The sequence below is a fragment of the Balaenoptera musculus genome, chromosome 2 (genome assembly GCF_009873245.2).
Source record: "Balaenoptera musculus isolate JJ_BM4_2016_0621 chromosome 2, mBalMus1.pri.v3, whole genome shotgun sequence".
NCBI classification, from domain to species: Eukaryota; Metazoa; Chordata; class Mammalia; order Artiodactyla; family Balaenopteridae; genus Balaenoptera; species Balaenoptera musculus.
In genome coordinates this window covers 55,958,621-56,246,978 of record NC_045786.1, presented here as the reverse complement: position 1 = coordinate 56,246,978, position 288,358 = coordinate 55,958,621, and the positions used below count along the sequence as shown (strand labels likewise).

The window sequence follows — 288,358 nt, the reverse complement described above, 5'->3', positions numbered from 1 at the left end:
AAAGGCCCCAGGATTCACATTCCAGCCTCCTGAATCCTACAGCACCACATGCCTCTGCAAGTCCTGGGGATGCAGATCCTGCTAGGGCCACCAACTACTCTGCGTTCTGCACGGTGGTGTTTCCTCTGCCACTCTGCTCCCTCCTGGATGAATTCTGCATGGGCCGCTGAGCAGGGTGATTGGGGTGCCACCGATGTGTGCAATCCTCCCAGCCTGCCAACGCGAGCTGAACTGATTCCAATTTTGTTAAGGAAGCTGAAGATAACTCGAGGTTCTATTGAATTGAGTCCTTTTCCAAAGTAAAGAACATTTAAATAGATTACAATTATATATTCTTGGCCATTTTCTGTTGGCTGGTGGAGGGACTGGAAGGAGTAAATAATAGAGTCGCTTCCTAGGGCGGAAAATGGCTTGTTTCCGGCTCATAGGAAGTTCCGTGGCTTTTGAAATATGATTAAGCGTGGTGTAAACGAAGCCTTGCCAGGTGTTCAATGCAGCAACACTACTCTGCAAATCTGTTCTGCCCCAGGTCTGAGTTGTGTTCTTGGGATATCTTTCAGCCTCACGGCAAGCAAAGGAGGCCCCTGGTGTCTTGAAAACGCAGAAGACAGAGCCACTGACACTTCCAGGAGGTAGATGGATCGGAGGAAAGCTGTAGGGAGGAGGCAGCCTTTGACTGAATCTTGAGGCAAACCAGGTGGGGTCCAGGACAGAGGAGGCAGAGGGCCATGAATCCTGAGGCTGGTTTGGGCAGCCAGAGGCTGGAAGGCAGACTGCCTGGTCGAAGTGGCTGGACTTGAAGGTGGACGGGCAGGGTGGGTCTCCAGGGGCGCAGTACTTTGAAGAGAGGTGTATGGTAGGAAGAGGAAGGATGTGGTCTGTGTTTCAGAACAAGGACTCTGACAGCAGTAGGAGGATGGGGCAGGGCTGCTGTCATTGCAGGGGTGTTGGGGACTTTGTGTGGACGACACAGGACTGAACCTGGCCCTGCAGAGGAGCGGAGGGACAGGAGCGGTGGACGTGTCAGGGGCAGAGTGGACGGGACTGTGGGGAGGAGAGGGAAGGAGGACTTGGGGACACAGCTGAGGTCCCCAGCTTGGAGGCTGAGAGAAGGACGACACTTCTGGGTGACACAGGGCACTTGGCAGAGGTGGCAGGTTCAGGGAGAAAAAGGATGCACTCATTTATTTTTCTTTTTTTCTTTTAGAATAATTAGATCTACAGAAAAGTTTTAAAACCAGTACAAAGAATTATTATAAACACTTCATCCAGCTTCCCCTAATTGTTGATAATGGTATAATTATCAAAACCAGGAAGTGAACACGGAAACAATACCATTAATTGAGCTACAGATTTCACTGAAATTTTGTCAGCCAATGTGCCGGGTTTTTGGTTCTCTGAGTTGAGGTGCTAACAGACAAACTTTGGTCTGCGGGGAGTAACATGTATAACGAGACCTTTGTTTTCTTTTTCCATCAATGCTCTGTACTTTGCTTTGTTGGCCTTTTTGGTGGATATGTTCTTTATACTATTTCTTTTTCAATCCCTTTGATGACATTTTATTTTACATATGTATACACATATATCCAGTATATATGCATATATCATATTAAATGGCATCTCTCCCTCCCCTCCACTGTCTCAGAATTGTTTTTACTTGCAAGACTTAAATCCCCTTACCTGTATTGTAAGAACTGTCTTAGAAGTGTCAGCTACCTAACATCACTACGCGCCCCCATGGCACTGTCTGCTCCATCAGCCCTGCAGGTAGAGGTACCAGCACAGAGTAAGGCCCTCAGAGCTAAGTCCTCCCAGCCGTGAGCCAAGTGTAAACGCCAAGCCCTGCTCCTGACTGTCTGCCCGTACACAAGCATCTTGTTACACTTTCTGTTTTTGCCCTCCTGACTCTTTCAGTTTCTCTATTTTTTTCTAAGCAATGGTATCTTGTGCTCTTTTTCTTTCTCTAGTGATTTTGAAGGAGACATTCTCTTCAAGCTCCTAGTGGTTGCCTTTAGATTGATGGAACTCTCCTGCAGGTTCTTACTGAAGGTGTCCATGCTGTCCCACCCAGGGGACTCCTGTGGCCTTCAGCTCACCTTCCTTCCCAATGATCTCTCCGTGGCACTTCCCAGGATGCTGCATGTGTGCTGCTCCCCTTGCTGTGCCCCTCTCCGGCTTCACTCTGCAGGTTAGATTGCCTCGGGCCTTGGGCCTGGGATGGTTCCTCGTCTCTCTCTGCATCTGTCCCAGGTGACCTCCTTCATTTTATTGCTCTAAGTTCCATTCCCCATCCACATCTCCAGCTAAGATATCTCTTCTGAGCTTCAGACTTGTGTAGTTGACTGCCCTCTGGAGAGCTCAGCTTGGATGTCCCACAGGGAACCCAAACCTAACAGGTTCCTGACTGCACACAGAATCCCCACTGCTCTCCTGGCCCTCACTCCGTGTGGCCATTCCTTTTTTCTCCTTCCCTTCACTCGCCACAGCCAAATCATCAGCAAATCCTGCAGATTCTCTCTATGTCTACGTATCACTCATTCACATCTCCCTGATTCCCCACCACCCACGAATAGCTCTCTTTGCTGAACAATTGCAAAAGCCTTCTGAATGATCTCATTCACCTTCCAAAGCAGCCTCTACTCAGACGGTGGACTGGGCTTCTGTAATTGAAAGCCAAATTATGTCACTTCCTTGCTTAAGGAAACATGGGCTTATCTGTTGAAGATGGGAGTGCAAAACGTTACAGAACATAACGTGGGGCAATTGGGAATTTGTATCAAAATGACAAATGCACTTACCTTTTGATTCAGCAGTACCTTCTGGGAATTTGTCTCCTGCATGTGTTTGCACACATGGGAAGTGATATACGTACAAACTTATCCTCAGCAGCACTGAAACAGCAAAGTATGGCAAACAACTCAAAAGCCCACCAGTAGGAAACTGGATACATAAGCTATGGTCTAGCCCCACAATAGAATTCCTTGAAGCAGCAAAAGAAACAAAGATTGAGGAAGCTCCCATATGCTGCTATGAAAATATCTCCAGAAAATCCTGTTGCATGAAAAAAGCAAGTTGAAAATAGTATTTCATAGTATGTCATCTTTTATATAAGAAAGAAGGAGAAAGAAGAATTAATGTTTGCTTGAGGTTGAGGTTGATGGGGTAGACAAGAACAGGGGTAGAAGTGGGATTCCTCATTGCATTCTGTGTTAAAGTGTTTGTTTTGATTTGATTTTTGAAACTTGTTGAATATACTATTGACACACAGGCCTCCCCTACACTAAGTGCTCAGTTCCCTGCCAACCTCAGTTCTCTCCCAACTTCAGGGCCCGCCTGAAATGCTCATCGCCCTACTTGTGCAGCTGGGTCTTCTCAGGTTTCAGGGTGCAGCTTACACGCCACCCAGAAAGGACCTTGCTGACCAAGCAGCACACAGGAGTTTGTCTTGTTTCATTATCTGCCCTTAATGCCCTGTGTGCTACATTCATGCAACATTCGGTACAGTTTGCAATTTCCTACTTTGTTGTTAGTTTGTTTATCTCTGCTACTCATCAGTTAGTCCAAGAGAGCAAATATCACTTCATCTCATTCAAAATCCCAGGCCTTCAATATGTTTCTTGAAGAAATGAAAGAACATGCTTAAGCCTGTATTTATCTGATCAAAGTTTTCTAGCAAAGTCATGAACAAAATTACTTTTCTCCCCCATATTGATTGAAGAATTTTGCTCACTTTACCTTCTTTTGGTCTTTCAATCCCCCTTTGAAAGTTATATAACTGATAGTTAACATTTAAATATTCATTTAAAAGAAAAGAATTTTGAATTGTGCATGAAGCTTTGTTACCATATTTATAACATTTATTTATACCCAATCCATATGTTCAAACTGTTTCAATGTTTAACTGCCAACTCTTCTATGACTTTTTAGTTCTTGTTTTCATGGGTTTTTTTTTCTATTTTCATGTTTCTATCACTCTGCTTGAATAATCCTTCTAAGATTTTTTTCACCCCTCAGGAAGTGTAGGGAAGTGGTGGATTTTCTGAGACCTGGTAATGCTGCCTTTCCTTGTGACCCACAGGTTGTCTGAATTTTACATTCCCTCTTCCCCACCTATTCCTTCCAAGGCTCAGCAGACACTCCAGGGCATCTCCTGACATTGGCTAGCACAGAGTTTTTAGTTTCTTTCCTGTTAAAATTAAAAAATGTCACTAAGGTTTCTGTATTGTTCTTTTTGCATTAATATTATTTGAAAATAGGAAGCCTATCATAAATGTGGATTAAAATCTTGGCATTTGTAGCAACACGGATGGACCTAGAGATTATCATACTAAGTGAAGTAAGCCAGACAAAGACAAATATCATGTAATATAATTTATATGTGGTACCTAAAAAAATGATACAAATGAACTTATATACAAAACAGAAATAGACCCACAGACATAGAAAACAAACTTATGGTTAGCAAAGGGGAAAGGTCGGGAGGGATAAATTAAGAGTTTGGAATTAACATATATACACTACTATATATAAAATAGATAACCAGTAAGGACATACTGTATAGCACAGGGAAGTATACTCAATATTTTGTAATAACCTAAGGGAAAAAACCTGAAAAAGAATATATATATATATAAAACTGAATCACTTTACTGTACACCTGAAACTAACACAACATTGTAAATCAACTATACTTCAATAAAAAACATAGAATTAAAACAAAACAAAACAAAACAAAAAAATCTTGGGTTTTTGTTTGCTTGTTTTTGCTTTTGTTTTGTTCAGGAAACATTTTTCTTCTGCAATACCAGGAACTATTATTTTAACTGGCATGGGAGGGGATAGACATTATTAAGTTTTAATTCTAAGGAATTATTTTATAATTTAATTTTATAGGGTCTGAGTAAAGCATTAGCAATTAAATTTCCCAGTTTCAATTCGACCTAAGAGTCAATGTTGTGCAGCTAGGTTGCTTTCTTGAAAATGAAGTGGGTCCAAGCTACATGCTTCCCAGGAATCTATATCACTTTAATTTTCATGGCACACTTGTGAGGTCTGCAATGTGAACACATAGCAGATCTAACTGTAAATCTGCTAGGATAATCTAGGAGTCAGGAGATCACCAAATCTTTTGATGATTTGCAAGACCCATTGCTCCCAGCTGATGCTGCAGAAGAAAAGTAAAGCTACCTTCTAAAGTGAGAGCTAAAAGTAGTGTTGCTACCCCACTTTTACAACAAAAAAGAGGTAGCCTGACCTCAAATTGATGACATATTTTGAACCCATTGGAGAGCTGAGGTCACAGAGCAACTCACCAGCCCAAATCTAAGGAGAGTCAATGCCTGTGGGAAAGAGGAGATGCAAGTATTCACTCCTCTGGGGTCTATTCAACTGGACCCTGATAAGTTCAGCTAGAGTTGTTGACAAATTAGTTACCACCAAGTGCAGGCTGGTGAGACAGTGTGCAATCCCTGGGAGGCCATAGAAATTGGGAGGTTCAGGATCCATTTGTGGGCTCTTTCTCTGTTAACACTACCAGGCACTCACAGAAAAGGTCAGAAGGAGACATGAAATGCCTGTTGTTGTGCGGTGAGTGAGAGGATGAACAACCCTGTGAGAAGGCAAGAAATCCCACCTGAATCCTGCTCCATCAGCACCATGGAAAAGAGCCTTCATTTGTGGGCAGAAGGGCAACAAATGCTTCTTCTTTTTGAGAACTAGTGACAACTCATTGCATGTGTAGGAAGGGAATAGGGAATTGGGTGCCACCTAATTCAAGGGGTGAGGGGGGTGGGGCAAGAAAACCAAGAGGGCCACACATCTGAGACCCAGGGTCCCAGTGCAAGCCAATGACAGAGGCTTAATCAGAGTGACAGAGACTTCAAACCCCACCTTCCACTGCTATGATGACAACGTTTAGATAAAAAGTGACTGCAGAATGCTCCAGGAGAATGTGTGGAGAGACACTCTGTGAGTCAAAGTTCAAAAGGAAGATCTTAAACTCAGAATCAGACATTGCTATGGAAAAAAATTCTTCCCCTTATACAAAAGGAATCTTTACTGGAATTTGAAGCCTGGGTTGCACTGAGAGTAACCATAACAACGCCACATCTCAAACCAAGCCAAATCCTAACTAGATGAACTCAAATCCCCACACATGAAAGGTGTATCAAAATAAAAAATTGATTGGTATCTAGGCATGAAAACTGTTGTCCGACATAAGATGGTTAACTTTTGGTAAAATTTTTTGAGATAATGAAAAGGCAAGAAAACAACACTCAGAAGACATACAAAAATCATCAGAACCAGACTCAGATATGACACAGATGTTGGAACTATCTGATAGGTAATTTAGTATAATTATGATTAATATAGTAAAGGTGGAAACTATGCAAAATCAGATGAGTTATTTGAACAGAAAGATTGAAAGTACAAAAGAAAACTCATGGAAATACTAGAAATTAAAAAAAGAAAGCAGGATAAAGAAGCCTTCCATGGACTACTGATGCTGAGGAAATAATGAACTTGTAGACAGGTCAATAGAAATTTCCAAAAGTGAAGAGAGAAAGAGAGAGAGAAAGGAAAATAGGAAAGTACATCCAAAAGTTGGGACAATCAAACTTTCTAAAATATGTGCTATTGGAATCCCAGAAGAAGGGAGAGAAAATGGAGAAAGAAAAAAATATTTAAAAAATGGTAACCAAGAATTTTCCAAAATTAATCACAGACACCAAAACATAGATACAAGAAGCTCACAGAACCTCAAGAAGGATAAATATCAATGCACACACACATGCAAACACAGACATGTCCCTATTCATATCACACTCAAACTGCTGAAAACACAAGAAAAAGAGAAAATTTAAAAGGTAGCTGCAAAAAAAGAAACACTAAGTGTAAGGAACAAAGTAGAGAATTAGAACAAAGTCAAGAATGACAGCAGACTTCTCATCAGAAACAATGCAAGCTAGAAGACTATAGAGACATCTTTAAAGTGCTGGGAAAAATAACATTAACCCAGAATTCTATACACAGAGAAAATACCTTTCAAAAGTGAAGAAAAAAAATAAAGACTTTCTCAAAACTGAGAGAATTTATTACTAACATATTTGCACTGCAGAAGAAAAAAAGTGGTTAAGCAAAAGAATATGACAACGTATTTAAACATGGAATCTACACAGAAATGAGGAGTTCTGGAAATGGAATAACTTAAGGTAAATTAAAAATATACATATTTTTAAAATGTTTAATTGCTGTAAGAAATAGCTGTCTAAAGCAGGGTTGGGAAACTTTCTTTAAAGGGCCACATTGTACATGGCTTGTGGGTCCTATAATGTGTGTTGAAATGACAGGTGACCCTTGAACAACACAGGTTTGAAGTGTGAGGGTCTCCTTATATGCAGATTTTTTTCAGTAGTAAATACTGCAGTATTACACTATCCATATGTTGAATCTATGGTTGAATCCATGGCTACAGAGGAACTGCTTATACAGAGGACTGACTTCAAGTGGATAGATTTTCAACTGCACGGAGGGTCAGCACTCCGACCCCCACGTTGTTCAGGAATCAGCTGTACTTAGCTCTGCTGCTGAACTGAATCCATAAAAATTACATAAATAAGTGGTGTGATTACATTACAATACAACTTCACTCACAATGACAGCCTTTAGCCTGTAGTTTGTCAAGCCCTGGTCTAAATCAAAGAATGGCAATGCAGTGTGTATTTGTAGCATATGCAAAAGCAAAAGGTATGACAGTAATATCGTGATGAATAGTGTGGGGGAATTGGTAATATACTGTTGTAAGGTCCTTTTACTATCCATGAAGCAGTATAATATTGTTTTAAGGTAGACTGATTAACTAAAGATAAAGCCTCAGACAATGCTGAAATTTTAAAGAGGTGTGAATAATAAATTATTAGAGATGATAAATTGAAATCATATAATGCTCTGAGTCAACAAGAGAGAAAAAGAGGAAGAGAAAAACAAAGAACAGATGGATCAAGTGGAAAATAGCAGACAGGGTAGATTTTAATCTCAAAACGCCAAGAATAATATTAAATGTGAAAAGTCTAAAACCACCAATTAAAATATAGTGATTGTCAGATTGGATATAAGATCAAGACCTAAGTGTATGCTGTTTTCTAGAAGCCCACCTTAAAAATAACTATTGATACATAGATAGTTAAAACTAAAAGAATGGAGAAAGATATACAAGTAGTACTGTTTAGGGAAAATACTAAACAACAAAAGCCAGAGTAGCTATATTACTATCAAGAAAAGTAGATTTCAGGAAATGGACAATTATCAGAAATATACAACACAAGTAGTTTTTTTTTCTGTTTATTTTTCTTTTTTTTCATTTTTTTTTTCATTTTTTCTCTCTCTTTTTACAACCCAAGCAGTTCTATATCTAATTTAAACATCAAATTCATAGTTTAAAATCTTCCAAAAAAGAAACACTAGGCCCATATGATTTCTCAGGGGTGAATTCTACCAAATATTTAAAGAAAAAAATACAAATTGTACAGAATTCTCTCCAGAATAAAAATATTATTGATTATTGTTGACTTCCAAACACTTAATGAGGCCAGCATTACCCTAATAACAAAATCAAAGATATTGCAAGAAACAAATGCTACTGATCAATATCCCATATGACTATAGATGCAAACTCCTCAACGAAATGCTAGAAAATCAAAACTAGCAATATATAAAAATAATATCTCACAGTCAAGTGGATTTCATCCCAATATACAAGATCAATATTAAAAAATCAATGAAAACACATTATTAATAGACTAAATAAAACAGTATTTGATCTTCTCAGTAGATATAGAAACAGCATTTGACAAATTAAACATCTGTAATATAGTCTGACTCCATTTTCAATGTTTAATGTTCACACTTTTCAAGCCTCACCATTTCCCCTTTCCCTTCTGACCCACATCCTGGAAAGCTGATAAGAAAGCCTGTGTGTTACCCCCATTGGTGTCAGTGGAAAGTCCAAACAATGCAAGTCCTGGCCTATAAGTGTGAATTCCCACCTCAGCCCTACACCCTAACCACCATAAAATCCCAAGCTACTTAAGGACTTGCTTGGGAATCTGCCCTGCTCTCCCCAGAAAGCCTCCATTATGTGATTAATAAACGTTTTCATACTCTCTCAGTACATGTCTGGCATCATCAGTCTTGACATCTGAACCAAATTTTGGTTGGGATCCATCTCCTTTCTACAGTGTATCCACAATAACATCCATTCATGATAAAAACTAGGAATAAAAAGGATACTTCTTTAACCAGATAAAAACCATCATCAACAAATAAACAAAAAACAAACAACAACAGCAAAAAACCAGGAAGCATCACACTTAATGGTGAAAGAAAAAATGACTTTTCCCTTAGATTGGGTACAATGTTTGGATGGCCTCTCTCACCATTCCTAGTAAACACTAGAAGTCTTAGCAAATGTAATAAAGCATCAAGAAGGGATAAGGTTGGAAAGAGGAATAAAACTCTCCCTTTTCATAGGTGACATGAACACATGCACAGAAAAATCCCAAGGAATCTAGAAGAAAGCACCTAAGATTAATAAATGAACTTACCAAGTTCACAGTACAAAAAGCCAACCTACAAAAAATCAGTTGTGTTTCTATATAATAGCAATGAATCATTGAAATTTGAAATTTGAAAGTTAATACCATGCACAATGGTACCAAAAAAATGAAAATATGAATCTAACAAAATATGTGCAGGCTCTGCACTTTGAAAACTACAAAATGTTGATGAAAGCAATCAATCAAGACCTAAACAGATGGAAAGGTATACCATGTTCACGGGTTGGGAAGCTTAATATTATTTAGATATCAATTTTCCCAATTTGATCTATATATTCAATGCAATTACAAATGAAATTACAGTAAGTTTCTTGGGTAGATATTAACAAACTTATTTTAAAGTTTATATAAAAAGCAAAAGAACTGAAGTAGTTAATTCAATTTTGGAAGAAAAACATAGTTGGACTACTCATACTACCATATTTCAGATTACTATAAAAGTACAGTATTAAAAATAGTGGGTATTGGTAAAAAGGATAGACATATAGATAAATGAATGAGGATAAAGGTACCATCAATAAACCCAGACAAATATAGTCATCTGATTCTTAAAAATGCAAAGGCAATTCAGTGTAGAAAAGATAGTCATCCACATATGGATTTTAGAAAAATTTTACGTCCATATGCAGAAAAATGCATCTTGACCCATATCTAACATCTTAAAAATAACTCCAAATGTACCAGAACTCTAAATATAAATCATAAAAAAGTATAAAAATTCTAGAAGAAAACAAAGGGAAAAAAATCTGTAGGTTCAACAAAGTGATTTTAGACACAACACCAAAAGCATGAGTCACAAAAGAAAAAAATAATTGGACTTTATTTTTATTTAAGAAAAAAATATTTATTTATTTATTTGGCTGCGCTGGGTCTTAGTTGCGGCACACAGGATCTTCGTTGTGGCATGTGGGCTCTTAGTTGTGGCATACGGGATCTAGTTCCCTGATCAGGGATCAAACCTGGGCCCCCTGCACTGGGAGTACGGAGTCTTAACCACTGGACCACCAGGGAAGTCCCCATAGTTGGACTTTATTTTTTTAAAATCTTGCTCTATTAAATAAAGCTGTTCAGATATTGAAAATAAAAACACAGGGTTGGAGAAAATATTTGCCAATCCCATTTCTGACAACAGACTTGTATTCAGAAATACGAAGAACTCTAAAAACTCAACAATAAGAAAACAAACAATGTAAGTTGACAGAAGTTCTGAAGAGATATCTCACCAAAGAAGATGTGAGGGTGGCAAGTAAACATATAGACAAATGTGATGCTTAATATCTTTATCCATTAATGAAATTCAAATTACAATGAGCCCTCTGTATCCACAGGTTCAAGGAACAGTGGATGGAGAACACTACACAATCTGTGGTTGGTTGAATCCGCCAATGCGGAACTGAGAGCCAACTCTAAGGGATTTGAGCACACAGGGATTTTGGTATCCTTGAGGGTCCTGGGACCACTCCCCAGAGGATACCGAGGGATGACTGTAAAACCACACACACAAAAACATGGCTATACTTTGTGCTGACAAGGATGTGGAACAACTGAAACCCATATACATTGTGGGTGGAAATGCAAAAATGGTGCAGCCACTTTGGGAAAGATGTGACAGATTTGTTAAATAACTTATTGAAATTTTCATTGAGAAAAATGTAGATTCACATGCAGTAGTAAGAAATAATGAGATGTCCCTTATATACTTGTAGGAGTTTCCAACAATGGTAACATTTTGCAAAACTGTAGTATCGTATCACAACTAGGATATTCACCTTGATACAAACCACTGATATTATTTAGATTTCCCATGTTGTACTCATTTGTATGTGAGTGTATTAAATTTGATGGAATTTTATCACCCCTGTATGTTCTTTATCCACCACCATAGTCAATACAGTGAGGAATTACAACACAACAAGGATGCCTCCTGTCGACCTTTTAAAATCTACCTACTTTTGCACACCTTACTTCCATCCCTAAATTCTGGCAACAACTAATACATCTTCCACTTCTAAAATGTGTCATATCAAAGTTATATAAATGTAACCGTATGACATGTAACCTTTTGGGATTGCTTTTTACACTCAGCATAATTTCCTAGAGTTTCTAAATTGTTGCAGGTGCCAATAGTCAATTCCTCTTTATTGGTGAGTAGTATTCCATGGTATGTTTGGACCACAGTTTATTTAATCATTCACCTGTTGAAGGTTATCTGGGATGATTCCAGTTTGTGGCTACTATAAATAAAACTGCTCTGACCATTAGTGGACAGGTTTTAATGTGAACACAAGTTTCCAGTTCTCTGGGATAAATGCCCAGGAGTGCAATTGCTGGGTCATATGGAAATTGCAAGTCTAGCATTCTGGGAAAACTGCCAAATGGTTTTCCAGAGTGGCTGTACCATTTACATTCTCACCAGCAAAGTCTGAGTGAAGCAGTTTCTTTGCATTCTCAAAGGCATTTGGCGGTATCACATTTGTTTTTTTTTTAATTTTAGACATTCTTATAGTTCTGTAGTGATACCTCACTGTGGTTTTAACTGGAATTTCCCTGATGGCTGGTGAGGCTGAGCATCTTTTCATGTGCTTCTTTGCTATGTGTACTGTATATCCTCTTGGGGGGAGTGTCTGTTCATATAGTTTGCTAATTCTAATTGGTTTTTTTTTTTTTTACTGTTGAGTTTATATCTTCTAGCTACTAACCCTTTGATAGATACATGATTTGGAAATATTTTCTCGGTCTGTTGCTTGTATATTCATTCTGTTCTCAGGGGTATTTGCACAGCAAAGGTTTTTAATTTTGATAAGCTGTGAATTATCAGTTTTTTGGTGTCAATCTAAGAAAACTTTGCCTAGCCTCAGATTCTGAAGATTTTCTCCAATGTTTTTCCAAAACCTTTATAGTTAACATTTTACATTTAAGGCAATGAAGAATTTTGAGTTAATTTTTGTACAAGGTATTAGGTCTGGGTTTAGGTTAAGATTCATTCCCCACCCCCTGCCATGGATTTCCAATTGCTCCAACACCATTTGTTGAAAAGGTTATCCTTCCTCCATTGAGTTGCTTTTGCACTGTTGTGGAAAGTCAGGCATATTATTTGGGGTCTGTTTCTGGGTTCTCTATCCTGTTCCATTGATTGATGTTCATCTCTCCCCAATAACATAATGTCTTGATTACTGTAGCTGTATAGTGAACCTTAACATCAAGTACAATGTTTCCTCCAACTTTATTCTTATTTTTTGAGATTTTTTAAGCTAGTCTAAAACCTGTACCTTTTCGCATAAATTTTAGAATCGGTTGTTTATGTCTACAAAAATTCTTGCTAGGGTTTTTGTAGGAATTGCATTAAAGCTATAGATCAATTCTGGGAAAATTGACATTTTTTACTATGTTGAGTTTTCCAACCCATAAACATGATACATCTCTCCATGTATGGAGGTTTTCTCTATTTTTTTCATCAGCATTTTGTAATTTTAGGCACATAGATATTACACAGGTTTTGTTAAGTGCATGCCTAACATTTCATTTTATTTGAAGTGATTGTCAATTTATTGTGGTTTCTACAATTGTTAGTATATAGAAATGTGATTGATATTTGTGTGTCCACCTTATAAACTGGGACAGTGATGAACTTACTTATTAGTTCTAGGAGTTTTCTTGTAGAATTCCTGGGATTTTTACATAGATAATCAGATCATTTACAAATAAGAATAATTGTATATCTTCCTTTCTGATCAGTATACTTCTTGTTTCTTTTTCTTGCCTTATTAAATGGCTAGAACCTTCCATACTGTGGGAAATAAGAGTGGTCAGAGCTGATATCTTTGTCCTGTTCCTAATCCTAGGGGAGTTGGGAAGCATTAAGTATGATGTTAGCTACGGTTGCTGTTGTTTTCTGTAAATGCTCTTTATCAAGTTCAGACAATTCCTCCCAGCTATCAACTTGCTGAAAAAAAATTTTTTATCATGAATGAGAGACAGATTTTGTAAAATGTATTTTCTGCCTATCAATTGATAAGATCATATGATTTTTTTCCCTTTAGCTTGTTGACATGATGGATTGCATTGATTGATTTCAAATGTTGTATTAACATTGCATCCTAGAATAAATCCAATTTGGTCATGGTAAATAATTCTTTTTACACTCTGATAGATCCAGTTGCTAATTCTAAATTCATGGGAGACATTGGTCTCTAATTTTCTTTTCTTTTTATACTATTTTTGTCTGGTTTTGAAATCAGAGTAATACTGTCCTCATAAAATGAGTTGAGAAGTGCTCCTTCCTCTGTTATATTCTCAAATAGATTGCATAAAATTGGTTTATTTTTCTTCAAATAATTTTTAGAACTCTTCATAATTTTTATGAACCTGGAGATCTATTTTTCCAGACATTCTAAATTGCAAATTCAATCCCTTTAATGATTTAGAGATATTCAGATTATCTATTTCATCTTGCATGAGTTTTTGCAGTTTGGGAATTTTATTTTGGAATTGTTCTATTTCTTCTATGTTTTTTAATTTATGAGTAATTGCTCAAACCATCCCATTGTTATCTTTTCAACAGCTGCAGACTATGTAGTGATATTCCCAGTTTCATTCCTAATATTGATGATTTGAGTTTTCTCTCTGTATTTCTGCCAGACTTTCTAGAGGTTCATCAATTTTATTGATTTTTTCCCCAAAGAACCAGCTATTTGTTTCATTTATTTTTCCTATTTTTTCCTGTCTGCAATTTCATTAATTTCTGTTCTTATCTTTATTATTTCCTTCCTTCTTCTTGCTTTGGATTTATTTTGATCTTATTTTCATAGTTCTTGAGGTAGGAAATTAGGTTATTTATTTAGACCTTTCTGCATTTCTAATGAAAACATTTAGCAGTATACATTTCTCTCTTAACATTGTTTTGGCTGCATCCCACATATTCTGGTATTATATATTTTTGATTTCATTCAGTTCTACGTGTTTTCAAATTTTCTTGGAGATTTCCCCTTTGACCCAGGACTTATTTAGAGTGTTGTTTACTTTCCACATGTATAGCTTTTCCTGTTGTCTTTCTACTATTAACTTCTACTTTGAGACTATTGTGGTTGTAGAACACACACTCGGTATGATATTTGGTGAGTTTGATTTTTGGCCCATCAGGTTTATCTTGGTGAAACTTCCAAGGGTGCTTGGGAAAAAATGTGTATTCTTCTGTTGATTGGTGGACTGTTCCGTGTGTCAGTTACATCCTATTTTTTGTGTTGTTCAGATCATATATATCCTTGTTGATTTCATAGTAGGTGGGTGTGGGTGTTGAAATCTCCAACTGTAATTGTAGATTTGTCTGTTTCTCCTGGCATCTCTATCAGTTTTTGCTTCATGTACTGCGAAGCTCTGTGGTTTGGCTATTACACATTTAGGATCATTATGTCTTTCTGGTGGATTATTAATCCACCTTTTATCATTGTGGGATGTCCTTCTCTGCCTCTGGCAGTTTTCTTTGCTCTGGAGTTCTCTTTATTAGATATGAACCTACACAATCCTGCTTTTAAAAAATTATGTTTACGTGGCATATCTTTCTCTCTCCTTTCAATCTACATATGTCATTGAATTTAAAGTGAGTTTCTCATATAAAGTTTATAGTTGGGTCCTGTTTTTTTCTTAATCCACTCTGCTGCTCTCTGTCTGTTCATTGTATTTCTATATAAGGTATTTATTGACATGTTAGATATTAAGTCTGCCTCATTTAAAATTAATTAATTAATTAATTTTTGGCTGCATTGGGTCTTTGTTGCTGCCGGTGGGCTTTCCCTAGTTGCGGCAAGTGGGGGCTGCTCTTCGTTGTGGTGCACGGGCTTCTCATTGTGGTGGCTTCTTTTATTGCGGAGCACAGGCCCTAGGTGCATGGGCTTCAGTAGTTGTGGCGCACAGGCTCAGTAGTTGTGCACTGGGCTTAGTTGCTCTGCAGCATGTGAGATCTTCCCAGACCAGGGCTTGAACCTGTGTCCCCTACATTGGCAGGTGGATTTTTAACCACTGTGCCACCAGAGAGGTCCTTAAGTCTGCCTTTAAAATTTTTTTTTCTGTTTGTTTCTTCTGGTTCTCATTCCTCTGCCTCTTTTCCTGCCTTCCTGTGAATTATTTGAACACTTTTTAGGATTCTACTTTGATTTACTTGTAGTGCTTTTGGGTGTATCATTTTATATATTTTTCATTCTAGTTGCTCTGGGTTGGTACTACTATACAGGTACATGACTTATCATAGCTACTGGTATCACTATTTTACCACTTAGTGTTACATGTGGAAACCTCGGTTCCATTTAGGCACCTTACTGCCCCATTTTTAAACACCATTGTCTGGAGTGTCAGATAGTGTTACAGTTTTGTTTTAATCATTAAATATGATTTATAAAACTCATTAGGAAAAGGAAAACCTACCTATATTTTTCTTTTTACCATTGTTCCTTCATTTATCATTTCCTTCCTTTTGAAGAACTTGCTTTAGCCACTCTTTAAGGATAGGTCTGCTAGCACCAAATTCTTATTGTTTTCCCTCATCTGACAATGTTTTCATTTTCTCTTTATTCTTAAAGAATAGCTTCACTAGATACAGAATTCTTGGTTGACAGATCTTTTCTTTCACCACTTGAAAAATATTGTACTACTTCCTTCTGCCTCCATGATTTGGGTTCTGAGAAGAATTCTGTTGATATTTAAGTTAGTGTTTCCTTAGTGGTAAGGTATTGTTTCCCTTTGCTTGCTTTCCGGATCTTTCTCTTTATCTTTGGTTTACAAAACTTCATTATGATGTATCTTGAAATGATTCTTTGGGTTTATCTTATTTGGGTGTTCTTAGCCTTTTTGAGCTGTAGGTTTGTGTCTTTTGCCAAATCAGAGAAATCTTCAGCCATTATTTTTTCAGATATTCTTTCTGCCCCATTATCTTTCTCTTCTCCTTTTGGGACTTTGATGATATGATTGTTGGATCCTATGTTATTTTCTCACAGATCTCTGAGGCTCTGTTCATTTCTTTCCATATATTTTCTCTTTGTTGCTCAGATTGGCTGAATTTTATTGATACATTTTCAAGTTAACTGATTCTATCCTCTGTAATTTCCATTCTATTATTGAGCTTATCCAGTGAGTTATTTTTTTCTCTTACTTGTATTTTTCAGTTCTATAATTTCCACTTGGTTATTTTTGTAGCTTTTGTTTCTGTGCTGAAAATTTCTATTTTTTTCATTTGTTTCAAGGGAATTTGTAACTGATTATTGAAGCATTTTTATGACAACTGCTTTAAAAATCCTTGTCAACTAATTTCAAGGTCTGATTCATCTTGCTGGTGTTGGTTGATTGTCTTTTCTCATTCAAGGTGGTCCTTAGTATGACAGGTGACCTTCAACTCTATGCTGGCTATTTTGTCTATTAGATTAGGGGGCTGAGTTCTATTTAAATCTTTTAATTTAGCTTGCTGTCACCCTTTGCATGTTTAGTGTGTGGTTCTTATCCAAATTTTGTGGGTTGTGGTTCGAATGGCAGTTTCACATTCAGAAACTTAGCAGTGTTATTTTCCTCTTTTTGGTTTATCTGGTGCCATGCGGATCTCAGTGTTGTCTTTCAGTGCTGCCTGCAGGGCAGAAAAGGTCTCCCCAGGTGGGACATGTAAGCATTTCTTGGCAAGGGAGGGCAGTTCCACATTTGCATGCCTTATACACTTCCTTGGTGTCTCTGGGTGAGGGAAACAGTCTTGCACCCACAGGGACAAAGAGGCTTCAAGGACCAGATCACTTGCTGTGACTGGGCCCTGTTTATTTTTTCCGTGTGTCTGTCCCAGGTCTAGATTGGGGAGGAGAATTGGGTAATTTTGTATAAAATTAATCATACACCTGCTCTATGACCCAGAGTCCTACTCTTATGTATTTATCCAAGAGAAATGAATATGTATGTTCACACAAAAGCCTGTATGTGAATGTCCTTGACATGATGAATGGATATTTAATCTATGATATGTCCATCTAATAGAATACTTTTCAGCAACAAAAATAAGCAAATTATTCATGTGTGCCAAATTACAGATGACTCTTAAAAGCATTTGCTAAGTGAAATAAGAAAGATCCAAAAGAAGACCTATTGTGTAATTCAATTTATATAACACTGGAAAAGACAAAATTATAGAAAGGAAAGCAGATCAGAGGTTGTTTTGCATTGGAAGAGGGTTTATATAAAAGGGTAGTACGGGGAGCTTTTGGGATGACGGAACTGTTTGATATGAGATGGTTGAAGTGAAATTGTGCTGGTTGATATATGACCCTATTCATTTGTCAAAATCCATAGAACATTTTACCACAAAGTGAATTTTATTGATATAATATTTTAAAATCAACCAGGATGTGGGAGAAAGTTTGAATCTTGACTGTGATGAATGAATCAAGCTATACTACCAATGAATCACATAAGCACACAGAAAGGATAAGGAATAAAAGACTATACCTAAGTTCAAAAATCTAGTTTTGACTGCATATGGTAAGGCTAAATACAAAAATAGCAATGAGCAATCATTGTACTTTTGTTGATATATTTGTTTCCCAGAAGGGGTTGAATTAAGAATTTTGAAACTACTTGTTTTGTGTGTACTAGTGTTGGACAAATAAGTAAATATGTTGTAGAGAATGAAAGCAAAGTTTCTCACTGTGGGAGAAAGAAGTTACAAATAAGGTAAGGAGAGGAGGAAGTCTAGAATGATGCTGTGTTGAAGTTGGAGGATCAATATGGACACATGAAGATATATATACATTCATATATATGTAAATAGATAAATAAATAAGTATAGGTATATAAATGTGTATACACAAGATAGTATACATACACGTATTCCCTAGCCCCATCCACTGAGAGGAAATGGATGCTATGTGACCCAGTAACAAAGAGCATACCTTGTGTCTAGGAGGTCTTGGTTTCTAAACCACTTTTGTTCTCCAACAAAAGGAGAATGTTGGTCTTTGGAGATGTGGTTGACTCCAAACCTGTGGCAGGGAAAATACATGATGAGCCTGGGTCATCTTGTAGTGCCAATAAGTAAATGATAAAATAAAACAACATAAGCAAACAGAACAAAAACATAAAAGGATGGGGGGTATATTAAAAGAGTACAGGTGCAAACCTGAAAGAGCTCTAAATGTCCAAAGAACAATGACTAATTATAAATAACTATAGTATTAGAATATAACCCAAATGATAAAATAAATACCCATAAATCTGTGCTGATATAAACATATATCTAAATAAATAAATAAATAGGAAAGAAATACCTCTTATTTACATAAGAATTCCAATTATAAAATGCAGAAGAAATTGGGGAATATAAAAAAATCACCATTGTAAGTCAAAAAGAGAAAAACAAATATCGTATATTAATGCATGTATGTGGAAACTAGAAAAATGGTACAGATGAGCCGGTTTGCAGGGCAGAAGTTGAGACACAAATGTAGAGAACAGACATATGGACACCAAGGGGGGAAAACTGCGGTGGGGTGGGAATGGTGGTGTGCTGAATTGGGCGACTGGGATTGACATGTATACACTAATGTGTATAAAATTGATGACTAATAAGAACCTGCAGTATAAACAAACAAACAAAACAACTAATACTAAACTTTCATTGGGTTATTTGTATGGAAATATGTTAATATAAATGTTTCAAACATTACGTGAAATTTCTAAAAGTCTTATATGTTCTGGTATAATGTTATAAGTCATAATTCTAGTTATTACTTTAAAACATATATCTCAGAAATAACTAAATTTCCTTGTCAATTTCACTATTATGAACTTTCATCAAATCTTTAACTGTGGTCATTTTTAAGTCTTTTGTCATTTACAGACAGTTCTGGGTGTACTCTGATGCTTTTGCAAATATGTTCCTGTAAAAGGGGTTCATCTTCAAGGAATTCATAGGAAAGACTCTGACAAGTACAGGTTTCTGGTAACTGTACTGCTGAACTGAATGAATAAGCATTTTCAGAACTCTAATGAAAAACTGATGAACTCATAAAAGTGCTAACAAAAGATCAAGATAAAAAAAAATTAATTACATGGGACTGAGTGAACTGATGAGGATGATTATAATTTTTGTGACTTTCTGTTTGAATTAAAAAAAAAATCCCACAAGGACTCAGAGGCAAAGAATATACAAATCAATTTTCACTGCAAAGTAAAGGAGCTGTTACAGTGGAGGATTACTGGACTGAATGTCAATATTATGACATAGTATGAGTGTGTTTCGTGTTTGGTAATTGCAACATTTTTGCTTTTGTTGTGGTCATCCATTTACAATGCTTGGTGTCAGTCTATTTATCTCTTGTAAAAATAAAATACAGTGTGTGTGTGTGTGAAAAAAATGTAAACAATGCTTGATAGGATAATGAGATTAGAGATGGTCTTTTAAATTTTTCATTGTTATGCTAATACAATACCTTTACAAAACCTAAAAATCTTGAAACAACACATTTTTAAAAAATTGTGGTAAAATACACAAAACAGAAAATTTATCATTTCAACCATTTTAAAGTGGACAGTTCAGTGATATTATGTCAACAAATTTTTAAAACTTTCAGATGGCACCTGAATAAAATATGTGTTGTCCATTGGTGATTTTAATATATCTGGTATATAACTAAAGTCACCACAAAACTTTTTCTGGGAAATTGGCAGATCATAAACATAAAAAATTTATTTTGCTTTATATTAAACCTTATTGTTTTACTGTTTCAAAATTCAAATTTACTCACACACACACACAAAATCACCATTACCACAGTGAAGGAAACCATCAACAAAATAAAAGGGCAACCTACTGAATGGGAGAAGATATTTGCAAATGGTATATCCAACAAGGGGTTAATATCCAAATTATATTTTAAAAATCATACAACTCAATATCCAAAAACAAACAATCCAACTGAAAAATGGGCAGAGGACTTGAACAGACATTTCTCCAAAGAAGACATACAAATGGCCAACAGGCACATGAAAAGATGCTCAACATCACTAATCATGAGGGAAATGCAAATCAAAACCACAGTGAGGTATTGCCTCACACCTGTCAGAATGTCTGTCATCAAAAAGACAAGAAATTACAAGTGTTGCTGAGGATGTGGACTGTTGGTGGGAATGTAAATTGGTGCAGCCACTATGGAAAACAGTATGGAGTTTCCTCAAAAATTAGAAACAGAACTATTGTAAGATCCAGCAATTCCACTTCTGGGTGTTTACCCAAAGGAAAAAAAACACTGATTTGAAAATATATATGCACCCCTATGTTCATTGCAACAAAATTTACAATAGCCAAGGCACAGAAGCAACCAAAGTGTCCATCAACAGATGAATGGATAAAGAAGATGTGGTGTATATATAAAATGCAATATTACTCAACCATACAAGAATGAAATCCTGCCATTTGCCAAGAACATGCTAAGTGAAATAAGTCAGACAGAGAAGGACAAATACTGTATGATTTCACTTACATGTAGAATCTATAAAACAAACAAACAAAACAAAACAAAAATAGACTTATAGATACAGAGAACAAACTGGTGGTTGCCAGAGTGGGATGGGTGGGTGAAATAGGTGAAGGGGATTAAGAGGTACAAACTTCCAGTTATAAAATACATGGGGATGTAATATACAGCATAAGGATAAGTCAATAATGCTGTAATAATTTGATATGGTGACAGATGATTACTAGACTTGTGGTGACCATTTTGTAGTGTGTATTTAAATGTCAAATCACTATGTTGTACACCTGAAACTAACATAATATTATACATCAAGTCTACTTCAATTAAAAAATCACTAGTAGAACGCTACAGATATAATCGCCACAGGCAAGGTCCACTGATGAATGGTAAATAGTGGGAAAATTTTAAGCAAAATGTATATAATTTTCTAAGTATATTCCCCCAAATATCTATTAATTACAAAGAGGAAAATAGTAAGTTTACACTGGAGAACTCTGGCAGACACCATCTGAGTCGTGTGATAAAAGTTAACATACGCAGTAATAAATAATTGACATCATGTATCCCCGCCTATGATGTACTAGAAGGACTCACCGCTTGGTGGTATCCTTCCCAATTATTAATAAACTCAATCTAATCATGAGATGACATTAGAAGAATAGAAATGGAGGTACTTTCTACAAAAATACCTGCCTAGTATTTTCCCAAAATGTCAAAGTTCTAGGTTCTAAAGAACAAGGCAGGATTGACAAATGATCATGAATTGGAGAAGACATGACAACTCAATGCAATATGATATTCTGGATGCATCTGGAACAGGAAGACATTAGAGGAAAAACTGATCAAATTCAATTAAATTCTGTACTTTAGTTACCACTTTTTACCAACGCTAATTTCTTAATTTTGGTAAATGTTGTATGGTTATGTAAGTTGTTTACATAAAAGGAAGCTGGATGATGGGTAAACTATAACTTTCTACTGTTTTTACAACTCTGAGTCTAAAATTATCTTTAAAATGATATTAGGTCACTTCCTGTGGATGATAGGGAAAAAACTAATTATCTGGAAACCTAGGTAAATACAAAGAAAAAAAATTATTCATTCTGCCTTCCTTATATCAACTATACCCCTGGGTAATCAAGCAGGAAATGAGGGAAATGTTTCCTTATAGAAGTATTCTAACACATAAAAACAAGACTTCCACTTTCTGGTTGGTCTTGCATGTAAGGAGCTTGGAAGTCATGATTCCCACCTTCACAGCAAGAAAAAAACTGAAAACCAACAACTATTCTTTGTTCCATCAGAGAAGTGATGTCCCAGGGCAAATGGTTACACCCCAAATACAGACAGACAGGCAGATATAGAGACTTACAGTTTAGCAGAGCAGAAACTCAAGAGCATAAACTGTCCTTGGAGCCAGCACTAGGGTAGAAAATTCTCATCGCTGAAATGTTGGAAGCTTAGTGTGGACAAGCTTGAGAGTTAAAAACTCCTGGAGGGCTCAGTCTTAGACTGGAGGAGGCACACTTTCATGAGTTTTACCTCCGGGAAAACTACTAGGTTCTCACAGTGAGAATAAAAAAAAAAAAATCCCCTTGCACTCCCAGCAGGGGGAGGGGAAAGGAACCATTCTGAAACATGCTCAGAACATTCTGTTCTTCTTAACAAGGGCTTCCTTCAAGGAAAACTATTTTACCAGAGCCTAACTGATTTGAGGAATGGAAATAACCAACAGCAGCCCTCTCTATCCTTTCTGTCTCACCTAACAGGGCAACAACAGAGAGACACTTGTGAAGGTCACAGTCTAAGGGCACAAGCTCACTAAAAGACTGAGATGTAATTATAGTACTATATAACACTTGCTTCACACCTTGCCACCACATCAACGGGGTTCCTGTATGATAACAGGGATTACAACAAAAAAACTGCATATCATAGACCTTATTTAAGAAGAAGTCTCTATGGAAACCCAAAGACAGCAGGGAAGACAAAAACAAGGAAACTTAAGGAAATTGTAGCCTCTGAAACCTATAGCAAACAGTAAACACAACTTCTAGGCTGATAAACATAAAACTTCACACAAAGGCCTACTTACCTCTGTTCATTTTACCCAGTATACCACGTCTGGCTTTCAACAAAAATTACAAGGCATGCTAAAAGACAAAGCACATTATTTGAAGAGTCAGAGCAAGCATCAGAACCAGATTCAGATATGGTAGAGATATTGGAATTATTAGACCAAGAATTTGAAACAACTATGATTAATATGCTAAGATCTCTAAAGGAAAAAGTGGATAGCATGCAAGAACAGATGGGTAATGTAAGCAGAGAGATGGAAATTCTAAGAAAGAATCAAAAGGAAATGCTAGAAATTAAAAGGTAAGTGTAACAGAAATGAAGAATGTCGTTGAGGGGCCCATCATGGCTGAAGAAAGAATCAGTGAGTTTGAAAAAAAGTCACTGGGAACTTTAAAAGCTGAAATGCAAGAGAAAAGGGGATAAAAAAGGTGAAACAGAATGCCTAAAAACTGTGGGACAATTATAACATGTGTGACATATGCAGAATAGGAATACCAGAAGGAGAAGAAAGAGAGAAAGGAATAAAGGGAAAAAAATATTAATAACAGATGCTGAAACACAGATCCAGTAAGCTCAGAGAATTTAAAGAAAGGTAAATACCAGAATATCTACATCAAGTCATATCATAACCAAACTGCAGAAATTTGAAGACAAAGAGAAATCTTTAAAGAGGTCAGATATTTAAACAAACAAACAAACAGAAAAACCTTATCCATGGAAGAACTAAGAATTACATCTGACTTCTGACTTCTACTTAGAAATCATGTGAACGAGAAGAGAGTGGAGTGAAATATTTAAGGTGTTGAAAGAAAAAAAGAAAAAAACCACCAACCTAAAATTCTGTAACCAGAGTCATTATCTTTCAGAAGTTAAGAGAGAAATAAAGGCTTCTTCAGACAAACAAAAATTGAGGTAATTTGCTTTGAAAGAAATGTTTAAAGGAGTTTTTTTTAGAAGAAAGGAAAATGATAGAGGTCAGAAACTTGGATCTACATAAACAAAGAATATTAGAGAAGGAAAAAAATAAAGATAAAATAAAATATTTTATTTTTCTTGTTCTCAGTTGATATAACAGATGACAGTTTAATGTAATAATAATAACAATGGATTGTGCAATTACAGCAAATTATAAGTAAATGAAGGACAATTCATTTTTATATGCAATTTTATAAGAGATAAGAGGGAGGAATTGTGAATAGTTTCAGACCCTTGAGGTGATATAGTGTATTTGAGGGTGAAATTGGATTAATCGTGTGTGTTGTGACATCTAGGGCAACCACCAGAAAACATTAAATTGATATGCTAAGAGAGAACAAAATTGTATAAAATGCTCAATTAAAACTGGAGGAGGCAGAAAAAGAGTGTAAGATTAAAATAAGGGCAATAAATAGAAAACGGTAACAAATATGGTAGACATTAATCCAAATATATCAATAATCACTTTAAACCTCAATAGTCTGAACACACCAATTAGTAGAGTATCAGAGTGGATAAAAGAAGTAAGACCTAACTATATGTTGTCAACAAGAAACCCATTTTATTTTGTTCTCTTTTTTTTGATGTGGACAATTTTTAAAGTCTTTACTGAATTTGTTACAATGTTACTTGTTTTTTTTAAGTTTTGGTTTTTTGGCCACAAGGCATGTGGGATCTTAGGTCCCCAACCAGGGATTGAAACTGCACCCCCTGCACTGGAAGACAAAGTCTTAACCACTGGACTGCCAGGGAAGTCCCAAGAAGCCCATTTTAAATATAAAGACACCGATAGATTAAACATAAAGGGATACGGAAAGATATACTATGCTAGCACTAATCAAAAGAAAGCTGGAGTAGCTATATTAATTTCAGACAAAGCAAAGACAATTACCAGGAATCAAAAGAGGCATTACATCATGATAAATGTATTAATTCACCAAGATGACATCATGATCCTTAGTGTTCATGTTCTAACAACAGTGTCAAAATACATGAGGCAAAACCTGATACCAGGAGAAATAGATGAATCCACTATTCTCATTGGAGACTTCAACACCCCTCTCTCAGCAATTGACAGATCCAGCAGGCAGAAAATCAGTAAGGAGGTGGTTGAATTGAAAAGCATCATCAATCAGGTAGATATAATTGACATTTCTAGAGTACTTCATGTAACAAGAGCAGATTACACAATCTCCACAAGATAGAACATTTCCCAAGACCACATTCTGGGATATAAAACACACCTTAACAAATTTAAAAGAAACAATAAAAACACCATGACAAAATAAGTATATTAGATTTTTCCAACATTCAATCAATTAAGAGGTCTTGGCACTCAGTATCATTCATTGGTGATCAAAAGAGTGCAAACCAGGCACCATGTGCTTCCTGGCAAAAGGTCACAGCACAGCCTGTAGTCCTGTCAATGGGGTTGAACCTCAGTCTGATGGAGCCTCTGGATTCAGCTGCTAGTTTGCAGAAAATAAGGCAAATAAGGCAGGGCAAACACGCTGAGCTGCACAGTGAGTCTGAAATTCAGGCAATAGGGAACTCTACAGGTGAAAGAGCTCAGATTCTTCAATTCTTCAACAGATAAATTGAAGAAAGAAAGAAAAGAAAAAAAAAAGAAAGAGAAAATAAAGAAAGGAAGGAAGGAAGGGACGGATACATGATTTCTAGCTTGAAAGAGAATACACAGTTGGATGGTAAAACCTTTCTAGCTTGAAAGGATACACAGTTGGATGGTAAAACCATGAAGTAATGCAAGGAAGTGCCTATTACAAAAGTCAGCATCATTGCATTTAGAGGAAGGAGGGGCATGGCTTGGATGAGGTATGGGGAAGGGCTTTTGAGGTTACTGCAAAGTTCTGGTCTTGACCTGGGTGGTTGTTACTAGGGCACTTGCCTTATAATCGTAATTCACTAAGCTCAGCATGGGTTTTGGTCTAGTTTCCTGTTTAACCTTAAAATAAAAAGATAAATAATAAACAAACTAATATATACATAAATCCAAGGAAAAACAAGTTAACGAATGTTTGGTGGAACTTAAGGGCAGAAAGTGCACATTGAGGAGGAGATGGGGTCTACTCCTTCCTGCCTCTGTTCCTTTCTGCACAGACTACATCCTCCCTGGCCGTCAGCAGCCATGGCCCCAAGCAGTAGATTTCCCTGACCGTCCAGCTCTAACATTAACTATGTCTGTCACCCTTGGACAGGTGGCAAGAGAGAGAATCTGGTTGGGTTAGCCAGTCCCCACTGTGTTTCTCCCTGGATTAGGAGTCCCACAGCTGAGCAAAGAACGGAGGCCAGGTACAGCCATGCTTCCCCCTTCTAAGCTGTCTGTAGGGCAGAGTCCAGGAGAGAGGAGGGAGGCCAGGGAGAGTTCTGGTCATTTCCAGTGTGGTCGTGTCTCTCACTGAGTGTGTTTTATGGTTTTCTCCTCTTGTGAGATTCTGGCCTTTTTATATATATTACTGAATTAATTTTTTTCTCTATTTTCCCCCCACTATTCTAACAATTTATTTGTTTACCATTTGGGTGTGCAGGCTCATTTTGTGGTTGTGGTTGTATTCACAGATAGGATTTGTAGTATGCTTTCTTCTACTTAGTATGTTTTGTAAGTATTTTCCATATTGCTGTTTTAATCTTCATAATTTGGAAAAGGGCTTATGCCTTTATTTATTTATTTTAAAATAAATTTTTTATTGGAGTATAGTTACTTTACAATGTTGTGTTAGTTTCTTGCTGTACAGCAAAGTGAATCAGACATACATATAAATTTATCCACTCTTTTTAGATTTCCTCCCCATTTAGGCCACCAAAGAAGACTGAGTAGAGTTCCCTGTGCTATACAGTAAGTTCTCATTAGTTATCTATTTTATATGTAGTAGTGTATATATGTCAGTCCCAATGTCCCAGTTCATCCCACCCCACCCCCTTTCCTTGGTAACCATAAGTTTGTTCTCTACATCTATGATTCTACTTTTGCTTTGCAAGTAAGTTCATCTCTACCATTTTTCTAGATTTCACATATAAGTGATATTACACAATATTTGTTTTTCTTTTTCTGACTGACTTCACTCTGTATGACAATCTCTAGGTCCATCCACGTCTCTGCAAATGGCACTGTTTCATTCCTTTTTATGGCTTAGTAATATTCCATTGTATATATGTACCACATCTTCTTTATCCATTCCTCTGTTGATGGACATTTAGGTTGCTTCCATGTCCTGGCTATTGTAAATCGTGCTGCAGTGAATATCAGGGTGCATGCCTCCTTTTGAATTATGGTTTTCTCTGGATATATGCCTAGAAGTGGATTGCTGGATCATATGGTAGTTCTATTTTTCATTTTTTAAGGAACCACCATACTGTTCTCCATAGTGGCTGTACCAGTTTACATCCCCACCAACAGTGCAGGAGGCTTCCCTTTTCTCCACACCCTCTCCAGCATTTATTGTTTGTAGATTTTTTGATGATGGCCATTCTGACTGGTGTGAGGTGATACCTCATTGGAGTTTTGATTTGAATTTCTCTAATAATTAGTGATGTTGAGCATTTTTTCATGTGTTTGTTGGCCATCGGTACATCTTCTTTGGAGAAATGTCTATTATGGTCTTCTGCTCATTTTTTGATTGGGTTGTTTGTTTTTTGGATATTTTGAGCTGCACATGTTGTTTGTATATTTTGTAGATTAATCCCTTGTCAGTTGCTTCATTTGCAAATATTTTCTCCTATTCTGAGGGCTGTCTTTTCATTTTGTTTATGGTTTCCTTTGCTGTGCAAAAGCTTTTAAGTTTAATTAGGTTCCATTTGTTTATTTTTATTTTTATTTCCATTACTCTAGGTGGTGGATCTAAAAAGATCTTGCTGTGATTTATGTCATAGAGTGTTCTGCTTATATTTTCCTCTAAGAGTTTTATAGTATCCGGCCTTACATTTAGGTCTTTATCCCGTTTTGAGTTTATTTTGTGTATGGTGTTAGGGAGTGTTCTAATTTCATTCTTTTACATGTAGCTGTCCAGTTTTCCCAGCACCACTTATTGAAGAGACTGTCTTTTTTCCATTGTACATTCTTGACTCCTTTATCATAGATTAGGTGCCACAGGTGCATGGGTTTATCTCTTTCTATCCTGTTCCATTTATCTATATTCCTGTTTTTGTGCCAGTACTATGCTGTTTTGATTACTGTAGCTTTTTAGTATAGTCTGAAGTCAGGGAGCCTATTTTATTTTTTTAAATTGAAGTATAGTTTATTTACAATGTTGTGTTAATTTCTGCTGTACAGAAAAGTGATTCAGTTATACATATATACATTCTTTTTAATATTGTTTTCCATTATGGTTTATCACAGGATATTGAATATAATTCCCTGTGATATACAGTAGGACCTTGTTGTTTACCAATCCTATATATAATAGTTTCCATCTGCTAATCCCAAACTCCCAGTCCTTCCCTCCCCCCAACCCTTGGCAACCACAAATCTGTTCTCTATGTCTGTGAGTCTATTTCTTTTTCATAGTTTCATTTGTGTCATATTTTAGATACATATAGTATTTGTCTTTCTCTTTTTTTCTCTATTTTTAAGTGTCTTATTATTTGTGCATAAGAATCGCCAATCTAAAAACCAGCAAGTAATAAAATCTGAGGCTCCCTGGGTCAATCTGAGAAACACCCTTATCTTATCCTTATTCTGTGTTCACTGTCCAAACACTTGTCTATGCTAATTATTACCTAGGGTATACCGTTATCTTTAAATAGGACAAATAAAAAATTACTCTCAATTTCAACTGTCTGGTAGCTGCCATTTCTTCAATGAGCTGTCACTTCAGGGCCAAATCCTCTGCAGAAGCCCCATCTACTAGAGTCTCCCAGTCCCAGAAACAGCACTGTTCTTCTGTGGTACAATTGCTATAGATTTAGATTTATGTTTTCTGTATATGGATAACCAAAATAGAAAATCAGTGTCATAATATCAGAGAATCACTGAGTAATGGGTTTTGAATATCTATGAATCTTGTACTCTGAAATCTGCTGAGTCATGATATTTGAAAATTATGTTCACTTGAAGGCTTGGATTTGCACTTGTGTACTAGAGAAGAACAAATCTGATTCCATATTGACTCTATTCCTTTAGCTCTAACATTTGTGCTCTGTTGCCTGTGCTTAGTCATGCTGGCTCTGCACCTTTTGTAAAAGAATTTTGCCTGTAGCCTAAAATATACGTGATAGCCCATTCTCAGGGCTCTGACTTTAAAGAGCCCATTCATATAGAGATAAAAATTTGCAAAACAGGGAGTAACATTTTTTTTTTGGAGGTGTACAGTAACAGCGTGACCTGACCTATGTGGACAGCTGCAAGAACAAAGGATTTTGACACCAAGAAGTTTCTAACAACTAACCACGTCCCTCCCTCACCTGGCCTTTAAAAATGCTTTGCTGAAACTCTTCAGAGAGTTCGGGGTTTTTCTTTGGCACAAGTCACCCGTCTCCTTGCTTGGCCCTGCAATAAACCTCTCTCTGCTCCAAACTCCAATGTTTCGGTGTTGTTTGGCCTTACTGTGCATCGGGCACAAGGACTTGCATCTGGTAACACTTGCAGAATATCAAAATCACAACTGCAGTCATCCCCAGAGTCATTCTCATTGAAATCTTAAGCTTTAATTCAAACATTCTGTGACTGCAAACTCACAAATTCCAAGAAATGAGGAGTCGTGGTGTCATAATGTCTTAAAGATGCAGGTGGGAATGCTAGAGCAAGCTGTGAATGCACAGATTGAGAGCATTTGTCTGCCACAGCAGAAATGCCCCATTATTAAAGGAAGTCCCTGTGGAGACTCAGATATTCAAAGCGGTGAGGAAGAGGGAAATACTAATGTTTTATTCTGCATTAACCACACATCAGCTGCTTTGTATAGATCATCCAAGCATATGGTGTTATCCTCACTTGAGGGGTAAGGAAATCAAAGCCAAGAATGATTTAACGTCAAAGGTCAGCTGATACAGGCCAGATCCAGGACATTAACTGCTCATCTGTCAGAAGCCTTGATAGATGGCCATGACAGCATGGGGAGAGCGTGAGGATTGCAGAGGACCCAGCCCCTATCTGGTCAGGGTTCCATCCCAGAAGCAGGCAAAATCTCCTAGGTCTTAATCTCCTGCACCCTGTCACCCTCACTCTATCCTTGCAGATGATCAGCTAACCCACAGGGTTTGCAAATGGTCCCTTGTTGACTTCTCTGAAGACTCATGTACCCATAAATCCTTACTCTTCCCCTGCTCAAATCCCAGCGCTATTCTGGGAGAGGATCCAGGAGTGGATCCCAAATTTGTCTGCTCATTAGAAACACCTGCTGATGTTTAAAATCACCCAAAGCCCTGGCCAACACCCAGATAAGTTAAACCGTCATCTGCGAGAGAAGACATTGGTATTTTAAAAACTTACCAGCCGATTACAATGGAAAGACAAGTTTGGGAACCTTGGGGTTATTCTGTTATTCACAGAAAGCAGGGGTTTAAAATAAGAATCAAATAAGGGAGTCTTTTAAAAAATTACTGAAGCCAAAATCCAAACTCAGACCAGTGAGAACAGACTCTCTGGGGGAAGTCTGGGCATAGATTTTTCAAATCTTCTCAGGCTGATAGAGGTGAAACCCTGAAAGCTTAAGGCAGGAGATCCCTGAACTGCATAATCCTTTCCTGGGACTTTTCAAACCTGGTTTTAGATCTTTCCACACCATGGTTTGATTTTGTGAGTCAACAAATTATATATTTTTGCTTAACTAGTGAGTTTCTATCCTTTGCAAGTTCTGGAGTTGACCAAGCATCCCAGTTTGCCCAGGACTCTCCTGGTTTTAGCACTGAAAATTCCACTTCCCAGGAAACTCTGCAGTCATAGGCAAACCGGCATGGCTGGTTACTCCACTTGCAATCAAAGCATTCTGGCTAATTTAATTTCCTGCTGGATTTCTTGGAATGACCTCTCTTCACCCTCTGAACTGGGGCTCATAAATGAACCACCATCATAATTTATCTCAACAGCATGGATCTCCGAGTACATGCCCCGCACAGATCCGGAGATGTCATCCCAGCCTTCACTGGCTCCCAATCTTGTCTCACAACTGCCCTCTCACTTCTGTTCCTTACCCAACACAACTCCTGGACCCTGATTCACTAATACTTCTAAGGCAGAACCACACTTTGCCTAACTTTGCCTCCATAAATCAAATTAGGGTCACATGGCTCCTTCCATGTGTGGCTTAAGCTATTGGAAACTGAAGCATGAAGCAATTGGAAACTGAAGCATGAAGCAGACTTCCTAGATACTTTTTCTCACACTTGAGTGTTTGGGTCTCCTTGGTCAAAGTTGAAGGCCACCTTCTAGAAACTTAAGAAAGCAAAATCATGATTCAGTTGGGCTCTTTTTCTTCATGGAAAAGATTTGCTCACACCACCTCATGTAAATGGGAGAAGAGCTTAAGAATCCATTTAAGAAATTGAAAAACATGCAGTGGTTCTTCACAAGAACCTAGGGAAAACTGAACAACAATGCCTCACATCAAGGTCAGGAAGTCCAAGTTAGCCACCAGGAAGACTTGAACAGAAGGGTTTCCTGAATCCAGGGCAGCTCCAAACTCAGCTGCAGGAATCCAGGGACCACTCCAGGACCACTCAGCTAGATGCTGGTGTGCCCTCCTCTCTGGATTAGCTTACCTTGGCCTACCAAGGAGCTCATGGTTGCCAAGCCTCCTACTTTGAATTCCAGAGAAGACTCTACCTTGCCTGATCTATATCCATAATATTGGGTTGACCAAAATGTTCATTTGGTTTTTTCCATAACATCTTATGGAAAAACCTGAATGAACATTTTGGCCAACCCAATACCTGACAGGGAAAATCTTTTCTTAACCTTTTTTCACCTTGGGCCACTGCCTTTTTCAGTGGTTACCTTCAGGTCATTGCAAGTCCCTGGTCCATCAGCTGTGGGCTGGGAGTGGGGGTCATGATATGACTGCCTAGGGCTGTCCTCTCAGAAGGGTCTATGGTCATAGCAGTTTATTGCAGAAGCTATGAGAAACTCTATGATTGGCATATCTAGTAAAATGATAAAATCTTAGTGTTGGATGACTCCATGTGAATAATGAAATGCAACTCTAGCATCTTATAGATGAAGGTAAAGTGCTATATATTGAAAAGAGTCAGAAATGTCTGGGTTTGACTCTCAGCTGGTTTTTACCAATCGACCTTGTGCAATTTATATCACCTCTCTTGATCGCACCTGTAAAATAAAAAAGAATACTTGCCTATTATGTTTGTCATGAAGACTGACTAACACAGCCTACCTAAACCCCTGGTACAACATAATACTAGTTTCTAGTATAGACTTAGGCACTTCATCCTCCTGCCTCTTTGTCCTCAGCCATCACAGCCAATGTGACACAGCACAATAAGGGCTCTTCAGTGAGCAATCAGTTCTGCTTTAGATGGAGCACAAGCTCGTTGGATTGGGCACCCAGTAGCACTCCATCAATCTCAAGTCTTTTATGTAACCAACGCACATGATCAAAGATCTTATACTTTAAACCTGAATCATCAATCTCAGTGCTAATGGAATATAGAAAAATCTTTTTCCCTGGAAGATCACTGAAAGGTCACAGTCTTGTTTTCCCCTGATAGATTTTCTGTCATATTATATAGTAATGATCAGTTGGGTGGCGAGATTACTGTCCTCTCGATAATAACAGTCATCTCTGTAGCTATTTTACCCAATTCTCCAATTCTGCTGTTTCTCTTGAGAAGACTTTTCAATTATTGGCATCTAATTTTTAATTAGTTTTACTTTTTAGACCACAGATAAACAAAAACAAATTTATCCCGACCATATTCTTCAGTCTAGGGCAATCTCACCATCAGTCTTCTCTGCAAAGTCCCCTTTGTGTGACTTCATTCATTCATTCATTCATTCTCTATTTAAGTTAGTTATTAATTTATTAATTTTCCCCTTCATTCATCATCCCCATTCCCATTCCACTCCCTACCCTGACCTTCACAATGTACACACACTGTACCTAAAGTCCATTCAAACCATTTTCATGTATTCACTTAAAACTACATGTGATGGGGGCTTCCCTGGTGGCGCAGTGGTTGAGAGTCTGCCTGCTAATGCAGGGGACACGGGTTCGAGCCCTGGTCTGGGAGGGTCCCACATGCCGCGGAGCGACTGGGCCCGTGAGCCACAACTGCTGAGCCTGCGCGTCTGGAGCCTGTGCTCTGCAACAGGAGGGGCCGCGACGGTGAGAGGCCCGCGCACCGCGGTGAGGAGTGGCCCCCGCTTGCCGCAACTGGAGAAGGCCCTCGCACAGAAACGAAGACCCAACACAGCCAAAAATAAATAAATTAATTAATTAAAAAAAAAAAAACTACATGTGATGTATTTTGTGTGTATGTGATTAATGCAAATAATTTTTTTCATTAACCACACAGATGTTGATATATGTAAATCTAATCTCGACTGCTGCTGAGATCTCTACTGTGTACATACACACCCTCATCCATTTCTATAAGAAAGGCTGCCCAGGTCATCTCCAGCTGCTTGCTCTCATGACTAAGGCTGAATGCCCTGGTATCAGTACCTTTGTGCCCACCACTGACACTTTCTTCAGGGTACATGCCCTGGAGAAGGATTGCTGGGTGGGAAGGTATACACATACTAATTTTACCTGATTGCCCTCCAGAATGACTCCACCAGTTTTCAGTACCCAAAGTAAACAAAGTTTCCCATTTCCCCCAAATATCCAATAGCATTGAACACTATCACATTTTCTACTTTTTGCCAATCTGACATCAAGGCTGTAATATGATGTTTAAATTTGAATATTTCAGAATTTTAGTGAGGTTAAGCACATACTCATTCAGTTAGCAGCTATTCTGTCTGATTTTCCATCTGAAAACCTTCCTCATGTGTCTTGCCCATTTTTTTTCTCTTGGATTTTTGGTCTTTTCCTTGATGATTAGCAGGAGTTCTTTGTGTATTCTAGATACTGGAAAGAGTAGCGCTCAGCCTGTCCCTCATATGTTAACTTTATCTTTGCTAAACAGAAATCACAAATTCTGAATGGGCCCATTTGTGACTTTTGGATCTTAGTTAAGAAAGACTTCTCCATCTGAGTTTACAAAGACATTCTGTATCCTCTCCTGTTAGTGTAGTGTAATAGACTTACTTTTTAAATAGAAGTTTAACCCATTAAATGTTATTGTGTGTGTGTGTGTGTGTGGTGTAAGGTAAGAATCCAGCTTCTTTCTCTCTACAGGTAGTCAGCTGGTTCACCCAACACTCTTTACTAAGTAAAAAGATATCCTAACTGATGGTTAGTATCATATACCACATCCCCAAATACATATGTGGCACTGTTTGGACTGTCTAGGCTATTCCATTGCTCCTGTGTTAGTAACACATTGTTTTTATTAAAGAATTTTAAAATGTGTGTTATTTTAAGGTAGGATAATTACCCCATCTTGTGTGTTTCATTTTTAGAATTTGATTAGAATGTTATGCACTTCTAAAATCAGTTTATTGATTTTCCCTAAAGAAAATGATTACAAAATAAAACCTGACTATTAGAAAGAAGCTGATTATATAGTCTAATTCCTGGTTTATTCCAAAAAACTTGCAAATAAATAGAATATCAAATGAAACGAAATTAACATAAATATACTAGAGGGTTTTTTTAATTAAAGGAATTTTCTTTTAAACATGGCAATTGAACTTACATTAAAAATTCCACTTAGGGCTTCCCTGGTGGCGCAGCGGTTGAGAATCTGCCTGCCAATGCAGGGGACACGGGTTCGAGCCCTGGTCTGGGAAGATCTCACATGCCATGGAGCAACTAGGCCCGTGAGCCACAATTACTGAGCTTGCGCGTCTGGAGCCTGTGCTCCGCAACAAGAGGGGCCGCGATAGTGAGAGGCCTGCGCACCGTGATGAAGAGTGGCCCCCACTTGCCACAACTAGAAAAAGCCCTCGCAAAGAAACGAAGACCCAAAACAGCCAAAAATAAATAAATAAATAAATAAAATTAAAAAAGAAATTCCACTGAAATCAGAATAAAGAGGGAAAACATAGCATCGGTGCAGAAGGACAAAGCAAATAAGATGACATCCATTAATAGATATTAAAAATCTTTAAAAGTGGCAAAGTGGAAGGACTAATGGTGTCAGAGTTACCAGCTCAGTGGAAGCTAAGTGCCTATGAATAGTGAAGCCAGTGACTATAACAGAAGATATTGCATCCATGGAATAAAAACAGGATGCTTTTTTTTTTTTTTAGAGGTATCTTTTTTAAAATTTATTTATTTATTTATTTTTAATTTATTTTATTTTTTTTTAATTTTTTACTTTCTTGGCTGTGTTGGGTCTTCATTTCTGTGCGAGGGCTTTCTCTAGTTGTGGCAAGCGGGGCCACTCTTCATCGTGGTGTGCAGGCCTCTCACTGTCGCGGCCTCTCTTGTTGCGGAGCACAAGCTCCAGACGCGCAGGCTCAGTAGTTGTGGCTCACGGGCCTAGTTGCTCCACGGCATGTGGGATCTTCCCAGACCAGGGCTCGAACCCGTGTCCCCTGCATTGGCAGGCAGATTCTCAACCGCTGCACCACCAGGGAAGCCCAAACAGGATGCTTTTAAGGAGCATTCAGAGAACAAAAATTCTCAGAAATATGATGGGAAAAACAATATATACAATAAAAGGGCTGGAAGATGAAGTGGAGTTACTCTATAAGAACGTAGAGCCAAAAACAAACAGATGAACTATAAGGAAAAAAAAAAAAGATCAATCTGTAAGGGCCAACATGCAAATAATTGGAGTTCCAAAAAATGAGAACAGATAAAAAGGAAAGAACAATAACAATGAAATAATACTAGAACTCTCAGAATTTTAGGGCATGAGTCTCCAGATTGAGAGGTCCCAGTGAACACTTGACACAATGTAGGAAAAGAAATCACAAGAAACTAGCCATTGATATTTCAGAGCATCGTGGGAAGATGACAACAATATGGGTACAAAATGATGAATAAATAGATGAGTCATTAAAATTACCTCAGACAATAAACAACGCCTCCACCTTCTTAAAGAAAAATGATTTCCAATCAAGAATTCTATTCAAGCTAGTCAATTAATCTCATATAAGGATATAGTGAGGATACTTCCAGAAAGTAAGGTCTCAAAATGTGATTGCCATGTACCCTATCTTAGAAGGATTTGTTCTAAAATATGACAGTAGTGAAAGAAGAAGGAAAGTATGAGATCTAAAAACAATTTAGCTAATTCAGAAAATAAGCAGAAAGAATTGTTGGTATGATGATAAGACCCTGAGATGACAACTGGACAAGAGCATGTCTAAACAAGATTGAAGATTCCATGGAAAGTGTCTCTGGGAAAAATGGGAAATTATTAGTGATTAGGAAGTAATGGGAGATTTACTCTTCTTTACTAGAGAATGAAGAATTTACTTGATATAAATTTAAAAAGCAATTAATTTAAAATTCATTGACATGAATATTATGAACAACTATAGAGTACTAAATATAAAGATCTAGAGGAAGTGGGAAGTTTTCTGAAAAAAATTAAAATACTAAATTTGGTGCCAGAAGCAAGAAAAGAATGTGAATACCAATAAAAAATAAAAATATTGAAATGGTGATCAAATTCTCTCCTTGTAGACTGAAACTGTAGAATTTACATACGTAAATTCTAACAAACTCTCAAAGAATATGTAACCCCTATTTTACACACTCTGTTGCAGAAAATAGAACTTGAAGATAAGCTTCCAAACTCATTATATGAAGTCAGTTAATAACCTTGGTACCAAAACAGAGCAAGCAAATTATAAGGAAGGAAAATGACAGACTGATTTCACGGGTTAATATAGACTCAGAAATGAGAAATGGAATGTTAGCTGATTAAACTCAAAAGCGTATTTTTAAATTAACAAAACAAAACAAAATGATTATGTCAAGTTTATCCCAGGAAACATGGGTGCCATCAGAAAAGATTCAACATTAGATTATTTCATCATCAGAAAATCTACCAGTGCAATTTACTATATGAACACAGTAAAGAAGGAAATCACATGGTCTTCTAAATACATTAGCAAAAAGCATTTAAAAAGTTCAGTGCTGAGGCTTGCTTCAAGATGGCAGAGACTAAGACATGGATATCACCTTCCTCCCCACAGATACATCAAAAATACATCTACATGTGGAACAACTCCTACAGAACATCTACTGAATGCTGGCAGAAGACCTCAGACTTCCCAAAAGGCAAGAAACTCCCCACGTACCTGGGTAGGGCAAAAGAAAAAGGAAAAACAGAGACAAAAGAATAGGGACGGGACCTGCCCCTCTGGGAGGGAGTTGTGAAGGAGGAAATGATTCCACACACTAGGAAGCCCCTTCACTGGTGGAGACAGGGGGGTGGTGGTGGGGGAAGCTTCGGGGTCACGGAGGAGAGCGCAGCCACAGGGGAGCAGAGGGAAAAGTGGAGAAATTCCCGCACAGAGGATCGGTGCAGACCAGCACTCACCAGCCTGAGAGGCTTGTCTGCTCACCCACTGGGGCGAGTGGGGACTGGGACCTGAGGCTCAGGCATTGGAGGTCAGATCCCAGGGAGAGGACTGGGGTTGGCTGCGTGAACACAGCCTGAAGGGGGCTAGTGCGCCACAGCTAACTGGGAGGGAATCCGGGAAAAAGTCTGTAACTGCCTAAGAGTCAAGAGACCATTGTTTCAGGGTGAGCAAGGAGAGGGGATTCAGGGCACTGCCTAAACGAGCTTCAGAGACAGGCGCAAGCCACAGCTATCAGAGTGGACACCAGAGACAGGAATGAAATGCTAAGGATGCTGCTGCAGCCACCAAGAATCCTGTGAGCAAGCACAGGTCACTCTCCACACTTCCCCTCCTGGGAGCCTGTGCAGCAGGCCACTGTCAGGGTCCCGTGATCCAGGGACAACTTCTCCAGGTGAACACATAGCATGCCTCAGGCTGTTGCAACGTCACACCGGCCACTGCCGCCTCAGGCTCAGCCCGCATTCGGTACTCCTCCTTTACCCCAGCCTGAGTGAGCCAGAGCCCCCTAATCAGCCACTCCTTTAACTCCCTCCTGTCTGGGAAAAGAACAGACGCCAGAGGGTGACCGACATGCAGGGCCAAATCCAAAGCTGAACCCCAGGAGCTGTGTGAACAAGGAAGAGAAAGGGAAATTTCTCCATGCAGCCTCAGAAGCAGCAGATTAAATCTTCACAAAAAACTTGATGTACCTTGCATCTGTGGAATACCTGAATAGACAAAGAACCATCCCAAAATTGAGGCGGTGGACTTTGGGAGCAACTGTAGACTTGGGGTTTGCTGTATGTGACTAATTTCTGATTTATATATTTATCTTAGTTTAGGTTTTAGTGCTTGTTATCGTTGGTGGATTTGTTTATTGGTGTGGTTGCTCTCTTTTTGTTTTTAGTTACTTAAAAAATTTTTTTTATTTTAGTAAAATTTTTCTAGTTTTTAATTTTAATAACTTTAATTAATTAATTTTTTTCTTTCTTTCTTTTTTTTTCCTCTCTTTTCTTCTGAGCCATGTGGCTGACATGGTATTGGTGTTCCAGCTGTTTGTCAGGCCTGAGCCTCTGAGGTGGGAGAGCTGAGTTCAGAACATTGGACCACCAGAGACTTCCTGGCCCCATGTAATATCAATCGGTGAGAGGTCTCCCAGAGATCTCCATCTCAATGCTAAGACCCAGCTCTACTCAATGGCCAGCAAGCTCCAGTGCTGAACATCCCATGCCAAACAACTAGCAAGACAGGAACACAACCCCACTCATTAGAAGAGAAGCTGCCTAAAATCATACTAAGTTCACAGAAACCACAAAACACACCACCGGATGCAGTCCTGCCCACCAGAAAGACAAGATCCAGCCTCATCCACCAGAACACAGGCACCAGTCCCCTTCACCAGGAAGCCTACACAACCCACTGAACCAAACTTACTCACTGGGGGCAGACACCAAAAACAATGGGAACTATGAACCTGTAGCCTGCAAAAAGGAGACCCCAAACACAGTAAGTTAAGCAAAATGAGAAGACAGAGACATATGCAGCAGATGAAGGAGCAAGGTAAAAACCCACCAGACCAAACAAATGAAGAGGAAATAGGCAGTCTACCTGAAAAAGAATTCAGAGTAATGACAGTAAAGATGATCCAAAATCTTGGAAATAGAATGGAGGCAATACAAGAAACGCTTAACAAGGACATAGAAGAACTAAAGAGCAAACAACAACATACAATACAATAAATGAGATTAAATATTCTCTAGAAGGAATCAATAGCAGAATACCTGAGGCAGAAGAACAGATAAGTGACCTGGAAGATAAAATAGTGGAAATAACTACTGCAGAGCAGAATAAAGAAACAAGAATGAAAAGAACTGAGGACAGTCTCAGAGACCTCTGGGACCACATTAAACGCACCAACATTTGAATTATAGGGGTCCCAGAAGAAGAAGAGAAAAAGAAAGGGACTGAGAAAATATTTGAAGAGATAATAGTTGAAAACTTCCCTAATACAGGAAAGGAAATAGTCAATCAAGTCTAGGAAGTGCAGAGAGTCCAATACACGAGAAAACCAAGGAGAAACATGCCAAGACACATATTAATCAAACTATCAAAAATTAAATACAAAGAAAAAATATTAAAAGCAGCAAGGGAAAAGTAACAAATAACATACAAGGGAATCCCCATAAGGTTAACAGCTGATCTTTCAGCAGAAACTCTGCAAGCCAGAAGGGAGTGGGCAGGACATATTTAAAGTGATGAAAGGGAAAAACCTACAACCAAGATGACTCTACCCAGCAAGGATCTCATTCAGATTTGACAGAGAAATTAAAACCTTTACAGACAAGAAAAGCTAAGAGAATTCAGCACCACCAAACCAGCTTTACAACAAATGCTAAAGAACTTCTCTAGGCAGGAAACACAAGAAAAGGAAAAGACCTACAATAACAAACCCAAAAGCTATTAAGAAAATGGTAATAGGAACATACATATTGATAATTACCTTAAATGTACATGGATTAAATGCTCCAACCAAAAGACATAGACTGGCTGAATGAACACAAAAACAAGACCTGTATATATGCTGCCTACAAGAGACCCACTTCAGACCTAGGAACACATACAGACTGAAAGTGAGGGGATGGAAAAAGATATTCCATGCAGGTGGAAATCAAAAGAAAACTGGAGTAGCAATTCTCATATCAGAAAAATAGACTTTAAAATAAAGACTATTTCAAGAGACAAAGAAGGACACTACAAAATGATCAAAGGATCAATCCAAGAAGAAGATATAACAATTGTAAATATTTATGCACCCAACATAGGAGCACCACAATACATAAGGTGAATGCTAACAGCCATAAAAGGGGAAATCGACAGTAACACAAGCATAGTAGGGGACTTTAACACCCCACTTTCACCAATGGACAGATCAACCAAAATGAAAATAAATATGGAAACACAAGCTTTAAATGATACATTAAACAAGATGGACCTAATTGATATTTATAGGACATTCCATCCAAAAACAACAGAATACACTTTCTTTTCAAGTGTTCATGGAACATTCTCCAGGATAGATCATATCTTGGGTCACAAGTCAAGCCTTGGTAAATTTAAGAAAATTGAAATCATATCAAGTAACTTTTCCAACAACAATGCTATGAGACTAGATGTCAATTACATGAAAAAAACTGTAAAAAATACAAACACATGGAGGCTAAACAATACACTACTAAATAACCAAGAGATCACTGAAGAAATCAAAGAGGAAATAAAAAAATACCTAGAAATAAATGACAATGAAAACACGACAACACAAAAGCTATGGGATGCAGCAAAAGCAGTTTTAAGAGGGAAGTTTACAGCAATACAATCTTACCTCAAGAAACAAGAAACATCTCAAATAAATAACCTAACCTTACACCTAAAGCAATTAGAGAAAGAAGAACAAAAAACCACCAAAGTTTGCAGAAGGAAAGAAATCATAAATATCAGATCAGAAATAAATGGAAAAGAAATGAAGGAAATGATAGCAAAGATCAATAAAACTAAAAGCTGGTTCTTTGAGAAGATAAACAAAATTGATAAACCATTAGCCAGACTCATCCAGAAAAAAAGGAAGAAGACTCAAATCAGTAGAGTTAGAAATGAAAAAGCAGAAGTAACAACTGACACTGTAGAAATACAAAGGATCATGAGAGATTACTACAAGCAACTATATGCCAATAAAATGGACAACCTGGAAGAAATGGGCAAATTCTTAGAAAAGCACAACCTTTTGAGACTGAACCAGGAAGAAATAGAAAATATGAATAGACCAATCACAAGCACTGAAATTGAAACTGTGATTAAAAATCTTCCAACAAACAAAAGCCCAGGACCAGATGACTTCGCAGGTGAATTCTATCACACATTTAGGGAAGAGCTAACACCCATCCTTCTCAAACTCTTCCAAAATATAGTAGAGGGAGGAACACTCCCAAACTCATTCTATGAAGCCACCATCACCCTGATACCAAAACCAGACAAAGATGTCACAAAGAAAGAAAACTACAGGCCAATATCACTGATCAACACAGATGCAAAAATCCTCAACAAAATACTAACAAACAGAATCCAACAGCACATTAAAAGGATCATACACCATGATCAAGTGGGGTTTATCCCAGAAATGCAAGGATTCCTCAATATATTCAAATCAAACAATGTGATACATCACAGTAACAAATTGAAGGAGAAAAACCATATGATAATCTCAACAGATGAAGAAAAAGTTATTGACAAAATTCAACACCCATTTATGATAAAAACCCTCCAGAAAGTAGGCATAGAGGGGACTTAACTCAACATAATAAAGGTCATATATGACCAACCCACAGCCATCATTCTCAATGGTGAAAAACTGAAACCATTTTCACTAAGATCAGGAACAAGACAAGGTTGCCCACTCTCATCACTATTATTCAACATAGTTTTGGAAGTTTTAGCCACAGCAATCAGAGAAGAAAAAGAAATACAAGGAATCCAAATTGGAAAAAAAGAAGTAAATCTGTCACTGTTTGCAGATGACATGATACTATACATAGAGAATCCTAAAGATGCTACCAGAAAACTACTAGAGCTAATCAATGAATTTGGTAAAGTAGCAGGATACAAAATTAATGCACAGAAATCTCTTGCATTCCTATACACTAATGATGAAAAATCTGAAAGAGAAATTAAGGAAACCCTCCCATTTACCACTGCAACAAAAAGAATGAAATACCTAGGAATAAACCTACCTAAGGAGACAAAAGACCTGTATGCAGATATCTATAAGACACTGATGAAAGAAATTAAAGATGATACCAACAGATGGAGAGATATACCATGTTCTTGGATTGGAAGAATCAACATTGTGAAAATGACTATACTACGCAAAGCAATCTACAGATTCATTGCAATCCCTATCAAACTACCACTTGCATTTTTCACAGAACTAGAACAAAATATTTCACAATTTGTACTGAAACACAAAAGACACTGAATAGCCAAAGCAATCTAGAGAAAGAAAAATGGAGCTGGAGGAATCAGTCTCCCAGTCTTCAGACTATACTACAAAGCTACAGTAATCAAGACAGTATGGTACTGGCACAAAAACAGAAATATAGATCAATGAAACAGGATAGAAAACCCAGGGATAAACCCAGACACCTATGGTCACCTTATCTTTGATAATGGAGGCTAGAATATACAATGGAGAAAAGGCAGCCTGTTCAATAAGCGATGCTGGGAAAACTGGACAGCTACATGTAAAAGAATGAAATTAGAACACTCCGTAACACCATACACAAAAATAAACTCAAAATGGATTAAAGACCTAAATGTAAGGCCAGACACTACCAAACTCTTAGAGGAAAACACTGTGATATAAATCACAGCAAGATCCTTTTTGATCCACCTCCTAGATAAATGGAAATAAAAACAAAAATAAGCTAATGGGACCTAAAGAAACTTAAAAGGTTTTGCTCAGCAAAGGAAACCATAAACAAGATGAAAAGACAGCTCTCAGAATGGGAGAAAATATTTGCAAATGAAGCAACTGTCAAAGGATTAATCTCCAAAATATACAAGTAGCTAATGCAACTCAATATCAAAAAAACAAAAAACCCAATCAAAAATGGGCAGAAAACCCAAATAGACATTTCTCCAAAGAAGATATACAGATAGCCAAGAAACACATGAAAGGATGCTAAACATAACTAATTATTAGAGAAATGCAAGTCAAAACTACAATGCAGTATCACCTCACACTTGTCAGAATGGCCATCATCAAAAAATCTACAAATAATAAATGCTGGAGAGGGTGTGGAGAAAAGGAAACCCTCTTGCACTGTTGGTGGGAATGTAAATTGATACAGCCACTATGGGGAACAGTACACAGATTCCTTAAAAAACTAAAAATAGAACTACCATATGACCCAGGAATCCCACTCCTGGGCATACACCCTGAGAAAACCATAATTCAAAAAGAGTCATGTACCACAATGTTCATTGCAGCTCTTTTTATAATAGCCAGGACATGGAAGCAACCGAAGTGTCCTTCGACAGATGAATGGATAAAGAAGATGTGGCACATGTATACAATGGAATATTACTCAGCCATAAAAAGGAACGAAACTGAGTTATTTGTCGTGAGGTAGATGGACCTAGAGTCTGTCATACAGAGTGAAGTAAGTCAGAAAGAGAAAAACAAATACCGTATGCTAACACATATATATGGAATCTAAAAAATCCAAATGGTTTTGAAGAACCTAGGGGCTGGACAGGGATAAAGCTGCAGACGTAGAGAATGGATTTGAGACCAGGGGGAAGAGGAAGGGTAAGCTGAGATGAAGTGAGAGATTGGCATAGACATACATATGCTACCAAATGTAAAATAGATAGCTAGTGGGAAGCAGCCGCAAAGCACAGGGAGATCATCTCAGTGCTTTGTGACCACCTAGAGGGGTGGGATAGGGAGGGTGGGAGGGAGACGCAAGAGGGAGGGGATATGGGTATGTATGTATACATATAGCTGATTCACTTTGTTATACAGCAGCAACTAACACAACAATGTAAAGCAATTATAGTCCAATAAAGATATTTTTTTTAAAAAGACCAATGCTGTTTACATTGAAAACTCATAGAAAAAAAAAAAAGACTAAATAGATAGTCTATCCGAGTAAATGAGAGAATACAGCAAAATTGCCAAATAGGAGATCAACATATATAAATGAATTGCATGCCTCTAAATCAGTAATAACTATTAAGAAAATGTAATAGTAAGATTCAGTTTACAATAGGAAGAAAATCTGTAATATATTTTGGATATCCTAACAAAAAAATTCATGAGATCTTTATAGAGAAAAAGAATCATTCTGAGGATGGTTTTTTTTGTTTGTTTGTTTTCTAGTTAGACTTTTTAATTTGAGATAATTGAATATTCACATGCAATTGTAGGAAATAATACAGGGAGATTCTGGAGATTGTGTGTGTTCTTTGCCAAATTCTCCCCAATAGTAACATCTACAAATGCTGTATTACATCATAACAATCAGACTTTGATGTAGTCCACCTACCTTATTCAGACTTGCCCAGTTTTAATTATTTATGTGTATGTGTATGTTTAGCTCTATGCAATTTTATCGCATGTGTAGGTTCATGCATCCACCACCATAGTCAAGATACAGAATAGATCCCTCACCACAATGGCCATTCAACTTGCCCTTTTGTACCCCCACCCACCTGCCTTCTACCCTATATCCCCATCCCTGACCCCTGGCACCCACTAGTAAGTTCTCCATTTCTACAATTTTGTCTTTTAAAGATGAGATATAAATAGAACAATATAGTATGTAGCCTTTTGGGACTGGCTTTTTAAGACTCAGCCTAATTCCCTTAAGATCCCTCCAGGTTGCTGCGTGTTTACCAATTGGTTGTTTCTTTCTATTGCTGAGTAGTTGTCCACGGAATGGATTTATCATAGTTTATTTAACCATTTACCCACTGAAAGATGTCTGCGTTGTTTCCAGTTTGGGGCTTTGAAAATAAAGTTACTACGAACATGCATGTGAGGTTTTTGTGTTAACATGAGTTTTTATTTCCCTGGGACAAATGCCCAAGAGGGCAATTGCTGGATCATATGGTAATCACATGTTTAGTTTTATAAGGAACTGCCAAGCTATTTTCCAGAGTCGCGGTACCATTCTACATTCCCACCAGAAATAAGGGCTAGTCTTAAAAATAAAAGCACAATTAAAGGTATGTCAATAAAACTGCAAACAGTATGAAAGGATACAAATGTGAAAGTCCTTCTCACCTCATTTCTAATGACTACAATTAATGCCTGCTGACAGTCATGTGACTGGCTTCCAGAACAGTCTCACCCAAATGAGGTCAGAGCATATCTACTAGTAAATTTTCTACTCTGTAGCCTCTTGTGTATATTTCCTAATCTGTAAGCACATCTCTATCCCATTCTTTTGAATGCTGCCAAGTATTCTAGTTTGTGGATATGCCATCCTTTATTCACCTTGTCTCTTAATGATTGGCTTTTAGGGAATTTGCAGTTCTTTGTGCTAATATAAACAATACTCTAATAAATATTTTAAAAGTAAATTTTAAGTGTATATATGGTTTGCATCTGTTAACCCCAAACTCCCAACCATTATATATAGAATGGATAAACAACAGGGCCCTACTGTATAGCACAGGGAACTACATTCAATATCCTGTGATAAACCATAATGGAAAAGAATTTTAAAAGGAATGTATATATATGTATAACTGAATCACTTTGCTGTACAGCAGAAATTAACACAACATTGTAAATCAACTGTACGTCACTTAAAAATTTTTAAAAATTTATACATGGCAACTGTATCCTGTAGGATAAATTAGGAAATTAGTGTATTCAATAGGATGCTAATTAAAACTTTGATATATATTCCCAAATTGCTCTCCTAAACAGTTGCGCCCATTTATACTCCCAAAGGCAGTATATTGGAGCGCATCTTTTTCCAAAACCCCGCCCCCCAGACTTTAGACTTCATTAGAATTCTTAGTCTTCACTGATTTAGTAGGCTAAATATGGAATCTCAGCTTCAAGTCAGCATTGCAAGATAATGTTTTGAAGTTTTCCTCTTCTCCAATCATACAGATAAAGTATACATGGAAATAAAACCCTAAAAATGTGCAGCTCTGCTGCAAGACAGGAAAACAACACCTGTGACTGAGAAACCTAGAAAAGCAGAAGCTGGAGAACCGATAGAAGCCTCTGGCTCCCAGAGAAAGTGGGAAGTGAGTCATCTCAGTGTTTAAAATGAGAGTCTGCCGACAGCCTCCCTTCTTATGAAGCATGTGGAAAGAAGATGTTGCCTGGGACAGCTGGGAAGCACAGATCGAGCCAGAGGACTCTGAGCTAGGACTAGCTTTTTGCCGACCTTGGGATGACACGTGAAAGTCCTCAGTTTCGCCTAGAAATGTGAAATGGGACTCAATAAGTAAAATGCAGTTTTGGACTGACGGTTCCAAGGAGGTAGGGATTGGCAATTGCAAAATCACTAGGCATAGTAGGATGAGAGAGAGAGACAGAGGCAGAGACAGAGAGAGAGAGGCAGAGAGAGAGAGGTGGAAGTTTTCAAAAGAAAATGTCAAAACATATAAGGAATTCTAAAGCTAGGGAAGTCAACCCTCCTCTCACAAAATATCAATAAATGGAACATATTTTCACTGAAGAAAACAATTAAAATAATGGCATCATAAAGATAAGCAAGAGGGACAACTTGTTCTGGACCAAAATGGAATAGAGGCACTCTCCCCTACTCCTGCAGCTGAGCACAGCTAAAGCCCTGAACATTATGTATAAAGCAAACAAGGTTCTGAAAGGAAGAGAGAACAGACCAGCTGGGGACCTTGGGACAGAGGAGCACAGCAGTGATGTCCCTGGGTTCTCTTTCTTCCTCACAGATCCCAGACTGGTTACTGGAGAAGTCGGCGTTTGAGGACTGCCAACAGGTGCAGACAGAAAAGTCTACAAAAAACCCCGCTCTCTCGAGCCAATGACCAGGAAAGAAGCAACCTAGCAGGACAGAAAACTTTTAGAGAACTGCCCTGTGCCCACTTCATCAGCAAAGGCTGAGTTCTGCTCTCCAACTGTGAGTGGACACTGCTGGGGTCCATTGCCCCCTCCCCATCACATCAGAGGAGAAGTAGGGAGTTGGGACTTTCACCTGTACTTATGGTACTGATACTCCCCATTTCACAGTGTCAGTGAGGGCCACGTGGGGTTCTGGACTTCTACCGCCTCCCCAGTGGTAGCGGGCATCCCCCACCTCACAGTGCCAGAGGGCTCCTCCTGCTCCAGACCAGGGCGGAGACTAGTGGAAACTCTGTATCCCACCTCTGTCCAGCAGAACCCTCTGGAATAATGTCATCAAAAGGGTTGAATGTAAACAACTGTTAAAAACAAATTTTACAAGCAGTTAAAATATCTTTTCAAGGACTCTGGGAAGACAGGGCAGGGAGCAGTATTTTTTCTGAATCTCTCCAAATCCTTGGTGAACACAAAGAGATGGGGATAGCAAAATCCAAATCCCATAGGTAACATCTACAATAAAGCTAGATAACCCAGTTTCTTAAGAACTCCAGAATACAAGGGGGTTGGGAAACCACTGGCTTCCAAAAGACACCCATAGCTTCAGCAGAGGGCAACAGTGGGTGTCTGCAAGGCTGAGACCTCCAGTATAGCCACCAGGCAGGGCTGACCTCATGCGTATGTTACCAGCATAGTCACACAGGGCCCCACACTCAGAAGGGGCTCACACTTGGAGAGGTTAAGGATCTGCAGTGGCTATCTAGAAATGCTGAATAAGTTTTGAATTTTTATCTTGGGACAATGGAGCATGCACTGGGCGCTTGGAGACTCAGCTTGATACCGACCAGGGTTCTTGGCCTTCTCCAATCAACAGAAATTGATAAGAAGCCAGACAAGAAATTCAGGCAAAGCTTTATTGGGTCCCCTGCTGCAGCAGAGGGGAGTGAAAACAAATAACAACTTCCCTTGCTCGTTCCCTGAGGCGGGGGCGGTCTGGTTCCTTATATGGGGTGAGGGTAGGGGCAGGTCCAGGTGTTGGGCTGGAGGGGTGGCTTAGGTGGTTTGCCCACCCCTTAGGTAGTGGTGTGTGCAGGGGGCATGTGCAATGCCCTGCTTTTGCTCCCTACACCCTGTTTTTGCTCCCGGCACTTCAGAAGTGGCAGCTGGGTGGCTTTGGTCTTTTTGTATCTTGTTGTTTGCCCCAACTGCTTTTGCATGCAGTTATTTTTAGTCCCTTATAGTTTCTTTGTATTTTGTTGCTGGAGGAGATGTTTGTCCAGATGCAAGCACTGCAGCAAAGGGTCCCAGTTCCTGGGTCCCAGCCTGTCTCAAGCTCCTGTGTGGTCCTACTTCCCACCACCTCCCCACCTCCCCAGCAAGGGTTCTCAGGAGTCTGCTTCTTCATGTCCACCCCAAGATTGCAGCCAACGTCCACCCTGGTAGGGACTTGGCACAGGAGGGACTGGGGTTGGGCCTGTGCACCCTGTGAAGTGAATCATGGACGGGGCCCCAGGTCCCTGTGAGGGTCTCACTCCTCTACAAGTATTCTTGTGCTCAAGCAAGTGCAATGTTAAACATCAAAGAAAAAAACACCATGACAGATTGGGAAAGAGATTACAGAAAAAAGGAAAACAAACCTTAAAACAAAGTTTTTTTGCAACAAAGGGTCTTCCATCTTCGTTTTTCATGGGGCCTCCTCAAAGCATGTGGCAAGCCTTGCTAACAGTTACTTTCTGGAAATTCCAGCAGGCCAACTTTGAAAGCAGCTGAATTGGAAGGATCTTCTCACTCTTAAAGCAAGTAAGCAAAAGAGGTTGTCAGTAAGGTCTAAAGAAGCCAGTGCAGACTAGGTCCTCCAAACTCTCAGGAATAACGAGCAAGGCTCCCTTCCAGGACAGAGCCCCACTGAGAGGAAACTGCTAAGAAAAGAGTCCAAATTGAGCTGGATAGGGACAATGGCTGCAAAGAAGAATGCGTGCTGATACAGATGTGGAAGGGAAACAGAATCTTTCAGAAAGCACAAAGCTATATTTTCTAACATGTCTCAAAAACAACCAAATGAGATTACTTGTACCAGCAGCCAAGATTCAACCAGAGAAGCAGAACCTCTAGGGTGTGTGTGTGTGTGTGTCTGTGTGTGTGTGTGTGATCAAATGCTGGGAGCTGGTTAAGCAGCCTTTGTAAGTCTGGCAACCTTGCACGCGAGTCTGAGGTTTGTAAGGCAGGCAGTCAGGAAGAGAGGATGCATGTGTTGTTGGGAGAGAAAGAACCAGCTGGAACCTTGTCAGATGGGCTGAAACCCGTGCAGACCTTGTTGCCTTTGAAACTGGAGAGAGACTGGCATAAATACTGGTGGTGTGAATTATTATTATTATATGTAGACCTAAGATTAAATATGAGATTCAAGGGAGATAGTATAGCATGTAATAGCTGTAGGCTTTGACAACGTACACACAGTAGAACTTTTTAAAACGAAAGAGAAAATGGAAAAAACATACACAAAAAACAATTTTTAAAATGTTTTTAGTAATCATGTTGGTGACAGTTGGATAAAGTGTTGGTATCTTCTGAATATTATTTTTGTGTACATATGTTATTCTAATTTGATTATCCCTAGTGCTCTTGAGAACCAGGTTTCCTAGGAGCTGCAAATGAAAGATAGAAAATCTTAAGTAAACACCCCGTAATCTTGAATTTGAACTCGAGGCATTTTACCATAGATATAGATAGATAGGTAGATAGATAGATAGTGATAGAGAGATGATAGGTAGATAGAGTATAGATAGCTAGATGATAGAGAGACAGATAGCTAGATGATAGATAGATAAATGATAGATAGATAGATAGATGATAGAAAGATAGATGATAGACAGATAGGTAGATAGATGATAGATATATGATAGATGATAGGAAGAGAGAGTATAGATAGATAGATGATAGAGAGATAGATAGCTAGGTGATAGCTAGATGATAGATACATAGATAGATAAATAGATAACCTAAATATGTTCATTGAAGAAGCCTAAAAATAATCTTTACAACTAAAAGACACCAGGGTTTCTTAGAGAAATGGTTGAAATTGCATTGCTGATTCCAGGTGTGGGACAGGAAAAGGAAAAGGTGAGCAGATGAGCTTAGAATCTTTTTGTAACAGAGAGCAAGGACATTATCAAAGACTAGTAAGGTTGTGTTAAAAAGACTTGGGTGTCAAACTGGAGAATCTCCCACTCAGCAAAGATAGGACAAATGGAGCATCAGTAAGGGTAATAATGCCTTAGATGGATGGAAACACACCAAAGAGGTGTACATCTGTGAGTTTATAATGATACACTGCATCGTCTAGGTCCTCCAAGAAGCAGATGCTGAGGTTGAATGAAATGTGCAAGGCTTTTATTGGAGGAAATGGCTAAGTGATAGACAATGCGGAGTGAAAGAGGAATCTGGGAGAGTTATCAAACTGCAGTGTAAGTCTGATCCCAGGTGCAGGGAGAAGGGAGGAAAGTTGGGTGGCAGAGTCCTAGATGGACATTCAGGAAAGTTCAGCAAGGCCACTAGGAGAACTCAAGCCAAAGGTGGTTGTCAGAGGAGTTCAGTCTCTCAGGATAGGGTCTCCCAGGAATGAGGAACAGCCTATCAGGAACACATCCTCAGGGCAGACACGGAGATGGAGTTCATAGCTCTTGTAGCTGGAACCCTTGGTGAATTATGCTACCCGATGCTGGAGGTCTGCATGCTCTCTCTCCCTCTCTGTCTCAATCTCTCTCTCTCTCCATTTCTTTCTCTCTCACCTAATTAATTAAACTCTATAAAATACTAAGAAAACCAGTTCTTTGTTTTGCAAACTCATAAAAATAGGAAAGACTCAAACATCTATCCTGCCTTTCCTATGCAAACTACCTCTAGAAACTAAATGGCAGATGTGGGAATATATTTAAACAAAGAAGGAACAATAGGATTAGAGCATCACCATTTTGCAACACATTCAAGATCTAAGCATGTCCAACTAAGAATCTATGTTCTCCATCCATAAAAAATTAGATAACTAGACTACAATATGCCCCTTGACAATGAACTCAACAGCACCTATGAAGTAATCTTCCTGCCACAGTAAAATCTGAGTCAGATTAAGTTTATACTCAATTACTACTTTGCAGAAAACCTAGAGGGCAAATAAAAATATCAAACTGAACCATAGGAATGCAATCAGCAAAATCTTACCTCCCCAGAATTGGCTTCTTCAGCAAAAAATGTTCAAGGTTAAAAATATACAGAGGGGTAACAGACATATTTTTGAAAATCAGGCTAAGCTATACTATCTATAGTGTTTAGAGTTCCTCAGCTAGGTAATAAAACTACAATTAAAAGTAATAAGAGGACTTCCATAAAATCTAGAGTGATAGTTACTTTTGTTATGGGAAGTCAGTGCTTGCTTTGGGGAAGAGGCATGAGGCTTCTGGGGTTGCTGCCAAGTTCTGTCTGATTTATGGGTGGGATTAAAAAGACATTCATCTTATAAAAACTCTTTAGGTGGTACATTTTCTCTAAGCTGTTTTCTGTATTCGTGTTATTTTGATCAAAAAATTCAAAAGTTGGTGGGAAAGCAGAGACATTTATACATAACAACAGGAGCTTATCATATAAAGACACTCACTAAAATAAATACTAAAGACGTATATCCATAAGAATAGTAAACATAGAGGAAAAGCAATTGAACTAAGAAACAATATGTTGATAACATTAACTAAATATTGCTTACATAAATTATACTGTTAACCTTAACTAAATAGTAGGTGTGAAAATAAATTTTCCAGATCCAGCTCCAGGCAAGATGGAGTAAACACAGTCTCATCTTCCCATCTCTCTGAATACCAATTATAAAACCTGAAACAGAATGAAGAGGCAGCAGTCTGAGAACTCTGAAAAGTAAATAACAGCAGGCGGATCAAAGGAAGCCTCCAGAATTCAAAGTACTAATAAACTGGCAGTGAGTTTACCATTTTTCTTGGATATTCCCCAGCCTGAATTGGATACAGTTGGAAAACCAGGCTTGAGCCCTGTGGTGCAGACAGAGAGAGTCCAGCAGAAACTCTCTAGTTGGCCTCAAAGACCAAAAAACAGAAATGCAAGAAAAGTGAGGGAAACCCCCCATTTTTTCTATTTTTGGTTCTTGCACCCTAACCCCCAGGCAACTGTGAAATGGGGGTAGTAGCAGCAGCCAGCAATGGAAAACTGCTGGAGCTAAATCTCTGTGGGAGGGAAGCTTCCCCTAGCATTTGTTGTCACTACCCCTCCAAGAGGGCAGGGTGGGTCCCCAGTTGTTTGTTTTTCTCTCCGTTCTCCATTACATGGGCCTTGTATATGGTGCAATCATGGAACTGGGCAGTTCTGACCTAGGGACTACAAAGGGGAATTGGCAGGGACCAGAAAGTACTGGAGAGACAGCAGAGAGGTGAGTTTGAGAAAGTAAACCCATCAAGGATTTTATGACATCTTGGACTCACCCCTAAAATGCACATTCATGGATCTGATCTCACCCAACACACCAAAGACTGAGAACTAAGATAACCAGTTGACTTATGCCCAGGTCCTTGACTGACCAGTGGGCAGCACAGATCCAGGACATACATATTTGAGTAGCACTAAAAGGCTTGGAAAACTAACCTGGTATTGGAATCACAGCCTATAGAAGGCTAAAACGTACATATCATCATTCTTCATAGGATTTAAACAAGATCCAGGGTCTCATGAAACATTCAAAGTGTGCAGGATAAAATCCATAATTATTCAGCATGTGAAGAACCACACACAAAAAAACTCAACTTGCATTAGAAAAGACAATCAACAGACAACAATAATGAGGTGTTGGCATTATCTGATGAGTCTTCAAAGCAAGTATTAAAAAAATGCTCAGATGAGACAGATGAATGGATAAAGAAGATGTGGTACATATATACAATGGAATACCACTCAGCCATAAAAAGGAATGAAATAATGCCATTTGCAGCAACATGGATGGACCTAGAGATTATCATACTAAGCAAAGTAAGTCAGAAGGAGAAAGACAAATGCCATATGCTATCACTTACATGTGGAATTTAAAATATGACACAAATGAACTTATCTATGAAAGAGAAACAGACTCACAGACATAGAGAACAGAATTGTGGTTGCCAAGCGGGAGGTGGGGTGGGAGAGGGGTGGATTGGGAGTTTGGGATTAGCAGATGCAAACTATTATATCTAAGATGGATAAACAACAAGGTCCTACTGTATAGCACAGGGAACACTAGTCAATATCCTGTGATTAAACCATAATGGAAAAGAATATGAAAAAGAATGTATATACGTGTATAACTGAATCGCTTTTGCGGTACACCTGAAACTAACACAACATTGTAAATCAACTATACTTCAATAAAATAAATCTTAAAAAAATGCTCAGATGATCAATCATAAGCTCTCTTGAAACAAGTTAAAATAGAAAATTTCTGCAAGTAAACAGAAGATAGGAAGAAGAGTCAAATGGAAATTTTAAATGGAAAAATTCAACAACTGAAATAAATTTACTGTTATGACTCAATAGTAAAATGGAGATGACAAAGGAAAGAATTAGTAAACTTGAAGATTAATCAATAGAAATTATCCAACTTGAACAACACACAGAAACACACACACACACAGACAACACAGCCTAAGGGACCAGTGGGGGAATAACAACAGGCCCAAATTTATGTCATCAGAATCCAAGAAAGAGAGGAGAAAGAGTGTGATGCTAAAAAAATAGTGAAGAAATAATGGCTGAAGACTTCCTCAGTTTGACAAACACAAAGCAAAACAAAACCCCCATACACCTACAGATTCAAGAAGTTCAGCAAACCTAAAAAGTATAAACTCAAAGCAATCCATGCCCAGACATGTCATAATCAAACTTCTGAAAGCTAAACATGAAGAAAATAATCTTGACAGCAGCCACAGAAAAATGGCACACACCTGTAAAGAAACAATGATTTGAGTGACAGCACATTTCTCATAGGAAACCATGAAGGCGGGTGGTGGGGCAAGGAAGTGGCATAGTGTTTTTAAAGTAACTTAAAGAAAGAGCTATCAACCTAGAATTCTATATCCAATGAAATACTTTTCAAATATAAAGGCATGACAAAGAGTGGTTTCCTTTTATCCTGAAAGAGAGTTATTTCTTCACTGGATACAGGGTTATTGACTTACATTTACTTTATATCAGTAGACTGGAGATTATTCCTCTCTTAGAATTTCCATTTAATATGTATACAGTTTATCATATGTAACTTATATCTCAAATTAAAAAAACAAGACACAAAACAAAAAGACCACAGAGACAGACCCTCACATGCACTGTCATATGATGTAGGACAAAGTGAAATTGTAATTCTACAAAGAATAATGATCTTTTCCATAAATGGGGCTGAGATAATTGTACATTAATACAGAAAAAATAATCTTGAACCCTGCCTTCTCTCAAAGCCTACACAAAAAATAATTACAGATGAATTACAGTTCTAGATACTAAAGATAGCATGGCAAACCTTTTAGAAGAAAACTTAGGAGAATATCTTTCTGAATTTAGAGTTGGAAAAGATTTCTTTCATAGGACATCAAAAACACCATAAACGAAAAATACATAAATTGGACTCTATGAAGGTCAGTAAATTTTATTTGTCAAAATATGTCTTCAGAGAGTGAAAAGGAAGACACAGAGGGGGAGGAGATAATTGTAGTACATTTTTGGACAAAGGAATCATATCCAGAATAAATAGGAAACTCCTTCAAATAAATAGGAAAAAGTGTCTATTCAGTAAAAATGGGCAAAAAGCTCTGAACAGGTGCTTCACAAAAGAAGATATTTAAATGGTCAATAAATAGATGAAAAGGTCCTAAACCTCATTAGTTACCAGAGAAGCTGATAACTAATGCCACTAATACCATCCAAAATGTTTCAAATAAAAAGGGATAAAGTGCTCACAAGGAGATGGAGTAACCATATTCAATAGACATAAACCCATTCACTGAAAGATCAGTTATAAGAATGTGCACAGAAGCATTAATTTTTATTGCTCCAAACTGGAAAATACTCAGATTGCCCAATTAACAGTAGAAGTGTATTTGGTATTCTCTTGATGAAATACTACACAGTCAAGAGAATCAATTAACTACAAGTGCATGCCAAAAAATGTGGATGAATATTACAAACATAAAATTGAGCAAAAATTGCCAAACAGAGAGTGCACTGTGTAATCACATTTATACAAAGTTCAATAATAGGCAAAGCTATCTATGAAGTTAGTAGTCAAGATAATATTATCCTCTGAGGGATAGAAACTGGAATACAGCGGAAAAAAATGTGCTTTTGGAGTGCTGGCAATATTCTTTTTCTTGATCTCAATGCAAGTTTCACAAATGTGACTTTTTCTGTTTGTATTTTGTGCTTCCATAAAAATTACAAAATGAAATTCTCCCAGGAAAGGAAACACAAAATTAGATGGCTTCACCAGCTAATTTTTCTAATGATTTGTGGAGAAAATAACACAAAGCTTAGAAAACTCTTTCACAATATAGAAAATGGGGAATAATTCCTGACTTATTTCATGAGGCCAACATAATCTACATGCCAAAAACATGCAGCTTTACAAGAAAATCTCAGGTACGTTCCTTTAATAAACATAGACACAAAATTCTAAAGAGAATATTCACTAAACAAATTCAATAATATTTTTAAAAATAATAATAACTAAGATCAAGTAGGTAATTTTTCAGGACTAGAAGGTACGAAGGAACAGACTTTATAGACACATACCCTCCTACTTGTGAGGCAGCTTTAATTCTGTCCAAAACTCTTAGCAAAGAACAACTGATGAAATGCACCAACCATGAGATGAATAACAATTCAACAGAGTGCTACAGTGGGTCCTGATTACTGATCTAGGGGCACTTCTAGCATGATATGCCTGGTTTGTCTATCATGCTTACTATAAATAAATCTGCAATTGATGGGCTGCCTCTGCGTTGAATAATAGAAATTAGTCACATAACCAGAACAGGGCCACCTGAGTTGCAGGATATAAAAGCTGAGTGATACACAGCTGTTTTCCTGTGCTGACTTGTCCCTATTCATCACTCTGAAGCCAGAATTCATGCTACATGGGAAAAAAAGGAGCTCAGAGGGCTGAGTGTGAAGGAGTCAGGGCCTCCAGATACTGCTGCAGCATATATCATAGTTCTTGCTTTGCACCTTCATTAGTAAACTTGATGCTTGACAAGACTCCAATTTCATATAAGTTTGATCAGTAATGTGGGTCTTTGTATTAGGCACAAGGGTTAATTTAACAATAAAAAGTCAGTGTACTTCAAAATATTAGAAATAAAGGAGAAAACGATATCATCTTAATAAATGCTAAACAAAGAAATAATTCCATACCCACTTGTAATTTTTTAAAAAATCTTATCTGAGTAGGAATACAAGGGAATTTTCTTCTTGTGTAAAAGATGATATATACATGAAAAAAAAAGAAAGAAAAACAATAAAACAAAAAAAGTACAGCTAACATTTTCCTTAGTGATTGTTGTAAGTTGAATTCTGTCCCTCAAAAAGATATGTTGAAATTCTACGCCCACTGCCCCTGTACCTGTGAATGTGGCCTTATTTGGAAATAGGGTCTTTGCAGATGTAACAAAGTTAAGATGAGAACATTACGGTAGGGCCTAATCCAATATGACTGGTATCCTTATAAGAAAAGGGAAATTTGGACACACACACACACACAGGATGATCATCATGTGATGACATGGGCAGAGATTGAAGTGATGCAGCTGCGGGCCAAGGGACATCAAGGTGGCCAACCACCACCAACACCAAGAAGATGCAGGGAGGATTCTGTGCAGAACTTCAGAGGGAACGTGCCAACACCTCAATTTCAGGATTCCGGCCTCCAGAACTGTCAGACAATAAACTGTGTTTAAAGTCACCCACTTTTGGGTATTGTGTTATGAAAATCCCGGAAAATGAATGCGGTGGTAAATTATTGAAGGCCTTCTGCCTGAGATCAGGAATGAGACAAAACAGTGTGCTCCCCCTTCCACTAAATATTGAATTGGATGTCCCTACCTAGTGAAATAGGTCAAGAAAAAGACATGGAAGAATACGGATTGGAAAGAAAAGTTTAAAACTGACTTGGCAGTTGTTATGTCTCTGTCTGTTTGAAAAAATAATCTACAGAAAATCTATTAGAGTCAATAAGGGAGTTTAGAATATTTCACTGAATATGAGACCAATATGCAGATATCAAATGTATTTCTAAACATGCAACAGTTGTAAAATGAAATTTTAAAAAATATTGTTTTAATAGCATAAAAACATCAGTGTTTATTATGAATGATTCTTTTTTAAAAATTTATTTATTTAATTAATTTATTTTTGGCTGTGTTGGGTCTTCATTGCTGTGTGTGGGCATTCTCTAGTTGCGGCGAGCGGGGGCTACTCTTCATTGTGGTGCGTGGGCTTCTCATTGAGGTGGCTTCTCTTGTTGCAGAGCACGGGCTCTAGGTGTGCGGGTACAGTAGTTGTGGCTCGCGGGCTCTAGAACGCAGGCTCAGTAGTTGTGGCACATGGGTTTAGTTGCTCCGCAGCATGTGGGATCTTCCCAGACCAGGGCTTGAACCCATGTTCCTTGCATTGGCAGGTGGATTCTTAACCACTGCACCACCAGGGAAGCCCTATGAATGATTCTTGGAAAGTTTCCCAACATTTCTACACTGAGAATTATAAAATACAGTTGACATTTAAACAACATTGGTTTGAACTGTGCAGTCCATTGAGACACAATTTTTTTTCTTCAGTACGTACTACAGTCCTACACAATCCATGGTTGGTTGAACCCTCAGATGGAGAACTGTGGATATGGAGGAATGATTGTAAAGTTATGTATAAGGTTTTGACTGTGAGGAGGGCTGGCACCCCTAGCCCTCATGTTGTTCAAGGGTCAACTGTATTATTGAGAAAAATTAGAGAAGATCTAAATAAATGGAAGAAAACACCACGTTCACAGATTAAAGAACACAGTATCGTAAGACACCAGCTTGGTCTAAAAATTCCATAGAATTCCCCCCAAATTATAAAATGAATCATAATTATATAAAGGTAAAAAGGGTCAAGAATACCCAAGACTTATGGTTTTCTCAGGGTATATGCCCAATAGTGGAATTCCTGGGTCATATGGTAGTTCTATTTTCAGTTTTTTAAGGAACCTCCATACTGTTCTCCATGGTGACTGTATCAATTTACATTCCCACCAACAGTGCAAGAGGGTTCCATTTCCCCACACCCTCTCCAGCATTTATTGTTTGTAGGTTTTTTGATGATGGCCATTCTGACTGGTGTGAGGTGATACCTCATTGTAGTTTTGATTTGCATTTCTCTAATGATTAGTGATGTTGAGCATCCTTTCATGTGTTTGTTGGCAATCTGTATATCTTCTTTGGAGAAATGTCTATTTAGGCCTTCTGCCCATTTTTGGATTGGGTTGTTTGCTTTTATGATATTGAGCTGCATTCAAAAAGAGTCATGTACCACAATGTTCATTGCAGCTCTATTTACAATAGCCAGGACATGGAAGCAACCTAAGTGTCCATCGACAGATGAATGGATAAAGAAAATGTGGCACATATATACAATGGAATATTACTCAACCATAAAAAGAAACGAAATTGAGTTATTTGTAGTGAGTTGGATGGACCTAGAGTCTGTCATACAGAGTGAAGTAAGTCAGAAAGAGAAGAACAAATACCGTATGCTAACACATATATATGGAGTCTATAAAAAAAAAAAAGGTTCTGAAAAACCTAGGGGCAGGACAGGAATAAAGATGCAGACGTAGAGAATGCACTTGAGGATATGGGGAGGGGGAAGGGTAAGCTGGGACGAAGTGAGAGAGTGGCATGGACATATATATACTACCAAGTGTAAAATAGATAGCTAGTGGGAAGCAGCCACATAGCACAGGGAGATCAGCTAGGTGCTTTGTGACCACCTAGAGGGGTGGGATAGGGAGGGTGGGAGGGAGATGCAAGAGGGAGGAGATATGGGGATATATGTATATGTATAGCTGATTCACTTTGTTATAAAGCAGAAACTAACACACCATTGTAAAGCAATTATACTCCAATAAAGATGTTAAAAAAAAAAAGAATACCCAAGACAATTTGAAGAAATTTTTAAAAGGGTAGAAAATTTATGCTACCAAGTACATAAACCTAGTTCAATGTTAGAGTAGTTGAGAAAGTGTGATATTGGTACAATATCAGACCCCCACATATATACTGTCATCTGATGTACAAAGGTGACGTGGCAATACAGGGAGAAAAAAATTACCTTTTCATTAAATGGTGTGGGGTCAATTGAGTATCCATATAAAATAATGAATCTTTATTCCTACCTTACCTCATAGCATACACAAAGTTAATTCCAAATGGGTAAAAAGTCTCAATGTTAAATCATAAAGCTCTTAAAAGAAAACATAGGATGGTATCTTTATGACCTTGGAATAGGCAAAGAAATCAAAAGCAGGGCACCAAAAATGCAAACTGTAGTTGGGAATATTGATAAATTGGACCACAGTAACATTAAGAACATCTGTTCCTCAAAAGATAACCTTAAGAAAGTAAAAACAAAGCCACAGACTTGTAAAAACTGTTTGCAATATAGATGTCTGACAAAGGACTAATATCCTGAACAAAGAATGAATTCCTACAAGTAACTAAGAAAAAGGCAGACAATCCAATAGAAAAATGGGCAAAAGTCTGAGAAGTCACTTCATGAAAAAGGATATTCAAAATACCAATAAACACACGAAAAGCTGTCCAACTTCCTTAGTCGTGAAGGAAATGCAAATCAAAAGCCGCAATGAGATCAATTTATCCATAAGCCAGAGCGTATGAAATGAAATCAAAGAAAGTGGATGAGTATGTAAAGCACATAGATCACTCATACATTGTGGTGGGAGTGTAATTAGAATAAGAACTTTGGGAAATTGACAGTATCTACTAAAGCTGAACATTTGCAAATTCTGGGACCCAGCAGAACTCACATGAGAAACAGAATGAATAGGAGCTATCTATCCTATATCTATATCTACATCTATATCAATATCTGTATCCATATCTAATCATGTGAGCCTATATATGTATCATGTATCTCTATATCTATCTATTATCTATCTATCTATCTATCGAGTTTACATGTATATATAAAGAGATCTATTATAAGGAATTGGCTCACGTGATTATGGAGGCTGACAGGTTCCAAGATCTGCAGGATGATCCAGCAAACTGGAGCCCCTGGACAGCCAATGAGATAGCTGTAGTCCAAGGGCCTAAGAACCAGCAAAGCCAGAGGTAAGTTCCAATCCGAAGGCAGGAAAAAGCCAACGTCCCAGTTTGAAGGCAGTCAGGCAGGAGGAATTCTCTCTTACTGGGGGGGTGGGGGGTCAGCCTTTTTATTCTACTCAGGCCTTCAACTAATTGCATGAGTGTCACTCACATTATGGAGGACAATCTGTGTCACTCAGTTTACCAATTTAAATCTTAATCTCATCCAAAAAACACCCTCATAGAAATACCCAGAATAATATTTGAAATATATCAAGACTCTGGGCATCTGTGGGCCAGTAAAGTTGACACATAAAATTAACTATCAAAATATCCAATGGAAATGTGTACACATTTCCCCCAAAAGATATGTTCAGGAATATTCATGGCAGCATTACTCATAATAGCTTCACAATGGAAGCAACCCAATTTTAATCAATAGTGGATACTGTGGTATACTACTATAATCAGATACTCTACGACAATTAAAATGAACAAACTAAAACAACATCTAACAACATGGATGGGTCTCAAACATAATGTTGAGTGAAAGAAGCCAGACTCAATAGAATACATCCTGTAAGATTCCAGTCATAAGAGAACAAAAACATTCAAACCTAATGTCTAGTATTAGAAGTCAGGTTAATCATTACTTTGGTGGGGAGGGTCTAGAAACTGGAGAGGATCTTTCTGCTTGCCGTTAATATTTTGTATCTTGATCTAATTTCAAAGTGTTTTAATTTTGTATATTAACTGAGCTGTAATTTTTGATTTGTACCTTTTCTTTCTTATGTTTTCCTCCAAAAAAAGTTTATTTTAAAAATGGACCCCCAATAAAGTATATTTAGAAAACAAGAGATGGAATGATTTTTAAATGATCAGATCTTAAGTGTGGTAACATCACAGAAAGGTTTCTAAAAAAGTGAAATAATCCTAGAGGACAGCCTGAGATGCAAAAAGAAATGGCATGTTTAAAATAAAAAGTAAACGTGGCAGAAACATAAACAAACATTTATGGATTATAACTATAACAATAAAATAATATCTAAACAATAATAACGATGCCTAAATTCAGGGGTAAAATGGCAAGAAAGAAACAAAATTTCCAATGATAATAACATATAATACTCACTGGGTGCAAAAACATTTAAAGTGTCAAAAGCTCCTTGTATATGTTGAAGGAAGGCACATACAATGCTTAAAGTATGGACTATATCGAGAGAAAACAATAATTCAAAAAGATACATGCACCCCAATGTTTATTGCAGCACTCTTTACAATAGCCAGGACATGGAAGTGTCCATCGACAGATGAATGGATAAAGAATATGTATACATATGTACAATGGAATATTGCTCAGCCATAAAAAGAATGAAATAATGCCATTTGCAGCAACATAGGTGGACCTAGAGATTATCATACTAAGTGAAGTAAGCCAGACGGAGAAAGATAAATATCATATGATATCGCTTATATGTGGAATCTACAAGAAAATGATGCAAGTGAATTTATATACAAAACAGAAATAGACCCGCAGACATAGAAAACAAACTTATGGTTACCAAATGGGAAAGGAGAGGGATAAACTAGGAGTTTGGGATTAGCAGATATATAAAATAGATAAACAATGAGGACCTACTGTATATCACAGGGAACTATACTTAATATTTTATAATAACCTATAAGGGAAAAGAATCTGAAAAAAATAGATATATATGTATGTATAACTGAATCACTTTGCTGTACCCCTGAAACTAACACAACATTGTAAATCAACTATACTTAAATAAAAAAGAAAAGAAAAGGAAAGAAAAAAAAAGTACAGAATATTAAATACTTTTAAATGTTATAGGTAGGGAAGTTATCTGCTTCACGCCATGAAGGAGTACCTTCCACCGTAAACAACTATAAAACTGGGTGAAATATATCAGGCAACTGTTTTTAGATGTTTGACAACAGGCAGTATATGACTGTGATCCCACAGTGAGTAGGAAAAAAGGGAGCCCTGCCCTCCCCTTTGCTTTCTGCCTGAGGGAAATTTTGGGACCTTGGGTGGAGAGATGGCACCCAAGCAGAGCAAACTGGTGTTGCTGAGCTGAGGAGGCAAAGGTGGGATTTCTAGGCTGAAAAAAGTGGCTGGAATTTGTGTTAGGATACCCAAGAGGAAGGTATAATGCAGAGGTGGTGGTTTAGAAATTTATGAATTAACCATGAGCTTTTGGCCAAGAACTGGGCTGCACATGCATAAAATAAGCAAAAGCAAAAGCCACCCCCCCGCAGCAAGGCCTAAGAGAGAGTGCCTGTTATGGGGATAAAACCTGACTAGAGATGCCAAATATTGTGCTAAGTGATGTTGGTGTTTTAGACCAACCAGAGTGGAGAGATCTTGCTGAGCACCTTGGTTATTCATTCAAGATCCCAGAAAAGCCAAGGCCTAGGATTAAAGATCACACCCTAGAGTGAGGGCTAGGCCCTGGACTAAGTTTATAACCAAAATAATACACCCAAAAAAGTATAAAGCCAAGTTGGGCAGGACTAGAACAGTACCTATTAATAACTGCCTACCAGAACACGATTCAGTACTCTTTAAAGCATTCCCTACTATGTACCATCTATGATGTTCAGCATACATTAAAAAATGACTAGACATGTGAAGAAGCAGAAAAAAATGAGGCCCATAGTTAAGGAAAAAAAAAAAGAGACAGTCAATAGAAACAGAATCCACAATGACCCAGATGTAGGAATTAACAGACATAGACATTAAAGCAACTATTTTGAGTTTTCTAAAAAGATAAATAAAAATATGCTCACAAGGAATGATCAAACTGGGAACATCAGGAGTGAAATTAAAACCACAAAAATTAACAAATATAAAATCTAGAAGTAAAAGTATATGAAAAATTTCACCAGATAGGCTTGAACACCAGATTGGAGTCTTCAGAGGAAAGGATTATGGAATTTAAGGACAGATGAATAGAAATAATCCCACCCCAAGAACAGAGAAAACAGATTGTAAACAAAATAAGCAGAGCCTCAGTGGTATGTAGAATGGTGGCAAGGAAACTAACATATATAAGCACATTTGTTGCCAGCAGATCTGTTCTATAAGAAGAAGTTCTAAAAGGAAGTTCTACAGGGTGCAGGATATGAGATGGAAACTTGGATATGAAAATATAATGAGCTCCACAAATAGTAAACATTAATTCTAAAAAATTACCCTTTTCCTAATCTTATTTTTTTAATTGAAGTATAGTTGATTTACAATATTATATTAGTTTCAGGTGTACAGCATAGTGATTCAGTACTTTTATAGATACTAATCTTATTTTTAAAAAAAATTCAACTCTCTGTTTAAATACAAAATTAATAACATTATGAGGTGGGGTTTATTACCCATGTAGTTGTAAAATATATGATAATAATTATACAAAGAATAGGAGAGGTTAAATAGAATTTTACTGTTAAAAGATTTTACATTTTACAGAAGGTAGTACAACAGTAACCACAGTAGAGAGTCATAAGTTAATGAAGCATATTGCAATTCCTGAACAAACACTTAATAAATGCAAAATAGTATAATTAAAAAGGCAATAGAGAAATTAACAGAAAAAATCAATCAATGCAGAAAAAGGGTTTCATGAAATTAGATACCCATTCATACTCAAATCAAGTGAATGTATAAAAAACCTACAACTAATATCATATTTAATGGTGAGAACTCTTTTCCTGTAAGACCAGGAAGAAGACAAGGATGTCCGCTCTCACCACTTCTATTTATTATCATCCTGGAATACAAGAAGAAGAAATAAATGGTATACAGATTGGAAAGGATAAAATAAAACTATCTTTATTCTCAGATAATATGATTGTTTATATAGAACACACCAAAGAAGCCATAAACACAAAAAACACCCCCACAAAACTTGTTAACTAATTAAATGAGTATAGCAAGAGTGCAGGATGTAAAGTCTATACACCAAAGTAAACTGCTTTCCTATATATCAGCAATCGGAATTTAAATTTCAAAAAGCAAAACCATTTACAACAGCACCAAAAGAAATGATGTGCTTTGGTATACATCTAGCAAAATATGTTATGCAGAAAACTATAGAACATCAATGAGAGAAATCAAAGAAGGTCTAAATAAATGGAGAAATATTCCATGTTCATGAATTGGAAGAATCAATATTTTTAAGGTACCCATTCTTCCCAATTTGATCCATAGATTCAATGTAATCCCAAATAAAACCTCAGCAAGCTATAGGAGAAAACTATAAAATTATAGGGAAAAAAAATCTATGTGACCTTAGGTTTGGTCTCTTTTAGATACACACCACAAGCTCAATCCATGAAAAAAAACATTAATAATTTGGATCTTATTAAAATTAAACCTTTTGCTCTGCAATGAACATTGTTAAGTGAATGAAAAGACAATCTACCAACAGGGAGAAAACATTTACAAATCACATGTCTGATAAAGGACATCTAGGCAAAATATACAAAGACCATTGATATTCAAAGCTTAACATTAAGAAAACAAAAAACTGAATTTAAAAATGGGCAAAAGATTTAAACGGACACCTCACCGAACAAGATATATAGATGGCAAATAGGCATATAAAAAGCAACTTAACATCATTTGTCATTAGAGAAAGACAAATTAAAACAACAATGAAGTACCACTCTTAGAATGGCAAATTTACAAAAAATGGTTAATACCGATTGCTGGCAAGGATATAATGCAACAGGGACTCTTCTAATTTCTGGATGAGAATGCAAAATGGTACAGCCACTTGGGAAGATAATTTGGCAAATTCTTAAAAAACTAAATGCTATGGGTTGAATTCCCCCAGCCCCCATCTCATGCTGAAGTCCTAAACTCCAGTACCTCAGAATATGACGTTATTTAGAAATAGGGTCATTGCAGATATATTGTTACACTGGAGTTGTATACTGGAGCTATAATACTCCAGTATTAGTTATACTGGAGTATGATGGGCCCCTAATCCAATATGATTAGTGTTCTTGAGAAAAGGAAATTCAGAGACATGTACACAGAGACAGGCCACCATGCAGGGAGGAAGGCAGAGATCAGGGTCATGCTCCTACATGCCAGGGAATGCCAAAGATTGCCAGCAAACCACCAGAAGATAGGAGAGAAATAGAATAGATTCTCCCTCACAGCTCTCAGAAGGAACCAACTCTTGCCAACACTTTGATAATCAGGCTGTTAGTCTCCAGAATTGTGAGACAGTAAATGTTTATTGTTTAAGCAATTCTGTTTGTGGTTCTTTGTTATGTCAGCCCTAGGAAACTAACACACTAAACATAGTCTGATCCTATGATAGTCAATCACATTTCTAGGTATTTATCCAGTGATTTGAAACTTTATGTACACTCACACACACACACAAATCTGCACTTGAATGTTAATTACAGCTTTATTAATAATTACCCCAAGGGACTTCCCTGGCAGTCCAGTGCTAAAGAATCTGCCTTCCAATGCAGGGGATGCGGGTTCAATCCCTGGTCGGGGAGCTAAGATCCCACATGCCGGGGTAACTAAGCCTGCGCACCACAGCTACCGAGCTTGGACGCCTCAACGAGAAAGCCCATGTGCCACAAACTACAGAGCCCATGTGCCCTGGACCCCGTGCACCACAACTACAGAGCCCACGCACCCTGGAGCCCGTGCACCACAACTAGAGAGAGAAAACCCGCATACCACAATTAGAGAGACGCCTGTGCGCCCCAACGAAGAGCCCATGCCCCGCAACTAAGAACCAGCACAGCCAAAACAAAAACCCCCCAAAAACCCCCCAAAAAGTTAAAAAAAAATTACCCCAAACTGGAAGTAATCAAAATGCCCTTCAATAGATGAATGGGTAAATAAACTATGTTACATATATGGAATGGAATAGTATTCAGCAATGAAAAGACATAAGTTATCAAGCCATGCAAAAACATGGATGAATCTTAAAAGTATATTGCTACATGAAAGAAACCAGTCTTAAAAGGCTACATATTACATGATTCCATTTATATGACATTGTGGAAAAGACAAAACTATAATGATGATAAATGTATCCGTGGTTTCCAGGGATTTGGGAAGAGAGAGATAAATAGGTGAAGCACAGGGGAGTTTATAGGACAGAGGAAACTATCCTGTATAATATTTTAATGGTAGAGATATTGAGGCAGGAGATAGATGGGCTCCAGGCTAGACAGTTACAACTGGCCTCTTGATCACACCTCCTGGGGTGAGAAGAAGATGGGCTCCAGGCTGGACATTCATTATCAGCCCCCTGTTTACATTTCCTGAGGCAAGAGACAAACAGGGTCCGGACTACATATTTATGACAGGACTCCTGTCTATATTTCGAGATCTGCACTTCGATTAAGAAACAACAACAGGAATAGGGTAGATAACTGGACATTTGACACTTTTATGGCCGGGACAGAGAGGAGCTAAACCCTGTTAAAAGATCAAGAGGTCATACATTTCCCATCCTTGGAGCAAGAGAGACACTACACATGCACAAAAGGCTTCATGTGGTCAAAAAGGCAGGGGATGCCAGACCATAATAAGTCTTGCCATTGTCCCTCCCAGAGGCCTTTGCGATGAAATCCATCTTGACTGAGGGTTGCGTGAGCACCCAGGGGAGAGTCCAGAGACAAATTAGCCATAGGGTCAAAATAATACGGTTGGCCAAGAAGAAGACAAAGACCCGGAAGACTGCCCCCTTATAAAGGATTTAAACTTCCCAAAGGCACGGCTCTCTGAGTTTGCCCGTGCGTCTTTCCACATGTACTTCGCTTTTCCAATAAATGTTTACTTTTCTCTTTACCTTCTGCCTCCTCACCTGAATGCATTCTTGACAAGGCAGGCAAGAACTGGGGGTTTAGGCCCTAGCAGCTGGCCTCTGTGGTCTAGCAGTTAGGACTCCCGGTCCAGGAAATAAGATCTTGCTTCCAGCTACCGCTTGCTACTGCTTGCCGCAAGCTGCCGCTTACTGCTGCGTGCTTCCAAAATCAATATGACATTATGCTTTTTAAAAATCCACAGAACTTTATAGCAAAAAGAATGAGCTTCACTTGATGCAAATTTTTAAAAAATCACTTTGGGATTCAGGGGAATCCCATGATGGAATGTTGACTGTGACAAAAATATCTAACAGTATCTAACAGTATCAGAAATATCTAAAATAACCTCAGTGAAGGGGTTGAGGGAAAATGTACTGACCTAAGTAACTTTGGAAATGCATGGAGACTTAAAGGCAAAAAAGACTAAATAAGCACTGTACTCCATTCGGCAAAGCACACGTACATCCCCCAAGGGTACAGGTTAAGAACAGGGAGATCAGCTCGGTGCTTTGTGACCACCTAGAGGGGTGGGATAGGGAGGGTGGGAGGGAGGGAGACACAAGAGGGAAGAGATATGGGAACATATGTATATATATAACTGATTCACTTTGTTATAAAGCAGAAACTAACACACCACTGTAAAGCAATTATACTCCATTAAAGATGTTAAAAAAAAAAAAGAATTCTGAAACCTTTATAGATGCATACTGAAGTTCAACCAGTAAGTAAATAGATGTAATGGTACGAGACAGGTTTCTCACTGTAGGAGATGGGGGTTACCCACAAGCAAGGGGGAGGGGGCTAGGATGATCCACGTTGCATTATAGTTGGAGAATTCAGTGTGGACTTACGTGGAGTTTAATATGGATATAGATGGGTTTGTGCATATATACATGGGTTGGATAAACATATATCTCGTTCCTCTGAAAACTCCAGAGGTCCTAGAAGCAACCTCCCCCAGTAGCAACAAGCACACCCAGGATTCAGATGTTCACTTCTAACACCATTTTCAAACAAAAGGAACTAGGGATCCTTGGAGAAATGGCTGATTCTAGGACTGGGGCCAGAAATATTACAAGTCTGGAGAATCTCGTGCTAGAAAGTGCTAGAAAGAATGCAGGTGCTCAAAGACAACCCACAAGGGAGGGTATCAAAGCAACACAGGAGCCAACTGAAAGAGCTCCCAATGACCAAAGCTGGAAGAATATGGGCAATAAAATAAAGTCAGGGGATTAGAACCCAAAGTAGAAAGTAAATGTCCATGAATCTACACTGACATAAATGATTGAATACATAAATAAATGTGGGAAGAGAGATGAATCTCCCAAGAAGAATAATTTGAGATAATTTATGTAAATACTTTAAGGAGTATTTAAAATGTATGTAAATATTTTAGTAGATAGAGCATAACTCCCCACTCCTTAAATGTGAGCTGCACATTTTGCCATCCTTCCAAAGACCACAGGACAGAGAGGGAGGTACAAAAGAGGAACTTCAGGGTACTTCCCTGGTGGCCCAATGGTTAAGACTCCACACTTCCACTGCAGGGGGCATAGGTTTGATCCCTGGTCAGGGAACTAAGATGCTGCATGCTGCATGGCATGGCCCAAAATTAATATAAAATAAAATTAAAGGATACCTATACTATCCCTGACATATATCAGTTCACAATAAAAAAAAAGAGGAACTTCACAAAGGAGAAATCTGACAAACACTACATCAACACAATTGATCAAGGTCAACATCAGCAGTGATAAGTCATGTTGACAGTATGTACCCTTGATATGATGTGATGAGAATGGCACTTTACCTTTGTGGTCTTCTTCCCCAAAACCCACAACCTCAGTCTAATCCTGAGTAAACATCTGATAAACCCAAATTGAAGGACTTGCTACAAAACACCTGACAGGTACTCCTCAAAACTATCAAGATTATCAATAAACAGGCATGGCTGAGAATCTATCACAGCCAAGAGGAGCCCAAGGAGACATGATATCTAATGTGATGTGGTGTCCTGGGTGGGATCCTGGAACAGAAAGATAGTGGGCAAAAACTAAGAAAATCTGCATAAAGTGTGGTCTTTAGTTAATAATAATGTATTCATATTCTTTCTTTAGTTGGAAAAATATAACATACTGATGTTAGATGTTAACAATAGTGGATCCTGGGTATTGAGTATATAAGAATTCTCTGTACATCTCCACAGCTTTTTTTGTAAAGCTAAAATTATTCTAAAAACAAAAGTTTATTCAGAACAAAAACATGACACTTGCTGTAGGCTTTTATAAGGCACACTTGATAAGGTTAAGATAGTTTTCTTCAAACCTAGGTTTGTTGTTTATCTTTTAGTCCTGAATGAGCATTGGCTTTTACACAACACATTGAATTTTATTATGTCAGTATATGCTGTTGACATGATATTTTTTATTAGCCTGTTAACGTGGTGATGAGTATTTTGCCTTCGTGGGATAAATTCTCTGTAGCATGCCATGCTGTTTAATAGCATTTTACCCACATTAGAACTTCTTTCAAAATTGGAGTCAATCCTCTCAAACCCTGCCTCTGCTTTATCAACTAAGTTTATGCAACATTCTAAATCCTTTTTTGTCATTTCAACAATCTTCACAGCATCTTCACCAGGAGTAGATTCCATCTCAAGAAACCACTTTCTTTGCTCATTCAAAAGAAGCAACTCCTCATCCATTAAAGTTTTATCATGATATTGCAGCAATTCAGTCACATCTTCAGGCTCAACTTCTAAGTCTAGTTCTCTTTCTAAGTAATCTGCAGTTACTTCCTCCACTGAAGACTTGAACCCCTCAAAGTCATTCATCAGAGATGGAATCAACTTCTGCCAAACTTTTGTTAAAGTTGATATTTTGACCTCTTCCCATGAATCACAAGTGTTCTTAATAGCATCTAGAATGGTGAATCCTTTCTAGAAGGTTTCAATTTACTTTGTCCAGATCCATCAGAGGAATCACTATCTATGGTAGCTGCAGCCTTGCAAAATGTATTTCTTCAATAATGACACTAAAGTTGAAAGTACTCTTTGATTCATGGGCCACAGAATGAATGTTGTGTTAGCAGGCATGAAAACAACATTAATCTCACTGTCCAGCTCCATCAGAGCTCTTGGGTGACTAAGTGCATTGTCAATGAGCAGTAACATTTCGAAAGGGATTTTTTTTTTTTTTTTCTGAGCAGTAGGTCTCAATGGTGGGCTTAAAATATTCAGTAAACCATGTTGTAAACAGATGTGCTGTCATCCAGGCTTTGTTGTTCCATTGGGAGCACAGGAAGAGCAGATTTAGCATAATTCTTAGGGCCCTAGGATTTTCAGAATGGCAAATGGCATTGGCTTCAACTTCAAGTCACCAGCAGCATTAGCCCCTAACAAGACAGTCAGCCTGTCCTTTGAAGCTTGGAAGCCAGGCATTGAGTTCTCCTCTCTAGCTATGAAAGTCCTGGATGGCATCTTCTTCCAACAGAATGCTGTTTCATCTACATTGAAAATCTTTTGTATAGTGTAGCCACCTTCATTGATTATCTTAGCTAGATCTTCTGGATAACTTGCTGCAGCTTCTACATCAGCACTTGCTGCTTCACCTTGCACCTCTGTTATGGAGATAGCTTCTTTCCTTAAACCTCATGAACCAACTTCTGCTAGCTTCAGACATTTCTTCTGCAGCCTCCTCATCTCTCTCAGCCTTCACAAAATTGAAGAGAGTTAGGGTCTTCCTCTGGATTAGACTTTGGCTTAAGGGAATGTTGTGGCTGGTTTTATATTCTATCCAGACCACTAAAACTTTCTCCATATCAATAAGAAGGCTGTTTCACGTTCTTATCCATGTGTTGACTGGAGTAGCACTTTCAATTTCCTTCAAGAACTTCTGAATTCAAAACTTGGTTAACTGTTTGGTGCAAGAGTTCTAGCTATTGGCCTATCTTGGTTTTCAACATGTCTTCCTCACTATGCTTAATCATTTTTAGCGTTTGATTAAAATGAGATACGTACAATTCTTCCTTTCACTTGAGCACTTAGAGGCCACTGGAAGGTATTAATTGGCCCAATTTCAATACTGTTGTGTCTCGGTGAGTAGGGAGGCCCTCGGAGAGGGAGAGAGACAGGGGGACGGCCAGTCAGTGGAGCAGTCACAACACACAACCTTTACTGATTAAGTCTGCCATCTTATATGGGTGCGGTCTGTGGTGTCCCAGAACAACTACAATAGTAACATCAAAGATCAGCCATAGACCATCATAAAGAACATAATTTTAATGAAAAATTTTGAAATATTATGAGAATTACCAAACTGTGACACAGAGGCATGAAGTGAGCAAATGCTATTGGAAAAATGATGTCAATAAACTTGCTCACTACAGAGTTGCTGCAAACCTTCAATTTGTAAAAAACATCATATCTGTGAAGTGCAATAAAACGAGGTCTGCTTGTATAGCCAAACTCACAGACCTACTTATTGGCACAGCACAGACTGGAATTTATTTTCCACACTCACATTGGCTCTAAATTGTCAACTGAACGAGTGGATTGTTCTTGTTGCTGCTCCAGGCACCTAGCAGAGAACAGGGCATACACCAATACAGACGGTCCCCAATTTAGGATGGTTCAACTTATGATTTTTTGACATCATGATGCTGTGAAAACAACAGGCATTCAGAAGAAACTGTACTTCAAAGTTGGCATTTTTATCTTTTCCCAAGCTAGCAATATGTGGTACCATACTCTCTTGATGCTGGGCAGCAACTGTGAGCACAGCCCCCCGTCAGCCACATGATCACGACAAGGATAAACAACTGATACCACCATTCTGTTTTTTACTTTCAGTACAGTGTCACAATAAGTTACAGGAGATATTCAACACTTCATTATAAAGTGTTTTGTCTTAGATGATTTTGCCCAACTGTAGGCTGATGCACGGCTTCTGAGCACATTCAAGGTAGGCAAGGTTAAGCTTTGATGTTTGGTAGGTTAGGTTGTATTCAGTGCATTTTCGACTTAAAATATTTTCAACTTATGATGGGTTTATCGAGATGTAACCCCGTTGTAAGTCAAGGTAGATCTGTACTTACTGACCTGTTGTCCCACTGGAAAATGCTTTAATTTGAGGTTTCTGACATTATGGGGTACAAGGGAGGCAAGGAACTAGTTATGCTTTCAGAAACGTGATCCCCGTGACCGTATGCATATATATGAAGTCCCTTGGCCCCTCTGGGCTCATATACCTCTAGGATGGAAGGCACGGCTTGAAGGTACCTTCAGGAAATGTGTAGGAGAGTGGGTGCTGCATTCACAGGACCAGTGGAGGTGGTGTGCCAGTGGGAATCTTCCAATTGATGCTTCTTATGTCTCCTCTATTCTGTTGTTGGGTTTTATTTTCCTTGTCTGACTCCCTTTTTGCCAGTGGCCAATACCGTGCAGTTCATTCCTTCACCACATGCCAGCTCTGTGTGTATCCAGACGGCCCCAGATGGTGCGGAACTCAGGAGCCGGATAAAGTGATGAGCACGCCTGTCTGCTCACCAGGAATCCCTACCCTGGTGTTCCCGTCTCCCGGCAAACCCCTCCTTTGAGGCAAGCCCAGGTCAGCAGTCCCTTCTTCTATGAACCCTTCTCCAGAAAGAATGAATCCTTCCTTCTTCTAGGATCCTGTTGCAGTTATCAAAACCTATACTGATTATTTATATGTGCATCAGTTAACGGGTGTGAATTTGCTACAGAACACTTCATTGCAAGGCTGACATAATTCTTTGTTTTTCCATATCAAATAACTGGCTTGGTCGCCCTTTCCTGCTGCTGGGGTAAATTCAAGGGCAGTCACATTTTGGTAAGCCTTTCCCTAGTTTTTGGTGCCATCCTGGAATCCTGGGCCTTATGCAGTTCAGAGATGTGGGCATTGCCTCTGCTGGTCCACAGCGATCCCAGATCCTGGTGGAGCTCAGATTCTCTGGGGCCTGAGGAAAGTGGGCTGCAGAACCCCCTAAGTGGGCACAGGGACCCCTCTGCACTCAGCCTTCTGCAACATGCTTGCTGAGAGCAAAGGGGACAGTGTCTACACACCACTTTTGAAGGCCCTCATCAGCATTCTCTCTCCCCTCCTCTTCCAGAACCATGACCCCTTCTCAATATCTAGGATGTAACTACGCCCCTGACCCCTTTGACTGGTGTCTGCTCTGAGCTTCCTCTTGGCAATTAATTCTCTCAGCCTCAGAAAAAAAAAACAATGCCTAGATCACCACCAAGTTTTGACTGTCCTTCTGGCAAGCCGTGGGGAGTTAACTTTTCAACATTTTCAATCGCCTTTAAAAGAGAACGAGATATAAAGAGGATATACACTGGGAATTCCATCACACACTTTTGCAGCGTCTCCTCCCTGTAGAACGCCTCCCTGGCGGACTTCGCCTCTCCTCTTGGCACCTCCAGAACCGGCTGAGAATCAGGCTGGTGATGCCCAGCAAATGGATGCTGAAAGAACATCCACGACCGGCAGGAGGTAGGAGGGGCCTGTCTCAGGTCTGTCTCGTCTCCTTGGAAGGAGTCGCGAACCTGTGGGAGCCTGGTTCCCGGGCGCTGCACCCAGCCCCGGCGGCGGGGAGGAAGGGCCCTGGAGAACCGGACCCAGGAGGGTCCCGGCGTTCTCCCGCCGACCCGGCGCAGCTTCTGAGAGCATCAGCGAGCGGAGTGGGGACAAAGGACAGAAGGGACCGGCAGAGCCCGGCCTTGGACAACCTCGGGAGCGCGGGGACCGCTTGGTGGAGACAGAGGCGGGGCGGGGGCGCACCTCCCCGGGAGCGCTCGGGCTACTGTCCCCCACTGCGGCCGCCGAGCCGCCCGAGGGCCGGCGGGCGGGGATGGGGGGGCCCGAAGGGACGGGTGGGAGGGGCGCGGGGGGGCGGGGGCGGGGCTCGTCACGTGGAGAGGCGCGCGGGGGTGGCCGGGGCGGGGGCGCGCGCTCGGCTCTTTAAAGGCGCGCGAGCCGAACGACGAGAAGCGGCTCGGCGGCCGCAGGCGCAGGCCCGGGCTGACTTCCGAGACGCGCAGCTCCGGCCCCAACATGCGCCGCTTACTGTGCCTGGCGCTGGCCGCGTCGCTCCTGCACGGTAAAGCCGCTGGTCTCCCCCCGCTCCACTCTTCGTCCGCGGGATCCCGGGCGCATCCCGGGTGGCTTGGGGCGCCCCGCGCCGGGCCCGGGTTTGGGGGTTCGCTCCCGCCGGGGCCGGCGGGGGTCGCAGTCGGCGGTGCGGGGGGAAGGCGAGCCCTGCGCGTCTGGGCTGCGCCGCTTGGGCGGCCAGGGGTGCGGGCAGGGTGCGCAGGGCGCATGCCCTCTGGCCTTCCCTGAGCAGCCCGCCCGGCTCTCCTCTCCTCTCCTGAAGTGTCCCTGCAAGGCGAGTTCCAGAGGAAGCTCTACAAGGACCTGGTCAAGAACTACAACCCCTTGGAGAGGCCCGTGGCCAACGACTCGCAGCCGCTTACCGTCTACTTCTCCCTGAGCCTTCTGCAGATCATGGACGTGGTGAGTCCCGGCCCGGCCCTGCCCGCCGCCGCGTGCCTCGGTTTCCCCAGTCGCCTGGGAGGAGCCTGGCGCGCGCCCCGGCCACCTGTGCGCGGGTACTTCAGACCCGCCTTGCCCTCGGCTTAGAAAGTCAGGACGAAAGTATCTCCGTCCCGAGCCGGGAATCCTCAATAACAGGTCCGAATGATCACGTATTAGTACCACTTATGGTATTAAGTGTTGGCATGCAGTCCGACATTTGGAGTCAATTTAGACATTTCTAGGCTTTTCTGCTGCCCGTGGTATGCAACTTCTCTGGGTAGAGGCCTAGCCCTGGGCTTTGCAGCTGGTTCATCTGTCCAGGCAAAGGGCCAACTCTGAGCATTTAGACCCCCTCCCCAATTCCAGTTATGGGCATTCTTTGCCTTCCTGGGGAGGGTAGTGCGGGTCGTCTTGCTTTGAGGATGAGCAAAGCTCCGCCGCCGGGATACACTTGTCTGCTCCTTCAGGCAGCTGCTTTCAGCCCCACAGGCTTGCGCACTTCAATTGGCAGATCTGTGTAATATCTGGGTAAGTTTGTTCTTTCGCTCTTCTAGACTGCTTTGGATATTCAGTTGTCACATATTAAATATGGATATTGGAAATTCAGTTGGCACATCCTCATACAATATAAATATTTTACAAAAGCGTTTAAGTCATTATAAATGGGTTTCAGTGTCTAGCCTGTACAAGGCATTCATTGGACTGTGCTCTGGAGAAGTGTACAGGTGTGACGCTGTTCCAGGGAAGGAAGAATGTGGTGGGAAGGGGGTGTGAGAATAACTACAATAGGTAGAAAGTGCTAAGAGCCTCCAGAGGTGTGCAGATTAGAGGTGTAAAAAGACAAGTAAGATTTCATAGTCCTGCAGATAAAGAGTGCCCGTTCTATTACACTGATGTATGTTGCATCACTTAACCTAGTTAAATTGCTGTGATGAATGGCTTGCTTTTCCACATGGCACCTGTGTTAAATGTGTACTTCCTTCTACAGATAGACCTATGCTTCAAAATATTGAATGTGCATGCGATGACGTGGGCAGGCTATCACAGAGGAGAGCTGTGAAGGCAGACAAGTGCTGTCCTGTGGGTTACCAGGGCAAAAATTCCTGTTTACAGAGCTCAGGCTGCAGGAATGGGGAAAGGATGGAGATATGGGGTTAGGGGAAGAGGGGCTGAGAAAGCTGCCCTGGTGTTAAGCGGTGCCATGGTGGAGAAATGGAGTTACAGGGGCTTTGGAGCGGCACAGACCTGCGGCATTTGGGGAGGCAAGTGCTTTATGGAGCAGCTTCTCTGTTATTTCAGAGAGCTCAGGATTTGTGCTTGGGACCTTTAGTAGGTTCTGGCTCTGCTCGTTTCTGGCTGGTTGTTCTGAGGAAAGTTTCTTAAACATCCTGAGTCTGTATTTTCCAGTTAATACATTGTTCTCACCGTGGATCTAGCCGGGAATGCATTTAACTTCCCAGCCCAGCAATCCTGTGAGCTTATGGAGTGGCCTTGAGCAAATTACTTTACCTTTCTAAGCCCTGTTTCCTCATGTGTAAAATGAGAATAATAATACCCACTTCACAGGGTTTTGAGAGGATTAAATAAGAGAAAGTGCTTACCACACACTGGTGATTGACTGAAGGTTTGCTTGATCTTCATTATGTAGCTACTCAACTCAGAGGTTGGGATGTCAGTGCCTAGAAAGGTGTGGTCTCTTGCCCAAGGTTGCTCATTGGTTAGGGGCAGAGCTGTGTGGAACATCCACATTTGCCTTGCAAGTCCTTTGCATCTCCTGCCTCCTTTAGAATCTGTAACTTCTTTTGCAGAAAGAAGTCAGCTTAATTTATTTAAACTGCCTGAGTGTAACTGATTGAATGTGACTATCCTGAGATCCTGGGTGAAAAGGAAGTCTCTCTATTAGAAATAATGAAATATGCAAACATTTGTATTCCAGCAGGACTCGGCTCTGTCTGGTTTTGAAGCAGAGCCAGGGCTTTCCAGCCAGACTCTTGGGACCCTGGACAGAGATACAGTGACTCATAAGTGATTCATGTGGCAGAGCCCTAACTGGTGTCAGGTTCTCTTTACAAATTTTGTTCCAGGGGTCCTTTGCCCATTCTGACTGGGCTGTTCTAGAGAACATTTTTTCTCCCAAATCTTGTTATTGTTCCCCTTTCTGCCAGCAGAGATTTCCTGGCGGGAGTAGTAGGGAGATAACGTGTGATTCTACATATCTTATTTTCATGGAATATCATTTACCTGTTTATCAACTTATTCCACACATACTTATTGAACCCTTCTTGTGGACTTTGCTAGATTCTGGGAATTTATACCTGGTTAAGGGATTATTTCTACTTCTAGAATTCACAGTCTATCTAGGGAGACTGACGTGTAAATCCAAGATTACATCACGTGTAATTGAACACAAACGTCTGTAAAGTGGTACAGACACACATAGTAGGAAATATTTGCTTCCAGCCAGGGTGGCTAGGAGTTAGATTTCTAAAGGTGAGTAGAAGTTTGCCAGTTGGAGAAAATAAGAAAGACTTTCCAGGTGAGACAAACAGGGTGAGGAAAGATGAGAGTGGGGTGAGGACAGCACACCCTCAACAAGGTGTGTTCTGTGGAACACTGGCTCCCAGTTGATCTTCGCTGCGGGTTTTGCTGAAAAACTTTTCAGAAACTTGAATGTGCTATGTGTATTGAGAATTTTTTAAAGGAGGGATATCATACTAACAAAACTACTATCTCTTAGGTACCCTTTTGTAAGAATGATGTTCTAGAAACACACCTTGCAAGGATGGGGTTATCATTTGGTGGGAGGGCTGAGGTGAGTTCGTACCGTAGACAGAGGAGGTGTTGAACGTGAGGTGTGTCGAGTGGCTCTGCAGAGTTTACATTTTGCCCTGGACCCTTGCCTGGGTATCTCCCAGGACATGAGGCGGAGGTGGTGGTGTGCCAGAGGATTTGTGAAGCTGCAAGACCAGCTTGCCATAGCATATTTTCCTAGAAATGGAAACAGTCCAAACCATGATATTTGTATTCAATCCAACAAGTATAAATTATAGACTAGAATGAAAAAAATGTGCATAAATTTCTAAAGACAAAGCCTGTGTTTTTAGAGGGATAGTTTTACCTGCTGTGGCCTGCTCTAGCTATCCACCAGGCCCCCTTGGTGAGGCACGAGGTGAAGCATGGGAAGCGGTGGTGGATTTTTAATCAAGAGGAGGGACGTTACTAGATCTGTGTTTAGATCGAGGATGCTGAGGGCAGTGTATGTGTGGGGCAGATTAAAGAGAAGAGAAAGTGTAGGCAAAGGATGAAGAGGTCTAAACTAGAATGGTCACTGTGGGAATGTGGAGACGTGGACAGATTCCAGAGACATTTTGGGTATACTGTCTGTGATATATAACCGTGTATGTGAACTTCATGTAGGTATATAGATAAATTTATTAAATGAAAGTACCTAAATGCATACTATGACTTATGGTGATTATTAATTTACTTCATGGGCTTGTATCTGGGCTGGGAATGAGATAATACCGAAGAAATCATTTTGAAGTGATGCAAGTGTAAGGTTCTTAAACTACCAACAGTTTCCATAATATTTCTCCTTTGTGCATGCCATTTAGTCATTTGCCTGTACACATATATCTGAAGGCCATTCTGAGTGTTGATTTGCATAAAATAAATGTGTACAGTTACGAAAGCATGGCCAGAAGGCAAGGTATTTAAAATGAATAATAGGAATCAACACAAAATTATACGGAAATGTATAATATATAATGATGTATGCATGATTTTTGCTCTTTTGTACATTTGGGATTGCAGATTCAACTTTTTAGAAGCTTTAGTCACAAGACAGCAGAACAAAGTGGTTGTGCATTTGGGGTTTGCTACTGCAGAGGGCAGGCATGGGTGTGGAGCCCAGTATCTGAGGGCTTGTGTGTTATCTGAAATCCCTTGGTGGCCTCTGCTCTGGTTTGTCAGACTTATGATTTTATATTTACTGTTCACTATGTAAAATGCTACAACTCTTAACTTAATATTACCAAATATTTGCTGTAAAAATTGCACACCTTGAAGACAGTCTATGAAGACTGTAATAATTATGTAATTATCCTAATAATGTTTTTATAAGTGATATTTCTTACAACTACAAATATGTGTTTTGTGCAAGAAAACAAATTAAACAAAAAAAGGACTGCAGGAAGGAAAATCACCCAAATCACCATCACTCAAGGCCTTCTGGTGCAGTTCAGGCTGTCTTTTCTCTGTGTTTTGGGATGTTTAGAGAAATATTTAAAAATTAAAATGGCATAACACCATTATGGTGCCTAAAACAATATTAGCAGGCATTACTTTTAAAGTGACATAAATAGGCCAAGTAATAAACTGAGTTTTAAAACAAAATTGTGTTCTTTCCCCGCTATTACATAACTCTCACCGTCACTGCATATTCAATCCCTATTCCTATTTTTATTTTAGAAATCTCTTACAAAGTATTTATTGAAATGATTCATGATGTTACTGCTAAGCCTGGATGCTTTTAAATTTTGTCCCAGATATTGTATGTGAAAAATCACAGAGATAATCTGAAGATCTTGACACTACCTCCCTCCAGTTTCATGTTTGCTTCTGACCAACACCCAGGCTATAGGTACCAGCAAGCACAAATCACCTTAATCCAGTTAGTGACTGAGTAGAGGAGGACTTAGGCTTCTGTTCCTGTGAGGGCTGGTTAGTTTCTAAATTTTGCATATATGTTTTAGGGTGTGCAAATAGAGAATTTAGCAGGGTCTTCCTTCTATTCTGTGGACCCTGCACCCCTATTTGTCCTGCTAGCTGTCGAGTCTGCCAAGATCTGTTTAAACTTTTGGCATTGTAGGCGTTGCTTTAGAAATCATCACATGGTTCTGGAAAAATGGCCCCAGATCCTGTTATTTTCCTAAACTTCCCTCCCTTTTCTGGACCTTGGCCCTGCCGTTCCTCATTGCCCCGTTAGTTCTCTGGTGCCTTCATGCACATGATCATTGCATTTTTCTAATTATTCTCACTGGAGGGCTGGTGAGAACTACCTTGTTCATCATTGCTGGTAGCAGAACTGAAATTCTAAATTAAAACTTGTTTACAATGCACCTTTGTAATTGATCCAGATTTATTAAGGTAGAAATTGTATCCCTCTTAAACCTCTTTATGGCTCTGGAACATAAAGGTACAAAATTCTTTTAGCTTTATAGGCTGGGGATTATGGGCACTTTTAATAAAGGAAGCTTTCTTGTAAATGTTGCCTTTCAAGTCTACCCCTGAAGATATTCCCCAAAGGCTCAGTTCTCTCAGACCTCCTGATTCATCCTTGACATGCTGTTAAAGGAAGAGAAGTGGTCTTGTCATGGAGAGATGCCAGTGAAAATCTCTGCTCCCTTATTGATTTATCAGGATTAGGTAGTGTTTTACTCCTTAGAGAAGACGAAAGTAATTTGGAACTTTCTGATTCCCATGTTCTTTATTTCAGTGATTTCCTTATTCACACTCTACATTAGCTATAAACTGTTTTAGCAAAAAGAGCCCTCAAAGTAAAAACCAAAACCATTGTAAAAAAGTTTGCATGTGCACATTTATTTGTATATAAACACACACACACACACACACACACACACACCTATTACTCTTATCTCTCCTTTTTGAATATTTTTTTGGATATCACAAGATAAGACATCGCATAATATGCTTGTTAAGTTTCCAAGAGAAAAAGCTAGAAGTTACAGCAAAAGCCTTGGAGTCATAGCTCCCAGAGAGCCAAATAATTGACTGAAACTAACATGAAATTAAGTAAGGAATTGTTTAAAATGCTGCAGGGGAGGAGGCTGTGGGAGAGGCCTGGACTCAAGGCTGACTCCATGCTCTGAGTCAGGTAATCAGGTAGTAGAAGAAGGAGCTGACCCATCCCCCCTGCAGGCGGCGGTGGGCAGAAGGGGGGGAACGTTGTGGCTGCCGTGGTTAATGAGTGCCACCTGTGAGATGACTCCCAGCATGGGAAATTTATTCTGGGATCACTGAGGGCAAATTGTCAGTAAAGATTGCTGTCTTGGGGTAAAAGAGGTGGTGTCTGAGCAAGAATAAATGTGTTTGTTTTATTTTGTGGAGAGAAGGCAAGTGGTCAGGTTGAGCTCCAGGTGTTTTGAAACTTTAGAATCGTAAAATGGTTTTCTACTCTACTGCAGCCGTCTTCAGAAGCTCACACATACAGTGTGTCATATGGGGGGGCTCAGATTAAGCAAATTAAGCCGAGGCTGCTCACTGACTGATTAAACTCAAATTGATTTACAGTTGAAATCACTGGTCTGTAAACATTTATTCACTGTTTTTTCTTAAGATGTTTTATTGACATTTGCAGTAACTTTTAATATGCTGGCTAGCTCTTAGGCAGATTTCATTTTTGAAGTCATTTTCAACTTTGAATTACAGTGTAATATGTATCCACCGTGTAGCACAATATCAAAACCAACTTGGTGAATTATCACAGGGAACCCACACAGGTAACCACCACCCAAGACGGCTCTTCCCCCCTTTTTTCCCACTGGAAAACCATTAACATGAAGTCAAGTGCCAGGGTTTAGTTTTGCCCTTCTCCAGAACTTTATACAAGTGGAATCACACAAGCACACAATATGTATTCTTCTGTTTTCTTTTGCTCACTTTTATTTTTGTGAGAGTCACCCAAGTTCTTGCCTGTTGCTGCAGTTTATTCATTTTTATCGAGTGGATATAACATGATTTGTTATTCTGTTGATGGAGATTTAAGTTGTTTCTAGTTTTTGTCTTATGAAGGACACTGCCATGAATATTCTAATTGCTCATGTCTTTTGAGGCACATGTATTTGTATTTCTATCACGTATGTATATATATAGGAGGGGACTAGCCAGGCCATAGGATGCCATATCTTTAACTTTTCCAGATGAAGCCAAACCCTTTTCAAAATGATTATACCAATTAACATTCTCACCAGCAGTGCCTGAAAAATTCTTTTTGTTCTACATAATCATCCACACTTTGTATTTTAGTCTTTTAAATTTACCATTCTGGTGGATGGGGAGTGATACTTCCTTGTGATTTTAATTAGCAGTTTCCTGATTACCAATAAAGTCCAGGGCATTTTCATTTGTTAATTTTCCACTTGGATATCATCTTCTCTTACAAAGTGTTACGAAGTGTTTATTCATATCTCTTGCCTATTTTTATCTTTGTGTGTGTTGTGTGTGTGTGTGGTTTTGTTTTTTTTCATATTGGGATTTGTATGAGTTTTTCTGTATTATGGACATGAGCCCTTTGTAAAATATTTTTGCAAGTATTTTCTTTGACTCTTTGGCTGGTCTTTTCACTCTGCATGTTCTTTCCCTCTTTTGTAAACTTTTAATTGAAGTAGAATACGCTTACAGATAAATGGTATCTTTTGATGAACAGAAATTCTTAATTGCCTAATTTTGTAATTTGTTTCTTCTATGTTTAGGGCTTATGTTATCTTTAGAAATTCTTACCCTTCCTCAAGCTCATGAAGATACTTTCCTATATATTTGCTTTTAGAGGCTTTTTGTTGTTGTTGTTTTACCTTCACGTGGAAATCTCGACTGATGATTATTTTGTTTTTCAAGAATAATTTTTTTTTGAGAGCTTTAGTAATATTTAATTAAATGTTTACCAGTGTTTCTTACATTTTTATAAAACAGGGTAATTTCGTATCACTCTTCACAATCACACATATATGGAGAGAAACAACAGTCAAAAGCAGTATCTTGGAACCCAAGGATAAATTTCATTATATGCTAAGAGGTAAAAAGCAAGATATAATATTTACATGTATTTATATGGCTGGAACAAAATTAAATATTAGCAGATTATTTTAAGATTATGGGATTATACATTTTTTCTTTTTAATTTTTCATGTTTTTTTAAACAAGAAGCACATCTTTTCTAATATGAAACCATAAAAATTTCTTCGTGACATTAATTAAAAAGTGACCTCAGCCAGACTGATCAAACATAAAACGTTAGTTATGAGCTGGAAGAGAGAATTCTCAAGCTTTTCATTGTGTTCTAGTTTCTGCCTAAAGTATCTGTTTGAATCAAGGATAATTTAAGGGTTGTTAGTGTAATGACTGCACGATTGGTGAACTTTCTCACATTTAGACATTGTGTTATCCACTGTGTATGCCTCCAAATGGACATTTCAGTTATTTAGTGTGTGCATAATACAGAGAAAATGTAAGGGCTATGACATTTTTAGTATGACACAAATGAACCTATCTATGAAACAGAAAGAGACTCACAGACATAGAAAACAGACTTGTGGTTGCCAAGGAGGGGGTAGGGGAGGGATGGATTGGGAGTTTGAGGTTAGCAGATGCAAAGTAGTAAAAATGAGTAAAGCAAGGATTACAAACTATAGCCCACAGGTTAAAAATCCGCCCACTGCCTGTTTTTGTAAATAAAGTCTTACTGGAACACACACACACACAAATAAATGTCAGCAGGGCACACAACATTTACAGAGCCAACAGTAAAGGATTTCTGAAAAGTCCTGGGCCCTCTCCGCGTTTCCCATTGCTGACCATTTCCCAAAGACCTTCAGCTGCCTCTGTTTCTGATTATGACTCCTGTTTTAATACTCTGCTTATATTCCTCTTCCTGGATTGATCAACTTTACCCATCTTCTGTGACTTCCTGTTATGACAGATATGAATTTGGCTCATTTACAGCTCTCCCCACCTCCCCTCTTAACCTCTGTTCTCACTTCTTCCACTGCTCACTTCTGCACCTTCAAAAGGGCAAAACGCGTTAAGGGCGTCAACAGGATGGTGACAGATGGAAATTAACCTTCTGGTGGTGAGCATGCTGCAGTGTGTACAGAAGTAGAAATGTAATGTACACATCAAAATTATATGATGTTATAAACCAATATTGTGATATCAATTATATGTAAAATCTAAAATACGACACAAACATATCTAGAAAGAGAAACAGACTCGCAGACATAGAGAACAGACTTGTGGTTGCCAAGGGGAAGAGGGGTTGGTGGAGGGGTGGATTGGGAATTTGGGATTAGCAGATGCAAACTATTACGTATAGAATGGATAAACAACAAGGTCCTACTGTATAGCACAGGGAGCTATATTCAATATCCTGTGATAAACCATAATGGAAAAGAATATGAAAAAAAATGTATGTATATGTATAACTGAATCACTGTTGTATAGCAGAAACTAATACAACATTGTAAATCAACTATACTTCAATAAAATAAATTTAAAAAAAAGTTACCTCAATAAAAAATTGAGTGATCTTAACTATATCTGCAGACTAACTTGGTGAAAAAAAAAAGACAGTCTTAAAGCTTCTTGTTATTTCTGTCACCCGGAATTCAGTTTTCCTTTTCAGTAATCACTCCCGTTCTGTCCCTACTTCTCTTGAAGTCCTTCCATCTCCACGTTGGTAACATGTACATTCTATTCTGTAGCCATATTTAATTTCTTTGTAATTTAAAGTTGGCTTGATTCGACTTAAAAAGAAAAAAAAAAAAGCAGCCCTCACGATTCTGTGACAGTGTAAGCACTGTTCTCTGCAAAGCCATTTTTCTAAGCCCCTGTTTCCTTCTGTGTGGGTTCAGTGCTGTGGCTTCTGTGCCATTCAGTTGAGTGTTCCTGTTGTTAGCTGATCTGGGGTCAAGCTAAGATGCTCTCCTTTTTTATCTTCTTCACCAAACCTTATTGTACCTTCCTTTCCCGATGTCCTCGGTCACGCTGTCCATCCTCTGTGTCCTCCTTTTGCGTTCGCTCTGCCCTTTGTACATTTGCCCCTCTTTCTCTGAGGGTACCGCTTGGAGGGTTGTCCTTTCCTTCTTTATTTTTGTAGTTCATTTGTTTTAAATCAAACAATGTTATTTCTTCTAGGGTAGGGTTACTTTTCTGCCTTTCTTTTAATTTTGCTTATTTGTCTTTCTGTTTATTTTTTACTATTTGTTTGGCAAGACTTCCTAAAGTGCCTTCTGATTCTTAGTATTCTCTTCCTATTTTTAAATTAGGGAACAGAAACATTGGCAGAAGTGGTATGTCAGATGGGGGCTGTTACATTTTTGAGGACCCTGAATGCTCAAAGACTGAATGCTTTGCTTCAAGGCACCTCTTTTTTTTTTTTTAATCTTTATTGGAGTATAATTGCTTCACAATACCGTGTTAGTTTCTCTTTTTGGGTTAGCTTCTTTGTTCCCTAATTCAGGGCTGTCCAATAGAAATGTAATATCAGCCCCAGATGTGATTTTAGATTTTCTGGTGGTCACATTTAAAAAGGAAAATGGTGCAGGGAACATTAATTTTAATAAGTATCTTACTTAGCCTAGTATTCCTGAATTATTAAAGTTGCAACAGGTAGCAAACATAAAAAATGTTAATGAGATAATTTATGCTTTTAGGGGAGGGCAGAGCTAAGCCGTGGAAATCTTGTGTGTTAGGCTCACAGCACTGGCCACACATCCAGGACTCAAGAGCCATGTTTTGGAGTGGCTACCATATTGTACTGTGCAGCGCTCACCGATCAGATCAGTTTGTTTGAGTTTTCACTCCGTGGAGTGAGGAGAAACCTGGTTGCTCATTATTGTCAGAAGGGAATTGACAAAGCTTTCTCTGAATTCACCTGTGACAGCTCCACTCCATACTCCCTGCCCTCCTCCAGACTCAGGGCACTTCTGAACTCTATGGGCTTCTACATGGCAGACCTGCTACCTCCATCCTGCAGCACCCTCCCCAGTGTTCAGCACAGGGCTTCCTTCATCTGCTTTTGCAGTTACCAAACCTCCATCTGTGTGTGTGCCCTCTTCTTGTAGTGTATTGAAATATCTTGTCTTTTTATGGCCCCATTCCCATTCTCTTTGTTTTGGGGAGTTTATACCTGTTGACTGAAAAAAATGCACAAGCTAAAAGTTGAGAATTATGTTCTATTTGGTGGACAGAACTGAGGACTTAGGCCTGGGAGGCAGCCTCTCAGGTAGCTCTGAGGGACGGATCTGAAGAGGGAAGGGAGGAGCCAGGGTATATGGGAGTTTTTGCAACAAAGACCAAGTGGTCAGAACATCAGAAGATTACAGTTAATTAAAGAAAACCAGACATCTCAAGTTAAGGAATTAAGTGCTTTTCTATGTATGGGAAGATGCAAGAGTCTGGGCTCACTGAAATCATTCTTTTGATATGCACCTCAGTTCTCTGGGGCCAGTATCCTGTGCTTTCTCATCCTGAGTCCCCTCAGGGTGCATGTTTGGGGGTGGCTGCAGTGACTGACTGCTTGATGGCGGGCATCCTGTTTCCATCCTGAGTTCCCTCAGGGCTCACAACCCTGGGGAGGCTGTAATGTGATGGCTTGATGCCTGCAACATCCTCTGTTTCCTGATATGGCAGGCAACATTTTTTCATTGACATACTGTTTCCCTTCTTTATTTTAATTTGAGTGGTCTTGGGGGGAAAGGGGAAATAGATGAGTATAAGCTGACATCTTAAGCTAGAAACTTACAGAATACTCTTATCACCAAATAAGCAAATGGGCAAAATATATGTTATTTTGTCTTTTTAATTAATTATTTGATTCACAAATCTATGTCAGTACTTCTGCAATATCATTTTGATATATATATATTTTAATTTCTGAGATAATACATTTTAAAGTAATAACTAGAATTATGACTTATAACATTATACCAGCACATATAAGATTTTTAGAAATTTCATGTAATGTCTGAAACATTTATATTACCATATTTCCATATGAATTACCCAAGGAAAGTTTAGTATTAGTTTTTTTGTTTGTTTTTTTATACTGCAGGTTCTTATTAGTCATCAATTTTATAACATCAGTGTATACCTGTCAATCCCAATCGCCCAATTCAGCACACCACCATCCCCACCCCACCGTGGTTTTCCCCCCTTGGTGGCCATACGTTTGTTCTCTACATCTGTGTCTCAACTTCTGCCCTGCAAACCGGTTCATCTGTACCATTTTTCTAGGTTCCACATACATGCGTTAATATACAATATTTGTGTTTCTCTTTCTGACTTACTTCACTCTGTATGACAGTCTCTAGATCCATCCACGTCTCAATAAATGACTCAATTTCATTCCTTTTTATGGCTGAGTAATATTGCATTGTATATATGTACCACATCTTCTTTATCCGTTCGTCTGTTGATGGGCATTTAGGTTGCTTCCATGACCTGGCTATTGTAAATAGTGCTGCAATGAACATTGGGGTGCATGTGTCTTTTTGAATTATGGTTTTCTCTGGGTATATGCCCAGTAGTGAGATTGCTGAATCGTATGGTAATTCTATTTTTAGTTTTTTAAGGAACCTCCATACTGTTCTCCATAGTGGGTGTATCAATTTACATTCCCACCAACAGTGCAAGAGGGTTCCCTTTTCTCCACACCCTCTCCAGCATTTGTTGTTTGTAGATTTTCTGATGATGCCCATTCTAACTGGTGTGAGGTGATACCTCATTGTAGTTTTGATTTGCATTTCTCTAATGATTAGTGATGTTGAGCAGCTTTTCATGTGCTTCTTGGCCATCTGTATGTCTTCTTTGGAGAAATGTCTATTTAGGTCTTCTGTCAATTTTTGGATTGGGTTGTTTGTTTCTTTAATGTTGAGCTGCATGATATGTTTATGTATGTTGGAGATTAATCCTTTGTCCATTGATTCATTTGCAAATACTTTCTCCCATTCTGAGGGTTGTCTTTTCGTCTTGTTTATGGTTTCCTTTGCTGTGCAAAAGCTTTGAAGTTTCATTAGGTCCCATTTGTTTATTTTTGCTTTTATTTCCATTACTCTAGGAGGTGGATCAAAAAAGATCTTGCTGTGATTTAGGTCAAAGAGTGTTCCTGCTATCTTTTCCTCTAAGAGTTTTATAGTGTTCGGTCTTACAGTTAGGTCTCTAATCTATTTTGAGTTTATTTTTGTGTATGGTGTTAGGGAGTGTTCTAATTTCATTCTTTTACATGTAGCTGTCCAGTTTTCCCAGCACCACTTATTGAAGATACTTTTCTCCATTGTATATCTTTGCCTCCTTTGTCATAGATTAGTTGACATAGGTGTGTGGGTTTATCTCTGGGCTTTCTATCTTGTTCCATTGATCTATGTTTCTGTTTTTGTGCCAGTACCATATTGTCTTGATTACTGTAGCTTTGCAGTATAGTCTGAAGTCAGGGAGTGTGATTCCTCCAGCTCCATTTTTTTCCCTCAAGACTGCTTTGGCTATTTGGGGTCTTTTGCGTCTCCATACAAATTTTAAGGTGATTTGTTCTAGTTCCGTAAAAAATGCCATTGGTAATTTGATAGGGATTGCGTTGAATCTGTAGATTGCTTTGGGTAGTATAGTCATTTTCACAATGTTGATTCTTCCAATCCAAGAACATGGTATATCTCTCCATCTGTTGGTATCATCTTTCATTTCTTTCATCAGTGTCTTATAGTTTTCTGCATACAAGTCTTTTGTCTCCCTAGGTAGGTTTATTCCTAGGTATTTTATTCTTTTTGTTGCAATGGTAAATGGGAGTGTTTCCTTAATTTCTCTTTCAGATTTTTCATCATTAGTGTATAGGAATGCAAGAGATTTCTGTGCATTAATTTTGTATCCTGCAACTTTACCAAATTCATTGATTAGCCCTAGTAGTTTTCTGGTGGCATTTTTAGGATTCTCTATGTATAGTATCATGTCATCTGCAAACAGTGACAGTTTTACTTCTTCTTTTCTGATTTGTACTCCTTTTATTTCTTTTTCTTCTCTGAATGCCATGGCTAGGACTTCCAAAACTATGTTGAATAATAGGGGTGAGAGTGGACATCCTTGTCTTGTTCCTGATCTTAGAGGAAATGCTTTCAGTTTTTCACCATTGAGAGTGATGTTTGCTGTGGGTTTGTCATATATGGCCTTTATTAGGTGGAGGTAGGTTCCCTCTATGCCCACTTTCTGGAGAGTTTTTATCATAAATGGGTGTTGAATTTTGTCAAAAGCTTTTTCTGCATCTATTGAGATGATCATATGGTTTTTATTCTTCAGTTTGTTAATATGATGTATCACATTGATTGATTCGCATATATTGAAGAATCCTTGCGTCCCTGGGATAAATCCCACTTGATCAAGGTGTATGATCCTTTTAATGTGTTGTTGGATTCTGTTTGCTAGTATTTTGTTGAGGATTTTTGCATCTCTATTCATCAGTGATATTGGTCTGTAATTTTCTTTTTTTGTAGTATCTTTGTCTGGTTTTGGTATCAGGGTGATGGTGGCCTCATAGAATGTGTTTGGGAGTGTTCCTTCCTCTGCAATTTTTTGGAAGCGTTTGAGAAGGATGGGTGTTAGCTCTTCTCTAAATGTTTGATAGAATTCACCTGTGAAGCCATCTGGTCCTGGACTTTTGTTTGTTGGACGATTTTTAACCACAGTTTCAATTTCATTACTTGTGATTGGTCTGTTCATATTTTCTGTTTCTTCCTGGTTCAGTCTTGGAAAGTTATACCTTTCTAAGAATTTGTCCATTTCGTCCAGGTTGTCTATTTTATTGGCATAGAGTTGCTTGTAGTAGTGTCTAAGGATGCTTTGTATTTCTGCAGTGTCTGTTGTAACTTCTCCTTTTTCATTTCTAAGTTTATTGATTTGAGTCCTCTCCCTCTTTTGCTTGATGAGTCTGGCTAATGGTTTATTAATTTTGTTTATCTTCTCAAAGAACCAGCTTTTAGTTTTATTGATCTTTGCTATTGTTTTCTTTGTTTCTATTTTATTTATTTCTGCTCTGATCTTTATGATTTCTTTCCTTCTGCTAACTTTCGGTTTTGTTTGTTCTTCTTTCTCTAGTTCCTTTAGGTGTAAGGTTAGATTATTTACTTGAGATTTTTCTTGTTTCTTGAGGTAGGCTTGTATAGCTATAAACTTCCCTCTTAGAACTGCCCTTGCTGCATCCCATAGGTTTTTGATAGTTGTGTTTTCATTGTCATTTGTCTCGAGGTATTTTTTGATTTCCTCTTTGATTTCTTCAGTGATCTCTTGGTTATTTAGTAATGTATTGTTTAGCCTCCATGTGTTTGTGTTTTTTCCGTTTTTTTTCCCTGTAGTTCATTTCTAATCTCATGGCGTTGTGGTCAGATAAGATGCTTGATATGATTTCAATTTTCTTAAATTTACTGAGGCTTGATATGTGACCCAAGATGTGATCTATCCTGGAGAATGTTCCATACACACTAAAGAAGAAAGAATAATCTGCTGTTTTTTGATGGAGTGTCCTATAAATATCAATTAAATCTATCTCATCTATTGTGTCATTGAAAGCTTCTGTTTCCTTATTTATTTTCATTTGGATGATCTGTCCATTGGTGTAAGTGAGGTGTTAAAAGTCCCCCACTATTATTGTGTAACTGTCGATTTCCTCTTTTATAGCTGTTAGCAGTTGTCTTATGTATTGAGGTGCTCCTTTGTTGGGTGCATATATATTTATAATTGTTATATCTTCTTCTTGGATTGATCCCGTGATCATTATGTAGTCTCCTTCTCTGTCCCTTGTAACAATCTTTATTTTAAAGTCTATTTTATCTGTTGTGAGTATAGCCACTCCAGCTTTCTTTTGATTTCCACTTGCATGGAATATCTTTTTCCATCCCCTCACTTTCAGTCTGTATGTGTTCCGAGGTCTGAAGTGGGTCTCTTGTAGACAGCATATATATGGGTCTTGTTTTTGTGTCCATTCAGCAAGACTGTGTCTTTTGGTTGGAGCATTTAATCCTTTCACGTTTAAGGTAATTATCGATATGTATGTTCCTATGACCATTTTCTTATTTGTTTTGGGTTTGTTTTTGTAGGTCCTTTTCTTCTCTTGTGTTTCCCACTTAGAGAAGTTCCTTTAGCATTTGTTGTAGAGCTGGTTTGGTGGTGCTGAATTCTCTTAGCTTTTGCTTGTCTGTAAAGCTTTTGATTTCTCCATCGAATCTGAATGAGATCCTTGCTGGGTAGAGTAATCTTGGTTGTAGGTTCTTCCCTTTCATCACTTTCAGTATATCATGTCACTCCCTTCTGGCTTGTAGAGTTTCTTCTGAGAAATCAGTTGTTAACCTTATGTGAGTTCCCTTGTATGTTGTCATTTTTCCCTTGCTGCTTTCAACATTTTTTCTTTGTCTTTAATTTTTGCCAATTTGATTACTGTGTGTCTCAGCATGTTTCTCCTTTGGTTTATCCTGTATGGGACTCGCTGCACTTCCTGGACTTGAGTGGCTATTTCCTTTCCCATGTTAAGGAAGTTTTCGACTATAATCTCTTCAGATATTTTCTCGGGTCCTCTCTCTCTCTGTTCTCCTTCTGGGACCCCTGTAATGCGAATGTTCTTGCGTTTAATGTTGTCCCAGAGGTGTCTTAGGCTGTCTTCATTTCTTTTCATTCTTTTTTTTTTATTCTGTTTCACAGCAGTGAATTCCACCATACTGTCTTCCAGGTCACTTATCTGTTCTTCTGCCTCAGTTATTCTGCTATTGATTCCTTCTAGTGTATTTTTCATTTCAGTTATTGTATTGTTCCTCTCTGTTTGTTTGTTCTTTAATTCTTCTAGGTCTTTGTTAAACATTTCTTGCATCTCCTCAATCTTTGCCTCCATTCTTTTTCTGAGGTCCTGGATCATATTCACTATCATTATTCTGAATTCTTTTTCTGGAAGGTTGCCTATCTCCACTTCATTTAGTTGTTTTTCTGGGGTTTTATCTTGTTCCTTCATCTGGTACATAGCCCTCTGCCTTTTCATCTTGTCTGTCTTTCTGTGAATGTGGTTTTTGTTCCACAGGCTGCAGGATTGTAGTTCTTCTTGCTTCTGCTGTATGCCCTCTGGTGGATGAGGCTATCTAAGAGGCTTGTGCAAGTTTCCTGATCGGAGGGACTGGTGGTGGTTAGAGCTGACTGTTGCTCTGGTGGGCAGAGCTCAGTAAAACTTTAATCCACTTGACTGTTGATGGGTGGGGCTGAGTTCGCTCCCTGTTTGTTGTTTGGCCTGAGGCAACCCAACACTGGAGCCTACCTGGGCTCTTTTTTGGGGCTAATGACAGACTCTGGGAGGGCTCACGCCAAGGAGTACTTCCCAGAACTTCTGCTGCCAGTGTCCTTGTCCCCATGGTGAGCCACAGTCCCCCACCTCCGCCTCTGCAGGAGACCCTCCAACACTAGCAGCTAGGTCTGGTTCAGTCTCCCCTAGGGTCACTGTTCCTTCCCCTGGGTCCTGATGCACAGACTACTTTGTGTGTGCCCTCCAAGAATGGAGTCTCTGTTTCCCCCAGTCATGTTGAAGTCCTGCAATCAATTCCCACTAGGCTTCAAAATCTGATTCTCTAGGAATTCCTCCTCCCACTGCTGGACCCCCAGGTTGGGAAGCCTGACGTGGGGCTCAGAACCTTCACTCCAGTGGGTAGACTTCTGTGGTATAAGTGTTCGCCAGTCTGTGAGTCACCCACCCAGCAGTTATGGGATTTGATTTTACTCTGATTGCGCCCCTCCTACTGTCTCATTGTGGCTTCTCCTTTGTCTTTGGACGTGGGGTATCTTTTTTGGTGAGTTCCAGTGTCTTCCTGTTGATGATTGTCCAGCAGCTCGTTGTGATTCTGGTGTTCTCGCAAGAGGGAGTGAGAGCACGTCCTTCTACTCTGCCATCTTGCTTCCTTCCCCTCTCATTTTGATATTTAATGGGTTCCTTTAAACTGATTGAGTGGAGAACACTTGGGCAAAATTGTGTCTGTCATTTTCTTAAATCAGCGCAGTTCCTTGGAAAGGTGTATGAGCATGTCCTTCGGATGGTTTTTAGTGAATTGAATATATGCCTACAAGGTATTATCTAAAAAAAAATACAATTAGAAGTTGTAATGTCCTATTCCATGGCTACACCTTTGACTTAATCAAGAATGAGAGAATGAGCATTTTACATATTTCTTACATTTATGATTTATTTAAATGTAAATGAATGTTTTCTTCAATGTAGCCCCTGTAGAAGGAGATGCAGTTACTCTAAGAAAGCTATTAAAATATCAAATAGTTTCAGACTCCTGTTAGGATTAAAGCCTGATTATCTGAAAAGTTTTGGTAGAGATATTCTTCTTTTCAGAATGAGTTTATTTATTAGGACTGGCAGGTGTACCTCAAAGCAGGGTCTCATGATGGATGTTGATGGCTCACAAATGAGATGGAGATGGATTTTCTGTTTTTATTTTTGTTTTGGATGCATATAATCTGACACTGGAGAAAAATAAAAATTCCCCAAAGTGTCCTAAGCAACTTAAAACAGTTCTCTACTGACTATTTTCAAAGACAGCCTTAATGAGGTAATGAACTTTTTGGTATGTTAGTTTGAAAAATTTATAGCTTATATATTAGTAAATGAACATTTTATGGGTCTTAAATATCAGTTGGTCCAAAACTTTAAAACACTTAAGAAAACATTAAAAAACTATTTTACAAGGTTTTTGTTTTTTAAAAATCAAAAATGTTACTCTTAGATTTTTTTCATTAAATGTTGTAGCTATTCAGCAAATTGTGACTGAATCATTTAGGATAATATTTTATATTTGCCTAAAATATCTGGAGATTGAGGATCAACAGAATTCCTTGATGGAAACTAAAGAATAACAGGCATGTTGATAAAAAAAACAGACAAAGCCCAGAGAATCCCGATATTTGCAAACATTCAAGTGCTTCTGGCTAGTCTTCAGGGGCACATTCTATAGACAAAATTGCATGCAGCATAGATATTTAAAAATAGGAGAATATCTCCGAATCTGGCTTATCCTCTGTATTAGTGGTCTTGTGTTTTTAAGTTCCAGAGTGAATGGAAACTGCACCAGAGGCTTTTTTCTGGAAGTCCTTATACCCAGGAGCGGTCTGTACTGACATCTGGTCTCAGGAATGAGAGGCATTGAAGGCAGCTCTCTGTCCAGGAGTTGGACTGATACCCAGCTGCAGGAAGGTCCCCCTTACCTCCTTTTTACCCTTGGAGGGCGTCAGGCCAGTTGGACCCCTCCTCCTGTTCCATGTATGGAACAATTAATGTGATGGCCACTGCCCAGGATGCTTCTTTGTCAATAACCATTGGGCGTGCATTAAAGCAACAGTGTGCAGATGGCACCTTCATTGTTGATGACAGGAAAAATTATAGGCAGTGGATTAAATTAAAAACTGAAAGGGAATGAATACTCATGACAGGAAATGTGTTTCCTTTCCAGTGGTGGTTTGCATCTGCAGGGAGCAGCTGGTCATTGATGTGTCATCACAAACCAGCTTTCCACCGGCTCCCTGCATTTTTTTTCAGATGTCACTATAAAAGCACACAGAATTAGACAGAAATACTTTTAAAGGGCTTGAAACTTAATCTCAAATAGAGGAAGGGAATAGTAAGATGGGATACATGGTGTGGCTTTCTCTGGATTGGAAAGACTGCACCTATTTCAGAAAGGCTGCTCTTTTGGAGGAAAATGAGACTCTTTCTGAGTTTATCATTATCGTTGTAGGAAATCTGGAAAGGGTGGTGGGTGTCGACCTGATCTCAGAGAGGCAGCGTTGAGCGGTGGTGTGAAGTGAGATCTTAGTTCCCTGCCCAGGAGTTGAACCTGGGTAGCCTGGATGAAAACCAGGAATCCTAGCCACCAGACCAGCAAGGGCTAGAGGTTAGAAGCTATTTTTTCCCTGGCTCTTGCCCCCAGTGAAAAATGCATTTCTCAGGGAGGCAAAAACTGTAAAAACAGCTACAAAGTTTATTATTAGAGACACAGCACGATGGGAGAGCACACAGAGAAACAGTTTGTTTAGTGAAGATAGGAGCAAGGCAGAGAGAGGGAAAGGGTGTGGGCATCCTCCTTAATGAGGAGGAGCTGAGGAGGAATGCAGTAAAGAGGTGGTTAAATCACTCATATAAGGCAGTCCTTCCGGGTCCTTGTTTACCTTTGGCCAATTATCTGGTTTCTTTATCCACACTTGACCTGCCCTAGGGCCTTCCCCAACATGCGTGCGCAACTTTTTTCCAAGATGGATTCCAACCCAGAGGCCTGTGGCACTGCTGCCTTAGCATCACATATCATGGGGTGGTGCCTCCTTCCTGTTTGACCCCAAGGAGCCTTTCTGCGCATGTGTAGTGTCTCCCTTGCCCCAAGGAAGCGAAATATATGACCTCTTGATCCGTTACTCAAACAAGATTTAGCCCCTCTCTGTTCCTGTTATGACTGTTATCTTAAGGTGTCTGCAGGAGACAAAGCCTGGCTATTTACCCTTTTTCTGTTACTTTCCTTTCGGAGAGCAAACAGGAGGCTGGTTGTAAATATCTAACCTGGAGCCCACCTATCTCCTGTCTCAGGAAATGCAAACAGGAGGCTAATTGTAAGTATCTGGCCTGAAGCCCACTTTTTTCTGGCCCGAAGAAATGTAAATAGGAGGCCAGTTGTAAATGCCTAGCCTGGAGCCCATCCATCTCCTGCCTCAGACCTGGGCTGGGGGCTATTCAGGGCCTGTCTCTCCTGCTAATAGGTAGATTTTTAGGTGTATATCAATGTTTGTATTTGAAAAGCACCCTAAAATGGCATCATTTCTATGTGTGTAAATTTAAAGTTTTCAGACACTTTCACACACCTCATTTTTGTCTCTTCTTTGATCATATGAATGAGGTGTTATATTATTAGGACCATTCTTGTATAGGCAGAGAAGATTTTGGGACTTGAACCCAGGCATTCTTCATATTTTTTGTTTGGGGATACTTTTGTTTGTTTTTTAATTTTTAAATATGTTATGCAGTATTCAAGATAGCCAAATAGATGACCAATGAGATTTTATTATTATTTTGAATAATTTTGGGGGGTATTTGATGTGTCTTATTTCATTCCAGTTATTTTTGTTTCTGATGCTCAGATTATCAAGGTGACTCCTGTCCTTTTGGTAGGGTCATTATGATCCTTGACAGCTGCTCTGCTTTCTAGAACAAAATAAAATGAGGTGTCCCAAGGCTGTCTTGTACCTCCCACTCCAGACCTGAATCCACTTTTATCAAGAAGCCTGTCAATGGGAAACTATTTGGAAACCACGGATTGACAGCAGGCGTTGTAATAAATTCTGACTTGAGCCTAGTAAGTATCTCAGAAAGAGATAACTGAGCAACTGGGAAGTAAAAATACAAATAAATGATCTTTTTAAGAAAGCTTCTAGAGTTCAAAGAAGACATGAAAACTTGGATGTAAAAGACCCACTGAGCACATCAATTTCAGCGCACCAAGGATAAGAAAATAAAATCTTAAATTCATCCAGGACAGAGGGAAATCATTTGCCGAAAAATAATTGCCAAAATGACATCTGTGGTCTTAGCAGAAGATCTGGGTTTTGAGAAGACAGTAGGCTATAATGTCATAGCTCAGGTGAGAAATTGATAATTATCCCCAAATTTCTACAAAGCCAAGTAGAAAAATAAACAAAATTTTCAAATATGCAAGGATCCACATTTTACCACCCACAGATTATCTGAAAGCATTGCTAGGTAATGTATTACAGTTATGCAAAAACCAAAACAAACCCTAACCAAAGTAAGTGAGGTATAAGAAAAACTAGTCAGAGGTCAGAAAAAAATTTCCATCAAGCCTAATTGTGTCAAACAACAACCATCCCTGAAATGTTAATAGCAATCTGTAACCCAAATATGTGTATTTCTCTCTCTCTCTCTGTATATATATAAATGAAAACATGTGTTTTCAAAAATTTTTAAATAACCACTATACAAGCAGAAAGAGGTTCTAAAATTTTGAAATATTGAGGGGGAAACTGGAACAAAGAAACTTGAACATTCCAATAATATTTAGAAATGGTTTTAAGAAGTACAACGAAATACTGTGGGAAAACAGCAGCACATGATGACAGAACAAGCCCAGTGTCATCCATAATCACTCTATTGTGAAATGGGTAGACACACTTATTTAAAAACAGCAGCCCCAGGTTCACTTTTAAGAAGTTCCAGATGTGTGCCACTTTCAAGAGAAAGACTTAAAAGTACTCAGAAAGGCAAAAATATGTAGACAGACAGACATAGACACAGACATTGAGTTTGGTAACACTGCAGTGAGCCCTGTCAAATGTACTGTTATTCACCTTATTCTGTTGATTGCACACCAACATTGGTGCAGTTTATGGGAGCTGTGATAGTGGGGCCACCAGGTGCTGAGAGATTGTATGTGGTTTACAGACTGTTGAGAGCTTACCAGACCCCTGCATCGGGATCATGCGGTGGGTGGACTGAAGGAGCTCCATCATTCCCCCACCCCAGACAGGAAGTCAGGTAGTGGCAGGAGAAGAGGGAGGAATATGGTCCAGGCACTTTCCCTGCCTGCAGGGAGCAGCCTGAGATGGCTCAAAGACTAGTTTAAAGGATACTTTCTATAAAGAGATTTCCGAATCCCTGCCAATCAGAATTAATCTTTTTTACTCCTGTGATATCAAAACACTTTACTTATTGACAGGTTGCTACTAAGAAGATTGAGAGAGAAACACAAGATTTGGAATCATAAGAACAGAGTTTCAAACTGGATCCAACCCTCCGTAATTTTGTGAGCTCAGGAACCCTGCCGCACCTCTTGGGTTCTGCCCCTTAAATTATACTGCTTCCTGTGATAACATCACAGTGCTGTTGTGGGTAGTGATACTTTTAAAAAAAATTGTATTTTTGTTAATATGATTCTTGCACATAGGTTAAACACTGAAATAGTTATATAAGGCCTGTTTATACCTCTCTCTCTGTTTACATTTTCCAGAAGCGTCTGATTCCAGCTCTGGGTGTTTCATTGAGATTTGCATTTATATCTCTAAATAAAATGCTTATAACAACTACTGCTTTTTGGTTTAGGGTGTTGTGGTCAATATCTAAGGACTTCCCAATACTGAAGGTGAGGATTTAGTTGTCCTTTCACCCCCCCACCACCAGATAGGTAATATATTTCCTTTTTTCTTTCCTTATCCTCCCAATGAAGTTATATTATCATTTTTGGTTAAATTAATTGACAGTGTATATATTAAAATTGTTATGAAATCACTGTTCACATGAGCCAAGTAGTGGGCTATGATTGCATTTATCTTGTAGTATTACTTTTTATTTTTCCTCAGGGTTAATGCTATTGTCTTTTCCTAGTTGTTGAATTTTTCTTGTAACAATCATTGTTTCATCCCTAAACTTTCAAGTAGAAGTGTAAGTTGCTCTCCTTGGTTCAGACACATGTGGTTTTGTATCATACACATTTTTAGTGACCTTATCTTTAGAAGCATTTGTCTTCGTGCTTGTAACTAAATTAGCAAATGTTGAACTGGTATTTTCCTTCACTGTCAGGTTCTGTCAACAAATCTCGGACACCGACTGGTGTCTTACAGTTCAGTCCAATTCTGACCCTGACTACTCTGTGTTGGCATGAAACCCCACAAAATAAAGGGCATGATTCCCAATGAGGTGCTCTTGCTTCAGACACCAGCTGCAAGTGGGGTCTTCAGGCTGTCTGCACCTCTGTCTGGCTGACTGCAAATTTGGGACTTCCCTAAACCCCAGGTTTTGATAATTCACTAGACTGACTCACACAGCTCAGGAAAATGCTATGCTTACAATGATCATTTTATTATAAAGGATGCAAATGAGCAGCCAGATGAAGAGTATGTAGGGCAAGGTCGAGGTTTCAGAGAACAGGAGCTGGTTTTTGCCACCCTCCTGGTATATGGTGCTACCCTTCCAGCCAGGAAGCTCTCCCAAGAGCTAATATAAACAAACAGAGTCAAAAATATAAGCAAGGAATAAAAGGGCTTTGAAGAAACAGACAGTACAGGGAGCCGATGAAAACTTCCAAAACTTAAAAAAAATAACGTCAGAAATGTAAGAGAAGCAGTTGCATCAGTGTAAAAAGAACAAGGTGTATCAGGATGCAGATACTACCAAAAAGGAACAGACAGAGTGCAAAACAGAGTTCTTGGAAATTGGAACCTTGGAAGGTAGAAGACAAAGAAACAACAAAATTCCAAGGAAAAAATTCTTTAGCTTATCCCCAACCAAACTAACCATCAAGTAGAAGGATCAACAATAAAGCCACATAAGACCTGGAAAACATATTCTTCTATGCTCCCTTTCTCAGACTGCTCCTGATGGACACCATCCACCAGAATGAGAACATACATCTTGAAAGGAAATCACATGGGTCCCTGAAAAGGATATAACTGGAGAAAAGCAACAGGAATTCTCTGCTTGAGTTGTGGTATAATAAAATATAAAAAAACTGTAAAATATTATATATATATATTTTTTTTCCTTTGTCCCAAGCTCCTGACATAACACAAAGCTTCAGAAATGCTTGGAATTTCCTGATAGGCATGTCTTCATTATGCTAATAAGGTAACTTATGACAGGGGTTATCCTGAATAGCTTCAGGATGGATGCTGTCATCAGAAAAACCCTAGAGGAGGTTAGAGGGCTGGAACTTTCAGCTCAGGCTTCAGTGAGAGGAGGCAGTGCTGGAAATGGAGCCCAATAATGTGGCCAATAATCTAATCAATCGTGTCTACAAAAGAGAATTTCAATAAAAACTCTAGCTGGCAAAATTTGGGAAATAACTTCTGAAGTTATATATTTTTTTTAAGTTTTAGAAGTTTTCATTTGCTCCCTGTATTGTCTGTTGCTTGTTTTTTATATTAGAGGCTTTCTCATAATGCTAGGTGATCCCTTGATTGGAGCTGTGTGTGTGTGTGTGTGTGTGTGTGTGTGTGTCCATGTCCATGAGGGTCTCAGAGGGAGTGGTAGTGTGGGCTTCACTATAGCATGATCTGGCTGGGAAGGTATCAGTATTATTTTGGAGACCTTAGTATGATTAGATCTTTTCTTTTAGGCTGATCAGTTTGCCCAGAGAAAATTTTTCTAGTTTGCCACCGGGGCAGCCTGAGCCTGGCAATTGGAGTTCTGAGAGCCAAGAGGAGACAGGGGCTGGAGGAGTTGGGTATTCTTAACCCCACCTCTATTTGTAGTGTGTTACTTCCGTTGTAGCTCTGCCTGTGTCTGGTGTACAGAATCCTCTGGTCTGTCTTCTCCAGAGAGTAAGATTCTAATATCCTGCCAGGCAGGGAGGAGCAGCTGCCACTCGTGCATATGAGTATATTGGGGCATTTGAATGATTCTTATAAAGACTTGATGTCAGCCCTCCTGTTTTAACCTCATCTGCGCTTCTGCTTTCATGGTTACCTGCTCCCTCCAACTTGTGAGCTGTTCTGGGCTTCATCTCAGTCTCCTCCATGTGGACTTAGATCCGCACTTGGAAGACTCCGTCAGTCATCATTTCTTGTCCATTTACTTTTCAGATTCCAAGTTGTTTATGTTGTCTCCTTTCACGCTTGTTTTGGTAAGTTTGAAATTATTCCTTAACTCATTTCTTTATCACGCATTTTTTTGAATTTTGAGAAGAAGAGGATGTATGCTTATGCCCAAATCACATTTTTAATAGGAATCCTCTGAATGGTGATTCTTAACCAGGACTCTGTACCAGAACCCCATGAAAAGCTTTGTCAAATGTGACTGCTTGAGGGATGGAAGTGAAAATGGTGGGGTAAGGACCCCTGGAAATTCTCTCCTTCACAAAATCAAGGAGAAAACTGTCAAAAATTTCCCAAACAAACTTTTCCAAAACTTTGGAAATTAACCAAACATATGCAGAAATCCAGGGGAACATTAATTCAAGAAAATTAGCTGACCTTTGGTAAGAACAGTGAGCTTTGTAACTTGCCCTCTGTTCCATCCAGGGTACCAGCCACCACAGGGAAAAGAACTCATTGCCGGAGAAGAGTTTTCTTTGATCTGTCTGGTGCATCATTAGAAAACCCCACTTGCAAGGCTGTCTTTAACAGACCTAATCCAGAGCTTTCTAGTGCATAAAGCTTTTCCTGGGAGCATCTGTTGAATTTTTTCCCCACTCTGTCTCCCATTTCCATATTTCTTCTGTGTGACCATAATTTTTCTTTTTTCTCTTTTTTCTCTTTAACTTTTGACCCCCTTCACCCATTTCTCCCACCTCCCACCCTCCCTATCAGGTTTTTGTTTTGATTTTTTAGATTCCACAGGTAAGAGAGATCATACACAGTATTTGTCTTTCTGTATCTGACTTACTTCACTTAGCATAATGCCATTGAGGTTCATCCACATTGTCACAAATGGCAAGATTTCATTCTTTTTTATGATTGATGTATGTATATATATAGTGAAATATACATATCACAATTTCTTTTTTATAAATTTAATTAATTAATTAATTAATTTATGGCTGTGTTGGGTCTTTGTTTCTGTGTGAGGGCTTTCTCTAGTTGCGGCAAGCGGGGGCCACTCTTCATCGTGGTGCGCCGGCCTCTCACTGTCGCAGCCTCTCTTGTTGCGGAGCACAGGCTCCAGATGCACAGGCTCAGCAACTGTGGCTGACGGGCCTAGTCACTCTGCGGCATGTGTAATCTTCCCAGACCAGGGCTCGAACCCGTGTCCCCTGCATTGGCAGGCAGATTCTCAACCACTGCACCACCAGGGAAGCCCCATATCACAATTTCTTTACTCGTTCATCCATCAATGGATAGTTCAGTTGCTTCCATATCTTGGCTGTTAAAAACAATGCTACAGTGAAGATGGGGGTGCATATATCTTTGAGTTAGTGTTTTTGTTTTCTTTGGATAAATACCCAGAAGTGGAATTTCAAATGGTAGTTCTATTTTTAGTTTTTTGAGGAATCTCCATACTGTTTTCCATAGTGGCTGTACCAATTTACATTCCTACCAACTGTGTACAAGAGCTCCCTTTTGTTCATCCTCGCCAGTACTTGATATTTCTTGTCTTTTTTATGATAGCCATTCTAACAGGTATGACGTGATATCTTATTGTGGTTTTGATTTGCATGTCCCTGATGATTAGTGACGGCATCTTTTCATGTACCTGTTGGCCATCTCTATGTCTTCTTTGGAAAAATGTCTATTTAGACCTCTGCCCACTTTTTAGTTGGTGATGTATATATATTTGCTATTGTGTTGTATGTTTTTCATTTTGAAAATTTACTTTTCCATTTTGAAAAGTAATTGCTTAAGCTTGGAGCTGCCTGAGGCAATGGATGACACTTGGGGAAAAAAGATTAAAAGGAAAAGTTGGGGAATTAGATGCCCATAGCGTCTTTGAAAAAATCTCCAGAAAGCATGTGTAGGCTATGCACATGCTCAGGAAAAGACCTGAGAAGACCCTCCCTTCTCACCTCTGATTGACCTTGAGGCTGCACACAAGCAGAAAGTAAATGCTAAAGCAATGTAGTCAACTGCCTGGCTGAGTGCTGAGGATGTGCCCCAGCACACACAGAAGATCCCATTGACAAAGACTGGGAGCCTTGTTGGTTCCAGGCATTTAAGGAAATTTCTGTTCATTCCATCATTATCTAAAAACTAAGCTAATCAAACAGAGACTTCAGTGGCCACACACAACGAAGAATACACTTTACAGAATTAATTCAGAAAAATGACTACATAAATAAACAACAACAAGATCAAACCTGGGTGGAGAGAGAATATGATTTCCAGAGTTGTAATGTTATATTATTTTAAATGTCCATTTTCAGCAAAAATATATAACACATGCAATGAAAAAAGAGTTTGATCCATACACAGAAATAAACAATAGCAACTATCCTGAGGAAGCCCACACATTGGATTTATTAGACAAAGACTTTAAATCAGCTATTTTATATCTTTTCAATGAATTAAAGGAGATCCTCTATAAAGAACCAAAGGAAAGTTCAAGAATGATGTCTCATCAAATACAGAATATCAATAATGAGATATAAATTATAATAAAGATATATATTCTGGCATAGAAAATTCCAAAAACTGAAAGGAAAACTCACTAGAGTGTTTCAACAGCAGATTTGAGTAGGTGGAAGAATGAAACTGGGAACTTGAAGATAAATCAATGGGATTATCCAGTCTGAAGAACTTAAAAAAAAAGAATGCAGAAAAATAAATCTCAGAGACCTGTTAGACACCAACAAATGCAAAATGGGAGTTCTAGACGGAGCGGAAAGAGAGGTGAAGAAAGAATATTTGAAGATATAATGGTTGGAAACTTACCAAATTTGATGAAAAACATTAACCTACACATCCAAAGTGCTCAGTGAACTACAAGTAGGATAAACTCGAAGAGATCCACATGCAGATGCTCATAATTAAACTGTTGGAAGACAAATACAGAGAGAATCTTGAAAATAGTAGGGGAGAACTGACTCATCCCATTCAAAGAATCCTCAATCAGATTAGCAGCTGTTCTGTGAACAGAAGCAATGAAGGATAGAAGGCAGTGGGATGACATATTCAAAATGCTGAAAGAAAAGACTTTCAACCAAGAATTCTATATCTAGCAAAACTACCTTTCAAAAATGAAGAATGAATTAATACACAGTCAGCCCTCTGTATCTGTGGGTTTCACATCTGCAAATTCAACCAACCTCAGATTGAAAATCTCAGATTGAAAACCTCAGGTTGAAAATCAGATTGAAAATCTGAAATAAAATTTCAGAGAGTTCCAAAAAGCAAAACTTGAATTTGCTACATGCTGGCAACTATTTATATAGCATTTACAACCATCTGCATAACATTTACGTTATATTAGATACTATAAGTAATCTAGAGATGAATTAAAGTATCTGGGAAGATGTATGTAGGCTATATGCAAATACTACACCATTTTTTATAAAGGACTTGAGCATCCTTGGATTTTGGTGTCTGAGGGTGGTCCTAGAACCAATTCCCCTGGATATCAAAGGACAACTGCATTCTCAAATTTTAAAACTCTGAGAGAATTCACGTCATATGTCATCAGGTAAATGCAAATTAAAACAACAGTGAGATACCAATAACACCTATGAAAATGGCCAAAATCCAGAACACCTACAACACCAAATACTGGCAAGGATGTGCCAACAGGAACTCTCATTCATTGCTGGTGGGAATGCAAAATGCTACAACCACTCTGGAAGACAGTTTGGTGATTTCTTATGGAACTAAACATACTCTTAACATAACATCCAGCAATCCCACTCCTTGGCATTTATTCAAAAGAATTGAAAACTTACGTTCACACAAAAACTTGTACACAGGTGTTTAAAGCAGCCTCATTTAGTATTACTGCCAAAATTTGGAAACAACCAAAATGTCCTTCAGTCAATGAATAGATAAACTGTGGTACATTCAGTCACTGGAATGTTATTCATCACCAAACAGAAATGAGCTATTAAGCCATGAAAAGGCATAGGAACCTTACATACATATTACTAAGTGAAACGTCAGTCTGAACAGTCTTCATACTGAATGATTCCAACCATATGACTTTCTGGAAAAGGCAAAACTGTGGAGATAATAACAATATCAGTGGTTTCCAAGAGTCAGGGGAGGGAGTGATGAATAGACAGAGCAGAGAGACTTTTTAGGGCAGTGAAACTACTCTGAATGATACTTAAATGATAGATATGTGTCATTATACATTTGTCCAAACTCATAGAATATACAACGCCAAGAGTGAACCATAATGTAAACTATGGACTTTGGTTGGTAATGATGTGTCTGTGTAGGTTCATTGGTTGTAATGATTCTAACACTTCAGTGGGGGGGGGCTGGTGTTGATAATGAGGGAGGCTATGTGTGTGGGGGCAGGTAAATCGCTGTACCTTCCCTTCAGTTTTGCCGTGAATCTAAAACTGCTCTAAAAAATAAAGTAAAAAAAAGCTGAGATAACTCTTGATAGTAAACTTACTGTACAAGAAATACTAAAGGGAATCCTTTAGGTGAAGTGAAAGGTCAGTAGACAGTAACTTGTATCCACATGAATAATAAAGAGCACCAGTAAGGTAACTACTTAGGTAAATATAAAAGACAGTATAAATCTATGTTTTTTTATCACTTTTTTCTTCCTATTTGACTTGAAAGGCAACCCAGTAAAGCAATAACTATAAATACGTGTTGATGTGCATAATATATATAAAGTTTGTGTGGTATAAAGAAAGCGGGGAGAGAAAGCAGAACTACAGAGGAGCAGAGTTTTTGTGTAATATTTATTTAAGTTAATATCAATCCAAACAGGATTGTAATAAATTGTTAATTGTAATCCCCAGGAAAAATAGGTCAAAAAATATATGGTAAATGAAATGACAAGGAGATTAAAATGGTAGTCTAGAAGGTTTTGATTTAACACATCAGAAGGCAATAAGAGAGGGATTCAGGTAGAGGGAGCCACGTAAGACATTGAAACAAATAGCAAAATGTGAACATAAATCCTACTTTTATCAGAAATTACATTAAATAGTTAAACATTCCAGCTGAAAGACAGAGATTGACAGAATGGGTTAAAAAAAAATGATCTGACTATATGTCTCTACAGGAGATACTTTAGATTCCAAGATGTAAATACACTATCATTTGAATTGCTTTTGCCCTGTAGATACGGTATTGTCTTTCTCTTGCTGTTTCAAAGGTTTTTTCATTGTGTTTAGCTTCTGGAAGTTTGACTCTGATGTATCTTGGTAGGGATTTCTTTAGATTTATCTTGTTTGGGGTTTGCTCACTTCTTGAATCTATAGATTGTGTCTCATCAAATTTGGGAAGTGTCAGCCATTATTTCTTCATGTACTTTTTTAGTTTAACCTTCTTTTTCATCTAAGACTCCAATTATACAATTATTAGATATTTTATTTTAGTCCCATAGGTCCCTGAAGCTCTGTTCATTTTTTAATTTTTTAGTTTTTTTCTCTGTTTTTCAAATCGGGTAATTTCTATTGTTCTGTCTCCCAGTTCACTCATTCTTTGACCATTCTGCTGTTGAGCCCCTCCATTCAGTTATTTAGGTTATTTTGTTTTTCAGTTCTAAAATTTCCATTTGATTCTCTTGTATATCTTCTATTTCTCTGCTGAGACTTCCTATCTTTTCATTTATTTCTATCATGTTTGCAATTGCTATTTGGAGCATTTTTTGATGTCTGCTTTCAAATCTCTATCAGATAATTCTAACGTCTCTTGGTCGTCATCTTGTTGACATCCATTGATTGTCTTTATTTTTTTAATTCAGTTTTAGATCTTCTTGGCTCTTTGTCTGGTAAGTGATTTTCAATAGGAACCTAAACATCGTACTTATTTTGTTATGAGACTCTGGGTCTTATTTAAAATCTCTGTTTAAATAGGTGGGACCTTGGGAAACTCCTCCTGAGGGCAGAGGGGTAGGTGAGACTTGTGGCATGAGGTTGGTCAGGGGAGGTTAAGGAAGGTAAGGTAAGGGCAGGTAGGAAGAGGTTAGATAGTGACTCATTCTGGTACTCCATGAAAGTTCTTGAACTAGATTATAAGATGTCAAGAGGGTACTTCCTTCCCCAGGAATCTCTCCTTATTTCATAACCTAAGCCTCTCTAATAACCTGTATCTATGGAATCCAGGTTAGGGCAAATGCATTACTTCATTAAACTGAACAGAAACTGGTGGTTGTTCTAGATGATAATGAATATAAAAGTAGGTGCAGATTAATTTTGATCTACAAGTGAGACTGTGATCATCTATAGTCTGGGGTGAGGAGGTGGGGGGTTGTGGGATAAAAATTCAGCTGTAGCTGTTGTGTGGATATAAGCTCAGGCATCCCCTACATTGCGTACTTTCTTCCTGTCTCCCAGCCACCCCAGAGTTTATAATGAAAATACTGTCCCTGACATGTTAAGTGGCTCACACTTAACCAAAGGCCATTTATGAAACAAGGAATGACTTGGGAACTTTATCCAAACTATGTAATCACCTGCATTATGAAAAAGTTCCTGAAGTAATTCCCTTCCTGATTTGGTGATAGGAACATTTTTCTTGTTAATTGGTGTCATGTGCTTTATGGCCTGAGTCACTTCATTGTACTTCTCAGAAGCAAAGAGGTCTGTGAATAGTCTGAATTTGGGTTATTTAGCTCCTCATTGTTCCCTGTAAAATAGGAATCCGAATATGTTCTGGATTATATGGGAAATGGACTTTGGGGCTGGAGAAGGGAGAGGTGTTGAATTTTCCTTTCTGAGTGTTAGAACTCTGTGGTGATTAATTGTTGGTGAATTGCCAAATTTTTTCTGGGCACCAGTAATTTATTAGCTTTCTACAAGTCTCTAAAAGATAGAGTCTAAAGATCCATAGGGGACTCGTTATTAATAGATTTTACAGAAAAACAAAAAGGATTCTATAAACCCGTTTGGGAAGCACAGGCTTAGTCAGATTCTCCAGGACCTTTTAGAGCCCTTGTGATAAATGGTGTGAGCTAGGAATCTGAGAGAGGTCATGGTAGTGCTTTCTCTTGGTTGATGTGTATTGTTTGGGCAGTACTCTTAGCCCAACAGGTTTCCAAGGTGACCCTGTCCTGATTTGACAAGGGGAGGACTTTATTTTTTTAATTTTATTTTATTGAAGTATAGTTGATTTACAGGGTCGGGTTGTGTTAATTTCTCCTGTACAGCAAAGTGATTGTTATAAATATATATTCTTTTTCATATTCCTTTCCATTATGGTTTATTACAGGATATTGAATATAGTTCCCTGTGCTATACAGTCCTTGTTATCTATCTTATATATAGTAGTTTGTATCTGTTAACCCCAAATTCCCAATTTATCCCCCATCCCTGCTATCCCCTTTGATAACCAACCATAAGTTTGTTTTCTATGTCTGTGAGTCTGTTTCTGCTTTGTAAATAAGTTCATTTGCATCCTATTTTAGATTCCAGATATAAGTGATATCATATGGTATTTGTCTTTCTCTTTCTGACTTCACTTAGTAGATTTAGTTTTTTAAATACATATTTTAGGGGCTTCCCTGGTGGCGCAGTGGTTAAGAATCTGCCTGCCAATGCAGGGGACACGGGTTCGAGCCCTGGTCTGGGAAGATCCCACATGCCGCGGAGCAACTAGGCCCGTGAGCCACAATTACTGAGCCTGCGCGTCTGGAGCCTGTGCTCCGCAACAAGAGAGGCCGCGATAGTCAGAGGCCCGCGCACCGCGATGAAGAGTGGCCCCCACTTGCCACAACTGGAGAAAGCCCTCGCACAGAAACGAAGACCCAACACAGCCATAAATAAATAAATAAATAAAATTAAAAAAAAAAAAAAAATACATATTTTAGGACAGTTTTAGATTTAGGGAAAACTTGCAAAGATTTACTCATTTACCCCACACCCAGTTTCCCCCATTATTATCATTGTACATTTGTATGCTACCTTTTATTATAATTAATGAACATATATTGATAGATTATTTTAACTCAAGTCCATGCTTTATTAGGATTTTCTTGAGAAAATTTGGGAAGTGTCAGCCATTATTTCTTCGTGTACTTTTTTAGTTTCACCTTCTTTTTCATCTAAGGCTCCAATTATACAATTATTAGATATTTTATTTTAGTCCCATAGGTCCCTGAAGCTCTGTTCATTTTTTCATTTTTTAGTGTTTTTCTCTGTTTTTCAAATTGGGTAATTTCTATTGTTCTATCTCACAGTTCATCCTGTCATATCAAGGGCATATACCGTCAATATGATTTGTCATTGTTGATGTTGACCTTCATCTTATGACTTTAGGTATGTCAGGGCTCTCCACTGTACAGTTACTCTTTTTCCCCCCTGTCTATACTGTAGTTTTTGCAAGGAAGTCGCTCTGTGCAGCCCACATTTAAGTAGTGGGGAGGTAAGCTCCATCTCCTTAAAAAGTGGAATATCTACATAAATTATTTGGAGTTCCTCTGCATGAGAGATTTGTCTGTTTTCTCCCTTTTATTTATTCAATTATTTATTTATGGCAGTGTGGACTCATGGATATTTATCTTATACTCTGGTTATAATTCAATACTACTTTATGAATTTTGTTTCTCAAATTGTTCCAGCTTTGGCCACCTGGGTACTTGTTCTGTTTGTTCCTGTGACCCTTTGATGTATCCTCATCATTGTGAATTTATGTATTTATTTTTTGACCACTTTCTTACTTCCTGGCACTCGATGCTCCAGGTCATCTTGTTTATTTCCTGCCCAACACCTGGAGTCAACTGTTTCTCAAGGACGCCTGATTCTTTTTACTGGAGAATGATTAGGAAACAAAATCTGGGTGCTTGGTGTGTGTGTTCATTGCTCCTGGGGCATGTTTCTAGGCCCTCTAAATTGATGGAGTAAGGGACAGGTGTATGTATACAGTATGTATACTAATGCATGTATATGCACATATCTCTGGTATTTCTATATATAACACTGGAATCTATATTAAGCTAAACGTGAATTCTGCCTTATGTCTCCAATTCTAATCCATTACCATATAGGTAATTCTAACCTCCTCCCACTCCAGTGGTGAGAAATCTGACTCCCACGATCTTCCACCCACTTACATAATTGTTCAATCCCAGTATACATGCAGTGGTTTTAGAATTGTTAGGCCAGACCTCTATGGAGAACAGCTTCATCACCTAGAGTGCAGTGCTAGTGTACGGTGCCTTACAGACTCCCTTATTTTGGAATTTACTTAGGTCAGCACCCTTTCCCTCCAACTCCGTCAGGGAGGTTCATACTTTTGTGATGTATTTAGATCCATTTCTCACATTTTGCATTCCATCCTGGATCCTCTGACTTCCTAAATGATTTTCTTTTAAATTTGCATACGTTAAGGTTTACTCTTTGTGCTCTACAGTTATATGGGTTTTGACAAATGCTTTATGTCTTGTGTTCACTATTGCAATATCATACAAAATTGTTTCCCTGCTCTAAAAATCCCCTGTGCTCCATCTATTCATCCGTATAACCTCACACACAGCACAACTGATCATCTGTTTACCAGCCCTAGTTTTGCAGTGTCTTATAATTGAAATCATATGGTATGTTGCCTTTTCAGCCTGGCTTTTTTCACTTAGCAATATATGTTTAAGGTATATCTATATCTTTCGTGGTTTGATAGCTTATTTCATTTTATCCCTGAATAGTAGTAGTTCATTATATGGATGTAACACAGTTTGTTTATCCATTCATTTACTGTAGGACATCTTGGTTGCTTCCAGGTTTTGGCAGTTGTGAATAAACTGGCCATAAACATTAACATGAAGGCTTTTGTATGGATAAAAATTTTCAAACCATTGAGTAAATATCTAGGAGTGCATTTGTCAGATAGTCTGGTGACACTACGTTTAGTTTTATAAGAAACTGCCAAACTCTCTTCCAGACAGGCACACCATTTTGCATTCCCACCAGCAGTAAATGAGAGTTCTTGCTGCTCCACATCCTCTCAGCAATTGGTATTGTCAGTTTTTTAGATATTAATCATTCTAATAGGTGTGTGGCAGTATCTCACTGTTTTAATTTGTAATTCCTTAATGACATGTTGAGCATCTTTTTGTATGCTTTTTTACCATCTGTGTATCTTTGTTGTTCAGGTATCTGTTCACATCTTTTGCCTATTTTTTAGTTAGGTTGTTTGTTTTCTTATTGTTGACTTTTCTCCCAATATTTCAGATCCAAGTCCTTTATCAGAGATGTTATTTTGAGAAACTGTCTCCCAGTCTGTGGTTTGTTTTTTCATTCTGGTAACTGTCTTTTACAAAGCAGTTTTTAAGCTTAATAAAATCCAACCTAACAATTTTAATTATTTTATTTTTTGCATGGATCGTCGTCCCTTTGGCACTGTATCCAAAAACTCATCACCAAGCCTCAGATCACACATATGCTATCCTATGTTTTCTTCTAGTTTTACATTTAGTCTTATGATCCATTTTGATTTTACTTCTGTGATAGGTATTAGGTCCATGTCTATTTTTCTAGATATTTATCCTGCTTGGTGTTCCCTCACTTTCCAGAATGCGTGATTTGTGTCTGTCATTAATTTTGGAAAGTTCTCAGCCATTATTACTTCGATCATTCATCTGCTCTGCTCCTTCTTCTTCTGGTAACCCAACTATATAAAGTTATACATTTTGAAATCATCCCAGAGTTATTGGATGGTCTATTTTTTCATTCTTTTTCCTTTTTTGCATTTCAGTTTCAGAAGTTTCTATGACATATTTTCAAGCATACTGATTATTTCCCTGGTTGTGTCCAGTCTAATCATGAGACCATCAAAAGCTTTCTTTTTTTCTTTAATTTAAAAATGTTTACATTTAATAGAATTTTGTATATTTTGGACAAAATATATTCAAATTGCATACAGGCATTCTTTATTTCTGTTATGGTGTTTTTGATTCCTAGTATTTCCTTTAGAGTCTTCCTTAGAGTTTCCATATTCCTGCTGACATTACCCATCTGTTCTTTTATTCTTTTGTTGTTGTTGTTTGTTTATTTGTTTTTGTTTTTGTTTTTAACATCTTTATTGGAGTATAATTGCTTTACAATGGTGTGTTAGTTTCTGCTTTATAACAAAGTGAATCAGCTATATGTATACATATATCCCCATATCTCCTCCCCCTTGCATCTCCCTCCCACAATCCCTATCCTACCCCTCTAGGTGGACACAAAGTACTGAGCTGATCTCCCTGTGCTATGCAGCTGCTTCCCACTAGCTATCTATTTTACATTTGGCAGTGTATATACGTCCATGCCACTCTCACACTTCATCCCAGCTTACCCTTCCCCCTCCCTGTGTCCTCAAGTCCATTCTCTACGTCTGCGTCTTTATTCCTGTCCTGCCCTTAGGTTCTTCAGAACCTTTTTTTGGGGGGGCGGAATTCCATATATATGTGTTAGCATACGGTATTTGTTTTTATCTTTCTGACTTACTTCACTCTGTATGACAGACCCTAGGTCCATCCAACTCACTACAGGTAACTCAATTTCGTTTCTTTTTATGGTTGAGTAATATTCCATTGTATATATGTGCCACACCTTTATCCATTCATCTGTCGATGGACACTTAGGTTGCTTCCATGTCCTGGCTATTGTAAATAGAGCTGCAATGAACATTGTGGTACATGACTCTTTTTGAATTATGGTTTTCTCAGGGTATATGCCCAGGAGTGGATTGCTGGGTGATATGGTAGTTCTATATTTAGTTTTTTAAGGGACCTCCATACTGTTCTCCATAGTGGCTGTATCAATTTACATTCCCACCAACAGTGCAAGAGGGTTCCTTTTCTCCACACCCTCTCCAGCATTTATTGTTTGTAGATTTTTTGATGATGGCCATTCTGACCGGTGTGAGGTGATACCTCACTGTAGTTTTGATTTGCATTTCTCTAATAATTAGTGATGTTGAGCATCCTTTCATGGGTTTGTTGGCAATCTGTATATCTTTGGAGAAATGTCTATTTAGGTCTTCTGCCCATTTTTGGATTGGGTTGTTTGTTTTTTTGATATTGAGCTGCATGAGCTGTTTGTATATTTTGGAGATTAATCCTCTGTCAGTTGCTTCGTTTGCAAATATTTTCTCCCATCCTGAGGGTTGTCTTTTGGTCTTGTTTATGGTTTCCTTTGCTGTGCAAAAGCTTTTAAGTTTCATTAGGTCCCATTTGTTTATTTTTGTTTTTATTTTTATTTCTCTAGGAGGTGGGTCAAAAAGGATTTTGCTATCATTTATGTCATAGAGTGTCCTGCCTATGTTTTCCTCTAAGAGTTTCATAGTGTCTGGCTTTACACTTAGGTCTTTAATCCATTTTGAGTTTATTTTTGTGTATGGTGTTAGGGAGTGTTCTAATTTCTTTCTTTTACATGTAGCTGTCCAGCTTTCCCAGCACCACTTATTGAAGAGGCTGTCTTTTCTCTATTGTATATTCTTGCCTCCTTTATCAAAGATAAAGTGAACATATGTGCATGGGTTTATCTCTGGGCTTTCTATCCTGTTCCATTGATCTATATTTCTGCTTTTGTGCCAGTACCATACTGTCTTGATTACTGTAGCTTTGTAATATAGTCTGAAGACCGGGAGCCTGATTCCTCCAGCTCCGTTTTTCTTTCTCAAGATTGCTTTGGCAATTCGGGGTCTTTTGTGCTTCCATACAAATTGTGAAATTTTTTGTTCTAGTTCTGTGAAAAATGCCATTGGTAGTTTGATAGGGATTGCATTGAATCTGTAGATTGCTTTGGGTAGTATAGTCATTTTCAGAATGTTGATTCTTCCAATCCAAGAACATGGTATAGCTCTCCATCTGTTTGTATCATCTTTAATTTCTTTTATCAGTGTCTTATAGTTTTCTGCATACAGCTCTTTAGTCTCCTTAGGTAGGTTTATTCCCAGGTATTTATTGTTTTTGTTGCAGTGGTAAATGGGAGTGTTTCCTTAATTTCTCTTTCAGATTTTTCATCGTTAGTGTATAGGAATGCAAGAGATTTCTGTGCATTAATTTTGTATCCAGCTACTTTACCAAGTTCATTGATTAGCTCTAGTAGTTTTCTGGTAGCATCTTTAGGATTCTCTATGTATAGTATCATGTCATCTGCAAACAGTGACAGTTTTCTTCTTTTGTGATTTGGATTCCTTTTATTTCTTTTTCGTCTCTGATTGCTGTGGGTAAAACTTCCAAAACTATATTGAATAATAGTGGTGAGAGTGGGCAACCTTGTTTTGTTCCTGATCTTAGTGGAAATGTTTTCAGTTTTTCACCATTGAGAACGATGTTGGCTGTGGGTTTGTCATATATGGCCTTTATTATGTTGAGTTAAGTTCCCTCTTTGCCTACTTTATGGAGGTTTGTTATCATAAATGGGTGTTGAATTTTGTCGAAAGCTTTTTCTGCATCTATTAAGATTATCATCTGGTTCTTCTGCTTCACTTTGTTAATATTGTGTATCACATTGACTGATTTGCATATATAGAAGAATCCGTGCATTAGTGGGATAAACCCCACTTGATCATGGTGTATGATCCTTTTAATGTGCTGTTTGATTCTGTTTGCTAGTATTTTGTTGAGGATTTTTGCATCTATGTTCATCAGTGATACTGGCCTGTAGTTTTCTTTCTTTGTGACATCTTTGTCTGGTTTTGGTATCAGGGTGATGGTGGCCTCATAGAATGAGTTTGGGAGTGTTCCTCCCTCTACTATATTTTGGAAGAGTTTGATAAGGATAGGTGTTAGCTCTTCTGTAAATGTTTGATATAATTTGCCTGTGAATCCATTTGCTCCTGGGCTTTTGTTTGTTGGAAGATTTTTAATCACAGTTTCAATTTCAGCGCTTGTGATTGGTCTGTTCATATTTTCTATTTCTTCCTGGTTCAGTCTTGGAAGGTTGTGCTTTTCTAAGAATTTGTCCATTTCTTCCAAGTTGTCCATTTTATTGGCATATAGTTCCTTGTAGTAATCTCTCATGATCCTTTGTATTTCTGCAGTGTCAGTTGTTACTTCTTTTTCATTTCTAATTCTATTGATGTGAGTCTTCTCCCTTTTTTTCTTGATGAGTCTGGCTAATGGTTTAACAATTTTGTTTATCTTCTCAAAGAACCAGCTTTAAGTGTTATTTATGTTTGCTATTATTTCCTTCATTTCTTTTTCATTTATTTCTAATCTGATGTTTATGATTTCTTTCCTTCTGCTAACTTTGGGGTTTTTTGGTTCTTCTTTCTCTAATTGCTTTAGGTATAAGGTTAGGTTGTTTGTTTGAGATTTTTCTTGTTTCTTGAGGTAGGATTGTAATGCTATTAACTTCCCTCTTAGAACTGCTTTGCTGCATCCCATAGGTTTTGGGTCATTGTGTTTTCATTGTCATTTGTTTCTAGTATTTTTTGATTTCCTCTTTGATTTCTTCAGTGATTTCTTGGTCATTTAGTAGTGTATTGTTTAGCCTTCTTATCTTTGAATTTTTTACTGTTTTTTTCCTGTCATTGATATCTAGTCTCATAGCATTGTGGTCAGAAAAGATACTTGATATGATTTCAATTTTCTTAAATTTACCAAGGCTTGATTTGTGACCCAAGATATGATCTGTCCTGGAGAATGTTCAATGAGCACTTGAGAAGAAAGTGTATTCTGTTGTTTATGGATGGAATGTCCTATAAATATCAATTAGGTCCATCTTGTTTAATGTATCATTTAAAGCTTGTGTTTCCTTATTTATTTTCATTTTCGTTGATTTGTCCATTGGTGAAAGTGGGGTTGTAAAGTCCCCTACTATTATTATGTTACTGTCGATTTCACCTTTTATGGCTGTTAGCATTTGCCTTATGTATTGAGGTGCTCCTATGTTGGGTGCATAAATATTTACAATTGTTACATCTTCTTCTTGGATTGATCCCTTGATCATTATGTAGTCTCCTTCTCTGTTCCTTATAATAGTCTTATTTTAAAGTCTATTTTGTGTGATATGAGAATTGCTACTCCAGCTTTCACTTGATTTCCATTTGCATGGAATATGTTTTTCCATCACATCACTTTCAGTCTGTATGTGTCCCTAGGTCTGAAGTGGGTCTCTTGTAGACAACATATATACGGGTCTTGTTTTTGTATCCGTTCAGCCAGTCTGTGTCCTTTGGTTGGAGCATTTAATCCATTTACATTTAAGGTAATTATCGATACGTATGTTCCTATTACAATTTTCTTAATCGTTTTGGGTTTATTATTGTATGTCTTTTCCTCCTCTTGTGTTTCCTGGCTAGAGAAGTTCCTTTAGTATTCATTGTAAATCTGGTTGGTGGTTTGAATTCTCTTAGCTTTTGTTTGTCTGTAAAGGTTTTAATTTCTCCATCAAATCTGAATGAGATTCTTGCTGGGTAGAGTAATCTTGGTTGTAATTTTTTCCCTTTCATCACTTTAAATATGTCCTGCCTACTCCCTTCTGGCTTGCAGAGTTTCTGCTGAAAGATCAACTGTTAACCTTATGGGGATTCTGTTGTATGTTATTTGTTGCTTTTCCCCTGCTGCTTTTAATATTTTTTCTTTGTACTTAATTTTTGATAGTTTGATTAATTTGTGTCTTGGCATGTGTCTCCTTGGATTTATCTTGCATGGGACTCTCTGCACTTCCTGGACTTGATTGACTATTTCCTTTCCCATATTAGGGAAGTTTTCAAGTATAATCTCTAAATATTTTCTCAGTCCATTTCTTCTTCTCTTCTTCTTCTGGGATAATTTGAATGTTGGTGCGTTTAACGTTGTCCCAGATGTCTCTGAGTCTGTCCTCAATTCTTTTCTTTCTCTATTCTTTCTTCTGCTCTGTGGTAGTTATTTCCACTATTTTATCTTCCAGGTCACTTATCCGTTCTTCTGCCTCAGTTATTCTGCTATTGATTCCTTCTAGAGAATTTTTAATTTCATTTATTGTGTTGTTCCTCACTTGTTTGCTCTTTTAGTTCTTCTAGGTCCTTGTTGAACGTTTCTTGTATTTTCTCCGTTCTGTTTCCAAGATCTACTATCATTACTCTGAATTCTTTTTCAAGTAGATTGCCTCTTTCCTCTTCATTTGTTAGGTCTGGTGGATTTTTACCTTGCTCCTTCATCTGCTGCGTATTTCTCTGTCTTCTCATGTTGTTTAACTTACTGAGTTTGGGGTCTCCTTTTTGCAGGCTGCATGTTCATAGTTCCCATTGTTTTTGGTGTCTGCTCCCAGTGGGTAATGTTGGTACAGTGGGTTGTGTAGGCTTCCTGGTGGAGGGGACTGGTGCCTGTGTTCTGGTGAATGAGGCTCGACCTTGTCTTTCTGGTGGGCAGGACCGCATTCGGTGGTGTGTTTTGGGGTATCTGTGAACTTATTATGATTTTAGGCAGCCTCTCTGCTAATGGGTGGGTTTGTGTTCCTGTTTTGCTAGTAGTTTGGCATAGGGTGTCCAGCACTATAGCTTGCTGGTCGTTGAGTGGAGCTGAGTCTTAGTGTTGAGATGGAGATTTCTGGGAGAGCTTTCGCTGTTTGATATTACTTGGGGCTGGGACATCTCTGGTGATCCAATGTTCTGAACTCGGCTCTCCCACCTCAGAGGCTCAGGCCTGACACCCGGCCGGAGCACCAAGACCCTGTCAGCCACATGGCTCAGAAGAAAAGGGAGGGAAAAAAATTAAAAAAATAAATAAAATAAAATAAAGTTCTTAAAAGAAAAAATAAAGAAATTATTAAAAATTTAAAAAATTAAAAAGTAATAAAAAAGAAATAAAGAAGAGAGCAACCAAACCAAAAAACAAATCCACCAATGATAACAAGTGCTAAAAACTATACTAAAAAAAAATATGGACAGACAGAACCCTAGGACAAATGGCAAAAGCAAAGCTTTACAGATAAAATCACACAAAGCAGCATACACACACACAACTCACAAAAAGAAAAAGAAAAATAATATATATATATAAACAAAAAATGGAAGAGAGCAGTCCAATCAATAAACAAATCTACCAGTGATATTAAGCTCTAAATACTAAAATAAGATAAACATAAAACCAGAAACAATTTAGATGCAGATAGCAAACCCCAAGTCTACAATTGCTCTGAAAGTCCACTGACTCAATTTTGGGATGATTCGTTGTCTGTTCAGGTATTCCACAGGTACAGGGTACATCAAGTTGACTGTGGATATTTAATCCACTGTTCCTGAGGCTGCATGGAGAAATTTCCCTTTCTGTTCTTTGTTTGCATAGTTCTTGTGGTTCAGCTTGGGATTTGGCCCTGCCTGTGCGTGTAGGCCGCCCAGACAGGATAGGCTTAAAGTAGCAGCTGATTTGGGGCTCTGGCTCACTTAAGCTGGGGCCTGGGAGGGGTATGGACTGCAGGGTGAGCCTGCGGTGGCAGAGGCCGGCGTGACGTTGCAACAGCCTGAAGCACGTCATGTGCTTTCCCCAGGAAGTTGTCCCTCGATCACGGGACCCTGGCAGTGGCAGGCTCCAGAGGCTCCAGGGAGGGGAGATGTGGATAGTGAACTGTGCTTGCACACAGGCTTCTTAGTGGCTGCAGCAGCAGTCTGAGCGTCTCATGCCCATCTCTGGGGTCTGTGCTGATAGCCGTGGCTCACACTCGTCTCTGGAGCTCCTTTAAGTGGTGCTCTGAATCCCCTCTCGTCGTGCACCCTGAAATAATGGTCTCTTGCCTCTTAGGCAGTTCCAGACATTTTCCCAGACTCCCTTCTGGCTAGCTGTGGTGCACTAGCCCCCTTCAGGCTGTGTTCATGCAGGCAACCCCAGTCCTCTCCCTGGGATCTGAACTCCAAAGACCAAGCCTCAGCTCCCAGCCCCCACCCACCCTGGCGGGTGAGCAGACAAGCCTCTCAGGCTGGTGAGTCCTGGTCGGCACCGATCCTCTATGCGGGAATCTCTTCGCTTTGCCCTCTGCACCCCTATTGCTGCGCTCTCCTCCGTGGCTCCAAAGCTTCCCCCCAGCCACCCCCGTCTCCGCCAGTGAAGGGGCTTCCTAGTGTATAGAAACTTTTCCTCCTTCACAGCTCCCTCCTAGAGGTGCAGGTCCTGTCCCTATTCTTTTGTCTCTGTTTTTCCTTTTTTCTTTTGCCCTACCCAGGTACGCGGGGAGTTTCTTGCCTTTTGGGAAGTCTGTCTTCTGCCAGTGTTCAGTAGGTGTTCTGTTGGAGTTGTTCCACATGTAGGTGTATTTTTGATATATTTGTGGGGAAGAAGATGATCTCCACTTCTTACTCCTCCACCATCTTGAAGGTCCACCCTACCCATCTGTTCTTGCATGTTGTTTCTTCTTTAGAGCCCTTTAACATATTGATCATATTATCTTAAATTTAGTGTTTGATAATCTCAACATCTGTGTCATATTACAGTCTTTTTCTGATGCTTGCTTTGTCTCTTCAGACTTTTTTCTTGTCTTTTAGTTGCCTTGTAGTTGTTCTGTTATAAACCAGAAATATCCTATAAGGTAATAGGACTTGAAATAAATACACCTTTAATGTGAGAATTTATGTTAGTTTGGCTAGTAGTTGGGCTGTAATGTTTGCTGTAGCTTTCTGTGCCAGAGGTTTCAGATTCTTTTAGTGTCTGTTTTTGTCTCCCCTCTTGATTTTGGTCTTCGCTCAGTACCCCTCCTCAGAGGGTGTCTTCAGCTTTTTCAGTGGTTCCCACTGCCCTTATTCTGGAGTGTTAGTGTGGTGGGATGACGTGGGGGAGGGGAAGTGTTCTATAGGTTCTGTAGTGTTAGGGTTAAATCTCAGCCTTTCAGTGGGCCTGTCTGTGCTCCTGGGCTGTGGCCTTCACAAGTGTTTCCCTCCGATGATGGCTTTTGTCCCCTCCTTTGCATGGGACAGAAAGCCTCCAGGGCACTGATGTGGGAGGAATGGTGGAGATCAAGCTCTGGAAAGCTTGGAGAGTAGCCTTTGCTATGGAGAAGGCTTTGGGTGGCCTGTTTCCTAAGAGTTACTCCTTCCCTTCCTGTGCCAGAGTTACAAGGGGATCTTTCTTGCATATTTACCTTGAGAACTTGGTGGGGCTCCTGGAGATGAAATCCATGAGAGTGTAGGGTGTCCCCAAGGTTGTGGCTCCCTGGAGGTTTCTTATTCTCACTCAAGTTTATCCTCAGCAAACAGAGACTCATCAAAATGACCATGTAGGTGTTACTGCAAGTTTATGGCTCTAGTAGCCTCTGCCCCAGGTAAGCAGATCTTGTCTATGACTCTGTGAATTCGCCTGTTTTCACATTTCGGTGTGGCACTTTACACTGCAACATCAAGCTCTCCTGGGTCCAACCAAAGTCACTGATTTTCAGTATGTTCAGTTTTTTTTTTTTCTTGCTATAAAAGCTTAATTCTAAGCTCTTTACGTATAGGAGCTGAAAAAAATGATTAAACTTTGATTAGTTTTTGAGTCATATTTATCTTCTTGAGTAACTTGTTGAGCTTCCTTAAACTGAGGGTTAGTTCAGCAATTCTGGAAATTTCTCAGTCATTATTTCTTTAAATTTTCTCCTTCTGAAACTTTTTAATTTTATTTTTTTAAAGGTTATTTATTTATTTATTTATTTATTTATGGCTGTGTTGGATCTTCTTTGCTGCCCGCGGGCTTTCTCTAGTTGCGGCGAGTGGGGGCTACTCTTCACTGTGGTGAGCGGGCTTCTCATTGCAGTGGCTTCTCTTGTTGTGGAGCATGGGCTCTAGGCACGTGGGCTTCAGTAGTTGTGGCATGTGGGCTCAGTAGTTGTGGCTTGCAGGCTCTAGAGCACAGGCTCAGTAGTTGTGGCTCACGGGCTTAGCTGCTCTGCAGCATGTGGGATCTTCCTGAACCAAGGATCAAACCCGTGTCCCCTGCACTGACGGGCAGATTCTTAACCACTGCACCACCAGTGCCCCTGACAGTGTTCTTTTCGGTTTCCTATTGGATCTTTTGTTTTTGAAGATTTCTCTTCCATTTTTGTGAGCTTCCATTTGCGTTTAAGAAGGTATTTCTGTGATTTTCTCCAGCATTTCTAGGTGTTTGGTAGCAGGACAGTGTTCAGGTCATGGATTTTACTGTTTTGCTAGAACCAGAAGTGTGTCTCCTGTGTGTGGTCCCAGGACACTTTCTGTTTCCCACATGCGTGTTCTCCGTTTCAGCTCAAGTTGTGCCCTCCTTGTGGCACTTCTGTGTCCACGTCCCTAATTGACTTAATCTCTTTGTGTTTTTCCTCTACACACTGTGGTTATCTCATGCCTTGCCTTCATGCCAGTAACTCAGTTTTCAGCTGGGTCTGTTTTGTTCCTTTCTGGCTCTAATTTATTAGCCATGTAACTGTATTGTTCTGGTTCTGAGGTTATTTGTTTAGCTCTGCAGTCTCCCTTTTATTTCATTCAGGTATTTTATAATCTCATCTTTGAAATCATGTTTAATTTGATCCAAGGCTTTATTGAGTTATATAGTAGAAAGAATCCATGGGAAGCATGCTTGTCTTAATTGGGCTTTTTTCCAGATTATATTTTGTATTTTAGTTGTGTTTATCTGCTTGCCTTCTTTTCTTCCTTGCATTTGCTATTTTAAATTATTTATGTATTCATTCATTCATTCATTCATTCATTGCCAAACTATGTTTGTGAATCTGTCATTCTAATTTTTTCATCTTGCCCATGCCTTATGAGGGTGCGTCTACTCATAGTTTTTAATTTTCTGTGCTATAATGGTGGTAATTTTTTTCATATATATTCTTTCCTTTTATGTGATCTTTATTTTTGCTTAATTTAACCAATTAATTCTACATTGCTTGTAGAAATATTATAAATGTCAAATAACAAAAAAAGAAAACATTACTGCTTTCACTTCTGGCTCCTGCCTTCTTTCATGTATCTCATCCCTTTCCCTTCCCTTCGACCTTTTGAATCCACCTTGGCACCAGTTCCACACTGAGGGTTGTGTTGAGATCCCCTATCACTAGCTCCTGTCTTCAGAGGACCTCGTTTTGATGGGACTTTCCACAACCAGGTTCCCAAGAGAGTTTGTTGGAGAAGCCTGATGCTGAAGCTCCAGCACTGGTTTCCATGACCCAGGCATTTGTGGAGTCCAGCTCTGCGTGCAGTTGCTTACCTTGAGTCCTGCCAGAGATAACTTGTTATGTGTGCTGTGTTTGTGAAGGGGATGTTTAGACACTGATTCAGTCAGGATGATGGCTTCAGAATAAAGGGAAATTTATTGTTTCTGTCCAGGGAGAGTTCAGATGAAGTTTGAGTGATGGTTTACCAGTGTGACTGGAGTCCACCTCTTTCCCCCTCTCTCCTACATCCATAATCCCCCGGCCCCTCCACCCTTCCTCCACTTTCCAGCCCTGCTGACTTAAGATGGAGTCTCTTCTCTGGTTCTGCTGTCATGATCCATGCCCCAGGCTTCCTTCTTCCAGATTTGTGTCCTCTTGGGGGAGACAGGGAGGCTCTTCCTCTAACAGAAGTGGAAAGAAGCCCTTTCAGTCCTAGTTAAAAGTGCACCCTCAAACCCCTTGCCCCTCCCTGGAGAGGCTGGGGCAGACTTTTCACACTGTACTCCCAAAACACAGACTCTGAGCAACCCCCAAATGAGAACAGAGATGGGGCCGGGCCCCTGGGTCCAAGAACCAGGAACGCCTTGTCTTAGGAACGCCAAGCCTGTACCAGCGGCTCTCAAACTTCTAAGTTTCCGGACCCCTCTACTCTCATAAAAGTTATTGCAGATCCCTGCCCCGCCCCCCTAGTTTTTTTATATGGGTTACATCTATCAATATTTATTGCCATGTTTGAAATAAAAACTAAGAAAACATTTTCAAGTCCATGAATTCATTCGAAATAATAACCCCATGCCTTGTTACCATAACTAATACTTTAAGAAAAATAACTATATTTTCCCAGGAAAAACACATTTAGTGAGAAGAGTAGCATTGTTTTATATTTTTGCAAATCTCCTTAATGCCCAGCTTCGTAGAAGACAGCTGGATTCTCTGATCCGCTTCTGCGGTCAGTCTGCTGCCTCGTATGTCACGTGGTCTCTGCAAAGCTCTACCAACCGTTCATGAGTAAATGAGGGTGAAATAGGCTGATAACTTCTCATGATTGTGAAAAAGGTGTGGCTTCACTGATCCTCTGGAGGCATCTCAGAAATTCAGAGGTTGCCAGCCTGTACATTGAGAATGTCTGTGCTGTACAGATGCCAAAGGGAATCATTTTCTGTGACCATCACCAAAGTGTTTCCTTAGGACATTGGGAGCAGAGTCACCTGGCGGCTGAAACACTGGTGTTGAGCTATGAGATGAGAATAATAATAGTACTGACTTCACTGTGTGGTTGTCACGAGACTGTAATGAGTTTGAAAAAATTGTGTGTGTGTGTGTGTCCGTACATGTGTGTGTATCACATTCAGAAGACTGCAAACTCTAAGGTTTAGCTGTGTTACTTTCAAATATCATTTACTGTTATCCTCTGTGGTGAGAATCATGGGCTTGTTCATCTTTTGCCCATTTTTCTGTTGGATTGTCTGCCTTTTTCTTATTGACTTTTAGGCATTTATTTCTTATTCTGGATATGAGTCTTCTCTCAGCCCTAATATCTCGCTGACTCAGGGAAAATCACAGCCTCTCAATTTATTTTCCTGTAAAAACAGGACAAAAATATGGTTAATGTAAAGATTAAATTAGATAAAAGAAGTGATCCTTGTTAAAAAACTGCAGAGTACTACATAACTAAAAATTTATGTTATCTAGCAACTTTCTCTGCAAACAAGAATTGAGACACAGATCTATTGTTACCTATTTTTTTTCTCAGCATTTACAGAAAAGCAAAGAAAAAGTATTGGGAGCTCTGCAAAATAATGTTGAATAATGTCACCCTGTAACTTCCAGAAGAATAATTGCTGCAGGTGTGCAGGATAGCACATCAGAATGGTTGTACTCTAAAACAGACACGTGATTATTCTGGGAGGTTGATTTTAAAAAGCATGGCTACTTAAAGTGTACTTAAAAATCCCTTTATTGAGGTATGACTGACATACAAAAAGCTATACGTGTTTAATATACACAATATGACAAGTTTGGAGATAACCATACATTGTGAAACTCTCGCCACAATCTATGCCATAAACATACCCATCACTTCCCAAAGTTTCCTCCTGCCCTCTTTTTTATTTATTATAATTATTACTTCTGTGATAAGAACACCTAACATAAGATCTACCCTCTTAGCAAATGTTTAAGTCTACCCTACAGCATTATTAGTTACAGGCTCTGTGCCTCACACGAGATCTCTGGGGCTCGTTCATCTTGCAGAACTGAAACTTTGCACCCTTGGACTAATACCTCCCATTTCCCAGCCGGCCCCTGGCAGCCACCATTCTACTCTGTACTTCTGTGGGTTGGATTATTTTAGATTCTTTATACAAGTGGAATCATGCAGTATCTTTCCGTGTTTGGTTTCTTTCACTTAACGTAATGTGCTCCAGGTTCATCCACGCTGTCGCAAATAGCGGGATTTCCTTCTTTTTTGAGGCTGAATATATTCTGAAGTGCTCAGTTGAAAAACAAAGAAGGGGTTGGCTTTGGGGGTGTTTTGTGCACTGGTCTGTGTGATTCCATGGCACCCAGGGGTCCTGTGTCCTCCTGTGAGATCCCAGGGTCAGCAAGGAGCCTGGGTCTTGTGGGGGAGCCGTGTGTGTGTGTGTGTGTGTGTGTGTGTGTGTGTATGAGAGAGAGAGAGAGAGAGAGAGATAGAGCAACCACACAGTGACACACTAGAGTCGAGTCATATGTCACAGCCTGTGTGACTCTACCCTAGTCCCTCCTACACTGGGAGGTGGTGGGGGCAGCTATTGTCTCCCTATTTCTGAGAAGAGAGCACTGAAACCACAGACAGTGAGTGCCTGATAGGGGGCAGCTGATTGGAGCCCAGGGGGTTTTCTGGCAGCCAGGGTGGGCTCTGATCCCGTGTGCTGTCCTGCCAGGTTGGGTCAGGGCTGTGATGGGCAGGCGGCTGCTGAGGGTCTGGAATCACTGGAACCCATGCCCGGATCCTGTGCTGTTTGTTCCCAGGGGGTTGTACCTGCTTATTTTTTAGAGCCCCTGGGCCAGGGTCTGGGGTCAGGGTTTGGAAGCCTCATCCCCCTCTCCCTCCCAAGAGTCCCAGTGTTGGACCCGTGTGCCTCCAGCCTGTGCCAGACGTGACTGCTGAGTTCAGCATCATTGGCTGGTTCCTGATTTCACACAAGCGTGAGAGCAGCACGGGGGTTGGTGGCCGGGGTGTCAGTGGAGGAGGATGAGGTGAGAGAGGAGAGAGCTTCCTCCCGGGGTGAGAATTGATTTCCACCTGACCTCAATGTTTAGGACATGCAGCCCCTGAGGCCATGCAGTTGAATGCAGAGGCGAAGACTCCCATCAAGAAGCAGGGCACCGTGGGTGGCAGGGTGGCGGGGACGAGGCTGGGAAGCTTTGGCAGGGGCACTGGGTGTGGAGGATCTGGCTCTGCAGACCTTGCAGGCCCTGGTCACCTGGCTTCGCCCTCAGGGGGCCAGCCCAGGGGTGGACCAGAAGGGTGGCCGTTTTCTGTGCTTACAACTCAGGAACTGGTCGATAGGTCCCCTCTTTTTTTAAATGGAAAATAGATTTATTAAGCATTAAATGATGTTCAGCTAACTTGTTATCCTTGTGGATACATGTTAGGTCCCTTCTAAAGTAGCTGGACGATTGGCAGGAAGGTTCCTCCTTGGGTTGAGTTGAACTCTGCTGTCTGAGGCCACAGGTCTGCCCAAGGTTGCCGGCTCCCTCCCGGAGCCCCTGGGCTTGTGCAGGAGGAAGGAGGAGGGCGTGGGGCAGGGCAGGCGCTTGGGAGTTGAGTGGGGAGCAAGATTTCGAAGGGTAGGGGTGCACACAGTGGGCGTGAGGGGTCGTGGCTTGGTGTTGCAGGGTCATAGGGAGTAAAGGTGATGTCTTTTCCTCAGGATCCCATCCCCACCACTCTGGTGAAGTCCATATCTCCCTGTCATCCTCTGAAGGGGCTCTGTTCCTGTCCTCTGTGACTTGTCACCATTTGTAATTATAGGTGTGTCATCGTCGAATTGTGTTATCCCACCCTCCACCCACATTTTATATTCCATGAGCTCAGGGACCGTGTCTGTTCAGTTCCCACTGTGCATGTCAGGCTGGCATAATGCCCAAAACAGGAAGTGCTCCAGAAATATTTGTCAAATGAGTGAATGAATGAATGAGCAAATGAACACTTGGCTGGACTGTGGGTTGTAGAAAGGGCTGTGTGCTGCCCTAAGGACTTGAGACTGGATTCTTTGAGCAGTACAGCTGGAGGAGGGCAGAGAGCCTGTCTGGAGCTGAGCAGAGTTCAGACCCTGTGAGGGCCCTGCCTTCCATCAGCTCGGCTGCTGTAACCAAAGTACCATAGACTGAGTGGCTTAATGACACCCATTTATTTCTCACAATTCTGGAGGCTGGAGAGTACAAGATCAAGGTACCTGCAGCTCTGATGTCTGGTGAGAGCCTGCTTCCTGGTTCATAGATGGCTGTTTTCTGGCTGGGTCTTCATATGGCAGAAGGGGTGAGGGAGCCTTCTGGGGTCCCTTTATTAAGGACAATAATCCTGGTCATGAGGGTGAACCCACCCTCATGACCGAAACACCTTCCAAAGGCCCCATCTCCTAATACCATCCCCGCGCAGGGTAGGTTTCAACATAGGAAATTTGGGCAACACAAACATTCAGTCTTTGGGGGGAAGGACATACTTCACAAGGGGGTGGGAAGGAGGTGGGATGCCTTGTCACCATACAGACTGAGAGCTGAGACTCAGCCAGTGGGTGGCCCTGGGATGGGGGGTGTGGTGTGAGGGGCCCACCTTGGGAACACAGACAGTAGCCTCTCTGCTGGTCCTGCAGGCTTTTCCCGCATCTCCGTGGAGGCTCCCCCACCCGCATTGCTGCTGCCTCCATTGGAGGCTGGCTGCTGCTTTGCGTTGATTACAGTTTGAAATGCGTGCTCAGTCCCATGCTGCCGCACACCACAGAAATCTCATTTCCCTCTAATGAGGTTTCAGCTAGCATGTTGGAAAGAAGAAAGCCTTTTAATTAGATTGGTCGTAATTGAACTCCCAAACCACAGAAGCCTTTCTCTCAGAAGATAAAGACATGGATGCAATTAAAAGAAAGAAAGCCACGTGAATGGAACACTGGCTAATTTCAAGTCGATTAAAAACAACTCCTTAATAAGTTGAGGCAAGGGACATATGTCCTATAAGAGTTTATCAGTGCTTTCAAATAGTACTGGAGATTGGACTGGAACTAGAGCCCTCTTGCAATTCAGATGCATGGCTCTGTCAGAGACTGTTCTCTCTGCACAGAGGATGGAGAGAGGTTAGCTCCACAGCTTTTTCTACCGAAACCCCTGGCATGTGTTATTTTGAAAAAGGGGATGTATTTTTCTTGTAACAGAATTGGCAGCTTCTTCTGGACACAGCCCCTGGCCTGGGACCCTTGGGACTTGGTCCCCTGTCTTTCCCTAGGCAGCCTGATCCTCTTTGTGAGATTTACACCCGCCTTCCTGCCCCCAACTCTCACCTCTCAGAGGAACCCAGGGTGAGCTACTGGGGCAGGGGCATTGATGCATCAAAGAATCTCTGCCAGCTCCTTACATTCAACACATTTGTATTTGAAGGAGAAGCAGCATCCATTTCTCACTTGTGTCCCTGCCCTGAGACCATGCCCCAGTAGATGGTGTTCTTTCTGCCACTGGGTCTGTTTTTGTGACTGCCATCAGGGAGCCAGGCCAGGTAGTTCCTGCTGGAGGGGCTTATGGCCTCAGCCTCTGGGTGTCTCAGCATTAATAAGTACTTTCTCCTGGAGAGGTGAAAATTGCTAATTTACAGAGTCTTTTAGGTGGGAATTGAACACGAAATACTGAACAGCGTTCTCAGTAGAACTATTGCATGAAATGGGCTTGTTTGTCTCTGCGTGCACCGTGGCTTTTGCTAGGCCCTTTTGGGCTTTGCCAGCCATGCTAAAAAACCGGTTGCATCCCAGATGGAAAGGCCCCATGTTGACTAGCATCTTCTTTGGGCAGTGCAGGGGCAAAGCCGCGGTCGATCTGCTATCCGGAGCTTCCTGGAAAGAATTCAGACTTTGGCGCCCAGCTTGGAACCCACTCTCAGTTTTGAAATGTGGAAAGAGGGGCTGTTGACTCAGATCCAAGTGTGAATGGTTCCTTCATAAAGGAACCACCTTTCTGGCCCTTAGCTTGCTCACCTGGACAGGATGTACCCTGCAGGTGTGTGTCAAGGGCCTGGGTGCTGCCAGGCTGATGGAGGATGGGAGGAAAGGCAGGCAGACCCTTGGGGCTCAGGGAGAAACAGGGCCCACGCAGCACTGTTAGCACAGGTGCCGCAGCTGTCACGGGGCGGGGCGGGGGACTCCCTTTCCCGGGGGAGAGAAGCCTAAAATATTTCAATTTGCTTAAAACTCTATCCATTCTGCTAATAAACTTGACTTTAAAAGATTGGAATCTGCACCCAGTCTTATTTTTTAAGTGTACAAATGATAATGTGTAAGGAAAAATAAGATAAACCATTAGCAGGTATCATCTCGGGATGGTGGCGTTGCAGGGTTTTAATTTTCTTCTCTATACTTTTCCATCTTTTGTAAGAGCTCTGTAATGAATGTGTATTACTTCAGCATAAATAGAAAAGCTGCACTCTGGGGAAATGCTGGAGTATATTTGGAAGTGCTCCATGAATTCTATTTTCCACACACGCCAGCCGTCATAACCATCAGATTGGTGCATGAATGAGGGTATCATTTCTTCTTATATAAATCATATAAACCATATTTTTGACATTTTTTTTTCCTTTAAAGGATGAGAAGAACCAAGTGTTGACCACCAACATTTGGCTGCAAATGGTAAGTTGCGACCTTGGCTTCCTGCTCTTGATTCCACGATGCCTGTGCTGGAATCACAGTGAAGGTCCCGTAAGGCAAGCCAGGACTGTCCTCCCTCCTTCATGTATGCAAACAGTGAACCAGACCACCCCGCCTTTGCATGTCCTGCACTACACCCTGCAAGGCAGAAATATGCACAAGTCATAAGATGCAAGTCTGCATGTGCATGTCCACAGCCTGCACCCTAACTGGTCCCTAGGGCTCGGGAGTGCCTGCCCTGCTCCCCCTGGCTCCAGCCATGCATGTCTGAATGCGACAGAGTGAAAATCTAAGCCAGAGGCCTTCACACATCCTGTTCCAGTGACCCCTGCAAGAATTTTGAGAAGCTGTATTTTTTCACTCATGTATTTTAACATTGACATCTAAAGTTCTAACCCCAGGTTAATTAACTACAAATTATGTTACTTCCATCCAATTGTAAATATGGACATTTAAAAATAAAACTGTCAGTCTTTATTTAAATTGAATCTATTTAAATGCCATATAATTTGACACCCATATCATTAATTAAAAAAAATATACAAACAAGCCCTTCTTTAACTGGTTGATATTTTACATAGTCCCATTTTCTCTCTGCACTTATATTTCTTTTTTTTTTTTAATTTTATTTATTTTATTTATTTATTTATGGCTGTGTTGGGTCTTCGTTTCTGTGCGAGGGCTTTCTCTAGTTGTGGCAAGCGGGGGCCACTCTTCATCGCGGTGCGCGGGCCTCTCACTGTCGCGGCCTCGCTTGTTGCGGAGCACAGGCTCCAGACGCGCAGGCTCAGTAATTGTGGCTCACGGGCCTAGTTGCTCCGCGGCATGTGGGATCTTCCCAGACCAGGGCTCGAATCCGTGTCCCCTGCATTGGCAGGCAGATTCTTAACCACTGCGCCACCAGGGAAGCCCCTGCACTTATATTTCTATTCCACTTTCCACACAGAATTTTATCCAAATGTGATATAACTTTATGTTTGAAACTCTTTTATTAATCATTCTGTCTTGGTTCTCTCAAATGTAAATATTTACATAAAAATTATTCCTTCAGAAACTAAGTGTTAAGAATTTTTCTTCTGGATCAATTTAGGATTATACTGATTAATGGTACATAATTCCTCAAGGTGACAATAATTACACATTTTAATAAATAATTATTAAACATAAAAAATTGGCAGTCTACCTCTTTACCAGAGATGGGGCTTTGTAAGAGATTGGTTCAAGATGGCGGAGTAGAAGGACGTGCTCTCACTCCCTCTTGTGAGAACACCAGAATCACAACTAACTGCTAAACAGTCATTGACAGGAAGACACTGGAACTCACCAAAAAAGATACCCCACATCCGAAGACAAAGGAGAAGCCACAATGAGATGGTAAGAGGGGTGCAATCACAATAAAATCAAATCCCATAACTGCTGGGTGGGTGACTCACAAAGTGGAGAACACTTATACCACAGAAGTCCACCCACTGGAGTGAGGGTTCTGAGCCTCATGTCAGGCTTCCAAACCTGGGCGTCTGGCAACGAGAGGAGGAATTCCTAGAGAATCAGACTTTGAAGGCTAGCGGGATTTGATTGCAGGACTTCAACAGAGACTCCACCCTTGGAGGGCACACACAAAGTAGTGTGCACATCAGGACCCAGGGAAAGGAGCAGTGACCGCATAAGAGACTGAACCAGACCTACCTGCTGGTGTTGGAGGGTCTCCTGCAGAGGCAGGGGGTAGCTCTGTCTCACCGTTAGGACAAGGACACTGGCAGCAGAAGTTCTGGAAAGTACTCCTTGGTGTGCACCCTCCCAGAGTCCACCATTAGCCCCACCAAAGAGCCCGGGTAGGCTCCAGTGTTGGGTCTCCTCAGACCAAACAACCATCAGGGAGGGAACCCAGCCCCACCCATCAGCAGACAAGCAGATTAAAGTTCTACTGAGCTCTTCCCACCAGAGCAACAGCCAGCTCTACCCACCACCAGTCCCTCCCATCAGGAAACTTGCACAAGCCTCTTAGATAGCCTCATCCACCAGAGGGCAGACAGCAGAAGCAAGAAGAACTACAATCCTGCAGCCTGTAGAACAAAAACCACATTCATAGAAAGACAAGATGAAAAGGCAGAGGGCTATGTACCAGATGAAAGAACAAGGTAAAACCCCAGAAAAACAGCTAAATGAAGTGGAGATAAGCAACCTTCCAGAAAAATAATTCAGAATAATGATAGTGAATATGATTCAGGACCTCGGAAAAAGAATGAAAGCAAAGATTGAGAAGATGCAAGAAATGTTTAACAAAGATCGAGAAGAATTAAAGAACAAACAAACAGAGATGAACAATACAATAACTGAAATGAAAAATACACTAGAAGGAATCAATAGCAAAATAACTGAGGCAGAAGAATGGATAAGTGACCTGGAAGACAGAATGGTGGAATTCACTGCTGCAGAACAGAATAAAGAAAAAAGAATGAAAAGAAATGAAGACAGCCTAAGAGACCTCTGGGACAGCATTAAACGCAACAACATTCGCATTATAGGGGTCGCAGAAGGAGGAGAGAGAAAGGACCCGAGAAAATATTTGAAGAGATTATAGTCGAAAACTTCCCTAACATGGGAAAGGAAGTAGCCACCCAAGTCCAGGAAGTGCAGAGAGTCCCATACAGGATAAAACAAAGGAGAAACACAGTGAGACACATAGTAATCAGATTGGCAAAAATTAAAGGCAAAGAAAAATTATTGAAAGCAGCAAGGGAAAAACCTCAAATAACATGCAAGGGAACTCGCATAAGGTTAACAGCTCATTTCTCAGCAGAAACTCTACAAGCCAGAAGGGAGTGGCATGATATACTTAAAGTGATGAAAGGGAAGACCCTACAATCAAGATTACACTACCCAGCAAGGATCTCATTCAGATTCGATGGAGAAATCAAAAGCTTTACAGACGAGCAAAAGCTAAGAGAATTCAGCACCACCAAACCAGCTCTACAACAAATGCTAAAGGAACTTCTCTAAGTGAGAAACACACAAGAGAAGAAAAGGACCTACAAAAACAAACCCAAAACAAATAAGAAAATGGTAATAGGAACATACATATCGATAATTACCTTAAACGTGAATGGATTAAATGCTCCAACCAAAAGACACAGGCTTGCTGAATGGATACAAAAAGAAGACCCATATATATGCTGTCTACAAGAGACCCACTTCAGACCTAGGGACATATACAGACTGAAAGTGAGGGGATGGAAAAAGATATTCCATGCAAGTGGAAATCAAAAGAAAACTGGAGTAGCAGTACTCATATCAGATAAAATAGACTTTAAAATAAAGAATGTTACAACAGACAAGGAAGGACAGTACATAATGATCACGGGATCAATCCAAGAAGAAGATATAACAATTATATATGTACCCAACATAAGAGCACCTCAATACATAAGACAACTGCTAACAGCTCTAAAAGAGGAAATCGACAGTAACACACTAATAGTGGGGGACTTTAACACCTCACTTACACCAATGGACAGATCATCCAAACAGAAAATTAATAAGGAAACACAAGCTTTAAATGACACAATAGACCAGATAGATTTAATTGATATTTATAGGACATTCCATCCCAAAACAGCAGATTACACTTTCAAGTGCGCATGGAACATTCTCCAGGATAGATCACATCTTGGATCACAAATCAAGCCTCAGTAAATTTAAGAAAATTGAAATCATGTCAAGCATCTTTTCTGACCACAATGCTATGAGATTAGAAATAAATTACAAGGAAAAAAACGTAAAAAACACAAACACTTGGAGGCTACACAATACGTTACCAATTCGTTACATTTACGAATCTGAAATAAATAACCAAGAGATCACTGAAGAAATCAAAGAGGAAATCAAAAAATATCTAGAGACAAATGACAATGACAACATGACAATCCAAAACCTATGGGACGCAGCAAAAGCAGTTCAAAGAGGGAAGTTTATAGCTATACAAGCCTACCTCAGGAAACAAGAAAAATCTCAAACAATCTAACTTTACACCTAAAGGAACTAGAGAAATAAGAACAAACAAAACCCAAAGTTAGCAGAAGGAAAGAAATCATAAAGATCAGAGCAGAAATAAATGAAGTAGAAACAAAACAATAGCAAAGATCAATAAAACTAAAAGCTGGTTCTTTGAGAAGATAAACAAAATTGATAAACCATTAGCCAGACTCATCAAGAAAAAGAGGGAGAGGACTCAAATCAATAGAATTAGATATGAAAAAGGACAAGTTACAACAGACAACTCAGAAATACAAAGCATCCTAAGAGACTACTATAAGCAAATCTATGCCAGTAAAATGGACAACCTGGAAGAAATGGACAAATTCTTAGAGAAGTGTGACCTTCCAAGACTGAACCAGGAAGAAATAGAAAATATGAACAGACCAATCACAAGTAATGAAATTGAAACTGTGGTTAAAAATCTTCCAACAAACAAAAGTCCAGGACCAGATGGCTTCACAGGTGAATTCTATCAAACATTTAGAGAAGAGCTAATACCCATCCTTCTCAAACTCTTCCAAAAAATTGCAGAAGAAGGAACACTTCCAAACTCATTCTATGAGGCCACCATCACCCTGATACCAAAACCAGACAAAGATACTACAAAAAAAGAAAATTACAGACCAATATCACTGATGAATAGAGATGCAAAAATCCTCAACAAAATACTAGCAAACAGAATCCAACAACACATTAAAAGGATCATACACCATGATCAAGTGGGATTCATCCCAGGTATGCAAGGATTCTTCAGTATATGCAAATCAATCAATGTGATACACCATATTAACAAATTGAAGAATAAAAACCATATGATCATCTCAATAGATGCAGAAAAAGCTTTTAACAAAATTCAACACCCATTTATGATAAAAACTCTCCAGAAAGTGGGCATAGAGGGTACCTACTTTAGCATAATAAAGGCCATACATGACAAACCCACAGCAAACATCATTCTCAATGGTGAAAAACTGAAAGCATTTCCTCTAAGATCAGGAACAAGACAAGGATGTCCACTCTCACCCCTATTATTCAACATAGTTTTTGAAGTCCTAGCCACGACAATCAGAGAAGAAAAAGAAATAGAAATTGGAAAAGAAGAAGTAAAACTGTCACTGTTTGCAGATGACATGGTACTATACATAGAGAATCCTAAAGATGCCACCAGAAAACTACTAGAGCTAATCAATGAATTTGGTAAAGTAGCAGGATACAAAATTAATGCACAGAAACCTCTTGCATTCCTATACACTAATGATGAAAAACCTGAAAGAGAAATTAAGGGAACACTCCCATTTACCATTGCAACAAAAAGAATAAAATACCTAGAAATAAACCTACCTAGGGAGAGAGAAGACCTGTATGAAACTATAAGACACTGATGAAAGAAATTAAAGATGATCCCAACAGATGGAGAGATATACCATGTTCTTGGATTGGAAGAATCAATATTGTGAAAATGACTATACTACTCAAAGCAATCTACAGATTCAATGCCATCCCTATCAAACTACCAATGGCATTTTTTACGGAACTAGAACAAAAAATCTTAAAATTTGTATGGAGACACAAAAGACCCCGAATAGCCAAAGCAGTCTTGAGGGAAAAAAACGGAGCTGGAGGAATTAGACTCCCTGACTTCAGACTATACTACAAAGCTACAGTAAACAAGACAATATTGTACTGGCACAAAAACAGAAACATAGATCAATGGAACAAGATAGAAAGCCCAGAGTTAAACCCACGCACATATGGTCAACTAATCTATGACAAAGGAGGCAAGGATATACAATGGAGAAAAGACAGTCTCTTCAATAAGTGGTGCTGGGAAAACTGGACAGCTACATGTAGAAGAATGAAATTAGAACACTCCCTAACACCATACACAAAAATAAACTCAAAATAGATTAGAGACCTAACTGTAAGACCGAACACTATAAAACTCTTCGAGGAAAAGATAGCAGGAACACTCTTTGACCTAAATCACAGCAAGATCTTTTTTGATCCACCTCCTAGAGTAATGGAAATAAAAACAAAAATAAACAAATGGGACCTAATGAAACTTCAAAGCTTTTGCACAGCAAAGGAAACCATAAACAAGATGAAAAGAGAACCCTCAGAATGGGAGAAAATATTTGCAAATGAATCAATGGACAAAAGATTAATCTCCAAAATATATAAACAGCTCATGCAGCTCAATATTAAAGAAACAAACAACCCAATCCAAAAATGGGCAGAAGGCCTAAATAGACATTTCTCCAAAGAAGACATACAGATGGCCAAGAAGCACATGAAAAGATGTTCAACATCACTCATTATTAGAGAAATGCAAATCAAAACTACAATGAGGTATCACCTCACACCAGTTAGAATGGGCATCATCAGAAAATGTACAAAAAACAAATGCTGGAGAGGGTGTGGAGAAAAGGGAACCCTCTTGCACTGTTGGTGGGAATGTAAATTGATACAGCTACTATGGAGAACAGTATGGAGGTTCCTTAAAAAACGAAAAATAGAATTACCATATGATCCAGCAATCCCACTACTGGGCATATACCCAGAGAAAACCATAATTCAAAAAGACACATGAACCCCAATGTTCATTGCAGCACTATTTACAATAGCCAGGTCATGGAAGCAACCTAAGTGCCCATCAACAGACGAATGGATAAAGAAGATGTGGTATATACCACATCCATATATACAATGGAGTATTACTCAGCCATAAAAAGGAACGAAATTGGGTCATTTGTAGAGACGTGGATGGATCTAGAGACTGTCATACAGAATGAAGTAAGTCAGAAAAAGAGAAACAAATATCGTATATTAACGCATATATGTGGAACCTAGAAAAATGGTACAGATGAACTGGTTTACAGGGCAGAAACTGAGACGCAGATGTAGAGAACAAACATATGGACACCAAGGGGAGAAAGCAGTGGGGGGTGGTGGTGGTGGTGGTGGTGGTGGTGTGATGAATTGGGAGATTGGGATTGACATGTATACACTGATGCATATAAAATGGTTGACTAATAAGAACCTGCTGTATAAAAAAAGAAAAAAAAGAAAAAAAAAGATGAGGCTTTATTCTAAATTCTTTAATGTATTCATACATGACATTTTTATTGCTAAAACTGAGACATCAATACAGATTTCACTATCAATTCTATAACTTTCAAAAATAGATGTATTAACATGTATAGTTCAGAATGAAAGGCACTTTGTAACAACAGTGTTACTCAGTTTCTTGAACTTTTTACAGATTACATGCCAAAAATAATAGAGTTTTCATCAAGGTGTATCAGTGGACAACTTGATTAGTTTCTCCTTCAATTTTGCTGAAAACAAAGAATTAAAAGAATTAAAACGCATCTGACCTTTGAAAGTATTTGTCACCCAAATTTTTAACAAAATTGACATAGACACTGGTATTTTGAATGGACTTTCTCTTGCTTCTTGGGTCAGTGTCCCTAGGTAAGAGTTGAGAAAAGGGAAATAGGTCTTTATTTGTGAAGTGGGAGGGGGATACTTCAACATGGAGACAAAGGATGCTCCCAGGCAATTCTTGGGCAGGTGAGTTTTAGTTGGATTCAAGTGGACATTGAGGGAGAGAAAACAGAAAACGGATTTACTTCACACTGTCTGCTGTTTGTCCCAGGGGTACCCTTAGCTACGCCTCAGACCTCTTGCAGAACCTTCCTGTAGTGAATAAAGTAGGAACCTTTGAGAGTCTTCCCTGCAGGATTTAAAGCAACGTTCTTCAGCGTGGATCCCACCTGCACACCTGTGCCCGCCGACTCCAGCTTCCCTCCTTTTGCCAGGGGTACAGGGTCTGTGTTCCCCTGGAAGCCAGCCCTTCCTCAGTGGACTTGGTCCTGTCTCCTGGCACCTGCTGAGAGCTGGGCTTTCACAACTGCCCCTATCTCCTGGAGCATCATAATAGTGTCTGTGAGCCACTCATTAGCATGCAGACATGATGCAGTCTGTTCCCATAAACCCGCCCGGTGACTCCCTGGTTCCTCTTACCTTTATGGCAAGGCTCCCCTGAGCAGTGCCCCCCTGCCCTACTGTCCTCAGTCTCTCCACTTGCATTCTCACTTAAACTCACCTTCATCTGGCTGTGTGTAAGCAAAGCACTAACCCCCAGGTTACTACATATTATGAGTAATGTTTTTACCCAATTTTTTCTGATGAGAATTTTCAACTATACCAAGAAGTTGAATTTATAGCAAGCACCCATATACCTGCCTCCTGGATTCTATAATTAGCATTTTACTATACTTGCTTTATCCCATATCTGGGAATCTATTCATCTAGTTTATTTTTAAATGCAGCTCAAAGTAGAATAGTGGACAGTGGTGCCCTTTCACCCACATATTTCATGGAGATCTCAAGAGTTCAGAGGGTTTTTTTTCTTTCTTTCAAGGTAAAGTATTTGCATACAATGCAATGCACAGATCCTAAGAGTGTATCTGTCAATGAATTGCCAGGAATGCCTTCAGGTCTGCAGCCCCCGCCCCCATCCCTTGCATTCAGGACTGTGATATAAGGTATAGCTCTGGGAATCCTGGGGCATAATGCAAATGCTTCCTTTTTAACATAAAACTGCTTGTTTCCCAAGCCCTCTAAAGTGCAGAGCTGCTGTGGACATTTTTCTCATGGAGAGAGAGACACACCGAATTTGCCCCTTGGCATGTCAGGTCGTGTTTCCCTGAGTCTCTGTTTCTTAACCCTCAGTAAGTGATTGATCTTCAGCAATGTATATTATTTGGTGTTTTTTACAAGGGTGTTGGTTTCCAGGAAAAATGTAACTGGATTATTACTTACTGCATTGAGTTCAGGTTCTCCATAAATAAACATCCTTTCTTTGGAGGATGTCACCAGAGGCCTCTCAATTTCTTTCAAGCACAGTGTATTTCTAATTAAGACTTGCATTTGCAGAGGCATCTGCAGCTTCATTTGTTTTAAAACTCACTTTTTAATCTCATGAACCTATTCAACTAATCTTTTCGAGCACCTGCTTTGTGGAAAGCATTGAACTAGGCCATGTAAGGAGGGCCCAGAAAAGGATGAGACCCAGTTTCTACTTGCAAATCATCTCCAATCTGGCTGTGTAATTTACACTCTAAAGAAGGTTCCAATATCAAGACCAAGTACCTCCCTAGAGAATTGGCAGGAGGCAGGCTGGCTGTTTAGACCGTGGAGTTGGCAGGTGGGAGAAATCTCTGCTTTACAGAAACGGGAGGGAGAGGAGGAAAGGCACAGGCTCTTCTGAATGTGATGATCAGGGAGCCCGAGTGTTTCTAGGTGTGACCTTGCTAATTAGTGCTTCTTTCCAGGTGCCCATCGTGTGGAAAACAAGTTGGGTGCCTTCGTAGCGCATGTCCTTATAAAGCTGGGTGGCACACTTATCTGTCACCTGTAGCTCATGGAGCAGCCGTAACGGTAGCTCCCAGCTGAATTTTAAGGAATCACAAGTATCTTGGATTTAGAGCAGACCTTAAAAGTTATCTAACCTCTGCCCCACCCAGTGTTTCCATCTGGAAAGCCATGGCATTCCTATTGTGGCCACAGCATGGCCATGGGGAGCTCAGATGTCACCCCGACAGGCCTTGGAAGCTGCCCCAGAGCCATTCGTAAGATGACCACCTCGATTCCTGCTCTTTGTGTTCTCCCAACTGGTGACCAGCCTGGCCTGCCCCAGCTATGGGGACAGACAAGAAGTGAGACTCCATGCTGAAGACGGTCAAGGCCAGAGTCCCCAGGGAGGGAGGGCAGAAATGTGGACAGGAGGGGACAGAGGACCCAGGAAATTGCTCTCAGCAATTGGTTTTTCTCTCCCCTCATTTCATGTTGCTGGATTCCTGTTCTGAAAACCTGAATCCACATAATCTTTTCTCTAGGTATTTAAACTCTGAGGTCAATATTATACAAATGATGGATTTTCTATACATTCAAAAAGAGAATCAGAGAAAACATTCTCTTTGACCTACAGTTTGTTGTGTTTTCCTTTCTCTTACCTGCCCTTGATTTGTAGGACTTTCCAGTTATTTAGATAACCTGAAGGAAGAGAAAGTGTCTGATCTTTTCTGTTTACCTCTATATTCATAGGAAGAAGCAGTTAAGTGTATTTTCTCTGCAGATTAGTTTTATCATTTGGGGAGGCCTGTCAGACATAATCTGATTTAATCTGCGAGAAGAAACGACAGAAGCCATTTCAGTTTCTAAAGAGACATTTGAGCCATCCAGAGACTTGTAGTTGCTTTAAAAAAAAATCTGTCGTCTTTAATTTTGGAATTTTGACCATTCTTCTGGTTTCAGGTTTCCCATCCTTCTTATGCTTATTTTTTACCTCCTAATTCTAATTATGGAATGAATAGCATCATAGAATATTAGATTCTAAACCATATTTATTTCTAAAATGCTTACCTTCTTCATTTCTGCATTCTTTATCACTTTTCTCTGACAAATAGAAATGCCGTACGTTATGCTCATAGATGAGAGGTCGGTGGCTTGCTTAGGGCCATAAGAGTAACGCACGGTTAAGGGTGGTGTTTCAATCACTGTGTCCCACTGAGAGAAGAAAGTTTTAGGGCAGAAGGAAGGAGGAGGCCCACTCTCTTCCTCTGAGATCAAAACAGTTGACGGGAAGAATGTTCAGAGCATGTGTGTGTGAGGTGTTTGCAGACACCAGGCGCTTGGCGTCTGCCCATCCAATAGCTGGTTCTGTGATTCTCGGGACTCGACCTTGGTGTCCAGCAGTTCAGTTTTATTCTGAGTTAGCGTCCAGTCCCTCGAGGTAAGGGCTCAGTCCCACAAACCGCCCCCGCTTGAGACACAAACTGCAGATGGGGGAGCCAGGCAACCCACCCTTCTGTCCAGCTGAGTTCAAATTCGGACGTTCCCACCACACCCTGCTGGGGTTCAGTATTTTCCTAGAACAGGTCCTGGAACTCAAGAGAAACCTTTATCTATGTTTACAATTTATTATAAAGGATGCAGCTCATGCACAGCTGAAGGAGGAGATGCCAGGGCAGGTATGAGGGGAGGAGTGGAACTACTGTCCCCCCACCCCCGTCACTGTGTCCCTGCACCTTGATGTGGTCACCAGCCTTGGTTTTTTTTTTTTTTCTCCTGCTCCAACGGCATCGTTTGTTTGTTTATTTATTTATTTATTATTAATTTTTATTGGAGTATAGTTGCTTTACAATGTCAGCCTTATTGTTCAGAGTCTCATAACCCACTCTCCAGCCTCTCTTCTCTTCCCAGAGATACGGGTGGGGTGGGGATAAGGGTTCCCACCCTCTAATGCAGGGTTGGTCTTTCCAGTGACCAGAGGCATTCTGCTGGCCTGAGGCTGACTAGGGGCCCCACCCTAAGCCAGCTCATTAGAATAAAAAATATGCTTAAAAGACATCTGATCACTCAGGAAGTTCCCAGGGTTTTAGGAGCTCTGTGCCAGGAACCAAGGAAAAAGACCAAATATATTTCTTATTATACCATACTGTATTTTTTTTTAAATGAAGTAAACTTTCCCTTTCTTCCCTTTCATTCACTTGCTCTCACTCTCTGCTTTCTTTCTTTCTTGCATTAAATATTTCCATGCAAGTGTGCACATACACATTTAAAAAGAGTTTCCTGTGGGCCCAAGGCAGGTTCTAATAGGGCCAGTTCTCAGACCCCTGACAGAGTGGGATTCTTACTGTGCATTTTAGATCAAGGGCCCCTTCCTCCCCTGCGTTTCCCCTTAAGCATCCCATGTAATCTTGATGTCTTAATGAGAAGGAATCACACAGAAATAGGGAGAGAATGCAAAGTGCAGCCTCTTCTGACGGGAAGCTCTGGGAGGGTTGGCACTTCTAGGTTCATGCCTGTTTCCAGGTGCCCACGTGTGGAAGCCGTGCCAGCTGCTGTCTGTGCACAGATTTTGCTCAGTGCCTCTGCCTTCCCGCGCCCTGCAATCTGAGTGGGCAGTGAGTGCTTTGGAGGATAGAAACCACCCCCCCCCCCACTTGTTCATGGGCCCTTTTCCACATCCATTCTTAAGAAATCTTCATGAAAACCCAGGACAATGCAGCACCAAGGTTCCTGCTCCATCCACCTCCTGACACTGAGCTGGCCCTTGCTTTCTCCACCTTTGGCTGCAGCTCAGTTATTACAGCTCTCACGTCCTCTGCGATTTTGTGAAAAGGAGGGATCCCTCTTCCTTTTAAAGCCATCATTTATCACGTGCCTCCCAGGGCCATGTGACTTACCTGCTGTGACACTATCTCATTGCATCCTTACAGCGCCTGATGAGGTGTGACACATACGAGCAAACTGCAGCACAGAGAGGGTGGTTTACCTGCTAGAGCTCACACAGTTTTTCTCTGCCGGAGCCTTGGTACAAACCCACCTGTCCGATTCCAAAGCTCCCGGTAGCCCCCCTTTCTGCCGTGAGGGTGGGAGAGACCCAGCTTGGCTTTGGACTAAGGGAGAGCCCCAGAAGGGCAGTGCCTTCAGGGATGATGAGCAGCCCACCTTGTTGGGGTGCAGAATCTGCCTGTGCAGGCAGATTGGATGGGAAGAACCAACCACGGTAGAGCCCAGGAGTCACCCAGCTTGAAGTCAAATAACGCCATTCTGAATCCTGATCCAGTGACCAACAAAAAATATATCACTTCTCTGGGCCCCAGATTTCTCTTGTAAATAGGAATAGTCATGCTGGCATCCTGGCATCCTGGTGAGCATGGTACACATAGCAGACACTGAGTGAGCAGGATGGCCGGGATGCATGCCCTGGGGCACATGCAGCTGAGTAGGAGCATGAGTAGGGGAGACGGGAGGGGTGAGGAATTGCCAGGGAGGCTTCCTGCAGCTCAGATCAGGTGCCCTTAGGAGAGGTTTGAGTTTGACCAACAGAACGCTCCCTCTTCCCTGCTTCTCCTTGCGCTGTGGCCATCATTTCAGCAGGCAGAAGAGATGGGTGTCTGCCTGCCACACCTACCTTCCTGGGCAGTTCTTGGCGCCCTGGGGCCCTGAGCAGCATGGTGGGGAAGGTGATAGTGTAAGGCTCTGTGATAATCAGCTGCCAGAGAAGCATCCCAGGGCTGGATATGAGGACATGGTCAGGAAAGCACAGATGTTGGGCACATAAGGGCATATGCCCAGAATAAGGGAGAGGAAAGAAGGGAGCGCTGGGCAAATGGGGCAGAGTTGGAGCCGTTGGAGCGGACACAGCATGGCTGGTACCCAGGCCTTCCTGCAAAACCGCTCGAACAAGTCTGGCTCTTTCTGGGTGCTGTGCTGTCCTGTCACAGCAGGGTGAGGGGGGGAGAGACCCTCCCCAGCCACACATGTCTAATTAGAAACATCGGCCAGGTGGATCTCTATCCTAAATGCCCCAGATGATACTTCAGCACGTTAGGTATCAATACACCCTCCTTCTCATGGTCCATGGCTGTGAAATGCTGTTACTTGCCTGCATATTCCTTCTTGTCTGACTTCAGATAGTCCCAGAACTGGGATGCTTGCCTGCCCTTTCCAGAGGATGGTGGGATCTCTGGGACATGCCCTTTGACCTCTGTTGCAAGTTTCAATAGCTCTAGACCCACAGCCCCTTGGCTGCAATCCTCAAATCTCAGCAGCTCTGAACATGACAGGGTTTTTTGTTTGTTTTTGTTTTTATAACTTTACATCAAACTGATATTGATATGCATTTATTTTCTCAGTAAAAATATGCATGTTTTGCTGCAGAAATAATGATTGATTATAGGGAGTTGTCCCTGGACCAGCTTCGGGTGTTGCATCACATACCTTTTTAAATCTGAGAAAGTTTGAGCTCCAGAGCAGGTGGCCCCAGGGGGACTGAATACAGGATGGGAACCTTTACTGGGTCTGCTCTGATTATGCACACCTGTAGGAGCTGATGAGTCCAAACCCAGCAGCCCTGCGGTCCTGGCTGGGTGGTGCTGGTTGTCCAGCAGTGCAGGTGGGGTCCTACCTGGGCAGTCTTTACAGAGCTAGTGGACCCCAGGTAGCTCTGGGGTGCATAGTCCTGGGGCGGAGGACCCCAGACATGGGCCTTCATCTCACAGAGATCCCTCAAGAGCCAATTTCAGGCCTAGCCCCAAAGAGATGGACCTGTGTTCACGTGTTTATAAATATTTCCTGAGTCTTACCCTGTACCCTCATGTGCTGATTCATTGTTTTACTGCCAACACCCATGTTTGCACTTTTGAGTTGTGGTGTCAGAAGCACTATTCCTACATGAAAATAATAATTCAAATCCAAAAACAGGGCCTTAGAAATTTCTGAGAGGTACCCCTGCAGCTGCACGAAGTTGTTTCATGGAAATAAATATTCTTCATTTTTCCAGCTTGGTTCTTGTTCTAATTGAAATAATGAATTTATTTGTCCAAAGTGTCTTTACAATGGAAAACTTTGAAAGCAAAACAGTTCTTCATTTGGCTAGGAAAAAACCCATCTGCTATGGGAGGGGAAGGCTTGGGGGCATTCAGTGAACTGGAATTAACTTTAATGCTACCCTCTGACTGTGGTCATGGTGACAGCAGGATCTTAAATGTGATTTTTTTGCTATTCATGGTCATTTTTTAAGGGGTTATTTAATTCCCAGTTTCCATATATTTTACAGATAGCAACTCAATTATGTAAATAAGTGTCTGGAACTCTTTTTGGTTTTGAACTTATCTGATAATCTCTTATAAGATATATTAGCAGGCAAGGAAGCAAAGTGCTGCTAATGCCGCCCTCTGTGTTTGTCAGTCTTGGCTAGATCACTACTTACAGTGGAATATGTCAGAGTATCCAGGCGTGAAGACGGTTCGTTTCCCAGATGGCCAGATCTGGAAGCCAGACATTCTCCTCTACAACAGGTAAGCACAGTGGACAAAGGAAAAAAATGAGTTTATTTTTGGACGTGTTTAACAATCAAGCATATTTGAGTATTTTATAGCAATGCCAGTACATTATCTGTAATTTGGGACTGTGGATCCCCACGAGGCTTTGTAGGAAGCAGCCCTGTCCCATGTCCAGCGTTCTCTGTCCTGGCACGCAGGCCTGCAGCGCCCAGCACACTGCCCGCGATGGCCATGTCCACAGGGCTGTGCATTAGAGGTGTGTAGGTACTTGTGTGCATGTTGGCACTGAGACATTTTTGCATATGGCCATACCTTTGCCCCTGAATGACAGCAGTTACAGTCACAGCACGAGAAGTTGCTGGTCAACGGGACGCATGGCTGGAGTCCACTTTCTGGACCCACGTCCTCATTCGATGCACTGTCCTTTGGGCACTGGGAGAGCCCTGTGGGGCAGCTGGGCACAGGAGACTGTCATCTCTAGCCACACTCAGAAGCTTGTACCTGACAGAAGAAAGGCAGATAGCAGTCATGTTCTAATAAATGTAGTCCTTCTCCTGAGGTCAGGAAAGGAAAGATTCATTAGTCATCCAAAACTGTCTGATTTGTAGAGTGGAAGCCCAGAAGGCAGATATCCGGGTAGGATAAATTTCTAGAAGCGTTAAATTATTTGCTTAACTACATAGTCAAAAAAGGGAACCCAGCACCTTTCTTTCTAATAAGGCATAGGATGTGATAACCAGCTTAATATACAAGAAAGATATTTCCTAGTGACGGCTGCTGCCTCTGGTCCCACCTGGACAAGAAGGAAGCCGAGTACCTTCCTGACTCAAGAAACAGTGCTGCCATCGGCCACTGCCCACGGCCATCCCCCCAGGACCAGCTGATGTGTTTGTCCTGCACTGGCTGCTTCCAGAAGGCTGGGTATTCCAAGTCTTGTTTCCCCTTTTAATTCTTTTTCTTTCTTACTGACATCACATTTCATTTGAATCACTGGGCCTGTCTCTAGAAGACTATACCTCTTCTGATTTGCTGCCACTCTTCAGTTTCTTAAATTAGTTCAGGCAGCTGAGCTTTGAAAGATGTCTCAGGTCAGAGTAAGTGATCCCAACTGAGTAGAAGCACAGGCGTTCCCATGCCTTCTCCTTGGCTCATCTGTTTCCTGGGGGCTATGTTAGTTGCCCAGGGCTGCCAGAACAAAATACCGCAGACTGGGTGACTTAAACAACAGAAATTTATTTTCTCAGAGAAATTTATTTTCTGTTGGAGGCTGGTCGTCCCAGATCCAGGTGTCTGCAGGGTTGGTTTCTCCTGAGGCCTCTCTCCTTGGCTTGCAGATGGCCACCTTCTCCCTATGTCCTCACAAGGTCTTCCCTCTGTGTGTGTCTGTGTCCTCATCTCTTTTTTTTTTTTTTTTTTTTTTTAATTTTATTTATTATTTATGGGTGTGTTGGGTCTTTGTTTCTGTGCGAGGGCTTTTTCTAGTTGCGGCAAGTGGGGGCCACTCCTCATCGCGGTGCGCGGGCCTCTCACCATCGCGGCCTCTCCTGTTGTGGAGCACAGGCTCCAGACGCGCAGGCTCGGCAATTGCGGCTCACAGGCCTAGTTACTCTGCGGCATATGGGATCCTCCCAGACCGGGACCCGAACCCGTGTCCCCTGCATTGGCAGGCAGATAGATTCTCAACCACTGCGCCACCAGGGAAGCCCCCTCATCTCTTCTTATAAAGACAGTAGTCATGTTGGATTAGGGCCTATTCTAATGACCTCATTTTAACTTAGTTACCTCTTTAAAGACTGTCTCCAAATACAGTTTCACTCAGAGATACTTGGGCATGTGGATTAGGACTTCAACCGATGACTTTTGGGGGAACACAATTCAGCCTATTACAGGGGCATTGCCGTTGACTGCTTAAGGACAAAGGGTTAGGATTGAACAAGTCTGGGTGTAAATCTTAACTGTAATGTTTACTATGTCTGTAAGTCTCAGATTCCTCCTTTGCCCAGCGGGGGAAATGCCAACCTCGCAGAGTTTGGAAGGATGACTGCAGATGTACATAGCATGCTTGGGTGGTACTTGGCAAAGAGTAAACATTCACTAATGGCAGTTGTGTGCTCACAGGCCTGATGATGAGGATTTCTGCTTCAAGTAAGACGGGTTTGACAATTTAAAAAAGAAATGCCAATAATGATTCAGTTTTTTTATCTGAAATCAAGAATAAATATTATGGTAGAATCTTAAGAATGAGGCTTTAAGAGATGGTTCTTATGGCTTATCTGTAAGACCTTAAACCCCAATAAATAAAATGTTTGGAGTTTCTAATATTTTGGCTAATGAAGAGTTACCAAGTATTCTATACATACCTGAATTTCAAGGAGCAAAGATACAGCCGTCTCCATCTGATAGATGACAACAGGGACCCGGCCCCCAGGAATAATGCATCCCCTTCTTCCTCTCCTGTTTCCCCCGGAGCTCCAAATAACCATCTTCCTCCTGCCTCTCAGTCCCGTATCCCTATTGAATGAGTGCGCCAGCCTCTGTCACGGGATCTGTAGAGGCTGCCTCCTCTTCTGCGTTAGTTTTCTTCCGAGAAATGAGATGTAGGGTTTTTTACCTGAAGTAACTGCTAACTATATGGCTGCGCGTCCACGTGAGCACAGCGAGGAGTAAGCAGGTTACGCAAGATATTGAAGCCAGTCGTAGACACGGCGCCAGTTATCTTTTGCTGCTTAACAAATTAACAAATGACCCTGAGCTTAGTGGCTTAAGGAAGAAACACAGCGCAGATTATTTCTCGCCATGCTGTGGGCTGGCTGGGCCCGCGTGGCTGCTTGTCTGCTCCGTGAGATGCTGGCGGAAGGCGACGGGCCGGGGCTCAGATGAGCTGGGATGTGGGGATGCACCACCAGGGCTGGCAGTGGTGGTGATGGTGCCGTGGGTGGGGGCTCAGCCGGGGCTGCATCTGTGCCAGCTCGGCTGTCTCCTCCCTCCCCGAGGCTCTTCCACGTGGCCTGGCGACGCAGGAGAGGAAGGAAGTGGGGGCTCCGGGGCCCTTAGGGACTGAGCGTGAGAAACCAGACCAGCCCTTTACCTGGTCCTGTTGGGCAGAGTAGATATGGGTGCAGCCTGGAGGAGGGAGGAGAAATCAGCTGTCCCCTTATCCAGGGCACCAGGGAGGGAGGCGGGGAGGCTGCCCTGGGGAGACCAGCTGTCCAGGCTGAGAGGGGACAGTGATGGCACAGGAAGGTCAGAGTAAAGACTGGGAGGAGTGGAAGGACCAAAACAGATGTGCATAATGAAGGAGCACAAAGCTCAGGGCGCCCTGAGGGGCTAGGAGGAGGGGGAGACGCAGGGTGACCCCGTTATCCCTGCCTCCGTGGGCTAGCCTCCCTCTGCTGCCACTCCTCCTGCCCCAGGTGTGTGTGGGCCCCCCGCCACCCCCCACCCCCCACCCCGCAGCCTCCTCTTCCACCTGCTGTCTGTCAGCTCAGGGATGTGCCCTGACTCCCACTGTTTGCACGTGCCCCCTCTCGGCATGGGACAGTCACCCTCCTCTCTGCCCCTAGACCTCAAGTCGACACCCCTTTGACTCCAGACACCTCTCTCTGTCACGTGGTCTCCTAGAAGGGCGTTCCTGTGCCCAGTAGCACGCAGGTTCTGCCCCCTCTCCTGGGCACCTGGAAAGCACCTAACTAATATTTGTGCACAGATGAGATGGAAGCACGGAGGGAGGGTACAGGTGTGAGGAGGAGGAGTGAAGGGGATTATCTGTGTGATGCCAGTGCCGCTAAGGACAGCAAGGGAAGAAAGGAAGGAGAGAAATCATATTGGCAGCCTGGAAAATGTGAGACTGGGTGACTGAGTCCAGAAACTGACACAGGAAGTATCAAACAGGCCTGAATTTAGTAAGATCCTAACCTTCCAATACTACTCTGTTATGGAGGATTTTGAGAGATGTTGAACTTGATACTTTCCACCAGACAGAGGGTCTCAGAATGGTATGTTTCCTCAGTGGGCGCATGTGATAGTTCATTATGTGTGTGTGGTGGGGCTGGGCGCACTTCCTTGAGGAGGGCATGTGCCATCCTTCTGTGTGAGCGTGGTTTGGAAGGGAGCATTGATTCAGGTCAGGGGAAACATCACCAACATGTATGTTACATTTCTCCTTCTATTCCAGCTCAATTTTGTAGTCCAAGTGCGAGCCCCACATGGTTTTTGAGATAGAGTACATTTTCTGTGCTTTGAAGAGGCTGGGTCACTGCAAAACAGCCGTCTCTGCATCATTTCTAGGATGCACTGCTTTAGTGCCCTGAGGGATGATGAACAAGTTACCATTGCAGGCCAGCTGGCTGGGTGGCTCTGAGGAGAGGACGGGCACTGATAAAACCATCCCTGCTAGATGCTGAGCCCAGCGGTTTCTTGGTTACTTTGTTCTGCTTTACTTTAAGCTTGCAGTTCAAGGATTTGTCTGAACACAATCTTGCTCAAAGTGAGTAGCAATTGTGGATGGCTTGTTAACGATTTCCTCCCCTTTTTTGGTTTTTATCTTCTGTATGATTACATTTGTTGATGTTCTAGAATAGGGGATAGAAATCAATAAAATGGTTGCCTCTGGGAAGGGCATTTGACTGGAAAGGAGCATGAGGGAACTTTCTGAGGTAATGGGAGTATCTGTATCTTGACTTCATGGTGATTATGGTCACATGAATGTAATCTGCATCAAAATTCAATGAACCAGGACCTCCCCGGCAGCGCAGTGGTTAAGAATCCGCCTGACAGTGCAGGGGACACGGATTTGATCCCTGGGCCAGGAAGATCCCACATGCCGCAGAGCACCTAAGCCTGTGTGCCACAACTACTGAGCCTGCACTCTAGAGCCTGCGAGCCACAACTACTGAAGCCTGCGTGCCTAGAGCCCATGCTCTGCAACAAGAGAAGCCACCGCAATGAGAAGCCCGCGCACAGCAATAAAGAGTAGAGAAAGCCCGCGCGGCAACGGAGACCCAACACAGCCAAAAAAAAAAAAAAAAAAATTCAATGAACCACACACCAAAAATCTGTGCTTTCTTCTTGTAAATTATAGATCAATTTGAAATGTGTAATAGGTTAAATAGCAGATGGTTCACAAATAAAGAGAAGATCAGTGAACTGAAAGACACATTTAAGTCATTTACATAGCAAGTAGCAAAGGGATGCAAAAAGATGAAAGATAAGAGAAATGTCACGACTTGGAGAATAGAGTGAGATGTCCTTAAAATGTTTAATTGGAGTCCAAGATAGAACTAATAGAGAAAAAGAGGGAAAAGCAGTGTTTAAAGAAATAATGGCTGGGAATTTTCCAGAAATTATAAAAAATACGAATCATCAGGTAAAGGAACCCCAACCAATCCTAACTGGGACAAATATTTATTGCAGTTCCTGTCTTTGCAGAACAAATCACTCCAAAATTTAAAATAAGAATCCTTGTGACTTCTCCCCATCACTGTGGGTCAGGGATTTGGGGAGGGGTCCAGCCCGGTGCTCTGACTTCAGGTCTCGTGAAGTTTCAGCCCAGTGCCGTCTGGGGCAGCAGCCTGACAAACCAGATGGCTGGCAAATTGATTTTGGCCCTCAGTTGGGAGCCTTAATTCTTATGCACATGGGCTTCTTTATGGATTGCATGTGTGGTGGATGGCTTCCCTCAGAATGAGTCATGCAAGAGACTGACCAGGGAAGAGCTACAATGCCTGTGGGCGGAATGAAAGGCCTGGCTGGTATCAACGTCGCTTTTCAGAGGAAAGCCTGAGCTCCAGCAACGTCTTAGCCACCCCTGCACTGTGCAACCACGGGCGGCTGCCTCAGCCTCTCCAGGCTTCTCAGTTCTTGAGCTGTTTCTTCAGAAAATCCCATGACAATAATGGAATCTTTGTTGATGAATGTAATTTGCTGATGTTTTTGTTGGCTCTGTATTTTTAGGACACAGTCGGGTGTCAACCATCTCTTTCTCACAGGCTGTGCAAAACCACATTTGCACATCTGCAGGATCCTGTCTGGCTCTGAGGCTGCAGGCCTCTGGCTCCAGCCCTCTTTCTGTCACATGTTTCCCTGACCCTGTGGCTGATGGCAGACCCTGGGGAGAGGGCAGTGCTGCAGTGTGATCCAGCCCGAGAGGGCTTGTAATTGTGCTGATCAGTGAGTCACCAGTGAAATAGAATTTATTCTCTTTCCAAGTGTCTTAAATTCCCTTAGAAATCAAGACAAGGATTCAACTGCACATTGTCTGAGAGAGGACGTGAGACCAGGGAGGGAGGGAAACCAATATAGGATGTGTCAAAAAGCTACTGCTGTGGGCAACAGGGCCCATTCCCACCGGGGACGTCCGGGGTGTTTATCTGCCAACCGCCTTCTGTCCTAGATTGACAGCTGCTTCCAGGGGTATCATTCTGTTTGCCTGTCCCATGCACAAACCAGAGCCTCGGTCAGGGCTGCCGATTCTTGGCATGCACAGCTGTCAGGGCCTCAGGCACGGACAGGACAGCTGTCAGCATGGTCAGCTCAGTGCAGGTGAGTGGCCCACTGAAGTACCAGTTGTTTTCACCTTGGCCTGATTGGAGGTCCAATCCTAGCTCCTGGGGGCAGGGCAGCAGTGACGTGAGTGATGGGAAAGCATCTTGGGACTCAGGCAAAGTGGAGGAGGCAGGCAGGTGGCAAAGGTAACAGAGACCAACTGGGACCTGCATCCTTGTGAGTGGCAGTTGCTCCCCTGGGCAGCATGTGTTGTCATGGTATCACAATGGTCCACGTGTGGGATGGGATCTTAAGGAGTGAATCTCTTAGACTCAGTGCTGTCGCTGCTACTGGCGCCACAAGGAGGTTCCCAGGTTGATGCTCCCAGGCCCATCGCACAGCCGTGGCTGGTCTGGGGGTGGGGGTCAGGGCAGGACGCATCACTGAAAGGACGTCAGTGGCAGCTCTTGTTACGGCAGGGAACTCCAGTTGAGCAAAGGTAATTTTCAGCTTTGGATCTTAGAGAAGGAGGCTTTAGGGCTGTGATAGCATCTGCATTACCAAATCTTCTGACCTAATCTGGAGGGAGGCTGTTTGTAGATAAGGTGAGGTGAGAAGAGGGCGGAGCAGTTTTTAGGAAGTGAGTGGAACCTGCCAACTTTGTCCATCCAAACCTCCCCCTTCTCACCCCTGCCGCTGTGGATGTTTGTTTTTCGTTTGTCTCTTCACTCAACCAGTATTTAATGAAGACTTACGTGCTGTTATCACACACTGTTCTAGGATCTGAGGACATCTCAGCGATCAAGATGGACAGCCCTCTAGAGGAAGGGAGAGAGGGAGGGGAGAGCATGCATCAGGTTTTTGGGGCTTTGAGAATTGGGGAGAGAGCCTCACATGTGCTGGAGCCAGAGGTGGGGTGTGAGACCAGCAGAATGGCTAGAGGGAGGCTGTGGAAGAAGTCAGAGCATCAGGGAGGCAAATGCTCTTGGCAGAAAGAACAGGTGCACAGGCCTGCCAGGAAAGGTTGTGAAAGGCTTTGAAATGCAAAGCATCATCATCATAAAATAAATAAAATGGTGAAGGAGAGAAAGATGAGTGGGAGTCTGTGACATCTCCGTGTGAGGTCACCTGCACCCTCTAGTTATCAGATGCTCTAGTAGACTCAGTAGGCCATGGTCTTTGAACTACCTTTCACCTTTGTAAGTTCTAGAACCGGTAGTGGTGGAGATGATTCCAGTCCGTAGAGAAGCAAATGGATTCTCTCTGGTGGACTCTTCTGTGAATAGACGGGCTCAGCATTCCTGGTCACCAGTGTCCATGTCTGCTCTTTGGATGCTCCTCAGAATTGGTCTTTGATGCCTTGCTGTTTCCCTCATTAACTAATGACTTAAAAAATAAATCTTTGATACATGTTCATTTTATATTTGTATAAGTATCATGATTTTATCTTTTCAAAATGTATCTTTTTTTGATCACCCTGAGGCGGGAACTTGTCATCTAGATCTGTCCTCGGAGCAGAAGGGGCCAGAGTGGCAGGAGTGGCAGGGGAGAGGCTCAGAGACACTGGGGGTGCCGCCCAAGTCTCCCAGGTCTTGGCTTTTACTTTGCATGGGACAGGAGAGCCTCTGAGCCTCTTAGTAGAATTACATTTCCTTTTTTGCTCTGAATAACTGTCAAAATCCTAATTCATATTCTCCTTTTGACTTGCTAGCAGCTGATTCCCATCCCATGGTTATTTGTCTGGAAGTTATTATCTGTTCTTCTCTGCTGCCCAGCTTATGGCAGTGGATGTGTTTTACCTCTGTCATTTCCTCCAGCATCTTGGTAAAATCAGGGGACAGAGGGCGTGTGGACGTGCGTCCTCATTCAGCTGCTGGGATCCCAGAGACCCGGCTGCCTCATACTGACTTGGAGCCCAGCCTTTCCGCACAGCATGGACTGTCACTAGCCGACCTTTAGTGCCCCTGCTTTGCTCCACTCTTTCTGCAAAAGGCTGGGTGGCTCCAAAGTCTGTGTTAGCATCCACATTTCTCAGGGCAGGAAACTGGTGCCTGGAGAAGTTCAGCCACTTGCCCGAGGTTACCCAGCAGGGCATGCTTGACTCTGGAGTGTGATGTACTTGCCTCTAGCTGTGCTTTTAGAGCTCTTGTGTTTTATTTTTCTACAAGTTAGACGAAGTGCAATCACTCCTCTCGCTCCCTAAGAATCAACTCCACTTTCAGACCTTCTCTGGCCACTCTGTCTCAGCCTTTTTTTCTTGCGCTCTGGAAGGAGTGAGCCTGTCTCCTCCCAATTTCAGAGCCGCTGGGGGATTTTCATACATCGCTTCTTGCTGATCTTTCCTCAGCATCTGACAACCGAATTTTCCTTGACCAAATCCCTTGCCAGCCAGCGTGGAATGACAAAATGCAAACTGCTGGGCGAGAGTTGGAGCAGAATTTCAAACAGAGAGCCGGACGCTGCAGCCAGCAGAGTTTTCTAGGGATAGCTTTGTATCCAGGGCTGAAGACTGTCTTCCTACCTGTGGCGCCAGGCCAGCCCACCGAGTCCCCCACCCCCTACACCCTGAGGGCTGCAAGACCCATCCAGCCCAAGAGCCTGGCTTTGGGAGATGAGCTTATTGATCTTCGTGATGTCAGACATGGAGCCAACTCAGCTGTAAGGGTCTGTGTAGTAAATACGTGAGACAGGAATTCAATGGGGAGTTCAGTCATCCTCAGGAGCCTCCTGAGGGAAGGGAGAGGCCAAGGTCAGCCCTCACGCTGCCCCCTCCTCAGCCTGCTGTGGGGTTCCTGTGGGGTCCCTGTGGGATCTCCACTGCCTACCCAGGCTGTGGGCCATCTGTACAGAGGAAGGAGAGCATAGAAAGTTGTGACTGACAGGGACAAGATATGGAGGCGGGGTGCTGGTCCTCCCCCAAAGCCCCCGGGACTTCAGCTGTGCAGGGGCTGGGTCAAGCTGAGTGTGCCTATGGCATGCATCAAAATCTGGAGGAACTGGACTGTGGGACAGGGTCTCTGGGCCGGTGTGTAGCCGATGCTGTCTGTGCAGCTCTGGGGAATCTTCTGAGGACGCACCTTCACTGCCCTTGAGGCGTTTGTAATCAGTTACATATCACTTCATCCTGGTGGGCTGATCTGATCTGATTCCTGATTGCAGTGAAGCCTTGTGGAATTACTCTCCCTCACTCGCAATTAAGGAAACTGTTGCTGAGACACAGGACCAAGGCCTTGACTCCCAAACCTTTGACTTTTCCCAACACTTGACAATCTTGTCATGGGTGTAAGGGGCTCAGAAGATCATCTTACAGAGCAGATGATGTGAGTCAGGGGTCGGGCAGGATCTGGAGGAGAGAGACCCTCATCCAGTGGTGGGGGGAGAAGTTGTTCTGGGAAGGGGGCCAGACTGGACCTGTCTGCCAGGGGCAGTCCTGGCGCAGCTGTTAACTGTGCCTCTTTCACTTCTAAGAGTGGCCCAGCTTAGATAATGATGTATGTTGTCCTCTCACTTAGGACAAGTGGCTACAGGGAGACAACAGTTAAATGAAGACCTGGAAGCCAACAGGATAGGGCACCTCAGGGGGAAATACTAGGTGAGGCCATGGCACGGAGTTCTTAGGGGGGGACCGTGGGTGACAGTCTTGGAGGGGAACAAATGTTACAGGACCCCCAAAACATTGCTTTTATTTAATTCAAGGGAGGGGGTAAAGAACAGGATAATAGGCCAGGATGAAGTACAGTAAGGCATTCAGACCAGTCCAGCTGGGCTTCTCCTCTAGGACTCTGACCTTGATGTCCAGTGCAGTTGTTGCCTCTGTGATGCTGTGGGCCTCAGAGGACTTGGTGTTTCTCAGCATTACATCACGTGCAAATCCAGTTTAACACTCAGGTTCCTACCCTCTGGCCAGCAAGCTCCGTCAAAGGGACCACGTTCTATTCACATCTTTGATTCCTAAAGGTGAATGTGGCAAACAGCACATGGAAGGCATCAAATTAGAGTGAGTGGATGCGGTGTTGGGGGCTGTGACCCTGGTGCAGTAGGGAATCGCTGGAGGCCTTAGTGCTTGGCGCTCACAGCTCTGGATTAAGAGATCCATTCCCAACAGCAATAAATAAAAAATAAGTGAACTCTGGTTGTTTGGGGCAGGGGTGAGGGGTATGGGTCATAAAATGCAAATATCTAGAGTTTATCATTCTCTTTTCTCCTTCACTTCCCCTATCAATCTATCATGAAGGATTATCCAATTTAAACTACTCAAGTTATCTTTTAGCATAATTTATGGTCTTTTATTGAAGATAAACTATACCTTCTTAATCAGATCTTTTTGTTACTCTCATTATGTATCACTGTGGCTTTGAGTTCCATACCAGAAGATCACACATGCATTCTATTCTAGTTTTTTCTCATGCTTTTTGCTTTTCTAATGCTTTTTGCTTTTCATTTTGTGGGGGTTTTTTTTACTTAAATTTTTTTTAATGGTGTAAGGTAAGGGTCTAACTTTACTTTTCTTTAAAGTGTAGAAAATGGTTCTAACATGATGTACTAAACATTCTGTATTTTTCCTACTGAATTGAAATGGGATAGTTGTATTCATCTATTCAGTATCAGTAACCTACTTAGTGCTAAGGAGAGAAACAAAAAGAGACATATATTTTGAATATCATGCAGAAATATTAAAATTTTCAAAATATAGGGAAAACCTTTAGAAACCCTCAAAGTGAAAAATTACAGTAACAAGAAACAAATTTGCCTTAGTTAATAAGGTCTTACTCAAATATTAGAGGGAAATTATTATTATTTTTTAACATCTTTATTGGAGTATAATTGCTTTACATTGTTGTGTTAGTTGCTGCTGTATAACAAGGTGAATCAGCTATACGTATACATATATCCCATATCCCCGCCCTCTTGCGTCTCCCTCCCACCCTCCCTATCCCAGCCTTCTAGGTGGTCACAAAGCACCGAGCTGATCTCCCTGTACTGTGTGGCTGCTTCCCACTAGCTATCGATTTTACGTTTGGTAGTGTATATAAGTCCATGCCACTCTCTCACTTCGTCCCAGCTTACCCTTCCCCCTGCCCGTGTCCTCAAGTCCATTCTCTACCTCTGCGTCTTTATTCCTATCCTGCCCCTAGGTTCTTCATAACCATTTTTTCTTTTTTTAGATTCCATATATATGTGTTAGCATACAGTATCTGTTTTTCTCTTTCTGAATTACTTCACTCATATGACAGACTCTAGATCCATCCACCTCACTACAAAATAACTCAATTTCGTTTCTTTTTATGGCTGAATAATATTCTGTTGTATATCTGTGCCACACCTTCTTTATCCATTCATCTGTCAGTGGACACTTAGGTTGCTTCCATGTCCTGGCTATCGTAAATAGTGCTACAATGAACATTGTGGTATATGTCTCTTTATGAATTTTGGTTTTTTCAGGGTATATGCCCAGTAGTGGGATTTCTGGGTCATATGGTAGTTCTATATTTAGTTTTTTAAGGAAATTCCATACTGTTCTCCATAGTGGCTGTATCAATTTACATTCCCACCAACAGTGCAAGAGGGTTCTCTTTTCTCCACACCCTCTCCAGCATTTATTGTTTGTAGATTTTTTGATGATGGCCATTCTGACCGGTGTGAGGTGATACTTCATTGTAGTTTTGATTTGCATTTCTCTAATGATTAGTGATGTTGAGCATCCTTTCATGTGTTTGTTGGCAATCTGTATATCTTCTTTGGAGAAATGTCTATTTAGGTCGTCTGCCCATTTCTGGATTGGGTTGTTTGTTTTTTTGATATTGAACTGCATGAGCTGTTTGTATATTTTGGAGATTAATCCTTTGTCAGTTGCTTCGTTTGCAAATATTTTCTCCCATCCTGAGGGTTGTCTTTTCGTCTTGTTTATGGTTTCCTTTGCTCTGCAAAAGCTTTTAAGTTTCATTAGGTCCCATTAGTTTTATTTTTGGTTTTATTTCCATTTCTCTAGGAGGTGGGTCAAAAAGGATCTTGCTGTGATTTATATCATAGAGTGTTCTGCCTATGTTTTCCTCTAAGAGTTTGATAGTATCTGGCCTTACATTTAGGTCTTTAATCCATTTTGAGTTTATTTTTGTGTATGGTGTTAGGGAGTGTTCTAATTTCATTCTTTTACATGTAGCTGTCCAGCTTTCCCAGCACCACTTATTGAAGGGGCTGTCTTTTCTCCATTGTATATTCTTGTCTCCTTTATCCAAGATAAGGTGAGCATATGTGCGTGGGTTTATTTCTGGGCTTTCTATCCTGTTCCATTGATCTATATTTCTGTTTTTGTGCCAGTACCATACTGTCTTGATTACTGTAGCTTTGCAGTATAGTATGAAGTCCAGGAGCCTGATTCGTCCAGCTCCATTTTTCTTTCTCAAGATTGCGTTGGCTATTCGGGGCCTTTTGTGTTTCCATACAAATTGTGAAAATTTTTGTTCTAGTTCTGTGAAAAATGCCATTGGTAGTTTGATAGGGATTGCATTGAATCTGTAGATTGCTTTGGGTAGTATAGTCATTTTCACAATGTTGATTCTTCCAATCCAAGAACATGGTATATCTCTCCATCTGTTTGTATCATCTTTAATTTCTTTCATCAGTATCTTATAGTTTTCTGCATACAGGTCTTTTGTCTCCTTAGGTAGGTTTATTCCTAGGTATTTTATTCCTTTTGTTGCAGTGGGAAATGGGAGTGTTTCCTTAATTTCTCTTTCAGATTTTTCATCATTAGTGTACAGGAATGCAAGAGATTTCCATGCATTAATTTTGTATCCTGCTACTTTACCAAATTCATTGATTAGCTCTAGTAGTTTTCTGGTGCCATCTTTAGGATTCTCTATGTATAGTATCATGTCATCTGCAAACAGTGACAGTTTTACTTCTTTTTTCCAATTTGGATTCCTTCTATTTCTTTTTCACCTCTGATTGCTGTGGCTAAAACTTCCAAAACTATGTTGAATTATAGCAGTGAGAGTGGGCAACCTTGTCTTGTTCCTGATCTTAGTGGAAATGGTTTCAGTTTTTCACCATTGAGAACGATGTTGGCTGTGGGTTTGTCATATATGGCCTTTATTACATTGAGTTAACTTGCCTGTGTGCCTACTTTCTGGAGAGTTTTTATCATAAATAGATGTTGAACTTTGTTGAAAACTTTTTCTGCATCTATTGAGATGATCATATGGTTTTTTTCCTTCAATTTGTTATTATGGTATATCACATTGATTGATTTACATATATTGAAGAATCCTTGCATTCCTGGGATAAACCCCACTTGATCGTGGCGTATGATCCTTTTAATGTGCTGCTGGAATCTGTTTGCTAGTATTTTGTTGAGGATTTTTGCATCTATGTTTATCAGTGATATTGGCCTGTAGTTTCCTTTTTTTGTGACATCTTTGGTTTTGGTATCAGGGTGATGGTGGCCTCATAGCATGAGTTTGGGAGTGTTCCTCCCTCTACTATATTTTGGAAGAGTTTGATAAGGATAGGTGTTAGCTCTTCTGTAAATGTTTGACAGAATTTGCCTGTGAATCCATCTGGTCCTGGGCTTTTGTTTGTTTGAAGATTTTTAATCACAGTTTCAATTTCAGTGCTTGTGATTGGTCTGTTCATATTTTCTATTTCTTCCTAGTTCAGTCTCGGAAGGTTGTGCTTTTCTAAGAATTTGTCTATTTCTTCCAGGTTGTCCATTTTATTGGCATATAGTTGCTTGTAGTAATCTCTCATGATCCTTTGTATTTCTGCAGTGTCAGTTGTTACTTCTCCTTTTTCATTTCTAATTCTATTGATTTGAGTCTTCTCCCTTTTTTCCTTGATGAGTCTGGCTAATGGTTTATCAATTTTGTTTATCTTCTCAGAGAACCAGCTTTTAGTTTTATTGATCTTTGGTATCATTTTCTTCATTTCTTTTCAATTTATTTCTGATCTGATCTTTATGATTTCTTTCCGTCTGCTAACTTTGGGTTTTTCTGTTCTTCTCTCTCTTAAGTGCTTTAGGTGTAAGGTTAGGTTGTTTATTTGAGATATTTCTTGTTTCTTGAGGTAGGATTATATTGCTGTAAACTTCTCTCTTAGAACTGCTTGTGCTGCATCACATAGGTTTTGGGCCATCGTGTTTTTGTTGTCATTTGTTTCTAGGTATTATTTGATTTCCTTTTTGATTTCTTCAGTGATGTCTTGCTTATTAAGTAGCGAATTGTTTAACCTCCATGTGTTTGTATTTTTTACAGTTTTTTTCCTGTAATTGATATCTAGTCTCACAGCGTTGTGGTTGGAAAAGAGACTTGATACGATTTCAATTTTTTTAAATTTACTAAGGCTTGATTTGTGACCCAAGGTATGATCTATTCTGGAGAATGTTCCATGAGCACTTGAGAAGAAAGTGCATTCTGTTTTTTTTGGATGGAATATCCTATAAATATCAATTAAGTTCATCTTGTTTAATGTATCATTTAAAGCTTGTGTTTCCTTATTTATCTTTCTTTTAGTTGATCTGTCCATTGGGGAAAGTGGGATTGTAAAGTCCCCTACTATTATTGTGTTATTGTCGATTTCCCCTTTTATGGCTGTTAGCATTTGCCTTATGTATTGAGGTGCTCCTATGTTGGGTGCATAAATATTGACAATTGTTATATCTTCTTCTTTGATTGATCCCTTGATCATTATGTAGTGTCCTTCTTTGTCTCTTGTAATAGTCTTTATTTTAAAGTTTATTTTGTCTGGTAGGAGAAGTGCTACTCCAGCTTTGTTTTGATTTCCATTTGCATGGAATATGTTTTTCCATCTCCTCACTTTAAGTCTCTCTGTGTCCCTGGGTCTGAAGTGGGTCTCTTGTAGACAGCATATATACGGTTCCTGTTTTTATATACATTCAGCCAGTCTATATCTTTTGGTTGGAGCATTTAGTCCATTTACATTTAAGGTAATTATCAATATGTATGTTCCTATTAGCATTTTCTTAATTGTTTTGGGTTTGTTATTGTAGGTCTTTTCCTTCTCTTGTGTTTCTTGCCTAGAGAAGTTCCTTTAGCATTTGTTGTAAAGCTGGTTTGGTGGTGCTGAATTCTCTTAAACAGTTTTGCACCCAACACAGGAGCACCTCAATACTTAAGGCAAATAATAATATCTAGTGTATTCCAAAATGTAGATATCACACGGCTTCTGTTCTCTCATCACAAAGCTCTATAAGTGGAATTTATCAACAAAGGGATAGTAATACAGTAATATGTATATATGTATGTATAACGTCCACTTTATTTTTAAAAAACACTCTTAAATTAATCTTGGCTATAGGAACTTTTAAGAAGTGTCTTTTAAAGAATGAATAACAATGAGTATGAACATATCAAGACCAGGGACAGATGTCAAAGTCATGTCTAAAGATAAGAAAACAAGGAAGTTTGAAATTTGATTAATTAATCCTATACCTCAAAAAGTTAGCAAATGCATATCAGAATAAACTGGAAGAAACTAGGAGGAATTAGTAAAGACGTAACAGAAATGTTTTTTTTTTTTTTTTTTTTTTTATTTATTTATGCTGTATTGGGTTTTCGTTTCTGTGCGAGGGCTTTCTCTAGTTGCGGCAAGTGGGGACCACTCTTCATCGCGGTGCGCGGGCCTCTCACCATCGCGGCCTCTCTTGTTGCAGAGCACAGGCTCCAGACGCGCGGGCTCAGTAATTGTGGCTCACGGGCCCAGTTGCTCCGTGGCATGTGGGATCTTCCCAGACCAGGGCTCGAACCCGTGTCCCCTGCATTGGCAGGCAGATTCTCAACCACTGCGCCACCAGGGAAGCCCCAGAAATGGTTTTTAAAAGGCATAAAACAAACACACATTTAAAAAAAAGAAAATTCAAAACAAAAATCTAGTTCTTTGAAAACGTCAAAAAAGTGAATGAATGAAAGAACATATGTATAAATTGAACATCTGGTTGAAATGGGTGCTTTTTGAGGGAAATAAATATTACTAAATATATCTAAAAGATAGAAAATCAGAATAGGCTTAAAAATACATAAAAAGGAAAAAGTAGGCAAATATATACATTTAAAAGTTACATTTTTACATTTGAATTTTACATCTTCAAAGAATAAATATACATTATATAAATTGTTCTAGAACATGATAAAAGATAGAAAATTTATAAAGCTAACACATATTAAACATGACAAAGACGTCTGAATAGAAGAGTATTGACAAATCTTACATGTAAATATGAATGCAGATACCCTAAAAGAATACTGACAAATGAATTCCAGCAGTGCACTAAGTGAAAAATACCAAATAATTTTTATCCCAGGTAGGCAAGGATGGATTAACTTGGTAGATTTACTAATGCAATTCACGTTAATTTGTATCCATGTTAAAGAAGGAAACAAACGAACAGAGACCGAAAAAATATTAAATTCAGCTCTAATTCTTGATGTAACACGTTATAAACCAAGACTAGAAGAAAACTTTCATAATTGGATAAATACAATCCACAAGAAAACTGCAGTAAACATAAACTAATAGTTGAGAAGTTAGATCTACATCCAAGTCAGACATAAGGCAAAGATGCCAGATATCCCTCCTGTCAGCAGTCTGCTGAAGGGTGTAGCCAGAGCACGACAAGAAAAAATTAAAAATAAGAGATCTAAATATAGCAGGAAGACACAACACTGCTGTTAATTCTAGGTGATTATTGACTTAAAAATAGAATCTGCTGACAAACTTGGAGCTAAATAGAGTTGAGCAAGGAAGACGAGATAATAGCTGAGCTACACATCAGTGACTAACAGGGAAGCAAAATGGAAGACAGGATCTCATTTACAATAGTGAGCATAACCGTGAAATACTGAGGGATAAATCTGGGACAAATGCACCAGCCCGTGAGAGCTGAATTTAGCAATTATTCTGTCTCTGTTAAGATTATGTCTTTGCTTCCTTGTCTAACATGGATATGTAGTGAATTGCATTAGTAAGTCTACCAGTTTCATCCACCTTTGCCTATCCAGGATAAAAACCCACCAAAGCATCTGAAAGAGTGTGCAACCAGAAGTGCCATTGCTGTGGGGGACCAGGTTCTGGGGCCAGGGTCTAGAACCTCTCTGCCCCCATGTAAGCCATGTCTGCAGTCCTTCTGCACCAGGTCAGAGGGTTCATGAGGAGACATTCAATGGGCTTTAAAAACTCCCAGGATGCTCAGAGGTTTCTTTGGTGTGGTCCTCTGAGTCCTTGCAACCCATGTGGGTACTCTCAATCCTCCTACTCATTTTGACTTTTCTGATTTGATTTTCTGGCTTCTGCTCTGCCTAAGAAGCTCCCAAGTACTTGTTAGCAATGGAGGCTTCATCTCTACCTCCCTCAGGGTGAGATACAGCAGGTGTCGAGTACAGCTGAGGAATCTGCTACGAGTGGTCCATGGACCAAACTTTGAAAGACTCTGACCTGCTGGGCACAAATACCAACTTACATATTTTTAATTAGGTGGAAACTAGGAGGAATTTGGGGGGGTTGATGTCATGAATTTCAGCCCATACAATAACCTTAATTAAATTCTTGTCTCCCTCTTGCTGTCCAGAGAGAGAGACCAACTGAATGATGAAGGATGCTCACGACGTTGGTGGCCTATGGCAAAAGAACAAATGGGAACTTGATTCTAACCATCTGAGTGCTTCTCCCTGGTACTTACCTAGGTATTCTCATTTTCCCAGGGTGCATTAATGCTTTAGGGAATTATTACAGGATTCCTTATGCATTTTGTAATCTACAGGCAGGATATATTATGGCTATAACATAGTTCCTTTGGTGTTCTCAGTAAGCAGAACATAGGATGGGTTCCATTTTATAGACTTCCAGTGGGTGCCTCTAAAAGCTTGTGGCAGGTGGCATCTGGGTTTGAAGGTGGCAGTTCTTCCTGACCTTCCAGTGGACATTGTCACATTCTTTTTATCTTGGCTTTGTTGACCCTTTTACCTCATTTATTGTGAAAGCCAACTTCAGATTGAGAGCAAAAAAAAAAAAAAAAAAGTCTTCATGCTTCAAAAGAGCCGTATCATTGGCCATTACAAAGTCAAATTGCTTCATTTCTATCCTCCCTTCCCTAAACAGCTAAATACATTTTGATGTGGTTATAATGACTGCATTTTTCAGTAATTATAAACATTTTCTATGTTTCTATGGGCACCTTCTAATTATAATTTTAATGGTAACATAAGATTCCATTGAGATGATGTATTTTAATTGACCATTGTTGGATATTTGGTGTCTTAATTTTTTTAAAAAAATAATTCTAAAATGGATGACTAATAAGAACCTGCTGTATAAAAAAGTAAATAAAATAAAATTCAAAAATTCATAAAAAATAAAGTGCTTATTAAGAATATTAAAAAAATAATAATTCTACTTTTTATTTTGAAATAATTATAGATTCACAAAAAAACAGAAAAAAATGTACAGGGAGGTACATCTTCCTACCCTTCCCAATCTTCCCTAGTGGTAACATTTTAAATAAGTCCAGTAAAATGTCATAACCAAGAAATTGACATTGGTACAATCCACAGAGTTTATTCAGGTTTCACCCATTTTACATGTGCATAATTCTAAGCAATTCCATCACATGTGAAGATTTGTGTAACTCCTCCTACAGTTAAGCTCTGGCACATACTCATAGGATATCCATCTCTAGAATTATGGCATTTCAGTAATATTATATAAATGGATCCATACAGTATGTAACGTTTTGAGAGTGGCTGAATAACATTCCATGGTATAGATGTACAACATTTGTTTAAATATTCATCGATTGAAGGACATTTGGGGAGTTAACAGTTTTTAGGTATTATAAATACATCTACCATGAACATTCATGTACAGGTTTTTATGTGAACATAAGTTTTTATTTTTCTGGTATAAATTACACAAGAGTATAATTGCTGGGTTGTATAATACATAGATGTTTAGTTTTCTAAAAATACTGTCATACCCTTTTTCAGAGCACCTGTACCATTTACGTTCTCGTCAGAAATACGTGACTCAAGTTACACTGCCTCTTCACAAGGATTTGATGTTTTCATTATTTATTACTTTGGTCATTCTGATAGGTATGTAGTAATATCGCATTGTGGTTTTGCATTTCCACAAGGGCTAATGATGTTGAACATTTTTCCATGTATTTATTAGTTATGCATATCCTCTTTAATCAAGTATCTGATCATTTCTTTTGCCTTTTTTCTAATTTGATTGTTGCTGGGTTTTGTTATTATTTATTTTTTACTATTAGTTTTGAGAGTTCTTTATATATTCTAACTGTGAGTCTTTTTTCGGATATGTGTTGAAAATATTTTTTATCCTTCTATAGCTTGTCTTTTCATATTCTTTTTGTTTTTGAATTTTATTTTATTTATTTTTTTATATGACATCTTTTCATATTCTTAACTGGATTTTTCACAAAGCAAATTTTTAAAAAATTTATATACATGAAATCTACTTGATGGATTGTGTTTAGGTGTCAAGTCTAAGAAATCTTAGCCTACACCTATGTCCTGAAGATTTTCTCCTGTTTCCTTCTGAGTTTTATAGTTTTAAGAGTTACATTTAAGTCTGTGATGCCCTTATCTGGTTTTGGTATCACGGTAATGCTGACTTTGTAAAATATATTTGGAAAGTTTCCCTTCTCTTCAGTTTTTGGAAGAGTTTGAGAAAGATGGGTATTAAATTTTCTTTAAATATTATATGCAATTCACCAGTGAAGCCATCGGGTCCTGGGTTTTTTGTTAGATTTTTGATTACTGTTTTAGTCTCTTTACTATTGATTGGTCTATTCAGATTTTCTATTTCTTCATGATTCAGTCTTGGAAGTTTGTATGTTTCTAGGAATTTATCCATTTCTTCTAGGTTATCCAATTTATTGGATTTGTTTGTAATAATCTAATAATAATAATTGTTTGTAATAATCTCTTATGATCCTTAGTATTTCTGTGGTATTAGTGTAACTTTTCCTCTTTCATTTCTCATTTTATTTATTTGAGTCCTCTCTTTTTCTTCTGGTTAGTCTAGCTAAAGGTTTGTTAATTTTGTCTTTTCAATGAACCAGCTCTTAGATTTGTTCCTCTTTTCTATAGCTTTTTGTCTCTATTTCATTTATTTCTGCCCTAAGTTTTATTGTTTCCTTTCTTCTACTAATTTTGGGCTTTGTTTATTCTTCTTTTTCTAGTTCCTTTAGGTGTAAAGTTACATTTTTGGGGGGGATTTTTCTTATTTTATGAGGTAGGCCTGTATTGATAAGAACTTTTCTCTTAAAGCCACTTTACTGTATCCCATAGATTTTGGTATGTCATATTTCTGTTTCATTTCTCTCTAGGTAATTTTTGATTTTTCCTTTGATTTCATTGATGACCCATTGGTTTTCAGTAGCATGTTATTTAATATCCACATGTTGTGGGTTTTTTCCCCATTTTTTTCTTGTGATTAATTTCTAATGACCCCATTATTATATGATGCCTGTCTTTGTCTTTTATTTCACTGTTAGTTTTAAATTCTATTTTGTCTGATACGAGTATGGCTACTTCAGCTTTCTTTTCATTTCCCTTTGCATGGAATATCTTTTTCCATCTCTTCACTTTTAGTCTGTGCGTGTCCTTTCTTCTGAAGTGAGTCTCTTGTAGGCAACCTACTTACAGGTCTTGGGTTTTTTGTCCATTCATCTACTCTGTGTATTCTGATTGGCAAATTTAGTCCATTTACATTTAAAGTAAGTATTGATAGGTATGTATTGCCATTTTCTTAATTGTTTTCTAGCTATTTTTGTAGTTCCTCTCCATTCTATTCCTCTTCTCTTTTTCTCTTCCCTTGTGTTTTGTGGTTTTCTTTAGTGTTATGTTTAGATTCCTTTCGTATTTTCTTTTGTGTATTTACTATAACTTTTTTCCTTTTGGCTACTGTGAGGTTCACATATCACATCCTGTGTAAATAGTAGCCTGTTTTAAGTTAGTAGCAACTTAGGTTTGAACACATTCCAAAACTTTATCTTTTTAATACCCCCCATGTTTTATACTTTTGATGACACATTTTATCTCTTTATTTTATGCATCCCTTAAGTAATTAAGTATTGTAATTTTAGTTAATTTTATCGCTTTTGTCTTTTAACCTTCATGCTTGTTTTATGTGATTAATTTACTATATTTATTATTCACCTTTCCAGTGAGATTTTTACTTTTGTATGTTTTCTTATTATTATTTAGTGCCCTTTCTTTTCAGCTTAAAGAAGTCCATTTAACATTTCTTATTGGGTCAGTTTAGTGGTGATGAGCTCCTTTAGCTTTTACTTATCTTAGAATATCTTGATCTCTTCTTCAATTCTGAATGATAACCTTGCTGGGTAGAGAATTATTGGCTGGAAATTTTTTGGTTTTTTTTCCTTTCAGCACTTTGAATATGTCATGCCACTGCTTTCTGGGCTGTACAGTTTCTGCTGAGAAATTTACTGATAGCCTTAGGGGTTTACCTTGTATGTAACAAGTTGTTTTTCTCTTTCTGCTTTTAGGAGTCTCTCTTTATCCTTAACTTTTATTATTTTAATTATAATATGTCTTGGTGTGTGACTCTGTAGGTTCATCTTATTTGGAACTTGCTGCACTTCCTGGACCTGGAAGTCTGTTTCCTTCCCCAGACTAGGGAAGTTTTCAGCCACTATTTCTTCAAATAATTTTTCTGACGCTTTTTCTTTCTCCTCTTCTTCTGGAACCCCTATAATGCAAATGTAATGTTGTCCCAAAAGTCCCTTTAGGTATCTTCGCTTTTTAAATTCTTTTTCATTTTACTGCCCTGTCTGGATAAGTTCCATTTTGTCTTCCGGCTTGTTGATTTGTTCTTCTATCTCATCTAGTCTGCTGTTCAGCTCTTCTAGTGTATTTTTCAGTTTAGTTGTAACTTCTGTTTGGTACTTTCGTATTTTTTCTATCTCTGTTGAAGTTCTCACTGTGTCCATCCATTCGTCTCCTGAGCTTGGTGAGCGTCTATATAACCATTACTTTTAACTCTTTATCAGGTAGATTGCTTATCTCCATTTCATTTAGTTATTTTTCTGAGGTTTTGACTTGTTCTTCCAATTGGAGCATATTCCTCTGTCTCCTCATTTTTCTTAATTCTTTGTTTCTATGTATTAGGTGAATCAGCTATCCTTCCCAGTCTTGAAGGAGTGGCCTTATTTAGGAAATGTCTTGTGGGGCTCAGAGGTGCAATTCTGCCTGGCCACTAGAGCCAGGCATTCAAGGGTTGTCCCCTATTGGGGCTGCATGCACCCTCCTCTATGGTGGGGCCACAGCTGCTTCTGTGGCATACTGGTAGGCTGGGCTTCCCCCCAGGATGGCTGAGGGACATAGCTACAGCTGCTGTGGTGTGCTGGTGAGTGAGGCAGCCCCCCAGACTGGCTTGGAGGTCTACCTGTGATGGCTGCACCGACTGGTAGGTGGGGCTGATGTGCAGGAGTGGGTGGGGCTCTCAGTGGGGCACACTCACTGGTGCTAACAAGTTAGAGGGAGAATTTCAAAGTGGTGCCCACCAGCACCAGTATTAGCAAGGTAGTCTGAAATGGCAAAAATGGTTCCTGGCACTATCTTGCATTCCCCAGGGAGCATCTGAAATGGTTCCTGCCTCTCTGGTGATGCTTCAAGGTTAGTAAGTGGGTCCCTTGACCTACAGTCTATATGCTTTTCAATCTGATGTTTTCATGCTGGCTTTTGGGTTGAGTGAGTCTGTATGTGGGCCCTTTAAGAAAGAATTTTCTCTTCTCTCAGTTCTGTGGTTGCCCTGGATGTATTCCCTTTTGGTTTTTCTTTTTTTTTAATTATTAAAGTATAGTTGATTTACAATGTTGTGTTAATTTCAGGTGTATAGCAAAGTGATTCAGTTATATAAAATATATATATATATTTTTCCTTTTCAGATTCTTTTCCATTATAGGTTATTACAAGATATTCAGTATAGTTGCCTGTGCTATACAGTAGGTTCTTGTTTATCTGTTTTATATATAATAGTGTGTATATGTTAATCCCAGACTCCTAATTTATCCCCTCCCTCCCCTTTTGGTAGCCATAAAACTGTTTTCTATGTGTGTGAGTATATTTCTGTTTTGTAAATAAGTGCAAAAACTATGGAATGCTTCACGAATTTGTGCATCATCCTCATGCAGGGGCCCTGCTAATCTTCTCTGTATTGTTCCAATTTTAGTATATGTGCTGCCGAAGTGAGCACTCTCTTTTGGCTTTTAAAATCAGGTGTTTTGGGGGCTTGTCTCTCCTGTGCAGGGTCAAGGTGCCTGGTGTGGAGCTTGAATCCCTCACTCCTCAAAGAAAAGATCTGGGCCTTTGTGATCCCTCCCGATTGTGGATCACCGCAGCCAGGGTGTGGTTTCCTCCTTGGTGAGACATCTCTCTGCCTCTCCTCACCGTCTCAATGTTGTCCTTTTACTCTTTGTTGTGGAGGTTCTGTTCCTCCAGCTTTCGGGTTCCTTTATGAGGGGATTATCCCATATGTAGTTGTGGATCTGCTGTGTCTGTGGAAGGAGGTGAGTTCAGGATCATCCTATGCCACCATCTTGAACCCTCCTTCACAATTTTTTCTAAATGTTGACCTTGTATCCTCTGACCTTGCTCCACTCATGTATTAGTTTTAGGAGTTGTTGGGGGTTTTGTTGTTGTTGTTGTTAGAGATTTCTTGGGGCTTTCTACATAGTTATGTAAATGATTTCTATCATCACGTCAACTGCAAATAAGATGGTTTTCTTTCTTCCTGATCTCTATGCCTTTATTTCTTCTGCTTTCCTGGTGAGGACTCCAGTATTATGTTGAATAAGGGTGTTGAAAGATCAGGAATAAGATCTGCCTTGTTCCTGATCTTAGAGGCAAGGCATTCAGTCTTTTTACCATTATGTATGATACTAGCTATGGTTTTTTTGGTAGATGTTCTTTATCAGGCTGAGGAAGTTCCCCTCTATTCCAGTTTTCTGACAGTTTTTATTCTGCATGAGTGTTGAATATTATCAGTGTTTTTTTCTGCACCAATTGGTATAAGCATATGCTTTTTATTCTTCAGCCTCTTAATATGGTTGATTCATTGATCAGTTTTGAAGTACTCCAACCAATGTTGTACTCATGGAATAAACCCCACTTGGTTATGTGTATAATTCTTTATATATGCTGCCAAATTGTATTTGCTAATTTTTTGTTAAGAATTTTTTTGTCTATGAGGGAATGTACTCTATACATTTCTATTTTTTTTCTTATTCTTTTTTTTTTCAGTACTATCTGTGTGGTTTTGGTTTCAGAATAATATTAGCTTCTTAAAATGAGTTGATAGATATTCTCTCATCCTCTATTTTCTGGGAGAGAGTTATAGAATTGGTATTAATCCTTCTTAATTGTTTAGTAGAATTTTCTAGTGAAACCATCAAGACCTAGAGAGTTCTTTTCAGGAATTTTAAAATTATTAATTCAATTTGTTTAATAATTTTGTGACTATTCAGCTTATTTATTTCCTCTTGTTTAAATTTTAGTAGGCTGTGCTTTCCAAGGAATTGGTGTATTTCATCTAAACTGTCAAATTTATAGGTGAAGAGTTGTTTGTGACATCCTCTTGTCCTTCTTCTGATGTGTGCAGGGCTTGTAGTGATATACTCAAATTCATTCCTGATATTGGCTTGTCAATTTAATTGATCTTTTCAAAGAAGTAGATTTTTGTTTCATTGATTTTCCCTATTGTTTTTCTTTTCTCACTTTCATTGATTTTTCTTCCTATATTTATTATTTCCTTCTCTCTACTTGTTATGAGTTTATTTTTCTCTTCATTTTTTTTGTTACATGAGGAGTCAGCATAGAGTTACAGACTTGATACTTTTTTCTAATGTAAGCATTTACTACTATACATCTCCTCAGCACTCTACCTGCACCTCACAAATTTTGATAAGCTGTATTTTTAGTTTCTTCAGTTCACTTTATCTTTTGAGTTGCCCATAGACTTTCTCTTTGACTCATAGATTATTTAGAAATTTACTGTTTAGATTCCAAGTCTTTGGAAATTCTCATGTTGTCTCCTTTTTACTTGTTTTTAATTTGATTCCATTGTGGAAAATCACACTCCATATGGTTTAAATTCTTTTAATATTGTTGAGGTTTTTATGGCACAGTTTGTGGTCTGTCTTAGTATATGCTCCATGGGGACTTGAAAACAATGTGTTTTTGCTGTGTTGGGGAAAGGGTTTTCTGTCAATTAGGCCCTATTGGTTGATGGTGTGTGAAGTTCTGTGACTTTCCTGATTTTCTGTCTAGTTGTCCTCTCATCAAGTGTTGAGAGAGGAGTGTTGAAGAATGTGGATTTGTATATTTCTTTCTTTCTTTCTTTTTCCTTTTTTTTTTTTTTACTTCCTTCTGGTTTTGTTCACATACTTTTCAGCTTTTCAGCTTGTTTGGGAAAGAATGTATGATTGTTGTGTCTTCTTGGTAGGTGGAGTCTTTATCAGTATGTAAATTTATATCTGCCCTTTGTAATTTTCTTTCCTATAAAGTCTAGTTTATCTGGTAATAATATAGTTGATCTTGCTTGTTTTGATAATATTTTCTTGGAATATGTAATTTTGTTGGTAGCCTACAGGCCTCACCTCTCTGCTGATGGTGTTGATGGTAGAACATGATTTTTTCCTTTGGTGTTTAGCTGAGGTGGGACTATTACTTAAAAGTTTTCTGTCTCCCTGGCTGCCCTTTTCTGGTCATTTTGCTTTTCTCAGGACATTTTTGTTGTTGCTGTTTTTCTCTGCACCTGTTGATGCTTCTCCAGTACTCAGTTTGGAATATAAGAGACAAATGGAAAACCCAGGGACCTCGTGTCAATCTTTCTGCCTTCTTCTCTGCATTTTCACAGTGGTCCTATGTTTATTTATATTTTATGTTAAGAATTTTAGGCATAGTTAATGGAAGTAATAGTGCTGCAAAACACTAATAACAAAATACCATACTCTGGGCATTTTTTTTCACTAAAGTAAATATTTATTTGGGGCAGAATCCCCAGGCCATTACATTTTATTTCTTATTTATTTATATACTGTGTTGTTCCCAAGAAACTCTTAAAGTGACTGTAATGGATACATAAAAACGAAGATGTTTATTTCTGCCAGCCAGTTCGGTTCCTGGTGAAAGATCCCATCCTGGCCTGTAGATGCCTGCCTTCACACTGTGTCCTCTATGGAAAAGAGAGAGAGAGAATATGAATATTAATTTCTTCCTATTCTTATAAGGCTACCAGTCCTATTGGATTAGGGCCCCATCCTAATGACTGCATGTAACCTAATTACCTCCTTAAAGGTCCTATTTCCAAATATATTCACATTGGGGGTTAGGACTTCAACATATGAATTGAGGGAGGTGCAGTTCAGTCCATGCAAATAGGTAAAAGTGTGTCTATTCTATCCCTAACAGAAAGTCTGAGCTCCAGTTTTTGTTTTATTGAAATTGGTAATAAACATATTTGTGACTATAATTATTTTAATCTTATATATTTTCCCAGACGAAACATGGAATTTTTAAGCTTCTTAAATCCTCTTATTACATTTTGTGAAATTTCTTTCCAAACATGTTATACCAGCTTGGTTCACTTGAAGCACTTCTTGCTTCAGTGTTCTGGTGGAAATACTTAGTATAATTTTAGGCAGGAAATATTTAGATTAACTTCTTGAAGATAAAAACAATATTTCTGTTTTATCATTTTTAGATTTTATTTATACTGTCATAGCAAGTGCATATGCTTAGTTTACTTAGATTTCATATTTATTCAGATTAATGTTGATCAATTTCTTTACTATCTTCAATCTAAAGGGAAAAGCTCCCTTAAGAAAATTAGTCTGGTCACTTTTCAGCCAGTTACTGGGGAACTTCAGGCATGGACTTGGTGGCCCCACTTATGTGGGAGGTTCCCAAGGTGGCATACATGCCAGGTCAGAGGTCACTGAAACACAGGTGGGAAGAGTGCAAAGTCAGCACCTTTCCCTCTGTGTTTTCTACTCACCTTCACTCACGTTTGAATTTCTACACCTGATTTATAGTCCTTGTGTGAAAAGTAACCAAGGGCACCAGTGGCAGAAACTCTCCCCTCCCCAGCAGGGGTGGCTAGCTTTCTTTTGTCCTCTTTGTTTCATGGCTCTGGAGAGAAAGGGCATCACAGGTTACACAGCTCAGAAATGGAAAATTCACTTTTACTTCATGGACTCATTCACATCCATGAAGTAGGCTGCCTGACCTCTGTGTTGGAAGGCCTGCAGGGGCTCTGAGCAGCCCGGGAGGATGGAGACCAGTGCTTTCCCCACATGGAGCCCTGGCAGCTCAGGGAGTTATCCTGGGTCCTGGGTCACCAAACAACTCCCCTAGGGAGGCAAGGGTGACACCTGGGCCCCACCCTCTTGCCCAGACCAGGTGGGCTGGAACCGACTACTGTGGAAACACTGCCCTCTCTGAGAAGGGGGCTGGAGGAGCATCTCCTCAGTGCAGGAAGGTGAACAGGAAGCTTGCCTGTTTCTGGCTGTATGGGGGAAGCTCCATGTCACAATCAGGGGGCTCGGAGACTGAAGATTCATTCCAGTCTTTGGCGTCTGGAAGCTGAGATGTGCCCTGTCCAAGCTCCATGGTGGTGCATCAGTGTTTGAACCCTGAGTTTTCTGCCATCTGACAAACAGCGCAAACTACAGTGGTTGGTGTCAGGAGTGGGGGCTGGAAAGCTGTGAGGGGACAGCCACAGGGCTCTGCTCTTCTCCCCACCTCCCCCTTGTCATTTCGCTTCCACCAACACTGTGGCTGCATCTGTGTCCCCTGAGCTCTCACTCTATATCGCCCTTCATTAGATTTTACAGTAAACGTTACAAAGACTGTTTGTTAAAGGCAAACAAACATATGCAAACAGATGAGTTGAAAATTAAACTTACAAAAGACACATAAATAAATAGCAGCTCCCTTGGAGCAAATATTATCAGACATAACAAACTGCGGATCTGGATCTAAACTTTAGGTAATAAGAACTAATAAATAATGTTTAAATAATTAAACACAATTAAGAATTGAAAATGCAAGAAAAACGCAAAACACTCTTTAAAAAACAGCTTTGGAAAAAATCACATAAAATTAATAGAGATGAGAAATATAGGCATCAAAATTAAAAACTCAGCTTATCTGCAAAACAGAAATAAACCCACAGACATAAAAAACAAACTTATGGTTACCAAAGGGGAAGGGTGAGGGAGGGATAAATTAGGAGTTTGGGATTAACATATACACACTACAGTAGATAAAACAGATAAACAGTAAGGACCTACTGTATAGCACAGGGAACTATACTCAATATTTTGTGATAACCTAAAAGGGAAAAGAATCTGAAAAAGAATATATATATATATATATATATATATATATATATATATATATATATAACTCAATCAGTGTGCTGTATACCTGAAACTAACACAACATTGTAACTCTAACAACATTTAAAACTAACACAACATTGTACAACTAACACAACATTTCAATGAAATAAAAAATTAAAAACTCAGTAGAAGCATTGGGTGTCAGATGAGGCACAGTCAAAGGAATAAGGCAATTTCCTAGATGAATCATAGCCAGCTAAATAGGTGAAAAATATGAAAGAATGGTGAATGGATGCATTGGTGAATGGTGCTTCTATGTACCAGGTCCTGATCCAAATGTTTTACATATATTTACAACCTTTTTGAGAAGGGTACTGTTATTATTTTGCAAATAAGTCAAAAATAGGAAGAGTCATCAAAATAATAGCACAGTGTGTCTGAGGTCATGCAGAAAGCTGTTGTGGACGTATGAACCCCATCCTGGATTGACCCCACACTTAACCTTGTGAGACAGGGCATATGCGTTCCTCTCTTGCGTAGGTGCTCCCACACGTGGTGGCTGGTATTGTAGAAGGAAATAATAGAAAGAACGTGGGAGAAGTGTTAGGAGATGATTTTTCAGAGGAAAGGTAAAATTGTGACCCATATACCGATATAAAAAATGAACACATGCTAAAGAATTTATTTTACTCACAAGACATGAGGGAACCAGGCAGATGTTAGATCCAATTAAAGGAAAAGTCAAACCAGGACAAATGTATATGAAGTACAGGAATGTTGAGATGAATTGTAAGTGGACATAAAATGTGTTTATTTACAGGGCGCAGGAAGTCAAATCACCACCAGTGAAATCACTCCCAGACAACACATAATTTATACATCTATCCTCTGCTTGCAGCTTACAAAGAGCTTCCAAAGAGCTCAGACGTAGTCCCATGCCTTGCTCAGAGCTGTATGCTTGTAGAGGATGCAGTTTTCCGGTGAAATATGACTTTTTCCTCCAGAAGCCGTGTTCCAAAAGAATGGCTGAGAATTTAATAATATTGATGAAAAACATAAATCCTCAGTTTCAGGCGATACAAGAAGTCTGAGGAAAGATAGATAATAAGAAACGGGCACCTAGACAACTTTGCTAAAAGCGGCAGAACGCCCAAAGCTAAGGAGATGCTGGAAGAAATGAAAGAAAAAAAGATAGTTTGCTACAAAGGCATGACGATTAGACTGACTGCAGGCCTTTTAGAGGCAACAGTAGAAGCCAGAAAAAAATAAGAGTAACTTTAAGTTTTGAGAGAAAATAATCATCAACATAGAATTCTGTCCTGGCTAAACCCTTCTTTACGTGAGGGGCAAAATCAGGACATTTTCAGGAAAACAAAGACTAAAGAAGTTACCATGAAGAGGTAAACTGCCATGATGAAATACCAGAAATACATGTATTAAAGAAACTACCAGAATATACATTTAGGAACAGGGTATGAGAAGGAATGCAATTGTTAAAAATTCAGGTAAATATAAACAGTTTTGAACATATATAATAATGATGAACTTGAGGGTGAAAAACAAAGAGTGATTAAAATGATGGAAAATAGTAACATGAAAGGCAGTATTTGGATGGTACTTGGAGGTAAAGCACTTAGTTGGACTTAAGTTGTTCTGGCAGAGCATAGAGCTGTCAGCTTCGAGTAAAGTATACACGTTAAAAATGTAAAAATCGAAACTGTCTATGATACATTGCTAAAGTGGGGAAAAAAAGCAAATTCTAAAGAGTATTGTAGGTAAGGTCCAAAATTTTGTTTAAAATATCTGTATGTATGCATCTGCATTATATACAACTGATGTATCCACATGCATAGAAAATGGTCAGAAAAAATTTTTAAAGAGGTTACCTCTGAGTTACAAAATTGTGGGTAATTTTTATTTTTGTTCCTTCAGTCACCTCATAATTATTGTGTCCCAAGTGTTTTCTGTATTTCCCTTTTTGTGAATATGTTTTATTTCTGTAATTAGAAAAGAACAATAAATGTTTGTTTTAAAGGGATAAAATAATGTAAGAATAACCATCAGAAGTATAAGAATAATTTTTTAAACTTCCAGACAGGTAAGAAGTGAGTAGGGAAAGAATAAAGAAAACATGAGAAGCCTAAAGAAATGAGGGAAATGCAATCAAAGGAGGGTGAAATAAAAAGCACAAAATTAAATAGTAGGAATAAAGCCAAACATTGTAACAGACAAGATAAAAGGATTAGGCAGCTAGTTAAAAAGACAGAGATCCCCCAACTATATATTTTTTAAAAATCCAGCTATACACCATTTGGATATATATATACACACATATGTATATATGTGTGTGTGTGTGTGCGTGTATATATATATATATATATATATATATATACACGCACACACACACACACACACACACCATTTGGATATATATTTGAACTAAAGCATAAGTACACAAGAGACAAAAGAAAAAGGAAAAAGATATACTTGACCAACAGGAATAAGATAAAACTAGAATGGCTATGTTTACAACAGGAAAATGCACACACACACACACACTCTCATGTGCACGCACACATGCTATAAGAAAAAAGGTGCAATTAAGGTTAAAGGTCAAGTCATAATGATAAAAAGGAAACAATTCCTGAGAATATTTAACAAATTTCACATGTATGCACCTAATAAAATAGCTTTGAAACAAATGAAGAAAAATTGGCAGATAAATCCATAATTGTGGTAGAAGATTTTAATGTACTTTTTTTTTAGTAATTGATAGTTCAAGAAGGAAAAAAAGTGTCAGGATATAGAACTTCATAATTAACAAGCCTCATCTAATGTAGAGAAATAGATACAGATAGACACAGATAGAGAAACAGATGTGTCCTTGTTCTACTAAAAATAGATATCTGGAGAACTAAGTACCCAAATGTGAATTAAAAAAAAAAACTTTAGCGTGTGTGAATGTGTGTGTGCATGTGTGTATATATGTAAGGAGAAATCCATAGCCTTAAATGCTTACATTAGGCAAGATTTTAAAACTAAAATTTGTGAATTAATTACCAATCTCAAGAAGTTAGGAAAAAAATAATATTAAGTAAATAGAAGGAAGAATAAAGGAAAGAGTAGAAATTTATTAAATGAGAAAAATGAGATAGAAATCAAGAAGGAATAAGTTGGTTTTAAAAAGAACTAATAAAATGAACACACCTCAGGGAATAATTATCAAGAAAGTAAAGAAGAGAATATTATGGACAACTTTATGCCATTGAATATGGAAACTTAGCCAGAATTTATTTTTTCTAGAAAAATATAAGCTGGTTCTAGACAAAATAGAAAAATAGACAAGATAATTGGATCTATCTACCTATCTACTTATCTATCATCTATCTATCTTTAAAATATGCTTTATTTTTTAGAGCAGTTTTAGATCCCCAGCATAGTTGAGAAGGTTCAGAGATTTCCCACATAGCCCTGCCCCCACAATGCACTGCCTTCCCCATTATGAACACCCTCACCAGAGTGGTATGTTTGTTACAATCGATGAGCCAACATTGACAAATAATGATCACCCAAAGTCCATAGTTTACACTAAGGGTTCACTTTTTATGTTGTACATTCTATGGATGTGGACAAATGTATAATGACATGTATCCACCATTATAGTATCATACTAGCTTCACTGCCCTAAAAATCCTCTGTGCTCCTCCCATTTATCCCTCTCTCCCCCCAACTCCTGGAAACCACTGAACTTTACCGTCTCCATAGTTTTGCCTGGTCCAGAATGTCATATAGTTGGAATCATACGTATGTAGCCCTCGGATTGGCTTCTTTCACTTAGTAGTATGCATTTAAGCTTCCTCCAGGTCTTTCCATGGCTTAATAGCTCATTTCATTTTAAGACTAAATAACATTTCATTGTCTGGATATACCACAGTTTATTTATTTATTCATTCACCTGCTCAAGAACATCTTGATTGCTTCAAAGTTTTGGCAATTATGAATAAAGCTGCTTTAAACATGTGCAGATTTCTGTCTGGACATAAGTTTTCAGCTCCTTTGAGTAAACACCAAGGAGTGTGATTGGTGGATTGTATGGTAAGAGGATGTTTAGTTTTGTAAGAAGCTGCCGAAGTGTCTTTCAAAGTGGCTGTTCCATTTTGCATACCCATCAGTAATGAATGAAAGTTCCTGTTACTCTACATCCTTGCCAGATGTGGTGTTCTCAGGGTTCTGCATTTTGACCATTTAATAGGTGTGTGGTGGTATCTGGTTGTTTAAATTTGCAATTCCCTAATATCTTCTTTGTTGAGGTGTCCAAGTTTTTTTTGATTGGGTTGTTTCCTTACTGTTAAGAGTCATTTGTATATTTTGGTTAGCAGTCTTTATCAGGTATATCTTTTTTCAGATATTTTCTACCAGTCTGAAGCTTGCCTTTTCATTCTCTTGATTGGTATGTTTTTAAAAAGAAATTTGAAAAAGTGGGTTTTGCAGGCAACTTCCACCTAGCATACAATATCACTTATGAGCATGTATGTATGCATCTTAACTAGAGTATTAACTCACTAAATCTAGCAATAATTTCTAAAAAATCATAACAAATTTAGTTTTCTAATGAAAAATAAGTTTTGTTTAACTTTAGAAAAATTCATTCATATAATTCATTCTATCAATATTAACAGAATGAAGGAGAAAAATCGTACGATCATCTTGGCAGCTGGGGAAAAATCAGTTGATGGTATTTAATACCCATTTGTGAAATAGAAGAAAACTTGTGTAACCTGATGTAAGGTGTTTGCCAAAAGCTCATTTAATGCTGAAACATTACAAGTTTCTATATGTGGAACAAAATAAAGATACACATTGTCATCACTTAAAAAAATATCTTAAGAATGATAAGAATCTTAAATAACAAGAAAAGTAAAGAATGAAATATTAAGGATTAGAAAGGAATAAACTTAATTACTATCATTCATAGACTATATGACTTTTTTCCAGTATTTGCAGGTGTTAAAAAGTATCAATAAATAAATCTAAGACCAAAATAAATGGTGAGTTATATATTTATTTCTGGGAAAACTCAATATCATAAAGATGTCAAAATTTCCCAAACTAGTCTGTAAATTTAATGTGATTCCAACTAAAGTCTCAACTGGTTCTTCATGGGACTGGACAGGTAGATCCTAGAACTTAACAATGATGAGTAAAGGGCAAAGGATAGGTAAGATAATTTTTAAACAAAAGAACAAAGTTGTCGAAGACTTGCCTTGCCAAATACCAACATTTCCATTAAGTTGTAGTGATTAAGATGATGATGTACTGGATCAGGAATAGTCCTGTTGATCAAGGAACAGTATTGGGAGCCCAGAAACTTGACACAGGCTTTGATAACATTATCCCATATTATTTATAACATTGTTATAAATCATCCAATGTTACATCCAATTGTTATAATCCATGTTATATGCTATTTAACATACAAATGGGTGGGTAAAGAAAGGATCTTGAATAGATTCTTCTGGAAGCCTCCTGCTGATACCTAGATGTCTGCCTCCTGGGATCTCTGAAAGGTAGAAACGACCATGATATTTCAGTTCTGCTCAAGACTTTTGGTCATGGTCTGTGACAAGCCACATTGCTATCATTTTAACATGTCCTTAACACTTAAGAATAAAATACAAAACAAAATATCCAGAGAAAGGACTTACTACTCTCTTTTGAAATAAAATTAGTCTATTCTCTACAGACTTTTTTTGCTCTGAAATCTGGGCATCAGCGGTATCTTAACATGTAATTGGCAGCTTTTTTTTTTTTTTTTTTTGCTGTTACCAATATATTGTTTTTATTTTTTTATTTTTATTTTTTTAACACCTTTATTGGAGTATAATTGCTTTACAATGGTGTGTTAGTTTCTGCTTTATAACAGAGTGAATCAGCTATACATATACATATATCCCCATATCTCCTCCCTCTTGTGTCTCCCTCCCACCCTCCCTATCCCACCCCTCTAGGTGGTCACAAAGCACCGAGCTGATCTCCCTGTGCTATGCGGCTGCTTCCCACTAGCTCTCTATTTTACATTTGGTAGTATATATAAGTCCATGCTTTTGTCTCCTTAGGTAGGTTTATTCCTAGGTATTCTATTCTTTTTGTTGCAATGGTAAATGGGAGTGTTTCCTTAATTTCTCTTTCAGATTTTTCATCATTAGTGTATAGGAATGCAAGAGATTTCTGTGCATTAATTTTGTATCCTGCTACTTTACCAAATTGATTGATTAGCTCTAGTAGTTTTTTGGTTGACTCTTTAGGTTTCTCTTTGTAAAGTATCATGTCATCTGCAGACAGTGACAGCTTTACTTCTTCTTTTCTGACTTGGATTCCTTTTATTTCTTTTTCGTCTCTGATTGCTGTGGCTAAAACTTCCAAAACTATGTTGAATAATAGTGGTGAGAGTGGGCAACCTTGTCTTGTTCCTGATCTTAGTGGAAATGGTTTCATTTTTTCACCATTGAGAATGATGTTGGCTGTGGGTTTGTCATATATGGCCTTTATTATGTTGAGTTAAGTTCCCTCTATGCCTACTTTCTGGAGGATTTTTATCATAAATCGGTGTTAAATTTTGTCAATAGCTTTTTCTGCATCTGTTGAGATTATCATATGGTTTTTCTCCTTCAATTTGTTAATGTGGTGTATCACATTGATTGATTTGTGTATATTGAGGAATCCTTGCATTCATGGGATAAACCCCATTTGATCATGGTGTATGATCCTTTTAATGTGCTGTTGGATTCTGTTTGCTAGTATTTTGTTGAGGATTTTTGCATCTATGTTCATCAGTGATATTGCCCTGTTGTTTTCTTTCTTTGTGACATCTTTGTCTGGTTTTGGTATCAGGGTGATGGTGGCCTTGTAGAATGAGTTTGGGAGTGTTCCTCCCTCTGCTATCTTTTGGAAGAGTTTGAGAAGGATAGGTGTTAGCTCTTCTCTAAATGTTTGATAGAATTCGCCTGTGAAGCCATCGGGTCCTGGGCTTTTGTTTGTTGGAAGATTTTTAATCACAGTCTCAATTTCAGTGCTTGTGATTAGTCTGTTTATATTTTCTATTTCTTCCTGGTTCAGTCTCGGAAGGTTGTGCTTTTCTAAGAATTTGTCCATTTCTTCCAGGTTGTGCATTTTATTGGCATATAGTTGCTTGTAGTAATCTCTCATGTTCCTTTGTATTTCTGCAGTGTCAGTTGTTACTTCTCCTTTTTCATTTCTAATTCTATTGATTTGAGTCTTCTCCCTTCTTTTTTTTTAATTTTTAAAAAAAATTTTATTTATTTATTTATTTTTGTCTGTGTTGGACCTTCGTTTCTGTGCGAGGGCTTTCTCTAGTTGTGGCGAGCGGGGGGCCACTCTTCATCGCGGTGTGCGGGCCTCTCACTATCGCGGCCTCTCTTGTTGCAGAGCACAAGCTCCAGACACGCAGGCTCAGTAGTTGTGGCTCATGGGCCCAGTTGCTCTGCGGCATGTGGGATCTTCCCAGACCAGGACTCGAACCCGTGTCTCCTGCATTGGCAGGCAGATTCTCAACCACTGTGCCACCAGGGAAGCCCCCTCCCTTTTCTTCTTGATGAGTCTGACTAATGGTTTATCAATTTTGTTTATCTTCGCAAAGAACCAGCTTTTAGTTTTATTGATGTTTGATCCATGGCAGCTTTTATTCCTTAAAAGATTTAAGATAAATGGCACCTTAGATTGACAGTCTTTTGAGATAGATGGGTTTCCTCTTTCTTCTTCATTTTCTTTTTTTCTTACAATATTTTAAATTTTATTTTATTATTTTTATTGAGATACAATTGATCTATATATACAACATTGTATGTTTACTGTGTACATTGTGTTGATTTGAAACACATATATATTGCAATATGATTACCACTGTAGCATTAGCTGACACCTCTATCCTCATCACATAATCATTATTTCTTTTTTGTGGTAGAGCAATTAAGATCATTTTCGTCTTTTCTGCCCTTCCCTCTCTCTCTTTCAAGGACCATGTGAGCTCAGAGGGAATGGGTCTGATGGTGCCTGAGACCCTATTCATTACAGTCCTCACCTCATGAGCCCACAGTGTGCTCTCGACAGCAGTGCAGTGTACCTGGGGTTTTTTGCTCAGAGATGGGGGTCAGTGCTGTGGGGCGAGATGAGCAGGGGCTGCACCAAGCTGGGATCAGAGGGCTCTGCTTCCAGGGCCAGGAGCCCTTTCCAGGGCTGGGATCAGGCACTGTGTCAGACCCTGCAGATGGGGAGCAGGAAACAGTCTTAGTCCAGACCACCAGGGTTCACCTGTGCCCCTTGGGCTCTGCCTACCTGTGCTGCCATTGACGTCTGGAAGCACAGTTTGTAATCCTTCCCTAAGGATGGGCCCTTGGGCCCTGCAGGCATAGCCACTGGTGGTTAGCTCTCAAGCCCCTGTACTAGCCTTGCTGCTTGGGACAACATCTCATTCACCCCTGCTCCAGGCAAACCTCACCTTCATGAAGCCTCCCTCAGTCCAGTCTACCTCCAGGTGTGTGATCAGACTATGCTCTCTGCTGGGGACATGCCCACCTTTCCTGGTGGGCTCACAGAACCTGTGAGCCTTCTGTCCATCCTTAGAGCCTGTCCAGATGTCCTCTGCTCCTGACTACTTGACGGATAACATAGGACCTGCACCTTCAATATTGGGTTAAATATGCCTCCTCTCCATGGGCACTTCTCAGTGGGAGTGCCCAGAGCTCTCCTCACACCAAGTGCAAGCTCATCTGTCCATCACTACCTGGACAAGGACCAAGGCTGCTGGAGGGAAGAGGTTTTGAGGGGAGTGAAGGGCCACGTGCCAGGGTCGTCAAAAGTTCTGAGGGTGTATCCTGTCCTCTAGTAGTCAAGAAAAAATATATATGTTTGACTGTTTTCTAACGGTTTAATACAGAAAGTTTCAGGTGCACACCAGCACAGAGAGAAGAGTGAGCTGTGTTCTGTGAACCCACCCAGCCTCCAGGGTGACCAGAATCTGCTGGCTACAAGGCTGTGATACCACGTGGCCTCAAGGTCACTGTCAGCTGGCACCCAATGGACATCACTGATATTGTCGCCTGGCAGGTCCTTGCAGTGGTTTTGGTCACTCATGTTTCACAGGGACTTCATCCCCTGCCTGTTTTCAGACTTAGATTTTAGCAACAGAACCCCTTTTCAAACAAACCTTATCTCCAGCCCTAATGGTCAAAACAGATGAAGTGGTATTAGCGCATAATTATTACCAGAGTTTACTTTTATATCATTTACGTATAAAATCTATTTGCCCCTGGGAAAGAACCCTAAAACTTCCATAGTGAGCATTAAGATTTGAATTTTGATAATGATGACAGCGGTACATTTATCTCAATATTCTATTTTGGTTGAACGGTATTCAGAAATCACTGAGTCACACAGGTAAGCTGTTGCTAATGGCAACAGATTTTTATCTTGTTTTTACCCATTTGCCTTGTGATCTCAAGAGTCTTTTCAATTAAATTGCTCCAAATCCATGGAGAAAGAGCTGTATGAATTTTTTTTTCTTCCAGAATTGAATCACTAACAGATGCCCACAGCCTTTATTATAAATATAAAAATCAGCCAAGACAACACCCAAGCTTAAAATAAGCAAAGCTATGCAAGCATCACACAGTGCTTTCTGCTGTTGCTGCTACAGAGGGGGGAAGAGGTGCCAAGGCAGATGCAGGTTCTGTGCTGGAATTGTAGATTCAAATGTGAATTTTTTTTAAAAGAGCAGTAATACAAAACTGAAATCTTACTGGGTGACTCATTTTCAAGAGTTTCAAATACATGCAGTATTCATGGCAAGAGGAGTTTTAGTTTCACGTCCACCAGAAAAGAAGCTAAACTGGCCACATGAACTAATACATTGGTAGTGTCTGAAGAGTTAAAATTTTGCAAACAATTATTTGAGTGTTTTTGGACTTTTATTAGCATTTTGAAACACAAGGAAAAGAAAATATTGGAATCAAACATTTGCAGAAACCTGAAGCACCTCCACAGAATCTTGGGGTTCCAGAGAACCTAATTTAAAAAGCAGGATAAAATCCAGGGTGAGTTTGTGAAGGTCCACATCCTCAGATATTTGGTGCCCTGTCACTGTTTGTGTCTCATTAAGACAGTCGGGTACAGACTGCAGTCAAGCAAAGAATATTTACATCTTGGGCCTTCCTCCTCCTCTCTCTCCCTGAGTGTGTTTGGAAGTCAGGAGGTGGATGTGTCCTTTTTCATCTCAGAGGATTATCTTTTTATTGTAGCTTAGTCTTCCTCCCTTCCTTCTTTCTTTAAGCTTCATCACATTTTTGTTTCATATTCAAACCTTGGCTTTCTTGTACAGTTTTTTCCTGAAGTTTCTGGTGGCTTTTTTTAATTAAAGATTTTTGAAAAAAATGTGCCCTTAATCAAATCCATGGTGTTTTCCACCTTATTGTTTCTTCTCTTCATTACTCTGAATCCACTTTACTCTCTTCAGAGACCCCTTACATCTTGCTGTAATTTGGACCCTGCCCCTTTTTCTAGACCCACTACACAGCTCATCATGAAAATTCCTTTTCCGGATCTTTAGGTTTAGTCTGAAAGTTTATTTCTTCTTCCTTAGTATTCACCCTCATTTTTCTGGAGCTGATGCTCAAATCCATGACCAAGAAAATATACATAAGAAACAAGCTCTCCGGCACCTTAATGTTCTTAAAAACACCTTTCTTTGCCTTCATGTTGGAGGGGTTTCTTTCAGCTCTGGAATTTCTCTCTGTGATTTCTCTCCCTCCCACTACCCACCCCTGCCCCCATGTCTCTTCCGCTTCTGTTGAGCGCATTTCCCTGGCCTTTACTCTGAGGCCCTCATCCTTTCGGTCTTACGTTTCATCTCAGTGATTCTTATCAGCCAAACCTCCCGCCAATTTATAAAGATGTATTTCATAGATCATGTTTTAACTTCCATATTGCCATTTGTTTTTCTAAATGCAACATCCTCTTGAAGTTTTGTGAGGATATTACTCTTTTAAGAGGTAATTTTTCATTCCTTTCATTGACTGTTTCTTCTTGGATCTTTCTTGTCTCTGTCCTTGTCTCTCACAGTGAAGGCTGTCCTCAGATATCTCATGATGGTGAGTTTCCCCTTCAGAGGATTTTGGGAACAGAAAAGGCTGCAGAGGCTCTGTAGACGTGGGCAGCCCTTAGCAGAGGTTCTCCAGTTGCTAAAATGAGGGAAACTTAACTCGAGGTGCTGGCACCTTGACTGGCTGCCTACATTTTCTTGAGGCTGTTACTTTTTTATTCACCTGTAGGGTGACATTTTTTTTTTAACATCTTTATTGGAGTATAATTGCTTTACAGTGGTGTGTTAGTTTCTGCTTTATAACAAAATGAATCAGCTATACATATACATATATCTGCATATCTCCTCCCTCTTGCATCTCCCTCCCACCCTCCCTATCCCACCCCTCTAGGTGGTCACAAAGCACCGAGCTGATCTCCCTGTGCTATGTGGCCTCTTCCCACTAGCTATCTATTTTACATTTGGTAGTATATATAAGTCCATGCCACCTTCTCACTTCTTCCCAGCTTACCCTTCCCCCTCCCCGTGTCCTCAAGTCCATTCACTACATCTGACATTTTAAGGATATGTTTTAATCAGGCATGGTAAAATGCAGACACAGAAATGACTGTCAGGAAGGAAGGAAGGAAGTTTATCATGCAGTTCCCTGGAAACAGGAGGCATGCTCGCCGTACAGGGCCACACAGGGAAGCACCAGGGACGGTCAGGAGGCAGAGGGTGTGAGGGGAAAATGTGGTCAAAAGCCTTTATTGTGGTTTCCATGGAATGGAACTGGTGAGGCAGGGTAAGCAGGGCTAGGACCGGGAATGCCTTCAGCAGGCTTGGGTACGTATGGCCTGTCCCTGTTTGTCTGGTGCCTGGTCCTGGGGTGATTAGGGCAGGTGGATGGTGGCCAGGAGGGTGAGAGCTCCATAAAAGAGATGGTGGGGGTGTGGGCTCTGGATTGGTTGCTTTCCATTTGAGCGAGTTGTTTGCTATCTCTAGGAACTGGCTGACCTGGGGTGGGGGTGGGGGTGGGAATAGTCCCTCCAGGATCAGCAAGACCCCAGATGTCAAAGTGTCAGAACACAGAAAATGAAAGACCTGGATAATAAGGGCTGTTGGTCTTAATTGTTTTTCCTTTCCGTTTTGTGTGCCCCCTTTAACCAGGTTGGTAACTCCTGGCTGTAGGAGGTTCTGACCTTGGGCAGGGGGTGGGGCTGGAGTGCGTTCTTCTAAACTTGAACCTAATTCTTCTGTCTCCACCTGTGCTCCTTCCTGTCATCACTAATCCTGGAGCCCCGTACTCCTTGAGGCTGCCCAGCTCCCCCGTGCACCTGCAGCCTCAGCCACTCAAGATGGATTTCTCAAGCACCAACCGAGCTTTGGGCCCATTCAAGGGGCTGGAACTAGAGCCTTGAACACAGTGGGTCCAAATCCCACCCTTAAGGGCTGATAGAGGGGCACTGTGCTTCCCCCCACTCTTTATCTCCTGCAGATAGATTGAAATGTCTCATCTGCCAGTGTCCTCCTAAGTTGTCTTCAGGTTTCATTTTTGCTAAGAGCTTTGTTTTATATGCACATGGAAAAAATCGGCATCCCTATGAAACGGAGGTGGGCATTGGTCTCTTCCCCCTGTGCTCTGGGAAGACCTTCCAGGTCAGCCACAGGTGGGGCTCTCAGACCGCCGCTGGTTGCCCCAACTGCAAGCAGCAGCCCCTCTCAGAGCTGCTCGGACTGCAGGAACAACCGCCCTAAGGGCATGGGGAACCCACTGCCCAGCCGGGCTGGCTCACGGATCCTTCTCCTGTTTCCAGTGCTGATGAGCGGTTTGACGCCACGTTCCACACCAACGTGTTAGTGAATTCTTCTGGGCACTGCCAGTACCTCCCTCCAGGTAAGTGCCGCTCCCTTTGTCCCCTGCAGTTAGACAGCGTGAAGGAGGTTGGGGTGCCCGACGGTGCCCACAGGGGCAGCGGCTGGCTCTGTGCTCTGGGCATCCTTAGCCTCCATGCACGGCCAGCCCTCCTGACTTCTCCTCTGTGCTTGCACGTATTCCCTGAGCGTGGCAATGCCGTCTTCCTCTTTTTTGTCTTGGGATCATGGCTCAAGCTGTCTTTGCCAACACATGTCCTCTGTCCTTATTGTCTGTCCTGTGTTCTTAAAGTTCATCCACAACTAAAACAAGTCTCCATTGTCAGGTCATTTCTGTTCTCCTTATAGCCTGCAAGCCAACCTCCAGGTCATTTCCTCCTCACAGCCTGCCTTTTCCTTCCCACTGCACTGGGTACCTGGGTATGTGCTGCCCTCCAGTGTCGGGGTGAGATGGTGACCTTGCTGGGCGGGCTTCTTGAGTGTGTGCATTAAAGCCCACCTGCTTGTTAGAGGCGAGAACAGGTGGTTTCCAAGGGACTCATCAGTAATTTCTTCCTGAAAGAGCTTCTCTCCTTCTCAGGCAGCTGATGGGTAACTGCTGGGGTTGAATCTCCTCCCACCAGCCCATCATTCCTGTCAGTTCACAGGGCCTTGGGCTGCTTGTGAGTGATCCATGCCTTGGGAAACCCGGGCTTTGTGCCCTCAAGATATTAACAGAGTTTTAAAAATCTTCTAGATGATTTTTCACATGTTCTTTTCCAGGGTTATTTCCCCCACTGCAACTGTTTAACTTCCTGTTCCCAGGCAGCCTGCAGCCACCTCCCCCCTCACCACCAACACATACACCACAAACACACACACACAAACACACACGTACACACGTCACCCACTAAAGCCATACATACACACCACACATATAGACACATCACACAAAAAACATACCACACACTATCCGCACACACACCACACACTCTCACAGACACACACACACACACACACACACCCTCCAGCAGTCAGCCCCGTCTCGTGCCCTCGGATTCATCTCACAGCTCACAGCAAAGCTGGCTTTGCCTCCTGGGTTGTTGTTTACATGCTCTTTCTCATTAGCAGAGGATAAGCGTCCCGAGGGCAGGATCTGTGTTTATTCCCATTAGAACCACCCTCATCAACCAGGGGCCTGGCCCACATGTAGGTAAACAAACGTGTCAGGGATTGAACCTGTCACAGGCAGATACCATCCATTGTTGTCTGAGGAGATGGAAGGACTCCAGACTTTAAGGTTTTCTGTCTTAAACCTTGTGATTCCTTCCTTCATCCTCAGCCCCTCCCCTCCTCCCCCAGGCCACGCAAGCCTTCCTCCTAACAAAGACCTCGGGGATGGGTCTTCCATCACTGATACACTCTTTTACACCAGGCCTAGAAGTTGCAGCTTCTATCATGAGAACTATTTTGGAAAACGACCTCCAGCAGTCATCAGCATAGAAGAATACTGGGCTGCGGGTTGTTTTGAAGGCTGAGGCTATTTTCAGCCACAGGAGCAGCACTCCTGACCCCCAAGCCCTCTGTGCAGCAGCCCCTTTGGGGCCAGTTCCTACATCCCAGCCTCCATGGCCCCTGGAGTCTGTCAGGAGGGCACACTGAGCTTTGACTGTGGGAGTCTCCCCTACTCTGGCCGAGAGAGTGTGGGGTTGTCTGGTTCAGGGCAGCAAGACTGCGCCTGGGGTCGCGTAGACCTGATCTGGGAAGCTGCTCTGCTCCAGCAACTAAACAGGCAAAAAGTGCTTCAGATGCAAGCTTTGAAATAGACTTGGTTATTAGGAAATGACTTCTTTCCCATGTCATATTTTTATTTTTTAACAGCATTATTGAAGTATAAGTTACATATTATACAATTGACCCATTTTAAGTGCACGATTCAATTATTTTTAGTAAATTCACAGAGTTGTACGACCACGACTGCAATCTAGTTCTAGAACATTTTCCATCACCCCCCAAAGATCCCTTTTGCCTGTTTGCGGTTAATCCCCACCCTCACTGCCAGCCCGAGGCAACCACTGACCTGCTTTCTGCCTCTAGAGAGTCTCTTTTTCTGTTCATTTGATAGAAATGGAATAATACAGTTACAGTTTCATTTTCTACCAGCAGTGAGAGTTTTGGGGGATTCAGCCCATTAATGGGAGGGCAGTGTCTGTAGTGACTTCCAGATTCCTGTGGACATTGGATGTAATGCTGCAAATCCTGTTCAAAGGGACTTGAGGAGACAGGAAGTTTATTATCCTTTCCCAGCTTGACTGTGGGTGGGTGGGGGGTCCCTGTTAGCAAGTTGAGTCCCTCCATTCATTTTTTAAAATTTGGTAGCAGAAATTTACAGAGCGTCTGCCCTGTCCCTGTGAGCACTGGGACCCTTAGCTATTTGTGCCATCACTGCCTTCTGGTCTTTCTCTGGGCAGCAAGGAGCACATGGGCATAAATGGCTGGTGTGGGCTTATCTCAGTGACCTGTTGAGAAATTTACTCCCAACTTGTCCTGTCCCTCTTTTCAGTGGAAACTCTAGCTTTTGTCCAAACACTACCTCTTCAACTAAAACCTATTAGGTTTTTTTCTGTTCATAATCTAGAATTCAAGCTAGTTAAAATTATCTTCCATATATATTTCTAGATAACCAAGTATGTTCTCAATTTTTAACCTAAAGAAAATGCTCATCCTGCTCCTCACCAAACACAGTCACACAGACGCACACAGACCTTTCAGATTCTGTTTCTAAGCTCTTCATCATTTTTATCAGCTTCTATGGGATTCTTTTACATTCTTTACATCTCTCTTAGTGTTTAGAATTTGGAGATGCACATGCATGGCAAGAGCAAGTTTACAGAATGTTTAATTCTTTACCCAGAAATCTCTCAGAACAGAAAATGTCGGTGTAGCCTTTGAAATGTAAAAGACAGTAAAGCTTCAGCTGAACTTCTTTTCTAGAGATTTTTCCAGAAAGACCCAGCTTGTCCTGGACAGGTCTAGTTTGGACAGGCAGGATGGGCTGAAGCCTCTCTGGTCACACCCAGGTGAGAGGCCCCGGTACTCACACTGCCTCCTCCTGAAGGGATCTCAAATGGTCCAGGGGATGTGTGAACAGCATTGATCGTGAGACATGCAGAGCATCAGAAATGATGCATCGTTTAACCTGCCGACGCTTGATCAGGCTAGCAAGCTTTTGACTCCATGAAGAGTAGGCTTTGTGTGTTATGAACAGTGTATGGGATGGAGACCAGGGGATTGCTGTGCATTTATTTTTATTTTTTCCAGCATTATTGGGGTGTAGTTGACAAATGAAATTGTAATATATATATATACATATACACATATACATGTATAATATATGTATGTATATACATGAGATATATGCATATGCATGTGTGTATATATATATATATATATACATATATATACACACATGCATATGCATATATATTGTGAAATCATTTATTTCCACAATCAGGTTAGTTAACACACCCATCACCTCAGATAGTTAATTTCAAGTATAAAATATTATTAACTGTAGTCACCATGCTGTACATTAGATCCTCAAAATGAATCCACCTTATAACTGAAAGTTTGTTCCCTTTTTGATCAACCTCTCCCCCATTTCCCCCACCCTCCAGCCCTTGGCAACCACCATTCTACTCTGTTTCTATGAGTTCAACTTTTTTTTTCAAATTCTTCATGTAAGTGATATTATACAGGATCTGTCTTTCTGTGTGTGACTTATTTCACTTAGCATAAAGCCCTCCAATTTCATCCATGTTGTTGCAAATGGCAGGATTTTCATCTTTTTAAAGGCTGAATAATATTCCATATAATCCATATAAATTTGATTTTATATATAATATATATATACACACACATATATATATATAATATTTTATCTGTTTCTCCATCGACAAACACTTAGGTCATTTCCATGTCTTGGCTATTGTGAGTAATGCTGCAGTGGGGTGCAAATATCTTTGTGAGATACTGATTTTGTTTCCTTTCCATGTATACCCAGGAGTGGGATCGCTGGATCGTTTTTAGTTCTTTTTGTAATTTTTTGAGGAGCCCCTGTACTGTTTCCATAGTGGCTGCACCAATTTATATTCCCACCAACAGTGTGAGACTGCTGTGTGTTTAAAGCAGGTCTCAGCCAGCTTCCATCTTGGTCTGTCTCATTGCCCATGTAGGCATCTTCAAGAGCTCCTGCTACATTGATGTGCGATGGTTCCCCTTTGATGTGCAGCAGTGCAAACTGAAGTTTGGGTCCTGGTCTTATGGAGGGTGGTCCTTGGATCTGCAGATGCAGGAGGCAGACATCAGCGGCTATATCCCAAATGGAGAATGGGACCTTGTGGGTAAGCCCAGCAAAGATGTGATACTGGCAACATAGAAGGAAGCTGCTTTATTACTGTGCTGGCTTAAAAAGTTTGGGATTTTCCACTCTGCTTTTCAGCATGAGCATTTATTGAACCCTGCAGCATTCTCCATGATTTACTGAGAGCTCTAGGATGAGAAACAAAAAACAATTAGAAAATTCAGTGCTTTCCATAAGGAACTTGCAGTTATGGTAAGGTCAGTGCTAGTATGGGCATCTCTACGTTATTCAAATCTGCTTCATCCCTAAAATCAGGTGGAACAGCAAATTGCAGTTGATGGGAACCTATATTTGATGATTTTAAATAGAAAAACAATAATTACATTTATAATTGTGTCAAGTTTACAATGTATTATTTATAATCATGGTGTCTTAGTCCGTTCAGACTGCTATAACAGAATACCATAGACTGGGTAGCTTATAAACAACAGACAGTTATTTCTCATAGTTTGGAGGCTGGGAGTCCAAGATCAAGGTGCTGGCAGACTCAGCGTCTGGTGAGGACCTGCTTACTTGTTCGCAGACAGCTGTCTTCAGGCTGTGTCCTCACATGGTAGAAGGAACAGGGGAGCTCTCTGGGATCCCTTTTATAAGGGCACTAATTCCATTCCTAAGGGCTCCCCCTCATGACCTAATCACCTCCCAAAGGCCTCACCTCCAAATAACCATCACTGTGGAGGTTAGGATTTCAACATATGAACCTTGCGGGGGACACATTCAGTCTAGAGCACATGTAGTTTGAATACATAAAAAACCTGCCAATTTGTTCAAATATCACTAAGATACCCTTAAATAAATCTATAATAAACCTAAAGCGTTTATTCAGACAACAATTAGCCAGTTTTTTGCACTTAACAAATTCCATGGCTCTGTGTGTGTGTTATAACCCCTTAAAATAAACTGCGTCCTTTTATTCAACGGTGGTTCCTTTCTTCCCCTGGAACTGAAGGGGTCCCTGGCAAGCGGAGTGAGAAGTTCTATGAGTGCTGCAAAGAGCCGTACCCGGATGTGACCTTCACTGTCACCATCCGCCGCAGGACCCTCTACTATGGCCTCAACCTTCTCATTCCCTGTGTGCTCATCTCTGCCCTGGCCCTCCTCGTGTTCTTGCTCCCTGCAGACTCTGGGGAGAAAATCTCCCTGGGTGAGTACCGGGTCTGAGCTGGGATGGGAGGGCCCTGCCTTGAGGGTGGCAGTCTGGGCTCCAGGTGCAGAGATGTCCAGGGCCCACTCCATGCACCCCAGCCCAGGGTGGCTCCCTGACACCACAGCCCGCTGTGCGGGATGGCCAGGCCCTCTTGAGATTCCACAGGCTCCTCTGATCCTGCAGAGAGGATGGGGATGCCCAGGGAAGAACCAATTCTTCCCTGAGGGGCCTGTGCCTTCTCCCCTCCTGCCACCCCACCCCACACCTTGGTGGCAACCAGCTGGAATTCATTGTGGACAGGACACAGTTTAGTTTAATATAGTATCAGCTTGCATTTATATATGGCCACACACAGTGTAATTCCTTATGATCCTCCAATAGGCAGATAAGAAAACTATGATTTAGATTGGTGAAATGAGCTCCTCAACATCTCAAAGAGTTACTAAAGATCCTATTTGGTACACATAGAAATCATTCTCAAACCTATAACTTCTGAATGTGAGTGTCAACTGAAAAAAAATGCTCAACCGAAAAGTTAAGAATTATGTTTTATTTGGTGGACTTTCTGGGGACTTCAAGCCTGAGACATAGCATCTCTGATAGTTCTAGGGACGGCTCCGAAGAGGTAAAGGAGGAGCCAGGGTATATAGGAGTTTTTGCCACAAAGACCAGGTAGTCAAAACATCAAAAGATTACTGTTGATTAAAGAAAGCCAAACAGCTCAAGTTAATGAATTTAGTGCTTTTCTGTGTATGGGAAGATGCAAGAGTCTGGGCCCACTGAAATCATTCCTCTGATATGCACCTTAGCTCTCTGGGGCCAGTATCCTGTGTTTGCTCATCCCGAGTCCCCTCAGGGTGCACCATTGGGGAGGCTGTAATATGATGGCTTGATAGCTGCAACATCCTTTGTTTACTGATATGGCAGGTGATATTTTTCATTCATACAAGAGCCTCAGGCACATTAAATGACCTATCCAAGGTCACACAGCTAGTAAGTAGAAAAGTCAAGAACAAAAGCCAGGTCTTCAAACTGTATGTTTTCTTTTTCCTGCTACATGAAACTACCTCTCGATACTAATGTAATAAAGAAAATGAGAGATACATGTGCTGAGGTCAATGATTTATTTTGAGTTGTTCTTCTAAAGTTCTGGCTCCTGAGTTTGTTTTCCCAGGGACTCCTCTGGGACTCTGGTAAATGACCCGGACTGTCCCCAGAAAGATGCCCATTCCCATCAATATAGAAAACCATGCATTTGGTTTCAGGAATGTCATGGCCACCACCATCCCTCCCTCCACACCTCCTTTGACTCTTGGGCTGGATGGAGTTCAGGCCTTACCATCTGTTCTGTCTAAGGGGCCACTGTATGTCTCTGTTCCAGGGATTACAGTTTTACTCTCTCTTACCGTCTTCATGCTGCTGGTGGCTGAGATCATGCCTGCGACCTCTGACTCAGTGCCCTTGATAGGTAAGCAAGCATCCAGCTCCTCTAAAGACATGGGCTTAGAGAGTGCCTGGGATTTTGCAGCACAGGCAGGGAGCAGAAACGTGTCCCACAGGACCCTGGAGAGCTGCATGGCCCCCCTTTTCGGCTGTGAGGAGATGACTTGCTGTAACTACTCAGAGTTGACCCATGGCCTCTGCTCACCTGGCACATAGAAGGGGAGGGGGAGTCTGGCTTTGTGGTTTGGCCTTAAGATGCAGAAATGCCCCCTTTTCTCCCACAATGCCCCCCTCACACTTGTTATGGAACCAGAGATTTTTACCATTAAAGATTCATTATTTTAGCTTGAGTCACAGTTTTTCCACAAATTATTTGTTACACATTAACTCTCAGCCATTGTTTCTTGAGATAACTCGATGTCTCTGTAGAAAGTTAAAGCTTGTGAGGGAAGGTAAACAGGACAAATATGTTTTGGCCACATGTTGGGCTGCACCCCTCAGGCCTGCAAGCCCTGTACTCGCCCAGACTCGAGACTGAAGAAAGAGTCCAGAGACAGGACATCAGTTGTTTGGTAGATGGGAGATCTTACACATCTGAAGCAAAAGGGTCCTGGAGTGACACCCCACCAGTTACCTAGGGGAATTGAAGTCAGATTGGCCCATCGGTTACCAGGGAAACCAGCAGAGGGGCACAGCCCTCTTAAGCCCCTTGGGCTAAGTACCTTCAAGGGGCGGAGATCTCCCCTTTGTTAAACTATCAAAGGGGAGCCATTCTGAATTAAAGATTAAACAATCACTAGCTTCGGGGCAGCGGGACAAGGATGTAGGTATTTACTGATTAGGCTCCGCAATTAGGGGGGGAAAGTCAGTCATGTGAGTAGGGTGTAGGTGAAGCAGGGACTGGTCCAGCAGGGGATGCACAAACCACACACAAAGGCAGGTGTAAGGATGACCTTCTGCCCAAGGAAGGATGACAGAAACAGGAGGCAGCGTCACCTGTTGCTGTGAACCTCCCTGGCCTGGACTGGAATAAGCAAGAGCGTGCCGAGGAGCGCTCAGTGGCCCAGAGGTTAGGACCCAGTACCCTGGCCACTGCAGCCAGGGTTCTGTTCCTGGTCAGGGAACCAGACCTCCAAGCCAGTTGTGAGGACGGGAAGCAAACATTCTGCCAATAGATCTTAGTTTTAATGAGAATCCCCACTCCTATTTGGCAGTGGAGGTCAGAAACAGGAAAGCAGTATACCGGTGGCAGTCCTATGTGGTTAACCAGGGGTAAGTAAGAGTGGGGGGCCTTACATGATATCGCCAGGCTTCATGAATTAAGAAGCCAAGGCCCTTCTTATTGGAGGTTTCTGGATGTGTAATATTTTGACCAGAGAGACTGTTGGTATAAAAAGCCTTTGGGAGTGTCATATTTCTCTCCGTACCATCCTGGGAGCAAGGAACCGTCTTTCAACCTGACATTCTGAACCCATCCTTTCTACCTTCTAGCACAATGCTTTCAATAGAGACCTGCAGCAGAAACCACCCTTAAAGGGGCAGTCAGCAGGCCCTGTTGTGTCTGATGAACCCACAGCCTTGGTCAGTGCATAGGCCACATCTAGAAGGATGGGATGCTGTTGGCCTTTGACCTCTGTTGTTGAGATTTCAGCTGTGGGATCCAGTCAGCCTGGATCCCTCCATAGGTCATTGTATTAGTCTGCTAAGGCTACCACAATAAAATTCCACAGACTGGGTGCCTTACACAGGAAAAATTTATGTGCTCACAGTTTTGGAGGCTCCTGAGGTCTCTGTCTTTGTGTTGCAGATGGGCACCCTCTGCTGTGCCCCCACATGGTCTTTCCTTTGTATCTTCACATCCCTGTGCCTGTTTGTGTGTCCAAATTTCCCCTTCTTATAATAAGGACACCAGTCAGATTGGACCAGGTGCCACACTAACAATCTCATTTTAACTTAATTCTCTCTTTAAATGCCCTCTCTTCAAACACAGTCACATTCTAAGGTACTTGGGGTCTACAGCTTCAACATATAAATTTTAGGGGGACACAGTATGCAGCCCATAACAGTCACAGTTTGGTCCCCCCTCCCTTCCCTTCCCAGAGGTCCCTGATGCTGATGTTAAGTCTCAAATGTCCACTTCTGGTAGCTCCTTGTAGGTTCCTCTTAGTCTCCATGGGAGAGCAGTGAGTTCCTGCCTGCCTGGAGGGCAGGAGGTGTTTTTAACCAAGTGCGTGGCTGCATACTTAGCCTCGTACCAGGATGCTTTCTTTAAGAGCCCAGCCCCTTGGTGGTTGGCCACACTGAAGCTTTGTTTGTTTGTTTGCATTTATGTTAGGATAATTTATTCTGTTGCTTAGAGAGGCATTGTGTGTATATATTTTTTGTTTCATTATTTTTTTTTTAATTTTTATTTATTTATTTATTTATTTATGGCTGTATTGGGTCTTTGTTTCTGTGCGAGGGCTTTCTCTAGTTGCGGCAAGTGGGGGCCACTCTTCATCGCGGTGCGCGGGCCTCTCATTATCGCGGCCTCTCTTGTTGCGGAGCACAGGCTCCAGACGCGCAGGCTCAGTAATTGTGGCTCACGGGCCTAGTCGCTCCGCGTCATGTGGGATCTTCCCAGACCAGGGCTCGAACCTGTGTCCCCTGCATTGGCAGGCAGATTCTCAACCACTGCGCCACCAGGGAAGCCCCTGTTTCATTATTTTTTAATACTCTTTTTACACTTGAATCCATCTTTGCTTCTAATCCCTTTTTATTTTATTTATTTATTTTATTGATTTACAATGTTGTGTTGGTTTCAGGTATACAACCTGATTCTTTTCCCTTATAGGTTTTTACAAATAACCTACAATTATTACAAAATATTGAGTATTGTTCCCTGTATAGTACAGTAGGTCCTTGTTGGTTATCTATTTTATATATAGTCGTGTGTATGTTAATCCCAACCTCCTAATTTATGCCTCCCCCACACTGAAGGTTTACTAATCAGAGTTGGCAATTAAGGAATGCTCACCCATGCCAGCTTTCTCCTATACCCTTGGCGCATAAAATTACTAATCCTTGCACCAACCCCGCAGAGAAGGCATTTCCATCCCTGTTATACTGGTGAAGAAGCTGAGGCCCAGAGAGGCTGAGTGGTCTGTCCAAGCTCACAGACGGCAGCCAGTGGACCGGGGGGGAAGCTCCATGCTGCTTCTCACCTGGTCCAAGGTGGAGAAATGCATCCTTGCCCATCAGAGCTGAAGCTGATATTCTCAGCCTGAAAAGACACTGCAGCTTAACTCTTCTTCCGGCTGGACAGCCGGCACTCCCCACCCCTGTGGCTCTCAGTAAGTAGATGGGGCCAGACTCTCTCATTAGTAGAGTCATTTTCCAGGTCTGATAAGTCAGCCGGTGGCACCCCGGTCTGCCCTTGCTAGATCCCCGAAGCCTGTCCGTGGCCTGCAGTCATCACAGTGGTGATCACACCCTCTGTGTCCAGGTGGTTTCAGTTCTGACAATGGTGCTTTCTCATCGGACAACCTTATCACCATCCTGTGAGGCGCAGTTAGCTTTCACGGAAGGGTGAGGCAGGCAGGGTTCCCAGCAGTGCAGTCAGCTGGTGAGGCCGCGCAGCAGGGTGGGAGGAGGAGGTCTGTGTGCTCTGGATTGGCATCTGCCTGCCAGGAATGTGCGTGGTGGGCTGCAGGCCCGGAGGAGGTCCTGCTCTGCTCTTGGGCATTGCTCCCCAGCCCCTGGTGGTCAAGACACAGTCTGGGTCCCCTGCACTGTGCCATGGTGACTCGCTGTGACCAAGGCCCCAGGTCTCCCCTGCCATCTGCTCTCTCTGCAGCCCAGTACTTCGCTAGCACCATGATCATCGTGGGCCTCTCCGTGGTCGTCACGGTGATCGTGCTACAGTACCACCACCACGACCCCGACGGTGGCAAGATGCCCAAGTGGGTGAGTTCCTCCCCAGCTCCTCCACCAGAGGGGGGGTCAGGGCCCCTCCCCAGAGGAGGCTCCGAGGATGACTTATCTATTTTAAAAAATCCCACAAACAGCTAGCATTCCTAAACAAAAAGCTGCAATTTCTTACCTGTCTGCATATCTCTGCATCCAGGGCAGTATGGTGAATGCTCTTAGGGTCCCACGGGGCTGTCCTTACAATTTGACATCCCAGAGCAGGGCTCAGGTCGAACACTCTGCACCTTTCACTGGACAGTGTTTCTAAACCTCCTTTTTGCAAGTACGCTATTAGAAGCAACACACAAGATGAGCACACAGCCGCGGGCTGGATCTTCAAAACAGAATGGGGAGTGAAAAGAGTAAGAAATAGAGTGAACAGTGTACAAATATTACAATCAGTTGTCAATGAAAATAATCAATAAACTATCAATAAGAAGAATAGAAAAGAGTTTTATTTGAGTCCAACTGAGGATTAGCCTGGAAGCCAGCTTTCCAGATTAATCTGAGTAGCTGCTCTGGAGAAGCAGGGTTTTCAGCACAGTTTTATATCCTGTCAGAACAAAGAACATGAAATGAGTCGGGGTTACATTTCTTCAAGGTAAAAAAAACAAAACAAAACAAAAACACAGATTAGCACGTACACGGCAAGTCAGCATGGCCTTGGCGCCTGAGAAGGGAGTCTTATCATTGGAGGACCAGCATTGGTGTTCCAGGAAGAGAGGCATTTAATCTTTATTTTTATCATGGACATTCTTTACTTCTGGTCAATGTGCCCTTTTCTCTAATAATTAAAGCAGATGTATGTTTGATAGGCCACGAACAGGCTATTTTAGTTAGCATCAAATTCAAATTAACTCATGTATAAGCCAGAATGACTTCACTATATCTCAGTATGTGAAACTTTCTTTTATCACAATACACATAGGAAAGTGATTTAACCAAAAGCCTATAAAATAAACGTGTGAGTAGTTAACAGTGGGGAAGGAGGATGGGATAAAAGGAAATGGATGGATGGGACTTCCCTGGTGGTCCAATGCATTAGACTCTGTGCTCCCAATGCAGGGGGCCCGGGTTTGATCCCTGGTCAGGGAACTAGATCCCACATGCCGCAACTAAGAGTTCGCATGCCACAACTCAAGATCCTGCATATGGCAAAGAAGATCCCGAGTGCCACAATTAGGACCTGGTGCAGCTAAATAAATATTTTTTTTTTTTAAAAAGGAAATGAAAAAGAAAAAGAAAAGAAAAACAAAAAGGAAATAGATGGTAAATAAATGTTTGTCATCTGAGCCCAGGTCAGGCCACATGGTCCCAGTGCCTCCCAGCACTGATGTATTGTGACATGTGCTGATGCTTCCTCAGCCATGGGCCGTGCTCCATCGGAGTCCAATGTCCAAAGCTCTACACCACCCTCGCCCGACACTTGGGAAACCTTGGTTGGGGTACAAGCAGGGCCTGGACTTTCCCCATCTCACTTGGTGTGACCAAACCCCCGGCAGGGCAGAGCTGCCCCCCCACCCCTCACCCCACTTCTTACTTGGGCCCCACAAACCCTCCAGTCTTCCCATCGAGAGAGCATGGCTTAGGGACAGTTGGGAGCTAAAGAAGCCCTCTCATGCCAAAACAAGCCTGTCTTTGCAGACCCATAAATCTTGCCTCCAAGTTCAGAGTCAATTTAGGACTCACCAGTGCACTAAATGTAACTGCAAGATGTAAGATGCATTCCCTGAATCTCCAGGAGCAGGGAGTTCCTGGCCCTTCTAAAAATATCCATTGTGCAATAATTTACAGTTACCCAAAAATTAACTTAGGAAAGACCACTTTTTTTTTTTTTTTTAGGAAATTGGCTTTACAGAGTGACTGCCCTTGAATTCTTTTCCACAGCAAATCCTTACACTTAATAATTCTCTCGTGGCATCAGCAGTGGGCTCCCCAAAATGGTGCCACCTCCCACATGGGTCACATCACCACAGTCTGCGGGCTTGTTTTGAGAAGTCCCTCCCCCCTCAAAAAAAGAAGCTGAGACACATTTGCACACATTGACCTACATTCTCATCTGACTTCCTTATAACTCTGATACACTTTCTTGTTTATTCACCCATTTGTTTGAAATAACATTTACATGTTTCAGAAGTCAAAATCAAAGAATTATACAAAGGAACTCCTGCTCCCATTCCTGCCCCTCCCCCTACTTCCACCACCAATTGATAACCATTTCAATTAATTTCTTTTTCCTTCCAGTGTTTATGCAGATGCCAAAATATAAACACATATTCTTATTTCTTCTGTTTTGACTGATGTAAAGACAAGGGGATTAAGGCAATAAGAAACAAAACCATTTTTAATGACCTTTTCCAGAAAAATATGAATTAAGAGCATATGCTGATTATTCACCTTTCAGCGCAAGAGCATGTTAAAGCCAATGGTGCAAAGCAAATATGGAACTTGTATTTCTCTTTCACTTTATATAACACACCACGTTTTTTTTTCTTTCCATGTGTATATGAAACATAAACAGCCTCTGAGGGGCTTTCATTGTGATCTGTTACCATGAAGAAGACACTGCGGGTGCGGTGGTATTATGTAACATTCACACAGCCAGAAACAAAACCATAACCTAACAGCAGAGGTCACAAGCACAGTCTGAGAAGTGCCAAGAGGATAATCTCATCTTCTGAGATGCTTTAGCCTTGAAAGCTAATGATTTAGGCCATGAAATTCAAAATAGATTTAGCTTGAGCTATGCCCCAGGGGATGTGCAGACCCCCACTTGGCAGGCAAAGCCCTGGATCTGAGGCTCAGCTCTCCCTTCCAGGCTGCCTCTGGGTTTGGGCACACTCACTGCCCCATGTGCTCCCTTGAGCTCTGGCCCCAACTTTCTGGTGCCTTCTGAGTGGGGGTTTGGCTAAAGTCACAGGGGGCTTGCAGAGAACCTAGCAGACCCTTTTATAGATGAGGCTGTGGAAGTCTGAACACATTAGGTGACTCAAACTCACTGTATGACCTTGACCCAGTTTATTTGCCTCTTTGAGCCTCGGATTCTTTTTTTAAAATGTATTTTATTCAAGTATAGTTGATTTACAATGTTGTGTTAGTTTCTGGTGTACAGCAAAGTGATTCAGTTATACATATACATATATATTCTTTTTCAGATTCTTTTCCATTATGGTTTATTACAGGATATTCAATACAGTTCCCTGTGCTATACAGTAGGACCTTGTTGTTTAACCATTCTATATATAATGGTTTGCATCTGCTCACCCCAAACTCCCAATCCATCCCTCCCCCACTGCCTCCCCCTGAGCCTCAGCTTCTTTATCTGTAAAATGGGGGAATTATACTCATTTCACTGAACCCTGAGATGCCCAGGTGAGATGGCTTGTCTTGAGCCTCATGTGGAGTGTCCACGTGGGGCTGTGTGTTTCTGCTCCTTACTGATCCTGGAAAACAGAGTCTGTAGGCTGGCTCTTCCAGGCTCTGGAGGTATGTCCATAGGGTGTGGGCAGGATAAAAAGTGCCGCCTGTGATGGACAGAGGGTGATCTTTACAGCTGCAGCAAAACTGCTCTTACGCCTTCTTGTTCTTTTCATTGCTGTCTCCAGACCAGATAACTGCAGTTATCTTTGATAAGTGTCATAAAAATGGTTACCAAAAAAAGGGTGGCAGACACGAATTTCACAACTTGCTGCCTGCACTTACAGATGGGAAACATACCTGCTACACTGCTGATGGAATTTGCCTGAAATCATAAACCAAACTTCAAATCAGTATCTGGATCATTTCAGGGAAAGGGCTTACTTTTCTTGCACTTGTCTAAATAGGCTTGCAAGAATTTTTTAAAAGCTGGATTGAGGTTGCACAAGGCTCCCTTCTTTCTATTAGAAGGGAGAAACAAATCTCTCCAGCATCGTCTAAGCATGCAGGCAATGTATGTTTATAAAACACTTTAGGCCAGAGGTCGGCAAACTATGGCCCTGGTGGCCAAATCCAACCTGCCAACTGCTTTTGCAAATAAAATTTTATTAGAAAAAAAAGCCTGTTTGCTCTTTTGCATGTATGGCTGATTTTGCACTATATCAGCAAAGCTAAAATATTTACTGTCTGTCCCTTTAAAGAAAGTCTGCCAACCCCAGCTTCAGACTTTTCACAGCATTTTGTCTCATATCATCTCCTTCAGTCTTCACTGAAGCCTAATGAGTTAGGTTAGAGGTTCCTAAACTCCCATGGTTCACAGCACCTTTCATGTCTCAGGGTTTTTTGTTTTGTTTTTTTTTTTGACAGAGCGCCTAGGACAAGAGGAATACCTAATGGTTCTATTATTTAAACAGGTCAAAACAACTTACTAAGTACTTATACCCCAACAGCTTAGCACCTATTGGCACAGCAAACTTCTCTCATCTTGGGAGCATGCTACCCTCCTTGTCTGTTCCACGATGACTTTCTTGGCACTTGCCTTTTATCAGGACAAGTTCCAAAATCTACTTTGCACGGATAGGACATCATGCAAGGAATGCAGTGATCTAATGTGACAGTCTCAACTGCTTCAGGCTAGGGGTGCACACAGTGTCTGACACATGTCACAGGGTTGCCCTTGAAACTTTAACATCTCCAGGGGTGCCCTTGTGAGTTTGTCACCTCACACTGGCGTACCTCACAGGGAGTTAGAGTTGGTGGTCCCTAGTTCCAGATGAGGAAGGACCAGAGAGGGTGACTTGCTCTGTTCCCCAGCTCAGGGCTGTCTTTAGAAGACAGCCCTCTCCTCCCACACAGGCTCTCCTCCTTGAGGTGGCAGTGTGCGCATAGTTCCTTCCCAGGGTGATTTTCTGTATTGCTTTGTCATTGCCTCACATTCGATTCAACCATTGTACCGCGTTGGCACTGCTTGCCTGTGTAAACTCGCCTGGGAAGGCCTGGGGACCTGTCACCCCTAGGGTCCACCCCCACGAAGTCTAGCTGGTATCACAGCATCCCCTTGGACGGATCAGCCGTGCGCCCTTCCCGGCCACCCTAACGGTGTGCTGTCTCTGCAGACGAGAGTCATCCTCCTGAACTGGTGTGCCTGGTTCCTGCGCATGAAGAGACCGGGGGAGGACAAGGTGCGGCCGGCCTGCCAGCACAAGCAGCGCCGCTGCAGCCTGGCCAGCGTGGAGATGAGCGCCGTGGCGGGGCCGCCGGCTACCAACGGCAACCTGCTGTACATCGGCTTCCGTGGCCTGGACAGCGTGCACTGCGCGCCCACCCCCGACTCGGGGGTCGTGTGTGGCCGCCTGGCCTGCTCGCCCACGCACGACGAGCACCTGCTGCACGGCGGCCAGCCCTCGGAGGGGGACCCGGACCTGGCCAAGATTCTGGAGGAGGTACGCTACATCGCCCACCGCTTCCGCTGCCAGGACGAGAGCGAGGCCGTGTGCAGCGAGTGGAAGTTCGCGGCCTGTGTGGTGGACCGCCTGTGCCTCATGGCCTTCTCGGTCTTCACCATCCTCTGCACCATCGGCATCCTGATGTCGGCGCCCAACTTCGTCGAGGCTGTGTCCAAAGACTTCGCTTGACTCAGTCCTGGCTCCCAGCATGTAGGAAACGCAGAGATGGGCGATGACGTTGGCTTAGGGAGAACTTGGGGGCGCTGATTCCACAGTACCGTTAAACCCGAGGACGCAGATGTACCCTATCGCTGTCATGTCGGTTTCAGTTTACTTGTTACTTTCAGTAATAGGATCTCAGCACGTTTCTGTTTAACCCTCTTTGATGGGCCACTCGATATCCTCCGAGCATCCTTATGGTCAGCAGGACCCTGGAGAGGTCATTTTGCCCATTCTCCACTGCCTGGTGTGCCCTTCAAAGAGGTTTGGGTAGCTCAGGACTGACTGCCAGGTGAGGCCTGGGTAGCTGGTCTGCATGCCTGCATGTCACTTGCTGTGAGGGCTTACATGAAAATTCATATCTGCTTTGCCTGTGTACAAATCTAGATTGAAGCTAATCATCATAATAAACCACACTCAGTAAATCCATCAGATCATTGACTGATGAAACAAAACTAAACTAAAACTTAAAACCCAACTGCTGGTTTTTCTTCAATTCAGACTTTAATTTTCTCTACCAAAGACAGTTGGTAGAGAGAAACAGTTTTACGCTGTGTCTACATTTAAAAAAAGAGACAGTAATAGTTCGTCTTGTAAATTATGCTTTTGCCAGCCTGATTTTTGCCAACCTACCCTGTGAGGGGAACCAGGAGGGACACAGGTGTGTGTTAATTCTGAAGCAGGAGCAGACCCAGTCAAGTTAAGGGGATTTCTGTGGATCCCAGGCACTCCCAAGCTTTCTCTGCTGCCCCCAGACACTGGCAGGTTGAGTCGGTCTGTTCTATTCGACAAAGCCCAAAGGACAAGTAGAATTCTATAAGAATTACCACCCAATGTAATAATAGCTGAAGCTAATTTAAACCATCTATGTGTTTGTTTTTTTTTAATGTAAGTAATAGCTGAAGCTAAATTAAACCATATGTGTTTTTGTTTTGTTTTTTAAATAATGCATTAGACACTTCACATGTATTGGAGTTGATTAGCCTTACAAATTTGTGGATCCATACAAATGCACAACATGAAGTCACCAAAGTATTCTATGCTTTTTCTCCATGTGTCAGGGCCAAGGGGCAGGGGTTTGGGCCTCTTCTGGCTCCCTGTGTGGCAGGAACAGGGGAGGGGGTGGCATGGCTGATGGCTTTCCTGAATGGCAGGCCAGTGGTGGTTAGCAGGAGGGGCTTACAGACTAACAGTAGCTGCACACCCAGTAATTCCAGTTTCTGGTTTGGGGGGATCTGCTTTCCCACAGCTCACACACACAGCTTCAGCCCAGAGAGCTGGCTGAATGGGTGGATTCACTGGAGGTGTGTGCTTTGAAAGCTAGGGAAATTTTTATTTTAAATCCAGGTGGTGATGCAGTTCTCCACTTAGATTGTCTAGCTGACAATCATCCCTTTGCTTCTCCCATCCTTACTGTTTAATGTGATCAGAGGAAGACACAAGACAATCTCTCCTGTTCTGTTGTTTCATCTAGTAACTCTCAGAGCTCAAAACTGCAGAAGGTGTCTGAGCTCCTGGGGATCTTTAATTTGCTTCTAACCCCTGAAATGGATACATCATGAGGGAAGATTTGATTTTCAGAGCAAAAGAAATTGCATGCACTTCTTCAGCCATTTATTTCGCTCATTTCTGGGTGGATCTGTGTGCACTAAAGAAGATGGAGGCTTGTGTATGGTGTGTGTGTATGTGTGTGAGAACACGTGTGTGTGAGCACCTTCAGAAAAGGCCCCTGGTTTACAACAAGAAGGCTGATAAATAAGGACATTCCAGCAACATACCATTTGGAGCAGGGTCATCCTCAGAGTACACTCATTCTATGTGGAGTGGACGAAAAATGCACAATCATGTTTTTTTTTTTTCTATTAAAGTGTCTTTAGAAATAACTAGAAGTGTTTTGGTATATAAAGAGAGTGCTTCATTTCTTATTGCTATTCGAAGTTGATCCCTACTACATTTTCCTTTAATAAAAAACCTTTTTCGTTTTGTATTTTACACAGAAAAATGTAAAAGGGCAAACAAAAGGGGTTTGTATTTTGACCACCCAAATAACTACTCTGCGATTTAAAAAGTAGTAATAAGGAAAAGATGCACACATAGGAAGACAAGTGTGAAGGGCTGAAAGTAAGCCCCCACCCACCCCAGCCCCTGCCTTCTCTCCTCACAGGGGACCATCAGTGAGCTTCTGGGGAGGGATGGGCATTTCCAGAAAAAAAGGAAGGGAGAGAGGCTGAGCAGGGAGGAAGAGGACGTGGAGAGAGACCTTCCTTTTCTGTATGTTTCTAGCACCGATGCTGTGCTCAGCGCCCTGCACTTTGCTTTTTTCACTTGGTGTTAAGAGATCTTTCCATAACAACATATAAATATCTACCTCATTCTTAATAGCTGCTTAGCGTTCCATTGTCCCCGTGCACTATAATTTCTTTGATTAGTCTTTTATTAGTGAACCTAGAGAGTATTTCCTGCCTTTATTTTTATACACAGATCTAAAATTAGCATCCTTGTACTTATATCATGGCATACTTGTGTGACTGTATCTTGATATCAATTCCAACTTGAAAATGGAGTTGCTGGATTTAAGGTTATGTGCATTTAACCCTTTTGTCCATATTGCCAGATTATTCTTCAAAAATTGACCCGTGGCCACACTTAAGAGTATAATGAAAAGGTCGATTTCTCATTTTTCACAAACAACCTTTTTTTTTCCAGTCTGGTGAAAAATGATATTACAGTATCATTCTGATTTAGTTCACTTTATTAGGAGTGAAGTTGAACATCTTTTCAAATGTTTCCTGGTAATTTTTTGGTAAATTGATGTCCTTTACACAATTTTGGCTTTTTCTTAATTAATTTGGCTGTGTATTTTGAAACCTTTCTGTCTTATGTCTTGAAATATTTTTGTCTTTTGACATTCTCTATTGATTTGCTTATTAATGGTCATATATATGTATATATATATACATATATATATATATATATGTATATATATAAAGTTTAAAGTTTTATGTTGTCAACTTACCCATATTTTCCTTGTTAGATGCCAGAATTTGTTTCCAGTTCTAAAAGACCTTTCTCATTCTGAGATTATAAATAAATTTACTCATATTTTCTTCTAAATCCTTATGGTTTCATCTGTTTATCTTTACATCTTCTAACTCCCAGGAATTCATTTATTGAAGGAAATGGAGGTAAAGATGTGTTTTTTTCCCTCCAAATGGTTGGTCAGTTGTGCCAGCAAAATACATGACAGTGCATTCTGGTATATAATTGTAGTCTTTTCCCCATTTGTTCAAAATGACACCTTATTTGTAAACTAAATTCCCCCAAGTGTTTGGGTCTACTTCTGTTTTATTGATTTGTCTCCCTATGAATTCCTTTAATTTCTGAGGCTTCATTCCGATTAATATAAAATATTCATATTAATATAAACATTTTCAATCAAGGCTCTTCTCTACACTCTCTCCCTCTCTTCCTCTCTCTCTTTTTTTCTGTAACTCTTTCTTTCTCATATACACACACACAACTTTTTAAAAAATTGGGATCACAATGAATTTCTAGATTGTCTTCCTAGACAATACTGCAAGAATACTGCAACCCAGGCTTGTATTCAAATCTAATTTTATATCACTCGTTGAGTTTTATGGTTTCAGATAGGTCCTATGAATGTGTTATTGTCTATTTCTAGATATCATTTGGCTACCATTTTTAATGGAATGATTTTTTACATTTTGTATTCTCACTGGATATATAGGAAAGTAGTCGATTTTGCATATCAGTGTTGTAATCAAACACCCTAACTATGATTTCTTACTGTTTCTAAGATTTTCTTTTGCCTCCCCCTTTCCACTAATTTCCCTTATTTCTTTCTCTTAGCCAACTGCATTTGAGAACAATGTTAAATAATAGTGACTCAGGTGGCATACCTGTCTTGTTCCTGACATCAATGGGATGGTTTAATGTCTCACCGTTTAACTTGTATGAAGACATGTATTTTCCTTGTCATAATAAAAAGTATCTGTGTATTCTCAAACTATTAAGGCTTTCTGGGGGAAATGTAGATGTTAGTTTTTTGTCACAGCCTTCTCAGTATCCATGGAGATGATCAGAAGGGTTTCCCCTTTGCTCTAGTAGTATGTTGTATATTAATAGATTGCTTCAGACCAAACTACTATTATGTTCCTGAGAAGATCTCTACTTACGATTTTTGCTATCAATTTCACATATGAGATGAATCATTCTGCAGCTTGCTTTGTGTGCAAAACCAAAAGAAACCAAAGAATGCTCTATATTCTGCAACCATTTACTTGGTTTTAGAATCATCTACTTAAGTGTCAAATGTCTCACCAGGGCTGGGGGCTGTCTGGGAATACACTGGGGTGCTTCTGAATTTCTCCCACTGGGCACGTTAGGTCCTAGGGCACTTCTGGAGTCAATTTTAGTTACATATTTTTTAAGAAAATTAATTTTAATCCATTTTTCAGTATATTTACGTAGTTCTGCAATATGGGAACTTAGGATTTTAAAATTTCCTCTATATTCATAATTATGTCTCCATTTTTCATTTCTAATTGTGTGCATTTCTCCTTTTGTCTTTATTGATTTGTCTCGCCAAGGATTTTATTTTTCTATATTTTCAGACACTGAAGCCTTAGACTTATTCATCAGTTCGGGGACCTGGCTGCAACCCCTGTTGCCCCTGGGCTGATGCAACCCTTCCTGGGACAGCAGGCAAGCAGTACAGGGGGAGCCACAGCAGGGCTCCGGCACCAGGACTGGAGCTTCACTTGGCAGTGAGAGCCAGAGGGTCAGCCAGGCCAGGCAGTGGGGATGTGTCCAACAAGGCTGGTCATGTCACCCCTGTGACCACAGTTAGTTGGAGAACAGACCCACCGAAGCTTTAACCAGAAGCTGTCTTGAGGCTCTGGACTCCCGGAAGCAATCCTTTCTCACATAATAATTTCTGTTCCCTGGTTACTTCTTTCTTTCTGGCCCAAACCTTCCTTTCCGGCCCAATCCTTCTTAGACCTGACCTTACTGCTCCTGGCTCCTTTTCAAATTATCACTTACTTCATTTGCATGTGGGTTTGTCTTTTTAATATCAGAGCTTATCATGTGATGGAGACTGTCTGCAGTTTCAGGCTTTCTGAACTCTTGTGGTCAAATCTTGCTGTGTCCGCAGTACACCCCACTTGGGGAATCACAGGAATGCAAAACATTCTAGCATTCTGCCCTGTTCTTTGCCCTTTCTAGTCTCTCTCTCCAATGTCTCATTTAAAAATTTACATTCTTTCCTAATTTTTTTCTTGCTAGAGCCTTATTGCCAATCTCTCCTCTGCTGTGTTAGACTTCTGTAATTCTACCATCTGACAAATACTGCACATCAACAAATTCTGCTGTTGTATTTTGTAATTCTTAAATTTTTGCCTTGATTTTTAATATTTCAGTCCTCCTCTACTCTTATTTTTGTATTTTTTATTTTTCAGGCTTTATTTTTTAGAGCAGTTGTAGATCCACAGCAAAATTGAGGAAGGTATGGAGATTTCCCAGGTACTCCCTGCCCCCGCATGCCTAACCTCCCTCATGATGGACATTTGTTACAAGTGGTGAACCTACACATAGTTATCAACTAAAGTCCAAAGTTTACACAAGGGTTCACTCTTGATGTAGTGCATTCCGTGAGTTTGGACAAATGTATAAAGATGTGTACCCAGCGTTATAGTATCATACAGAGTAATTTCACTGCCCTAAAAATCATCTGTGCCCCCATCTATTCATTCCCCACTCCAACCCCTGGCAATGATTGATCTTGTCACTGTCTCCATAGTTTTGCCTTTTCTAGAAAGTCATATAGTTGGAATCACACAGTATATGGCCTTTTCAGATTGACTTCTTTCACTTAGTAATATGCATTTAAGGTTCCCCAGTGTCTTTTCATGGCTTGATAGCTCTTTTTTTTTTTTTTTTTTTAACGCTGAGTAACAGTTCATTGTATCATTTACTTCATGATACGGATCCTTGCTCCTTTTCTAATTATCATTTACTATATTTACATGTGGGTTTGACTTTTTAATATCAGAGCTTATCATACCATAGTTTATCCATTCACCTACTGAAGGAGTTGGCTGCTTCCAAGTTTTGGCAGTCATTAATAAAGATGCTATAAACATCTGCATGCAGATTTTTGCCTGGATATAAGCTTTCAACTCCTTTTAGTAAATACCAAGGGGTGTGATTACTAGATTGTATGGTAAAACTATGTTTAGTTTTGAAAGTAACTTGTCTTCCAAAGTGGCTGTACCATTTTTCATTCCCACTGGTAATGAAAGACAGTTCCTGTTTCTTCCCTTCCTTGCCAGTATTTGGTGTTGTCCATCTTCCAGCTTTTGGCCATCTAATAGGTATGTACTAGTATCTCGTTTTAATTTTAATTTCCCTGATGGCATATGATGTAGAGCATCTTTTCATATGCTTATTTGCCATCTATATATCTTCTTTGACAGGGTGTTTGTTAAGGTCTTTGGCCCATTTTTTAAATCAGGTTGTTTGTTTTCTTATTGTTGGGTTTTAAGAGTTCTTTGTATATGTTGGATAACAATCCTTTATCAGATGTGTCTTTTTCAAATATTTTCTCCTAATCTGTGACTTGTCTTTTCATTTTCTTGGTATTGTCTTTCAAAGAGCAGAAGTTTTGCATTTAAATGAAGTCTAGTCTATTATTTATTTCTTTCATGGACATGCCTTTGCTGTTGTATCTAAAAAGTAATCTCCATACCCAAGGTCATCTAGACTTTCTCTTGTTATCGCCCAGGAGTTACATAATTCTGTGTTTTAAAGTTAGGTCTGTGATCACTTTGAGTTAATTTTTTGGACAGTATATACTCTGCGTCTAGATTTGTTTATTTGTTTTTGCATGTGGATGTTTAGTTGCTCCAGCATTATTTGTTGAATAAATTATCCTTTCTCCATTGAATTGACTTTGCTTCTTTGTCAAGGATCAGTTGACTATATTTATGTGAGTCTATTTCTGGGCTCTTTATTGTCTCCCATTGGGTACCATCTGGGTTCTCTATTCTGCTCTATTTGTCTATTCTTTCGTTAATACTATATTGTAATGATTACTATAGATCTATAGTAAGTCTTGAAGTCAAACCTCTATTTAAAAAAATGTTATATATATTTTTGAATTGTGGTAAAATATACAGAACATAAAATTTACCATCTTTAGGTGTACAGTTTGGTGGCATTAATTGCATTCACATTTTTGTACAACCATCACCACCATCCATCACCAGAACTCTTTTTCATCTTGCAAAATTGAACTCTGTATGCATTAAACACTAATTCCCCATTTCCCATCCCCCAGAGCCTGGCAACCACAATTCTACTCTGTCTCTATGAATTTGATTATTCTAGGTACCTCACATCAGTGGAATCATGCAGGATTTGTCATTCTGTGATTGGCTTATTTCACTTTGCATAAGGCCCTCAAGCTTCATCCAAGTTGGTGCTCCTCTTCTGCTTTTACTGTTTACTTTATTGTTGTTGTGGTTCTAACTTATGCAGTTGATACCTAGTTCATTTATCTCCATTTATTCTGATTTAATCATATAAGTACTTTTGGCTCTGAATTTTCTTCTCATTAGAGCTTTAACATCAACCTATATGTTTTGATATGTAGCATTTTTATCTTCACTTTCTAAATATTCTATAAATTCAGTTTTGAAATATTCTTTGAACTGATATTTTTTGAATATTTTTAAATTTCCAAAATGTTTAAAAGTTAAAAATTAATTTCCTATTGTATTACATTGTGCTTTGAGCACCATGTATTGTGTACTACTTCTAATATTTATAATTTATTGATGTATATTTTGAATTTTTTAATATAATCATTTTGTGCAAATGAGCACTTTCCAGAGTATGGCCTTGGAGTTCTGGCCTTTGAGACTGACCAGTGGGAGCCAGGCAGGAGGGGCTACACTCCTTACTAGCAGTATTTCTCCTCTAGTTTTCCTTCCTTTTACTATATGACATTTAACAATTGATATCATTTGTTGATTCTATATTTTCCTTGAATTCGCACTTTAAAATCAGGGCCCCAGATTTTTTTTCTGAGCTTATGCCTAGTATATCCTTAACCGTAATTTTATTTTTAACCTTCTTTGAGTCACTTTGTTATAGGTTTGTCTTGAATATGCATTTACATTTTAATATAACTGCTATGTTTGGTTCTAATATCATTTTTCCTTAAATAATTTCTGTATATGAAGTTCATATTTCTTTTGCATCTTATGTTTTCGGTTTTCTTTCTTTTTCCTCCTTTGGCGTATATGTATTCCTTTTGTTAAAATGGAAGACATTATAGGTATGTGTTTCAAGTGGTCACCTATATACTTTTACGTAATATAATCAAACCTTTATTTCATGATTAATCAACCTGAACCTGTTCTCAGTGTTTCCACATGTTCTGAAATGGTGAGTTTTTGGTCCACTGTTTGTTTCCAAAGTTCTGCAACTTACCGCTTATTTTATTTGTCCATCCTGTCTTTTAGCACTTATTTTATATAAATCCAGTTCTCATTCTCATACAACATTTTGGAGAATTTTCTTCTGTTTGTTTGGTTCTTCCTTTACAGAAAGGGAACTTCCCATCTCTGCCCCATGCCAGGGTCCACACTTTCTCTTCTGTTCTCCCGTGGTGTGTTTGAGCGAATGCCTTCCCATTTATGTTCATCTTGCTTCTGCTTATTGGGCAGCTCTGTGTGGACCTTCTTTTTCCTCTAAAAGAGAAGGTCTCTGAACCTCTTCCCAAATTCTCTATCCTCCCATTCAAGCTGGAGATGAAGGCTCAGACCTCCCTCTTCTTTCTGTTCTTTTGCCCTGAGGTTCTGGAAGGAAGGTTGGAGGATTTGGGTTTGTATGTTTTTACTCTTTTGCTGCAGTTGTTGGTCTGTTAAGTGCCCCTCACCCTCAGGTAGAGGAGACCTGCATTGGCATTTACTTGTCTAATTTAGCATGAAACCCTGGGGCCTCCCATCAGCTGGTTATTTTAGCTTCATCTCCCCAGCAGCATTGCCAACCCCTATCCTTAACCCACCTCCAGTCAGGACAGAAAGAAGATAACCATGGATTGGGCGCTGTGCTGGCAGTTCGTAGGATGGGGGAGCATTATCTTTTGCTCTGATTGTGCCTTGGAAGTGGTTACAGTCACATCCCCGTTTCTTTCTGCCCATCTGGAAAAGAAAACACGAAGACCTTGGGTGGGTTTCCTGCTTCTATGGAGACCCTCCAGGGCTCCGTAGGGGATTCTGCACTTGTGAGATTTTTATAAACTTTCCCCTCCACATTACAGCTTCCCTTCCCAGTCACCTCCCTCCACGTTGGTGGGGATGGGGTGGGGACAACGGAATCAGGTCCTTCAGTAGGATGTGTATGTAGGGGTGTCTCCCTGAGGCAGGGTTTTCCCCACCACGATTGACTCTCTTTTCTTGGCTGCAGCATTTTGAAGAGTGTGGCATGTGACTCCGTCAAGTCACTTATTTCACTGCTGCTGGTTAGTAGTTTTGTTGTTTGGGGCTGGAGCATCTCTGGCCCTGATTTCCTCCACCCATGATTTTTAAGGCCCTTGACCTATGTTAAAAAAGATGAGTATCAGTGGACAGTGATATACTCAAGCACCAAGGCTAGTGGTAAATTATATTATCAACAATTTGAGAGTATCACGGCAGATGTTTTCAACTTTATGTTGAAGCTGTTGATCTTTATGTTGAAGGAGCCTCTGTAGTTTTGGGCTTAGGATTTTTCCACCTATATTTGTCCATTTTTCTCTCTATGGTAGATGAAAGTAACCAAGCATCAGCCATTTCTCTGTAGTACATATTTTTATTAATACTATCTGCATAGCTGTTTTCTAAAGCATGTTGCTTTGAACTATCACTTAAGATAAGGATAGTCTGGCAGAAATAAATACTTTAGAGTTAAAATGAGTATTATGTTTCTGCCTGTGCATTTTGGTAGTTACTATACATTAGGAACTGCTGTTACATTTTTCAAACATGATAAGGCTCAGAAAATTGCCACCCACTTGAAATGACAATCTGAGCTAGTCCCATCCATACTGCAGTGTGCTCCCTATACACTGTCATCCTCAGTCTCTGGCTCCTATGTGACAGTATTATACTCCCTTTAGCACCCTAATTTACAGAACCCTGCATACTGAGACAGGCTGGGACCTGGGACCCTTTGCTGCAGTGCTTGCACCTGGACAAAGGTCTCCTCGAGCAACAGAATACAAAGAAACTATAATGGACTAAAAATTACTGCACACATGCGCAGTTGGAGAAAATTACGAACAAGGTACAAAAAGACCAAAAATCCAACTGTCACTTCTGAGGAGCCAGGAGCAAAAGCAGGGCACTGCACATGCCCTGCACACACAGCACCACCAAGGGGATGGGCAGACCACCTAAGCCACGCCTCCAGCCCGACCCCTGGACACACCCCTACCCCTGGACACACCCCTACCCTTAGGCCATATAAGGAACCAGCTCACCCCTCCCCTCAGGGAGCAAACAAGGGAATCTCTTACTTGTTTTAGCTCCCCCCTGCTGCAGCAGGAGTCCCAATAAAGCCTTGCCTGAATTTCTTGTCTGGTCTCTTATCAATTTCTATTGATTAAGGAGGCCAAGGATCCTGGTGGGTAACAATACTGTTTAAAGAGGGAGGCCTGGTGACTCATTTGAGGAGGCAGTGCCTCAAATCCTTCATGGATAGGGGCAAGTTCACTATATTCAATTAGATTCATAATTTCCAAAATAGACAAAAGCTTAGAGCTCATCTCTGCCATCCATTTCCAAACTTAAAAAAAAGAAGAGGGAAAGGACTATTTCTTCAAACTGAAGAGAACAGACTATCAGTTCCAGAGTGGGAGTCTGGGGGGCCTGGTTTGCCCCTAAAGAGAAGCTGTGAAGGAAACATTTTGAAAAGGGTCTTAGAAAACATTGGGGCATCAGCCAAAGCAATGTGGGCTCAGGAGGCGGTGGACCAATGAGGGGTCACGGGGTCACTTCCAACTGCGTCTGTGTTTGGGGGAGGTGGGGACCCCACTCTCAGGATGGAGCAGTGGTGGTAGCCAACATTTGGTGCTTTCCTTCAAGGGGGCTTTCTGAACTCTCCTGAGAGTCCTCCAGACTCCTAGAAATAAACGGGCAGAGGAGAGCAAAAGCCACTGGCTGAGACTAACCTACCACTTAAATTCAGATTTCGTGACCCCACGGGAACCATAGTCTGAGATTTAATACATTCACTTAAAGTATGTTGGGCCGTGTTACAGGCTGAATTGTGTCCCTCCACCCCACCAAATCCATATGTCGACATCCTAACCACCCCAGTACCTCAGAATGTGACTGTATTTGAAGATGAGGGCTTTAAAGAAGTGATTAAGTTCAATGAGGTCGTATGGGTGGGGCCTAATCCAATATGACTAGTGTCCTTACAAGAAGAGATTAGGACACAGATGTGCACAGAAGGAAGACCCTGTGAAGACACAGGGAGAAGATGGCTATTTGCAAACCAAGGAAAGTGACCCCAGTAAAAAACTAACCCTGCTGCCATCTTGATCTCAGATTTCCAGCCTCCAGAACTGTGAGCAAATAAACGTGTGTTTTTTAAATCACCCAGCCTGTGGGACTTTATTGACTGCCCTCTCAGACTAATGCACCGCCTACAACAGGGCATCTCCTCTGCCAGGCACTGGGTGGGTGCAGATACAGTCCTGTGAAAGAATGACACCTCAGCTGCAATGAGCTCTTTCTCAGTAAGGGGTTTAGATATGTAAACAGACAAGGGCCACCCAGTGAGGAATCCCTGCCTTGAGAAATCCTGGCCAGCCTCCCAGAGATGGTGGTGCTTCAGCTAGAACCAGACAGCAGGATTGAGGTCCACACCAGCAGCTTGCTCCGTCTCTCACAAATGGCTGTTTTTGAAAGAGAATGAGAAAATTTCCCGACAGTGCTCTCATTTACTTCCAACATCTCTGCCCTCCCACCCCCTGTGGCAGTGGCAGGGAATGGTGCATGGAATCCTGAAATGCTCTGGAATGAAAGGGAAACTGGAGAGGCTGCCTTGTTCACCCCAGCTTTGCTTTCATACAAGTATTGTTTTTGTCACTGGTATGTGCTGTCTTCATTAGCTGTGAATGAAATTTTTGGCCAAAACAATTTTTCTTTGAAAGTTAATACTTCAATACCATGATGGTGGAAGACCCTCATGGTCCCTAAAACTGCCTTTAGCTGGGGCCTGGGCAGTGGCGGGGCAGGTGAGAATGAATGTCCTGAGGACCAGGCAGTGAGAACTTCCTGAGTGCTTCAGGGCCCTGTGAACACATCACAAAGGAATAAGCTTGGAAAGGATGTATATATATATGTATAACTGAATCACTTGACTGTACAGCAGAATTTAACACAACATTATAAATCAATGACACTTCAATAAAATAAATTAAAAAAGAAAAAAATAAGCTTGGGTGGGCAGTGATTAAGAAAACCTCTCCAAGATTTTCTTTAAGGTTGGCAAGTCTGTTCCCTCCACACACCTTCCCTCCTTTCTCTAGTGCAGAGATGAAAAGTGGCCGCCCCAGGTTGGCTGCCACACCTGCAAACCCATTTCTGCCCCTACTGACCTCCAGCATGCTCCTCACTTTATCCAAACCTCAGTTTCCCCATCTTTTAAGAGCAAACAACTAATACTAGTACCCACTGAGGCAGGAGCCTGGATACAGCCCGAAACATGGGAAACACTCAGAAAATGTCAGTTAAGTTAATTTCCATCAGGATCAAACCTCAGCCTTCCCACACAGGGAACACACTATTCTTGTCTTAAAAGGCTTTACGACAAACAAACAGGCTGCCTGGTCCTGTCACAAGTGTCCCTTTCAAGTTTAGCAAACTCTTCCCACCACTGTTGGCAATGACATCAAGCAGCAAGTTCTCTGGTGAGAATAAGGAAAGCTTAGAGAGACACTGTCAACTGTCTTTTTCTAGGGATATTTTCTGGGACCCCAAACTGAAAAGCACAAGTCAAAAATGAAGAAAGGGACTTTGGCAGTGAATCCTGGGAGAATCTGGTGGGGTCCTTAGGGAGGGGCCATTACACTTGGAAACCAGCAGAGACCCTTCACAGAATGGCTGTCTGTTGAATGCCTTCTACATGCCTGGCATGTTCCCAAGATAAATGGGGAGAGAGGCTTATCCACATGGAGCTGGAGTCTGATAGAGAGGGTGGTAAATTAATAAACAGACTTGGACACGAATGTGACAGAGTGAGTGATGCGGTGAAGGCCTGGGAGCAGGGGAATGGGTTCAGGCCAGCTCCCCCTGCAGACAATGTGTGCAGCAGACAGTGAGAGCTGATTAGAAGTTACCCAGCGGGAAGATTAGGAAGGACAAGGGCAGCAGCCAGTTTCCCTGACACTGTTCCTTCCTCCCTAGGGTCTCAAGCCAGCCCTCTGTCCTCCAACCAGCTTTCAGAGTCCTCTGATTGCTGCTGGTGTTATTTGAGGTGTCCAGCTGTGCTTAGAGCAGCAGGCAGGGGTTCCCCTACCTTGCTGGGATGGACCAGTGGTGAGATGGAGGCAGCTTTCATCTTTATCATAGACTGTCCTTGAGGTGGGAGGATGCACTGCCAGGGGCTGCTGAGAAACACTCCAGAGTAAAGGAGGGTTACGTGGTGGACAGATATGTGTGGGGCTGTGGACAGAGAGGCAGCAGAAGTGAGGGGGCTGCCTGCTGTGAGGAAAATGAAGGGGGTGCCTGGCCTGATGAGGACAGACTCGGCCTCCGTTGTCTCCTGGGGTTTGGTTTAGTGGCTGCCACAAGACCGTTGCATCTTTGTATATTGCAAGATTAGGCTGTCTTTAGCCCAAGACCTTTCTGTTACTTTTCCTTTCTGCATCCCATGATTTAAAATAGCATATCTACCCCATTAATGACTCTATTCCAGTGTTTCTAAAGAAAGGAATATGATGAAGCATTATTCCATAATAACCCTGCAGTAAACAACGACAAAGCAAGTGCTAAACTTGGTCTTATTTTGCAGTTATTATTGTTTCATAATGAGAAAGAGGAGAGCTGTCCCGACCGACTGGCCGAGCTGGCCCGGTGCTCACAGCTTGGTGTCTCCTGATGAACCTGAACAACTTCACAGAACATCATCAGGCAAGGCCACCCAGTGAAGGTGACAGGTCAGGACGAGAGCAAGGTCACAATGTCATCACGTCTGAACACTGACGAAACAGGAAGCCACACAAAGGGCCAAACATCCACCTTGCCGCAGGTAAAGGGAGAGGGGCTGTTTCTATACAGTGAAGACTGCCGCCTCGCTTTCATCTGCACGTCTTCTAGACATGATTTATTAAGATGTCCAAGCATAGGATTCCCCTCTTCCTGACAGCATCACAGCATCCAATCTAGAGCAAAGCCCAGCTTCCTGGACCCCTCTCCCCAAATCACCCAACACAAGCCTATAATGAGTCCCTTCTGGCTCCCTTTTACTGGGATGCCCCTGGCTCCCCCTCGGGTGACTTGTGTGTAATCTCTCTTCCTCTGGCAAATAATAAGCGCAACTCGCTCAACTGCAGGGCTGTTCCTAGGGGTCTTCAGTTGGAGGACATTTTCAGTTAAAATATATTCACATAGGATGGCATTCACGGGCTAATTTCCATGAGAGCTTTTGAAACACATAAAACAGCTTATATATTCCACCCACAACTGGCCACCAACTCCATGATAGTATAATTTTTACTAAACCCTAGGATTCTGGAACACAGGATATTATGTCTGAGCTGAGAACATCCTTGCATTTTTTGTGGTGTCTAAATGACACCAGGAGTAACTTCATGAAAGTGGAGATCATATTTTCTCCATTCATTCATCTAATGAGTCTACTAGTGACTAATGGGAACCACCCAGACCTTTAAACTCTTCTTCCCAGCTCTCCTGCTGTCTGTTCCTAAGACGCACACTCCATTCGTTTTCAATGACTGTGTATCTGCTTTCAAAGAACATCTTTCAGAAAACCAAAAGAGACGTTATAATGGATGTTCAGCACCAGTGTAGTTCACTGAATGGCATGAAAATTAACTTCTCACACAGTAACATAGAGACATAAAAAATAAATAAATACAATCTACTTAAATTTTCTGGTTACAGACTTTTAGCAAAATGGCACTCAAAGTATATTCAAAGTCAGGGAGGCTTTGCGTGTAATATGGAGCCTTTGACCGTACGTCTGAGCAGCCTACGCATCTCTTTGTCTGGAGTTGACAATGGAGTTTGGGAAGCTTCAAGGAGACATCTTGCTGAGATCTGCACAGCAATTCTTTTCACCCCTTTCAGGAGTATGACATGGCAGAGACATATGATCTGAACCCATGCAGTTCACACCGTTGGATGACCCTGCCTTCATGGAATTCATGGTGTGGGCTGGCCCCCTAAATAGTTGCCACATTATTCTACTTCCCACATCAATTTCAACAAATGAAAATCTTTTAATCAGATTTTACTGATACTATACAATCATGATAGGATTTTGGACAATAGCTCCTTGGGTTCTGGGGAAAGGGAGTGGGGGAAGGTAGGGCTAGTATATTTATCAAATAAAAATAGAGAATGAAATAAATATTACATGAGACCTACTTATACTCCCCAAAAGTAGTTTATCTGAAATTCAAATCTAACTGGGCATCCTGTGTTTTATCTCACCACCCCAGGGGGAAGGAGAGTGGGAAGGACATCACAAAAATTAATATTAAAGACGTGGTAGATCGAAGCGGAGTTCTAAATTAAGAGAGGCTTGGTCTGTGATGGAATTCAAGGCATGCTCTGCCAATGACCTAGGGGCTTTGGGCATCTGTCTTAGGAACTGGGAACTTAGTGGATGGCCAAAAGAGGACTTGGGGACTGTGTGTGTAGCAGGGGATTGATGCTGATGGGTTGTGGAGAAGTGCTGACTACAGAAGGTCTAGTTACAGACCAGAGCCTAGACCAGCCCCAGGAGGCTGGGTTACATGCTGGTCTCAACTGAGTCAAGTTCCCTGCCTGGGAAATCAGCTGGCTCTGGTCCAGGTGATGTTCTAGGAGGAAGGGAATGAGGAAACCCATGTCTGTTTCTCTACCCCTCACTTCCCCAAGAGGGCTCTCTGCTCAGCCCTCAGGGCTTCTGGAGGGCTCTCCTGGAAACCCAAGACAGCCACAGGTTTGCATGCTCCATGTGAACGAGGGAAGATGCGGGCCTCTGACGGAGGGCCCACGTGCCCTTACTCTCCCTGCCCGACTGTGGTCCCACTCTGGGTGGCAGTGCCACTATCTGGTTGGAGCTTGCCTGTTCCAACAGATACCCAGTCTCAAGTCAGCAGTGCTGCTTTGAATGCAGGAGTGTCCTGCTGTGGATGATAAATTATATGATCATCCTATTCTTAGCCCAGGGGCCTCTGTGCATTGAAGTGGCTGCATCTGCTTTGTTTTAACCACAGAACCCAGCTTTACAATTGGTTGGCAATAGGATTTTGGCAGACAGAGTGAGGATGAGGAAAAATGGAACAAAAAGGACACAGATTGAGACAGCTAGCAGAGAAAATGGTAGGGATGGGGAGGAAAAAACTCTACTCTTCCTGCTGGGCCTCCTGACCTGGGCAGACCCCCTAAGGAATAGGAATGGAGACGAGAAAAGAATTACAGGAAGCTGTATCTGAAGACACTGAGACCCGCCTCTTGGGGAGACTGAGCCTGCCTGGCTCTATCCTAGATCTGCATTTGGCATTCTTCCCAGAGATGCTTCGGGGTGGGGGGGTGAAGGAAATGGGGACACATACGACCTTAGATTGTGTCAGACTGACATTGAGCTGCTCTGTGCCAGGCCCTTAACGTGTGCCCTGTCAGTGCTGGTGGAGTAATGGATACGAGTCCAAACCACCTTATTAGAATTTCAGATACTTCTCTATAAATTATTAAAGGATTTCCCTTACTTTCTTAGAAATATTTTTACTTTAAAACCCACCTGTATTAGTTTTCTATGGCTGATATAACAAAATACCATCAACGTGGGGACTTAAAACAATATGCATTATTCCCTTATAGTTCTAGTGGTCAGAAGTCTGCAATAAGTCTCATGGGGACAGCACCAAGGTGTAGGCAGGACCCCAATGTTCATAGCAGCACTATTCACAATAGCCAAGACATGGAAGCAACCTAAATGTCCATTGACAGGTGAATGGATAAAGAAGCTGTGGCATATATATACAACTGAATATTATTCAGCCATAAAAAGAATGATATAATGCCATTTGCAGAAACAAGGATGGACCTAGAGGTGATCATACTAAGTGAAGTAAGTCAGAAGAGAAAGACAAATGCCATATGATATCACTTATATGTGGAATCTAAAATATGACACAAATGAACTTATTTATGAAACAGAAATAGACTCACAGTCATAGAACACAAACTTATGGTTACCAAAGGGGAAAGGGGAGGGATGAATTAGGAGTTTGGGATTAGCAGATACAAACTACTATACATAAAATAGATAAACAACAATGTCCTACTGTATAGCACAGGGAGCTATACTCAATATTTTGTAATAATCTATAAAGGAAAAGAATCTGAAAAAGAAAAATATATATATATATCACTTGGCCATACACCTAAAACTAACAAAACCTTGTAAATCAACTATACTTAAAAAAAAAAAAAAGGTATAAGCAGGATTGGTTCCTTCTGGAGGCTCTAAGAGAGGAACTGTTTCCTTGCCTTTTCTAGCTTCTGGAAGTTGCCTACATTGTTTGGATCTGACCCCTTCCTTGCACACATGACTTTTTCATCCCCTACTTCCTTGTCATATTGCCTCTGTCCTTTCATAGTCAAATCTCCTTCTGCATCTCTCTTACAAGGACATTTATGATTACATTTAGGGCCCACCTGGATAATCCAAGATAACCTCCCCATCTCAAAGTTCTTAATCACATCTGCAAAGTCCCTTTTGCTGTGTAAGGTAACATACTTACAGGTTCCAGGGATTAGGACATGGACATCCTAGGGGCCCATTATTTGTCCAGTCACACAACTCTTCTCTCAGATTGAACTGGTGGCCTTGTCTGTTCCTCTTTCAAGGCAGGGAAAGGAATTCAGGGCCCCCGCTCTTCACAATGCTATCTGTAGAGAGTATCTTTAACGTGCATCTAACGTGATCTTCAAAACAACCCACAAGCCAGGGGGTGCTGTCATCATCACCTTGCAGGTAGGAAATTGGGAAGGGAACTAACATGTACTGAGTTAAATCCAATATCAATGGAGCATCACCGTATACAAGATCCTGTACTTTCATCACTTCATTTAATCTTCTTGCAATCTGGGAAGCAATTTTTTTTTCTGTGTTTACTCTCATTTTACAGGTAGAGAACTTGAAATTAGAGTGGTTAAGTGCTGGAACTAAGACTGCAAAATCAGAAATGGAGACACTGAACTTGAACCCAGATCCATGATTTCCAGCCCTCACGTCTTCCCCAGCCCTATTGCGCCCTGTGTGTTCTCCTGACCACAGTCCTGTGATGGTCTGAGGATGGGGTGGCTGATGGCTGCAGGGGACCCTGTGGGTGCTCCTTTGTGATATACACTGACATCTTTAGATGTTTCCAAAGCCACAGAACATTAGGGCAGAGATGAGTCTCAGTGCAAACCTATCCCAAATGATTCTCAAAGTATAATACAATGTGTACAGAACTATCTGGAATTTTATTAAAAAGTAAAATTTCCTGAGCCTCATTCTGGGAGATTTTAATTAGCAGGTCTAGGGTGAAGACCAGGAATCCAGTTTTTAATGTGCACGGAAGCTGATTCTGATGCAATTGGACAGAAAAGAAAGATACCTGGATGAGCGGGGTAATACATTTTCTCTGGATTGTAGGATTAGCCTTTCTTTCAGTGGGGCAAGGGGGTGGGGTAGGTTTGTGTGTTAGGAAGCCAATCACGGTGGCCACACCATTAGAAAATGCCAAAGGATTCTTAACAGATTTCTGGTTCTTTCAGTAGATTTGGTCAGGTGAAGAATTTTGGCTCAGTCTGGGCTCTGATTTGAGTGAGAGAAACAGTGAAAGGTGGATTCCGTGCTGTGGAATGTAACATTTGGAGATGCCTACAGTCTAAGCTTGTGCATTTGCCAGAAAGAAATCCAGAGTGGTCCCTGCATTGTCTGTGTTACAATCTGTCTAACTGGACTTTCCAGAATATGGGATCTACTAAATACTAAGAAATATTCCAAATCGGGAAGTAGATGGGCAGCATGCATTCACCAGAGACGTTAATGCAGACTTAACTGAAGTTTGTTATTGCTTAGAATATTGAGAAATGGAGCATCTGAACGTATTATCAGCTAGGGGAGACCGTATTCAGACCAGATGCCTGGACATCTGGTGGTCTCGGGCACATTCACCCCGTAGGCCCCTGCTTTCTTTGGATTTATAAACTTTGCAAGTTGCCTGTTACGCTGTGTTACATTTCCCAAGCCAAATTTCCAGGGACAGATGCATGGTGAATTTGCTTGTCTGGCATATTTGTCACATTACAAACAAGACGTTGCATGAGTGATGATTCACAGCTTATCACAGATAATATAACTGTTATCACACTGGGGTCTGGACTCTGCAGTTCACTTGGGCTTATTACCAGCTGATTTCCTGAAAGATCTCAGATTCCTGGCTCAGCATGCCTTTGCTAGAAGAGCATGCTCTGAATGGAAGAGAAGCAATAGTTACACATTTCTCTCAGTGGGTCACTTCTAAAGTGAAGTCAGAGTTTTAACCAGGGTTCAGTGTCTCCCTTTAAAATCCCCCACTCTCCATTTTTCAGTGTGAAAGGATCCAGGCCATTTTCTGCAGACAGTATTTTTTGATGGCATGGCCAGCAAATTGTGCTAAGTGTGTGTCCTGTGATCTCCACAAAAGGGAATCATTGAATTTTCTGTCCACTTAGTGGTGTCTTTTGTTAATCATAGGCAGGGGGCTTGCATTATTTATGGAGCACTCGGACAGCTCAGCAGTTTATGGAGTATAGTATATGAAGAAAGGGAGCTCTTTACCATCTAATAAAATGCTGCATTAGAACCTCAGTATTGAACTTTTTTTTTTTAATTTTATTTATTTATTTGTTTATTTATGGCTGTGTTGGGTCTTCGTTTCTGTGCGAGGGCTTTCTCTAGTTGCGGCAAGCGGGGGGCCACTCTTCATCGCGGTGCGCGGGTCTCTCACTATCGCGGCCTCTCTTGTTGCAGAGCACAGGCTCCAGACGCGCAGGCTCAGTAGTTGTGGCTCACGGGCCTAGTTGCTCCGCGGCATGTGGGATCTTCCCAGACCAGGGCACGAACCCGTGTCCCCTGCATTGGCAGGCAGATTCTCAACCACTGCGCCACCAGGGAAGCCCTCAGTATTGAACTTTTAAAGAAGGAATCCTGGATTATTGTGTGCACAAGTACACAGGACATACTTTGGTCTCACATTCAAGCTAACCTACAACCTTTGTGACTCTGTGTATCTTCTGGCACAAGTGAGGCATTACTTCAAAGATAAGGAGATTTATTATAGATTCTTCCCAAAGCAAAGAGCCATCTTATTAAAATTCTGTAAGTTCATCCATGTGGGATTTGGGTGAAGGCAATTTTGGACAAGCCACTGTGTACCAGTAATGAAAACAGAAATGAATTCAACCGTCTAAAGGGAAAGTGAAAAGTAAGTAAATTAGTCTCCAGGTTATCCAGTTTTAGAAAATTATCTAAGGTAATATATGACCAAAAATTGAAATAGAAATTTAAAAGTGTTTCCAGGTTTCCGATGGATAATTTGTAATTTAAAATGATTGGGGCAGGGGTGCCCAGGGCAAATCTGAATATCAGGATTTGCCCCCAGCCTCTCTGATTGCTGCTTCTTACACTTTTACTGAACCTCTTCCTTTTCTACTTCCTCTTAAGTGTGGGAAAAATTCACATGTATCTTTTACCAGCATAAAGTAACATACTGTGCTTGCTGTCTGACACTGGCCAGAGAATGACTTTGTTTTGTCTTTTACACCTCTGCTTAACCACAGGAAAAATAGATATTGTGTGTTTAGTCCAGGAAATGTGACTAGCATTAAGTTATCTCTTAAGGAAAGGGATGGGGAACAGACAGTCCTGGGCACAGTTAAGAACTCTCTTTTGCCTTTAGAATGGAGTTTCCTTGAAGAGCTAAAAAAAAATGGAGCTACCATATGATCCTGCAATCCTACTCCTGGGCATATGGTTTCCGGAGAAAACTATAATTGGAAAAAATACATGCACCCCAATGTTCATAATAGCACTATTTACAATAGCCAAGACATGGAAGTAACCTAAATGTCCATTGACAGATGAATGGATAAAGAAGATGTGGTACATATATACAATAGAATATTCCCCAGCCATAAAAAAAATGAAATAATGTCATTTGCAGCAACATAGATGGACCTAGAGATTATCATACTAAGTGAAGTAAGTCAGACAGAGAAAGACAAATATATGATATCACTTATATATGGAATCTAAAAAATAATACAAATGAATCTACTTACATAGTAGAAACAGACTCATAGGCATTGAAAACAAACTTATGGTTACTGAAGGGGAAGCAAGGGGAAGGATAAATTAGGAGTATGGGATTAATAGATGCACACTACTGTATATAAAATAGCTAAACAACAAGGCTGTACTCTATAACACAGGGAACAATATTCAATATCTTGTAATAACCTATAATGGAAAATAATCTGAAATATATATACATCTGAATCATTTTGCTGTACACCTGAAACTAACACGATATTGTAAATCAACTATACTTCAATTAAAAAAAAGAACTCTCTTTTGCCTTGGAACTCTCATACCTTTCTCTTTCCCATTATGTGTTGTTCTCCTGCACTAAGATTCTGAGACACTCATGGTATCCTCTAGTTCTAAAAAGTCCTCCCCCAAGTCTCGCTTTCCTCAATGTGCAGCATGCCCCAGAATTGGAGCTTGACCCTCCTGCCCCGTACTTAGTCCTACTTCCTCATATAAGGCAGGCTTGTCAGAATGCCGGCCTCTCTGCACACCCAGGAGTGCTGGCTTTTACAAGTAGCATTATTGCTCTGGCCTTCATGACAGCATGAAGACAAGCACATAGAAAAGAGGTGGATGTGAGGCTCCTGTAGGTCCCCAGCTCTTGCTCCAGATCAGTGGCCCAATAAGCCATGTGAGGTCCTAGTTCTTAACTCAGGGGCTCAGCCTAGAACTTGTGTCTGGAGCTGGGCAGCTGAGACAAGGGTGAGCCAGGACTGAGCTTGGTTTTAAGGTCCTTAAATCTCCCTCTTCCTGACAATCTACAGCTTCAATGCAATCCTTATTAAAATACCAATGGCATTTATTGAAGAGGCTGTCTTTTCCCCATTGTATATTCTCACCTACTTTATCATAGATTAATTGACCATACAACTGTGCGTTCATTTCTGGGCTGTCTATTCTGTTCCATGAGCTATGTGTCTGTTTTTGTGCCAGTACCATACTGTTTGCAGTACCATAGCTTGGTAGTGTAGTTTGAAATAAGGGAGCTTGATAACTCCAACTTGGTCCTTCATTTTCAAGATTGTTTTGGCTATTCAGGGTCTTTTGTGTTCCCATAAAAATTTTAGAATTATTTGTTCTAGTTCTGTGAAAAAATGTCAAATGCTATATATGTATATGTCTATCATCTATCTATCTATCTATCTATCTATCTATCTATCTATCTATCTATCTATCTATCTATCTCTCTATCTATCTATCATCTATCTATCTATCATCTATCCATCTATCTATCTATCTAGAGATGAGGGAGGGGAAGAGAGAGGATATTTAAAAATATAAGAAGATAGTGTAAAAATTATACCAACACATTTAAATGTCTAGGGAAAATGGACATTTTTTGAAGATGCGATCTATGAATTATCAGTTCTAAGTCACAAAGAGACAAAATCCAAACAAATAAAGTATCAAAACCAAAACTGAAAGGGTAATAAAAAGAAAGAAAAATCTATCCATAAGAACGACACCAGGTTCAGATAGTTTCTTGAGTGAATTTTACTAAACCTTATTTGATAGATGATCATTGTATTATGGACACACTTGCATAGCATAGAGTGCGTGAGAAGCCTAATGCATATCAAATGGCATCTGTGTTACATTGCGCAGTTTTGATCGTACACAACCATATTCATACCAAACTGTTTGATTACCCTCAGAAACCAACAATGCAGCTTCTGAGTCCTGCAGGAGTGATAAGATAGTTGCCTCTACAGAAGGTTGTGGGTTACTGTCACCAGGTTCTGAATGTGACTGAACATGGGCAATCAACCCAGGCGAACTGCTGGCCAGCATCCCTGTGCCAGGGTTTTGGGATGACATACAACTCATTGCTCTCACCCCTGGGCCCAGCACCCTGGGCACTACAGGTGGACGTGGCCCATGGTCCTTGGACTCAGCCCCTCCTCAAGAGGCACCACTGCCAATGTCACAGATGCTGTAGCTGCCCTTCCAACTGGATGTGTGTTTACTGTGGGTTATATAACTTCTGGTTCCTTTAGTCAAGATGCCTAATCCAACTTTTGTTTCTACGATTAATCCAATGTATAAATCCAACATTGCATGGCTCGTGCATAACTATTCTAAAGAATCTTATTTTATGTACTATATGTATCAGAATAGTGTACATTGCCATGTAATGTGAAAAGAAAAGTCTACATAAATAATGCGGCCAACTATCCAAGTGTCCTACCAGCTAAAATACCAACTAAACCTTGAATAGTGAAAAAACAAAACCAAACAAGAAAACCCCATTGTTTAACCACTTTGGACTGCCCTCCAGGGACCATGCACAGGCAATGAAATCACCGGGGCCCAGGTCCCCCCAAGTGCTACACGCACCTGCTGTGGGTCATAGGAAGGGCAAAGACATCCAGCCCCCCTGTGCCGACAGTGTGCCAGGGAGCCCCTGAAGGGAGACATCATCACCGCTCGGACCCTGGTTGGAGTGGAGAGTGCCTGGCAGACACGGTGCAGACGCCCACCCCCACCCCCCGCAACAGGATGCACCTAGGCCTCAGCCACTGCAGAGCCCTTGCTTCCGCTGGTCTCCACCCCAAATTACACTTCCCATCCTGGGCTTCCTGGCCTGTGTCCCTCCAGGAACCAGGGGGCGACTCTCACTCCAGTCTGCAGCACTAACTGACACCCCCACCCCCCCGAAGCAATAATTAGCAGTGAGATGACTGTGAGTCCCACCCATGATCTGACATCAGTGTGGATCCATCTGGACCTTTCTCCTCTCTGTGGACCCCCCGCACTGTGCTCTTACTGGGTACTGCTTCTCACTTTGTCCCAGCCCTCTCCTCCCCTAGCAGGGCCTCCAAATACTTGTCACCTCCCTGCCTTGTCTCCTGGACCATAGTGACTCTTATTTCAGTGTGCCTTTTGCTAAATATGCCCTTTTTTCTATAAATAAAAGAGAATTCCATGAGGCTAATAGAATACTAACTCCCACACTATACAAGGCTGATGACAGAAATCTAAAAACTATCAACCAATCACACTAATACATAGATATGGACAAATTAAATACAAAATATCTCAGCAGATTTTACTCAGTAATGATTTTTGTGATTCGCATATCAGGTCAAAACAATACTTAGAGTGCAGATGTGATTCAGTAGTTTCAAAATCTATTAATTCTCTGTATCTACAAATTAAAGTAGGAAAAGAAGATAATCTCAATAAATATTAAGAAAACATTTCTAAAATTCTACATCTATTTGTGATAAAAATATAAATAAAATAACACAGTAAAGTTAGAAATAAAGCTTTAACTTGATATAAAAAGTATCTCCTAGAAAACTGAAGCAAACATAATAGCTAATGGTGAAATATCAGAAGTACTCATATTAAAATCATAAACAAGAAAAAGACACCGACTATTGTCATTTTTACTTACATTATTACATTATTCAATGTTTTGAATAGAAAATCTTAGTAATAAATTTAAAGAAAAAAGAAGTATAAGAAACGAAACTGAGTTATTTGTAGTGAGGTGGATGGACCTAGAGTCTGTCATACAGAGTGAAGTAAGTCAGAAAGAGAAAAACAAATACCGTATGCTAACACATATATATGGAATTAAAAAAAAAAAAAAAGTTCTGAAGAACCTAGGGGCAAGCCGGGAATAAAGACACAGACCTACTAGAGAATGGACTTGAGGATACGGGGAGGGGGAAGGGTAAGCTGGGGCAAAGTGAAAGAGTGGCATGGACATATATACACTACCAAACATAAAATAGATAGCTAGCGGGAAGCAGCCGCACAGCACAGGGAGATCAGCTCAGTGCTTTGTGACCACCTAGAGGGGGGCATAGGGAGGGTGGGAGGGAGGGAGATGCAAGAGGGAAGAGATATGGGGACATATGTATATGTATAACTGATTCACTTTGTTATAAAGCAGAAACTAACACACCATTGTAAAGCAATTATATTCCAATAAAGATGTTAAAAAAATAAAAAATAAAATAATGGAATAAAAGAGACAAACCTGCCATTTAAAAAACTTTTATCTGATAATCTACCCCAAAACTCCAGATAATTAATTGATAAAAAATATTAACTAAAAAGATGGTCTTGAAATGGAGCAGGACCCTATGGTCCTTCCCCCCCATGTCCTCTGCCTGCCTTTTGTCTGTGGAAAAACTTTAGCCAAAGAATAAGTTTAATTAGAGAAGTGAGAAAAATGCAGAAGCAAAAAAAAAAAAAAAAAAAAGCAGTCAAACAGGACAAAACAATAATAGGTTAGTCAGTAAGCAAAGTCAAGGACTTTTAGTTCCTCCTCAAGTGATATAGATAATATTCTGAGCCATGTCCTGTGAGCTGTCTTATAGATACTGAAACCCCCACCATGTGGAAGAAGTTAACTACATCATGACCAGACTGTAGCCATGACATAAGCTGCCACAATTCCAACAACTGGCCTCAAGAAAATGGGAACAAACTGACCCTGGAACTGAAGACTAACTGTACCTAAAACAATCAAGATGTTGCTGGTCAGACCACCGCCTGACCGATTTCAAGATGACTGTCAGAGCTGACTGTATTGTTTCTTCATGTAGCTCCCTCCCTCTGCCTATAAAAACTCTTGCCCCCTGATTGTTAGAGGGGAGTCAGCCTTTGGACAGGCATCTGCCCTCCCCGCTGGCTGCCGGCAGCCAAAATAAAACAAACTTTCCTTTCCACCAACCTGGCCTCTTTATTGGCTTTTGAGTGACGAGCAGCCAGACCCCACTTTCGGTTACAGTCTGATGTACAATAAACATTTAAAACATACTTACCAATAATAACCAATCAGAAAACGCAATGGAAAAAAATGGATTCCATTATCAATTGTTTAAGTAAACACAAAATACCACGAAATAAACTACAGGTTCTGGGTGGGCCACAGGGCAGCCTTAACTAGGCCCAGATACCTAAAGTCTCACTTGACAACGTGAGGTGGTTCCAGGGAAGTGCAGAGGTTCTGCTGCACCAGACATCCTGGTGCACAGGTAACCATGACTCTGCTGTCTTCCACACCTTGCCTCCAAGCTGGCCGGAAGAGGAGAGGAACACAGAAGAATGTGCACTGAAGTGCTTTATGAGCCGGGCTGAAAGTGGCATTCACCCTCCAGCGGCCAGTGCTCAACCACACAGCCACGTGTGAGTGCAAGGCAGCCTGGGTAAGGAAGAGGAGGGACAGATTTTTAGGAACTTCTGCATTAATCTTGTCGTGAAAATCTGTCTGCACCCTTCTTCCCACATATGGAACTCATTCAAGTCCTTCCCCAGGAGACCAACCCCAAGTTTCATCCAGCTCAGTCTGGGATCTGGGTGAAGTCTTCTCTTCTCCATCCATCTGGATGTGGCTCACCATCATCCAGCTGCCTGTAAGCTAAATGCTGTTGTGGAGCAGGCAGAGAGTAACCCCAATGAAACTGCCCTTAAAAGGGAGACGTACAGGGGGAAATACCAGGAAACATACAGCAATCACCATCCCCAGCAAGAGTGGACTCTTACCGGGTCAGCATCTTGGAAGAAGGGCCTTGATTAGACGTAGGATTTGGGCTCCAGGAGAATCTCCTTTGCCCTTGGTTCTACCCTTTGGCAAGGTTTATTTTTTCCTTCCATTTTCTTTCATGACTATATTTGAAGTAGGCATTGGAGAATATGCCACCCTTGGGGTAGGGGTGTGTGTACAGTTTTTGTAACAGTTTTCCTGCTGGTGCCGATTTGGGGGCCCAAATTTATTTTACATTTCCAAGGTTTTTTTTTTTTTTTGAGCTCATGGTTTCTTTGGTAATATAACTTCCTCAGAAATTTTGTAGACTTCTGATCTTCTGTCAGTCAATTTCACATGCCAGCAACCACATCCATACTTCCATGATGTCTTATTCATTGTTTACTTGAAATTTAAATCTAACAGGGTGTCCTATATTTTTATTTGGTAAATCTGGCAAGCATAAAGTTAGCAGGAAGAGTTGGACCAAATGTCCACCACTGCTGGCTGGGGCCTCTCTCTTTCTGGATCTTCCTGTGCCCAACACCCAAGCACTAAGTTAGGCCATGAATTTCAATCCTTGTCTATAGCACTGCCCCTCTTCAAGGTGGAGATTTCTATACTGATTATACAAGATTTAGCTGTGGTAACAGACTTAAACATCTAAGAGTTCTACCCAAGAGAAGTTCATTTCTCACACATCTAACAGCCCCAGGCAGCAACCCACGTGCTCCATTCCATCATTCCGGGCCCCAGGGATTCCCTGACAGGGTTCTGCCATCCTCATCATTTCTTCTAAGAACCCTCTGGGGATTACTATTCCAGGCAGGCAGGAGAGGGAGAGAGCTTAGGAGAAAGTGGGGGTGTGTTTAGGGGTCTGGCTTGGAAGCAACACCCATTACTTCTGTTCACCTTCCACTGGCTAAGACATGAGTTATATGACCCAACCTAATTGCAAAGATTGCTGTAAGTTTAGCTGCTTGCCCAAGAAGAAAAGTCAACTAGATTTTGAAGAACTGCTAGCAAATTCTGCTCCAGACCTAACAAAGAATGTACAAGCCTTATGTGAATAAAACTTCAAACTTTGTTAAAGGACATTAAAAAAAAAACTAAATAAGAGGAGAGACATATTATGTCCTGATATGGAAAGATATAGGCATGTAAAAATGTTAATTCTCCCCCACATTAATCGAAAAATTGCATAAAATCTTAGTGAAAATCGGAATGTTTCATGGAAACTGATAAAATGATTTTAAATTTCATGTGGTAGAGAATATCTAATTTTTTTAAGAGAGCAATATAGTGTGATTATCACTACAGATCAATTATAATTAAAACATGGTGGTATCGGTACAAAAGTAGATAAATAGAAGAGATAAACAAACTAGAGAATTCAGGAAATATTCTTCATAGTATTCAACCTTAAGAAAAAAAAGGAAATCCTGTCACATGCTACAGCATGGACGAATCTTGAGGACATTAAGTGAAATTAGCTAGTCACACACACAAATACTGTATGACACTGCTTGTATGAGGTACCTAGAGGAGTCAAATTCATAGAGACAGAAAGTAGATGGTGGTTGCCAAGGGCTTGGGGAGGAGGATGGGGAGTTGTTTAAGGAGGTACAGAGTTTCAGTTTTTCAAGATGAAGAAGTTTTGGAAATCTTTCCCACAACAATGTGAATATACTTAACACTACTGGACTCTACACTTAAGATGGGTTATGTTATTTTTTAACCACAATTGAAAATTTATTAAGTTAAAAAATATTTATATTATTGTATTGATAGGATAGTAGCTTATTAAAATTAAAAAAAATTCAAGTTTCAAGTGTTTCAAGTCAGTGGTAAATGGATAACGCATTCAAGAAATAATTTCCTTCTGGAAAAAAATAAGTTCCCTTACATTATAAAAACAATAAAATTTTGATAAAAAGCAGGACTGTAAACTTAGAAAAAATGTTAGAGTGTTTTCCTAATATTGAGGTGTTGCAAAGGCCAAATAAAAATCAAAACTGTACACTTAGAAAATATAGAGAGTTGCTTCATTATATTGGAATGGTGTAAAAGTATTTCTAAGCAAAGTGTAAAACTCAGAATCCATAAATAAATCTAATGAAATGTTTGCCTTCATATAATCTGAAATCACCTTTAGAAAAAGAAAGTCACCATAAAGTTAAAAGGCAAGTAAGTGACTAGTACAAGATATTGCAACATATTTAATCAATAAAGAGTTAATAACTAGAATATATAAAGAGATCTAAAAATCAATAAGAAAGGAAAACATTTTACTAGAAAAATTTAAACTATGAACATGACCCTCACAGAAGACTGGAACATAGCCAATAAACATATGAAATGGGGTTAATTCTTACTCAAAATCAAGAAATAGCAAAATAAAACCATACTGAAATATTTTTCCTCATTTATTAGTTTGGGATTAATTTAAAGGCTGCAGAATAGTGGATGTTCTCATTCATCGCTCTTGGGAGTCGCACGTTCTTTCTAGTTTTTCAGAAAAACTGGATGCATTTGTCAAAATTGTAAATGTGTATGTATTTTTACTCATGAACTTTCCACTAGGAATCTATCTTAAATATTCCCATATGTGAAAAGGGATGCATATATAAAAATATTCACTGCAGCATTGTTGATTTGAGGAAACAGCGGAAGTTAAATATTCATCAACAGGGTTTGGCTAAATAAATTGTGTTACATCCATACCATGGAATAATACTATGTAACCCTTACAAAGAATACTGTTGGCTTATAGGTACTGACACTGGAGGATCCCTAAGACATATCATTAAAAAAAAAAACAAAACCAATGCATCCACGTAATCAACTCTGTAGGTGCCTGATAAAATCATGGGAAAGATGCATACTGCCTTGGTTGGATATTGCCACAATTCTGTTGTGTCACAAACTCAGTGAACCTGAACAACCATCTCTTATTGTGATGACTCTCTGGGTCATGGAGCAGCTCTGCCTCAACATGTAAGCCGTGTTCTAGTCTCTTCTGTGTGTTTCTCACCCTCCTTGGATCAGCAGGCTGGCCAGGACATGCAGTTCTCACGTTGGGGGCAGACCCTCAAGAGCCTAAACAGAAACATGTAAGACTTCTTAATGCCTGTCTTGGAACTGGAACACAATTGCTTCTGCCCTCTTCCCTTGGCCAAGGCAAGTCCCACAGCCCACCCAAAGTCAAGACACTCAGGCCAAAAGTCCATGCACAAAGGAGTGGACAACTGAGGCCAGTGTGTCAACCTACTATATAGACTAAAGTGTTAACAATAGTTATTCCTCAGTAGTGTCAATCTACTATATAGACCAAAGTGTTAACAATAGTTATTCCTCAGAAGAAGATTTTGCATGATCATTTTATGCATTTATTTGTTAAATGTTGACTAGCCTTTACTAATTACGAAGCTCTGTTCTTGGCACTGGACCATGAACAGTGAACAAAAGACATCACCCAAACAAACACCATTCCCGCATGGACCTTACATTCTAGTAGAGGAGACACCTTAAAGGAGGTAAATAAGGAAAATGTGTAGTGTGTTAGATAGTGATAAATGCTAAAGAGGAAAATATAACAGAGAAAGGAGACATACATTTGGTCTGTAGGGAGAGGGAATATAAACATTCAGATCATGTGTCAGGGAAAGCCACCAACAGAGAAGATGACTTTTAAGTGAAACTCTGAAGGAAGTGAGGAAATGAGCCATCTGGTTATTGGGGAAGGGCCTTCCAAGGGATGGAGAAACAGCAAGTGCAAAGCCCTGAGACAGGAGCATGACCAGCAAGTTCAAAACAGAGGAGGAGCCATAGTGGTTGGGGCAGAATGAACAAGGGAAGGAGGAGAAGGTTTTCTCCAGAGAGGCCACAGAACCCAGTCATGTCCCTGACAGGTGCCTCCCTAGGGACTGCAGACACCAGCCCAAGACCCACACCAGGTGAGTACTTGCCTGCTTTCCTGCTTTGGATTTTCAGATATTTTCAGAAACTCACTTCCTGTTCCTATGCTCTGGCACTTTTTTGTGCCTGCTGAGCTGGACTTCCTTCCAATGACAGGAGATCCCTCAGAATCATCTCCTGGGTTCTGTGGGTCTCTTGTCCCAGTTCCTGGCCCCATCCAACAGCCTCTTCTCCAGTTAACCAAGGTATGACAGACAGATCAAGAGCTCTGTGGAATATGCAATGACTGGCAAGTGGATGGGTCAAGCAAGGATCAGGAAAATTATGATCAAGATGATGCCTGAAAGGCCCAATTAATTATAAAATGGATAGATAGTTTAAGTACCCCTAGCCATGGCTCCCAATTCTAGACCTTGGAAGCTCCTTTCAGAGGACACAGAGGGATTGAACCCAAATAAGAAGAACCATTAAATCTATTGGGCACAGAATGGTACCTGTATTTCCAATATCACAGAAATAGCCAGAAAACCAAAACCACTGGTGAAGTACATAGCATGGAAAAAAAATGAAGCTCTCTTGCTATAGAATTCAAACAAATTAAATTATATAGAAAATTACACACACACACATACACACACACACCCCAAATGGTCCAGATGTAAAACATTTTTTCTCACTCTTTTAAGTATCAAAGAAGTGGGGGTCGGTGGGGACAAGTTCCCTAAAAGACAAAATATTTTCCCATTGCATTAATTGTAGTGCATTTCAGCTAATTCATGTAATTACTATTGATGCAATAAATGGAGAAATCTATTAAGTCCTTGAATTTTAATAAACTTGATGCTACAAGTCACAGTAACAAATTAAGATTGCTTCTCTGAGCGAACACATTAACCAGGTTTGCCATTTTGGACCTCACACAGACCACAGGCTGCATCCAGCCAATATCATTAGGTAAGGACCCTGAAGATTAGACGTAGACAGATTCCCAATACACAGCCATGAGCCCACAGGTGTGGTGGTTGTGGTGTAGCCAACCCTCTGGGATACTTCCAGGATGTATGTTTCAAAGACGAGATGGGGATGAAGTCAAAAGAGCACTAATAAGTACTAATGATGAGTTTGTATGGTTGTGTACTTAATAGTTATTGTCAGGAAATCTACAATGACCAAAACATACCCCTACCTGTATCCAGGAAGTAGTGTTTAAACACCTATTTTTTGAAGTTTAAAAATAAGCATGGACCCCATTAGCAATGGGGCTCCTCCCCCAGAGATGTCCCCCCGCCACTTGACCTTTTTAAGAGTGAAAAATATGTATAAAATACAGCCTGTTACTAATGTCTGATGTGGGATTTCAGGACTGATTTGATGATGTCCTTCACCTTGAATGCAATGCTGAGTAGAAAATGGGATTCCAATAATCTACAGCGTGCAGTGGCATTAGGATTCAATTACCACCTGGGGTTGCTAAGGAAGCAATGCCTATTGACACGAGTGCCTTGGGTGCTGTACTTGACATTCACAGTGGTGACAACAATGACAAGGCCGGCAGGGAGGCATGGGAAAGCCACATGTGACTGCACAGGAGGGCAGTCACAAGCCGGCATGACTGACTGACATGCTTTCAGTACTTTAACCCCTTGGCTCCTGTCACGATCAGAGAATCAGACAGCTTCTGCAGTGACACTCAAGACAAAATAGGATAAAACATTTTCTTTTCTTAAAGCAACAGGGCAGATATGGCTGTAACACAGACTCAGAATGTAACTGAATAGGTGGTATCATTACAATGTAACTTGCCAATACCCTTGTATACAAGTGAGGCTGGATTGTGGTGCAGGGGCTCCCTGAGATTTGGAATTGGGACACGTGTGGATTCCAGAAAAGCTGGGAATTTTGAATTCTCCAAAATGCCCTGTTCTACCCTTGCTGGAAGAAGTGGCCCATGCACCTTGTGTGAAGAACGTTCCCTTATCTGAAGATCCTTTAATAACTTTCATGGGAGAGACCCCTCACAAGGTGATGCTTATGATCCTCCAACCCACCCCCTCAAATGATACTGCCTTGAAACTCATAATTAGGGTCACAACTATCACGTAGGTTTCACAGGGACAAATGCAAAATCTGATCCATGAAGAGATTTTTACACTTAGTGGGGGTGAGGGAGAGAGAGGGAGTGAGAGAGGAATAAGGAGTAGGGTGGGAGAGAGAGAAAGAGAGGGAAAGAGAGAGGGAAAGAGAGAGAGAGAGTGAAAGGGGAAGGGAAAAGATAAAAAGGGAAAGATTTGCTAATTCAAACCACCAGACACAGGTAAAATGGCCATGGGTTTTAAGAAGGTTAAACCATGAAGTGCAGAATTCAGTACTAGATAAGGCTGAATTTACCCAGGCGAGGGCCCTTCCAGAGTGATAAAAGAAATGTTCACAATTGAGATATAGGGAAGTCATTCTGGCTTATACGTGAGTTAACTTGAATTTGATGCTAACTAAAATAGACTCTTTGTAGCCTATCAAACATACATTGTACATCTGCTTTAATTATTAAAGAAAAGGGCACATTGGCCAGAAGTGAAGAATGTCCATGTTAAAAATAAAAAGATTAAATGTCTCCCTTCCTGGGATATCAATGTTGGTCCTCCTTTGATGATAAGACTCCCTTCCCAGGTGCCAAGGCCATGCTGACTCGCTGTGTACATGCTGGGCTGTTCTTTCTTTTTTTTTGAAACCTTGACTAAATGTAACCCTGACTTGTTTAATGTTCTTTGTTCTGACAAGATATAAAACTGTGCTGAAAACCTTGCTTCTCAGAAGCAGTTTCTCAGAGTCATCTGGGAAGTGGGCTTCCGGGCTAATCCTCAGTTTGACGCCAATAAAACTCTTTTCTATTCTTCTTATTGATTGTTTATTGATTATTTTCATCGACAAGAGATTCAGGCCGAGTGACTTAATGGAGCTCCTTAGGGGAGCTCTCAGCTTGCTTGGTTGCTGGGGTGAAATCCAGACTGGACGTTGGCCCACATCTGATAAGGCCATCTCTGCTCTCTGTGGTGGCCTGTGTGCAGAAATCTCTGCATTCTACAGAAGACCACGCTCATCCACTACACCCATGATATCAAGATGATTGAACCTGGTGAGCAGGAAGAGCAAGAGCCTTAAATGTCATATTGAGACACGTGTGTGGCAGAGGGTGAGCGAGAAACCCCATGAAACTAGAGGGCCCAGACCGTGGGGAGGTTTCTAAGGGCCAGGTGGTCTGAAGCATGTTGGAACATTCTTTCCGAAGTGAAAGTAAAGTTGCTATTTCTTCGATTGCCTACTGCTCAAAAATGGACAGTTTTGAGTGGGTCTCTTTGGAGGCAACATATGCCATATTTGAAAGGGCTGCCCCAATCCATTTACTGAAAATCTTCAAAGCTCCAGATTTTGAGTGGGGCTTGGATGAAGTGTCTTGGGCCTTGTGGAACAGCATCACGGTAATTGAAATTGCTGTTTCCAACAGGGATTCTGTGTATAACAATGAAAATATCTAGGTTTGGGGTGCAAAGTTATTATTTTAAGAATCAGCTCTTGCTATGCAACTGAACTTTGTAGCAGAACGGGGACTCAGTGACCCTGTGACTGAAGCTGATCACCACGAATTGGCTATGCTCTGACACATGGAGCCAAAGTGCAGAAGTTGTTTGTAAGAGAACAGGTTTGCAAGTCTGGGAAGCACAAGTAGATTTCATGAGCAGGTGGCTCAGACTCCTATCACATCTTCTGCTTCTCTATCTTTTTTACCCACGATTTACATGTATGACCTCATGGGGAATTCCTTATGACAGGCTGGTTCACAGATGGCTCTGCCTGAGATGCTGGCACCAACTAACTCTAAGTGGACCGCTGGACCACAACAGCCTCACTCAAGGGAGGCCCTAAAGAACAGGGCAAGGGATATCCTCCAAGTGGGTAAAACCTTGAGCAGGACATTTAGTTTTTCGCTTTGTCTGGAATGCCACATTTGCTATGGTGTTATTTCATACAATACTGCTTCTGATCAAGGCATTCACTTCACAATCAAAGGAACAGGGTAATAAGCTCATGAAATTCACACATCCTACTCTATTCCCTGTTACCCAGAAGCAGTGGTCATTGTATGTTGGTAGGATGGCCTGAGAAGACTCCATTATGGTACCCATTGGGAGGCAACACCCTATATGTGGTATACGTTTTGAACCAGCAAGCAATCATCAGAATACGTGAGTCTAGAAATCAAAGAAGCATACTTGGAAATGGTTTTTCTCACTAGTATGCCTAATATCTCTTCTGCAGAATTGTTGCCTCCCATCCCTAGAACTGTGTGCTTTGCTGGTTTGGAGGTCCTAGTTCTAAGGGGAGGGATACTTCTGTCAGAGAACTCAACGATGTGTCCATTGGATTGGAAGCTGAGGCTGTATCCTGTCACGTGGGACTCTTTATTACACTGTAAAGAGGAGAGTTACTGTCCTGGCCGGGGTAGATGATTCTGATTACTACAGAGAAACTGGGTTTCTGTTACACAAAGGAGGTAGGGAGGACGTACCTGGAAGATGCACTGGAGTGCCTCTCACATGCCTCTCCCGTGTCCAATAGGAAATGTTAGTGGACAATCTTGTGGGTTAAATTGTGTCCCCCCAAAAGATCTGTTTAAGTCCTAAACTCTGGTACCTGTGAATGTGATCTTATTTGGAAATAGGGTCTTTGCAGTTGTAATCAAGTTAAGATGAGGTCACATTGGATTAGGGTGGGGGACCAATATGACCTCCAATATGACAGGTGCCCTTATAAGAGGTAGAGAAGAGACACAAACACACAGAGGAAGAATGCCACCTGACAACAGAGTCAGAGATTGGAGTTATGTAGGAACAAAGCAAGTAGTGACAAGGTTTCCAGCCACCACCAGAAGATAGTGTTACCGAATTAATTCCTATGAATTATATATAATAATTATAATAATTATTATTATTAAGGCCCTCTACCTTGGTGGGGCTCTTTTCCCATTTGGGTTTGAATAGGTGAATAACGAAACTGAAGCTAATTTTAAACAGTAGAGACAAACGGAGGAGGAGTGAGGCTAATGATGGAAAGGCATATGCATTAGTCTACCGGGGAAGGAGCATTCGAGGGAGTGGGAGGGTGACCCCCTTTTCATCCTTTTTTGGTCCTTAATGTTCAGTCATGGCCATTGGTTGGTATGTCATTTAATATACTCATATGGTAAAATCAATGTATAATGAGACTCAGGGTCTGTTGGAGGTCCGATCAGTTGCCATCTTAGTCCAGGCTGGTGCCATCTGGGTTTTTGTTTGTTTGTTTGTAGCTTCCTTTTTTATCTCTGGACCCTTTTTTTAGTTTTCTCAGAAATGGGATTTATTTTAGATAGAGAAGTTCTATTATCTTTTTTTTTTTTAACATTTTTATTGGAGTATAATTGCTTTACAATGGTGTGTTCGTTTCTGCTTTATAACAAAGTGAATCAGTTATACATGTACATATATCTCCATATCTCTTCCCTCTTGCACCTCCCTCCCTCCCACCCTCCCTATCCCACCCTTCTAGCTGGTCACATGGCACCGAGCTGATCTCCCTGTGCTATGTGACTGCTTCTCACTGGCTATCTATTTTACATTTGGTAGTGTATATATGTCCACTACCACTCTCTCACTTTGTCCCAGCTTACCCTTCCCCCTCCCCATATCCTCAAGTCCATTCTCTAGTAGGTCTGCGTCTTTATTCCCATCTTGCCTCTAGGTTCTTCATGACCTTTTTTTTTTTTTAAATTCCATATATATATGTTAGTATACGGTATTTATTTTTCTCTTTCTGACTTACTTCACTCTGTATGACAGACTTTAGGTCCCTCCACCTCACCACAAATAACTCAATTTCATTTCTTTTTATGGCTGAGTAATATTCCATTGTATATATGCGCCACATCTTCTTTATCCATTCATTTGTCGATGGACACTTAGGTTGCTTCCATGTCCTGGCTATTGTAAATAGAGCTGCAATGAACATTGTGGTACATGACTCTTTTTGAATTACGGTTTTCTCAGGGTATATGCCCAGTAGTGGGATTGCTGGGTCGTATGTTAGTTCTATTTTTCATTTTTTAAGGAACCTCCATACTGTTCTCCATAGTGGCTGTATCAATTTACATTCCCAGCAACAGTGTATGAGGGTTCCCTTTTCTCCACACCCTCTCCAGCATTTATTGTTTGTAGATTTTTTGATGATGGCCATTCTGACAGGTGTGAGATGATATCGCATTGTAGTTTTGATTTGCATTTCTCTAATGATTAATGATGTTGAGCATTCTTTCATGTGTTTGTTGGCAATCTGTATATCTTCTTTGGAGAAATGTCTATTTAGCTCTTCTGCCCATTTTTGGATTGGGTTGTTTGTTTTTTGGATATTGAGCTGCATGAGCTGCTGGTAAATTTTGGAGATTAATCCTTTGTCAGTTGTTTTGTTTGCAAATATTCTCTCCCATTCTGAGGGTTGTCTTTTGGTCTTGTTTATGGTTTCCTTTGCTGTGCAAAAGCTTTTAAGTTTCATTAGGTCCCATTAGTTTATTTTTGTTTTATTTCCATTTCTCTAGGGGCTGGGTCAAAAAGGATCTTGCTGTGATTTATGTCATAGAGTGTTCTGGCTATGTTTTCCTCTAAGAGTTTGATACTGCCTGGCCTTACATTTAGGTCTTTAATCCATTATGAGTTTATTTTTGTGTATGGTGTTAGGGAGTGTTCTAATTTCATTCTTTTACATCTAGCTGTCCAGTTTTCCCAGCACCAGCTATTGAAGGGGCTGTCTTTTCTCCATTGTATATTCTTGCCTCCTTTGTCAAAGATAAGGTGACCATAAGTGCATGGGTTTTTCTCTGGGGTTTCTACCCTGTTCCAGTGATCTATATTTCTGTTCTTGTGCCAGTGCCATATTGTCTTGATTACTGTAGCTTTGTAGTATAGTGTGAAGTCCGGGAGCCTGATTCCTCCAGTTTCCACTTTCTTTCTAAAGATTGCTGTGCCTATTTGGGGTCTTTTGTGTTTCCATACAAATTGTGAAATTTTTTGTTCTAGTTCTGTGAAAAATGCCAATGGTAGTTTGATAGGGATTGCATTGAATCTGTAGATTGCTTTGGGTAGTAGAGTCATTTTCACAATGTTGATTCTTCCAATCCAAGAACATGGTATATCTCTCCATCTGTTTCTATCATCTATAATCTCTTTCATCAGTGTCTTATAATTTTCTGCATACAGGTCTTTTGTCTCCTTAGGTAGGTTGATTCCTGGATATTTTATTCTTATTTTACAATGGTAAATGGGAGTGTTTTCTTAATTTCACTTTCAGATTTTTCATCATTAGTGTATAGGAATGCAAGAGATTTCTGTGCATTAATTTTGTATCCTGCTACTTTATCAAATTCATTGATTAGATCTAGTAGTTTTCTGGTAGCTTCTTTAGGATTCTCTATGTATAGTATCATGTCATCTGCAAACAGTGACAGCTTTACTTCTTCTTTTCCGATTTGGATTCCTTTTATTTCTTTCTCTTCTCTGACTTGTGTGGCGAAACCTTCCAAAACTATGTTGAATAATAGTGGTGAGAGTGGGCAACCTTGTCTTGTTCCTGATCTTAGTGGAAATGGATTCAGTTTTTCACCATTGAGGACAATGTTGGCTGTGGGTTTGTCATATATGGCCTTTATTATGTTGAGGTAAGTTCCCTCTATGGCTACTTTGTGGAGGGTTTTTATCATAAATGGGTGTTGAATTTTGTCAAAAGCTTTCTCTGCATTGATTGAGATGATCATATGGTTATTCTCCTTCAATTTGTTAATATGGTGTATCACATTGATTGATTTGCATATATTGAAGAATCCTTGCATTCCTGAAATAAACCCCACTTGATCATAGTGTGTGATGCTTTTAATGTGCTGTTGGATTCTGTTTGCTAGTATTTTGTTGAGGATTTTTGCATCTATGTTCATCAGTGATATTGGCCCGAAGTTTTCTTTTTCTGTGACATCTTTGTCTGGTTTTGGTATCAGGGTGATGGAGGCCTCATAGAATGAATTTGGGAGTGTTCCTACCTCTGCTATATTTTGCAAGAGTTTGAGAAGGATAGGTGTTAGCTCTTCTCTAAATGTTTGATAGAATTTGCCTGTGAAGCCATCTGGTCCTGGGCTTTTGTTTTTTGGAAGATTTTTAATCACAGTCACAATTTCAGGGCTTGTGATTGGTCTTTTCATATTTTCTGTTTCTTCCTGGTTCAGTCTCAGACGGTTGTGCATTTCTAAGAATTTGTCCATTTCTTCCAGGTTGTCCATTTTATTGGCATATAGTTGCTTGTAGTAATCTCTCATGATCCTTTGTATTTCTGCAGTGTCAGTTGTTACTTCTTTTTCATTTCTAATTCTATTGATTTGAGTCTTCTCCCTTTTTTTCTTGATGAGTCTGAATAATGGTTTATCAATTTTGGTTATCTTCTCAAAGAATTAGCTTTTAGTTTTATTGATCTTTGCTATCGTTTCCTTCATTTCTTTTTCATTTATTTCTGACCTGATCTTTATGATTTCTTTCCTTCTGCTAACTTTGGGATGTTTTGTTCTTCTTTCTCTAGTTGCTTTAGGTGTAAGGTTAGCTTGTTTATTTAAGATGTTTCTTGTTTCTTAAGGTAGGACTGTATTGCTATAAACTTCCCTCTTAGAACTGCTTTTGCTGCATTCCATAGGTTTTGGGTTGTAGCGTTTTCATTGTCAATTTTTTCTAGGTATTATTTGATTTCCTTTTTGATTTCGTCACTGATCTCTTGGTTATTAAGGAGTGTATTGTTTAGGCTCCATGTGTTTGTATTTTTTACAGACTTTTTTCCTGTAATTGACCTCTAGTCTCATAGCGTTGTGGTCAGAAAAGATATTTGATACGATTTCAATTTTCTTAAATTTCCTAAGGCTTGATTTGTGACCCAAGATATGATCTATCCTGGAGAATGTTCCATAAGCGCTTGAGAAGAAAGTGTATTCTGTTGTTTTTGGATGGAATGTCCTATAAATATCAATTAAGTTCATCTTGCTTAATGTATCATTTAAAACTTGTGTTTCCTTATTAAATTTCGCCCATCTCTAGATGATCTGTCTATTGGTGAAAGTGGGGTGTTACAGTCCACTTCTATGATTGTGTTACTGTTGATTTCCCCTTTTAAGGCTGTTTGTATTTTCCTTATGTATTGAGGTGCTCCTATGTTGGGTGCATAAATATTTACAATTGTTATATCTTCTTGGATTGATCCCTTGATCATTATGTAGTGTCCTTTGTCTCTTTTAATAGTCTTTATTTTAAAGTCTGTTTTGTCTGATATGAGAATTGCTACTCCAGCTTTCTTTTGATTTCCATTTGCATGGAATATCTTTTTCCATCCCCTCACTTTTAGTCTGTATGTGTCCCTAGGTCTGAAGTGGGTCTCTTGTAGACAGTATATATACAGGTCTTGTTTTTGTATCCATTCATCCAGTCTATGTCTTTTGGATGGATCATTTAATCCATTTACATTTAAGGTAATTATCGATATGTATGTTCTTATGACCATTTTCTTAATTGTTTTGGGTTTATTATTGTAGGTCTTTTCCTTCTCTTGTGTTTCCTGCCTAGAGAAGTTCCTTTAGCATTTGTTGTAAAGCTGGTTTGGCAGTGCTGAATTCTCTTAGCTTTTGCTTGCCTGTAAAGCTTTTAATTTCTCCATCAAATCTGAATGAGATCCTTGCTGGGTAAAGTAATCTTGGTTATAGGTTTTTCTCCTTCATCACTTTAAATATGTCCTGCCACTCCCTTCTGGCTTGCAGAGTTTCTGCTGAAAGATCAGCTGTTAACCTTACGGGGATTCCCTTGTGTGTTATTTGTTGTTTTTCCCTTGCTGCTTTTAATATTTGTTCTTTGTATTTAATTTTTGAGAGTTTGATTAATATGTGTCTTGGCATGTTGCTCCTTGGATTTATCCTGTATGGGACTCTCTGTGCTTCCTGGACTTGATTACCTATTTCCTTTCCCATATTAGGGAAATTTTCAACTATAATCTCTCCAAATATTTTCTCAGTCCCTTTCGTTTTCTATTCTTCTTCTGGGACCCCTATAATTTGAATGTTGGTGCGTTTAATGTTGTTCCAGAGGTCTCTGAGACTATCCTCAATTCTTTTCATTCTTGTTTCTTTATTCTGCTCTGCAGTAGTTATTTCCACTATTTTATCTTCCAGGTCACTTATCCATTCTTCTGCCTCAGTTATTCTGCTATTGATCCCTTCTAGAGAATTTTAAATTTCATTTATTGTGTTGTTCATCACTGTTTGTTTGCTCTTTAGTTCTTCTAGGTCCTTGTTAAACGTTTCTTGTATTTTCTCCATTCTGTTTCCAAGATTTTGGATCATCTTTACTGTCATTATTCTGAATTCTTTTTCAGGTAGACTGCCTATTTCCTCTTTTTTTGTTAGGTCTGGTAAGTTTTTACATTGCTCCTTCATCTGCTGTGTGTTTCTCTGTCTTCTCATTTTGCTTAACTTACTGTGTTTGGGGTCTCCTTTTCCAGGCTGCATGTTTGTAGTTTCCATTGTTTTTGGTGTCTGCCCCCAGTGGCTAAGTTTGGTTCAGTGGGTTGTGTAGGCTTGCTGGTGGACGGGACTAGTGCCTGTGTTCTGGTGGATGAGGCTGCATCTTGTCTTTCTGGTGGGCAGGTCCACGTCTGGTGGTGTGTTTTGGTGTGTCTCTGTCCTTATTATGATTTTAGGCAGCCTCTCTGCTAATGAGTGGGGTTATGTTCCTGTCTTGCTAGTTGTTTAGCATAGGGTGTCCAGCACTGTAGCTTGCTGGTCATTGAGTGGAGCTGGGTGTTGGCGTTGAGATAGAGATCTCTGGGAGATTTTCGCCATTTGATATTATGTGGAGCTGGGAGGTCTCTTGTGGACCAGTGTCCTGAAGTTGGCTCTCCCACCTCAGAGGCACAGCCCTGCCATCTGGCTGGAGCACCAAGACCCTGTCATCCACATGGCTCAGAATAAAAGGGAGAAAAAAAGAAATAAAGAAAGAAAAAGATTAAATTAAAGTTATTAAAATAAAAACCAAAAATTAATTGTTAAAAAATTTTTTTTAATAATTTAAAGAAAAGAAAGAAAGAAGGAAGAGAGCAACCAAACCATAAAACAAATCCACGAATGGTAACAAGCTCTGAAAACTATGCTAAAAAACACACACACACACACACACAAAAGACAGACAGACAGAACCCTAGGACAAATAGTAAAAGCAAAATTATACAGACAAAATCACACACAGAAGCATACGCATACACACTCACAAAAAAGATAAATAGGGAAAATATATATATATCGTTGCTCCCAAAGTCCACCTCCTCAATTTGGGATGATTCGTTGTGTTTTCAGGTATTCCACAGATGCAGGGTACATCATGTTGACTGTGGAGATTTAATCCGCTGCTCCTGAGGCTGCTGGGAGAGATTTCCCGTTCTCTTCTTTGTTCGCTCAGCTCCCAGGATTCAGCTTTGGATTTGGCCCTGCCTCTGCGTGTAGGTCACCTGAGGGTATCTGTTCTTCCCTCAGAGAGGACGGGGTTAAAGGAATAGCTGCTTCGGGGGCTCTGGCTCACTCAGGCCAGGGGGAGGGAGGGGCACGGATGTGGGGCGAGCCTGCATTGGCAGATGCCAGCGTGACATTGCAGCAGCCTGAGGAGCGCTGTGCGTTCTCCCGGGGAAGTCGTCCCTGGATCACGGGACCCTGGCAGTGGTGGGCTGCACAGGCTCTGGGGAGGGGAGGTGTGGATAGTGACCTGTGCTCACACACATGCTTCTTGGTGGTGGCAGCAGCAGTCTTAGCGTCTCATGCCTGTCTCTGTGGTCCGCGCTGATAGCTGAGGCTCGCGCCCATCTCTGGAGCTCCTTTAAGCAGCGCTCTTAATCCCCTCTCCTCATGCACCAGGAAACATAGAGGGAAGAAAAAGTCTCTTGCCTCTTCGGCAGTCCCAGGCCTTTTCCCAGACTCCCTCCCAGCTAGCCCTGGTGCACTAGCCCCCTTCAGGCTGTGTTCACGCAGCCAACCCCAGGCCTCTCCCTGGGATCTGACCTCCAAAGCCCGAGTCTCAGCTCCCAGCCCCCACCCGCTCTGGTGGGTGAGCAGACAAGCCTCTCGGGCTGGTGAGTGCTGGTCGGCACCTATCCTCTGTGTGGGAATCCTCCCGCTTTGCCCTCCGCACCCCTGTAGCTGCGCTCTCCTCCGTGGCTCCGAAGCTTCCCCCCTCTGCCCCCCGCAGTCTCCGCCCGCGGCGGGGCTTCCTAGTGTGTGGAAACCTTTCCTCCTTCACAGCTCCCTCCCAGAGGTGCAGGTCCCGTCCCTATTCTTTTGTCTCTGTTTTTCCTTTTTTCTTTTGCCCTACCCAGGTACGTGGGGAGTTTCTTGCCTTTTGGGAGGTCTGAAGTCTTCTGCCAGCTTTCAGTAACTGTTCTGTAGGAGTTGTTCCACATGTAGATGTATTTCTGATGTATTTGTGGGGAGGAAGTTGATCTCCAAGTCTTACTCTTCGGCCATCTTGAGGCTCCTCTATCTCTGAACCCTTTAACTTAAAGATTATGTTAACTCTTAGGGAATTCCTTGGTGGTCCAGTGGTTAGGGATCTGTGCTTCCACTGCAAGGGGCATGGGTTTGATCCCTGGTCAGAGAACTAAGCTCATGTGGCTTAATATCATAAAAACAGACAGCCCAATCAAAAGATGGGCAGAAGGCCTAAATAGCCATTTCTCCAAAGAAGACATACAGATGGCCAAGATGCACATGAAAAGATGCTCAACACCACTAATTATTAGAAAAATGGAAATCAAAACTACAATGAGATATCACCTCACACCAGTCAGAATGGCTATCATCAAAAAACCCACAAACAATAAATACTGGAGAGGGTGTGGAGAGAAGGGAACTATCCTACACTGTTGGTGGGAATGCAAGTTGGTACAGCCACTGTGGAGAACAGTATGGAGGTTCCTTAAAAAACTAAAAATAGAGCTACCATATGATCCTGCAATCCCTCTCCTGGACATATATCTGGAGAAAAGCATGGTCTGAAAGGATACATGCACCACAATGTTCATAGCAGCACTATTTACAATAGCCAAGACATGGAAGCAACCTAAATGTCTATCAACAGATGAATGGATAAAGAATATGTGAGACATATATATAGTGGAATATTACTCAGCCATAAAAAAAAACAAAATAATGCCATTTGAAGCAACATGAATGGACCTAGAGATTATCATACTAACTGAAGTAAGTCAGACAGCGAAAAACAAATATCTTATGATATCATATTGTGTATATGTGGAATGTAAAAATGATACAAATGAACTTATTTACAAAACAGAAACAGACTCACAGACTTAGAGAATGAACTTATGGTTACTGAGGAGGGAGGGATAGTTAGGGAGTTTGGGATTGACATGTACACACTGCTGTATTTAAAATGGGTAACCAGCAAGGACCTACTGTATAGCACAGGGAACTCTGCTCAATATTATGTAACAACCTAAACAGGAAAAGAATTTGAAAAAGAATAGATACATGTATAGATGTATGTATGTATATATGTATGTATGTATGTATAGATGTATACATGTATAGATATATGTATCCATGTATAATTGAATCACTTTGCTGTACACTTGAAACTAACACAACATTGTTAATCAACTATAGTCCAATATAAAATTAAAAACTTAAAAAAAATTATGTTAACTCTTGCTAAAGGTAGGGGTTGGAGGGTGTTGAGCAAAGACCTGGAGCAGTCCTGGCAACACTAGGAGAGTGGCATGGGATGGATTCTCCCTCAGAACTTCCAGAAGAAACCCACCCTGCTGATGCATTGATTTCAGGCTTCTGGCCTCCAGAACTGTGACAAAATAAATTTTTGTTGTTTTTAAGCCACTTGGTTTGTGGTAATTTGTTCCAGCAGCCCTTGGAAATGGATACAAATGACAATAGCAATTCCATAAAGGCAAGACAGCTAAGGACTTAGACCCTTCAGGAATTAAAGTTTGGGTCACCTCTTCCTTAGGGGCATGTTTGTTTGTGTGTGTGTGTGTCCATTTAAACTTTTGGATAGGAGTGTGTGTTTAGTATGAGAATGTGGCATATGTTCAGTGTGAAGGTGACATGAATTACCACCAATTTTACCAGAAGGTGCCCCCCCAACAGGGACCTAAAGAGGGAATCTCTGCCACTTCCGTTGAGTCACTTGCTTGCTCTCTCATAGCAGATGCTGGGTGAGACCCCTGTCCCCACTCATTCAGTCCCAAACTCAGTGGCAGAGTTCTCACCTCACTCATAATGGGGTCCACATTCTGTCAGAAGGACAGAACCAGTCCCGCCCCTTCTCAGCCCTCCACACATTCCCCATAAAGAAGCTCCCATGAGCTCCTTTCATCTTCTCGCTGATCTCAATTACAAGCTGTCTTCCTCCCATTGCATGAACTCCTCCAGTCCCATGAATTCTGTGATCATCACAGCTTTGATCCTAGTCACATCTTTCCTCCCTCAATACTACCCTCCACTTACCCAGAAACTCACCAATTTCCAAAATGCTCTATTCATGTACCATACCTCCTGTGACATCCTCACATGACTCTAACTCGCTAGTATCGTGTAATGTGTGTTTAATTCCTCTCCATTCAGTTTATGAGCTTTTGTTTGTCAATGAAAAGATATTGCCTGCCATATCAGTAAACAAAGAATGTTGCAGCCATCAAGCCTTCACATTACAGCCACATGGATGGATGGTGAGCCCTGAGGGAACTCAGGATGGAAGAGGACGCCCACCACCAAACCATCAGACACTGCAGCCACCCCCAATGGTGCACCCTGAGGAGACTCAGGATGAGAAAGCACAGGATACTGGCCCCAGAGAGCTGAGGTAAATATCAAAGGAATGATTTCAGTGAGCCCAGACTCTTGCATCTCCCCATACATAGAAAAGCACTAAATTCATTAACTTGAGATGTCTGCTTTTCTTTAATTAACAGTAATCTTTTGATGTTCTGACCACCTGGTCTTTGCTGAAAAAACTCCTATATGTTCTGGCTCCTCCCTTACCTCTTTGGAACAGTCCCTCAGAGCTACCTGAGAGGCTGTGTCCCAGGCTTAAGTCTTCAGTTTTGTCTGGAAAATAAAACGTATTTCTCAACTTTTAAGTTGTGCATTTGTTTTTAGTCGACAGTTTCATTACCTCATGCTCCCATATTCCTTAAGATTTCCTCCACCTGGCTTGAAATTCTTCCTTTTGTCTCCTTTGCCTGCTAAAGTTGATAGGTCACTAAGTTATGTTTACTCTTCTCCAAAAGTATTTTTGTTATTGTTGCCGGCTCTACTCTTACTGGTGCTGTCAGCGCTAGTTCTACAATTACAAGAGCAATAATTGTAAAGATGATGACATACAGTAAGTGTTCACTGTCCTCCCAGCACTGTGTGGAGTACTCTCCCTGGATCATCTCATAATCCTCACGCTAACCTCATGAAATAGGTGTTATCATTATTTTCAGTTTACTTATAAGGAAACTGAGGCTTTTGGAGGTTAAGCAATTTGCCCAAAGTCACAAAGCACGGAAAACTCTAATTCATCTGTGACAGAAAGAGCTTTAAACAGAGACCATCCACACCGAAGTTATTTTGGGAGGTCCAAGGGTCCTAACTAAGGGTGTAGAATGTCTAAGCTCCAGACTTACTGAACTCATTGAATTCACTCACTGGTTCTTAAAGGAAGTTTGTTTTTTGACAAATTTAATCCCACAAAATTGAAGTATTGTCCCAGTTCCTTCAAGAGAATTTGGCCTCAGGCACCACTGATTAATGTAAACGTCCACATTTTCAGATTTGCCAGCAAGCTGGTTGGTGGGAACAGGTCTTTGATTTTGTTTTTTTTAAGATTTATTTATTTATTTATTTTTGGCTGTGTTGGGTCTTGGTTGCGGCACGTGGGATCTTTCATTGTGGTGCGCAGGGCTCTTCATTGCGGCGTGTGGGTTTCTCTCTAGTTGTGGCATGTGGGTTTTCTCTTCTCTAGCTGTGGTGCACAGCCTCCAGGGCACGTGGGCTCTGTAGTTGTGGCGAGCGGGTTCCAGGGCACGTGGGCTCTTTAGTTGTGGCGAGCGTGTTCCAGAGCGCATGGGCTCTGTAGTTTGTGGCACATGGGCTCTAGTGGAGACATGAGAGCTCAGTAGTTGTGGTGCATGGGCTTAGTTACCCTGCTGCGTGTGGGATCTTAGTTCCCTGACCAGGGATCAAACCCACATCCTCTGCACTGTAAGGCAGATTCTTTACCACTGGACCACCAGGGAAGTCCCCAGGCCTTTGACTTGCAATCATAAAACCTAGTGGTTTTAAAGCAGAGCTGGACGGTGCCCAAGAGTTTTGTGATGGTGCCTAGGTGTCACCATGAAGGCCAGACTGGGAGGCAGGGGGGCAGAGACCGAGCTTCAACCACCACAGCTGCACTTTTGCATATGTATATGCATGTGTCTGTGTATATGTACATGTGTGTATGTGATATGATATGCACATGTGCATACACATAGGATATGTGTGTATATGGCTACATGTACTTACATATGAAATGTGCATGATATGCACGTGCATGTGTGCATTTATATGAATATACATGTGTATACGTAAATGTGTGTGTATATACTGGGTTAATTTTCACCTGGAAACAGCATTCAGATGCCTTAGAAACATAGTTTGAGATCCACAGCTTTAGGACTACCTACTCATTGTAACAGAAGACAACAATAAAAAAACAAAGAACTGAGGGTCAGAGAGATTAAATCTACAGCAAAAGAAACATGAATATTTAATGACAACCACTAAAATGTTTCCCCATTGTGATCAGATGATTTTTCCCTGGGGTCTTCTCTCTCGAAGGCCAAGAGTAGGAACTCCTTGAGGATAAGGATGAGTCATTGACACCCTTCAGGCCTGGGGCTGGCTGTGGCTGTTAGTCTGGGGCTCAAGAACTCAGAACTCATCAGCCAGTGAGGAGTGACCACAAGGCATGGAAAAGGTCAGAGCAGTGTTTCCTGATGCAGTGACTTTTCATACCCTCTCACTGGGGCAGGTGGGGGCTTGTACTATTTTTGTTGCTGATCTCCAGCTAGCCTGGGGGTCACAGTGTCTGGGGACTGGATTGTATCATGCACCTTTTATCCTCTGGATAATTTTTATGATTCTGCTTGTTACTTTATAGGGTGAGTTCAGTGGCCCCTGTGAACCCAGCCATGACCTGCAAATTTAGTCTTAAATGATGACCTTATTAAGGAACAGGTCCCACAGAACTAGCATAAGGATAACAGAAGCCATTATTTCAAATTAGTAAATGTTTAGTTTTTTTCCTCTCACCAAAATTTACCTCTCACAGACCCCAAGAGAAGAGAAAAAAAGAAAGATGAAAAGATGCAACCAGCAATGAAGATGATTCTCTTACTTCAAATTATGCCTAGGATAATTTGACCTTTAGCTAGAAATGGCCAGTTCCATCTGGATTTAGGCTCAGAGAACCAAAAGGCAGGGGCTTCATGTGGGGAGGTAGGTGGGTGAACCTTGCCAAGGCCTGCCATCCCATCCAGGACTATGGAAGGTTCTGCCCTATGCTACAAATTAGCAAACTGAGCTCCTGGATTCACTTGATTCTTCCTAGATTGCAGCATGCCAAGTGGTGTCCATAAAGTGGCACTCAGGCAATATGGCTTCCTTCAGACTGTGGACAAAGAATGTCAGTAAACAAAGAACACTGTGGCCATGGAGTTATCAGCTACTGCAGCTGCCCCCTAAGGTGCACCCTGAGAATTCAGGATGGAGAAAAACAGGATACTGGCCCTAGATAGTTAAGATGCATATCAAAGGAATAATTTCAATGAGGCCAGAATCTTGCATCTTGTCATACGTAGAAAAGCACTAAAATCATTAACTTGAGATGTCTGAGGTTTTTTTTGTGATCAGCAGTAATCTTTTGATATTAGACTACATGCTAAGGGCTCCTCCCTTACCTCTCTGTAACAGTTCCTCAGAGCTATCTGAGAGGCTGCCTTCCTGGGCTGTAGTCCTCAGTAATGTCCTTGAATAAAACATGATTCTCAACTTTCCGGTTGTGCAGTTTTTTCAGTCGACAAGACTCAAAGAGCAAACACAAATTAAAAGGCTAGTGCAGCTTTCTTTTTAACAGATTACTAACAGAGACTTATGTTCTTTGCAAACATTTATTTTAAAAAAATCTTGTTCTAGTCCTGATCTGGAACAGAACTTTTTGTGTGACATAATGCATAAACCTTATCCTAGGAAGAAATTAGAATTCTGGATAAGTGCTTTAGCATTTTTACAAAGGATTTTAATGGACTAAGAATTATTCCAAAATATGACATAAATGAACCTATCTACAAAACAGAAACAGACTCACAGACATAGAGAACAGACTTGTGGTTTCCAAGGGGGAGGGAGGGTGGGGGAGGGATGGAGTGGGAGATTGGAATTAGTGGATGCAAACTAGTATATATAGAATGGATAAACAACAAGGTCCTACTGTATAGCACAGGGAAATATATTCAATATCCTGTGATAAACCATAATGGAAAAGAGTATGAAAAATAACATATGTATAACTGAATCACTTGGCTGTACAGCAGAGATTAACACTATGTTGTAAATCAACTATGCTTCAATAAAATAAAAAAAAAGAATTCTTCTAGACATTAGCTGCATACCTGCTCTGCTGACCATCAGCTTTGAGAGGGGTTGACAACCCTGACTGGGTTCCTAGGACTGGACAAAGATTCCACTCTGCCTTCAGCAGGTGTGCTGTTCCTTGCATCCACACCTTCAACCATTTAACCATTGTTTTCTATAAAATTTCTTACCAAAAGTCAGTCTTTGAATTGGCTTGCAGGAAGTCTTAACCCTCGTAACATGCCTAAATAAAGTTATAAGAAATGTATGACATACTGAAAGGTGAGTGGAAGGCATAGTAGATGTAGATTACTTTTTCCCTGATGTTTTCAATTATTTGCATATACCCATTATCTCCTTTGACAGCATCCACGTATGGTAGGCATCACTGGCCCCATTTTAGGGGTGAGGAAGTATAGAGTTAAGAAGGTGAAGGGATCTGCCATAAAGCTCATGACAAAGAAAGGTTCAGGTTTTACTTAGACCCCCATTTGTTTTTTAACTGTGATGTTCTTGGGTCTTTCCTTGACACCAGAAGTGCATTCAGAAGGATGCTTATAAATCACCATTGACTGCTGGAGTGGAAAGAAGGGAGTGCAAAGACCAACACACAGATTTACGGGGAATCAAACCTGCCTGGAATATACAAACCTGCCTTGCAACTCTCTTTTTGCTCATGAGCCAAGGACAAATGCCAAGGCACCTCTGTGCCTATGGACACACAGCACCTGAAAGGCACGTGATGTTGTGGGAATTTGAAAGTGAAAAGTCAAGGTGCTTTTCCCAAAGCTTCCTTTGTTTTTCATCAGCAATAGTCATGAGGGTGCAATCGGGTATGTTTTCTCTTCTCTCCCAGCAATCCCTCCATCTGTGGCCGCCCGCCTACCTCCTTATGGAAAAGAACTTGCAAAGGGTTGTAACCGAGCAGGACCCTATGAGGCCTTCCCAGAATAGACCCCCACCTCTGCCTGCCTTTTGTCTGTAGAAAAACTTTAGTCAAAGAATAAATTTAATCAGAGAAGTGAGAAAATGCAGAAAGAAAGGAATACAGTTAAGCAAAACAAAATAATAATACTTTAGCCATTAAACAACGTCAAGGACCTTTAGTTCCTCCTCAAAGACTATAGATAATATTCTGAGCCATGTCCTTTGAGCTGTTTTGCAGATACTGAATCCCCCACCAGGTGGAAGAAGTAAACCGTATGCTGCTGACAAGCATGTAGACCTCAGACAAACTGGAACCAGAAGGTTGATGATACTGACTCTGGATTACCTCACCACCAACCAATCAGAATAATGTCCACAAGCTGACCACACCCAGCTCCTTGAACACTATAAGACGCCTCACTACCCCCCTCTAGGGTGGGTCACACAGTCTTGAGGACATTAGCCCGCTGTAGCCCCCTTTGCCTGGCAAAGCAATAAAGCTATTCTTTTCTACTTCACTCAGAACTCTGTCTCTGTGTTTCTATTTGGCACTGTTAAACAGCGGCTGAATTTCAGCAACAGGGTTGCAGACTTTTTACTCTTGTTGTTAGTAGATGTATTAATAGCACATAATTTCTGAAGAATTGGCTCTGGAAATTCCAGAATAAGAGCACAGATACAATTAAGAAACTAAGTCTTCCGAACATAATACTCTAAGAGATTTTTAACAGAGGAGAAAGACATTGAGTCAGCCTTTTCAAGGCTTTTCAGTTTGTGCTTTGAACTTTATGCTGGGTGTGGAGAGGAGCACAATCTGCTAGAGAGGCAGAGTGAGCATATCTGATTCCCTTCCACAGACTTGCAAACTGAGAAGAAATGAACCAGACTTTGGAGACGCGATGTAATTGCAGTTTTCTGTGAACCAGATTTATATCCCCATCGTTTGTGTGCAGACAAAGGTTGACAGCAGCAAGAAGGGCCTTTAAGGACCTTGATATTCAGGCTGGCCAACTTCATAGTAAGAATGCTGAATGAGGCAGAACTTACTTGGAAAAGTGTTGAATCAGTGAATTTCAATGAAATGGCCCTCAGAAGCATAATATTTAATGATTTCAGCCTGCATTATTTATTGACTTGTGGGGAGTTTGTGAGTTTAACATTTTATTAATATGGCACCAGGTCATCTGAGAAAGTTGTAGCCACTGGGAAATCTCCCCAGAAACACATTTTCATATTATCCACAGTGCACTTTGAGAACAGAACAGAAGCTCTAGTATGTCTCTGGGGACAGATATAAAGTGTCAGGTCTTCTATAAGCCTTCTCTTCTCCAAGGAAATCAAATGGGAGTGAGGAAAATCCACACCTACTTTATTTCTCTCTTGATGACCTTGTGATTCTTTATTTTGTGGCTTCGAACCCATTAGGGTTGGGGAAGCTGCAATCTCTATCACCTAAGGTACCTTTGGCATCTAAATGAGTCCTTTCTGTTATAATTCATTTAATGACCCCAGGGTATCAGGCATTATATAAAGCTTTCAGAATTGAGAATATAGCATCAAGAACAAACACAATCCATGTACAAGGGAATCTTAGAAAGGAATCAGTCTATAGCATGAGATTTAAATGAGGAACAATTCATTAATTTTCAGAACAAAAGGAAGACTCAATATTCAGAATTGTTCCCTCCTATATTACATTGCATACTACTTTAAGAAAGTGACAAATATAGAACAAACCACTATCAGATATTCTCCTCAAAGAGAGTTTTAGAGATTTGCTTTAGAGATTTCATTGAGTCTCCTCAACTGTTAACATTTCTATAAATTTATATTGATTAATAATACAACATTCTAAAATGCCATTAAGGGATCAAGTGAGAAGTAAAGTTGTTAAGAGTGGTGAGAGTGGTCTTCTGTTTAATTAGTTGAACATTTTTATACATATACATATTTAAACATATATATGTATGTATGTATATATATGGCTGCCAGAGCTAACACTGTGCCTGAAACACAGTAAGTGTTAAATGTGTATTTGTTATTATTTTCCTGTGTTCATGTGTTTATTAATTCTTTTTTGGACCTCAAGTGCAAAAATATCATATAGCTCACATCAGTGCCCTTAGAGCACAGCATCTCTTTTGTTTTATACCTTTTATCCCCATCCCCTACTCCATTACATCTGCCTATTGCAGGCCCCATTTTAATTACTCCCTTGTATGTGCTATTGTAAAACATGTAAACTTATTTTGTGTGCATATGTTTTAAATCACATGAATGGGATTTTGCTATATATCCCGTTCAACTTCTCACTTTTTCCCTCCGATATGTGTCCTTACAGTATCCTTGTTGATATGTGCACATCTTGTCTGTAGTATGCATCTAACATATTTTTAACATATCTATTACTGCACTTGTTGTTGATTGAATTGTGTCTCCCCCAGAAGATATGCTGTACCCATGACTAGACCTTATTTAGAAGTAGGGTCTTTGCTGATGTAATCAAGCTGAGATTAGGTCAAACTGGATTAGGGTAGACCCTACTTCCAATGACTAGCATCCTTATAAGGAGAGAGATTTAAAGACACACAGGAAAAAATTATATGTGAAGACAGAGGCAGAGAATAGAGTCCTAGTGTCACAAAACAAAGAATGCCAAGGATTGCTGGCAACTACCAGAAGCTACAAGGGGCAAGAAAGTATTCTTTTCTAGAGGCTTTAGAGGAAGCATTGCCCTGCTGACACCTTGATTTCAGACTTCTGGGTGCCACAACTGTGAAAGATTAAATCTATGTTGTTTTAGCCACCCAGTTTGTGGTAATTTGTTACAGCAGCCATAGAAAACTAGTACAAAGTCTCCAACTGTTACTGTATAATTGTTTATTTCTTCCTTTAATTCTGTAAATGTTTGTTTCATACATTTTGGGACTCTGTTGTTTGACACATATATGCTTATAATTGTTATATCATCTTGATGAATTGAAAATTCATACTTAAAAGTCTGTTCCTCTAGAACTGCTATCAGTACCAAAATCCATATTAGAGTTATCCAGAGAAACACAACCAATAAACGTGTGTATAGATTGAAAAAGTTTTATTATAAGAAATTGGCTCTCATTATTGTGGTGGTTGGAATCCAAATCTTCAGTATGGGCTGGTAAGCTCAAGACCCAGCAGAGCTGATGTTGCTGTTCTGGTCCTGAGGCTGGCAGACTGGAGACCCAGGATAACTGATGGCTCAACTGAAGTCTTAAGGAAATATACTGTAGAATTCTCTCTTACTCTGGAGCAGATTGGTCTTTTTATGTTCAGGCCTTCAACTGACTGGATGTGGTCCACCCACATTACAGAGGGCAGTCTACTGCACTCTACTGTACCCTACTTTACTGATTAAAACGTTAATCTCAACCAAATATACTTTGCAGAGACACCTAGAACAATGTTTGACCAAACATCTGGGCATCCCATAGCCCAGTGTGTTTCATACATAAAATTAACCATCACATCACTCTTGCCAAGTCACCAAGTCAGAATGCTGCCACTTCAGCTGCCAGCTCTAGGAGCACATGATGTAATAATGATGCTTCAGGGACTTCTAGTTTTAGCCTCAACATGTAAAGAGATTGGAAGTCAACCAAATTTACAATAAGAAAAAAGCTGAACAAACTTAAACTCAAAGACTTTTTTTGAACCCAAGAGAGAATTGACGTCACAGGGAAAATTGTTCCCTGAAATCTAGAAATACAGGTGAATACAGAGAAAAAGAGTGCAGATAAATTTGCGAGGAACAAAAGTTTCTGGAACCATAAACTGGTAGAATCTCATAAATAGTAATTTTGATGAATTTATAGACAAAGAGTATACAATAGCTTGAGAGCAAGAAACTTCTGGGGGCCACAGTCTTAAAGGGTTTCCACACTTTTGTGAATTTTACCTCCAGGCACCTCATCAGGTTCTTATCATAAGAAGCCAAGAAAAATCACCTCATTGCCTAGGCAGGGAGAGGGGAAAAGTAACCATTTTGAAATGCCCAGAGTATTCACTATAACAAAGACCTACTCTCCACAGAAAAAGACTTTGTCTCACTTAGGTGGAAGGGCGATTATCCAATTCCAGCCCCCTCTAACCTTCCTGTCTCACTTAAAGTACCTTAAAGTTACTGCCAAGAGACTGAGGCCCACTAAAACAAAAAACAAAAAACAAAAAAAAACCAAAAAAAACCACTTGAGATTGAATCATAAGATTATAGAACACTTCCCTGCCTGTCTTACCACTATGTCAACAGGGCTCCAATAAGTTAACAGTGGATTACAGCTAAAAGAGTTGCAAGGCTCAGACTCTACTTAAGAAGTTCTTAGAGAAACTCAGACAACAAAGGAGACAAAAACAAGAAAACTAGAGGAATTTGAAGCCCCTGGCACCTACACCTACAATAAGCATTAAACACTTCTAGCCAGATTAACATAATACCTCAGAGTAAAGACAAATTTATCTCAGTTTGTATTAACCTATCATGTTCAGATATCAAGAAAAATAACATTATAAGGCATGTTAAAAGGATGGATAAAACAGAATGTGAAGCAAAGCAAATATCAGAACAAAACTCACATATGTCACATATTTTGGACTTATCAGAGAGGAAATTTAAGATAATTTTGATTAATTTGTTAGGAAATCTAATGAAAAGAAGTAAAATATGAAAGAATAGATGGATAGTTAAGAGATGAAAGCTCTAAGAAAATTAAAAGAAAATGATAGAAATAAACATACACACAAACTGTTAACAAAATGAAAAATGCTTTTGATGGATTGATGAATAGATTGGACAACAACAACCAAGGAAAGAATCAGTAAGCTTGAAAGTATGTCAGCAGAAACTTACCAAACTGAAATGCAAAAAAAAAAAAAAAGGGAAAAAAGAACAGTATATCCAAGAAAGAACTTTGAGAACTTTGGGACAATTTCAAAAGGTGTAACACATGCATGCAAAATGGAATCCCAGTAAAAGAAAAAAGAAAGAATGGAGTAGAATAAATATTTGAAGTAATAATCACTAAGAGCCTTCCAGAGTTAATGATGGCCACCAAACCACAGATCTAAGAAGCTCAGAGAACACAAAGCAGGATAAATAACAAAGAATCTGCACCCAGGCATGCCATAATATTCAAACTATTGAAAGAAAAAACCCCCCACAAATATAAAATTCTATATCCAAAAAAATGAACCTATTTGTAGGGCAGGGATAGAGACATAGATATTGAGAACGGACATGTGGACACGGGGGGGAAGGGGAGGGTGGGGTGAATTGGGAGATTAGGTTTGACATAAATACACTACCATGTGTAAAAAGATAGCTAGTGGGAACCTGCTGTATAGCACAGGGAGCTCAGCTCGGTGCTCTGTGATGACCTAGATGGGGGGGAAGGGGGAAGGGAGGTCCAAGATGGAGGGGATATAGGTATACATATAGCTGATTCACTTCATTGTACAGCAGAAACTAACACAACATTGTAAAGCAATTTTACTCCAATAAAAAAAAGTGGAAAAAAACCCCACAAATATAAAATTCTATATCCAAAAAATATTTTTCAAAAGAGAATATAAAGAATTTTTCAGATGAACAAAAACTGAATGAATTCATCCTCCCACAAGAAATGTTAAAAGATGTTCTTCAAGAGAAGGAAAATGATAGAACAGAAGCTTGGGTCTACATTTTAAAAATAAAAGGGAAACATTGGAGACGGAATAAATGAGGGTAAAATACAATCTTTTAAAAAGTTCTTATTGATTCAATAGATACAAATTTGTTCAAAGCCATAATAGTAACAATGCATTATGTAATTATATAAAATAGACAAGTGAAATAAAACACAGCAATTTTATAAGAGGAGGCAGGGAGAGATTGGGAATATTCTGTTACAAGCTACCTGTACTACCAATGAAGTGGTATCATGTTATTTGAAAGTAGACTAAGATTAGTTGTAAATGTATATAGAAAACTCTAGAGCAACCAGCATAATTGCTATGCTAAGAAAGAAGAAAAATATAATTATATATTGTGGTACATTAGAACCAGAGAAGATAGAAAAAGAGGGGAAAAAAGAAAGAAGTGTATGAATAGAAAAACTGTTACAAACATGGTAAATATTATTCCAACTATATCAAAAATCACATTAAATGCAATAGTTTTAAATATACCAATTAAAGGGCATATATTGTCAGAACGGATGAAAGAAACAAGACACAACTGTATGTTGTCTACAACTTACTCACTTTAAATACAAAGACACAGACACATTAACAGTAAATGGGTGGAAGAAGATGACAGAGAAGGAAGCATCAGGAAACTGTCTTCCCAACTAGACAACAATTGCACTGGCAGAATCTGTCCAATATAACTATTTTGGACTCCAGGAGTCTATTAAAGGTTTGCAACTACCAGGGGAAGAGTTGAACAGTAAATTGCAGTTAACTTCAGATGATTTCAGCTTTCATCAGAGTAGCAGCTACCCATCTCCTACCCCTTGTCCCATGCAGGCAGCTGTATACATGTTTCACCAGATATCTGCACACAATTTACAGGAACAAGAGTGGAAGAAAAGAACACTGTTCTTCAAGTATAAGGAATCTGTGTTCTGATTGTTGCTTCTGATCACAGAAGTGCAGACAAAGAGGCAGGTGGCCACTGTTGTTGCACCTGCCCCCTGTGTTGCAATCCCCTCCCCTTCTGGCTGAAATAACTTTCAGGGGATTTAAAGAGCAGACACCCTTTCCCCTTCCCATTAATTTTTTTTTCTTTTTTTCCTTTTGGGATCCAAGCATTAAAGACTAGAACATTAAAAAACAAACAAACAACAAAACAACAACAACAAAAACTTCATATATATGGAAAATTAAAAGGTAGATGCACCTGCCCAGGGAAAGGTGCAGGCTTAGAAAAGATCTGACCAGACCTTAAGTCTACACCTCAGGCTGATCTTTAACACAGAGACAGACTTCAACAATTAAAAAAGATAAACAACAGCAATAATAAAACCCAGTGAACCCTGAGAAAGGGGGAGAATCTCATTTTCAGTGTTATCACACTATTAGATTCAAACGTCCATTTCTCAACCACAACAAATCATGAGGCATGCAAAGATACAGGAATTTATAGCCCATCCAAAGGGAAAAAAAATAAATCAATAAAAACTGTCCTTGAAAAAGACCTGATGGCAAATCTACTAGACAAAGAATGTAAAACAACTGTATGCAAGATGCTCAGAGTACTAAAGAAAGATGTGAAGAAAGCCAAGAAAATGATGTATGAACAAAATGGAAATATCAATAAAGAGACAGAAAACCTAAAAAGAAACAAAATTTCTGGAGCCACTAAGTACAATAAATGAAATGAAAAATACACTAGAGGAATTCAAAGGCAGATGTGAGCAAGCAGAAGAAAGAAACAGCAACTTAGAAGACAGGACTATGGGAATTGTCCAGTCTAAGGGACAGAAAGAAAAAAAATAATTGAAGAAAAGTGAACAGAGCCTAAGGGACCTGTGGGACATCATGAAGCAGATCAATATATGCATTATGGGAATCCCAGAAGGAGAAGAGGGACCTAAAGGGGCTGAGAGATTATTTGAAGAAATAATGACTGAAAACTTCCTAAATTTTATGAGAGACATGAATATAAACATCTAAGAAACAACAAACTTCATGTAATATGCAAAAGCAGTACTAAGAGGGAAGTTTATAGCAACACACAGGCCTACCTTGAGGAACAAGAAAAATCTCAAATAAACGGTCTAACCTTACATCTAAAGGAACTAGAAAAAGAATAACAAATGAAGTCCAAATCAGTAGAAGGAAGGAAATTATAAAGATCAGAGAAGAAATAAATAAAATAGAGACTAAAAAGACAATAGAAAAGCTCAATAAAACTAACAGCTGGTTGTTTGAAAAGATAAACAAAATTGACAAACCTTTAGCTAGACTCACTAAGAAAAAAAGAGACAAGGCTCAGATAAATAAAATCATAAGTGAAAGAGGAGAAATAACAATGGACACCACAGAAATGCAAAGGATTATAAGAGAATAAATATTGATACTATGAAAACTATACACAAACAAATTGGACAACCTAGAAGAAGCAAATAAATTCTTAGAATCAAGGCAACCTTCTAAGACTTAATCCTTGAAAGAAGAATTGATAAGTTGGACTTTATTAAAATTAAACACTCCGCTCTTCAAAATATATTGTTCAGAGAATGAGAAGACAAACCACAGACTGGGAGAAAACATTTGCAAAACACGTATCTGATAAAGGACTTATATTCAAAATATACAATGAACTTTATAATGCAACAGTCAGAAATCAATCAACCAAATAAAACAAAATTGGATAAAAGATCTGAACATAAATTTCATCAAAGAAAATATACTGATGGCAATATGAAATATTTTCTGAAATGATTTTGTCAATTGGAAATTGCAAATCAAAACAACAATGAGATACTACTATACCTATATTAGAATAGCTGAGATTTATAAAAGTGACACTACCAGTTGCTGGAGAAGATGTGGAATCAGGAACTCACATCATTGCTGGTGAGAGTAAAAAATGGTACAGCCACTTTGGAAGGCAGTTTGACATTTTCTTACGAAGCTAAAAATAGTTTCACCATAAACCCAGCAATCACATCCCTCAGTAATAGCTGATTTGAAAATTTATGCTCACACAAAAGCCTACATGCAAGTGTTTTTAGCAGTTTTATTTATAAACACAGAAACCTGGAAGCAACTTAGATGTCCTTCAATAGGTGAATGGATAAAGAAACTGTAGAACATCCAGACAATTGAATATTATTTTGGCAATAAAAGAAATGAACCATCAAACCAAGAAAGGCCACGGATTAATTTCAAATGCATATTGCTATGTGAAAGAAATCAATTTGAAAAGGTTAAATATTGTATGATTCCAATTGTATGGCATTCTCAAAAATGCACAATAAGAGTGAGTAAAAAGATCAGTAGTTGCCAGGGGCTAAGGATTGTGGGAAGGTTGACTAGGTGAAGCAGAGGGGAATTTCAGAGTGGTGAAATTTTGGGTGTGCTTAAATCCCCACTACTTAAGTGTGAGCTGAACATAGTGACTCCATTACTAAAACTAAAGTATGGAAAGCAGGAAAAAAAAGAGTAACTTGATAATGAAGAACCCTGACAAACACTACCCCAGCCAGGTGGTCAAAGTCAACATTGACAGTGATTAGTGATGTTGGTAGAAATTATCCTTGATGTGATGAGGTAAAAATGACCCTTTACCTCTGTGGTCCTTGTCCCCAAAACCTATAACCCCACTCCAATCATGAGAAAAATTTCAGACAAATTCCATTTGAGATGTATCCTACAAAATACTTGACCTCTACCCTTAGATATGTCGAGATTGTCAAAAACAAAGAATCTGTCACAGCCAAGAGGAGCCTGGGAGACATGACAAGTAAATATAATGGGACCCTGGATGAGATCCTGGAGCAGAAAAAGACATTCTGTACAAACTAAGAAGATCTGAGTAAACTAAGGATTTTAGTTAATAATAATGATAGTAAAAATTCCTATTGGTTTATTCATTTTAACAAATGTTAAATGGTAAGATGGTAAAAATAGGGAAAGCTGAGTATGTGAGTATTATGGGAGCTCTCTGTAGTAGCCTCTCAATTTTTCTGTAAATGTATTTCTGTAATGTAAAATTTTTAGAACAGAATTCTGTTCTAAAAGTTAAAATATTTTATTTAAAGAATGATGTTTCATGCTGCCTCTATCTCCTTTAACAGACATCCAAAGCCAAGTCATACATGAGAGCTTCTAATTGGTGAACCTAAGTCATGCTTGTAACCAAAGGAGCCTAGAAAAATGCAGTTTCCAGCTTTCCAGCCCCTGAAGTACAGAGAAACATACAAGAGGAACGTTGAAAATGATATTGACTGAGCCGTTCCACAGGAATGACCTACAGGTGGTTGTATTAACATTCATTAACCATCCCCTTATTGGTGGACCTCTGAACCTTATCCAGTTTTTCTCTTTTATCAACAGTGCATCTAAGTAAAAGTTTCTAGAAGGTAAATAGAAGGCAATTAGAGGTCATAGGCTATGCATAGTTATCATCCAGAAAACAACGATTTACATTTTCATCCAAACTATTGCCAACACTGGTTATTATTATTCATAATTTTGTGAGTCTGTTGGGTAAAAATATTCCATGTTATTGTTGTTTCACTTACTGTTTCTCTGATATCCAATGAAGTGACGGTTCTGATCACCTCTTATGTTGGTGAGGGAGAGATCCCTTGCCCTAAATACGATCAGACACATGACACCTGACACTGGGACGGCAAGATGTGCAGAAGTTTATTACTCACCTATGTTCACAGTCTGGGGGAGGAGGACATGGCACACACACAGGTCCACACCGGAATTGTGCTTGGGAACAGAGTGAACAAACAGGGTCTGTGGGAGGCAGGCTTTGCAGTATCAAGGAGTTGGGTTGCCTTCCATCCACACTGGAGGATGTGATTGGCTTGCTTGAATAACTTCATGGGCTGGTAGGGAAATCAAGCCCTTTAAGGTGAGGACCAGGTGGAATGCAGCTGGTCCTGCTGATAGGGGACTAGTAGGCAGTGGGGAGACTTTCCCACTAGGTGGGGGCATATCTGGAAGGCAGGAGAACTCATGCTTAGACCTTGGGGCCTGTGAGGCTCGAAGATGTCAAGATGGCACATTCAATTTTAGGCCTTACAGTATGGTCACCATCTTTTCAATGTTTATCAGTCAATTATATCTCCTTTTCCTCAAAATTGCCTATTTATGTTTTCCAACCAATTTTATTTGTATTGTTTTCAGGATTTTTAAAAAATTTCTGCTTACCAATTCTATTTTTTTTGATACTCACATTACCAGTATTTTTGCCCCATCTGCTGTTTTTTTCATTAAGAATGCCCTTAAAATTTTTTCTGCTCTCCCTTTTCCTTTCTTTTTTTAAAAAAAAATTTACTGAAATATAGTTAATTTACAATGTTGTGTTAGTTTCAGGTGTAAAACACAGTGATTCAGTATATATATATATATATATATAAATAATATATATATGTGTATATATATATATATATATATATTCTATTTTACATTCCTTTCCATTATAGGTTATTACAAGATATTGAGTATAGTTCCCTGTGCTATATAGTAGGCTCTTGTTGGTTATCTATTTTATATACATTAGTTTGTATCTGTTAATCCCAAACTCCTAATTTATCCCTCCCCCCTTTAGTAACCATAAGTTTGTTTTCTATGTCTGTGAGTCTATCTCTTTCTGTAAATAAGTTTATATCATTTTTTTGGATTCCATATATAAATGAAATCATATGGTATTTATCTTTCTCTGTCTGACTTACTTCACTTCGTATGATAATCTCTAGGTCCATCTATGTTGCTGCAAATGGCATTATTTCATTCTTTTTATGGCTGAGTAATATTCCATTGTATATATGTACCACATCTTCTTTATCCATTCATCTGTCAGTGGATATTTAGGTTGTTTCTATGTCTTGGGAATTGTAAATAATGCCCTTTAAAAAATTTAAATCTGACATTGTCACTGTGCTGGTTAGAACACTTCAATGACTTTTTAAGCAAATTCCAGAATTTGTGCTGTAGTAGTGTATCCTGCGTGAGCTCCCTTATTATCTGTTGCTCATGCTCTTTCTGTCTTTACTTCTTCCCATGCTCCAACCAGCTTCCCTGCTCTTCGCAGATTGGATTCTTACACCTTGGGGCCCCCTGCTGGAGATTCTCTTCTCTTCCTGCATTGACATGAAAGACTCATGGACACACAGTGAAGAAGAAACAGTAGCAGTTGCAGTAGAGCTAAGATGGTCCTAAACCCAAGTGTTGTGGGACTTTATCATGTTTCTTTTCTTCTCCGCTGAATTCTGAAATAGCCATTTAATTTATTAATTTTAAACTGGAAACACATGCATGGTACAAAATACAAAAGAATAGAGAATCTGTAGTGAAAAAAAAGTCATCCTTCCTCCCTGTGTTCCAGGCATTTCTTTTTCCAAGGGGCAACCTCTGTGATTGGTTTCTTGGTTCTTCAGGCCTACATCGTGCTCACACAAGATACATTGTCTTCCACCTCATCACTTTGCGGTTTTCACTTGTTTCATTCTTTTGTGGTGTATGTAGAGCTTTCTCCTTCTTTTCTTTTGCTGTATAATATTAAATTTCATGGATCCTTTGCAATTCAAGTCAACAGCTCTCTAATGATGGATATTTATGCATTTCCAACATATTGCTATTACAAACAATGTTGCTATAAGTAATTTTGTTCACACCTCATGTAGTCCGGTGTGAGTTTGTGAAAAGTAGATGTGTACTTTTATGTGAGAGTATGTGAACTTTTAATTTCTGGTAAGACAGGACCTTACTGTTTCTTATAGTGGTTGCACCAAAGAGCACTTCCACCAGCAATGTATGAACTATATCTTCTCCAATCACTTATCAAATCTGATAAGTAAAAACTATACTATTGGTTTTAGTCTGCATCTTTAAATGAAGAAAGGGGCACGACAGTTGTTCTTGTGTTCTTTTCTTATGCACTGAAATGTTTTCTTATCTTTTGCAGGTTTTTATTGGGGGTTTGGTCTTTTTTCTCATTGATTTATAGATACTCTTTACACAGTATGGGAATATATAATCACTCTTTTACAATCACATAAGTTGCAAATATTTCATTTCTGTTTTTCATTTCTCTTTTGACTTTATTTTTTCAAGCAGAATTTATCATATTCATATAGTTAATTTCTCAATACTTTTATGGTTTTGGGTTTTGTGTAATAGTTTAAAATGAAGCCTTCCCCATTCCACTTGCTAATAAAAATGTCATTGCTTTTCTAATATTTTTATGTTTTTCTCTTAGAATTTGAGACTTAGATTGTTTAGTATTTATTTTGTGTGCCATATCAGGTAGTGCTCCAAAACTCTTTTCAGATGGACACAAATTGTCAACATCATATTTTGAATAACCTAAAATGTTGCCACAATAACTAACTGTCAAAAGTTCAGAAATAATGGAAATAAAACCAATGAATCACTGAAGCAGTAATTAGTAAAAGTTTATTGTGTACACACCAAAAAAAGACAGTTCACAAACAAGGAGTCCTCAAACCAAAACATGGAATGAAGCTCAGGGGAAGATTGTTATAAAGCAGCTTATATAGTGAGAAAGCGGTGACTGTTTATTCTTCACAGTAGTTGGTTACAATATTAGAATTTTCTTAAATGATAGGGAATTGGTTAGTGGTTATATCGTATCAATTTTGGGAAAGAGGTTAAATTTTGCTTATGTTTTCCAGAAGCATAAAGAAGAAATGACCCAGGTCAAGTTAGCTTTACAAAACAAGCTAAATTAAGCAGATAAAACTGGTTTCATCTGCTCAGGGAATTTTTACAGTTGGTCTCCATTTTTTTTTATTTTTAACATGACTGTTATTTTTATTTTTAACAATGCCTTTATATATATATATTGTGTGTATATATATAAAATATATATACTATATTATATAGAATATATAGTATTCTACTTATGGACTTTTCATTCTGTTTTGTTGATTTCTTGATTTTGTACCAGTACCACAATCTTGTATTCAGTGTACATTTATAGTATAGTTTAATATCTGAATGGGCTTCCCACCCTCATTATTCCTCACATGCAGAGTTTTCCTAACTACTTTCCTTTTATGTTTTTCTCTTTAGAATCTAGAATCAACTTATCTGGTTCCAAAGGGGGAAGAAAAAAAAAGATAAATCCTATTAGCACTTTTATTGGATCTCAAATACAGGTAAATGCAATTGACATCTAATTACTCTCATTCAATCCAAGAGTATTGTATGGTTTTCCATTTGTTTAAGACCTTTTAATAAAAGTCTCTCAATAATATTTTATAGTTTTCCTAAAAGTCTTACAGATTTCTTACTTAAATCCAGGGTAATTCTTTTTTTTCATTCTTGTTGCTATCACTTCTGATTGTTGTGTGCAAGTTGATGGCTTTTATATATTATTATTTTTTATGCAGTCCCTTTACTGAATTCTTTCACTTGTCTTATATCAGTTGATTCTCCTGGTTTATCCATGTATACAATCATATTAACTACAATCAAATATAACTTTACCTCTTTGCTTCCAGTTTCCATATGTCTTACTTCTTCCTAAAATTTTCAGCCAGTACCACTATAGCAATGCTCAATGGTAATAATGATGCTAGTCTGGTCCCTGCCTTTAATGGCAATGTTTCTCGTTTTCTTCCATCAAGCATAAGAATGGATTTGGGGTCAAGATATATATATTCTGTCAGTCACAATTTTAATAAGTCTATTATTCAAATCAAGAATGGATATTGAAGGTTATTAAAATATCTTTTCTTCATTTGTAAAAGTGATTCTACTTTTTCCATTTTTTACTTAATATAATGCATCATGTGAATATATAATGAACTAGATAAATAGGTTTTGCAATATTAAACCACCCTGGTATTACTGAGAAAATGCTACACTGCTGCATTCTGTGTCTAATATTTTATTTATAACATTTACATTAATATTCATAATAAAGATTGATCTGTATCTTTTTGTGCCATCTTGGTTGGGATTATTATAAATTTTGTTTGTTTCATTAAAAGAATTTGGAAAATGTCCTTCTTTTACTAAGCTGTGAAGCTTAAATATAGCATTTATGCAGTCCTTAAAGATTTGGTAAACTTTTTTATGTGAGAGTGTCTTAGCCTGGTGTTTAACTTGCTTACTGACAATTTGTTTTTCTGAATTTTCTAGAAAAATCATTCTGTTTGAATTTTTAGTTTCCCCTGGGATCATTTCTGGTATTTTTTTCCAAGAATTTCCTGGAAATCATCCAGTTCATCCAGGTTCTTCCATATATTTTCATAAAACTGAGCAAATTAGTCTTGTTTATTAATGTTCTCTTTTTTGGTGTTTAAAAACTTTCTTCCCGCTTGATTATGTTAGCTAATGGTTTTACATTTTATTTAAAACATCTGATTCTAGAATTATTGGTTATACAGTTTTTATACTTCTAGGTCATTAAAAAAATTTTATCCTGACTAATGTCTTTCTGCTCCAGTTTATTTTGTTGAGTTTCATGAATTTTACCCTGAGCATAGTTTTAGCTGTATCCCATAGGACCTGATATGTGTTTCCATGATCATTTCTTTATATTATGTAACATTGGATTTAATTTGCTTTTTTTTTTGGCTGCGCCACTTGGCTTGCAGGATCTTAATTCCCCAACCAGAGATCCAACCTGTGCTCCCTAGAGTGGAAACATGGAGTCCTAACCACTGGACTGCCAGGGAATTCCCAGGTTTAATTTACTTTTTAACCCAAGAGTTTTTGATTTCTATCTTTTTTAAAAATAAGTTTATTTTATTTATTTATTTTTGGCTGCATTGGGTCTTTTTTGCTGCACACGGGCTTTCTCTAGTTGCGGTGAGCAGGGACTACACTTCCCTGCAGTGTGTGGGCTTCTCATTGCAGAGGATTCTCTTGCTGCGGAGCATGGGCTCTAGGTACACGGGCTTCAGTAGTTGTGGCACGTGGGCTCAGTAGTTGTGACTTGTGGGCTCTAGAGCACAGGCTCAGTAGTTGTGGTGCACAGGCTTAGTTGCTCCTCAGCATGTGGGATCTTCCCAGACCAGGGCTCGAACCCATGTCCCTTGCATTGGCAGGTGGATTCTTAACCACTGCGCCACCAGGGAAACCCAGATTTCTATCTTTTTGATTTTTGCTTTTGATATTTTTGCTGTAAGACTTTAGTTTTACAGGAATGGGATTAGAAAATATTCCTTCTATTTTATTCTCAGGAACTTTTTGAGTTTTTACTCTGTGGCTTAATATGTGGTTATGTTTTGTGTATGTTTCTTGGTCACTTGAAATAATGATGGCGTATTATCTATAAGTGTGGAGTATGATGTATATATATATATATATATATAGTGAATTATATACATATATAGTGAGTTATACATGTATATGTATCAAGTGAATTATACACACACATATATATACATATTTATATGTATATATCCATATCCATATACACACATATATGTTTAAGTCACTGATGTATACATGTGTATATAAATACATTTATACACACCCCCCCTAAACTCCACATTGATCAATAATAAAAATGATTCACCTGGTCAATTATGTGGTTTAAATGTTTCTAGGCTCCTTGGTGGCAACACTTCCTTCTCAAGGACCAAGTGCATTCAAGTCTCCCACCACTCTTTCTTGTATTTTCTGTAGTTTTCATTTTTTAATTGTTGATTTATTTCATTAGGTGCAAGTTTTCATGACTGGTACACTTCACTGAGAATTATATCCTTTCCTATTTTAAGGATCCCTCCTTTGGATCCGATGAAATTGAACTTGTTTTCTCTTAGATCAGAGCCACGGCAGCCAGGGCATTGGATGTGAAGCATGTCATGAAAGTGTCAGAGTGAAAACACTGGGATTCCCTGGGGAAGGCCATCCCGCGTGTTCTGTGGTCAGTGAGGGCAAGCGCGAGGTCAAAGGGGACTCTGCAGATGACCACTGAACTGTGGGATTTAAAGGGGAAGGAAATTTAGAGATGAGTTGTTGTCACTGCAGCCGCTGAAGGCATGAGAATCAGAATTCATGAGGGAGGTTTCACAGAGAAAACTACACAAGAATATATTTGGATAAAGCAAAGCATATTATATATCTGGCAGGGAGAGCAGGGAGGATGATTGCAGTCAAACAGCTTAACCCAAGGAAAGGTACAAAGTGATGGCGATGGGCCAGCATTTTCTTGCCCTGCCAAGGCCAGCAGTGTGAACGGTTAGGCCGAGGGTAAGGGTTAAAAGCAGCGGGGTGAGAGTTGTGTCACCCTTGTACGCTTGCCTCTCTGCCACCTTTTTTATAAACATATATTTTTAAATTCTCTAGTTCTTCTTAATACTTAAAAGATTTCTCCCAGATCTATCTGTCAATACCTAATTGTAGCATCTGCCTTTTTCCCCCTTCATATAGATTTTTTCATTTCTGCAGTGTGCTTCCTCTTTTCCATTTTCTCCTGGAGCCTGGTTTTTCTCACATCCTTCCCCTTTGTCATATAGCCTCTTCTTTGAAAATCCTAACTCTCACGCGAGCTCTTGTTCCAGGGGTGGAATACTGTCTGCTATACATATCTTTTGGCAGCAGTGAAGAATGATTGGTCACAATTCCCGTTCCCTTGAATAGTGCCTCTTGTGACATATGCCCTTGATATGCCCTTGACTTGTCTTCTTGTCTTTCCTCCCTCCACTTGACTGCTTGATGGCAGTGGTTTTTGTTTTTTTTTAATTTTATTGGAGTATAGTTGATTTACAACCTTGTGTTAGTTTCAGGTGTACAGCAAAGTGATTCAGTTATACACATACATGTATTCATTCTTTTTCAGATTCTTTTCTTATATATAGGTTATCACAGAATATTGAGTAGAGTTCCCTGTGGTATACAGTAGGTCCATGTTGGTTACATATCTTATATATTGCTACATTTATATACTGTGTGTGTGTATGTTAATCCCATACTCCTGATTTATCCCTCCCCCAACCACATTTCCCTGTGGTAAACATAAGTTTGTAAGTCTGTTTTTGTTTTGTAAATAATTTGTATCTTTTTGCAGTGTTTACACTTAAGGCCAGGCTCTTTATTTCTGTATGACTCATTTTTGAAGGGGCCAGTGAGTAGCCCCATTCAGTTAGTGGGAGGGTGAGGTGGAAGTGGGAAAGTGGCAGGAAGTGGGTAAGGGACCCTGTCTCCCCCTTCCACATACATTTTTCCTTTGAGGTCCTCCAATAAAATCTGCTTTTTTTTGCCCTGAGGATCTTCCTCCCTGCAGGCATATCCTCTCAAGCCCTTTACAGGATGTCCACTTGATGCTGGCAATAGCTGTCACCACCCTTTGTGTCCTGTACACCTCTGACACTCTTCCAGTAGTGAAAACAGCTGGGGCAGGCACATGCAGATGGACCATAGACCGTGGACCCTCCCTTTTAGGAGCACCTCTGGGCTGGCCTGAGGTTCAGGTGGCAGAGGTTAACTTTTTATGTGATCTGTAACTCCTGTCAAGATGTCACAGCTTTTCTTTTGAGGTTGTGGCCATTATCTTGTTTTATATGATGGATAGATCATTTTCCCTATTTAAGATGGATATATCTTTTTCTCTATTTCTCTTTTGTTGTTGTTGTTTGTATATTTTTGGGTGGGCTTTGAGGGAGAGTGAGAGCAAGGAAAGTCATCTTTAAACAGAAGTCAATTTATTCTTTTTAATGAGTAAATTCTTATCCTCATCCTTGAATTTTCCTTCCATGAAATGGAGGGGGGATAAGATTGTAAGAAATCAGAAACACTCACCTAGCTTTACCCACTTTTAAAAGAGAATTTAAAGCTTATTTTTTAGGACATTACCTGTTTTGGGAAGAACTTAGGACATGTCAAGGACCTTTAGCTCAACATTCATGATCTATTAGAAATCTGAGTGACTTTTCAGATAGGTTTTACCCCATGTTCCTCTGGGGCTACCTCACTGGGCAGGGAGATGATAAGGATAGAAGGAAATTGCCAGATTGGGAGAGAAACAGGAATCAGGGTTCAGGAAAGGAGCTTAGCTATAAGCAGAGACAAGAAGATGATCACATTCAGGGTTTTCCACTGGCAAAGTTACGAATTGCATTCATGATTTGCAAGCTTCCTTTACTTTTTCTACTTAAACACAACAATGGGGACAGGGAATATTTTGTCATGATGATGATTATCAAAATAATGACTATTACTATTCAAACTTGCAGAGAGCTGGCTTTCATCAAGCTCTGGCTCCATAGTTCAATTACAAGAGATGATCCACCAGCCCCAGCACCTCATGGATGATAAAGCCCACGGATGATTTGTTGTTGCTCATTTGGAGCAACTCTCTGCCACATTTAAATAAAAGCCCAATTATATTTCCATAGCTACAAATGCTATTATCTCTTTGTCTGGCTATAAAAGTTAACAAGTTTCCTATTGCTTTGTTTTGTAAAGTTTAGAAATAAAATGCTTCAGATGCATAAAGTGAGATTCACTCTACTTTGCTCTTTTTTTGGGGGGGGGGTGGGGAGAGATGCAGAGCCTCAATTACTTTACCCTTTACTGCTTTCTATTTTAGAATATGGCCTGCTTTGCATTATTTTTCCTACTTTTTGGACATAAGTATAAAAAAGACATAACCAAATGGCATTGAAGGAAATTGCATCAAATCAGCTGAAGAGAACTGGAGTATGTTTTTATGAGCTACATGTTTTTGGAGGAGATACACAAGGCTGACAGCCTAAAACAGTTTCTAATAGTGTGTGCTCATCCAGTTCTGTGAGCTCTCAAGGTCTTCTGCAACAAGGATGGGCCTGGGAACTTGAAGGCCAGACTCTCAACTATTAATCACCAACTAACCTCTGTGTGCTATCAGTCTCATTGACATGAACCTGAGTTTGGTTTTATTTCTCCCTGCAGAGCTAGATTTTTAAGAATTCAGTTATTCTAGGGGTGGAAAGCCAAAATAATTGTCTACAAAACTTGAGAATTTTTTTCATATTTTGAGACTCATTCTAAAAGTGAGATAGAATTTATGTTTTTTCCTCACTGCATTTGGTGAAGTCAGTTCATTTTACAGAATAAAAAACTGAAGCCTAAAACCAATGCCAGGTGCCCAGATGCAGGTCTGGGCACTGCACCATGGTGGCACCTCCCATGGGCATCTGGAAGAATGGACTTGAACCTCACTGTGGAGAATGAGTCCACTTTCAGCGGACGTGTGCATCCAAAAACCAACAGGGCTTTGTCAGGGTTAAATGAGAGGCAAAAACACAATGCTTTTCACATGCATTGTTTCCTGACTCTCATGAAGGAACAGGCACAATCGCAGGGGTGGGAAGTTCAGAAACAAAGACTTTGACCCACCGTCCAGGGGTTCCCCTTCCAGAGATGGGCAGTGGGAGTCAAAAGCAACAAGCGAACTTCCAAGACCAAGATAAGGGGTGGAACTTCCAGGAATCCTTCCTGGGGGCTTACGGCTGAGGAGAGATTTGAGGCTGAGTTGACAGTGGTGGGTGGGTGAGAGGGCAGGAGCCAGGTACAGGCTCACCAAGCTCCGTGCACTGAGGCTGGAGGGCCAGCTGCTGACTAGATGTCCTATGTGAGTCTGTGTCAGGGTGACAGCTGGTAAGGCCCGAGGCCGGACAAGTGGGCAAGGCACATTCATCAGCCTGCATTTCTGGGTTTTGATGGTGTCTCACAGGGAATGGAGAGATGGGGAGGAATTTTAGTGGTGGGATCATGTAATTTGATTTACATTTTATCATCATTGACTGCAAGTAGCAGAAAGATTGAAATATTTTAAGATGGAAAGCAGAAGACCTGGGAGGAATAGGCCAGACAAAAGTCTATGAGGTCATAGCAGAGAGGCTGGGAGAGAGAGAGATCGTTGATAGGGAGCCTTCCTCTAGGTGTGCTGAGGTCACTGCTCTGCTCCCATCCTTGGTCAGGAACAGTGAGCCTCTAAGGACCAGCCATCTCCTTGACCTAGGTGCCCTCTCATTCTGCAATCAGGGCTGAGCCCGGGAATGCTCCTTTGCCATTTCCATCATCTTCCCTATCACCCCCTGCCTTGCTTAGGCTCACCTGTGCAGAGACTGGTGAAAAGATAAACTTACCCTTAGTGAGAAGTCCTAGAGTCCACACCTAAAGCCTCTCTTCAGGGGTATGCACCCTGGCACCAACCTCACACCTACCTCTGGGTCCTGGAGACCTTCCTTTAGGTGAAATGGGAATTTATTACCCAAATATTTAATGAAAACACACTCATGCACGTAAACTCTGCTTCCGTCTCAAGGCTGTTCTTCTCTATAAAAATTCAGTTTCCTCTAGACCTTTCTGAGTGATTGATCAAAAGATCATTTTATAATACTGTGGGGAAATCTGAGTTCAAGATTATTTTAAGTGTATGGGTTGACATCAATGCTCTTTCTTTTTTAAAATTATTTTTAATTGTGGTAGAATACACATAACATAAAATTTACCATCGTAACCATCTGTTAGTGTCCTGAAAAATTCTGCAGCGTTAAGTACATTCGCATTTTTGATCCCATTCCTACCACCCATCTCTAAAACTCTGTCATCCTTGTACATTGAAACTCTGTCCTCATTAAACAGTAATCCCCCCACCCCTTACCCCAGGGGACCACCATTCTACTTTCTGTCACAATGAATTGAGCTACTCAAGAACTCATATAAGTGGAGTCATACAGTATTTGTCCTTTGGTGAATGGCTTATTTCACTTAACATGATGTCCTCAAGGTTTATCCATGTTGTAGTTTGTGTCAGAATGTCCTCCCTTTTAAAGACTGATTAATATTGTATGGAGAGACCACACTTCCATGCTTGGCTTATCCATTCATCCATGGATGGACACTTGGATTGCTTCCTTCTTTTGGCTGTTGTGAACAGTGCTGGTGTGAAGGAGGACTACCCTTCCTTTTCAAATGTGGGTGTTGGTCCTCATCCTGGAGACTCATGAAATCCCTCTTTCTTATGTTTTTCTGGCACCTGTCCCTTTCTCTGTCCTTACCAGGAGTGGTATTTTGTCTCTGCTAAATGAGAAAGCATATTGGATATATTTCACTTAATGAAATGATAAACACAAACCTTGAGCAAAACATTATTTATTTACAATATAGTCTTCTCATCTATAAAACAGAAATGCCATCACCTACTTCCTAGGCTTATGGGAGGATAAAAGGAGACAATGTCTGTGGAGAGCTTACCACACAGCCTGTTACATAGTGAGTGCCCAGCACATGGAGGCTGGTACTTCCTTCCTTGCAGTTAGAAGCAGAGGGCAAGGCAGAACTCGTACATGTGGGGCAGGGGGAGAGGCCAGGGACACATGTCCACAGTTGGAGATACTGTAAGGGCCGGTGCATGCTTATAGATCCTCACACAGAAAGACTAGCCTTTATCACTGGGTACTGGGGGTCCCTGATGAATTGCAAAATGTATAGGGGGTATGTATTGCAAGAGAGAAATCCCAAGCTTGGCAAAAAAGTCCATGATTCCTCAGCTTCCTTAGCCCTGGTACCCTTCCTGGGATGGTTATGGGTAGCTCAGCCCCCAGAAGGGAATCCACTCTGTTATAGGTTGAATTTATATGTACCCCCACTCCAGATTCTTGTGTTAAAGTCTTAACTACCTGTACCTCAGAATGTGACCTTATTTGGAGATGGGAGTGGAAAATGAGAACATTAGGAAAGACCTAATAAAAATGGCTGTTGTCCTTAGAAAAAGGGACAATTTGGACACAGAAATACATACAAAGAGGGAAAGCAATGTGTGGAGATGCAGAGAGAAGATGGTCATCTACCTTCTACCAGGCAAGAGAATCACAGCCCTCAGAAAGAAACCAAACCTGCTGCACCTTGATCTCAGACTTCCAGCCTCCAGAACTGTGAGACAATAAATTTTTGTTGGTTAAGCCACCCAGTCTGTGGTACAACAGTCCTAGAAAACCAGTACATACCCCCAAATCTTTTCAGGAACAACAAAGGAAAACTCTGCTGAAAGAAACAGTCAGCAGAACTAAGGAGGCAAATTGACTGATATTAAGGACAGCTTAACACTTGTTTGACATACAAGTAAATATGCAATTTTGGGGGAGGGGGCAAAAGCATTTTATTAAACTAAGTATGTGATTTGCAAATGGTTTTATAAGAAATTTTAAAGGCAGAGTTATAAAAAGTTCTTAATAAAACTGTACAGAGCTGACAGCAAAATTACTTTGTCTTTATTGTACAAATAAAAACATTTTGTTTCTCATATACTGGCTGAAAGTTTTGTAATATATTCTCCACAAGATACCTGCAATATTGCATTTTAATGAGTAGCCTCACAGTTAATTCAATCATTATTAAAAACAGGTTCACCATTTGAACCAGAAGAATCACTCAGTTTAAAAAGAAAGATAACAAAATTTGTCATATATAACGTGAAGTCATAAAGGGCTCTTCTGGATGCAGATGCATTCTGGTCCTGTTTCTTTATTAAATTCTTTATGCTTTTAAGTCAAGGATGTTTCTTTACTTTAGCAGGACTTTCCAGCAGCCTGGTCTAATTTCAGAGAGCCTGAAGCTGTGGTTGTAGGTATTTAACAGCGGCTGGCTTCCTGCCATCAACTATGCCCTGGCTGTTTTCCTTGGTCCATAATCACAGAGAGGCAAGACATACAAACATTCTCTTAAATTCTTCAGTTTGTGCTGTAATTCTGTCATCCAGTGTTCTCTAGCTTTGTCGCCATGCAGCCCATGGAGGTCTGGAACATTCTGTGTCAGCAGGGAGGAACGTTTTCTGAAAAATCTCTGCATTGGCAATGCAGCTGGCTTCATTCGTCTGCTCATGGACACTTCCCTGGGGGGCATAAAACATGGCAGCACTCCCACCCCCCATTTGATGGGCTTCTTTGCCTTGTTGAAACCTTGCATCCTCTTCTGCTTGCAGCCATCCTACTCAGGGGAATGGACTACTTTGTTTATCTCCAGTCTTTCCTTTGTTTCTCTTTAGACTTCTATGCAGTAGAAATGATGTTCACATTTGGTGAAGAACTCTTGTGCAACAACAGTTCTTTTGGGGTCTCCTTTAAGAGCACAGTTTAAATGTGTGTCCCAAGAGATGGCTGTGGTCCTTGAAAATCTCCACCAGAGAATTTTGGGAATATCTTGGAGAGCTGATGCTTCTTTAATTCATTGACACCATCTTTTACAAACATTATGTGGCTCCCTTTTCAAATCATGTTTTTCCTGTGAGGCAATTACTTCTGACATTATTTCTCTGAGTGATACTTTTTAAGTTTGAGTATTCCCTACAGATGGCCAACAGGCACATGAAAAATGCTCAACATCACTAATTATTAGAGAAATGCAAATCCAAACTACAATAAAATATCACCTCACTCTGGTCAGAATGGCCATCATCAAAAAGTCTACAGATAATAAATGCTGGAGAGGGTGTGGTGAAAAGGGAGCCTTCCTACACTGTTGGTGGGAATGTAAATTGGTGCAGCCTCTATGGAAAACAGTATGGAGGTTCCTTAAAAAACTAGAGTTACCATATGATCCAGCAATCCCGTTCCTGGGCATATATCCAGACAAAACTCTAATTTAAAAAGATACATGCATCACTATGTTTATAGCAGAACTATTTACAATTGTCAAGACATGGAAACAACCTAAAAGTCCATTGATGGATGAATGAATAAAGAAGATGTGGGAGGAGAGAAGATGGCGGAAGAGTAAGATGCGGAGATCAACTTCCTTCCCACAGATACAGTAGAAATACATCTACACGTGGAACTGCTCCTACAGAACACCCACTGAACGCTGGCAGAAAATGTCCGACCTCCAAAAAGGCAAGAAACTCCCCCCGTACTTGGGTAAGGCAAAAGAAAAAAGAAATAACAGAGACAAAAGAATAGGGACGGGACCTGCACCAGTGGGAGGGAGCCGTGAAGGAGGAAAGGTTTCCACGCACTAGGAAGCCCCTTCGCAGGTGGAGACTGCGGGTAGCAGAGGGGGGAAGCTTCGGAGCCACGGAGGAGAGCGCAGCCACAGGGGTGCGGAGGGCAAAGCGGAGAGATTCCCGCACGGAGGAGCGGTGCCATCCAGCACTCACCAGCCCGAGAGGCTTGTCTGTTCACCTGCCGGGGCGGGCGGGGCTGGGAGCTGAGGCTCAGCTTCGGTCGGATCGCAGGGAGAGGACTGGGGCTGGCGGCGTGAACACAGCCTGAAGGGGTTAGCCCACCACAGCTGGCTGGGAGGGAGCCCGGGAAAAAGTCTGCAGCAGCCGAAGAGGCAAGAGACTTTTTCTTGCCTCTTTGTTTCACGGCGCGCAAGGAGAGGGGATTCAGAGCGCCGCCTAAATGAACTCCAGAGACGGGCGCGAGACGCGGAGATCAGCGCGGACCCCAGAGACGGGCGTGAGACACTGGGGCTGCTGCTGCTGCCTCCATAAAGCCTGTGTGCTAGCACAGGTCACTCTCCACACCGCCCCTCCCGGGAGCCGGTGCAGCTCGCCACTGCCAGGGTCCCGTGATACGGGGACAACATCCCCGGGAGAACGCACTGCACGCCTCAGGCTGGTGCAACGTCACGCCGGCCTCTGCCGCCGCAGGCTCATCCCGCCTCCTCCGTACCCCTCTCTTCCCCCGGCCTGGGTGAGCCAGAGCCCCCAAAGCAGCTGCTCCTTTAACCCCGTTCTGTCTGGGCGGGGAACAGACGCCCTCAGGCGACCTACATGCAGAGGCGGGTCCAAATCCAAAGCGGAACCCTGGGAGCTGTACGAACAAAGAAGAGAAAGGGAAATCTCTCCCAGCAGCCTCAGAAGCAGCGGATTAAAGCTCCACAAACAACTTGATGTGCCTGCATCTGTTGAATACCTGAATAGACAACGAATCATCCCAAATTCAAGAGGTGGACTTTGGGAGCATGATATATTAATTTTTCCCCTTTTCCTTTTTTTTGTGAGTGTATATGTATATGCTTCTGGGTGAGATTTTGTCTGTATAGTTTTACTTTATAATAGCTTTATTTTACTTCACTATATTATAGCCTCTTTCTTTCTTTCTTTCTATTTTTTCTCCCTTTTACTCTGAACCGTGTGGACGAAAGGCTCTTGGTGCTCCAGCCAGGCATCAGGGCCGTGCCTCTGAGGTGGGAGAGCCAACTTCAGGACACTGGTCCACAAGAGACTTCCCAGCTCCACGTAATACCAAACGGCAAAAATCTCTCAGAGATCTCCATCTCAACATCAAGACCCAGCTTCACTCAACGACCAGCAAGCTACAGTGCTGGACACCCTATGCCAAACAACTAGCAAGACAGGAACACAGCCCCATCCATTAGCAGAGAGGCTGCCTAAAATCATAAGAAGGCCACAGACACCCCAAAATACACCACAAGACGTGGACATGCCCACCAGAAAGACAAGATCAAGCCTCATCCACCAGAGCTCAGGCACTAGTTCCCTCCACCAGGAAGCCTACACAACCCACTGAACAAACCTTAGCCACTGGGGACAGATACCAAAAACAACGGGAACTACGAACCTGCAGCCTGTGAAAAGGAGACCCCAAACACAGTAAGATAAGCAAAATGAGACGACAGAAAAACACACAGCAGATGAAGGAGCAAGGTAAAAACACACCAGACTTAACAAATGAAGAGAAAATAGGTAGTCTACCTGAAAAAGAATTCAGAATAATGATAGTAAGGATGATCCAAAATCTGGGAAATAGAATAGACAAAATGCAAGAAACATTTAACAAGGACGTAGAAGAACTAAAGAGGAACCAAGCAATGATGAAGAACACAATAAATGAAATTAAAAATACTCTAGATGGGATCAATAGCAGAATAACTGAGGCAGAAGAAAGGATAAGTGACCTGGAAGATAAAATGGTGGAAATAACTACTGCAGAGCAGGATAAAGAAAAAAGAATGAAAAGAACTGAGGACAGTCTCAGAGACCTCTGGGACAACATTAAACGCACCAACATTCGAATTATAGGGGTCCCAGAAGAAGAAGAGAAAAAGAAAGGGACTGAGAAAATATTTGAAGAGATTATAGTTGAAAACTTCCCTAATATGGGAAAGGAAATAGTTAATCAAGTCCTGGAAGCACAGAGAGTCCCATACAGGATAAACCCAAGGAGAAACACGCAAGACACATATTAATCAAACTGTCAAAAATTAAATATAAGGAAAACATATTAAAGGCAGCAAGAGAAAAACAGCAAATAACACACAAGGGAATCCCCATAAGGTTAACATCTGATCTTTCAGCAGAAACTCTGCAAGCCAGAAGGGAGTGGCAGGATATACTTAAAGTGATGAAGGAGAAAAACCTACAACCAAGATGACTCTACCCAGCAAGGATCTCATTCAGATGTGATGGAGAAATTAAAACCTTTACAGACAAGCAAAAGCTGAGAGAGTTCAGCACCACCAAACCAGCTTTACAACAAATGCTAAAGGAACTTCTCTAGGCAAGAAACACAAGAGAAGGAAAACACCTACAATAACAAACACAAAACATTTAAGAAAATGGGAATAGGAACATACATATCGATAATTACCTTGAATGTAAATGGATTAAATGCTCCCACCAAAAGACACAGGCTGGCTGAATGGATACAAAAACAAGACCCATATATATGCTGTCTACAAGAGACCCACTTCAGACCTAGGGACACATACAGACTGAAAGTGAGGGGATGGAAAAAGATATTCCATGCAAATGGAAATCAAAAGAAAGCTGGAGTAGCGATTCTCATATCAGAAAAAATAGACTTTAAAATAAAGACTATTACAAGAGACAAAGACGGACACTATATAATGATCAAGGGATCGATCCAAGAAGAAGGTATAACAATTGTAAATATTTATGCACCCAACATAGGAGCACCTCAATACATAAGGCAAATACTAACAGCCATAAAAGGGGAAATTGACAGCAACACAATCATAGTGGGGGACTTTAACACCCCACTTTCACCAATGGACAGATCATCCAAAATGAAAATAAATAAGGAAACACAAGCTTTATATGATACATTAAACTAGATGGACTTAATTGATATTTATAGGACATTCCACCCCAAAACAACAGAATACACATTTTTCTCAAGTGCTCATGGAATAGTCTCCAGGATAGATCATATCTTGGGTCACAAATCAAGCCTTGGCAAATTTAAGAAAATTGAAATCGTATCAAGCATCTTTTCTGACCACAACACTATGAGACTAGATATCAATTACAGGAAAAGATCTGTAAAAAATACAAACACATGGAGGCTACACAATACACTACTTAATAACGAAGTGATCACTGAAGAAATCAAAGGGGAAATCAAAAAATACCTAGAAACAAATGACAATGGAGATACGACGACCCAAAACCTATGGGACGCAGCAAAAGCAGTGCTAAGAGGGAAGTTTATAGCAATACAAGCCTACCTCAAGAAACAGGAAACATCTCGAATAAACAACCTAACCTTGCACCTAAAGCAATTAGAGAAAGAAGAACAAAAAAACCCCAAAGCCAGCAGAAGGAAAGAAATTATAAAGATCAGGTCAGAAATAAATGAAAAAGAAATGAAGGAAACAATAGCAAAAAATCAATGAAACTAAAAGCTGGTTCTTTGAGAAGATAAACAAAATTGATAAACCATTAGCCAGACTCATCAAGAGAAAAAGGGAGAAGACTCAAATCAATAGAATTAGAAATGAAAAAGGAGAAGAAACCACTGACACTGCAGAAATACAAAAGATCATGAGAGATTACTACAAGCAACTCTATGCCAATAAAATTGACAACCTGGAAGAAATGGACAGATTCTTAGAAATGCACAAACTGCCTAGACTGAACCAGGAAGAAATAGAAAATATGAACAGACCAATCACAAGCACTGAAATTGAAACTGTGATTAAAAACCTTCCAACAAACAAAAGCCCAGGACCCGATGGCTTCACAGGCGAATTCTATCAAACATTTAGAGAAGAGCTAACACCTATCCTTCTCAAACTCTTCCAACATATTGCAGAGGGAGGAACACTGCCAAACTCATTCTACGAGGCCACCATCACCCTGATACCAAAACCAGACAAAGATGTCACAAAGAAAGAAAACTATAGGCCAATATCACTGATGAACATAGATGCAATAATCCTCAACAAAATACTAGCAAACAGAATCCAACAGCACATTAAAAGGATCATACACCATGATCAAGTGGGGTTTATCCCAGGAATGCAAGGATTCTTCAATATACACAAATCAATCAATGTGATACACCATGTTAACAAATTGAAGGAGAAAAACCATATGATCATCTCAATAGATGCAGAGAAAGCTTTCGACAAAATTCAACACCCATTTATGATAAAAGTCCTGCAGAAAGTAGGCATAGAGGGAACTTTCCTCAACATAATAAAGGCCATATATGACAAACCCACAGCCAACATTGGCCTCAATGGTGAAAAACTGAAACCATTTCCACTAAGATCAAGAACAAGACAAGGTTGCCCACTCTCACCACTATTATTCAACATAGTTTTGGAAGTGTTAGCCACAGCAATCAGAGAAGAAAAAGAAATAAAAGGAATCCAAATCGGAAAAGAAGAAGTAAAGATGTCACTATTTGCAGATGACATGATACTATACATAGAGAATCCTAAAGATGCTACCAGAAAACTACTAGAGCTAATCAATGAATTTGGTAAAGTAGCAGGATACAAAATTAATGCACAGAAATCTCTCGCATTTCTATACACTAATGATGAAAAATCTGAAAGTGAAATTAAGAAAACACTCCCGTTTACCTTTGCAACAAAAAGAATAAAATATCTAGGAATAAACCTACCTAAGGAGACAAAAGACCTGTATGCAGAAAATTATAAGACACTGATGAAAGTAATTAAAGATGATACAAATAAAAGGAGAGATATACCATGTTCCTGGATTGGAAGAATCAACATTGTGAAAATGACTCTACTACCCAAAGCAATCTACAGATTCAATGCAATCCCTATCAAACTACCACTGGCATTTTTCACAGAACTAGAACAAAAAATTTCACAATCTGTATGGAAACACAAAAGACCCCGAATAGCCAAAGCAATCTTGAGAACGAAAAATGGAACTGGGGGAATCAGGCTCCCTGACTTCAGACTATATTACAAAGCTACAGTAATCAAGACAGTTTGATACTGGCACAAAAACAGAAATATAGACCAATGGAACAGGATAGAAAGCCCAGAGATAAACCCACACACATATGGTCACCTTATCTTTGATAAAGGAGGCAAGCATATACAGTGGAGAAAAGACAGCTTCTTCAATAAGTGGTGCTGGGAAAATTGGACAGATACATGTAAAAGTATGAAATTAGAACACTCACTGACACCATACAGAAAAATAAACTCAAAATGGATTAAAGACCTAAGTGTAAGGCCAGACGCTATCAAAGTCTTAGAGGAAAACATAGGCAGAACACTCCATAACATACATCACAGCAAGATTCTTTTTGACCCAGCTCCCAGAGAAATGGAAATAAGAACACAAATAAACAAATGGGACCTAATGAAACTTCAAAGCTTTTGCACAGCAAAGGAAACCATAAGCAAGACCAAAAGACAACCCTCAGAATGGGAGAAAATATTTGCAAATGAAGCGACTGACAAAGGATTAATCTCCAAGATTTACAAGCAGCTCAGGCAGCTCAATAACAAAAAAACGAACAACCCAATCCAAAAATGGGAAGAAGACCTAAATAGACATTTCTCCAAAGAAGATATACAGATTGCCAACAGACACATGAAAGAATGCTCAACATCATTAATCATTAGAGAAATGCAAATCAAAACTACAATGAGATATCATCTCACACCGATCAGAATGGCCATCGTCAAAAAATCTAGAAACAATAAATGCTGGAGAGGGTGTGGAGGAAAGGGAACACTCTTGCACTGTTGGTGGGAATGTAAATTGATACAGCCACTATGGAGAACAGTATGGAGGTTCCTTAAAAAACTACAAATAGAACTACCATATGACCCAGCAATCCCACTACTGGGCATATACCCTGAGAAAACCATAGGTCAAAAAGAGTCATGTACCAAAATGTTCATTGCAGCTCTATTTACAATAGCCAGGACATGGAAGCAACCTAAATGTCCATCGACAGATGAATGGATAAAGAAGATGTGGCACATATATACAATGGAATATTACTCAGCCATAAAAAGAAATGAAATGGAGGTATTTGTAATGAGGTGGATGGAGTTAGAGTCTGTCATACAGAGTGAAGTAAGTCAGAAAGAGAAAAACAAATACAGTATGCTAACACATATATACGGAATCTAAGGGAAAAAAAAAAAGGCCATGAAGAACCTAGTGGCAAGACGGGAATAAAGACACAGACCTACTAGAGAATGGACTTGAGGATATGGGGAGGGGGTGGGGTGAGATGTGACAGGGTAAGAGAGTGTCATGGACATATATACACTACCAAATGTAAAATAGATAGCTAGTGGGAAGCAGCCACATAGCACAGGGAGATCAGCTTGGTGCTTTGTGACCACCTAGAGGGGTGGGATGGGGAGGGTGGGAGGGAGGGAGATGCAAGAGGGAAGAGATATGGGAACATATTGTATGTGTATAACTGATTCACTTTGTTATAAAGCAGAAGCTAACACACCATTGTAAGGCAATTATACTTCAATAAAGATGTTTAAAAAAAAAAAAAGAAGATGTGGCACACATATACAATGGAATATTACTCAGCCATAAAAAAGAATGAAATAATGCCATTTTCAGCAACATGGATGGACCTAGTGATTATCATACTATGTGAAGTAAGTCAGATAGAGAAAGACAAATATCATATGATATCACTTATATGTGAAATCTTAAAAAAAAGATACAAATGAACTTATTTATAAAACAGACATAGAGCACAGATATAGAAAACAAACATATGGTTAGCAAAGGGGAAATGGGGGGGAAGGATATATTAGGAGTTTGGGATTAACATATATACACTACTATATATAAAATATATAACCAACAAGGACCTACTGTACAGCACAGGGAACTCTACTCAGTATTTTGCAATAGCCTATAAGGGAAAAGAATCTGAAAAAGAGTATATATATATATTCTTAGCACAGTGATTCAGTTTTATATATATGTGTGGTATATATATGTGTGTATATATACATAAAAAACTGAATCACTGTGCTGTACGCTGGAAACTAACACAATATTGTAAATCAACTATACTTCAAAAAAAAGTTTGAGTATTCCAAAGATCCAATAAGAGTAGCACATCAGGGACTGCTAAATTCTTCAATAATATTTGGTTCCCTGAGATGATGTTTGTTCAGGATTATCAGGATAAATATCCCCAACAAGGGGAGGGTCTCAAATTAGCATTTTATAGGACACTTCCTGTCCTTGATGCTTTTAGACACAAATCACGGGCAGGAAATTGGCAAAGAAAGGATGCATTGGTAAATGCATTTATATTATTTTTGTCCAGAAATGATTTTGTCTTGTATAATTGTAGTGAAATTATTTGTAGTTAATCTAAATAAATAAAGCTATATAAAAAAAAATTATGAAGTATGGCTGCATCCATATAATTTCTCCACATACAGAGCTCTTCTGCTGCATCTTTTAAAAACTGATTTTAAAACTTAATTGGTGAAGATGGCAGAAGAGTAAGACGTGGAGATCATGTTCCTCACCACAAATACATCAGAAATACATCTACATGTGGAACAACTCCTACAGAACACCTACTGAACTCTGGCAGAAGACCTCAGGCCTCCCAAAAGGCAATAAACTCCCCACGTACCTGGGTAGGGCAAAAAAAAAAAAAAAAGAAAAAACAGAGTCAAAAGAATAGGGATGGGACCTGCACCTCTGGGAGGGAGCTGTGAAGGAGGAAACGTTTCCACACACTAGGAAGCCCCTTCGCGGGCGGAGACTGCAGGTGGCAGAGGGGGGAAGCCTCGGAGCCATGGAGGAGAGCGCAGCCACAGGGGTGCAGAGGGCAAAGCGGAGAGATTCCCGCACAGAGGATCGGTGCCCAGGAGGCTTGTCTGCTCACCCGCTGGGGCGGGTGGGGGCTGGGAGCTGAGGCTCGGGCTTCGGAGGTCAGACCCCAGGAAGAGGACTGGGGTTGGCTGCGTGAACACAGCCTGAAGGGGGCTAGTGCCCCACAGCTAGCCGGGAGGGAGTCCGGGAAAATGTCTGGAGCTGCCGAAGAGGCAAGAAACTTTTTCTTACCTCTTTGTTTCCTGGTGCGCGAGGAGAGGGAATTAAGAGCACTGCTTAAAGGAGGTCCAGAGATGGGCGTGAGCTGTGGCTATCAACACGGAGCCCAGAGATGGGCATGGGACACTAAGGCTGCTGCTGCCGCTACCAACAAGCCTGTGTGCAAGCACAGGTCACTATCCACACGGCCCCTCCGGGGAGCCTGTGCATCCCGCCACTGCCAGGGTCTCGTGATCCAGGGACAACTTCCCTGGGAGAAAGCATGGGGCGGCTCAGGCTGGTGCAACGTCATGCCGGCCTCTGCCGCCACAGGCTCGCCCCGCACCCATTGCCCCCCCTCCCCCAGGCCTGAGTGAGCCAGAGCCCCCAAATCAGCTGCTTCTTTAACCCTGTCCTGTGGGGGCAGGGAACAGACACCCTCAGGCGACCTACACGCAGAGGTGGGTCCAAATCCAAAGCTGAACCCCAGGAGCTGTGCGAACAGAAAAGAGAAAGGGAAATTTCTCCCAGCAGCCTCAGGAGCAATGGATTAAATCTCCACAATCAACTTGATGTACATGCATCTGTGGAATACCTGAATAGACAACTAAGCATCCCAAATTGAGGAGGTGGACTTAGGGAGCAACGATATATATATTTTTCCCCCTTTTTCTCTTTTGTGAGAGTGTATGTGTATGCTTCTGTGTGTGATTTTTGTCTGTATAGCTTTGCTTTTACCATTTGTCCTAGGGTTCTGTCTGTCCGTTTTTTTTTTTTCTTCTTTTTTTAGTATAGTTTTTAGAGCATCTTATCATTAGTGGATTTGTTTTCTGGATTGGTTGCTCTCTTCTTTCCTTCCTTCTTTTTTTTTTATTACTTAAAAAAATTTCTTTAAATAATTATTTTTTATTTCAAAAACATTTAATTTCATTGTATTTTATCTTCTTCTTTCTTTCTTTTTCTGTCTTTTATTCGGAGCCGTGTGGATGAGAGGCTCTTGGTGCTCCAGCGAGGCATCAAGGCTGTGCCTCAGAGGTGGGAGAGCCAACTTCAGGATATTGGTCCACAAGAGACCTCCCAGCTCCACATAATATCAAACAGCAAAAATCTCCCAGAGATCTCCATCTCAACACCAAGACCCAACTCCACTCAACGACCAGCAAGCTACAGGGCTGGACACCCTAGGACAAACAACTAGCAAGAGAAGAACACGACACCACCCATTAGCAGAGAGGCTGCCTAAAATCATAATAAGGCCACAGAAACCCCAAAAGACATCACGAGACATGGACGTGCCCACCAAAGACAAGATCCAGCCTCATCCACCAGAACACAGGCACTAGGCCCCTCCACCAGGAAGCCTACACAACCCACTGAACAAACCTTAGCCACTGGGAAGACACCAAAAAAACGGGAACTTAGAAACTGCAGCCTGCGAAAAGGAGACCCCAAACACTGTAAGTTAAGCAAAATGAGAAGACAGAAAAACACACCGCAGATGAAGGAGCAATGTAAAAACACACCAGACCTAACAAAAGAAGAGGAAATAGGCAGTCTACCTGAAAATTAATTCAGAATAATTATAGTAAAGATTATCCAAAATCTTGGAAATAGAATGGAGAAAATACAAGAAACGTTTAACAAGAAACTAGAAGAACTAAAGAGCAAACAAACAGTGATGAACAACACAATAAATGAAATTAAAAATTCATTAGAAGGGATCAATAACAGAATAACTGAGGCAGAAGAACGGATAAGTGACCTGGAAGATAACATAGTGGAAATAACTATTGCAGAGCAGAATAAAGAAAAGAGAATGAAAAGAATTGAGGACAGTCTCAGAGACCTCTGGGACAAAATTAAATGCACCAACATTCGAATAATAGGGGTCCCAGAAGAAGAAGAGAAAAAGAAAGGGACTGAGAAAATATTTGAAGGGATTATAGTTGAAAACTTCCCTAATATGGGAAAGAAAATAGTTAATCAAGTCCAGGAAGCACAGAGAGTCCCATACAGGATAAATCCAAGGAGAAACAAACCAAGACACATATTAATCAAACTATCAAAAGTTAAATACAAAGAAAAAATATTAAAAGCAGCAAGAGAAAACAACAAATAAAACACAAGGGAATCTCCATAAGGTTAACAGCTGAACTTTCAGCAGAAAATCTGCAAGCTAGAAGGGAGTGGCAGGACATATTTAAAGTGATGAAAGGGAAAAACCTACAACCAAGATGACTCTACCCAGCAAGGATCTCATTCAGATTGATGGAGAAATTAAATCCTTTACAAGCAAAAGCTGAGAGAGTTCAGCACCACCAAACCAGCTCTACAACAAATGCTAAAGGAACTTCTCTAAGTGGGAAACACAAGAGAAGAAAACGACCTACAAAAACAAACCCAAAATAATTAAGAAAATGGTCATAGGAACATACATATCGACAATTACCTGAAATGTAAATGGATTAAATGCTCCCACCAAAAGACATAGACTGGCTGAATGGATACAAAAACAAGACCCGTATACATGCTGTCTACAAGAGACCCACTTCAGACCTAAGGACACATACAGACTGAAAGTGAGGGGATGGAAAAAGTATTCCATGTAAATGGAAATTAAAAGAAAGCTGGAGTAGCAAATCTCATACCAGAAAAAATAGACTTGAAAATAAAGACTATTAAAAGAGACAAAGAAGGACACTACATAATGATCCAGGGATCAATCCAAGAAGAAGATATAACAATTGTACATATTTTTGCACCCTACATAGGAGCACCTCAATGCATAAGGAAAATACTAACAGCCATAAAAGGGGAAATCGACAGTAACACAATCATAGTAGGGGACTTTAACACCCCACTTTCACCAATGGACAGATCATCCAA

At 40.4% G+C, this 288,358-nt stretch overlaps 1 protein-coding gene and 1 non-coding gene across 2 annotated transcripts; one reads left to right on the top strand and one right to left on the bottom strand.

Annotated features, from left to right (window-relative positions):
• The first annotated feature begins 74,649 nt into the window (after positions 1-74,649).
• CHRNA7 (cholinergic receptor nicotinic alpha 7 subunit) lies at positions 74,650-201,841 on the top strand. The gene is made up of 10 exons (XM_036843172.1): positions 74,650-74,756; positions 75,030-75,169; positions 128,427-128,471; positions 143,289-143,398; positions 185,178-185,257; positions 189,450-189,617; positions 190,587-190,781; positions 192,166-192,252; positions 196,063-196,172; positions 201,209-201,841. Exons 1-10 carry the CDS (start codon positions 74,711-74,713, stop codon positions 201,725-201,727), a joined length of 1,500 nt encoding a protein of 499 aa, XP_036699067.1. The 5' UTR covers positions 74,650-74,710; the 3' UTR covers positions 201,728-201,841.
• Positions 167,013-167,119, bottom strand: LOC118891373. Its single transcript, XR_005018957.1, has one exon. It is a non-coding gene; the product is annotated as a U6 spliceosomal RNA (small nuclear RNA).
• Positions 201,842-288,358: the final 86,517 nt, after the last annotated feature.

Coding starts and splice junctions, on each gene's coding strand:
- CHRNA7 (XM_036843172.1), top strand. CDS start 74,711: ATGCGCCGCTTACTGTGCCTGGCGCTGGCCGCGTCGCTCCTGCACG. Junction 128,472..143,288: donor CCAACATTTGGCTGCAAATG/GTAAGTTGCGAC, acceptor TGTGTTTGTCAG/TCTTGGCTAGATCACTACTT. Junction 143,399..185,177: donor GACATTCTCCTCTACAACAG/GTAAGCACAGTG, acceptor TCCTGTTTCCAG/TGCTGATGAGCGGTTTGACG.